The sequence below is a fragment of the Heptranchias perlo genome, chromosome 6 (assembly GCF_035084215.1).
Source record: "Heptranchias perlo isolate sHepPer1 chromosome 6, sHepPer1.hap1, whole genome shotgun sequence".
Taxonomy (NCBI): domain Eukaryota; kingdom Metazoa; phylum Chordata; class Chondrichthyes; order Hexanchiformes; family Hexanchidae; genus Heptranchias; species Heptranchias perlo.
The window spans coordinates 85,186,449-85,474,806 of record NC_090330.1 but is presented as its reverse complement, the minus strand read 5'-3'; the positions used below and the strand labels follow the sequence as shown (position 1 = coordinate 85,474,806).

Here is a 288,358-nt window from a genome sequence, read left to right as displayed (position 1 = left end):
TGATTGAGATTCAATGACCCTTGCTCCAAAGTGCATTTGTGCAGACATAGGGTGTGGACAGAATTGGGTTCAGCTGTGATGTAATCCACAGTCTAATAGCCTGCCAATACACACTGAGCGAACACACAAAGTATTGCCTTTTGTAAAGAATCTTACAACACCAGGTTATAGTCCAACAATTTTATTTGAAAATCACAAGCTTTCGGAGATTATCTCCTTCATCAGGTGAGTGTGGGATTCCTTGAAAGTTTCGCATTTATAGTCAGAGAACAATACCTGGTGATTACAGCTAATCTTTCCAACTGCCCGTTGTCAAGGCAATCAAAGTGTTCAGACAGAGAGGTGTTACCTACAGGACCACCGAATATACAAACAGCCAGAACAAAAGACAGAGAGAGAGAGGGAGAAACATCCGAAAGGAAGAGAAAGACAGAGAATGACCCGTTGTATTAAAAACAGATAACTTTTATTCGCTGGTGGGGTTACATGAACCCAAGATCCCGGTTGAGGCCGTCCTCATGGGTGCGTCCTCATCCGCAATCAACTGCTATTTGCAGAAGAAAGTTCCAAACTTCTACCACCCTTTGTGTTTAGAAGTGTTTCCTAACTTCACTCCTGAAAGTCCTAGACTCCCCAAACAGCAGAAATAGGATAGATAGAGAGAAACTATCTCCTTAATATCTTGAAAACTTTGATCAAATCATCCCTTAATCTTCTAAATTCCAGGGAATACAACCCTAGTTTGTGTAATCTTGCCTCATAATTTAACCCTTGGAGTCCAGGTATCATTCTAGTAAATCTACACTGCACTCCCTCCAAAGCCAATATATCCTGCAGTGCCCAGAATTGAACACAGTACTCTAGGTGTGGTCTAACCAGGGCTTTGTATAGCTGTAACATAACTTCTATCCCCTTGTATTCGAGTCCACTTTGTGAAGTCTTGTATATTTTAATGGCATTCTATTTTTTTGATGGGAATTAAAATATAATTTTCACTTTTAGGACAGATCAAATGAAAAAATAAGGATCACTCTAAAATTAAATTTTTTGCTGAATGAAGTGCACTTTGTTTCCACAGGATGTCTCTGCGGCCCACAATATTGCGTGTAGCTAACAGTAGAACAGTAAAGTTGTATTTTAAGTATTGCTTTAATTACTGCAATAATTGTTATTAGTATCTTATTGACATTGAGATATTATAATGATATTTTATTTAGAGATTTACTGGAGCTAAATTAGAGAAAAGGGGGAGGGATTGGATCGAGCTCTCATTTGCCAAGATAAACATTGGGCCAGAATTCACTGTCAAAATAACAGTGAGGCTAATGGCACTCGCCGTTATTTATGCATAAATGGCACAGCAACTTCAGGCGAGGGGCAGATATGTGGTGAAATGCGAATATCCAAAAGTTTCTGTCCAAGTTCGCCACTCTGCCATTAGCTTCGTGAAAAAGGCATTCCACCGTCTGACTCACCACTGACATGCATTGAATGTCATGAAGTTGCTGTATTTGTGCAGTAGATATGAACTAAACCCACCGCAGATATTTTGGGCGAGTAATTAGTAGCACAAGTACCCTTTTAACAATGTGATAATTGTTACTTACTGCCAATCAACCTCTCTGGCACTGAAAATTAACTATTACAAGTGTGGAGTCTCATTCCTTCAGGTTTTGAATTTTTGGGGGAGATTTTTAAAAATGTCAAATTTTAAATTTAAAAATGTTTTCTCTTACTTCTCCTTTCTGTCTCTTTTTTAAATCCAATTTTTCTTTCCATCTCTTTATTTCTCTTTCTGTACCTGATCTGAAAATGAATTCACCCTCTTCTCAGTTCTTCTGCTGTTTATTTCCCAATCCTTAAATCTCTTCGGTTAAGGAGATACCTTGTTGGTTGCCCTGTTCTCCCTGTTGTAGTTATCAGCTCACACTTTCAGCAACTTTATGGGCAAGCATCGGCAGATGTTGTTAGATGCCGTGCTACAGCAAATTCTGGCCCAACATGGATTTAGATCATTGAAAATAATCAAATGTCGCCTTTTTGATTTTCTGAATTTGTAGAATATGTAGAAACGTTATGGCATCAGTAAATTAGTGAAGCAGTTACGTGGTGTATCTTGACATCAGTAAACTGATTATCTGTCTATTAAATCACATACATTGCTGACGGTAGCTTGGAGGATACACTGTTTTATAAGGTCATGAGCTTTAAGTACAACAACTTGCATATATATATATATATATCACCTTTTAAATAGGAAACGTCCTAAGGTGCTACTCAGAAGCGTAATCAGACAAAATAAACACCGAGCCAAAGGAGATATTGGGCTCGATATTAGCACCCGCTATCAGGTACGTTCCTGGCGGGGGGGCTCCGAAAATCGGGGAATCCCGGAGCGGGTCGGGAGCCAGGCTCCAACCCGCCCACTTCCGGGTTCCCCACAGACGCACTGACGTGCGTGCGCAGCCCCCGCATGTGGGACTCCCGCAGGCAATTAAAGCCGGCGGGGTGCCACTTAACAGTATTTATTCTGGTATTTCAGGTCATTAACAGACCTGATTAAGGGAATATTTCAGCAGGGGTGGGATTTTACAAACAACTGGGACTGTTTCCCACACTGGGGGAAACACTCCAAGTTCAAATGGACGTGTTGCAGCCATCAGCCTGTGGCAGCTGCAAAGGTCCATTTGACAGGTGGTGGGGGGGGGGGGAGACCCTCACTCATTGCAGGAGGCCACTCTGTCACTTGGGACAAAGTTTGGCCTCCATCACCCTCCCCCTAACAATAAAATTCACAAACTTGCACACTTACCCCGGGGTCCAGAGACATGTACCTACCTTGCGGACCCCCTCAGGTGTACATCTTCTGGACGGGGGCCGCCATAGCTGCAGCCATGACCTCCTCGGAGGGCGAACACCATCACCAGCCTCGCCGGCCACGCCGTCCACCTCTGACACGTGGAGCCCCACAACACAGTGCTGTGACACATCCACCTGCACAGCAGGAGGGAGGGCAACCGCAGAGAGAGATGCGTCGCAGAGGGCACTACCCTCGCCACAGGGTCCACAGACCGAGGCTCAGCTTCCTGGACCTCTCTGAGCAGCAGTGCACACGGAGGCTCAGAGTCACTCGACATGTAGTCGTGGACATCTGCAGCCTCCTTCATGCTGAGCTGCTCCCGGGTGGCCTGAGCACCATCTTCTTACCTGTCGCTGTCAAAGTCACCACTGCCCTCAACAATTTCTCCTCCGCATCCTTCCAGGGTGCCACCGGGGACATCGCCGACGTCTCTCAGTCGTCTGCACAAAAGAGCCCTGCAAATACACCTACACCCACTCTGCAGTGACACAATGGGTGGCATCAGTTGTGGGTCTTCATAGTGATCCTCAGGAAAGGGCATTATTGCACAAACCAGACAAGATTCGCAAAGACGTGGCAGGAGTGGTGCCAATATAATATGTAATGTGAGTTGGTCAGAAATCAAATATAAGTAAAAACCATGACAAACCCTCAAACACCCTTGTGCATCCCCTTCATGCTCACAACACGTTTGCCTTACTGCACATATGTGATGCATGCCCTGTGGTTGCAGCACAGGTAGTGGCAGGTTGAGTGAGGTTGACCGTGAAAGAGATGCATGAGAGGATGAGATAGAGCCATGAAATTGTATGAGGATTGGGTTGAGTGGTAGTGGCGGGATGAGTACTAGCGAGGTGAGTAAGTGCAGGTAAGATGAGGATGAGGTTTGAGTGGGTGTGAGGGGTGATGTGACAGAGTAGTGTTGGCTGTGCAGAAGGAGGTGTGGGGTGGGGGCAGTGATGTGGCAGACGGAGTGTAGGGGAATGAGTAAGTGTACTCACTTTGGCTGACCTACTTAGGTCATTGGAGCGCCTCCTGCACTGTATGCAGGTGGGCGATATGTTGGTGGTGCAGGTGACCTCCTCTGCCACCTTGAGCCAGGCCTTCTTGGCGGCAGAAGCAGGCCGCTTCCTCCCGCCTGCCGGGGGGGAAGGTCTCTGTCCTCCCCCTCCTCCTCCTCCTCACCCCATCCAATAAGAGCTAGAGTGAGGCATCATTAAACCTGGGAGCAGCCTTCCCCCTGGACTGCTCCATGCTGTAATTTTTCCTATTTCTTGCAGCATCAGTCAGTGGAGGACTGCCCCTTTAAATAGAGCTCCTCCATCTGACAGACCTTACTGCACATGCGCCGTCCGCCCGACGCGCAGCTCAGCAGCGGGGAACCCGGAAGACCAGGTAAGTGGATCCAATTAGGCTGCGATCGCGCGCAGGGGCAGACTGATTTCACCGGGCGTGTAACCCACGCACCCAATCGCCGCCCCACCACGAACCCACTGTCCTCCTAATATCGAGCCCATTAGGAGGGAGTGACCAAAAGCTTAGAATCATAGAATCGTACAACACAGTAGGAGGCTATTCGGCCCATTGTGCCTGTGCTGGCTCTTTGAAAGATATATCCACATACCGCCCCTTTAATGCCTTGGGCTTCAATTTCGCTAAAATGTCTATGTGGTACTTTATCAAATGCCTTTTGAAAATTCACATACACAATATCAACCACACAATCCTCATCAGCCCTCTTCGTTACTTCATCAAAGAACTCAATTTTCTCAGACACTATTTGTCTTTAACAAATCCATTCCGGCTGTCATTTATTATCCAATGTTTTTCGAAGTGACAATTAATTTTGTTCCAGATTATTGTCTCTAAAAGTTTCCCCACCACCGACGTTAGGCTGACTGGCCTGTAATTGCCAGGTTTATCCCTCTCCCCCTTTTTGAACAGGGGTTTAATATTTGCAGCTCTCCAATCCTCTGGCACCACTCCCATATCCAAGGAGATTGAAAGATTGTGGCTGGAGCCATCTTTATTTCCACCTTTACTTCCCTCAGCAACCTAGGATGTATCCCATCCGGATTGAGTGACTTTTCTACTTTGAGCACTGCCAACCATTTTATCTATTTTTATCCTATCCAATTTCTCTACTACCTCCTCCTTTACTGTGACATTGGCAGCATCCTCTTGTTTTGTGAAGACAGATGCAAAGTATTTATTTAGTATCCCTTTTATTTTACCCGATAATCTATTCTCATACACTCTCTTTGCCTCTCTTATTTCCTTTCTCAATTTTCCTCTGCACTCTGTATTCTGTATTCTGCTTGATTCTCTACGATATTTTGCTTAAACACGCTCCACTTGATTCCTCAGAATTAGATCCTGCACTGCTTCCTTCCTTGTTGCGCTGGAAACAAGTTCTCTTGTGCACATTTCAGGATTTCCTCCCCCTTCTTGCCTTTTACGATGTTTTTATCCCAGTCTATATTAGGATAATTGAAGTCCCCCATTGGACAAAGTGGTGGGTTTTAAGGTGGGCCTTAAAGGAAGAGAGGGAGGTGGAGAGGCAGAGAGGTTTAGGGGGGGAATTCCAGAGCTTAGGGCCTAGAAAGCTAAAGACACGGCCGCCAATGGCGGAAGTATTCAGGGAAGTACAAAAGGCCAGAGTTGGAGGAACGCAGAGCTCGCGAATGGTTGTAGGGCTAGAGTCAGTCACAGAGGGTCACTTTGATTAGGGCCATTTCAGTGTTGTGGCTGAAGCAGAAACCTGAGAGGTTCAAACATAGATTTGCAGGAAAGATGGGGATGAATTTGGGAGGCAACAACACATTCAAGGACTTTGGAGATGAAGGGGATAAGGTCAGGGGGTGGACTGACAAATGCTGTAAGTGGAGGAAGGGGGTTGGCTGAGGGTCAATAAATCATCACAGTCCGGGGGGATTTCATTGTGTTCTGTGGGAAAAGATGATTCTCCGTGCTTTATTGATCAATGAGGCTAAAGCTGAGTGAGTGTTTCTGTGTCAAAATGGGGATACTTAAGGAGAGAGTTGAAAAGATATTGGAAGGGTTCCTGAAGGAAGAGCATTAAATACCGAGTTGAGTTGGGGAGGTACGCCTCAGGAAATTGTAGGCTAGTTGGTGTGCACCATTGCTACGGATGGGCCTGGAGGTGGAGATGGAGATCATTGACAACCACTTCGGTGGTGAACTTAACAATGGTTTCTATAGCCAGGAGGTCTGGGGCATTCGGGAGATCACAGTTACAAGTCCCATCATCAGCACTTCTTTTTATTCTTGGTGGCAGCTTATCTATGGGAAACTGTCCCATCAGGAGGGGTGTTGACCTGCAAAGCTTTTTCATGTTCATAGACACATAGAAAATAGGAGCAGGAGTAGACCATTCGGCCCTTTGAGCCTACTCCGCCATTCAATATGATCATGGCTGATCCTCTATCTCAATAGCATATTCCCACTCTCTCCCCATACTCCTTGATGCCTTTTGTGTCTAGAAATCTATCTAGCTCCTTCTTAAATATATTCAGTGACTTGGCCTCCACAGCCTTCTGTGGTAGAGAATTCCACAGGTTCATCACCCTCTGAGTGAAGGAATTTCTCCTCCTCAGTCCTAAATATCCTACCCCGTATCCTGAGACTGTGACCCCTTGTTCTGGACCACCCCAGCTGGGGAAACATCCTCTCTGCATTCAGTCTGTCTAGCCCTGTCAGAATTTTATACGTTTCAATGAGATCCCCTCTCATTCTTCTAAACTCAAGTGAATACAGGCCGAGTCGACCCAATCTCTCCTCATACGACAGTCCTGCCATCCCAGGAATCAGTCTGGTGAACCTTAGTTGCGCTCCCTCTATGGCAAGTATATCCTTTCTTAGATAAGGAGACCAAAACTGCACACACTACTCTAGGTGTGGTCTCACCAAGGCCCTGTATAACTGCAGTAAGACATCCTTGCTCCTGTACTCAAATCCTCTTGCAATGAAGGCCAACATACCATTTGCCTTCCTAACTGCTTGCTGCACCTGTATATTTGCTTTCAGTGACTGGTGTACAAGGACACCCAGGTCCCTTTGTTCATCAACATTTCCTAATCTATCACCTTTCTGATTTTCCTTCCGAAGTGGATAACTTCACATTTATCCACATTATACTGCATCTACCATGTATTTGCCCACTCACTCAACTTGTCTAAATCGCCTTGAAGCCTCTTTGCATCCTCCTCACAACTCACGATCCCACCTAGTTTTGTGACGTCAGCAAACTTGGAAATATTACATTTAGTTCCATCATCCAAATCATTGATATATATTGTGAATCGCTGGGGCCCAAGCACTGATCCCTGCGGTACCCCACTAGTCACTGCCTGCCACCCTGAAAAAGACCCATTCATTCCTACTCTCTGTTTCCTTTCTATTAACCAATTTTCAACCCATACCAGTATATTACCCCTAATACCATGTGCTTTAGTTTTGCACACTAACATCTTGTGGGACTTTATCAAAGGCCTTCTGAAAATCCAAATAAACCACATCCACTGGTTCTCCCTCATGTTTTCTACCAGTTACATCCTCAACAAACTCCAGTAGGTTTGTCAAACATGATTTCCCTTTCATAAATCCACATTGACTTTGTCTAATCCCGTTGATATTTTCTAAGTGTCTGTTATCACATCTTTTATAATAGACCCTAGCATTTTCCCTATTACTGATGTTAGGCTAACTGATCTGTAGTTCCCTGTTTTCTCTCTCCCTCCTTTTTTAAATAGTGGGGATACATTTGCCACCCTCCAATCTGCAGGAACTGTCCCATAATCTATAGAATTTTCAAAGATGACAACTAATGCATCCAATATTTCCAGGCTACCTCTTAGTACTCTGGGATGTAGATTATCAGGCCCTGGGGATTTATTGGCTTTCAGTCCCATTAATTTCTCCAGCACTATGTTTTTACTAATTTTCTCTAATTCCTCCTTCTCACTAGTCTCTTGGTTGCCTAGCATTTCTGGGAAGTTATTTGTGTCCTCTTCCGTGAAGACAGAACCAAAGTATCTGTTTAATTGCTCTGCCATTTCCTTGTTCCCTATTATAAATTCTCCAGTTTCTGACAGTAAGGGACCTACATTTGTCTTCACTAATCTTTTTCTTTTTACATACTTGTAGAAGCTTTCACACTCCACTTTTATGTTCCTTACAAGTTTACACTCATTCTATTTTTCCCCTCTTAAATCAATCTCTTGGTTCTTTCTTGCTGAATTCTAAACTGCTGCCAATCCTCAGGCTTGCTACTTTTTCTGGCAACTTTACATGACTCCTCTTTGGATCTAATACTATCCTTAATTTCTTTTGTTAGCCATGGTTGGGCCGCTTTTCCTTTTGTGCCAGAAAGGAATGTATAATTGTTGCAATTCATGCATTCGTTCCTTAAATGTTAGCCATTGCCTATCCACCAACATGCCTTTTAATGAAGCTTCCCAATCTATCATAGCCAACTGACTCCTCATATCTTCGTAGTTTCCTTTGTTTAGATTTAAGACCCTAGTTTCAGATTGGACTATTTCACTTTCCATCTTAATGAAGAATTCTATCATGTTATGGTCACTCTTCCCTCAAGGACCCCGCACAACAAGATTATTAATTAACCCCTTCTCATCACACAATATCCAATCTCGGATAGTCTGTTCCCTGGTTGGCTCCTCAACGTACTGGTCTAAAAAAACCATCTTGTATACTCTCCAGGAATTCATCCTCCACACTATTATTGCTAATTTGGTTTGGCTAGTCTATATGTAGATTAAAGTCACCCATGATTACTGTAGTACCCTTGTTAAATGCATCTCTAATTTCCTGTTTTTTTGCCATCCCCTAAAGTACCACTACTGTTTGGAGGCCTATAGACAACTCCCACCAATGTTTTCTGCTCCTTGGTGCTTCTTAACTCCACCCAGACTGATTCTACATCTTGATTTTCTGAGCCAATATCCTTTCTCGCTATTACTCTGATTTCATCCTTTACTAACAATGCCACTCCACCTCCTTTTCCTTTTTGCCTGTCCTTCCTAAATATCGAATACCCTTGGATATTCATCTCCCAGCCTTGGTCACCCTACAGCCATGTCTCCGTAATCGCAATTATATTGTATCCGTTTACATTTATTTGCACTGTTAATTAGTCTACCTTATTACGAATGCTTCATGCATTCAGATACAGTGCCTTAAGATTTGTCTTTTTAACATTTTTAGACACCTTAACATTTTTTTGTACTATGGCCCTATTTGTCTTATTACCACGTTTTCTTACCCGGACCCTATTTGTTGTCTTCTGTTTGCAAGCTCTGTCCCTTCCTGACACAATCTGGTTATCCTTATCCCAATCACTTTCCTGCACTGCTTCTTTGTCTTTTCTCTTTAGCATTCTAGATTTATCTCCACTGGAACCCTCTCCCCCGCCTTATTTGGTTTAAAGCCCTATCTAACTCCCTAGCTATTCGATTTGCTAGAACACTGGTCCCAGCATGGTTCAGGTGTAGTCCATCCCAATGGAACAGCTCCCTGTTTCCCAGTACTGGTGCCAGTGCCCCACAAATCAAAACCCACTTCTCCCACACCAATCTTTGAGCCATGCATTCATCTCTCTGATCTGATTTACCCTATGCCAATTTGCTTGTGGCTCAGGTAATAATCCAGAGATTATTATTTTTGTGGTTCTGCTTTTTAATTTAGTCCCTAGCTGCTCAAACTCACTCAGCAGAACCTTTTTCTTAGTCCTACCTATGACGTTGGTACCTATGTGGACCTCGACAACTGGATCCTAACCCTCCCACTCCAAGTTCTTCTCCAGCCCGGAGGAGATGTCCTTAACCCTGGCACTGGGTAGGCAACATAGCCTTCGGGACTCATGCTCCTGGCTGCAGAGAACAGTGTCTATCCCCCTAACTATACTGTCGCCTACTACAACCACCTTCCTTTTTACTCCCCCCACTTGAATGGCTTCCTGTACCACAGTGCTGAGGTCAGTTTGCTCGTCCTCCCTGCAGTCCCCGCACTTGTTCACAAGGGTTGCAAGAACCTCAAATCTATTGGACTAGCGCAGGGACTGAGGCTCCTGCAATACTACCTCCTGCCTCACTCGCAGTCACACCCTCCGGTCCCTGACCACGTGTCAATTGTAAAGTATTTGATCTAAGGGGTGCGGCTGCCTCCTGGAGCCAAAGGTCCAGGCAGCTTTCTCCCTCCCTGATGTCTCGCAATGTCCGCAGCTTAGACTCCAGCTCCTCAACTCGGAGCTGCAGTTGCTCGAGTCGCAGACACTTACTGCAGATGTAGTCACCCTGGACAAAAATGTCCACAAGCTCCCACATATTGCAGCAGCAACACATCTTCTGGTCTCCCATTATTTTATTTATTTAATTAAGTAATCAAAATTATTTACCTCATTTAATTTATTAGATTAATTAAATTAAGTTTAGTTTTTAAAATTTAGTTATATGCTATATGTTAACTTAAAACTTAGCCCACAATCACTACCAATCTATTACCTGCCTCACCTGTTACATCACACTGCAGCTTTCTCTTGTTGCAGGTCTGCTGCTTTTATCCCCGTTCTCGGTCTTCTGCTGCTCAGGTCCACCGCTGCTCTATGGAAAAAGTTAGGAAAAGCAAGGCACCTCCTTGGCACCGGGTAGGCAGTTTAAAGCCCTATCTAACTCCCTAGCTATTCGATTTGCTAGAACTCTGGTCCCAGTATGGTTCAGGTGTAGTCCATCCCAATGGAACAGCTCTCTGTTTCCCAGTACTGGTGCCAGTGCCCCACAAATCAAAACCCACTTCTCCCACACCAATCTTTGAGCCATGCATGTAACAGGAGTGTTATACCCAGTAACGCACGGTGTGTTATTATATAATATATACAGGAGTGTTATACCCAGTAACACACGGTGTGTTATTATATAATATACACAGGAGTGTTATACCCAGTAACGCACGGTGTGTTATTATATAATATATACAGGAGTGTTATACCCAGTAACGCACGGTGTGTTATTATATAATATATACAGGAGTGTTATACCCAGTAACACACGGTGTGTTATTATATAATATATACAGGAGTGTTATACCCAGTAACACACGGTGTGTTATTATATAATATATACAGGAGTGTTATACCCAGTAACACACGGTGTGTTATATAATATATACAGGAGTGTTATATCCAGTAACACATGGTGTGTTATTATATAATATACACAGGAGTGTTATACCCAGTAACACACGGTGTGTTATTATATAATATATACACAGGAGTGTTATATCCAGTAACGCGTGGTGTGTTATTATATAATATATACACAGGAGTGTTATACCCAGTAACACACGGTGTGTTATTATATAATATATACAGGAGTGTTATACCCAGTAACACACGGTGTGTTATATAATATATACAGGAGTGTTATATCCAGTAACGCATGGTGTGTTATTATATAATATACACAGGAGTGTTATACCCAGTAACGCACGGTGTGTTATTATATAATAATGCAAGTGTCACATGTGTCAGTATTTACAATGGGTCCCTGGGAGTGTGTCATTATTTACTGGGGGTCTCTAGGAGTGTGTCAGTATTTACAGGGGGTCCCTGGGAGTGTGTCAGTATTTACAGGGGGTCCCCAGGAGTGTGTCAGTATTTACAGGGGGTCCCTGGAAGTGTGTCAATATTTACAGGGGGTCCCTGGGAGTGTGGTCAGTATTTACAGGGGGTCTCTGGGAATGTGGTCTGTATTTACAGTGGGCCCCTGAGAGTGTGTCAGTGCTTACTGGGGGTCCCTGGTAGTGGTCCAGTATTTACAGGGGATCCCCAGGAGTGTGTCAATATTTACAAGAGGTCCCTGGAAGTGTGGTCAGTATATACAGGAATTCCCTGGGAGTATGTCAGTATTTACAGGGGGTCTCTCGGAGAGTGTCAGTATTTACAGGGGAGCCCTGGGAGTGTGTCAGTATTTACAGGGGGTCCCTGGGAGTGTGTCAGTATTTACAGGGGGTCCCCAGGAGTGTGTCAATATTTACAGGGGGTCCCTGGGAGTGTGGTCAGTATATACAGGAGTTCCCTGGGAGTGTGTCAGTATTTACAGGGGGTCTCTCGGAGTGTGTCAGTATTTACAGGGATTCCCTGGGAGTGTGGTCAGTGTATACAGGAGTTCCCTGAGAGTGTGGTCAGTGTATACAGGAGTTCCCTGGGAGTGTGTCAGTATTTACAGGGGGTCCCTGAGAGTGTGGTCAGTGTATACAGGAGTTCCCTGGGAGTGTGTCAGTATTTACAGGGGGTCCCTGGGAGTGTGGTCAGTGTACACAGGAGTTCCCTGGGAGTGTGTCAGTATTTACAGGGATTCGCTGGGAGTGTGGTCAGTGTATACAGGAGTTCCCTGGGAGTGTGTCAGTATTTACAGGGGGTCTCTGGGAGTGTGTCAGTGAATGAGGAAAGAAAATGTAATATTTCCAAGTTTGCTGACGATACAAAACTAGGTGGGATTGTGAGTTGTGAGGGGGATGCAAAGAGGCTTCAAGGCGATTTAGACAAGTTGAGTGAGTGGGCAAATACATGGCAGATGCAGTATAATGTGGATAAATGTGAAGTTATCCTCTTCGGAAGGAAAAACAGAAAGGCAGGGTATTATTTGAACAGTGATAGATTGGGAAATGTTGATGTACAAAGGGACCTGAGTGTCCTGTACACCAGTCACTGAAAGCAAACATGTAGGTGCAGCAAGCAGTTAGGAAGGCAAATGGTATGTTGGCCTTCATTGCAAGAGGATTTGAGTACAGGAGCATGGATGTCTTACTGCAGTTATTCAGGGCCTTGGTGAGACCACACCTGGAGTATTGTGCGCAGTTTTCATCTCCTTACCTAAGAAATGATATACTTGCCATAGAGGGAGTGCAGCGAAAGTTCACCAGACTGATTCCTGGGATGGCAGGACTGTCGTATGAGGAGAGATTGGGTCGACTCGGCCTATATTCACTTGAGTTTAGAAGAATGAGAGGGGATCTCATTGAAACGTATAAAATTCTGACAGGGCTAGACAGACTGGATGCAGGGAGGATGTTTCCCCTAGCTGGGGGGTCCAGAACGAGGGGTCACAGTCTCAGGATACGGGGTAGGGCATTTAGGACTGAGATGAGGAGAAATTTCTTTACTCTGAGGGTGGTGAACCTGTGGAATTCTCTACCACAGAAGGCTGTGGAGGCCAAGTCACTGAATATATCTAAGAGGAAGCTAGATAGATTTCTAGACACAGAAGGCATCAAGGGGTATGGGGAGAGAGCGGGAATATGGTATTGAGATAGAGGATCAGCCATGATCATATTGAATGGCGGAGCAGGCTCAAAAGGCCGAATGGCCTACTCCTGCTCCTATTTTCTATGTTTCTATGTTTCCCCCACTTCACCAAACTCCCACACTTACCAAACTCTTAAGTTGCTCACTCTGTGCCCGTTCCATTCAGTGCCAGTTGCTCTCACAGGCCCCTGTATTTCTATTGTTTGTGACTCAGATGAGTCAGCTCTGCTCCTGTTTCAGGAACCAGTTTAATCCAGCTAACCAATTAACTAATGACAGCAGCTCTCCAGTAGGAGAGGTTGCTTGTTTGTTTCTGCTTAAGCCTGACAGAAACTTAAAAATTTAAAGTTTAAAATTGAACTTAAACAGTTGATCTTACTTAAAAGTTAATAGCAATTAACACTACAATTCCTTCACTTGTTGGCACTGCTGACCCCACCTGGCTCTGTTTTTGACCTCTGTTTAATAAATACACAATATGATGCCTTCATCTGCAACATGAGACGATCATTCCCAGCGCTAATATATTCAATCTGCACAAAGTATAGTAACAGATACTGTTCATTTAATATTTCATAGTTTATTAGTGAAATATAATTTCTCCTCTATTGAAAATACCTTTAATGGTGCTTTATTTTTAACATGCTTTATTTTGTTTTGTTTCCTTTTTGACACTGAGTTTTTTATTGCAGTTTAAAAGTAACAATAATGAACAAGATTCGTACATATTTATGATTATATTGCATCCAAGTTCAGACCACTCGACTTTGATCAATGAGCATGCTTTATCTTCCTCATTATTTTACATTTTGTCCCATCCTTAATTATTACCCCTGAGCAATAACTCCATCCCTTTTGTTATCTCCCTCGTTTCCAAGAAGGATTCAAAATGAAAGGATTTTCTGAGAAAAGCCTCTTCTTTCAAGTGAAGTTCCATTATTCTTAGATTTGCCATGTCCACCTACCACCTTAAAACAGTTTTTGACTCTTCCATATTTGTTATACTCTCTTCTTACAAGGAAGGACCCAGACCAGTTAATTGGTTCTACTATGCACTGCATTGAGAAATGATCATCTCCTGCTATTGTGACCGAAGGTCAGGTCATGTACTTGTGTCAATAATTATGGCTAATGTTTCCCATGTCTTCCCAAATTTCTTCACAATGGAGCATTCCCATGTAAAAGTAATCAATGCAATACAATATTGGAAAATGTGAGGTTATGCACTTTGGCAGGAAAAATCAGAGAGCAAGTTATTATCTTAATGGCGAGAAACTGGAAAGTACTGCAGTACAAAGGGATCTGGGAGTCCTAGTGCAAGAAAATCAAAAAGTTAGTATGCAGGTGCAGCAGGTGATCAAGAAGGCCAACGGAATGTTCGCTTTTATTGCTAGGGGGATAGAATATAAAAACAGGGAGGTATTGCTGCAGTTATTTAAGGTATTGGTGAGACCGCACCTGGAATATTGCATACAGTTTTGGTCTCCATACTTAAGAAAAGACATACTTGCTCTTGAGGCAGTACAAAGAAGGCTCACTCGGTTAATCCCGGGGATGAGGGGGTGGAATTATGAGGAGAGATTGAGTAGATTGGGACTCTACTCATTATAGTTCAGAAGAATGAGAGGCGATCTTATTGAAACATATAAGATTGTGAAGGGGCTTGATCGGGTGGATGCGGTAAGGATGTTCCCAAGGATGGGTGAAACTAGAACTAGGGGACATAATCTTAGAATAAGGGGCTGCTCTTTCAAAACTGAGATGAGGAGAAACCTCTTCACTCAGAGGGTAGTAGGTCTGTGGAAGTTGCTGCCCTCGGAAGCTGTGGAAGCTACATCATTAAATAAATTTAAAACAGAAATCGACAGTTTCCTAGAAGTAAAGGGAATTAGGGGTTACGGGGAGCGGGCAGGAAATTGGACATGAAGCTGAGTTCGGATCGGTCAAGGCCCTGTGGGTGGCGGAGCGTGCCCAGGGGCTGAGTGGCCGGGTCCTGTTCCTACTTCTTGTGTTCTTTAGATTTGAGGTTAGGATCAGATCAGCCATGATCTTATTGAATGGCGGAGCAGGCTCGAGGGGCCGATTGGCCTATTCCTGCTCCTATTTCTTATGTTCTTATGTTTGTTACAGCTCCAGTGCTTACTGGACAATCCCATTGACTGCAATTTACATGAAGTTCAGTTCAGTATTTTAAAATTCAGCAATTCCAACCCATCATCAGGTTTGATGTTTTTGGACTTCAACCACAATTTAACATTGTTTTTGTAATTAATGTAAAATCTCACTGAAGCGCTGTAATAAGATCCGTTGATAATTCAGCTTTCTTACACTGTCTGACACAAGGGTGGATTTCCGTGGAGGTTCTCAGGCTCGTCCATTGTAACTTCAGAACTTGTGCTCCAGAGCTAACCGTGCCTCTAGCCAAACTGTTCCAGTACAGCTACAACACTCGCATCTACCCGACAATATGGAAAATTGCCCAGGTATGCCCTGTCCACAAAAAGCAGGACAAATACAATCAGGCCAATTACCGCCCCATCAATCTACTCTCAATCATCAGCAAAGGTGTCATTGACAGTGCTATCAAGTGGCACTTGCTCACCAATAAGCTGCTCACCGATGCTCAGTTTGGGTTCCGCCAGGACCACTCGGCTCCAGACCTCATTACAGCGTTGGTCCAAACATGGACATAAGAGCTGAATTCCAGAGGTGAGGTGAGAGTGACTGCCCTTGACATCAAGGCAGCATTTGACCGAGTGTGGCACCAAGGAGCCCTAGTAAAATTGAAATCAATGGGAATCAGGGGGTAAACTCTCCAGTGGCTGGAGTCATACCTAGCACAAAGGAAGATGGTAGTGGTTGTTGGAGGCCAATCATCTCAGCCCCAGGACATTGCTGCAGGAGTTCCTCAAGGCAGTGTCCTAGGCCGAACCATCTTCAGCTGCTTCATCAATGACCTTCCCTCCATCATAAGGTCAGAAATGAGGATGTTCGCTGATGATTGCACAGTGTTCAGTTCCATTCGCAACCCCTCAGATAATGAAGCAGTCCGTGCCTGCATGCAGCAAGACCTGGACAACATCCAGGCTTGGGCTCATAAGTGGCAAGTAACATTCACAAAGGAGAAGGATGATACAGGGATTGAAGTTAAGGAGGAGGAGTGTGAAATATTGGATGGGATAAACATAGTGAGAGAGGAAGTATTAAGGGAATTAGCATCTTTGAAAGTGGATAAATCACCAGGGCCCGGAAGAAATGTATCCCAGGCTGTTAAAAGAAGCCAGGGAGGCTTTAACAATAATTTTCCAAACTTCACTGGATACAGGCATAGTGCTGGAGGATTGGAGGACTGCTAAAGTTGCATCGTTGTTTAAAAAGGGAGCGAAGGATAGATCGAGTAATTACAGGCCAGCCAGCCTAACCTCGTTGGTGAGCAAATTATTGAAATCAATTCTGAGGGATGGGATAAACTGTCACTTAGAAAGGCACGGACTAATCAAGGACAGTCAGCACGGATTTGTTAAGTGGAGGTCGTGTCTGACTAACTTGAATGAATTTTTCGAGGTGGTGACAAGGAGGATTGATGAAGGTAGCACAATTGAGGTAGTCTACATGGATTTTAGCAAGGCTTTTGACAAGGTCCCACATGGCAGATTGGTCAAAAAACTAAAGGCCCATGGGATCCAAGGGAAAGTGGCAAATTGGATCCAAAATTGGCTCAGTGGCTGGAAGCAAAGGGTAATGGTCGACAGGTGTTTTTGCAACTGGAAGGTTGTTTCCAGTGGGGTGCCGTAGGGCTCGGTACTAGGTTCTTTGCTTTTTGTGGTACACATTAACGATTTGGACTTAAACGTAGGGGACGTGATTAAGAAATTTGCAGATGACACAAAGATAGACCGTGTGGTTGATAGTGAGGAGGAAAGCTGTAGACTGCAGGAAGATATCAATGGACTGGTCAGATAAGCAGAAAAGTGGCAAATGGAGTTCAATCTGGAGAAGTGTGAGTTAATGCGTTTGGGGAGAGCAAACAAGGCAAGGGAATTCACAATAAATGGGAGGATACTGAGAGGTGTAGAGAAAGTGAGGGACCTTGGAGTGCATGTCCACAGATCCCTGAAGGTAGTAGGACAGGTAGATAAGGTGGTTAAGAAGGCATATCAAATGCTTTCCTTTATTAGTTGAGGCATAGAATATAAAAGCAGGGATGTTATGCTGGAACTGCATAAAACAATAGTTAGGCCACAGCTTGAGTACTGCGTACAGTTCTGGTCACCACATCACAGGAAGGATGTAATTGCACTAGAGAGGGTGCAAAGGAGTTTTACGAGGATATTGCCAGGACTGGAGAATTTTAGCTATGATGACAGATTGGATAGACTGGAGTTGTTTTCCTTGGAACAGAGGAGGCTGAGGGGTGATTTGATTGAGGTGTACAAAATTATGAAGGGGCCTAGATAGAGTGGATAGGGAGGACCTATTTCCCTGAGTGAAGTGGTCAATAACCAGGGGGCATAGGTTTAAAGTGGTTGGTAGAAGGATTAGAGCGGAAATGAGGAAAAATCTTTTCACCCAGAGGGTGGTGGAGGTCTGGAACTCACTGCCTGGGAGGGTGGTAGAGGCAGAAACCCTCAACTCATTTAAAATATACCTGGATGTGCACCTAAAGAGCCGTGACCTGCGGGGCTACGGACCAAATGCGGGAAAGTGGGATTAGGCTGGGTGGCTCATTTCTCAGCCAGCGCGGACACGATGGGCCGAAAGGCCTCCTTCTCTGCCATAAATTTTCTATGATTCTATGAAGACAAGTGCCAGGCAGTGACCATCTCCAACAAAAGAGAATCTAACCACCTCCCCTTGACATTCAACGGCATTACCATCACCGAATCCCTCACCATCAACATCCTGGGGGTCACCATTGACCAGAAATTTCACTGGACCAGCCACATAAATACTGTGGCTACAAGAGCAGGTCAGATGCTGAGTATTCTGCAGCGAGTGACTCACCTCCTGACTCCCCAAAGCCTTTCAACCATCTACAAGGCACAAGTCAGGAGTGTGTTGGAATACTCTCCACTTGCCTGGATGAGCGCAGCTCCAACAACACTCAAGAAACTCGACACCATCCAGGACAAAGCAGCCCGCTTGATTGGCACCCCATCCACCACCCTAAACATTCACTCCCTTCACCACCAGCACACTGTGGCTGCAGTGTGTACCATCTACAAGATGCACTGCTGCAACTCGCCAAGGCTTCTTCGACAGCACCTCCCAAACCCGCAACCTCTACCACCTAGAAGGACAAGGGCAGCAGGCACATGGGAACAACACCACCAGCATGTTCTCCTCCAAGTCACACACCATCCTGACTTGGAAATATATCGCTGTTCCTTCATCATCACTAGGTCAAAACCCTGGAACTCCCCACCTAACATCACTGTGGGAGAACCTTCACCACATGGACTGCAGCGGTTCAAGAAGGCGGCTCACCATCACCTTCTCAAGGGCAATTAGGGATGGGCAATAAATGCCGGCCTTGCCAGCAACACCCACATCCCATGAATGAATAAAAAAAGAGCAACAGAAGCCACAGATAAATGGCGTCGAAGCTGGGCATTCAGTATTGAGGATGAAAGCATTGAAATATTGCTGCAGGAAATAAATCAAGGGATCACCTTTTTACAAATTACAGTCAAAAGTTGTCCAAAATGACAGCTAGAAGGAAGGGCAGCAGGAGCGAGCAGTACTGCACACAGAATTTGGACACCTCTTATCTACACCTTGTAGCTGAGGCATGCTGCAGCATCTCATCCACATTACGTTCTTTAAACATTCGCCACCTTCCTATTACAAAGCATAATCTAATCTGTGCTCCATTCACCATGTCCCTTGCCTAACATCTCTTCCTTCATCACATGCAGATAAATGCTCCCCTAGCTGGAGAGTCTAGAACTATGGATCATAGTCTCAAGATAAGGGGTTGGCCATTTAGGACCGAGATGAGGAAAAATGTCTTCACTCAGAGGGTTGTGTATCTTTGGAATCCTCTACCCCAGAGGGCTGTGGATGCTCAGTCATTGAATATATTCAAGACTGAAATCGATAGATTTTTGTACACTAAGGGAATCAAGGGAATGGGGATAGGGCAGGAAAGTGGAGTTGAGGTAGAAGATCAGCAATGATCTTATTGAATGGCGGAGCAGGCTCGAGGGGCTGTGTGGCCTACTCCTGCTCCTATTTCTTATGGTTCTTATGATTTCCAGTTGATGTCCTTCCCATCAGACCTCCTGCATGCTCTACATGACTGATCTCACAATCTTGCTGGTGTTCACTGAGACACATTGGGTGGCAATATTGCTTGGCCACATAGTAATGTGACTGAAGGAAAATTATTCTTTTGCAGGAAGAGGCATCACATGAATGGAAAGAGAGAACTGCAACTAGAGGTAGCCCAGTGGCAAAAAATGATCTCACTTTATTTGAAGAGATGGCCATGGAGATTCAAAGACAGGATATCCTTCAGGAGGCCAGAGATGGTGAAGCAGAGGGTCATGACCCTGCACAAGGTTAATATGAAACAGACATTGTTCATTGCTTATTGTTCCGACCCAAGGCACCAACCCAAGCTGGACCCATTTGCTGCAGTAAACAAGCTGCCTGCCCAGGGAAACTGTGTTTAAGTCCAGCAGTTTTCTCTCTCCTAACTGTTGCCTCTGTATATTTTTACAAGAATGCCCACAAAGAACCAGCAGGTTCTTCACTGAGTAGTTTCCCTAGACATCTCACCCGATACCATGTCACTGCATGAAACAACTCAGTCACATCTTCCCCAAGGGATTTATATAGTCAGTTTGAAGGCAATCCACTGAGTGATGCACTGAGCACAGGTAAGCAGGAGCAGATGGAAGTGGAAGAAGAGGAACAGGAGGCCTTTCACCAGATAGTGAAGTCACCTTCATACACAGTTGGTGAGGCCAGGGATCCCAATCTCTTGGACCAAGCCTTTAAAAGAAGAATGGTTACTGAACATGAAAGATTGTTGAAGTCTTTGGGAAATTATCTTCCAGCTTCTGATTCATGGCGGATAGGGTGGAGGAATCCAACTCCTGCGTGTATGAGGTGGTATTGCAAGGATTTAAAGTATGCAATTAGCCTTGGAGTGAGGGGCAGCTCCAGTGCCACCTGGAATGCATAGGCCATTATTGCCAGTTTTTGTATCGCTCCTGAAAGTTCATACTGAGCTTGGGCAGCAGTATCAGCTCCTACTTGGACATTTTATCAAATCAGCTTAGTTGATTGGAGAAAACTATGAATAGGGGCCTCAACAGTGTCATTGCTGTATTTGGGGTCTGCTTTCACATGGATCACAAGTGATACACAGGCTTCCAGCAGGGACTGGGCAGAACTACAGAGTGATGCAGTTTCTGTCTCTCATGATGGAAGCCCTACTGCTGCAATCCTCTGACAGGATCCAGTAAGCAGACAGGGCCAAGCTGAACCTACATCTGTGGAAGTGCCACAGCCTGAAGTAGGCTATCAAAGAGTCAAGAGTCTCCATTACACATGTTCCTAACACAGGGCCTCCACTGAGAGAAAGTATGAAACTAGCTAGGGGATCACATCAATCACCAACTAATAAGAGGGGGAAGCACAGTGATGGCAATAAATATGTTTAGGGAGACTTTGTAAATATTCACTTAAATAACTTTTGACACTGCAGTTCATGAGTGTTCAATGAGATATCATTAGGTGCATTTGGTGAGGAGGCAGCAGAAAAGATGTAAGGTGTTTCTGGGAAAACTGTAGGGATTTTAAAGTATTTTTTTTACACTGGTTTTGGTGAAGGTGATTGTAAAGGTGGAGAGGATATGATAGCGATGTGAATGGCTCAGGAGGAGATTCACAAATTGCTCTTGCAACTGATGCAGGTCCATTTAAGGGTCTTTCTTCGACCTCCACTGTGTCCTGGACATCTGAATCTGTTACTTGTTGCTGATCCTAGAGATCGATTGCTCTTTCAATGTCAATGTTGTTAAGGATGCAACAAGCAACAATTATGTGGGAGACTTTTGCAGGCCAGTGCTGCAGCATGCCCCCTGACTGTCCAAACACCAGCTGTGCTGCTTCAGATTAACAGTGGTGTTCTCTGTGATGGCCCTGGTGGAGGCATGGGTGTCATTATATCTTTTCTTAGCTAGAATACAAGGGAGTGAGTAGCCAATGCAGCCCTTCACTCTTTTTATCAGCGAAGACAGGAAATAGAGTTAACTGCCTCATAATGAACACATCATGACAGTTGTCTAGGTATCTAACAGTCCCCTGCGTTATGTGTTGCCAGTTGTTACACACCAGTTGGACATTGATGGAATAATAACCTTCCTGTTTTTATAGGGGCTACTTCTTCCAGGAAAAGCTCAAAGAGCTACATGGGTTCCATTGTGTAATCTGACAAATCCCACTTCATGGTAGAATCCAAGCCTGAACATCCCTGACCACCATAGTAAATTTTATATATTTATTGACTCACATGAGCAGGACATCTGTCACTTGGACTGATGACTGACAGATGTTCAATATGTCACTTGTGCCACCCTGGAATGAACCCAGTGCAAAGAAACTGAATGTCAGTGTAACTTTCTATAGGGAGGGCATTCTTATCAAGGATTAGGGTATAAGGTCATCCTCTAGCAGGGCAAAAGCTCTCTTGCCATCTCCCCGACAAAATGAAGCCTTCAAAGGCACTGCTAAGGACTAAAAATGTTCAGTAGGTTCAATAAATCCTTGGATGTGAGTAGCCTAACCTCCCTAGTAATCAAATGTGCTTCTTGCTCCTCCTCCTCCTTCAAATATGCTAATTAGAAGGCAATTCGAAAAGGATAGCATTGGGGATAGCATCTGCAAGCTTTTCCCAAGAGATTGATTCAAATTTTTCAGGCCCCCAGCAGTTAGCAAAATTGCACAAAAGGTCCTGTCACAACTTTTAAAAATTGAACCCCTGTAACTTTCTTTCCTAAAACGCTGCAGGAGTGTTAGAACTAGAAATCCTGCATCCTGTTTTTATGGGTGAACCTAGTTCCTGACTTGTGGCCAGCAGATGCAAGAAAGCTAGTTATCAGCAGGAGTGACATCCGATGACCCTTATTTCCATCTCATTCAAATAGCTTGTCTATTTCAGGTGATCCTGCTGAAATCCTCATCCATGCTTTTGTTACCTCTAGACTGGACTATTCCAATGGTCTCCTGGCCAGACTCCCACCTTGCACCCTCCGTAAACTTGAGCTCATCCAAAACTCTGCTGCCTGTATCCTAACTTGCACCAAGTCCTGTTCACCCATCACCCCTGTGCTCGCTGACCTACATTGGTTCCCGGTCCGGCAATTCCTCAATTTTAAAATCATCATCCTAGTTTTTAAATCCCTCCATGGCCTCGCCCCTCCCCACCTCTGTAACCTCCTCTAGCCCTACAACCCTCCAAGATCTCTACACTCTTTCAATTCTGACCTCTTGCACATTCCCAATTTTCATTGCTCTACTATTGGCAGCCGTGCCTTCAGCTGCCTAGGCCCTAAGCTCTGGAATTCCCTCCCTAAACCTCTCTGCCTCTCTACCTTTCCCTCCTTTAAAATACTCGTTAAAACCTACCTCTTTGACCAAGCTTTTGGTCACTTGTCCGACTATCTCCTTAAATAAAAACAGAAAATGCTGGAAATACTCAGCAAGTCAGACAGCATCTGAGGAGAAAGAAACAGAGTTAACATTTCAGGTCATCAGAACTGGAAGAAGTTGAAGATTAAACAGTTTTAAAGCAAATACAGAGCCACGGAAAGTGGGGGGGGGAGGAAGAGGAGGGGAGGAAAGAACAAAAAGGAAGGTCTGTGATAGAATGGAGGGCAGGAATGATTAAATGGCAAAAGGGGTGATGGTGCAAGGCAAGGAGGGTGGTAATGGGACAAGTAAAGAAACAAAAGATGGTCTAGAGGAGCTGTAAATGGCAACAGCAGAACCATTACCAGCACCTGCTGTCCAAAAAAATGGGAGCAGTAGTTATGATCTGAAGTTATTGAAATCAATGTTGAGTCCAGAGGGTTGTAAAGTGCCTAATCGAAAGATGAGGTGCTGTTCCTCGAGCTTCCATGAGCTTCATTGGAACAGTGTAAGAGGCCGAGGACAGAGAGGTCAGAGTGGGAGTGGGACAGGGAATTAAAATGGCAAGCGACCGGCAGGTCAGAGTCATGCTTATGGACTGAGCGGAGGTGCTCGGCAAAGCGACCACCCAATCTGCATTTGGTCTCCCCAATGTAGAGGAGACCGCATTGTGAGCAGCAAATACAATATATTAACTTAAAAGAAGTACAAGTAAATCACCTGGAAGGAGTGTTTGAGGCCCTGGACGGTGGGAAGGGAGGAGGTGAAAGGGCAGGTGTTGCATCTCCTGCGCTCACACGGGAAGGTGCAGTAGGGAAGAGAGCGAGTGTTGGGGGTGATGGAAGAGTGGACCAGGGTGTCGCGGAGGGAGTGGTCCCTTCGGAATGCTGAAAGGGGAAGGAAGGGGAAGATGTGTTTGGTGGTGGCATTGCACTGGAGGTGGCGGAAATGGCAGAGGTGATATGTTGAATGTGGAGGCTGGTGGGACGGAAGGTGAGGACAAGGGGGACCCTATCACGGTTCTGGGAGGAAGGGGAAGGGGTGAGGGCAAAAGTGTGGGAAATGGGACAGACACGGTTGAAGGCCCTGTCAATTACAATGGAGGGGAATCCTTGGTTGAGGAAAAAGGAAGACATATCGGAAGCACTGGTGTGGAAGTGGCATCGTCAGAACAGATGCAACGGAAACAGAGAAACTGGGAGAAGGGAACAGAGTCCTCACAGGAAGTGGGGTGTGAGGAAGTATAATCGAGATAGCTGTAGGAGTCAGTGGGCTTATAGTAGATATTGGTTGACAGCCTATCCCCAGAAATGGAGATAGAGAAGTCGAGGAAGGGAAGGGAAGAATCGGAGATGGACCATGTGAAGGCGGGGGAAAGGTGGAAATTGGAAGCAAAATTGATGACATTTTCCATGTCGGGGCAAGAGCAGGAAACGTCACCGATACAATCATCAATATACCGAAAAGAGAGGTGAGGGAGGGGACCTGAGTAGGATTGGAGGGAAGAATGTTCCACGTATCCCAAAAAAATGCAAGCATAGCTAGAACCCATATGGGTTCCCATAGCGACACCTTTTATTTGGAGAAAATGAGTGGAGTCAAAAGAGAAGTTGTTCAACGTAAGAACAAGTTCATTCAGGCGGAGGAGGTTGATGGTGGATGAGGACTGGTTGGGCTTCGGTTCAAGGAAGAAATGGAGGGCCGTCCTGGTGGGGATGGAGGTAGAATCATAGAAAATTTATGGCACAGAAGGAGGCCATTCAGCCCATCGTGGCTGAAAATGAGCCACCCAGCCTAATCCCACTTTCCAGCACTTGGTCCGTAGCCTTGGAAGTTACGGCACTTCAAGTGCACATCTAGGTATTTTTTAAATGAGTTGAGGGTTTCTGCCTCCACCACCCTTTCAGGCAGTGAGTTCCAGACCCCCACCACCCTCTGGGTGAAAACATTTTTCCTCAACGCCCCTCTAATCCTTCTACCAATCACTTTAAATCTATGCCCCCTGGTTATTGACCCCTTTGCTAGGGGAAATAGGTCCTTCCTATCCACTCTATCTAGGCCCCTCATAATTTTGCACACCTCAATTAAATCACCCCTCAGCCTCCTCTGTTCCAAAGAGAACAACCCCAGCTTGTCCAATCTTTCCTCATAGCTAAAACTCTCCAGTCCTGGCAACATGCTTGTAAATCTCCTCTGTACCCTCTCTAGTGCAATTACAGGGAGTAGAGGGACTGGAAGTCAATGGTGAAAAGGAGATGGTTAGGGCCGGGGAACTGGAAACTTATGTGGTGTCAAATTTTGTTTGCTAACGCTCCTGTGAAGCACCTTGGGACATTTTACTACTTTAAAGGCACTATATAAATGTAAGTTGTTGTTGTTGTTGCATATGACACTTGGACAAATTTAAAATTCCCATTATCACTAAAATTTTATACCATAGTTGTAAACAGGTTTAATATGGTATAATTCTTGGCTGGAAACTTGCATTATTTTCATAATCTAATTGAAAGTTATATCATTATCTTTGATGGTAAAGTATAGTTGAACCAAAAAGGCCTCATGATAATCAGCCAGACCACCAGAAGACATGACCTCAATGCAGCTAAGTGAAAATTGGATCTGTTATCTAGTGCATCCATATATAGCCTTTACGATCACAGAGCTTCGTTTCACTGATAATGAGCACAGACAGGCAAGTAATGAATCTGCCTTTCCCTGCATGTTTTTGCAGTAACGTGCTAAATTTTCCTCTCTAGGAGACAGATTGAAGAAGCTTAATATAGGAATTTCACCTTTGCTGACACAATAGGCCTCTGATAAATGGTATAATTTGGTGGGGCAAGCAAGAAACTATTATTTAGAGGTTTTCACATATGCTATTAGTACAAATGTTGCATTTATTCTAATGTAGGATCAGTGTGCTTTTTTAACAATTTCTCATATTATAAATCAGACATAATCCATTGGGTATCAGGTGTGAAAACCTTCAAATTAAATGGCTATGACCTTAGTTCAATGGATATTTAAAGCAATTTGCAATTTCACAGAAAAGGTATTGATATTGAATTGTGATATTTTCTTCAAAGTGGATAGAATGAAAAAAATCAAAAATGGATTGCAGGAAGCAATAGAATGATTTTCTCATTCAGGCAACATACCTCGTATATACAATCTCCACCCCAATAACACCACATTCTACAGGTGCTTGAAATTGTTCAGTGCGCAGCAGAATCCCACTAGAAATGCAACAATTTTTAATCTGATGCTGCAGTGAAGATATGGAAGTTTGCCCCATTTATTTAATAGGCACAGAGACCATACCACTCCACTAAAAAGAAGAGAAGGGAAACTATCCTTGGAGCAGAAGAGGTCTGATCTGGATTTAGTCCTAACTTCCGAGCAATCAACTGACACCGAAGTTCCTTCTCCGTTTATCCTCATGAGAATTATCCCTCTTTTCAGATCCACTGCTGGATTAGCAACCTTTCGCTCCTTTTTAACTTATTCTTCTCACCTTCTCTTCCTTCTATTCAGTGCTTGAAATCTATAAAGCTTTTCATAACCTTCCTCCAAGGCATGCAGCTCCTTAATTCTTCAATGAGGCAGGGAAGAGAAACATATTACTATTTCCCATGGTGTGATACTCTACCATCTCAAAGTTTTTCTCAAAAATATTATCTAGAGAAAACGCCTGGAAAGTAATTTTTGTGGCTGTCCTACCAATATGCAACATGGTCGAACACAGCAAGCTACCAACGGCTAACTAATAGGAGCATCATAGGCTATTAAATACAATAAATCATGTACTGTACCAATTAATCTTTCTTTTATTCTGAGTTCCACTAAATACCATCCTAAATGGTGACACCCCCAAAATAAATCCAGAAGTACAGTGGGGCCTCCATTATCTACCACAATAGATGGAAATTGGTAGTCAATTGAGAGTCTTCAAACTTTGGCAGCAGCCCAGGCACAGGAATAAAGACAAGTACAATACAAAATAAGAAAGAAACATTATGGCCTTGAATTTCCACACGGTGAGTTGTACCACTTTTGCCCATTGAGAGATGAGTTGCACTTGCCAATGGTCTGCAGAGCTGTTTGCACCAGGATTTGAGGATCAGCTCATTTGCTTATCCATTAGAATCATAGAATGATACAGCACAGAAGGAGGCCATTCAGCCCGTCGGCCATGTTCTTTCCCCATGGCCCTGCAAATTTTTCCTTGTCAAGTATTTACCGAACTCACTTTCAAAAGTTTCTCTTGAATCTGCTTCCACCACTCTTTCCGGCAGTGCATTCCAAATCATAACAACGCACTGCGTAAAAACAATTCTCCTCATCTCCCCTCTGCTTCATTTGCCAATTACCTTAAACATGTGTCCTCTGGTTACTGACCCTCCTACCAGTGGAAACAGTTTCTCCCTATGTATTCTATCCAAACCCCTCAAAATTTGAACACCTCTCCCCTAACCTTCTCTGCTCTGTGGAGAACAATCCCAGCTTCTCTAGTCTCTCCGCGTAACTGAAGTCCCTCATCCCTGGTACCATTCTAGTAATTCTCTTCTGCACCCTCTCTAAGACCTTGACATCCTTCCTAAAGTGCGATGCCCAGAATTGGACATAATACTCCAGCTGAGGCCTAATCAATGTTTTATAAAGATTTAGCATAACTTCTTTGCTTTTGTACTTTATGGGCTGAATTTTTCTGGCAAATTGCTGCGTTGGGGGCGGGGGGCTCCAAAAATTGAGGAAATCCCATTCGGGTTCGGAGCCTGGCTCCAACCCGCAGACTTCTGGGTTCCCCATTGACGCGTCTGGGTGCGCGCACACCTCCCAAATGCAGAAGTCCCACCGGCAATTAAAGCCGGCGGGATGATCATTTACATAATTGCTGAGCTAGTTTAAGCACTTGAAGTACTTAATTTTCTCCACATTTTGGCAGGGGTGTGATTTTGAAGCATCCTCAGTGTGTTTCCCGTGCTGTGGGAAACACTCCCTGTTGCAACAGACGTGTTTTAGTCAGCAGCCTGTGGGCGATTCAAATGCCTATTTGACAGATGGGGACAAAAAGTCACTTATTGCAGCAGAGCACTCAGTTATTTCAGACAAAATTTTGGCTGCAAGATCTTTGTGTTTGCACTGAAAATTCTTACTTTCCACTCAAAATCCCGCTGTTCAAACATATTTAACTACTTTGCGGACCCCCTTGAACTCTCACCATCAGGATCGGGGTGGGGGTTGCCATGGCTGCATTCACCACTTCATCCGAGGACGAGCAACATCACCAGCCTCGCCAGGCACGGCGTCCACCTCCGCCATGTGGAGCTCCACAGCACAGTGCTGCGCCACAGGCACCTGCACAAGAGCACCGAGGGCAACAACAGAGAGAGCAACATCGCAGGAGGCACCACCCTCGCCACAGGGTCTACAGACCGAGGCTCAACTTCCTGGTCCTCTCTGAGGAGCAGTGCATACGGAGGCTCAGAGTCAGTCACCAGGTAGTCGCAGACATCTGCAGCCTCCTTCATGCCGAGCTGCTCCCGGTTGGGCCGAGCAGCATCTCTTTACCTGTCGCTGTCAAAGTCACCAGTACCCTCAACTTCTTCGCCTCCGGATCGTTCCAGGGTGCCACCGGGGACATCACCGGGGTCTCCCAATCATCTGCACACAAGTGCATAAGGAAGGTCACTGATGGCTTGTTTCGCAGGGCCTCGCAGTACATCAACTTCCCCATGGACGACCTCAGCCAGATGGAGAGGGCAGTGGGATTCCACACTGTGGCTGGCTTCCCACCGTTGCAGGGAGCAATCGATACAGCAATACGAGCACCTCCACACGAGCCAGGACTGTTCATCAACAGGAAGGGCTATCACTCCATCAACAGTCAGTTCATTTGTGACCACCGCAAGAGATTCCTTCACATGTGCGCCAGATACCCTGACAGCTGCCACAATTCCTTCATCCTCCGGGAATCCAACATCCTGCCCTCTTCCATGCACCGAACACCCTTAAGGGCTGGCTCCTGGGGGACAAGGGATACCCCCTACACAATTGGCTCATGACACCTCTGAGGAACCCCACCACCGAGCAACAGTGTCGATATAATGACAGGTTTACCAGGTTTACAATTGAGTATGCTACATGGCATGGGGGAGCACTTCAATACGCACCAGATAGGGTGGGACGCATTATAGTCGTGTGTTGTGCCCTGCACAACATGACACAACAGAGAGGGGTGCCGCCTGAGGAGGACCCATCCACATCTACCACCCACATTGAGGAGGAGCAGGCAGAAGAGGAGGAGGCAGAGGGGGAGGAGGAGGAGCAGGAGCAGGAGCAGGAGCAACCCATGGGCAGAACAGCGGCTCACCAGGCTGCTTGTGAGGCCAGGGAGTCACTGATATGTGAACGGTTCTCCTAACATCAGACAGTGTGACGAGTCCAGTCCTCACCACCTGGACAGAGCAGCGCCCACACCAGCCACCACCCCCCACCCCTCCCTGCAGAAAACAGTCCTGCAACTTCACATACACCCACTGTAGAGTGACCCAATGGGTGGCATCAAGTGTAGGCATTCATGGTGAACCTCATGAAAGGGCCTTATTACAGAAGCCAGTCGAGAATGGCTGAGACATAGCGGTAGTGGTGACAATAATAATATTTAATGTGCGTTTAATAAAAAGCTAATATAAATAAAAAACATGACCAACCGTCAAACACTCTTGTGCATACCCTTCGTGCTTACAAAACCTTCGCCTTTCTCTTCCAACTACTTCTAAGTGGTGCATCCCCTGTGGCTGCAGCAGAGGTAGTGGCAGGTTGCTCTTGTTCATGCCCTGACCGATTAGATGCTTTGGGCCAACACCCTCTGGGTTTTGGTGCCCGTGAGGGCCCCTCCAAAGACTGTGCAGGGGCAGACTCGGCCACCTGGAGAGGAGGCAGCATTGCGGATCCTGGTTGAGAGGGGGGCAATGGGTGAGACGTGGGGGCACTTTGAGTGGCGTCCCCACTTCCATAGAAACATAGAACATAGAAAATAGGAGCAGGAGTAGGCCATTCGGCCCTTCGAACCTGCTCCGCCATTCAATATGATCATGGCTGATCCTCTATCTCAATACCATATTCCCACTCTCTTCCCATACACCTTGATGCCTTTTGTGTCTAGAAATCTATCTAGCTCCTTCTTAAATATATTCAGCAACTTGGCCTCCACAGCCTTCTGTGGTAGAGAATTCCAAAGTTCACCACCCTCTGAGTGAAGAAATTTCTCCTCATCTCAGTCCTAAATGTCCTACCCCGTATCCTGAGACTGTGACCCTTCGTTCTGGACCTCCCAGCCAGGGGAAACATCCTCCCTGCATCCAGTCCATCTAGCCCTGTCAGAATTTTATATGTTTCAATGAGATCCCTCTCATTCTTCTAAATTCGAGTGAATACAAGCCGAGTCGACCCAATCTCTCCTCATACGTCAGTCCTGCCATCCCAGGAATCAGTCTGGTGAACCTTCGCTGCACTCCCTCTATGGCAAGTATATCCTTTCTTAGGTAAGGAGACCAAAACTGCACACAGTACTCCAGGTGTAGTCTCACCAAGGCCCTGTATAACTGCAGTAAGACATCCTTGCAATGAAGACCAACATACCATTTGCCTTCCTAACTGCTTGCTGCACCTACATGTTTACTTTCAGTGACTGGTGTACAAGGACACCCAGGTCCCTTTGTACATCAACATTTCCCAATCTATCACCATTTAAATAATACCCTGCCTTTCTGTTTGTCCTTCCAGACCGGGTGACTTTTCTACTTTAAGCACAGCCAACCTTTTAAGTACTTCCTCCTGAAATTAGCCCTCCTCCAGTAGAATCATAGAAAGTTACGGCACCGAAAGAGGCCATTTGGCCCATCATGTCCGTGCCGGCCGACAAAGAGCTATCCAGCTTAATCCCACTTTCCAGCACTTGGTCCGTAGCCCTGTAGGTTACGGCACTTCAAGTGCACATCTAGGTACTTTTTAAATGAGTTGAGGGTTTCTGCCTCTATCACCCTTTCAGGCAGTGAGTTCCAGACCCCCACCACCCTCTGGATGAAAAAAATTCTCCTCAGCTCCCCTCTAATCCTTCTGCCAATTACTTTAAATCTATGCTTCCTGGTCACTGACCCCTCTGCTAAGGGAAATAGGTCCTCCCTATCCACTCTATCTAGTCCCGTCATAATTTTATATACCACAATTAAATCTCCCCTCAGCCTCCTTGAGTATTTTCACGTTTGATTGTTCCTTGTCCTTTTCTATAACTACTCTAGACCTAATGATATTGTGATCATTGTTTCCCAAATGCCCTCCCACTGAAACATGCTCCACTTGTCCCACTTCATTCTCCAGAACTAGATCCAACCCCTGTTGGGCTGAAAACATACTGATTAAGAAAGTTCTCTTGTATATATTTCAGGAATCCCTCCTCCTCTTTGTTCTTTACACTGTTATTTTCCCAGTCTATATTGGGGTAATTGAAGTCCCCCATTATCATTACTCTACTGTTCATGCATCTTTCTGAAAATGCAAATTTGGTCCTCTATCTCCTTCTCACTATTTAGTGGCTATAGTATACACCCAGTAGCGTAACAGCTCCTCTTCTGTCCTTGACTCTTAATTGATAGATATTATAACAAACCAGTAGTTTGTAGTGAAGTTTTAGGAGATAAATAACCCTTTTTAATTTTACTGTGTAACAAAACTAACAAATGTGAATTGAAATGTTAACAGCAGTTCTGGCAGAATAAGTGACTGGTTATCAAAATTTAAAATGTTGCCAAGAAACAGAGAATAACCTTGTCATTTTGCTTTCTCCAGCTGTTTTAAATAGTTGGTTTTAGAGATGAATAATTCAGGTTGAATCAAATTTTGGAATTCTGGGAGTTCTAACTGGGTTTTCTAAACTTCATACTGTGGGAGCGATGGCTTCTTCCGGACACGTTGAATGTACTCACTTTGAAATATCCATTGCATAGAAATATCTGGAAGATAAACAGACCTATGTACAAAAGCATGGAAGTATTTGCACAGACTGCACTTGGCCTGTGGCTGCGCCCATTGGCTTATAAATTCGGCCATGCAGCACCTGTTTTTCTGGCGCTAACTTCCAATATGGCAGGCAGGAAACGTGTGCAAAGTTCCAGCCTGAAATGCACCGCCCGCCATATTAGGAAAGGAAAGAAAAGGTGCCCTTGACCCACGCCTGAAGCAGGTGTTCAGCCCATTGCATATGCAAATAAGGAGCCGAATGCTTGCTTGAGGCCCCCTCTTAAAAAAAGATTGTTTTGCTCTGAGGAAGCCAGCACAGGCTGCACTCAGGGAAACCAGACATTGAGATCGTCTGCGACCTACAAGAAAAGTTTTTTACATTTTACTTACCTGAATATGGAGCTGGAAGGAGCACTCCTACTCCTCCCAGCCCACATTTAAACCCCCTCCCGCTCGCCACTGCTCCCGACCCCTGATCCATTTCACCGGCCACCGGTCCCGACCCCTGATCATCCTCACCGGCCACCGCTCCCGACCCCTGACCCATTTCACCAGCTGCCGCTCCCGACCCCTGATCATCCTCACCGGCCACCGCTCCCGACCCCTGACCCATTTCACCGGCCACTGCTCCCAACCCCTGATCATCCTCACCGGCCACTGCTCCCAACCCCTGATCATCCTCACCGGCCACCGCTCCCGACCCCTGACCCATTTCACCGGCCACCGCTCCCGACCCCTGATTATCCTCACCGGCCACCGCTCCCGACCCCTGATCATCCTCACCGACCACCGGTCCCAACCCCTGATCATCCTCACCGACCACCGGACCCGACCCCTGATCATCCTCACCGACCTCCGGTCCCGACCCCTGATCATCCTCACCAGCCACCGGTCCCGACCCCTGATCATCCTCACCAGCCACCGGTCCCGACCCCTGATCATCCTCACCAGCCACCGGTCCCGACCCCTGATCATCCTCACCAGCCACCGCTCCCGACCCCTGATCATCCTCACCAGCCACCGCTCCCGACCCCTGATCATCCTCACCGACCACCGGTCCCGACCCCTGATCATCCTCACCAGCCACCGGTCCCGACCCCTGATCATCCTCACCAGCCACCGCTCCCGACCCCTGATCATCCTCACCGACCACCGGTCCCGACCCCTGATCATCCTCACCAGCCACCGGACCCGACCCCTGATCATCCTCACCGACCACCGGTCCCGACCCCTGATCATCCTCACCAGCCACCGCTCCCGACCCCTGATCATCCTCACCAGCCACCGGTCCCGACCCCTGATCATCCTCACCAGCCACCGGTCCCGACCCCTGATCGTCCTCACCAGCCACCGGTCCCGACCCCTGATCATCCTCACCGGCCACCGCTCCCGACCCCTGATCGTCCTCACCGGCCACCGGTCCCGACCCCTGATCGTCCTCACCGGCCACCGGTCCTGACCCCTGATCATCCTCACCAGCCACTACTCCAGACCCCTGATCCGACCCCACGACTGGCCACCGCAATCACCCTGCCCCTTGATCCCCGCTCCCCATCCCCAGTCCGATCTGACCCGGCCCCGATCCCTGAACTGGCATGACCCGACCCCTGTATTTGGCCCCGACTCCCGGACCTGACCCCGAATCTAATCCTCGGCCCTGTTCCCAATCATGCTAAATCTGAGCATGAATGAAATAAACACCAAGGGTGCCAATACTTCTGATGTTGCTGTAGTACAGAACAGCACACATGGAGGCAATTTGGCCCATTGTACCTGTGTCGGCTCTTGGAAAGAGCAACCCAATTAGTCCCACTCCCCTGCTCTATCCCCATAGCCATGCAAATTTTTCCTTTTCAAGTATTTATCCAATTTCCTTTGAAAATTATTGTTGAATCTGCTGCCACCACCCTTTCAGGCAGTGCTTTCCAGATCATGACAATTCGCTGCTTAAAAAAAATTCTCCTCATCTCCCCTCTGGTTCTTTTGCCAATTACCTTAAACCTGTGTCCTTTGATTATCGACCCTTCTGCCAGTGGAAACAGTTTCTCCCATTGTACTCTATCAAAATCCCTCAAAATTTTGAACACCTCTATTAAAACTGCCATTAACCTTCTCTGTTCTAAACAGAACAGTCCCAATTTTTCTAACCTCGAAGACCCTCATCCCTTGTACCATTCTAATAAATCCCCTCTGCACCCTCTCCAAGGCCTTGACATCCTTCCTAAAGTGTGGTGCCCAGATCTGGAAACAATATTCCATCGGAAGCCTAACCAATGATTTATAAAAGGTTCAGCATAACTTCCTTGCTTTTGTACTCTATGCCTCTATTTATAAAGGAAGAATCCCAAATGCTTTCTTAATCTTAATAGCCTTGTTAGGCTACAAAAGCAAGGAAGTCATGATGAACCTTTAGAAAACATTGGTTCGGCCACAACTGGAGTATTGTGTCTTGTTCTGGGCAATGCACTTTAGGAAGGATGTGAAGGCCTGAGAGAGGGTGCAGAGGAGATTTACTGGAATGATTCCAGGGATGAGTGACTTAAATTACGTGATAGACTGGAGAAGCTGGGATTGCTCTCCTTGGAACAGAGAAGGTTGAGAGAAAATTTGATAGAGGTATTCAAAATCTTGAAGGGTCTAGACAGAGTAGTTAGAGAGAAACTGTTCCCATTGACAGAAGGGTCAAGAACGAGAGGGCATAGATTTAAGGTGATTGGCAAAAGAACCAAAGGTGACATGAGTAAAAACTTTTTTATACAGCGAGTGGATGGGATCTGGAATGCACTGCCCAAGGGAGTGGTGGAGGCAGATTCAATCATGGCCTTCAAAAGGTTAACTGGATAAGTACTTGAAACGAAAAAATGTGCAGGGCTAGGAGTTTCATGTCATCTGCAAACTTTGAAATTATGCTCTTTATATCCAAGTCCAGGTCATTAATATATATCAAAAAGAGCAGTGGTCCTGGTACCAACTCCTGGGCGACACCACTGTATACTTCCTTCCAGTCTGAAAAATAATCACTACTATCTGCTTTCTGTCCTGTGGACAATTTTGTATCCATGCTGTCACTACTCCTTTAATCCCATGGGCTTCAATTTTGCTAACAGGTTTATTTCGTGGTACTTTATCAAATGCCTTCTGCTCGTCCATTTATACAACATCAACCGCATTACCTTCATCAGCCCTCTCCGTTGCTTCATCAAAGAACTCAATCAAGTTTGTCAGGCATGATTTGCCTTTAACAAATCCATGCTGGCAGTCATTAGCCCATGTCATCGAGTTACATCAAGTTACATCAAAACTACAGCACAGAAACAAGCCATTCGCCCCAACTGGTCTATGCCGGCATTTAAGCTGCACACGAGCCTCGTACCTCCCTACTTCATCCAACCCTATCAGGATACCCTTCTATTCCTTTCTCCCTCATGTGCTTATCCAGCTTCCCCTTAAATGCATCTATGTTTTACGCCTCAACTACTCCTTGTGGTAGCATGTTCCACATTCTTACCACTCCGTGGGTAAAGAAGTTTCTATTGAAATCCCTATTGGATTTATTAGTGACTATTTTATATTAATGACCTCTAGTTTTGGACTTCCCCACAAGTGGAAACATTTTCTCTACGTCTACCCTATCAAACCCTGTCATTATCTCAAAGTCCACTAACAGGTCACCTCCCCACCCCTCCCCCCAGCCTTCTCTTTGCTAAAGAAAAGAGTCTCAGCCTGTTCAGGATATACTCTCAGTTCTGGTATCATCCTTGTGAATCTTTTTTGCACCCTCTCCAATGCCTCTATATCATTTCTATAATATGGAGACCAGAGCTATGCACATTGCTCCAAGTGTGGTCTGACCAAGGTTCGATACAAGTTTAACATAACTTCTTTGCTTTTCAATTCTATCCCTCCAGAAATATATCCTAGTACTTGATTTGTCTTTTTTATGGCCTTTTTAACCTGCGTCTCTACTTTTAGTGATTTGTGTATCTGTACCCCTAGATTCCTTTGCTCCTCTATCCTGTTTAGACTCTTATTATTCAAGCAGTATGTGGCCTCTTTATTCTTCCTACCAAAATGCATCACCTCATACTTATCTATATTGAAATTCATTTGCCAATTACACGCCCATTCTGCAAGTTTATTAATGTCCTCTTGCATTTTGATGCATTCTTCCTTTGTATTAATTATACCCCCCAATTTGGTGTCGTCCGCAAATTTTGAAATTATACTTCCAATCCCCGAATCCAAATCGTTAATGTAAATTGTGAACAACAGTGGTCCCAGCACCGATCCCTGTGGAACACCACTTCACCTTTTGCCAGCCTCAGTAGCTACCCTTAACCCCTACTCACTGTTTTCTGCTTTGTAGCCAACTTGCTATTCATTCTACTACCTGTCCCCTGACTCCATATGATCTGACCTTAGCCATGAGTCATGCAGTACCTTACCGAAGGCATTTTGAAAATCCAAATATATTACATCTACTACATTACCCTTGTCTACCCTTTCTGTTACTGCTTCAAAGAATTCAATAAGGTTGGTCAAGCATGACCTTCCCTTCCAAAATCTGTGCTGACTATTCCTTATACTTTAATTCCCTAGACGTCTTTCTATTACATCTTTGAATAAAGATTCCCTAATCTTTCCTACCATCGATGTTAAGCTGACTGGTCTATAGTTCCCTGGACTTGTTCTATATAGGACTTGTTAAAGATAGGAATAATATTAGCTGTCCACCAGCACTATTCTCTTTTCTAGTGAATTTTTATATATAAGTAATAGTGCCTCTGCTATCTCGTTCCTAGCTTCTTTTAATATTCGAGAATGCAATCCATCCGGACCAGGGGTCTTATCCTCCCTAAGTTTGATTAGTTTATCAATTATCTCCCCCACTTTCTATCTTAAATGCTTTAATATCTTTTTCGATCTCTTCTTCTAATGTCCTGTCCACCTAGTTAGTATCCCTGGTAAATATGGGGGTGAAGTAACTATTCAATATTTCTGCCATTCCTGTGAGTTTATCGTGTGCATCCCTAGTGGCCCTATCTCTATTCTGATTTTTCTTTCATTATTTATGTGTCTGTAGAATACTTTACTTTTTTTTTATATTCCTTGATAATTGAATCTCATAGTTCCTCTTTGCTTTCCTAATTTATTTTTTACTTTTTTCCTAACCTCTTCATATTCCCTTTTGTCATCCTCTCCTTTATTGTCTATGCACTTAGAGTATGCCTTTATCTTTGATATCAACTTTACCCTTACCACTTTATTCATCCATGGTGTTTCATTACTAGTTTGTTCTTGGCTTTTAAAGGAATATATTTCTCCTGAATTCTATCAATCACCATTTTAAATATTGCCCAATGCTATTCTATTTCTTTGTCAATTTTTTTTCCCAGTTTACCTGCCCTAGTTCCACTCGCATCCCCTCAAATTTAGCTTTTTTCCAATCTATCACTTTGGTCTTTGTCTTACATATGGCTTTATCAATCATTATTTTAAACCTTAGTATGTTATGATTGCTGTTGCCTAGATGTTCCCCTATGCTGACTTCTCTTATCTGTTCTGGTTCATTTCCCATTATTAGATCCAGCAGTGATTCCTCTCTTGTTGGCCTTCTCACATACAGGGTAAGAAAGGAGTCCTATACACACTGTGAAAACTCCATTCTCTTTTCCCCTTTCCCTACCTCTTCTTGCTAGTTTATTTGGGGGTAGTTGAAATCGCATATGATTATTATTTGATTTTTTTACTCATTTCATAGATTTGCTTATGTATTTCATCCTCCACTTCCCGTTTACTATTAGGTGGTCTGTAGAATATACTTATTAACGTGATTGGTCCCTTCTTATCCTTCGTCTCAATCCATATGGATTCTGTTTCTATCTTAATGTTACTTACATCCCTTTTTTCTTTTGCCATTATATTATCTCTCATTAGTACAGCTACCCCACCCCTACTTCTTCCTTCCCTATCTTTTCTAAATACATTATATCCTGCAATATTTAACTGCCAGTCCTGTTCCTTATATAACCATGTTTCAGTTATCCCTACCACAACTGGCTCCTCGCTGTGAATTATTGCCTCCAGTTCCCCCGTTTTGTTTCGGATGCTGTGCACATTGCTGTACAGGCAATCTAATTTGTTTTTAGTAATTATTCCCCTCCCTTTATTTTTAACAGTCATTTTGTCCTTATGTTCTATAACTGTATTTTTTCCCCAGCCGTTTATGTTACCCTTATTCCTTAACTTGGTCTGACCTTTACTCTCATTTCCTATTTCTTTTTTCTTCAGAGTTATGTTACCTTCCCCAGATCCCTCCCCCTGTCTTATTAGTTTAAAGTCCTATTGACAGCCCTATTTATCCTTTCCGCCAAGACACTGGTCCCATTCCAGTTCAGATGGAGCCTATCCCAGTAGTACAGCTCCTTCCTGTCCCAGTATTGGTGTCAGTGTCCCATGAAATGGAACCCCTCCTTCCCATACCACTCTTTCAGCCACGCATTCACCTTCCTGATCTGTCCATTCAAATGCCAATTATCACGTCTTTTGAAGTGACAGTAAATTTTGTGCCGGATTATGGGTTTATCCCTCTCCTCTTTTTTAATCAGGGGTGTAATATTTTCAACCCTCCAGGCCTCTGGCACCACTCCCATATCCAAGAATTTGAAAGATTGTGGCTAGAGTCTCTGATATTCCCACCCTTACTTCCCTCAGCAATCTAGGATGCATCCCATCCTGGTGACTTTTCCACTTTGAGCGCTGCCAAACATTTAGGTACCTCCTCTTTACTTATTTTTATCCTATCTAATTTCTCAACCTCCTCCTTTACTGATGTTATGTTCACCAAGAAAGCATGGTTCTAATGACAACAGAGGGATGTTACAGACTTTGCAGACTCACTAAAATTAAATTCATCGTCTATCAAGTAAAGTCTTCCAAGTTGAAACTGAGTGCCAATCCATTTAAGCTGCAGCAGTGGTTAAGGCACTGTTCTACCTGACAACCTATAATAGACCCTTCTGCTGCTGCTGGTGTAGTCACTTAAGTATTCTCATTAATTGCAAGTACAGAGGTCCAAAGATCATTCAATGTTACTTTCTGTTATAATGCTGATGGATCTGACAAAGGATATTAGTAAGGCATGAAAACATTGATTCACCTGGAATTCTGATAGAGAAATGTACCGGGCAAATAGAAAGGCATAGGTGACTGAAGAAGAGTTGAAATACTGGCTACAGGACTTTTATTGTTCCAGTCATTGGCTGTAGTGATGTGATATCCTATTTGTTGATAACATAGGCAGCCACAGTAGTTATGTTTGGCTCCTAACCCGGCCTGTATCTTTAAGGCCACTGCTCTCAGTAGCAAATGCAGGTAATTGCAGCTACCTAGAACTGCTGAAGACAGTTGTAACTGGTTTAAATTTCAGATTCTAGGTCAAAGTCTGGATTTCTTTCTCCTTTTTAATATTGTTTTGTACCTGTGTGACATCTGAGTGCTAGATGCAAAACTTTTATATATGTACCAGTAGATCTCCAGTGAAGTTACTCATGTTGATTTGGAAGACGTGATAGGGAAAATGTTGCAGGAAGCAAGTGTGACCCTTACAGGAAGTGCATGCCGAATGAGCATTCTATCTCGTAAATTCTCCATGTTCCATTAGGGTTAGATGCATTCCTGGAGGTCTGATCACATGATTTTATGACCATGTGATGTCTAATCACGTGACATCTGCAAATGTTATTACATTTACTTTATAAAGGTTGGGTCCCCTGTAGTTCACTATCTTTACTCATGGTTTCGTGCTAGCAGCTGTTGTGTGAGAAATTCTGAGAACCAGCAGGCAAAGAAGGGAAACCAAGGGCAGGGAAGAGGGGAACTGAAGGTATGGGAGGAACTTTGATTCCACCAATAACCAGTAGTAAATCACTGAAATTGCTCCATTAACTGATAATACTCAGATTTCCCTCATAAACAACAGTAACACAAAAACTCACTGATAGTCTGTATGTAACTGGTAGTAATGGTGCAATGCTCCAATATCCTACCTGTAACTTGTCATAAATCTATAACCCACTGCAGAGGAGTCCAGAACTAGGGGCCATAAATATAAGATAGTCACTAATAAATCCAAGTGGTTAGAATGTGGAACTCGCTACCGCAAGGAGTAGGTAAGGTGATGAGCATAGATACATTTAATGGGAAGCTAGATAAATTCATGAGGGAGAAAGGAATAGAAGGATATGCTGATCGGGTTAGATGAAGTAGGGAGAGAGGAGGCTCATGTGGAGCATAAACACCAGCGTGGACCTGTTGGGCCAAATGGCCTGTTTCTGTGCTGTACATTCCATGTAATTCTATGATACTCACCCTGAATCCCCCTGCATTACACAAGGTGCGGTCAAGCTTATGCCATTTTTAATAGGCCCCATTTCTTTTCCTATTTCCTTTGACACTGGTTTGGTCTCAGGTTTTGTGTGAGGATGACAACTCTGAACTGGGAGCCTCAGTCAGAGCCGATCTGTATTTGGAGGTCACATGTCAAAACCAGCTGACACAGGCCGACCTGAAACAACTTGAGAGATCGCACAAAGGGCAGTGGGCTCAGTGTTTGGGGCTCTTCTCACAGGGCACATTTTTAAAACTCAGCACAGCACCAACATTTCTAAACCACTCCATGGGCTTGGACACTATAAAGGAGAGTTTTCATAGAATGATAGAAATTACAGCACAGGAGGAGACCATTTGGCCCCCAGGTGCTGGTGCTCTCTTCTGTGACCCCATTCCCTCTCAGATCCTTTTATATTCCTTCTTTTCAAATAATTATTTCATTCCCTTTTAAATAATGTTCTAGTCTCTACCTCAATAGACACTTGTGGTGAAGTATCCCATGATCTAATAGCCTTCAGTTCAAGAACCTTTCTTCTCCCTTCCTCCTTGGTTCTTTCAGTGAGAATCCTTGGTCTCCTTCCCCTTGTTCCCCATTTGCCCACCAATGAAAACAATCTTTCACTGTTTACCCACAGTAAGTTCCCCAGGTTTCACTCACTTCTCTGGCTGCTCCTCTCATGGCGCTGCTCCCACTATCCACGTTCCTGCTACTCTGCAGAAAATGCTCATTGCTACCCCACCCCACCCCATTCCCCCGTCTCTCTTTCTTCCCTGCAGGTCGAGCCCCAATCCCCTGACCCCCAGTTGCCCTCTCTCCTTCATGCCCAAGCCCCAGTCTCCCTGAACCCCAGTCACCCTCTCTCACCCCGATCCCTCACCCCCAAACCCATTCCTCAGTCTCCCTCGCCCCAACCCCCATTCCCCAGACCCCCTCTCTCACCCCGATCCCTCACCCCCGACCCCCATTTTCCAGTCTCCCTCACCATTGACCCCCATTCTACAGTCTCCCTCACCCCCGACCCCCATTCCCCAATCTTCCCCTCTCCCCGACCCCATTCTCCAGTCTGTCTCTCTCTCTCCCTCAAGCCCCCATTCCCCAATCTCCCTCTCTTCCCTCGACCCCTCCATCCCCACTCAGCTTCTTTCCCCCCACACGACTCCCAAATGTTCCCAACACAGCAGTCGACCCCAGCTCCTGTGGCGGGGGTGATGTCACTGAGCCGGTGACTTCATGGAGCGTGGGACGCTTGGCAGGAAATTTAAAGCGCCAAGATCTCCCAGGTTGCTAGCTGCAGTGCTCGGAAAATCCATGCCCCATTCTGGGAGACTCCCACGCAATCTGGGAGGGTTAACAATCCTAGTTGACATACATATGAAAGATAAGCTGGTACTGTTTTAAAGAAAAGCAGGGAGCTCAGGGACGTTTTCATTAGAACAGAAGAGATTAAGGGGTGATTTGGGTATTTAAAATTATGAAGGGATGGGACGGAGTAGACAGAAACAGCCTCTCAAGAACAAGGGGATATAGATATAAGTTTAAATATAATCGCTTTGGGACAGAGCTCAGGAGAATCTCTTTTACACAGTGGGCTGTGAGGCTGTCAAATTCTCGACCAGAGTTAGTGATTGAAATAGAGACCATATCAACATTTACAAATCGTTAGATGCGTGGTTGAAGGAAAGGGGAATAAAGGGATATGGGAATAGGGTGGTCACATGGGATTAGGACTACTGTTCATGTAGAGGATAAACTCTAACACGGACTGGTTGGGCCAAACGGTCTGTTTCCATGTTGTAATTCCTATGTAATTCTATGCACCTCTACCACATGCCACTAAACACAGTAACAATGAATGCTGGTATCATCAGAAACTTTAAATGCTTTTACTAAAAGGAACTTTGTTGGCACTTTATTGCCTATGGGAAGCAGATCATGGACCTACAGTGACAGTTTGCCATATTTTGGTGTTGATACATAGCTCCTGCCACTGCCATCAAACATGTGTATGTCATACTGACATGGAGCCAGCAGAACAGGAGCCAGCACTAATACTACCTATCACTGAGGACCTGGAAGAGCTACAGGGGTTGATCCAGCATATTGATGAACAGAACCATGCAAGGAATACAATTTTTAATTTTCCCAATTCAGTTAAGATTATCATAACTGCTTCTGAAACAATCACTGATATTGTTGGTCTCATTCAGCAGTAATCTGAATCAGTAAAGGTTTCAGTGGAGGATCATCATTCTCTTGCTTGATGCATTGCAGTAATATATAATGCAACAGTAATAGCTAAGTTGGTAATATTCAATTTGTTGAATTTGTGAGTCTTGCTTTGTGGAGTGCTTAAGTGCTTTGTGAGGTTTGTATCCAGTGAAATTTTGCACCTGTGGGCTGACAGTTGGTTAATTCAATGTTGCAACATTTTATTGCAACATTAAGGAACCAATTGTACTGCATTTAACAATTATTGATGCATTTGATACAAGGCACTTGGAGTAAGAGGGAAGGTCCTCTGTTTATGACCAGGACATGGCTCTTCAAATCTCTGCCATGCCTATGTAATCCAAATCCCCTCTTTGTCCATTCGTGTGTGCATTTTAGCTGCTGCTCCGGACCCGAGCATATTACTTCTATCTCCTTTATTTCCTCTTGGCTTTTCTTAGGCCTTTCTCTCCTGCCTCCTCCCCTTCCTGTCACCCAGTCATGCCACCTTTTATTTCTCCTCTCGGGTATTTTGCCTCTCCTAATGCTATCCCAATCCATCACTATGTCTCTTGAATCCCCCTTGAATGAGACCATAGCCACCCTTTGTGCCTCTTCTGGCATTCTCAGAAGGGGCCATCAAAGCACCAGTAGCTGCCTCCCTTATGAGCAACAATCCCACCTGCCCCTCTCTCACTGACCATCCAGCCCATCTCATCAACCTCCTTCCAGTCTCGCACACACCACCCACCACTGCTACACTGGACTCCACCAATGGACCAACAATCTTCATCCCTCTCTGCATTTCTCTCCAGAATATCTGATCACTTGTGAGCAAGACCCTTGCCATCCACAACCTTATTGTGGATGATTGCATTGACACCCTGGCTTTAATTGAAACTTGGCTGATGGGTGGTGACACCTTGCCCCTCACTGAAGCCTCCCCACCTCATCATACTTTCCACCATCTGCACTGGCCAAACCGTCTGCCCAGACTGCCATGGTGGCGGTATAGCCGTTACCATCAAATCAAACCTTGATCTCTCTCCTTACTCCTCTAATAATTTCTCCTTGTTTGAGCAGCTCACCTTGTTCCACCACTCTGAACTCTCCTTTAAAATTCTCATTGTCTACTGCTCCCAAGCCCCATGCTGAGTTTTTCACCGAAGTGTCCTCAGGTATCCCAATTGCTCACAGAGTGATGGATTGCACAGGCCAAAGAGGCGACCTGAAAAGTTTTAGAAATATTTGGACGGCATTGAGGCGAGCTGCCTCTCTACATGGCAGCAGGTCTCCATTCGTAATTCTGAGCAACTCTCACAGAGAGGCCGAAGAGCCTGTATCCAATATTTAAATAACCCCAAGGCTATAATATTGGCGAGGGTCAGAAAGCATGGGCAGAAGTCCTGCCATGTTATATTTACGAACAGCAGTGTTAAATCCAGCCCATAGTATTTTTAATCGGTCTAGTTTTAGCTTGATGGCTATCTCTTTAAATTCGGTCACAATCGGAGTTTAAAGCCAGTCGCAGTTAAAAAAAAATGAACCCATATCCCAATTAAATCCGATAGATCTGTTGTGAGGTCAGTTCAGACCGCTTTTCAAACTATAGACTTGAAAGGAGGAACCAAGTCATTTTAAATAAATGCAGTGTGATTTCTTCAGTTAAAAGTATGGCACCAATTATTTTTGATTTGAAGGGCTCAAAATTAAATATTAAATTGCGGGTGCGTTGGGGGCGGAAGGGCTGTGAAAATGGCAGAAATGTAGAGCGGGTTTGGAAGTTGGCTCCAATCCGAGTTTCCCACATGTGCGCGCGGGCGTCCCGAATCTGGAAGTCCCGCCGGCAATTAAAGCCGGCAGGATGATAGTTAAAGAACCAAATGTACCTCATTGAGGTACTTAAGGCACTTTACTTGTGACATATTAGGTAGTTAGAATGATTTTTAACTTACCTGGGCGGCTTTCCCACGGCTTCTGATTCACGCCTGGTGAAACCAGGTGTGAAGGGCCGGATCAGGCAAAAAATAAACTAAATAAATTAAATAACAAACCATTGCACAAAGTTAAAACACAAAATCAACCTACCTTTCCACCCTGCTCCGATGTCCGATGCCTCCCTCTCCGATCTCCCCCTCTTCTCCACCCCCCGATGTCTCCCCGATCTTCTCGTCTTCACCCCCCGATATCCCCCCGATTTCCCCTTCTTCCCCTGATGTCCCCCGATCTCTCCCTCTTCACCCCCCAATGTCCCCCTGATCTTCCCCTCTTCCCCCAACATCCCCCCGATCACCCCCTCTTCACCCACCCCCGATCTTCCCCTCCCCCCCACCCCGATCTTCCTGTCAATCAGGCTGGCTGCCTGGTGCAAAACCCGGAAAGAACTTCAATCACCATCAATTACATTGCAATCATGTCGGAAACGGTAATTTTTTTTATTCGGGTTTGCCATGTACCTTCACTCCTCCCCCCTTCCCCCCTCCCCCCACCCACCCACTGCCAAGCCGCCACCATTTCAAAATTGAGCCCCAAGTATCAGTTGTAAAAATCCAAACAAGTCATGGCAACCAGTAAAAGGGGTATTTAAGAATCTAATCACTGAGTGTGTTCACAAAAGGCTGCAATCTTCTCAGGAAATGATACGATAGACTAACTTGCTTCAGAAAAGATTAAAGGAAAGAAAAGGAACACATATGTACAACAACTTGCATTTATATAGTGTTTTTAATGTAGTAAACACATTCCAAGGCACTTTACAGGAGCATTGTCAGACAAAATTTGACACATAAGGAGATATTAGGACAGGTGATCAAAAGCTTGGTCAAAGAGGTAGGTTTTAAGGAGGGAGTGTCTTATAGGAGGAGAGACAGGTAGAGAGGCAGAGAGGGAATTTCAATGCTAGGACCTAGACAGCTAAAGGTAGGGTGAAGGAAATCGGATGTACAAGAGGCCAGAATTGGAGGTACGCAGAGTTCTCGGAAGGTTGTAGGGCTGAAGGAGGTTACAGAGATAGGGAGGGCCGAGGCCATGAAGGGGTTTGAACACAAGGATGAGAATTTTAAATTTGAGGGGTTGCTGGACGAGGTGCCAATATAGGTCAGCGAGCACAGGGGTGATGAAAGAACAGGACTTGGTGCAAGTTAGGATTCGGGCAGCAGAGTTTTGGATCAGCTCAAGTTTATGGAGGTGGAAGATGGGAGGCCGGCCAGGAGAGCATTGGAATAGCCGAGTCTAGAGGTAACAAAGGCAGGGTTTCAATGAGGGTTTCAGCAGCAGAGGAACTGAGGCAGGGGAGAGACGGACGATATTAGAGATGGAAGTAGGCGGTCTTGGTGATGGAGAGGATTATGGGATCGGAAGCTCAGCTCAGGGTCAATTAGGATGCCAAGATTGTGAACAGTCTGGTTCAGCCTCAGACAGTGGCCAGGGAGGGGATGGAATTGGTCGATAGGGAGTTTTGTGACGGGGGCTGAAGACAATGGCTTCAGTCTTCCCAATTTTTAGATGGAGAAAAATTCTGCTCATCCAATACTGGATGTCGGACAAGTAGCGTGACAAATCATAGGGAGTGGAGGGGTCGAGGGAGGTGGTGGTGAGGTAGAGCTGGGTGTCATCAGCGTATATGTGGAATCTGATGTGTTTTCGGATGATGTCACCGAATATCAGCACGTAGGTGAGAAATTGGAGAAGGCCAAGGATAGATCCAAGGGGACTCCAGAGGTGACGGTGTGGGAGTGGGAAAAGAAGCTGTTACAGGAGATTCTCTGGCTACGACTAGATACATAAGAATGGAACCAGGCGAGGGCAATCCCACTCTTCTGGACAACGGAGGAAAGATGTTGAAGGAGGATGGTATGGTCAACCGTGTCAAAGGCTGCAGAAGGCTGAGAAGGATGAGGAGAGATAGTGCATCACGGTCAGTCACATAGGATGTCATTTGTAACTTTGATAAGGGCCGTTTCAATACTGCAGCAGTACTGATTGGGGTGGTTCAAACATGGACTTGTGAGAAAGAGGGGCACGGATTTAGGAGGTGACATGTTCAAGGACTTTGGAGAGGAAAGGGAGATTGGAGATGGAGGGGTAGTTTGCAAGGACAGAAGGGTTTTGGGTAAGTTTTTTGAGGAGATGGGTAATGACGGCAGTTGTAAAAGGGAAAGGGACAGTACCAGAGGAGAGGGAACCATTTACAGTATCAGCTAGCATGGGGGCCAGGAAGGGAAGTTGTGTGGTCAGCAATTTAATGGGAACAGGGTCGAGATAAGGAGGTTGGTCTCATGGACAAGATTAGCTTGGAGAAGACATGAGGAAAGATAGGAGAGAAACTAGAGAAATATGCAAGTTCAGGGCTAGGGCAGGGTTGTGGGGGGGGGTACCTTGACTTGGTGGGATAGGGGGAGGGATGCAGCAGAGGCAGCTGAATGGATGTTCTCAATCTTAGTTATAAAGAAGTCCCTGAGCTCCTCGCACTTGTTGGAGGTGAGATTGGAGGAGGCAAGGGAGAGGGATTTAAGAAGATGGTTGGTAGAGAAAAGAAGTGCGGGTTATCTTTGCTCTAGGCTCATTAATAGAAGTTGAATGGGTAGACCTATCCTTGGAGGCTGAGATTTTACCCACTCTGCTCCAGATATCCCTGCAAGCCAAATCCAACATGTAGGTTGATTCTTGCTGGATAGGCAGTTTAAAGCTTACAAGTGCTCTGGCAAGCTGCATGATATTAGCTGCAGTATCCCATATACGCTTGAGGGGTTGCCAAACCTTGGATGTTGCCAACCTGTGTATTTTTGATTTAGGTAAGTGAAGTGTGTCCCTATGGTGTGAGTGCACACTCCATATTGGCAAACAGAAATGTACTTCTGTGGGTTTCTGAATAGCTTGGTTTAGAGTCTCTTAAGAATGGTTTCACATGTCTCAAAACACACAACTGTCCCTCCCAAAAAAACACCTGGATAATTATCAAATTGGGATTGTGATTGAAGATTAATGGGCAAAGTATAGCTCAAGATGATCAAATACCCATAGGGTAGTAAGGGATTACTGCTGTTGGGGGAGGGCAATAGCATCAGTGGAGGACACAATCAAGGATTGATTTTAATTTTATTGAAAAATCAAGGTAAAGGCACCGAGGTAAAAAAAGACATTTATACAGCTTCTTATCTCAACTCTCAGATATGTCTCTAAGTATTTCACATACAATGAATTACTTTGAATTGCAATGACTTTACACTGTGACTAGCACCAGGGACTAACTGATTCCGCTATCGATAACGCATGTGTACACTTGGGCCCAGAGCGTTTTGGGCAGCGTATGCACATTTTAAGTCACCAACTGCCCCCACTGCCGTTCACTAAAAGCGCAGACCGGAGGCCGAGCACCAAAAATGCAATAAATGCAGGTAGTCATAAGGGGGGAGGAGAGCAGAGCGGGAAGCAGAAGCAATGGGAAGGGAAAAGCAGAGGGAAGGGGAAAAGCAAGGGGAATGGGAAAAGCGGGGGAAGCAAGGGGGAGAGCAGAAGCAGTGCGAGAAGCAGAAGCAGGTGGAAGGGGAGAAGCGGGGTAGGGGAGAAGCAGGGGAGAAGGTGGACGCAGAAGCAGTGCAGGAAGCAGAAGCAGTGGGGAAGGGGAGAAGGAAGAGGGATGGGGGGAGCAGAAGCCGGGGGGGAAGGGGGGAGCCTGGATGGGGGAGAGCACGAGTGGTGATGGGGGGGAGGGGGGTGGAGAGAATGTGACCCAAGTCTAAGTGGGAGGGAAGAGAGGGAGAACGTGGTCCAGATGGGGAGATGGACCATACTCTCCTCCCCCCTCCCCCCCTCGTCACCCCCCCTCCCAATTATACCTGGATCATGCTGTTGAGAATGAATGGCAGCGAGTTGATTTTTCGGAAAGCCTGGCGCATGCGCGGCAAGTGACATCATTGGACGTAATGTCACTATTCACTTTGTAATGTGAAAGGTGACCCCACTCCCACTTTTTACCCAATAAACCTGAATACAATCCATGACCCACACACAATGCCCTATTAGTCAGCACAGCTCTCTCCCAGAGTGTTTAGTTTGCCGGAGTGATTAGCGACAGTGTGCATACTCTGGTTATCAATCATATGAACATAGAAACATGAATAGGCCATTTAGCCCCTCGAGCCTGGTCCACCATTCAATCTGATCATGGCTGATCTTCAACCTCAATTCCACTTTCCCACCCGAGCCCCATATCCCTTGATTCCCCTCGAGTCCAAAAATCTATCCATCGCAGCCTTGAATATATTCAGTGACTTAGCATCCACAGCCCTCTGGGGTAGACAAGTCCAAAGATTCTTAACCCTCTGCGTGAAGAAATTCCTCCTCATCTCAGTCTTGAATTGCCGACCCCTTATCCTGTGACTATGTCCTCTAGTTCTAGACTCTCTAGCCAGGGGAAACAATCTCTCAGTATTTACCCTGTCAAGCCCCCTCGGAATCTTGTATGTTTCAATTCGATCATCTCCCATTCTTCTAAACTCCAGAGAGTATTGGCCCATTCTACTCAATCTCTCTTCATAAGACAACCCCCTCATCCCAGGAATTAATCTAGTGAAGCTTCGTTGCACCGCCCCTAAGGCAAGTATATCCCTCCTTAGATAAGGAGACCAAAACTTTACGCAGTACTCCAGGTGAGGTCTCACTAATGCCCTGTACAACTGTAGTAAGACTTCCTTACTCTTGTACTCCAACTCCTTTGCAATAAAGGCTAACATGCAATTTGCTTTCCTAATTGCCTGCTGTACCTGCGTATTAACTTTTTGTGTTTCTTGTGTTGAGGTAAAATTTAAGCTGTTGGGTTAAAGGCAAAGATGACCTTTGGCAACTAGTGTGTGCGTGGCTGCGGTCGCTGCCCCGAGACCACACTGAAATGCGCCTTGCGCAAACCAGACTAACCATAAATAAAAGCTTAAGCATAACATATGATGATTAACAAATTAGTGTATTGCTAAACAAAATGGACTCTGCTAAACAAAATGGACTCTGTGAAAAGACATTAAAAATGCTGACTTAGCACAACGAACTGATAAAAACTACAGGACAGACAAAGACTGTCTTAAGTTGATAACAGTTGTTTTAATGTGATTGGAGGTCAATTGTTGCTGTCGGGGTCCAATTGGCTAATGTGTCACTAACCAAGGCTAATAATGTAATAACTGCTGAATGTCTGTACTTGTAACATATAAAAGAAGCTCAACGACCATTTTAAAATTGAGAAGGTGACTGCGTACACTGCGGAGTGTCAAGCGCTTCTCCCAAAGCTTTGTCCAATAAACTGCATGTTGAATCTTTAAGTCTGACTCTGAGTGGTGATTTCCCACAACAAATTGGCGTAGTCGGCAGGATCTCACTGCTGGTGAGTTGATCGGTTGGCCTCGATCGGCGAACTGGAGTAGAGATTATTGAACTGTGGAAGTCAGACTGAGCCAACAATGCAGTTAAAAACGGGGGAAAGTTAGGGGAAGTTATGGGACTGTTGGGTAGAAACAGGAACTGATTGCTTGTGCTGATCGACTAAGGACAAGGAAGTGCCTGTCTCAAACGCGCAGCCTTAGACCGGTTGTTAAGAGGGGAAATCCCCCACGCGATGGTCAGGATGATTTTTAACTTACCTGGGCGGCTTTCCCACGGCTTCTGATTCACGCCTGGTGAAACCAGGTGTGAAGGGCCGGATCAGGCAAAAAATAAACTAAATAAATTAAATAACAAACCATTGCACAAAGTTAAAACACAAAATCAACCTACCTTTCCACCCTGCTCCGATGTCCGATGCCTCCCTCTCCGATCTCCCCCTCTTCTCCACCCCCCGATGTCTCCCCGATCTTCTCGTCTTCACCCCCCGATATCCCCCCGATTTCCCCTTCTTCCCCTGATGTCCCCCGATCTCTCCCTCTTCACCCCCCAATGTCCCCCTGATCTTCCCCTCTTCCCCCAACATCCCCCCGATCACCCCCTCTTCACCCACCCCCGATCTTCCCCTCCCCCCCACCCCGATCTTCCTGTCAATCAGGCTGGCTGCCTGGTGCAAAACCCGGAAAGAACTTCAATCACCATCAATTACATTGCAATCATGTCGGAAACGGTAATTTTTTTTATTCGGGTTTGCCATGTACCTTCACTCCTCCCCCCTTCCCCCCTCCCCCCACCCACCCACTGCCAAGCCGCCACCATTTCAAAATTGAGCCCCAAGTATCAGTTGTAAAAATCCAAACAAGTCATGGCAACCAGTAAAAGGGGTATTTAAGAATCTAATCACTGAGTGTGTTCACAAAAGGCTGCAATCTTCTCAGGAAATGATACGATAGACTAACTTGCTTCAGAAAAGATTAAAGGAAAGAAAAGGAACACATATGTACAACAACTTGCATTTATATAGTGTTTTTAATGTAGTAAACACATTCCAAGGCACTTTACAGGAGCATTGTCAGACAAAATTTGACACATAAGGAGATATTAGGACAGGTGATCAAAAGCTTGGTCAAAGAGGTAGGTTTTAAGGAGGGAGTGTCTTATAGGAGGAGAGACAGGTAGAGAGGCAGAGAGGGAATTTCAATGCTAGGACCTAGACAGCTAAAGGTAGGGTGAAGGAAATCGGATGTACAAGAGGCCAGAATTGGAGGTACGCAGAGTTCTCGGAAGGTTGTAGGGCTGAAGGAGGTTACAGAGATAGGGAGGGCCGAGGCCATGAAGGGGTTTGAACACAAGGATGAGAATTTTAAATTTGAGGGGTTGCTGGACGAGGTGCCAATATAGGTCAGCGAGCACAGGGGTGATGAAAGAACAGGACTTGGTGCAAGTTAGGATTCGGGCAGCAGAGTTTTGGATCAGCTCAAGTTTATGGAGGTGGAAGATGGGAGGCCGGCCAGGAGAGCATTGGAATAGCCGAGTCTAGAGGTAACAAAGGCAGGGTTTCAATGAGGGTTTCAGCAGCAGAGGAACTGAGGCAGGGGAGAGACGGACGATATTAGAGATGGAAGTAGGCGGTCTTGGTGATGGAGAGGATTATGGGATCGGAAGCTCAGCTCAGGGTCAATTAGGATGCCAAGATTGTGAACAGTCTGGTTCAGCCTCAGACAGTGGCCAGGGAGGGGATGGAATTGGTCGATAGGGAGTTTTGTGACGGGGGCTGAAGACAATGGCTTCAGTCTTCCCAATTTTTAGATGGAGAAAAATTCTGCTCATCCAATACTGGATGTCGGACAAGTAGCGTGACAAATCATAGGGAGTGGAGGGGTCGAGGGAGGTGGTGGTGAGGTAGAGCTGGGTGTCATCAGCGTATATGTGGAATCTGATGTGTTTTCGGATGATGTCACCGAATATCAGCACGTAGGTGAGAAATTGGAGAAGGCCAAGGATAGATCCAAGGGGACTCCAGAGGTGACGGTGTGGGAGTGGGAAAAGAAGCTGTTACAGGAGATTCTCTGGCTACGACTAGATACATAAGAATGGAACCAGGCGAGGGCAATCCCACTCTTCTGGACAACGGAGGAAAGATGTTGAAGGAGGATGGTATGGTCAACCGTGTCAAAGGCTGCAGAAGGCTGAGAAGGATGAGGAGAGATAGTGCATCACGGTCAGTCACATAGGATGTCATTTGTAACTTTGATAAGGGCCGTTTCAATACTGCAGCAGTACTGATTGGGGTGGTTCAAACATGGACTTGTGAGAAAGAGGGGCACGGATTTAGGAGGTGACATGTTCAAGGACTTTGGAGAGGAAAGGGAGATTGGAGATGGAGGGGTAGTTTGCAAGGACAGAAGGGTTTTGGGTAAGTTTTTTGAGGAGATGGGTAATGACGGCAGTTGTAAAAGGGAAAGGGACAGTACCAGAGGAGAGGGAACCATTTACAGTATCAGCTAGCATGGGGGCCAGGAAGGGAAGTTGTGTGGTCAGCAATTTAATGGGAACAGGGTCGAGATAAGGAGGTTGGTCTCATGGACAAGATTAGCTTGGAGAAGACATGAGGAAAGATAGGAGAGAAACTAGAGAAATATGCAAGTTCAGGGCTAGGGCAGGGTTGTGGGGGGGGGTACCTTGACTTGGTGGGATAGGGGGAGGGATGCAGCAGAGGCAGCTGAATGGATGTTCTCAATCTTAGTTATAAAGAAGTCCCTGAGCTCCTCGCACTTGTTGGAGGTGAGATTGGAGGAGGCAAGGGAGAGGGATTTAAGAAGATGGTTGGTAGAGAAAAGAAGTGCGGGTTATCTTTGCTCTAGGCTCATTAATAGAAGTTGAATGGGTAGACCTATCCTTGGAGGCTGAGATTTTACCCACTCTGCTCCAGATATCCCTGCAAGCCAAATCCAACATGTAGGTTGATTCTTGCTGGATAGGCAGTTTAAAGCTTACAAGTGCTCTGGCAAGCTGCATGATATTAGCTGCAGTATCCCATATACGCTTGAGGGGTTGCCAAACCTTGGATGTTGCCAACCTGTGTATTTTTGATTTAGGTAAGTGAAGTGTGTCCCTATGGTGTGAGTGCACACTCCATATTGGCAAACAGAAATGTACTTCTGTGGGTTTCTGAATAGCTTGGTTTAGAGTCTCTTAAGAATGGTTTCACATGTCTCAAAACACACAACTGTCCCTCCCAAAAAAACACCTGGATAATTATCAAATTGGGATTGTGATTGAAGATTAATGGGCAAAGTATAGCTCAAGATGATCAAATACCCATAGGGTAGTAAGGGATTACTGCTGTTGGGGGAGGGCAATAGCATCAGTGGAGGACACAATCAAGGATTGATTTTAATTTTATTGAAAAATCAAGGTAAAGGCACCGAGGTAAAAAAAGACATTTATACAGCTTCTTATCTCAACTCTCAGATATGTCTCTAAGTATTTCACATACAATGAATTACTTTGAATTGCAATGACTTTACACTGTGACTAGCACCAGGGACTAACTGATTCCGCTATCGATAACGCATGTGTACACTTGGGCCCAGAGCGTTTTGGGCAGCGTATGCACATTTTAAGTCACCAACTGCCCCCACTGCCGTTCACTAAAAGCGCAGACCGGAGGCCGAGCACCAAAAATGCAATAAATGCAGGTAGTCATAAGGGGGGAGGAGAGCAGAGCGGGAAGCAGAAGCAATGGGAAGGGAAAAGCAGAGGGAAGGGGAAAAGCAAGGGGAATGGGAAAAGCGGGGGAAGCAAGGGGGAGAGCAGAAGCAGTGCGAGAAGCAGAAGCAGGTGGAAGGGGAGAAGCGGGGTAGGGGAGAAGCAGGGGAGAAGGTGGACGCAGAAGCAGTGCAGGAAGCAGAAGCAGTGGGGAAGGGGAGAAGGAAGAGGGATGGGGGGAGCAGAAGCCGGGGGGGAAGGGGGGAGCCTGGATGGGGGAGAGCACGAGTGGTGATGGGGGGGAGGGGGGTGGAGAGAATGTGACCCAAGTCTAAGTGGGAGGGAAGAGAGGGAGAACGTGGTCCAGATGGGGAGATGGACCATACTCTCCTCCCCCCTCCCCCCCTCGTCACCCCCCCTCCCAATTATACCTGGATCATGCTGTTGAGAATGAATGGCAGCGAGTTGATTTTTCGGAAAGCCTGGCGCATGCGCGGCAAGTGACATCATTGGACGTAATGTCACTATTCACTTTGTAATGTGAAAGGTGACCCCACTCCCACTTTTTACCCAATAAACCTGAATACAATCCATGACCCACACACAATGCCCTATTAGTCAGCACAGCTCTCTCCCAGAGTGTTTAGTTTGCCGGAGTGATTAGCGACAGTGTGCATACTCTGGTTATCAATCATATGAACATAGAAACATGAATAGGCCATTTAGCCCCTCGAGCCTGGTCCACCATTCAATCTGATCATGGCTGATCTTCAACCTCAATTCCACTTTCCCACCCGAGCCCCATATCCCTTGATTCCCCTCGAGTCCAAAAATCTATCCATCGCAGCCTTGAATATATTCAGTGACTTAGCATCCACAGCCCTCTGGGGTAGACAAGTCCAAAGATTCTTAACCCTCTGCGTGAAGAAATTCCTCCTCATCTCAGTCTTGAATTGCCGACCCCTTATCCTGTGACTATGTCCTCTAGTTCTAGACTCTCTAGCCAGGGGAAACAATCTCTCAGTATTTACCCTGTCAAGCCCCCTCGGAATCTTGTATGTTTCAATTCGATCATCTCCCATTCTTCTAAACTCCAGAGAGTATTGGCCCATTCTACTCAATCTCTCTTCATAAGACAACCCCCTCATCCCAGGAATTAATCTAGTGAAGCTTCGTTGCACCGCCCCTAAGGCAAGTATATCCCTCCTTAGATAAGGAGACCAAAACTTTACGCAGTACTCCAGGTGAGGTCTCACTAATGCCCTGTACAACTGTAGTAAGACTTCCTTACTCTTGTACTCCAACTCCTTTGCAATAAAGGCTAACATGCAATTTGCTTTCCTAATTGCCTGCTGTACCTGCGTATTAACTTTTTGTGTTTCTTGTGTTGAGGTAAAATTTAAGCTGTTGGGTTAAAGGCAAAGATGACCTTTGGCAACTAGTGTGTGCGTGGCTGCGGTCGCTGCCCCGAGACCACACTGAAATGCGCCTTGCGCAAACCAGACTAACCATAAATAAAAGCTTAAGCATAACATATGATGATTAACAAATTAGTGTATTGCTAAACAAAATGGACTCTGCTAAACAAAATGGACTCTGTGAAAAGACATTAAAAATGCTGACTTAGCACAACGAACTGATAAAAACTACAGGACAGACAAAGACTGTCTTAAGTTGATAACAGTTGTTTTAATGTGATTGGAGGTCAATTGTTGCTGTCGGGGTCCAATTGGCTAATGTGTCACTAACCAAGGCTAATAATGTAATAACTGCTGAATGTCTGTACTTGTAACATATAAAAGAAGCTCAACGACCATTTTAAAATTGAGAAGGTGACTGCGTACACTGCGGAGTGTCAAGCGCTTCTCCCAAAGCTTTGTCCAATAAACTGCATGTTGAATCTTTAAGTCTGACTCTGAGTGGTGATTTCCCACAACAAATTGGCGTAGTCGGCAGGATCTCACTGCTGGTGAGTTGATCGGTTGGCCTCGATCGGCGAACTGGAGTAGAGATTATTGAACTGTGGAAGTCAGACTGAGCCAACAATGCAGTTAAAAACGGGGGAAAGTTAGGGGAAGTTATGGGACTGTTGGGTAGAAACAGGAACTGATTGCTTGTGCTGATCGACTAAGGACAAGGAAGTGCCTGTCTCAAACGCGCAGCCTTAGACCGGTTGTTAAGAGGGGAAATCCCCCACGCGATGGTCAGGACCATGAAGTGGGCGTAGAGGCACAAGGGGACTTAGGATCGTGAAGCACAAGTAGTCAGGACCATCCGGCATCAAACTCTGTAGTGGCGAACAAACGCAGAGATAATTAGAGCATAAGAATTCACGATGTGTACTGTCTGAAGTTTTAATGTCTGAAGTTTGAAGCGGTGCGGTAAGGAGCTGATCACCCTGACCTAGAGCCAGACTCCGGTGGAGGAAACACGTTACCAAAACGGTAATCGTGGCCGTGAGTATAAGTACAGTATAAGTTGTCCGGTGGAGAACACGTTATCGAGTCGGTAGTCGTGGCCGGGAGTTAAGTTGAGTTATCCGGTGTGTGGTCGGGAGATAAGTTAAGTTAGATCCGGTGAGTGGCCGGAGTAAGTTCAGTTGAGATCCGGTGAGTGGCTGAAGTAAGTTAGTTATCCGGTGAGTGGCCGGAGTAAGTTCAGTTGAGTTATCCGGTGAGTGGCCGGGAGTTAAGTTGAGTTATCTGGTGAGTGGCCGGGAGTTAAGTTGAGTTATCCGGTGAGTGGCCGGGAGTTAAGTTGAGTTATCCGGTGAATGGCCGGGAGTTAAGTTGAGTTATCTGGTGTGTGGCTGGGAGATAAGTTAAGTTAGACCCGGTGAGTGGCCAGAGTAAGTTCAGTTGAGATCCGGTGAGTAGCCGGAGTAAGTTAGTTATCCGGTGAGTGGCCGGAGTAAGTTCAGTTAAGTTGTCCGGTGAGTGGCCGGAGTGAGTTCAGTTAAGTTGTCCGGTGAGTGGCCAGAGTGAGTTCAGTTAAGTTGTCCGGTGAGTGGCCGGAGTAAGTTAAGTTCAGTTAAGTTGTCCGGTGAGTGGCCGGAGTAAGTTAAGTTCAGTTAAGTTGTCCGGTGAGTGGCCGGAGTAAGTTAAGTTCAGTTAAGTTGTCCGGTGAGTGGCCGGAGTAAGTTAAGTTCAGTTAAGTTGTCCGGTGAGTGGCCGGAGTAAGTTCAGTTAAGTTGTCCGGTGAGTGGCCAGAGTAAGTCCAGTTAAGTTGTCCGGTGAGTGGCCGGAGTAAGTTAAGTTCAGTTGAGTTATCCGGTGAGTGGCCGGGAGTTAAGTTGAGTTATCCGGTGAGTGGCCGGGAGTTAAGTTGAGTTATCCGGTGAGTGGCTGGGAGTTAAGTTAAGTTAGATCCGGTGAGTGGCCGGAGTAAGTTCAGTTGAGATCCGGTGAGTGGCCGGAGTAAGTTAGTTATCCAATGAGTGGCCGGAGTAAGTTCAGTTAAGTTGTCCAGTGAGTGGCTGGAGTGAGTTCAGTTAAGTTGTCCGGTGAGTGGCCAGAGTGAGTTCAGTTAAGTTGTCCGGTGAGTGGCCGGAGTAAGTTCAGTTAAGTTGTCCGGTGAGTGGCCGGAGTAAGTTAAGTTCAGTTAAGTTGTCCGGTGAGTGGCCGGAGTAAGTTCAGTTAAGTTGTCCAGTGAGTGGCCGGAGTGAGTTCAGTTAAGTTGTCCGGTGAGTGGCCAGAGTGAGTTCAGTTAAGTTGTCCGGTGAGTGGCCGGAGTAAGTTCAGTTAAGTTGTCCGGTGAGTGGCCGGAGTAAGTTAAGTTCAGTTAAGTTGTCCGGTGAGTGGCCGGAGTAAGTTAAGTTCAGTTAAGTTGTCCGGTGAGTGGCCGGAGTAAGTTAAGTTCAGTTAAGTTGTCCGGTGAGTGGCCGGAGTAAGTTCAGTTAAGTTGTCCGGTGAGTGGCCAGAGTAAGTCCAGTTAAGTTGTCCGGTGAGTGGCCGGAGTAAGTTAAGTTCAGTTAAATTGTCCGATGAGTGGCCGGAGTGAGTTCAGTTGAGTTATCCGGTGAGTGGCCGGGAGTTAAGTTGAGTTATCCGGTGAGTGGCCGGGAGTTAAGTTGAGTTATCTAGTGAGTGGCCGGGAGTTAAGTTGAGTTATCCGGTGAGTGGCCGGGAATTAAGTTGAGTTATCCGGTGAGTGGCTGGGAGTTAAGCTAAGTTAGATCCGGTGAGTGGCCGGAGTAAGTTCAGTTGAGATCCGGTGAGTGGCCGGAGTAAGTTAGTTATCCAATGAGTGGCCGGAGTAAGTTCAGTTAAGTTGTCCGGTGAGTGGCCGGAGTAAGTTAAGTTCAGTTAAGTTGTCCGGTGAGTGGCCGGAGTAAGTTCAGTTAAGTTGTCCGGTGAGTGGCCGGAGTAAGTTCAGTTAAGTTGTCTGGTGAGTGGCCGGAGTGAGTTCAGTTAAGTTGTCCGGTGAGTGGCCGGAGTGAGTTCAGTTAAGTTGTCCGGTGAGTGGCCAGAGTGAGTTCAGTTAAGTTGTCTGGTGAGTGGCCGGAGTGAGTTCAGTTAAGTTGTCCGGTGAGTGGCCGGAGTGAGTTCAGTTAAGTTGTCCGGTGAGTGGCCAGAGTAAGTCCAGTTAAGTTGTCCGGTGAGTGGCCGGAGTGAGTTCAGTTAAGTTGTCCGGTGAGTGGCCAGAGTAAGTTCAGTTAAGTTGTCCGGTGAGTGGCCGGATTGAGTTCAGTTAAGTTGTCCGGTGAGTGGCCGGAGTAAGTTCAGTTAAGTTGTCCGGTGAGTGGCCGGAATAAGTTCAGTTAAGTTGTCCGGTGAGTGGCCAGAGTAAGTCCAGTTAAGTTGTCCGGTGAGTGGCCGGAGTAAGTTAAGTTCAGTTGAGATCCGGTGAGTGGCCGGAGTAAGTTCAGTTAAGTTGTCCGGTGAGTGGCCGGGAGTAAGTTCAGTTGATCCGGTGAGTGGCCGGGAGTAAGTTAAGATGACAGGTGAGGAAACTAAGTGGGGACCTGCAGGTTCCTTTATTGATAAATATATGACAGACAGACACTCGTTGATTAAGCAGATGCAAAAGGATGGCTGGGATGTTTCTCAGACCTTAGAACAACAGAGAAAGTGGGTAGATGGGGAAAAGAAAGACAAAACAAAAAAGGCAGGGGTATTATTAGTACATCAATTAGCTGGACTAATAGGACAAGTAGCCGTTTCCACTAAAAAGTGGAACGAAGACAAAGACAAAATTAAGAAATTAGAATCTAGGGTAAGGGAATTAGAAAAAAGGAATCAATTAAAATGTTTAAAAGACAGAGACCCAGAAAAGAAAGGTTCTTTTGTTTTTAGTGTACTGTCTCTTTAAAAAGCCTGTCCTTATTGTGAGTGTTTTCTGTCGGTGTTGTGGGCCACGCCCCCTTCTTACTGCGTCTTACGTGTTTTCTTCTTTTGTGTAATGTATCCGTTTTGTCTTGTGTTTAATTCTGATATTGCTGAATTAAAATTGGAGTTATTGAGGTTAAGTGACCTATTAAATTCTGGTTCTTATAAAATGTGAGCATGTCAAATTCCAGACATGGGATCTTCTAAAAAATTGGCATTTTGAATTTTTATCTTATGATCGGCTGTGGTTAAAAAAAGAGGTTAAAAAAAAATTATTAACGGGACAGATAAAAAAGCTATCTGGTATCACCGTGATAGGAAAAGTCGGAAAGCTGGAACAGCTCGGAGAGTTGGTTATAATCATACCCACTAAAAGTATGTGAAAAAAAAATGAATTGGACAGCAAATTATAAAACTTACGAAGCAATGTGAAAATTGAGGGGAAGTTGATCACAACAATCTGGAAATACTAGACTAACTATAAACTAAAATGTACGATGGGAGATGTTATTTCCCAGTATGAATTTTTTAAAAAAGAATTTATGTGAAAATTACATTGACGTATGCTGAGAACGCTGCGTGAATCTGATATCTGGCTCTGTCGTTTTGTTACTGAAAAGAAGTTAACCCCTTCCATGGACACCGACATCTGTTTTCAATTCACCAAGACAAAATGAGGTTTAATTGTAAAAGAAAAGATAAAGTGCAGATTTAAAGAATTACAAGTTACAGTTGCAGGATGATCTCTGGTTATAAATTAATTTGATCTTCGAAGCATTTTGTGCTATTGTGATTGATTCTTCCTCTACCCCTTAAGGTTTTTAACAAAAAAAAAGAGACAGTGATAATGATCATATTGGATTTTAATTGTCGTCTGAAAGATAAGATTAGGGAAAAGGCGGTTTGCAAAGCTAAAGCAGAGTCTGAAAAGAAAATAAAGAAGCTGCAAGCAAACAAGTTGGTTAATAAGAAACATTGGAGAAAACACTATGATTAAAATAAATCTCAAAAATAGTGTGCAAAATATATAGTGTAAAGCAATCCATAAATGTGAGAAAAAAAATCAGCCACTACCCTGACATCGGGACCATGCAGGGGGAGATAAGCACTCTAGACACCCCAGATCTTTTGATAAGATAACCTGAAAACCTAAGAATGGCTACAGTGGACATAAAAGATACAAATGTATGTTGCCATCATCTGAAACGGAGACCAGGATGAAGAACATGATTACAAAGGCCTATGGCCTGGTGAGCTAGTGGAACCACTTTTTAAACAAACCAGTTGCTTTTACAGGACTGAATCCTACTGGACATATGATGTGTGCCATGGAAAACACGTTCGGAAATACCATGAGGAAAAAGAGACTGGCCAGCAGAAAGTTAATATCCAAGAACACTACCTATGATATGTTGCTGGTATGCGGAAATACATGAAGAGGATACACTGAAGAATGAGTCTCAGACAGGCTCAGTTACTTGACAACAGCACAACATGAAATGGTTAATGTGGTCCAGGCGAGTGAGAAATCCTTTTAAACAAGGCACTGACACATGGTCCATAGAGAAACCGACCAATTAATGAAATAGTCAGGAAACACTGGTACCAATCAGAAGGACTGAAATTAAAGTAAAGAGGGACATAGTAATTTGGATTTCCAAAATTCAGGGTTAGGTTCCCATCAGTTAACAATGAAATTGAGAGAAACAATACTTAGAAGATATCCACACGATGGATACAAAATTACAAAATTATGAGGGGCCCAGATAAAGTAGACAGGAAGTACCTGTTTCCCCTAGCAGAGGGTTCAAGAACTAGAGGATATAGATTTAAGCTGATTGGCTGGAACAAAATTAGAGGGATGTGTTACTAGACTTGGATATGAATGTAAAAGGTATGATCAGTAAGTTCGCTGATGATACAAAAATTGGTAGGGTGGTAAATAGCGAGGAGGATAGCCTTAGTCTGCAGGACAATATAGATGGGTTGGTCAGATGGGCGGAACAGTGGCAAATGGAATTTAACCCGGAAAAGTGCGAGGTGATGCACTTTGGAGGGACTAACAAGGCAAGGGAATACACAATGAATGGGAGGACCCTAGGCAAGACAGAGGGTCAGAGGGATCTTGGTGTGCAAGTTCACAGATCCCTGAAGGCGGCGGAACAGGTAGATAAGGTGGTAAAGAAGGCATATGGGATACTTGCCTTTATTGGCCGAGGCATAGAATATAAGAGCAAGGAGGTTATGATGGAGCTGTATAAAACACTGGTTAGGCCACAGCTGGAGTACAGTGTGCAGTTCTGGTCGCCACACTACAGGAAGGATGTGATCGCTTTGGAGAGGGTGCAGAGGAGATTCACCAGGATGTTACCAGGGCTGGAGCGCTTCAGCTATGAAGAGAGACTGGGAAGATTGAGTTTGTTTTCCTTGGAGCAGAGGAGGCTGAGGGGGGACATGATTGAGGTGTACAAAATTATGAGGGGCACAGATAGGATGGATACTAAGGAGCTTTTTCCCTTCGTTGAGGGTTCTATAACAAGGGGGCATAGATTCAAGGTAAAAGGCGGGAGGTTTAGAGGGGATTTGAGAAATAACTTTTTCACCCAGAGGGTGGTTGGAGTCTGGAACTCACTGTCTGAAAGGGTTGTGGAGGCAGGAACCCTCACAACATTCAAGAAGCATTTGGATGAGCACTTGAAATGCCATAGCATACAAGGCTACGGACCAAATGCTGGAATATGGGATTAGAGTAGACAGGGCTGATGGCCGGCGCGGACACGATGGGCCGAAGGGCCTCTATCCGTGCTGTATAACTCTATGACTCTATGACATGCTGTCACTGTATGTCCACATGGTGTTGGACACAGCCCAGAAGCACAGGGTGGGATAATTTACAACAGAAATGCATATGTGCAGCCCCAACAGCCGAATAGCATACAGATAGGGCACTTTGCACCCAAATTAGAACCTCTGGGGACAGTCGGAAGTCCACAGCCCACTTAGACCAAAAGAGCAAATGGCTCAGATAGGTAGGTGATGCCGACAGTATAAAATGAAGGACAACATCCCTGGGCTAGAATTCTTTTCTAACCCTTGCTCAGTTTGTTTTACCAAGGTATGAACCCAAAAGGAATTTTCCTGTAGGCTGAACAGGAGGGAATGTAAGAAAAGCACTATACAAGCTTTCTACATTATTGTAAACCTTATGTAAAGTAAAATATACGTTAGTTAGCTGTGAATAAAGGGCTTGCTGTCTTTATCAAACAAGCTTTTTACGACCTTGTAAAAGAGCAGGCCTCTGTGGCTGATAAGCACCTAGAGGCCATTAATCATTAGGGAGGTGGCAGTATCACTGGAGGAATGTACAAGGGAGTTATTTGAAAGTTTATTATGCTTGGTTATCGGATGTTTAAGACATCTATCTGTAACATGTAACCTGTGAGTTATGGGTTAGGCATACGCACGAAACATCACGGAAGATAAATACCCGAAAGGCTGTGTATTAAGTGCCGGACCAATGTTGCATGAACTCTATCGTTATTGGTCTAAATGATTATTAAGCCATAATCATGACCAAAAGGGGGGACTGTTGAGGTAAAATTTAAGCTGTTGGGTTAAAGGCAAAGATGACCTTTGGCAACTAGTGTGTGCGTGGCTGCGGTCGCTGCCCCGAGACCACACTGAAATGCGCCTTGCGCGAACCAGACTAACCATAAATAAAAGCTTAAGCATGACATATGATGACTAACAAATTAGTGTATTGCTAAACAAAATGGACTCTGCTAAACAAAATGGACTCTGTGAAAAGACATTTAAAAATGCTGACTTAGCACAACGAACTGATAAAAACTACAGGACAGACAAAGACCAGACTGTCTTAAGTTGATAACAGTTGTTTTAATGTGATTGGAAGTCAATTGTTGCTGTCGGGACCCAATTGGCTAATGTGTCACTAACCAAGGCTAATAATGTAATAACTGCTGAATGTCTGTACTTTTAACATATAAAAGAAGCTCAACGACCATTTTAAAATTGAGAAGGTGACTGCGCACACTGCGGAGTGTCAAGCGCTTCTCCCAAAGCTTTGTCCAATAAACTGCATGTTGAATCTTTAAGTCTGACTCCGAGTGGTGATTTCCCACAACACTTGTACGAGGACACCCAAGTCTCTCTGAATACCAACATTTAATAGTTTCTCACCATTTAAAAATTATTCTGTTTTTCTATTCTTCCTACCAAAGTGAATAACCTCACATTTCCCCACATTATACTCCATCTGTCATCTTCTTGCCCACTCACTTAACCTGTCTATATCCCTTTACAGATTCTCTGTGTCCTCCTCACAGCTTACTTTCTCACCTAGCTTTGTATCGTCAGCAAACTTGAATACATTACACTAGGTCCCTTCATCTAAGTCATTAATATAGGTTGTAAATGGCCCAAGCTCCAATTCTTGTGGTACCCCACTAGTTATAGCCAGCCAACCTGAGAATGACCCGTTTATCCCTCCTCTCTTTTCTGTCCGTTAACCAATCCTCTGACCATGCTAATGACCCCCAACCCCATGAACCCTTACCTTGTGTAATATCCTTTTATGTGGCACCTTATTGAATGTCTTTTGAAAATCCAAATATACTACATCCACTGGTTCCCGTTTATCTACCCTGCTAGTTACATCCTCAAAAACCTCTAATAAATTTGTCAAACACGATTTCGCTTTCATAAAACAATGTTGACTCTGCCTAATCATATTATGATTTTCGAAGTGCCCTGTTACCACATTCTTAACAATGGATTCCAGCAGTTTCTTGACAACTGATATCAGGCTAACTGGTCTATAGTTCTGTTTTCTCTCTCCCTCCCCTCTTGAATAGCGGGGTAACATTTGCTACCCTCCAGTCCACTGGGACCGTTCCAGAATCTAGAGAATTTTGGAAGATCATAACCAATGAATCCACTATCTCTGCAGCCACCTCTTTTAGACCCTCGGATGTAGGCCATCAGGTCCGGGGAGTATCGGCTTTTAGTCCCGTTAGTTTGTCTAGTACTTTTTCTCTAGCGATATTAATTGTTTTAAGTTCCTCACTCGCATTTACCCCTTAGTTCACTACTATTTTTGGTTTGCTTTTTCTGTCTTCTACTGTAAAGACAGATACAAAATATTTGTTTAAAGCGTCTGCCATTTCCTGATTCCCCATTATAATTTCTCCTGTCTCGGCCTCTAAGGGACCAATGTTTACTTTTGCTACTCTTTTTTACATACTTGTAGAAGCTCTTACAGTCTATTTTTATATTTCTTGCTAGTTTACTTTCATATTCTATTTTGTCCCATTTTATCAATTTTTTGGTCATCCTTTGTTGGTTTCTAAAACTCTCCCGATCCCCGGGCTTATTACTCTTCTTGGCAACATTATAGGCCTCTTCTTTCAATCTAATACTCTCCTTAACTTCTTTAGTTAGCCACAGGTGGATTACTTTTCCCATGGAGTTTTTATTTCTCAATGGAATGTATATTTGTTGAGAATATTGAAATATTTTTTGAAATGTTTGTAATTGCTTTTCAACTGTCAAACCCTTTAACTTAATTTCCCAATCAACCTTTGACAATGCTCCCCTCGTATCAATGTAATTGGCTTTATTGAAGTTCAAGACACTAGTTTTTGACTTAAGCATGTTACTTTCAAACTCAATATGAAATTCTATCATATTTATGATCACTCTTCCCCAGAGGTTCTTTTACTGTGAGTTTACTAATTAACCCTATCTCATTACATAATACAAGATCTAAAATAGCCTGTTCCCTGGCTGGTTCCATGATGTATTGCTTTAGGGAACTGTCTCGAATACTTTCCTTGAACTTGTCTTCCAAACTACCTTTGCCAATTTGATTTGCCCAGTCTATATGAAGATTAAAGTCCCCCATGATTATTGCATTATCTTTGCTACAAGCTCCTATTATTTCATGATTAATACTCTGTCCAATGATATAGCTTCTATTAGGGGGCCCATAAACTACTCCCACCAGTGTTTTCTGCCCCTTGTTATTTCTTATCTCCACCCATTCTGATTCTACTTCCTGATCTTCCGAGCCAAGGTCCTTATGTCATCCTTTAATATTAGGGTCACACCCCCTCCTTTTCCATTCTGCCTGTCTTTTCTAAATGTCATGTACCCTGGAATATTTAGTTCGCAACCTTGGTCATTTTGCAACCATGACTCTGTAATGGTTATTAGACCAAACCCATTTATCTCTATTTGTGCAATTAATTCATCTCTCTTGTTATGAATGCTCCATGCATTCAGATAAAGAGCCTTTAATTTTGACTTTTTACCATTTTTTCCTGGTTTGACCTTACTTGTTGTTGCACTATTATTGGTAAACTCTCCCTGTCCCTTTCTGCCACACTCTGCTTATTTTTACCTAAATCACTACACTGTTCTTTTGTCTTAACTTTTCTCATTAGATTTCTAAATTTTCCCTCACCTGACCCTTCCCCTACTTTTTTAGTTTAAAGCCCTATCTACAGCCCTAGTTATTCGATTCGCCAGGACGCTGGTCCCAGCCAGGTTTAAGTGGAGCCCGTTCCATCAGAACAGCTCCCTCTTTCCCCAGTACTGGTCATGATGTGGAGATGCCGGTGATGGACTGGGGTGTACAAATGTAAGGAATCTTACAACACCAGGTTATAGTCCAACAGTTTTATTTGAAAATCACAAGCTTTCGGAGGCTTTCTCCTTCGTCAGGTGAGTGTTGAAATTCATTGAAAATTACCGCATATATAGTCATAGAACAATGCCTGGTGATTACAGATAACCTTTCCAACTGCCCGTTATCAAGGCCATCAAATGAATTGAATAGTGTTCAGACAGAGAAACCTTAGATACCCCAGACAACTGAATATACAAACGGCCAGAACCAAAGAAAGAGAGGGAGAGAGAGAGAGAAACATCCGAAAGGAAGAGAAAGAGAGAGAATGTCCAGTTGTATTAAAAACAGATAACTTTTTTTTCCCCTGGTGGGGTTACGTGTAGCGCGACATGAACCCAAGATCCCGGTTGAGGCCGTCCTCATGGGTGCGGAACTTGGCTATCAATTTCTGCTCGACGATTTTGCGTTGTCTTGTGTCTCGAAGGCCACCTTGGAGAACGCTTACCCGAAGATCGGTGGCTGAATGTCCTTGACTGCTGAAGTGTTCCCCGACTGGGAGGGAACCCTCCTGTCTGGCGATTGTTGCGTGGTGTCCGTTCATCCGTTGTCGCAGTGTCTGCATGGTCTCGCCAATGTACCATGCTCCGGGGCATCCTTTCCTGCAACGTATGAGGTAGACAACGTTGGCCGAGTCACAGGACTATGAACCATGTACCTGGTGGGTGGTGTCCTCTCGTGTGATGGTGGTATCTGTGTCGATGATCTGACACGTCTTGCAGAGGTTGCTGTGGCAGGGTTGTGTGGTGTCATGGACGCTGTTCTCCTGAAAGTTGGGTAATTTGCTGCGAACGATGGTCTGTTTGAGGTTGCGTGGCTGTTTGAAGGTGAGTAGTGGCGGCGTGGGGATGGCCTTAGCGAGGTGTTCGTCGTCATCGTCTGTTTTTAGTACAACTGGTCATTCTCTCTCTTTCTCTTCCTTTCGGATGTTTCTCTCTCCCTCTCCCTCTTTCTTTCTTTGGTTCTGGCCGTTTGTATATTCAGTTGTCTGGATAAGGTTTCTCTGTCTGAACACTATTCAATTCATTTGATGGCCTTGATAACGGGCAGTTGGAAAGATTATCTGTAATTACCAGGCATTGTTCTATGACTACATATGCGGTAATTTTCAATGAATCTCGACACTCACATGACGAAGGACAAAGCCTCCGAAAGCTTGTGATTTTCAAATAAAACTGTTGGACTATAACCTGGTGTTGTAAGATTCCCCAGTACTGGTGCCAGTGTCCCATGGATTAAAACCACTTTCTCCCACCCGACTCGTTGAACCACGCATTTAACTCTCTGATCTGTTTGCCCCTGCACCAATTTGCACGTGGCTCAGATAGTAATCCAGAGATTATTACCTTTGAGGTTCTACTTATTAATTTAGACCCTAGCTCCACTAACTGACTCAGCAGAACCACATTCCTAGTTCTACCTGTCGTTGGTCCCTACATGGACCACGACAACTGAATCCTCCCCCTCATGCTCCAAGTTCTTTTCCAGCCATGAGGAGATGTCCTTAACCCTGGCACTAGGCAAGCAACACAGCCTTTGGGACTCTCAGTTGCGGCTGCAGGGAACAGTGTCGATCCACCTGACTATATTATCCCCTACCACTACCACATTCCTTTTTACTCCCCCCACTTGAATGGCCTCCTGTACCACAGTGCCTTCGTCAGTTTGTCCATCCTCCCTGCAGTCCTTGCTCTCATCCATGCAGGTAGCAAGTATCCCGTACCTGTTGGACAAGGTCAAGGGCCGAGGCTCCTCCATCACTAGATCCTGGGTCTCCATACCTGCCTGACTCGTAGTCACAGCCTCCTGTCCCTGATCACTGAACAAATCCAAACTACTACCTAATCTAAGGGTTGTGACTACCTCCTGGATCAAAGTGTCCAGGTAACTCTCCTCCTCCCCGATGCATCATAGTGTCTGCAGCTCGGACTCCAGCTCAACAACTCTGAGCTGAAGTTTTTCGAGTTGCAGACACTTACTGCAGATGTGATTGCCGGGGATCATGCTGCTCTCCACCAACTCCCACATGCTGCAGTTACGACACACTACCTGCCCTGTCATTCCTTGTCCACCAAGAATTTATTTTTGTAAACAATTTTACAACACCAAGTTATAGTCCAGCAATTTTATTTTAAATTCACAAGCTTTCGGAGGCTTCCTCCTTCCTCAGGTGAATGTTGTTCCAACAACGTTCACCTGAGGAAGGAGGAAGCCTCCGAAAGCTTGTGAATTTAAAATAAAATTGCTGGACTATAACTTGGTGTTGTAAAATTGTTTACAATTGTCAACCCCAGTCCATCACCGGCATCTCCACATCAAGAATTTATTTATTTACTTTATTTGAGTTTTTAAATCAATCGCTATTCTTAGTTTTATTGACTAATTAATTTATCTAGTTTAAATTATTGTTTTAAGCTCTTAGTTAAACCCATGCCCTAAGTTGGAGAGAAAATAAGTTTGTGTCTATTGCCATCACTATGGTGGCAGTAACACATTCTGCTATTGCCACCGACAGCAGATAGGAGGTTAATACTCACCCAACCCTTTGTTTGGAATGTGTAATTTGATGCAGTCTGCTGCAGAGTAATTCAAGTTCTCTGGAATGTGTAATTTGATCCAGCCATTGTCAGGCATGCTACAGAGTTCAGATAAAGGCAGTGCTAGACAAACAGACAGCATTGACACTACCAAGTTCAGTGAGCGCACAGCACTGACACTATCGGATTCAGAGAACGCACAGTGCTGACACTCCCAGATTCAGAGAACGCACAGCACTAACACTATTGAGTTCAGAGAACGCTCAGTGCTAACACCACCGAGTTCAGACAAGGCACGGCGCCGAGACTACCAGTTCGGACAAGGCACGGCGCCGGCACTCCCGAGTTCGGACAAGGCACGGCGCCGGCACTCCCGAGTTCGGACAAGGCACGGCGCCGGCACTCCCGAGTTCGGACAAGGCACGGCGCCGGCACTCCCGAGTTCGGACAAGGCACGGCGCCGGCACTCCCGAGTTCGGACAAGGCACGGCGCCGGCACTCCCGAGTTCGGACAAGGCACGGCGCCGGCACTCCCGAGTTCGGACAAGGCACGGCGCCGGCACGCCCGAGTTCGGACAAGGCACGGCGCCGGCACTCCCGAGTTCGGACAAGGCACGGCGCCGGCACGCCCGAGTTCGGACAAGGCACGGCGCCGGCACTCCCGAGTTCGGACAAGGCACGGCGCCGGCACTCCCGAGTTCGGACAAGGCACGGCGCCGGCACTCCCGAGTTCGGACAAGGCACGGCGCCGGCACTCCCGAGTTCGGACAAGGCACGGCGCCGGCACTCCCGAGTTCGGACAAGGCACGGCGCCGGCACTCCCGAGTTCGGACAAGGCACGGCGCCGGCACTCCCGAGTTCGGACAAGGCACGGCGCCGGCACTCCCGAGTTCGGACAAGGCACGGCGCCGGCACGCCCGAGTTCGGACAAGGCACGGCGCCGGCACTCCCGAGTTCGGACAAGGCACGGCGCCGGCACTCCCGAGTTCGGACAAGGCACGGCGCCGGCACTCCCGAGTTCGGACAAGGCACGGCGCCGGCACTCCCGAGTTCGGACAAGGCACGGCACTCCCGAGTTCAGAGAACGTCCACTGCTGACAGTTCAGATAGGAAGGGGTGAGGCTATGGGGGGATTTCAACTTGAGGATGAGAATTTTAAAATCAAGGCGTTGATGGATCGGGAACAAACTTAGGTCAGTTAGCACATGGGTGATGGGTGAATTTGACTTGCTGCAAGTTAGGATACATGCAGCAGAGTTTTGGATGAGCTCAGGTATATTGAGGGTGGAAGATTGGGAGGTCAGACAGGAGCGCATTGGAAAAGTCAAGTCTGGAGGTAACAAAGGCATGGATGAGGGTTTCAGCAGCAGATGGGCTGAGGCAGGGGCTGAGACAGGCAACGTTGTGGAGGTGGAAGTAGGTGGTCTTTGTGTCAAATAAAATGCCGAGGCTGCAAACAGCCTGAAACAGTGGCCAGGGTGGGGAATGGAATCAGTAATGAGGGAACAGAGTTTGTGGCGGGGGCCAAAGACAACGTCTTTGGTCTTCCCAATGTTTAACTGGAGGAATGTGTAGTTCATCCAAGACTGGATGTTAGACAAGCAGTGTGACAACACAGAGGCAGTGGAGGGGTTAAGAGAGGTAGTATTGGTGAGGTAGAGCTGGGTGTCATCAGTATACATGTGGAATCTGATGTCACATCTTCAGATGATGTTGCCAAGGGGCAGCATGTAGATGACAAATAGGATGGGGCCATGGATAGATCCATGGGGGACTCTAGAGGTAATGGTGTGGGGGCGGGAAGAGAAGCTATTGCAGGAGATTCTCTTGGTACAATTGGATAGGTAATAGTGGAACAGAGCAAGGGAGGAGAGGCGTTGGAGAAGGATGTTGTGGTTAACTGTGTTTAAAAACTACTGGAATAAAGATGGATAGTGCACCACGGCCACAGTCACGGAGGATGTCACTTTTGACTTTGATTAGGGCCGAAACCCAATCGGAGAGGTCCAAACATGGAGTTGTGGGGAAGATGGCGGACAAGTATGGGGCCAAAGGACAGCAGCATTGCCTTCTACTCCACAGCACTCAGCCAGAGAGAGCGGGAGGTTAAATTCGCAGTCGGAGGCGACTCAGCAGCACACGGCCCGAGAGAGCGGGAGGATAAATTCGCGGTCGGATAAATTCGCGGTCGGAGGCGAGTCAGCAGCACACGGCCCGAGAGAGCGGGAGGATAAATTTGCGGTCTCAAGGGTTCACTCACTTCGAGTCAACTCATCACAGGCAGAAATTGAAGCAGTGATGTCACACATCAGCAGGTAGGTGAGCATCATTGTTTATTTTCTGGTCACATCTATTGCCAGAGCTTCTTTCAGCACTGCATTGGAAAGTCAGACTAAAATATGTGCTCAAGCCTTGATTCAGAACAAGTGCTGCCGACTGAGTAGTGAGAGAGGAAGAGATAGATTTTCAAAAAAAAAAGCCTGCCAACCACCCCAGAACACTAGAACATCCTTTTGAGACTTAGCTGTGTTATGAAATGTGGCAGTGGCAGTTGTCCAGATGACGGATGGATTATAAGGTTACCTTGATTACTTTAGGGATTGGGAAATATTTATACAATGCTTTCCCTGTCAGAAATTAAATAGATGGATTGGAACTTGTGAGGGGGTAGATTGTGAAGTGGAAGCATAAGGTTTGATAACCTGAATGATGCACTATGCTATTTCATTGTTGAACTCCAATTACACAGTAACAAGCTAGGTGTGGAATAAATTAGTTGCACAAATAGAGATAAATGGGTTTGATCTAATAGCCATTACAGAGACATGGTTGCAAAGCAACCAAGATTGGGAACTAAATATTCCAGGGTACATGACGTTTAGAAAAAACAGGCAGAATGGAAAAGGAGGGGGGTGTAGCCCTAATAATAAAGGATGACATAAGGACAGTGGTGAGAAAGGATCTTGGTTCAGAAGATCAGGAAGTAGAATCAGTATGGTGGAAATTAAAAATAACAAGGGGCAGAAAACACTGGTGGGAGTAATTTATAGGTCCCCTAATAGTAGCTATACTGTTGCACAGAGTATTAATCATGAAATAATAGGAGCTTGTAACAAAGGTAATGTAGTAAATCATGGGGGACTTTTATCTTCATATAGACTGGGCAAATCAAATTGGCAAAGGTAGTTTGGAGGATGAGTTCATGGAATGCATTCAAGACAGTTTCCTAGAGCAATATGTCATGGAACCAACCAGGGAATAGGCCATTTTGGATCTTATATTGTGTAATGAGAGAGGGTTAATTAGTAATCTCACAGTGAAGGATCCTCTGGGGAAGAGTGATCATAATATGGTAAACTCAATGTGAAATTCTGAGAGTGACATACTGAAGTCTGAAACTAGAGTCTTAAACTTAAATAAAGCCAATTATATAGGCATGAGGGGCGAGTTGGCTAAGGTAGATTGGGAAATTAAATTAAAGGATATGATTGTTGCATATCCTTTAATTGAGGTGATCTCATTGTAACATATAAAATCCTGAGGGGGCTTGACAGGGTAGAGGCTGAGAGGTTGTTTCCCCCGGCTGGGGAGTCTAGAACTGGAAGGCATAGTCGCAGGATAAGGGGTCGGCCATTTAGGACTGAGATGAGGAGGCATATTTTCACTCAGAGGGTTGTGAATCTTTGGCATTCTCTACCCCAGAAGGCTGTGGATGCGGAATCGTTGAATATATTCAAGGCTGAAATAGATAAATTTTTACACTCCAGGGGAATCAAGGGATATGGGGATTGGGCCGGATAGTAGTGTTAAGGTTGATGATCAAGGGGCCGTACAGCCTACTCCTGCTCCTATTTCTTATGCTCTTATGTTCTAAAACGAGAGGAAAAAAAAACATCAAATACAAATACTTTTTATTGACTAATAATGGAAAAAAACACCAAGTTTCGTCTTGCTATGTGGTGAAAGAAATTGCAATCTACAAAACCAAATGGTCAAAAGATACACGGTATTTATTTTACAAGATACGTTTCCAGCTAATATGGCGACATACCTGGCCTGCTGTGAGCAATGATCAGAAATTTGCAAGTTGCTGCCTATGATTTTCCTTTTTGGGCTCATAGGCCAAGTACCTTCTGATAGCTGAGGACTTGGAAAATCTACCTTTACACCTTAAAAACGATATGAAAGGAGAATGCCCTACTTCCTTGAAATTATTTTGATAATTACTGGTCTAACAGCTCAAAACAGTACATGATTTAATATATATATAATAAACTAAGCTTTCTACATATATAAAGTATTAAATATTCAAATAAATGTTATTCATTCTTATACAAAACACTGCAGCTAAAAACAATTATACTTAACAACTGGAGCTTTTTGAAGGTAAAATATAAAATCCTACATTAAATTCGTTTTCATTCTCATTTATTGCCCAAGTGGGCGACGGTAGTAATGCTGCATTTACTGCCCAACCCTACTGGCCTTGATGGCATTAAGAGTCAACCACGTAGTATGGGACTAGAGTCACATGCAAGCCAGACCAGATAGGGTTTGCAGCTTCCATGGTTATTTTATCTGATGCTAGCCTACGAATCACCAGATTTTTTAATGAATGTGACTTCCCAACTTGCCATGATAGGATTTGAATTCTTAACCTCAACTAGTGCTAGTCTAGTACCAGAACCATTAGGCTATGTTTCAAAGCTTACAAATCACATTGGAAAAATAGCTTTTACATGCAAGAGCTCACCAATGCTAGTTGGTAGTGCATAAAATTACTCCTGGTAAAAAAAAGTATATTTTTCTAAGACTTAAAATGGACATAATTTAGCTACGTTTCGCCATTGTTACGCATGAAACAATAATAAATTCTTTTCAAGTATAATAAAGATGTAATGATTTACAAAGTAGGATTATTCAGCATTAGTCATTTCTTTGCCGTTCTGTGACAAACCAAAAGATCCACTTGAAGCTTCGGATGAGGTAGAGTTGCTGTGATCTTACTAAAGCGTTACAATCGTTAGCATCTTTTATAAAGCGCTGATGATGGAAAGGGATCTAGTGCTTTTTCTGCATCTGGCCAGTTGTGGAAGTTTGCTTCATACCACTCAACTAATGGCAAAAGAGGAACAGTAGTTATTGAACACAGTAAAAATCTACATATTTTCTACATTCCTCATTATTTTCTTTTAAGTTTCAGTTTGGTTTTAATCTATTTCTCCACAGAACTCTATTGTTTGATGCGCCTCCTTTTCCCCTTGTATATTCTATTTATTTTGTAGCCTATCCATCTTATATTTGAAGATTCCCATCTGATGATTTATTGTCCTGTCTGATAACTTTTCCATTCAGTTAATTTGGGCCAGATTCCTTCTCACCTCACTGAACTTTGCCTTTTTCCAGTCTAGCATGCTTCATTGTCATTTTCTACTTTTTTTTATATATGTTGTGGTTGTTATTTTGCAATTGTTCTCCTAAGTAATTATTCTTATACTGCACTACTAACCGGGAACCAGTAGCTGTTAAGTGCAGCCAGTAATACCACAGTTGGTTGTGGATCACACTGCTTGCCATGAGGGAACTCTGTGCTTACATTCTGCTGGTAGCTATTTTATGAGCAAGTAGAATGTCCTGCCCACATTCTCTAAACATTAACAAGGCTCTGCAATAACTTTGTAGAAAGTAACCAGGTGGTCCAATGGATTTGTTAAACATTTTGTAAAGCTGGTTTCATACCATGCTAGTGGTAATATACTGCCTGGTGTAAAGCCCAAATGGTGAGAGATGGCCTCTTGAGGGGATTTCACACTGTTTGGTTTTAGTGCATTCTGGACTCTTAAATTAAACCTTTATTTTTATGCCGATTTGCACCTGAAAATACTTCACATCAATGTGAAAGTGGACCATAGTCTAAAAGTTTATAGGAACTTTGTGGTCAAGAATTCTTTCTTCTTTTTGTAAAAGGAGTCTGATTTCTCTGTACGCATCAGTGAAAACATCCACCATGTAATAATAGGAGCAAGCTAGACAAATGCATCAGTACATGCCTGAAGCCAAAATAATGGGGGATCTTTAAAGGTGTAGTACTGAAAGGTATTGCAAAGAATAACCATACTTGTTTTTCTAATTCCTTCCTCCCATGCTACTTTGGGCTTCCATCCAAGTCTGTGCAGTTTTTTTGAATTCATTGGATACCCCAAGTCATTGGAAGGCCTAGGTGACAAAATTTTTTTTAAAAATGGCAGAGGTGTATAACAATAGTATAACAAACATGCTATATTTAGGCACATTCCTGAATTGAATCAGATTATCCTACTAAAGCAGATAACTTTAATGCTTCAGCTGCTATTCTGCTAAATGAAGGTAAAAGAATGGATTACCCGAGATTGTTTAGTACTACAAACCTGATCAATAAAAGAAACATTCAAAGCATCATCATGGCACATTTTACAAATTTCCACAATTTATTGTGCATGGATTATAGTAAGAATTTAATGAGCCAGTTTAGGCATGTATAATTGCATTCACGCATTCAGATATTTTCCAGCACAATGGTTGTTCATCTGAGAAACAGAAACATCCTACATGGCTAATTCTTGATGTCTGTGTAGAGGATACTTGCAATCCCAATCAGTGCAATAGCATTTATGATACTGGACCAATATCAGGAACTACTACAGCTACAGTTTGCATTTATAGAACGTCTACAATGTTAAAAAAGCCTCCAGATGCTTCACAGGTAACAGAAAATGGATGCTGAGCCAAGAAAGAGAGATTAAGAGGAGTGGCACTTGGTTGAAGAGAGAAATTTTGAGGAGATTTTTTTTTTTAAGAGAGAATTGGAGAGGCAGAGCAGTTTAGGGAGTGAATTCCAGAGAGTAGGTTACATGCAGCTGAAGGCTGTGCCACCAATGGTGAGGTAATGGGATCGGGATGCGCAAACGGCCTGAGACAGAAGCGGTGTGTTCAGTGAGGAATGCAGGGCTGGAGAAGGTTGCAGAGATCAGGTGGAGCGAGGCCATGGAGGCATTTAAAGACAATGATGAGAATTTTAAATTTAGGGTGTGGGGTCCAGGAGCCAATTGCAGGTCAGCGAGGAAAGGGCTGATGGGCGAGCAGGACTTGGTGCAGAATAGGATAAGGTCAGCAAAGTTTTGGACAAGTTAGATTTTATGGAAGGTGAAGGATGGGAAGCCAGCAAGAAAAACTTTAGAGCAATCAAATCTGGACAAAGGCATGTTTCAGCAGATGAGGGATTCAGGTAAGGGCAGAGACAGACAACGTTGCCGAGGTGGCCATTTTAGTAAAGCTGGACTGGAGGGAGTCAAACAGGGAATTATGGAGGGACAGGCTAGAGCTGGGAGGTAAACTACATTCAAGGACCTTGGGAAGTTGGAAAGAATCATGGATGAGAGAATAAAGGGAATCATGGAAGGAGAGATGGAGAAAAGAGAAGGGGGAAAATAGGATACAGGGAGTAGACAGAAAGAGAGATAAAAGAACAAAAAGGTGAGAAAAAGAGAAAAATAAACTTGTATTTATAAAAGTTTCACATCCTCGGGACATCCCAAAGCATTTCACAGCCAATGAAGCACTTTTGAAGTGTAGTCACTATTGTAATTTAGGCAAACATAGCAGCTAATTTGCACACAAGGAGCCACAAATAGTAATGAGATAAATTACCAAATAATCTGTTTTAGTGGTGTTGGTTGAGGAATAAATTTTGGCAAGGACACTGGGAGAATCCCTCTGTCCTTCTTTAAATAGTGCCATGGGGTCTAGTACATCCACCTGAGCAGGTTGATGGGGCCTCAGGAGCTTTGGGAATCATAGGTCCAAAGTAACCTGTTCCTCCCAAGCACTTTACACTCCACTACAGCTAGCATGGAGGACAAACACCATCATGAACTGGTTGGGCTGAACAGCCAGTTTCGGTGTTGTAATTTTTAAGTCATTCTGTCTGCAATGCAACTAGAATTTTCAGCAATCAATATTTTCCACATATATTTGTTGATATTCTATGAGAAGCTGAAAAGATCAAGTGTTCAGATATTGAAACAGATGATGTTTTTCAAACATTAACACTGACCTGTCACTGACATGTTCAATCCAAAGTTCTAGCTCAGACTCTGAAGCAGTCTCTTTAATCTGTAAATTTAAACAACTCATGTTTAAAAAAAAAACAAATTATTCTTCATGGTCATACTTGTGTAACTTCCTCGGAACTGTCTACAAAGGCTCCACCAGGGAAATCTTGCTGGATGTATTGAAATGGGAGAGACTCAGTACAATGTGTCTTGTCTCAGTTAGAGAACAGTGGCTACCTCCAGAACGCCCTGTTACGACTCCTGAAGTTAATGGGGGCACCTTTTATTTTTGTTAAAGACTGGAAAGAACTGCCTGCTATTTTAGAGAAAGAGAAGGCGATGAACCTGCAAGAAAAGAACCAGAGAAGGAGAATTGTCATCGAGTGGTTTAAGCAATTCAGAACTTAACTGAGGCAAGAATTTGTTGATATCCTGGAAAAACATTAAAAAAAAAACTTGGATCTCCTTCCTACGACAATTTCTAGCAGCTGTTTACTGTTGTAAACTACATGAATTGGATAAATTGAGGGGAAAACATTTACAGGGCTATGGGGAAAGAACAGGGGAATGGGACGAATTAGATAGCTCTTTCAAAGAGCCGGCACAGGCAGGATGGGCCGAATGACCTCCTCCTATGATACCACGTTCAAACCAAGTTCAAAGAAAAATGACATTTGTGGCAAATCTGGTTTTTGGACTGGAGGGAGGTATACAGTGGTGTTCCCCAGGGGTCGGTACTAAGACCACTGCTATATTATATATATAAAAAAATATATGCCTTGGACTTGGGTGTACAGGGCACAATTTCAAAATTTGCAGATGACACAAAACTTGAAAGTGTAATGAACAGTGAGGAGGATAGTAATAGACTCCAAGAGGACATAGACAGGCTGGTGGAATGGGCGGACATGTGGCAGATGAAATTTAACGCAGAGAAGTGCAAAGTGATACATTTGGTAGGAGAGGCAATATAAACTGAAGTGTACAATCCTAAAGGGGGTGCAGGAGCAGCGAGGCCAGAGGGTATACATACACAAGTCATTGAAGGTGGCAGGGCAGGTTGAGAAAGCGGTTAAAAAACCTTGGGCTTTAAAATAGAGGCGTAGAGTACAAAAGCAAGGAGGTTATGATGAAACTTTACAAAACACTGGTTCGGCCACAACTGGAGTATTGTGTCCAATTCTAGGCACTGCACTTCAGGAAGGATGTGAAGGCCTCACAGAGGATACAGAAAAGATTTACTAGAATGGTTCCAGGGATGAGGGACTTCTGTTATGTGGATAGACTGCAGAAGCTGGGGTTGTTCTCCTTACGGCAGAGATGGTTGAGGGGAGATTTGATACAGGTGTACAAAATCATGAGGGTCTGGACAGAGTAGATAGAGGGAAACTCTTCTCATTGGTGGAAGGGTCGAGAACCAGAGGACACAGATAAAGTGATTGGCAAAATAAAAAGGCGACATGAGGAAAAACTTTTTTTTTTAAACAAGGTGAGTGATTATGGTCTGGAATGCACTGCCTGAAAGGGTGGTGGAGGCAGATTCAATTGTGGCTTTCAAAAGGGAATTGAAGGGAAAAAATCTGCAGGGCTATGGGGAAAGGACGGGGAAGTGGGGCTAACTGGATTGCTCTTGCAGAGAGCCAGCACGGGCTCGCTGGGCTGAATGGCCTCCTTCTGTGCTGTAACCATTCTATGATTCGAAGAACAGAAATTGCTAGAAACATTCGGCAGATTAGGTAGCATCTGTCGAGAGTTTTGACGAAGGATCCACACCCAAAACATTAACTCATCGGTTAGGAACACAAGAATTGCTGGACGAAACAAGAAACAAGGTCCATCTAGTCGCCAACTACCATCCTGGTAGTCACATGATACAATGATAATGGAGTTGTTGATTAATCATAGCAATCAATCTCTGCAAAGTAGTCTACAACAGATCCAGATATGACACGAGGAAAACCCCAGGAATGGAAAACTTTGGGAACCGTAGGTCCAAAGTCACCTGTCCCTCCCAAGCATCCTACACTTGCTACATGGCATGTCTCAGATTACTCATATACTGTAGCCCAAAATGTTATTTTCTGAAAGAAATCTATCAAATTTGCATTTGAATGAATCAATACTCACTGCTTCCACCGTCTCCCTAGTGAGCCTGTTCCATAGATTGACCATTTGATCACTGAAATATTGTTTCCGCAGATTAGTTTTGAATTTACTCCTTTTCAAGTGGTAGGCCGCACCCTCTGGTTCTACTATTCTGGACAAGGTGAAATAGCTTTCTCTCCACAGATGCTGCTTGACCTGCTGAGTGTTCCCAGGAGTTTTTGTTTTTATTTCAGAAAGCTTGTAGTTTAAGCTGACAATATTTAGTTCAAAATTATTTTAGATTCAAAGCTTATGGGAAAAAAACTTACGGTAATGCAGCAAGAATGATTTAAAGGAGGATAAATGTGATCATTTATAGGGATAAATTAAGTGAGGCTCTGCCCCCTGGGGGAAGCCTTGCTCAATGGGAATGCAAATTGGAGAATTAGGCGCGGAAGTCAGCATGCCTAATTTGTGGCAGTCCCAATTTTCCAGTGAATAAATCATTCACTAGAAAATCTGGAGAGCTGACATCTATGTCCGATTTCCCAATTTTTGCTTCCATTGGATGAGGCTCCTTGCTAGGAATGTAGTTTTACTGAATCAGCCCTGTAGTGACTATATTTATTGCATGTGGGCTTCAGTGATAAATTCTAGAAAACTGCTGAAGTAATGAATTTCAGCTTTCAATTCCCACAAATAACCCAAATCAAAACCCATCGTGCTTTTTGTGGTATATATTAATGATTTGGACTTAAATGTAGGGGGCATGATTAAGAAGTTTGCAGATGATGCAAAAATTTGCCCTGTGGCTGTAGAAAGATATCAATGGACTGGTCAGGTGGGCAGAAAAGTGGCAAATGGAATCAAATCAAGTGTGAGGTAATGCATTTGGGGAGAACAAACAAGGCAAGGGAATACATAATAAATGGGAGGATACTGAGAGGTGTACAGGAAGTCCACAGATCCCTGAAGGTAGCAGGAAACATAGAAAAGAGGAGCAGGAGTCGGCCATTCAGCCCTTCGAGCCTGCTCCGCCTTCAATATGATCATGGCTGATCCTCTTATCTCAATACCATATTCCTGCTCTCTCCCCATACCCCTTGATGCCTTTTGTGTCTAGAAATCTATCTAGCTCCTTCTTAAATATATTCAGTGACTTGGCCTCCACAGCCTTCTGTGGTAGAGAATTCCACAGGTTCACCACCCTCTGAGTGAAGAAATTTCTCCTCGTCTCAGTCCTCAATGTCTTACCCCGTATCCTGAGACTGTGACCCCTCGTTCTAAAACCCCCAAGCCAGGGGAAACATCCTCCCTGCATCTAGTCTGTCTAGCCGTGTCAGAATTTTATATGTTTCAATGAGATCCCCTCTCATTCTTCTAAATTCTAGAGAATACAGGCCAAGTTGACCCAATCTCTCCTCATACGACAGTCCTGCCATCCCAGGAATCAGTCTGGTGAACAGGTAGATAAAGTGGTTAAGAAGGCATACAAGATACTTTCCTTTATTAGCCGAGGCACAGAATATAAGAGCAGGGAGGTTATGCTAGAACTGTATAAAACACTAGTTAGACTAGCTTGAGTACTGCGTACCGTTCTGGTCACCACGTTACAGGAAGTATGTGATTGCACTAGAGAGGGTTCAGAGGAGATTTACAAGGATGTTGCCAGGACTGGAGAATTTTAGCTATGAGGAAAGATTGGATAGGCTGGGGTTGTTTTCTTTGGAACAGAGGAGGCTGAGGAGTGATTTAATTGAGGTGTACAAAATTATGAAGAGCCTAAATAGAGTGGGTAGGAAGTACCTATTTCCCTTAGCAGAGAGGTCAATAACCAGGGGGCATAGATTTAAAGTAGTTGGTAGAAGGATTAGAGGGGAGCTGAGGAAATTTTTTTTCACCCAGAGGGTGGTGGGGGTCTGGAACTCACTGCCTGAAAGGGTGGTAGAGGCAGAAACCCTCAACTCATTTAAAAAGTACTTGGATATGCACTTGAAGTGCCGTAACCTACAAGGCTATGGACTAAGATTTGGAAAGTGGGATTAGGCTGGGTGGCTCATTTTCGGCCGGTGCAGACACGATGGGCCGAATGGCCTTCTTCTGTGCCGTAAATTTTCTATGATTTCATTAGTAACATAAGAATGCTAACAAAAAATTCAAACTATATGGACAGCGACTGCAACATTGCATTCATACTGGTTTTGGCTTCATATTAATGCTAAATTCATGCAGCATAAATCGGTGTAAAGGCCTGAAATGGCTCCAAAGTGAAGCAGTGAGGCTGCCTCCTCTAGGAAGACTCATTCCTCTTCGCTCTAATGCCTGGTCTGACCCTGAAACCGAATTCAAGCTGCAATTACACTATAACTGCAAAACTACTTTGTACCAATGCTACAGTTATAATGTGAATGCACCTTAAAACTATCCGTCTGCCCTCTCAGGTGGTCGCAAAAGATTGCATGGCATTATCTCTAAGTAGGGAGTTATCCCCGATGTCCTGGCCAATATTTATCCCTCAACAAACATCAATAACAGATTATTTGGTCATTATAAATGACCAGAAGTCGGGGTCCTTATCCTGCGGCTAGTGTTTCAGGAGCTAGGAAGGAAGTTAAAAAGCAGGACCCCAAAGGTAATAATCTCTGGATTACTCCCAGTGCCACGTGCTAGTGAGTATAGGAGTAGGAAGATAAGGCAGGTTGATGCATGGCTAGAGACATGGTGCAAGAGGGAGCGCTTCAGATTCTTGGGCCATTGGGACCCAGTTCTGGGCAGGAGGGACCTATCCAAGACGGAGGGGTTGCACCTCAACAGAGCTGGGACCAATGTCCTCGCGGGGAGGTTCACTAGTGCTGTGGGTGAGGGTTTAAACGAATTTGGGGTTGGGCACCAGGATGTAGCATTAGAAAAGAGAAACAAGGTGCACAAAGGATTGGGAAAGACAAATAGCACTAGAATAAGAAATAGTACAATATTAGGTGGGATCAGACTAAGAAAGAATACGAGAAGGTCTAAGGTAGGTTTAGGGTGCCTATGTGTAAACACACAAAGCGTGGTAAATAAGGCTGGTGAGCTGCAGGCGCAAATAGCCACATGGGAATATGTTGTGGTGATAATGGAGACCTGGCTCAAAAAAGGTCAGGATTGGGTACTAAATATTCCTGGATACAAGGTGTTCAGGAAAGATAGGGAAGGAAAAAAAGGAGGGGAGGGGGGGGGGGGAAGCGTGGCAGTATTGATTAAGGAGAATATTGCAGTGCTGGAGAGAGAGGATGGCCTTGAGGGGGTCAAGGACAGAATCTATTTGGTTAGAGTTAAGAAACAACAGAGGTGCCATTACACTACTGGGTATATTCTATAGGCTGCCAATTAGTGGGAAGGATATAGAGGAGCAAATTTGCAGGGAAATTACAGGCAGGTGCAAGAACTATAGAGTAGTGATAATGGGGGACTTAAACTATTCTAATATAATAGTGTAAAAGGCAAAGAGGGGGAGGAATTTCTGAAGCTTGTTCAGGATCAGTATGTTTCCAGCCCAACAAGGAAGGAGGCATTGCTGGATCTGGTTCTGGGGAATGAGGTGGGTCAAGTGCAGCAAGTGTTAGTGGGCGAACATTTAGTGAACAGTGATCATAGTATCGTGAGGTTTAGATTAGTTATGGAAAAGGACAAGGAGCAATCTAGAATAAAATACTTAATTGGAGAAAGGCCAGTTTCAGTGGGTGGAGATCAGATCTGGCCCGTGTAAAATGGAATCAAAGATTGGCAGGCAAAACTGCAATTGAACAATGGGCAGCCTTTAAAGAGGAAATGGTTCGGGTACAGTCTAGGTACATTCCCACAAGGGGGAAAGGTAGAGCAATCAAAGCCAGAGCTCCCTGGATGACGAAAGAGATAGAGAGTTAGATGAAGCAGAAAAAGTGGATGTATGACAGATGTCAGGTTGATAATACAAATGAAAACTATGCAGAATGTAGAAAGCACAGAGAAATGAAAAAGGAAATAAGAGGGACAAAGAGAGAGTATGAGAATAGTCTGGCTGCCAACATGAAAGGGAATCCTAAAGTCTTCTATCGGCATATAAATAGTAAATGGGTAGCAGGAGGGATGGGGCCGATTAGGGACCAAAAAGGAGATCTACGCATGGAGGCAGAGGGCATGGCTGAGGTACTAAATGAGTACTTTGCATCTGTCTTTACCAAGGAAGCAGATGCTGCCAAAGTCACAGTAAAAGAGGAGAAAATAGTTGAGATACTGAATGGGCTAAAAATTGAAAGAGTTACTAGGAAGGCTGACTGTACTTAAAGTAGATAAGTCACCCGGTCCGGATGGAATGCAACCTAGCTTGCTGAGGGAAGTAAGGGTGGAAATTGCAGAAGTGCTGGCCATAATCTTCCAATCCTCCTTAGATACGGGGGGGTGGTGCCAGAGGATTGGAGAATTGCAAATGTTACACCCTTGTTCAAAAAAGGGAGTAATGATAAACCCAGCAACTGCAAGCCAATCAGTTTAACCTTGGCGGTGGGTGAGCTTTTAGAAACGATAATCTGGGACAAAATTAAGAGTCATTTTGACAAGTGTGGATTAATAAAGGAAAGTTGGCAAGGATTTGTTAAAGGCAAATTGTGTTTAACTAACTTGATTGAGTTTTTTGATGAGGTAACAGAAAGAGTTGATGAGGGCAATGTGGTTGATATTGTGTATATGGACTTTTGTTTGATAAAGTGCCACAGAATAGGCTTGTCAGCAAAATTGAAGACCATGGAATAAAAGGGGCAATGGCAGCATGGATACAAAATTGGTTAAGTGACAAGAAACAGAGAGTAGTGGTGAACGTTTGTTTTTCAGACTGGAGGAAGGTATACAGTGGTGTTCCCCAGGGGTCAGTACTAGGATCACTGCTTTTTTTTAATATATATTAATGACTTGTACTTGGGTGTACAGTGCACAATGACAAAACTTGGAAGTGTAGTAAACAGGGAGGAGGATTGTAACAGAGGACAAGAGGCTGGTGGAATGGGCGAACAAATGGCAGGTGAAATTTGATGGCGAAGTGGTACATTTTGGCAGGAAGAACGAGGAGAGGCAATATAAACTAGAGGGCACAATTCTAAAAGGGGTACAGGAACAGAGAGATCTGGGGGTATATGTGCACAAATCGTTGAAGGTGGCAGGGCAGGTTGAGAAAGCAGTTAAAAAAAGCACACGGGATCCTGGGCTTTATAAATAGAGACATAGAGTACAAAAGTACGGAAGTCACGATGAACCTTTATAATACACTGGTTCGGCCATAACTGGAGTATTGTGCCCAGTTCTTCAGGAAAGATGTGAAAGCCTTAGACAGGGTGCAGAAGAGATTTACTAGAATGATTCCAGGGATGAGGGACTTTAGTTACGTGGATAGACTGGAGAAGCTGGGGTTGTTCTCCTTGGAACGGAGACGGTTGGGAGATTTGATGGAGGTATTCAAAATCATGAAGGGTCTAGACAGAGTAGATAGAGAGAAACTGTTTCCATTGGTGGAAGGGTCAAGAACCAGAGGACATAGATTTAGGGTAATTGGCAAAAGAACCAAAGGTGACATGAGGAAAAACATTGAGTGGTTAGGATCTAGAATGCACTGCCCGGGGAGGTGGCGGAGGCAGAGTCAATCATGGCCTTCAAAAGGGAACTGGATACGTACTTGAAAGGAAAACATTTGCAGGGCTACAGGGATAGGGCGGGGGAGTGGGACTAGCTTGATTGATCTTGCATAGAGCTGGCGCAAACTCGATGGGCCAAATGGCCTCCTTCCTTACTGTAACCATTCTATGATAGAAGTGTTCAAAATTATGAAGGTTTAGATAAATAAAGAGAAACTGTTCTCATTGGCAGAAGGGTCGAGAACCAGAGGACACAGATTTAAGGTGATTGACAAAAGAACCAAAGGCGACATGAGAAAAAACTTTTTTACGCAGCGAGTAGTTTTGATCTGGAATGCTGCCTGAAAGGGTGGTGGAAGCAGATTCAATTGTGGCTTTCAAAAAGGAATTGGATAAATACTTGAAGGGAAAAAATTTGCAGGGCTACAGGGAAAGAGCGGGGGAATGGGAGTAACTGGATTGCTCTTAAAGAGCTGGCATGGGCTTGATGGGCTGAATGGCCTCCTTCTGTGCTGTAACTATTCTATGATTATCACATTGCTATTTGTGGGACCTTGCTGTGCGCAAATTGGCTGTCGCATTTCCTACATTACAACAGTGACTACACTTCAAAAAGTGCTTAATTGACTTCAAAAAGTGCTTAAAAGTGTTTTGGGTCGTCCTGAAGTCGTGAAAGGCTCTATATAAATGCAAGTCTTTTTTTAAAATTCCAAAACCACTTTTGTGTAAATTAACGGTGAACAATTACTTATGAAATGCTTGCATTACGTGCAAGAGTAGTCAATTTAAAAAAAAAATGGTGGAAAAGACATTCAAGTCTGGGGTGGTTCATTGCTCTTTCAGCATATACACACTTTGTAAGTTGCATTAAAACCCAGACATGATGAGCTGTCCAAGGTCCAGGAAGGACTTCCAGTCAAGTGAACAAAGAAGAATTGGTGATTCCCTCTGCATGCTACCTCAGGAAAGCTATCTTGATCAACTTCAAAGCTAACACCCCCAGGCTGTCTGAATTTCAAAATTAATTTCCCCAAACCCTGATAAAAACAATAAGAAAATTTATTTAAAAAAAGTTTAACATATTAAAGAATGGCATAGGAAAAAAAAGGTATTTTTGAATTAGGAAAAAAATACTGAAAACAATGTTTCAAGTTAGCTTTTGTTACTTTAACAAAAATTTCTACAAGAAAAGGGAAATAAACCCAAGCAGCCTGGGAATTAGTGGATAGCTTTCTCAAGTAACCTCCAGAGGAAAACTCTTTTCAAACCTGCACAGCATCACTCCCAAGATATCCACTACATTTTTATTTTAAGCATCTGAAGTCACGTTTCCATAAGCTTGAAGTGAGGAATGGAGTCTGAGCCATTGATATGCTCTCTCTCCATTCTGACTCAAATGGAAACATTGTTGAGGGTTTAATTAGTAGCTAATAGATATGTACTGTGACTGCTAGTGGGAAAGATACATCTGTTTGCTGTTTCCTAGGGAGTTGAGAGGGAGGAGAACATGGCGAGGATTGGGAACACTGGGAGACATGAAATCAAGTCAGGTACTGCTGCTCATTTTAAAATCCTCTTTAAAAAATGGAATACATTCGTTCCTCTTTTTAAAGATTGGTGGAGGGTCCATGTCTAAAAAGCGATCACCAAGCTATTAAAGTCCTGTGGCACACATTGGTCTACTGGTTGGGGGAAGGAGTCGGAAAAGACTTAAAGGGAAGCATAGATCAAGATTACAGAGATCTGGTGGGAAGCATCACAGAAGAAAAATAAAACTTCAATAGTTGAAGCAATGGGAGGATGGAAGCATGGATGAACCATTAAATATTTTTTCAAGAGATTAAATCCCTGGGTTCACTTGTCATATTTCAGAGAGGCAAAGCTGGCATTCACAAATGCAAACATTAAATAAGAACATAAGAAATAGGAGCAGGAGTAGGCCAATCGGCCCCTCGAGCCTGCTCCACCATTCAATAAGATCATGGCTGATCTGATCCTAACCTCAAATCTAAATTCATGTCCAATTTCCTGCCCGCTCCCCGTAACCCCTAATTTCCTTTACTTCCAGGAAACTGTCTATTTCTGTTTTAAATTTATTTAATGATGTAGCTTCCACAGCTTCCTGGGGCAGCAAATTCCACAGACCTACTACCCTCTGAGTGAAGAAGTTTCTCCTCATCTCAGTTTTGAAAGAGCAGCCCCTTATTCTAAGATTATGCCCCCTAGTTCTAGTTTCACCCATCCTTGGGAACATCCTTACCGCATCCACCCGATCAAGCCCCTTCACAATCTTATATATTTCAATAAGATCGCCTCTCATTCTTCTGAACTCCAATGAGTAGAGTCCCAATCTACTCAACCTCTCCTCATATGTCCGCCCCCTCATCCCTGGGATTAACCGAATGAACCTTCTTTGTACTGCCTCGAGAGTATGGACACCAAAACTGTACGCAGTATTCCAGGTGTGGTCTCACCAATACCTTATATAACTGCAGCAATACCTCCCTGTTTTTATATTCTATCCCCCTAGCAATAAAAGCCAACATTCCGTTGGCCTTCTTGATCAACTGCTGCGCATGCATACTAACTTTTTGATTTTCTTGCACTAGGACCCCCAGATCCCTTTGTACTGCAGTACTTTCCAGTTTCTCGCCATTAAGATAATAACTTGCTCTCTGATTTTTCCTGCCAAAGTGCATAACCTCACAAATTGAAGGCATGTGCTAAAAATCATTAATATGTTGAGCTCTGATGAGTAGCAATATATGATTATATGAAACAAATCTAAGGAAGGTAGATATGTTATCTAACTTATTGTACTAATAGTTTGTGAAAATCTTATTAATCCTTAATTTTCAACATTAAATTGTGTTCACATACTTGATCGGTACAAGCTGTTCAGTCATTTCATTGTGTAGCTTTTACAGTACGCAATAATGGAACTCATTCAGCGCACACCGTCACAGTAGTTGGGTAAACATTATCGGGTAAATTTTAACCCCACGAACGGGTTGGTTGGGGGTGGGTGGGAAGGTAAAAATCGTAAAAAAGTAAAACCCGACCCCAACCTGCCCACTTCCAATTTTAACGGAGACGAGTCGAGGGGAGGGCAACCAACTCGCTCTCAGGAGGCGGGTCAGTCAGTGAAATCTTTTAAGGAGGCGCCGGGCCTCCATTTGACAGGTTTTTTATTTTTTAACTCCTGGAGCCGAGATTCGCAGGCCTTCTGCTTCACACCACACAAGCGGAGGTGAGAAGGCCCGGCTCAGCACGTAGGTACCTTTATTGCACTACTTGTAGGCCCGGAGGAGCAGAAGTATTTCCTCCAGGCCCAACAAGACTCATGTCGCGATGCCACACATGCAATCGGCCAACTCCTTCCCCATGTCCGACCGCCCCCGACCCCCCCCACCATGACTGAGCTCCCGTAAACCCCCGACCCCTCCCGATGATTGACCCCACCCCGATGACTCCCGACCCCCCACCGATGACTCCCTCACCCCTCCCTGTGCGGACAACACAGTGTGAACTGAGAGTTTGGTAAGTGTGGGAATTCGGTGAAGTGGGGGAAGGAGGTGCTGCTTTGCCTTGCTTTTCCTAACTTTTTCCCCCCAGAGCAGCAGTGGACCTGAGAGTAGAAGACTGAGATTGGGGAATAAAAGCAGCAGCAGACCTGCAACAAGAGACAACTACTGTGCGACGTCACAGGTGAGGCAGGAGAGTCCGAGAGGTGAGCACAGTATAAAAGGAGAGACCTAGAGCGGGAGGAGAGTCTGAGAGTCATGGCAGCACAGCTCGCACCTGTGATATGCTCCTCCTGCACTATGTGGGAAGTCATGGACACTACCAGTGTCCCTGGTGACCATGTGTGCAGGAAGTGTGTCCAGCTGCAGCTACTGGCTAACCGTCTTTCGGAACTGCAGCTGCGGGTGGATTCACTGTGGAGCATCCGCGATGCTGAGACTATCGTGGATAGCACGTTCAGTGAGGTGGTCATACCGCAGGTAAAGATTACGCAGGCAGAAAGGAAATGGGTGACCGCCAGGCAGAGTAAAAGGACTAGGCAGGTAGAGCAGGAGTCCCCTGGGGCCATCTCCCTCTCAAACAGATATTCTGCTTTAGATACTGTTGGGGGAGATGGCTTATCAGGGGAAAGCAGCAAGAGCCAGGTCCGGGGCACCACGGGTGGCTCTGATGCACAGGAGGGGAGGAAGAAGAGTGGCAGAGCTATAGTGATAGGGGATTCAATTGTAAGGGGAACAGATAGGCGTTTCTGTGGCCGCAAACGTGACTCCAGGATGGTATGTTGCCTCCCTGGTGCTAGGGTCAAGGATGTCATGGAGCGGCTGCAGGGCATTCTGGAGGGGGAGGGTGAACAGCCAGTAGTCGTGGTCCATATTGGTACCAACGACATAGGTAAAAAAAGGGATGAGGTCCTGCAAGGTGAATTTAAGGAGTTAGGAGATAAATTAAAAAAGCAGGACTTCAAAGGTAGTGATCTCAGGATTACTACCAGTGCCACGTGCTAGTGAGCAGAGGAACAGGAGAATAGACAGGATGAATGCGTGGCTGCAGGGATGGTGTAGGAGGGAGGGATTTAGATTCCTGGGACATTGGGACCGGTTCTGGGTAAGGTGGGACCTGTACAAGCGGGACGGGTTACACCCGAGCAGGACCGGGACCAATGTCCTCGTGGGGGTGTTTGCTAGTGCTGTTGGGGAAGGTTTAAACTAGAGTGGCAGGGGGATGGGAACCTGAGCGGGGAGTCAGAAGAGAATAAAGTTGAGAGCAGCAAGAGAGGGGAAGACCCAGGGGAAATCTACAATACAAATAGTACAAACAGTTGTTCAAGAACAAGTGAAAGGGAAAAGCGTAGAGCAGCGGAAAGAAAGTGTACTTTAGGCATGACAGATAAAATATAAACTAGAAGGCATAAGGCGATTAACCCAGCATCAAAGCTGTGGCAGGGGGTTGGGAACCTGAGCAGGGAGACAGAGGAAAGCGTGTCAGGAAGGGACAGAAGGTAAGGAGTAAAAGGTAAAGTGTTAAAAAAGGAAAAAGCAGGAACTAAGTGTCACAAAACATATTTGAAAGTTCTTTATCTGAATGCACGTAGCAGTCGTAACAAAATGGATGAGTTAACGGCACAAATAACTACGTATGGGTATGATCTTGTGGCCATTACAGAAACATGGCTGCAGGGTGACAACGACTGGGAATTAAATATGCCAGGGTATTTAACAATCAGGAAGGACAGGCAGGAAGGAAGGGGAGGTGGGGTGGCTATGTTAATAAAGGAAGGAATCACTGTAATAGAGAAATGATATTGGGACAAAGGATCAGGACAATGAAACAGTTTGGGTAGAGATAAGGAATAATAAGGGGAAAAAAACTAGTGGGTGTAGTATATAGGCCTCCCAATAGTTGCAACTCTGCTGGAAGAAGTATTAATCAGGAAATAGTCGGGGCATGTAATAAGGGAACAGCTATAATTATGGGGGATTTTAACTATCATATTAACTGGACAAATCAAATTGGGCAGGGCAGCCTTGAGGAAGAGTTTATTGAGTGTATTAGGGATGGATTTCTTGAGCAGTATGTAACTGATCCTACAAGGGGGCAGGCAACCTTGGGCCTGGTGCTGTGTAATGAGCCAGGATTAATTAATAATGTCCTAGTTAAGGATCCCCTTGGAAAGAGTGACCATAACATGGTTACATTCCATATCCAATTAGAGGGTGAGAAGGTTGGTTCTCAAACAAGCGTACTGAGCTTGAATAAAGGAGACTATGATGGTATGAGAGCAGAATTGATTAAAGTGGACTAGGAAAATAGATTAAAGGGTAAGACGGTACATGAGCAGTGGTGTTCATTTAAGGAGTTATTTTACAACTTTCAAAAAAAATATTCCACTGAGGAAAAAAGGGTGTAAAAGAAATGACAGCCATCCGTGGCTAAGTAAAGAAATTAAGGATAGTATCCGACTAAAAACAAGGACATATAAGGTAGCCAAACTTAGTGGGAGGATAGAAGATTGGGAAGTCTTCAAAAGACAGCAAAAAGTAACTAAAGGATTGATTAAGAAAGGGAAGATAGATTATGAAAATAAATGAGCAAAAAATATAAAAACAGATAGCAAGAGTTTCTATAGTTATATAAAAAGAAATAAGGGTGGCTAAGGCAAACGTAGGTCCCTTAGAGGATGAGACCGGGAAATTAATGGTGGGAAACATGGAGATGGCAAAAATGCTGAACAAATATTTTGTTTCAGTCTTTACGGTAGAGGACACTAAGAATATCCCAACACTGGACAAAAGGGGGCTCTAGGGGGGGAGGAGCTAAATACGATTAAAATCGCTAAGGAATTGGTACTCAGTAAATTAATGGGACTCAAGGCAGATAAATCCCCTGGACCTGATGGCTTACATCCTAGGGTCTTGAGGGAAGTGGCAGTAGGGATTGTGGATGCTCTGGTAATAATTTTCCAAAATTCTCTGGACTCGGCAAAGGTCCCGGCAGATTGGAAAACTGCTAATGTAACACCCTTATTTAAAAAGGGTAGTAGGCAGAAGGCTGGAAATTATAGACCAGTTAGCCTAACATCTGTGGTGGGTAAAATTTTGGAGTCTATTATTAAGGAGACAGTAGCGGAACATTTGGATAAACATAATTTAATAGGACAAAGTCAGCATGGCTTTACAAAGGGGAAGTCATGTCTGACAAATTTGCTTGAGTTCTTTGAGGACATAACGTACAGGGTGGATAAAGGGGAACCAGTGGACGTAGTGTATTTAGATTTTCAGAAGGCATTCGACAAGGTGCCACATAAAAGATTATTGCTCAAGGTAAAGAATCACTGGATTGGGGTAATATTCTGGCATGGGTGGAGGATTGGTTATCTAACAGGAAGCAGACAGTTGGGATAAATGGTTCATTCTCGGACTGGCAACCAGTAGCGAGTGGTGTTCCGCAGGGGTCGGTGCTGGGTCCCCAACTCTTTACAATCTATATTAACGATTTGGAGGAGGGGACCGAGTGTAACATATCAAAGTTTGCAGATGATACAAAGATGGGAGGGAAAGTAGAGAGTGAGGAGGACATAAAAAACCTACAAGGGGATATAGACAGGCTGAGTGAGTGGGCGGAGATTTGGCAGATGCAATACAATATTGGAAAATGTGAGGTTATGCACTTTGGCAGGAAAAATCAGAGAGCAAGTTATTATCTTAATGGCGAGAAACTGGAAAGTACTGCAGTACAAAGGGATCTGGGGGTCCTAGTGCAAGAAAATCAAAAAGTTAGTATGCATGCGCAGCAGGTGATCAAGAAGGCCAACGGAATGTTGGCTTTTATTGCTAGGGGGATAGAATATAAAAACAGGGAGGTATTGCTGCAGTTATATAATGATGTGGAGATACCGGTGATGGACTGGGGTTGACAATTGTAAACAATTTTACAACACCAAGTTATAGTCCAGCAATTTTATTTTAAATTCACAAGCTTTCGGAGGCTTCCTCCTTCCTCAGGTGAACGAAATGAAATCCTCGAAATGAAATCGCATTTATAATTCACAGAACAATGCTTGGTGATTACAGACAGTTTTTTCAACTGCCCGTTGCCAAGGCAATCAGTGTGCAGACAGACAGGTGTTACCTGCAAGGTCTCAGAATATACAAATCACCAAAAAAAAAAAACCAAAAAAAAAGAGATAGAGAGGTAGAAACATAGAAAAGACAGCAACTGACCCGTTATATTAAAAACAGATAACATTTGTTCGCTGGTGGGGTAACGTGTAGCGTGACATGAACCCAAGATCCCGTTTGAGGCCGTCCTCATGGGTGCGGAACTTGGCTATCAATTTCTGCTCTACGATTTTGCGTTGTCGTGTCTCGAAGGCCGCCTTGGAGTACGCTTACCCGAAGGTCGGTGGATGAATGTCCATGACTGCTACATTGGCGAGACCATGCAGACGCTGCGACAACGGATGAACGGACACCGCGCAACAATCGCCAAACAGGAGGGTTCCCTCCCAGTCGGGGAACACTTCAGCAGTCATGGACATTCATCCACCGACCTTCGGGTAAGCGTACTCCAAGGCGGCCTTCGAGACACACGACAACGCAAAATCGTAGAGCAGAAATTGATAGCCAAGTTCCGCACCCATGAGGACGGCCTCAAACGGGATCTTGGGTTCATGTCACGCTACACGTTACCCCACCAGCGAACAAATGTTATCTGTTTTTAATATAACGGGTCAGTTGCTGTCTTTTCTATGTTTCTACCTCTCTATCTCTTTTTTTTTGGTTGGTTTTTTTTTGGTGATTTGTATATTCTGAGACCTTGCAGGTAACACCTGTCTGTCTGCACACTGATTGCCTTGGCAACGGGCAGTTGAAAAAACTGTCTGTAATCACCAAACATTGTTCTGTGAATTATGAATGCGATTTCATTTCGAGGATTTCATTTCGTTCACCCGAGGAAGGAGGAAGCCTCCGAAAGCTTGTGAATTTAAAATAAAATTGCTGGACTATAACTTGGTGTTGTAAAATTGTTTACAGCAGTTATATAAGGTATTGATGAGACCGCACCTGGAATACTGCGTACAGTTTTGGTGTCCATACTTAAGAAAAGACATACTTGCTCTTGAGGCAGTACAAAGAAGGCTCACTCGGTTAATCCCGCGGATGAGGGGGTGGACATATGAGGAGAGGTTGAGTAGATTGGGACTCTACTCATTATAGTTCAGAAGAATGAGAGGCGATCTTATTGAAATATATAAGATTGTGAAGGGGCTTGATCGGGTGGATGCGGTAAGGATGTTCCCAAGGATGGGTGAAACTAGAACTAGGGGGCATACTCGTAGAATAAGGGGCTGCTCTTTCAAAACTGAGATGAGGAGAAACTTCTTCACTCAGAGGGTAGTAGGTCTGTGGAATTTGCTGCCCCAGGAAGCTGTGGAAGCTACATCATTAAATAAATTTAAAACAGAAATAGACAGTTTCCTGGAAGTAAAGGGAATTAGGGGTTACGGGGAGCGGGCAGGAAATTGGACATGAATTTAGATTTGAGGTTAGGATCAGATCAGCCATGATCTTATTGAATGGCGGAGCAGGCTCGAGGGGCCGATTGGTCTACTCCTGCTCCTATTTCTTATGTTCTTATGTTCCCCCCAGCCCCCCTGTCTAAGACTTATATGCTGGCATCTGCTCCCTGGCCCTCTCCCGTCCGACTGACAGCCAGACTGTCAATCTGGCTGGGTGTCGGGCGGGAAACCTACAGATTTGTTTCCTGTCAGGAATCTCCCCATGCCCGTGCCCCCGCCCCCTTCCTGGCTCCTGTTAAAATTTACCCCTACGTATCTCACCAGTCAGCCAGCTTAGTTCGTAGCTTCAACTTTAGTTAATCAAAAACCTGAGGCCAGATCATTTACTTAGCTGCAACTACATTAAAGACAGAAGTTCATTATGATGACCGAATACAATTAAAGTGGGAACAGTTACTTATGCTTTTCTTTAAAAACCTGAAATGCACATTTGAATGGCTGCATTCACGATTAAATATTACTAGACTTTTTTTTAATATATACATAATGGGACACTGACAGCTTAAGAACTCAGAACTCCCCAGTTGACAAAGCAACTTTCTTTGCTCTTATAAGGACAAAAGCCATTTTTCTGCTCAGTCATTTCATGTAACCTTTTAAAGGAGAGTCTGATTTCCCAGGCTGTTCTCGCCTAAGTTAACAGCAACATTTGTTGCAGGAATGCCAGTGACATTTAAAGTATTTTTGACACTTCAAATTCAGGCCAGGAGATCCTCTTTTTGGGAGAGCAACTGCTGTCTGCCAATCTTCTACATTTAAACTTGGTGTTAGGAAGCAGTCTCCGCAGGCATGTTAGACTCCACTGTACATTAAGACCACCAAGAGAAAAAATATCCAGGATAATTTCCTTGTGTTTCAATGAAATTGTGACCGTAACCAAATGGCATATTCACGATCCCAGATTTTTGGGGCTCTACAATGCTGTCGGGATGTAGGGAGAGCCACAGATACACCATCATCTCCACTCCAGTAGTATAAATGCACTTTTATATTTAATCTGGGTCTTGGAAGAGTGACACCAAACTGACCTCCATGCACGTCTACTTTGCCTCCTCTCTTCTGTAGCCCTCCTGAAAGGGGGAAAGAATGATTGTAGCAGCAGCTGCATATTAATATCATAGCACTATATTGCATCATGACACAAGTGTGTTGATGCCCTGAACACCATCAGAGAAAATCGTTACTGTAACAGCAGATCAGGGGAAGCAGGAAAAAGTGGGCTTCCATTGCTGCTGGCTGAGTGGAGGCCAGGTCATTTGCATGCTTCAACAATGCCACAAAAACTCTATGCCAGCAGTTGATGGAACTCCTAAGGTAAAAGTACCTTTAGTGCACTTCAGTCACAGAACAATTTATCAGACAGGTTTAGGAAAAAAAATCTAATTTCCCATTATATCTCTGGCTACTGTATGCAACCTAACCTCTTAAAATATAAGTATTACATAGGAAAAGTTAATCTTTCTTGTATCTAAAGTGACATGGCATTCAGCATTCCAATTTAAATTTGAATTAAAAAGAACTAACATCCCTCTTCCCCAACAATGACTTTGATTTTAGATCTCCTAATGCAATATCAAAAAAGCTAGCAGACAAGCTGAAAGTTTGTGTGCATTTACAGTTTGGACAACGCAAAAGAAGAATTTTCAACAAATTTCAACTGAGAAAGAGTGGAAAATTTCTCAAAAATTCAAAGTATAATAATTAAAAAAGCTAATGGAATGTCGGCATTTATCTCAAGAGGGCTGTAATACAAAGGGGTGGAAGTTAAGATACATCTGCACAGAGCTCTGGTTAGATCTCATCTGGAGTACTGCATTCAGTTCTGGGCACCGCACCTCAGGAAGAATATATTAGCCTTGGAGGTGGTGCAGCGCAGATTCACCAGAATGATACTGAAGCTAAAAGGGTTAAATTAGGAGGACAGGTTGCATAGACTAGGCTTGTAGTCCATTAAATATAGAAGATCAAGGGGTGGTCTAATTGAGGTATTTAAGATGAATAAAGGATTTTATTAGGGTAGAGAGAAACTATTTCCTCTGGTGGGAGAGTCCAGAATAAGGGGGCATAACCTTAAAATTAGAGCTAGGTCGTTCAAGGGTGATGTCAGAAAGTATTTTTTCACACAAAGGGTAGTGGAAATCTGGAACACTCTCCACCAAAAAGCTGTTGAGGCTCGGTCAATTGAAAATTTCAAAACTGAGATTGATAGATTTTTGTTAGGTTAAGGTATTAAGGGTTATGGAACCAAGACGGGTAGATGGAGTTATGATACAGATCAGCCATGATCTAACTGAATGGCGGAACAGGTTCGAGGGGCTGAATGGCCTATTCCTGTTCCTATCTATATGCAACAAAATGCACTAATACTTAAAGCAGTCATAGTTGATGAATGGGTGCGACGAGGTGGCAGAGTGTACATTTATACTTGCAACTCCATACCTGGCAAGTTTCTTTTTACTCCCCCCCCCCCCCCCAACAAAAAAAGAGCAAAGAAAGACTGGGAAAATCTGAAACAAAGAAACAGAAATTGCTGGAACACTCAGCAGGTCAGGTAAAATCTGTGCGGTCAAGAGATAAATTAATGTTTTAGGTGCAAATACTTTCTTTCACCCCCCCCACCCAGTTGTACAATTGGAGGAGGAAAACAAGCATGGCTCTTCCCACACCAACGTCACTCATGCATACCTCTCAGTGGGTAGGTCAGGTTGGCATTGAAGATACTGGAAAGTAGGTTACCTGCCTACTCTTAATGATGGTGAGGTGTATGGTACTGGAAGAGGCAAAAGTGAAGAAAATGACTTGGGAAACCCTGCAAGATCTGTCTGTCTCAATTTAACCTACCAGATGAACTAACTCCTTGGCAAGCTGAATGACTGACATCTCAAAGTTTGTGCCGACGTTGTAGGTCTCACCAGGTTCACCCTTCTCAAGAATAGTGAGGAAAGCCTCGGCTACATCCGTAGCATAGAGAAAATGACGTGCTTGAACTCCAGTTCCATGAATGCAGCTAAGAGGAGGAAAAGAAAGACTGGTTTCCAAAAATGAAGTTAATATGAATTTATTTCTAAATCCTAATGATCTTTCAAATACTTATGTTACTTGATACATAATAAGCATGGATGAAAGTCAGTACATCCAAAGCTGCAGATAAAGATGCTTCTGGTCAATTCTTAGATTATTCACCTTTTCTTACACAAGGCACTATTAAAAGAGCAGGGAAGTTCATGTGTGACCTGGCCAATATTTATCCCTCAACCAACATCACTAAAAAACAGATTATCTGGTCATTAAGATTTGTAGGACTGTGCTGTACACAAATTGGTTGATGCATTTCCCTACATTACAAAAGTGACTACAAGTAATGAAGTACTTTTGAAGTGTAAAGTGCTTTGGGACGTCCTGAGGTTGTGAAAGGCGCTATATAAATGCAGGTTATTCTTATTATTTTGTACTTTGGTCTGAGAGATGTTATGGCAGAGATTCAATATGACAATGTGGCCCTATTGTGTTTGTTTTGCCATTAGACATGATGCCAGCTCACTCAGTGCATCATTCCAAATCATGGATTCGGTGATGCCTTCAACCACAGAAACTGTAGTGGCACCTTAAAAGGCCGATTTTCCTTTTTGCCACAATAGGAGCTAATCATCAGCAAGGTGGGACTTCTTCCCACCACTCACCTGTACTCCCAGCCCACTTCCCAGGGTCTTTATCTGAATGCATGGAACATTCGCAACAAGATAGTGAATTAGTTGCACAAATAGAGATAAATGGGTTTGATCGAATAGCCATTACAGACACGTAGTTGCAAAGTGACCAAGCTTGGGAACTAAATATTCCAAGGTACATGACATTTAGAAAAGACAAGCAGAATGGAAAAGGAGGGGGTGTGACCCTAATAATAAAGGATGACATAAGGACAGTGGTGAGAAAGGATCTTGGCTCGGAAGATCAGGAAGTAGAATCATTATGGGTGGAATTAAGAAAACACTGGTGGGAGTAGTTTGTAGGCTCCCTAATAGTAGCTATACCGTTGGACAGAGTATTAATCATAAAATAATAGGACCTTGTGACAAAGGTAACGCAGTAATCATGGGGGACTTTAATCTTCCTATAGACTGGGCAAATCAAATTGGCAAAGGCAGTTTGGAGGACGAGTTCATGGAATGCATTCGAGATGGTTTCCTAGAGCAAATCAGCCCAATGGATCCCTGTTTACACTGAAGCAGTGACACAACTTAAGGAAGCAGTGATGCAGGCAACCTGCCTCATCTCCCCCGACCCCAAGAAGCCTTTCCACCTGGAGGTGGGGGAGACAGACCAGATTTTGGCCGCAGTCCTATGCCAGGACGTTCAAGGCAAATTATTGTCCATTGCCTACGCATCCTGAATTTTGACAGGGGTGCAAGTGAAGTACACCCCCTGCGAACGACACCTCTTAGTCACCTTCTGGGCAGTAAAGCACTTCATCTACATCATGGGGCTCAATAGAACACTACTACACAGCCCGCACACACCCTGAACCTGCTAATGAAGCCAGGGACACGTTGGTCTCCTCGGCCCGACTGAATCATTGACGCTATTATTATCTCAATGACAGTTAGACATTACACCGAAACAGACAACCCTGCTACCACAGCTGCTACTATATCAGGGAGAACAGCACGAGTGTCCGCTCGGTCTGTTGGACTTTCCTATCCATCCGCATCTCAGAAGCCCCTCCCAGGGGCTAGTGATGTTTACATTGATGGATCATCGTTCCATGAACACGACAAGCCATTGACAGGTTTCTTTGTTTTGCTCCCCCTAAAAACCATTCAGCACAAGTATGTGCCCCACTCTGCAGAAGTAGCGGCCCTCTTGACTGCTGTCATTGAAACATCTGACCAACTTGTTCATATTTGGTCTGACAGTGCCTACGCGATAAACACCATGTTGTCTCTGCCTCTGTATGCTAAGAATGATCACTGTACCGCTGATGGTAAGCCATTAATACATGGGAATATGTTTAGGTTGTTATGGAATGCACTGAAAGATAAGACAGCACCTGTCCACATTGGTGCGGTCAAAGCCCACACTAAAGGAACTGACCCTCACTCCCGTGGTAATTCTGAGGTGGATAAAGCTGCTAAAGAAGCAGGCCACATAAGGACACCTTGGTTGGTGACCCTTTCCCAACAGAGGGTGACTGCTGTAACAAAAGACAGCATAGACCTCTGGCAACTCCAGAGCGCGTGGGCACCCTATCAGCAGACGATTGCCTGGCAAGCCCCTGCCCCAACCCAGCGCATGGGCCCATAAAACCACCCTCACATACGGGCTAAGCGCTTCTCAATTGCTACTCTATAAACCAGACGGTCACACTCTCCCCGTAGTATGCATACACCTGCAATGTGTGAGGAACTCTTTGATTTGTACCATATTTATCCCACTGGTGGTCATTACTCAGCTGACACCACTATCAGTAAAATTGCTAAGGTAGTATGGTGGCCAAACATGTGTGACGGTGACTCTTCGGACGCAACGTTGCCTTGTGTGCCTCCAGCACAACCCAGGCCTCCATTCCAATCGAGCATTCCTACAGAGTGCCCCACCACCCGACGGGCTGTGGACATATCTCCAAATTGACTTTATTGGTCCTCTGCCCAAGGCCCCCGCAGGCCACCAACACTGCCTGGTAATAGTAGACAAGTTCACTAAATGGATGGGGGCCTTTCCCTGCAGAGCCTCTGACAACAGGCCGATTATTATTAAGCAAGTTGATCTGCAGATGGGGAGTGCCCATACAGCTCGATAGTGATCAGGGCTCCCACTTCACGGGGAAAATTTTCAGTGAGCTGCAAAAGCTTATGAAAACAGGACATAAACTGCATATCTCCCATCACCCTCAATCGTCTGGGGTGGTGGAGAGGGGGAATCGGACCCTGAAAACTATGCTGAAAAAGTTTTGTGCAGAACATCCCACTCAATGAGCTGATATGCTGCACGTGTTTCATGGCCGTCGATTCCACCCCCCACAGCACAACTGGCATCTAGTCATTTCAAGCAATGACAGGCCGCCTGATGCGAACGCCCGGTCATTTATTAGTACCTACAACCCCGCTCTTGATGGGCACTGCCAACTAGACCTGGCGAGCACAAATGGTGGAAGGATAAATCAGGCCAATCAGTTTGTTGCCAAACAAAGAGAGAAAACGAAGCAATAAGTTAAGAAGTACTTTGACAAAAAGGTACGATCCACCAGGTAGGGGATGTGGTGATGGTGTTTAACTACGGCAAAAAGCACCATGTATTTGAACCAAAATGGAAAGGCCCGTTTCCCATTGTGGACATCCCCTGTGGTATGTCTGATCCAGTACCCAGAAAAAAAGAAATAAAAAGACCAAATGGTATCACATTAACCAGCTAAAAAAATTTGGGTTTGGGAGGTGCTGTCGAAGAAGCCTTGGCGAGTTGCTGCAGTGCATCCTGTGGATGGTACACACTGTGCGCCAGTGGTGAAGGGAGTGAATGTTTAGGGTGGTGGATGGGGTGCCAATCAAGCGGGCTGCTTTGTCATGGATGGTGTCGAGCTTCTTGAGTGTTGTTGGAGCTGCACTCATCCAGGCAAGTGGAGAGTATTCCACCACACTCCTGACTTGTGCCTTGTAGATGGTGGAAAGGCTTTGGGGAGTCAGGTGAGTCACACGCTGCAGAATACCCAGCCTCTGACCTGCTCTTGTAGCCACAGTATTTATATGGCTGGTCCAGTTAAGTTTCTGGTCAATAGTGACCCCCAGGATGTTGATGGTGGGGGATTCGGCAATGGTAATGCCATTGAATATCAAGGGAGGTGGTTAGACTCTCTCTTGTTGGAGATGGTCTTTGCCTGGCACTTGTCTGGCGCGAATGTTACTTGCCACTTATCAGCCCAAGCCTGGATGTTGTCCAGGTCGTGCTGCATGCGGGCTTGGACTGCTTCATTATTTGAGGAGTTGTGAATGGAACTGAACACTGTGCAATCATCAGTGCAAACATCCCCATTTCTGATCTTATGATGGAGGGAAGGTCATTGATGAAGCAGCTGAAGATGGTTGCGCCTAGGACACTGCCCTGAAGAACTCCTGCAGCAATGTTCTGGGGCTGAGATGATTGGCCTCCAACAACCACTACCATCTTCCTTTGTGCTAGGTATGACTCCAGCCACTGGAGAGTTTTCCCCCTGATTCCCATTGATTTCAATTTTACTAGGGCTCCTTGGTGCCACACTCGGTCAAATGCTGCCTTGAGGTCAAGGGCAGTCACTCTCACCTCACCTCTGGAATTCAGCTCTTTTGTCCATGTTTGGACCAACACTGTAATGAGGTCTGGAGCCGAGTGGTCCTGGCGGAACCCAAACTGAGCATCGGTGAGCAGGTTATTGGTGAGTAAGTGCCGCTTGATAGCAGTGTCGACGACACCTTCCATCACTTTGCTGATGATTGAGAGTAGACTGATGGGGCGGTAATTGGCCGGATTGTATTTGTCCTGCTTTTTGTGGACAGGACATACCTGGGCAATTTTCCACATTGTCGGGTAGATGCCAGTGTTGTAGCTGTAGTGGAACAGCTTGGTGAGAGGCGCAGCTAGTTCTGGAGCACAAGTCTTCAGTACTACAGCCGGGATGTTGTCGGGGCCCATAGCCTTTGCTGTATCCAGTGCACTTAGCCGTTTCTTGATATCACGTGGAGTGAATCGAATTGGCTGAAGACTGCCTTCTGTGATGGTGGGGATATCGGGATCATCCACTCGGCACTTCTGGCTGAAGATGGTTGCAAACGCTTCAGCCTTGTCTTTTGCACTCACATGCTGGACTCTGCCATCATTGAGGATGGGGATGTTAACAGAGCTGTTTAGTATGTATTCGCGTGCTTAAGGGAATGTTAGGTAAACTTAGGCGCCGCACAGACGACTTAGAAATGGCAAAACTTATTAATGATCAAATAAATAACGTAGGAGGACTCGAGACTGTTGTCCCGTGGCCTCAAGGAGGGGAGCAGCCTGTCGCGGTCACCAATTTGTTGGAATTCCATAACGAGGTATGGTAGTTCCTTTTAATCAATTCGACCTGACAAGAATTGAGGCTTTATTATTCACACACAGCAAATGATACACAAATCATCGAGCGATAACTGACAACCCCAGACTGGAAATATATTACCCATCTAGGACTGGACAGCCGGCGCCACTTCTATATTCCTCACTACTTCTGCTGCCGTTACGTTTCCCCTTTTAGGACCACACAGGGTTAGGCTGTTTTGCCAGCATGCGCGTCCCCTGGAAGTATCTGACTCCTTTGATATTCTGACTGTGCTTCTGGCAGCTATGAGTCAATCTTTCTACACTGTTTCCTGCCTCAGGCATGCTCAGTCCTACACGTACTGTCGCGCAGGTGATTTGGCTAGGTGGTGGGTGTTTCCTCTTAACCTGTGATAAGCTAATCTTGGCTGTCTCCATTGAAGGTTTTTGATACACAACCACATTCCTCTTTTAATGTTTCCCCAGGTGGCTGACCCAGTGTGTCTGCATTCTTTCTCCCAGTGAGTTGATGGGTTGTTAATTTCTGGTGCCTTCACCGCCCTTCTTTTCAGCAGGGTTAATGGCGCTGAATCATGGTTTTTTTTGCACACTCATGATTTGGCTGCTTAATCTGAGTTCCTTTAACCCGTCTACAGTTAATTTCATATTTCATCGTTTTAGATTAATTGTCTTTTCTTACACAAGGCACTATTAAAAAAGCAGGGAAATTCATGTGTGACCTGGCCAATATTTATCTCTCAACCAACATCATTAATAAACAGATTATCTGGTCATTAAGATTTGTAGGACAGTGCTGTACACAAATTGGTTGATGCATTTCCCTACATTACAATAGTGACTACAAGTAATGAAGTACTTTTGAAGTGTAAATTGCTTTGGGACGTCCTGAGGCTGTGAACGGCGCTATATAAATGCAGGTTATTCTTATTATTTTGTACTTTGGTCTGAGAAATGTTATGGCAGAGATCCAATATGACAAGCTGGCCCTATTGCGTTTGTTTTGCCTTTAGACATGATGCCAGCTCACCCAATGCATCATTCCATTCATGGATTCAGTGCTGCCTTCAACCAAAGATGTGGCACAGAAACTGCAGTGGCACCTTAAAAGGCCAAGTTTCCTTTTTGCCACAATAGGGGCTAATCATCAGCAAGGCAGAACTTCTTCCCACCAACCAACTGTGCTCCCAGCCCACTTCCCATGGTCATTTTTAGTCAAAATTAAAGGATCTTTATCTGAATGCATAGAGCATTTGTAACAAGATAGATGAATTAATTGCACAAAAAGAGATAAATGGGTTTGATCTAATAGCTATTAGAGACAGATGGTTGCAAAGTGACCAAGATTGGGAACTAAATATTTTAGGGTAGATGACGTTTAGAAAAAACAGGCAGAATGGAAAAGGAGGGGGATTAGCCCTAATAATAGAAGGATGAAATAAGGACAGTGGCTCGGAAGAATAGGAAGTAGAATCAGTATGTGTTAAAATAAGAAATAGCAAGGGGCAGAAAACACTGGTGGGAGTAGTTTATAGGCCCCCTAATAGTAGCTATACCGTTGGACAGAGTATTAATCATGAAATAATAGGAGCTTGTAACAAAGGTAATCATGGGGGACTTTAAACTTGCTATAGACTGGGCAAATCAAATTGATAAAGGTAGTTTGGAGGACGAGTTCATGGAATGCATTCAAGACAGTTTCCTAGAGCAATACGTCCTGGAACCAACCAGGGAACAGGTTATTTTAGATCTTGTATTGTGTAATGAGATAGGGTTAATTAGTAATTTCAAAAGGATCCTCTGGGGAAGACTGATCATAATATAATAGAATTTCACATTGAGTTTGAGAGTGACGTACTTAAGTCCAAAACTAGAGTCTTAAACTTAAATAAAGCCAATTACATAGGTATGGCTAAGGTAGTTTGGGAAAATAAATTAAAAGGTACGACAGTTGAAAAGCAATAACAAACAGTTAAAGAAATATTTCAATATTCTTAACATTGAGAAATAAAAACTCCACGGGAAAAGTGATCCACGCGTGCTAACTAAAGTAGCTAAGGATAGTATTAGATTAAAACAAGAGTCCTATGATGTTGCCAAGAAAAGCAGTAAGCCTGAGGAATGGGAAAGTTTTAGAAACCAGAAAAAGATGACCAAAAAATTGATAAAAAGGGAGAAAATAGAATATGAAAATAAACTAGCAAGAAATATAAAAATGGATTGTAAGAGCTTCTAAAAGTACGTTTAAAGTAAGAGAGTAGCAAAAGTAAACGTTGGTCCCTTAGAGGCTGAGACAGGAGAAATTAGAACGGGGAATCAGGAAATGGCAGATGCGTTAAACAAATATTTTGTATCTGTCTTCACAGTAGAAGACACAAAAAGCATTTCAGAAATAGTGGGAAACCAAGGGGCTAAAGAGAGCGAGGAACTTTAAAGTAATTATCGGTAGAGAAATAGTACTTGAGAAACTAATGGGACTAAAAGCCGATAAATCCCCTGGGCCTGATTTAAAACCCTAGGATGTAGTCAAAGAGGTGGCTGCAGAGATAGTGGAAGTATTGGTTATGATCTTCCAAACTTCCCTAGATTCTAGAACGGTCCCAGCGGATTGGAAGGTAGCAAATGTAACCCCGCTATTCAAGAAAGGAGAGAGAAAACAGGGAATTACAGGCCAGTTAGTGTGACTTCAGTTGTCGGGAACATGCTGGAATCCATTATTAAGGAAGTGGTAACAGGGCACTTAGAATATGATTAGGCAGAGTCAACACTGTTTAATGAAAGGGAAATCGTGTTTGATAAATTTATGAGAGTTTTTTCAGGATGTAACTAGCAGGGTAGATAAACGGGAACCAGCGTTATACCAGCATATTTGGATTCTCAAAAGGCATTCGATAAGGTGCCACATAAAAGGTTGTTATGCAAGATGGGAGGGAAAGTAGAGAGTGAGGAGGACATAAAAAACCTACAAGGGGATATAGACAGGCTGGGTGAGTGGGTGGAGATTTGGCAGATGCAATACAATATTGGAAAATGTGAGGTTATGCACTTTGGCAGGAAAAATTAGAGAGCAAGTTATTATCTTAATGGCGGGAAACTGGAAAGTACTGCAGTACAAAGGGATCTGTGGATCCTAGTGCAAGAAAATCAAAAAGTTAGTATGCAGGTGCAGCAGGTGATCAAGAAGGCCAACGGAATGTTGGCTTTTATTGCTAGGGGGATAGAATATAAAAACAGGGAGGTATTGCTGCAGTTATATAAGGTATTGGTGAGACCGCACCTGGAATACTGCATACAGTTTTGGTCTCCATACTTAAGAAAAGACATACTTGCTCTCGAGGCAGTACAAAGAAGGTTCACTCGGTTAATCCCGGGGATGAGGGGGCGGACATATGAGGAGAGGTTGAGTAGATTGGGACTCTACTCATTGGAGTTCAGAAGAATGAGAGGCGATCTTATTGAAATATATAAGATTGTGAAGGGGCTTGATCGGGTGGATGCGGTAAGGATGTTCCCAAGGATAGGTGAAACTAGAACTAGGGGGCATAATCTTAGAATAAGGGGCTGCTCTTTCAAAACTGAGATGAGGAGAAACTTCTTCACTCAGAGGGTAGTAGGTCTGTGGAATTTGCTGCCCCAGGAAGCTGTGGAAGCTACATCATTAAATAAATTTAAAACAGAAATAGACAGTTTCCTAGAAGTGGAGGGAATTAGGGGTTACGGGGAGCTGGCAGGAAATTGGACATGAATTTAAATTTGAGGTTAGGATCAGATCAGCCATGATCTTATTGAATGGCGGAGCAGGCTCGAGGGGCCGATTGGCCTACTCCTGCTCCTATTTCTTATGTTCTTATGTAAAATAAGGGTTCATGGGGTTGAGGGTAACATATTAGCATGGAACGAGGATTGGTTTATGAACAGAAAACAGAGAATAGGGATAAATGGGTCATTTTCAGGTTGGCAGGCTGCAACTAGTGGGGTACTGCAAGGATTGGTGCTTGGGCCTCAGCTGTTTACCATCTACATTAATGACTTGGACGAAAGGACTGCGTGTAATGTATCCAAGTTTGCTGACGATAAAAACTAGGTGGTAAAGTAAGCTGAGGTGGATGCAAAGAGTCTGGAAAGGGATATAGACAGGTTAAGTGAGTGGGCAAGGTGGCAGATGGAGTATAATGTGGGGAAATGTGAGGTTATTCACTTTGATAGGAAGAATAGAAAACAGAATATTTTTTAAATGGTGAGAAACTATTAAATCTTGATGTCCTGAGATACGTGGGTGTCCTGGTACAAGAAACACAAAAAGTTAGCATGCAGGTACAGCAGGCAATTAGGAAAGCAAATGGCATGTTGGCCTTTATTGCAAGGGGGTTGGAGTACAAGAGTAAGGAAGTCTTGCTACAATTTTACAGGGCTTTGGTGAGACCTCACCTGAGTACTGCATACAGTTTTGGTCTCCTTATCTGAGAAAGGATATACCGCATAGAGGCGGAGCAGCGAACGTTCACTAGATTAATTCCTGGGATGAGAGAATTGTCCTATGAGGAAAGGTTGAGTAGAATGGGCCTATACTCTCTGGAGTTTAGAAGAATGAGAGGTGATCTCATTGAAACGTAAGATTCTGAGGGGACTTGACAGGGTAGATGCTGAGAGGTTGTTTCCCCTGGCTGGAGAGTCTAGAACTAGACGGCATAATCGAAGGATAAGGGGTCGGCCATTTAAGACTGAGATGAGGAGGAATTTCTTCACTCAGAGGGTTGTGAATCTTTGGAATTCTCTACCCCAAAGGGCTATGGATGCTGAGTCGTTGAGTACATTCAAGGCTGAGATAGATAGATTTTTGGGCTCTAGGGGAATCAAGGAATATGGGGATCAGGCAAGAAAGTGGAGTTGAGGTCGAAGATCAGCCATGATCTGATTGAATGGCAGAGCAGGCTCGAGGGGCCGTATGGCCTACTCCTGCTCCTATTTCGTATGTTCTTATTTACATGTGACGGACAGGCCCCAGGGCCAGTTACATTGCAACTATGGTGCCTTGTCTGACCAATCCAGTTGAATTTTTTGAAGTCACTAACATCGTGGATAAGGGAGTGTTTATGGATGTTGTCTGTATGGACTTCCAGAAATCATTTGGTAAAATGCTGCAAAGATGAAAATGCTTGAATTGGAAGTAGCCTTGTGACATAGGTTGGTAATTGGTTGACAGGTAGGAGACATAGGAACATAGGAAGGAACATAGGAACAGGAGTACGCCATTCAGCCCCTCGTGCCTGCTCCGCCATTTGATAAGATCATGGCTGATCTGTGATCTAACTCCATATACCCGCCTTTGGCCCATATCCCTTAATACCTTTGGTTGCCAAAAAGCTATCTATCTCACATTTAAATTTAGCAATTGAGCTAGTATCAATTGCCGTTTGCGGAAGAGAGTTCCAAATTTCGACAACCCTTTGTGTGCAGAAATGTTTTCTAATCTCGCTCCTGAAAGGTCTGGCTCTAATTTTTAGACTGTGCCCCCTACTCCTAAAATCCCTAACCAGCGGAAATAGTTTCTCTCTATCCACCCTATCTGTTCCCCTTAATATCTTAATTACTTTGATCAGATCACCCCTTAACCTTCGAAACTCCTGAGAATATAACCCCAATTTGTATAATCTCTCCTCGTAACTTAATCTTTGAAGTCCGGGTATCATTCCAGTAAACCTACGCTGCACTCCCTCCAAGGCCAATATGTCCTTCCGAAGGTGCGGTGCCCAGAACTGCTCACAGTACTCCAGGTGCGGTCTAACCAGGGTTTTGTATAGCTGCAGTATAACTTCTGCCCCCTTGTACTCTAGATATAAAGTCCAACATTCCATTTGCCTTATTGATTATTTTCTGCACCTGTTCATGATACTTCAATGATCTATGTACCTGAACCCCTAAGTCCCTTTGGACATCCACTGTTTTTAACTTTTTACCATTTAGAAAGTACCCTGATCTATCCTTTTTTGATCAAAATTGGATGACCTCACATTTGTCTACATTGAATTCAATTTGCCACAGTTTTGCCCATTCACCTAATCTATCAATATCCCTTTGTAATTTTATGTTTTCATCTACACTGCTTACAATGCCACCAATCTTTGTGTCATCGGCAAACTTAGATATGAGACTTACTATGCCTTCATCTAAGTCGTTAATAAATATTGTGAATAATTGAGGCCCCAAGACAGATCCCTGTGGGACTCCACTAGTCACATCCTGCCAATGTGAGTACCTTCCCATTATCCCTACTCTCTGTCGCCTTTTGCTCAGCCAACTTCCTAACCAAGTCCGTACTTTTCCCTCGATTCCATGGGCTTCTATCTTAGCTAAAATCTCTTATGTGGGACCATATCAAATGCCTTCTGGAAGTCCATATAAATAACATCCATTGACATTCCCCCGTCCACTACTTTAGTCACCTCTTCAAAAAATTTCAATCAGGTTTGTCAGGCACGACCTACCTTTCACAAATCCATGCTGGCTCTCTCTGATTAACTGAAAATTCTCGAGGTGTTCAGTCATCCTATCCTTAATTATAGACTCCAGCATTTTCCCCGCAACAGATGTCAGGCTAACTCGTCTATAATTCCCCGGTTTCCCTCTCTTTCCTTTCTTAAAAAGCGGAGTGACATGTGCAATTTTCCAATCTAGAGGGACAGTTCCTGAATCTAGAGAACTTTGAAAGATTATAGTTAGGGCATCCGCAATGTGCTCACCTACTTCCTTTAAAACCCTGGGATGGAAACCATCTGGTCCTGGGGATTTGTCACTCTTTAGTGCTATTATTTTCTTCATTACTGTTGCTTTACCTATGTTAATTTTATCGAGTCCCTGTCCCCGATTCAATAAGTTTTCTTGGGAATTCCGGCATGCTATCCTCTTTTTTGACTGTAAATACAGAAAGTAGGGATAAAGGGAATGTGTTCTGATTGGTTTACGTGACAAGTGGTGTTCTCCAGGAATCTGTAGTTGGGCCTCAGCTTTTCACCATATATATCAATGACCTGAATGAAGATTTCGAGAGCCGTATATCCAAGTTTGTAGATGACACTAAGTTAGGAGGTACAGTAAGTTACAAAGGGACATAGACAGAATAAGTGAGTGGGCAAAACTGTGGCAGACGGAGTTCAATGTGGGGAAGTGCGAGATCATCCACTTTAGATCCAAGAAAGACAAATTGGAATATTTTCTTAACTGTGAGAAACTCGGAGCTGTGGAGGAGAAAAAAGGGATTTGGGTGTTAGGACCATAGAACCATAGAAAAGATACCGCATAGAAGGGGACCATTCGGCCTATCGTGTCTGCGCCGGCTCGAAGAACAACCAGGTGCCCATTCTAATCCCACCTTCCAGCACCCGGTCCATAGCCCTGCAGCTTACAGCACTTTAGATGCTGGTCCAAGTATTTTTTTTTAAAAAAGAATTGAGGGTTCCTGCCTCTACCACCAATTTGGGCAGCGAATTCCATACACCCACTACCCTCTGGGTAAAAAAGTTTTTCCTCATGTCTCCTCGAATCCTTCTGCCAATCAGCTTAAAGTTTGTGTACACAAATCACTAAAAGCTGGAGCACAGGTACAAAAATTAAGCAAAAGGGCTAATTGAATGTTGGCGTTTATATCAGAGGGACTGGAGTACAAAGGGGAGGAAGCTATGCTTCAGTTGCACAGAGCCTTGATCAGAACCCATCTAGAACGTTGCGTTCAGTTTTGGGCACTGCACCACAATCCAGAACAAGGCAGCATAATCTTAAAATTAGAGCTAAGCAATTTAGGAGGCATTTTTTCCACACAAAGGGTAGTGGAAATCTGGAACCTTCGCCCCAAAAGCTTTTGGATGCTGGGTTAATTGAAATGTTTAAGACTGAGATTGATAGATTTTTGTTAGGTAAGGGAATCGTGATATGGATCAAAGGCGGGTAAATGGAGTTGAGGTACAGATCTAACTGAATAGCAGAACAGGCTTGAGGGGCTGAATGGCCTACTCCTAGTCCTATAGTTGGTGGTGCCAGCAGAAGTTTAAACTTTAAAAATTGTGACGTTTTTAAAATTCCCACTTTAACAATGACAAATTGACCATACTATAGCTATTTAAATTCTTAATTCCTCCACAGCTCAGAACACACTGGTGTACCCAGCACTGCTGCTGGACAAGTTATGTTGCAAGATGTCATTTTAAAATTTGTCTCTTATACATTCGCCCATATTTGAACTGATACATTCGAGGTCACTTTCAACTGAAAATCCCAGAAATAGTGGTGGGTGATAAGAGTCTGCAGAATAGCTCCCAACCCAATTTCCCTCCCTCACCCACCCTGGTTATGCCAAACAATCTATAGTCCAATTATGCCCAACAATCTATAGCGATGACTTAGCATCAAAAATACATCGAGGTTCCTGACCCATCAGGTTCAAGATGTAGTTATTTACACTTTTTCAAAATATTTATCAATACGAATTCCCTTTTGACACTTTCAAAAATGCATTTTATCAAACCCATATGCAACAGTAAGACAAAAAGAGCAGTCCAATCTAATGGGCAACAAATGTAAACTTTGTTTACAAAAAGATAGGTCAATTGGAAATTTCAAAACCGAGATTGAAAGATTTTTGTTAGGCAAGGGTATTAAGGGTTACGGAACCAAGGCGACTAGATGGAGTTAAGATATAGATCAGCCATGATCTGACTGAATGGCGGAACAGGCTCAAGGGGCTGAATGGCCTACTCCTGTTCCTATGCCACAGCCTTAAATCCCATAAAGCTACTTACCATTTCCGGTTACGTTGCAATAAGGCTATGAATTTTGGAATAACCTAAAGAAAAATTAAAGCAACACTTAATAGAGCTTCTAAAAAAAATTGTTCATCTAATGCAAACATAGAAGTACATTTTTTTTTTAAGACTATATATAAATGTAAATGCACACATATGAAGTCTGGTAAATTTACTATATTTTAATTTACATCATCAAATGTTCCATGATTACTTTATCATTTCACAGATTGCTTTAATTGCTTTTAAATCAACATCACAAATGGAAACTTTAGCAAACATCAAAAGGCAGCTCATTAAAATTACAAAACATACAAGGTAGCTTTTTGCATTAGATCACAGAAAAATGTCTTTCCTCATCTGTATTTCAAACAATTCTTTAAAAATGGATTCTAATAAGAAATACAACACTGATCCAAACAGGCCTTTATTTTCTATGCAAAATATTTAAAAATCATTTGCATTGTATTTAAAAATCAAGAAAAATCAGACTGAAGGATTAATCTTTAAAATCTCAATAAAGCAATAAATGTGTTGCTAAAGCAATGATAATATTTAAATGATCCACACAACAATAAACTGACCCTGAGCTAATAGGGATGCTAACTGATGGAAATCAGAAGAGTTGCAACTACACTGCTCCAACGTTATTTACATATTGTCCCGATAATGTTGGAACAGTGTAGTTGTAATCACTTTCAGAATAATGACTACACGGAAGTGATTTAAAGGATAACAAACGCCAAGAATTATGTGGTTTATAAAAGTAGATTGCTGCCTTATAATTACAGTTTTTAAAATATGTATGTACACTTTGTTTCCAACTCTGCATTATTGTTCATCCCCCCCCCCCCCCCCACCCTCCACTCTTCTGTTAGCTGCAAAACTTTCAGCCATCTATCTCCATACTGTGTAGCTCTCTCCCTAAACATGCTAAATCTCTTCAGATCTTCAAAAGCCTGCTTAGAACCTAACTCTTCAACCATACTTTTAGCCACCTTCCCTAACTTTTATTTGGGTATGAGCCCTTGGGGCATTTTGCTACATTAAAAGGCGCTACATAAATGTAAGCTGTTTTCATTCAATTTGCTCTGTTTTTGTGCTTGCAGCTAATTGTTAGTGCACTTCACATTTTGATGTCAAGTAATGTTAACACTGCAGGATTTATAACTAATACCACTAATACAAAGTTACTGAGAAATGTTCTGCAGTGATTATGGGCCAGTATTATCACTTAACCTTATACACTAGTCAAACCATTTGGTCAGCCAGCTAAAAATTCACAGAAGTCCAGTTTCATAATTATAATAAACTAGCAAATTTGGGAGGCAAATTATTACCATGTAATTTTTTGCAATATTTCTCAAACTTTTCTGACCTCCAAAATTCTTAGTGGCACACAAGCGATTAAGTCTACAAAAAAAGTGTCTGTAAAACTTACATAGTCATAATTTCTTCTCTTCTGCTTTCCCTTTCTCTCATCCTTCACTCTCCATCTCTGCTCTCTTTTCCTTCATTTTGGATTCTCTCCCATTTTCCCACCCCTTTGCCTTCCTCTCCCCCATCCCATCCAGTAATCCAATGTTATGAAAGTTTAGGGTAGAATTCGTTAATTATAGGTATGAAGTCTGCTAGGTCATGCTGCAGTGTAATCATTCCAACCGAGTCCAGTTGTTTATTTGACAGACGGTATCTTTGCAATCTATTATTTTTGTATAATTGCTTAAATAATGTATGATGTGGAGATGCCGGTGATGGACTGGGGTTGACAATTGTAAACAATTTTACAACACCAAGTTATAGTCCAACGATTTTATTTGAAATCTACAAGCTTTCGGAGGCTTCCTCCTTCCTCAGGTAAACGTCAGGAATTCCTCCATTTACCTGAGGAAGGAGGAATTCCTGACATTTACCTGAGGAAGGAGGAAGCCTCCGAAAGCTTGTAGATTTCAAATAAAATCGTTGGACTATAACTTGGTGTTGTAAAATTGTTTACAATTAAATAATGTATGTGATCGTTGCAAAGTGGTTGTGCTCCGCACCAATGTTACAATTATAGTGTAAATGTAACCCGGAGTCAGGCTCCAGACTCTGATTCTGGGGTGAAATGGAATAAGACTCCTTGGAGGAGGGAATCACACTCTGCTTTGCTCCAGAATCAGATTTGCTCCCTGGCTCAGGATCTTCAACTGCACAAGTTTAGTACTGGTTTGCTTTACACCACTGCCAAACTTGTACTGCAGATGCAGCCTTACAATACATAGGAAGAAAGCTCCCATAAATAAATTTGCAACGGAGGCAAAGAATTACAGTCGTAGTCTTCAAGTGTTTCGTTGAATTTGTCGGTTGGGGGGTGGGGGGGGGGGGGGGTGGCGATTTTCTCCTTCCCCATTTACTCATTACATATTCACTCACCGTTCAAGATAAAGTATTATCAATGTTCTCTACATGTTTTTGATCAGCTGTTTCAGGAAATGCAGAAGCATTGGTTAGATTCTTATCAGGTTAAAGAATGACATAGCAAAGCATACTTACTTTTTCTGGATATTGATGAGGTCCATAAACATTACTACTTCTTGTTACAACAACTGGGAACTACCGAAAATATAGTTTGAAAAGAAAAAAGTTAAAACATAAATAAGCGCACGTAAATTCATGATGTACTAAACAAGAATAACTTGTATTTAGATAGCACTCATGGGCAAAAAGAGTATTATACAATAATAAGATACATACAAGGCCTAGATCTTCGAGCGCACCCAAGAAAGTCGTGTAGTGAACAATCCCTGTGCCTGAATGGATGGGCAGGTAGCAGTCGGCAGTGATCGGAGAAGGTAATGGCCGGGATAGGGAGGGTAGCGGTGGTGATCAGGGAGGGGGGGGTTTCCAGATCACGATCGGGGAGTGGGAGGAGTGGTGGCCAGCAACAGCTCGCGCAGTTTGAATGTGGAGCACTCCTGCCTTTCCCGGATCCACATTCAGGTCAATATATTTTAAACATTTATCTTATTGGTTGCCACCTGCAGTAGTCTCTTTAAGGACCACCTGTTAGGCTGCATGCAGACCTGGCACCGGCTGCATTCAGGACAATCCAATATTGCAGAGAGAGCCTCAAACAAGCTTTAGGCCCCTTATTTGAATATGCAAAGGGACTAACGCTTGTTTTGTATTTACCTACAGCAATATGGTGGGCGGCACACGTTTGGCTTGTAACGAGCATACACTCTCTGCCCGCCATATTGGAAGCTTAGGTGTCTATTTTAACGCCCATCCAATTTTTAGGCCTGAGCATCGAGGAGATTCGGGGGGGGGGCAGTGAAGAGAAACAAAAACAGAGAAAGAGAGATTAGGATGGAGAACTGAAAGCACAGCCAAAAAGGAGGTTGAGAATATTTTTGAAGACAAAGAGGGGTGGCAGGGCAGAGGAAACTGGGCTCAGTCCAGAGGGCAGGAGCATAATGGCTGAATAATCATCCACCAATCATGGAGCAGAGGGTGAGTGAAGGGCTAAAAGGCAGGAGGAGATCACTAATGGTAGGGTGGGACAAGGTGAGGCTATGGAGGCATTTGAAAACAAAGATGAGAATTTTGAAATTGACACAATGGGGCATGGAGAGCCAATGGAGCTTGAAGAGAACAGGTGGTGAAGGGTGTGTGAAACTTTGCACAGGTGAAGACATGATTTTGGTGGCATTTTGGATAAATTGTAGCTTGCAAAGTCAAGAGTAATCAAGCATTGAAGTGATAAAGGCAAGGACTAGGGCTCAGCGGTGTAAGGGGAGAGATGGATACAGATAGGCAATGTTGCAGAGGTAAAAGAAAGCAATTTTGGTAATGTACCAGATATGAAGAAAAAGACAGACATCAGAACATTCCAAAGCGCTACACAGCCAATGAAGTACCTTTGAAGTGCAGTCACTGTTGTAATGTTGGAGGAAACTGATCTTAACTGAATAATCCCCATAGCCCTGCAAATTTTTCCTTTTGACTTATTTATCCAGCTCCCTTTTGAAAGTTACTATTGAATCTGCTTCCACTCTTGTTCAGGTAGTGCATTCCAGATCATAACAATTAATTGCATAAAAAAAAATTCATCTCCACCTGGTTCTTTTGCCAATTACCTTAAATTGGGTCTTTCTGCCAACAAAACATTTTCTCCCTATGTACTCAATCAAAACCTCTCAAACCTCTATTAAATTTCCCCTGAACCTTCTCTGCTCTAAGGAGAACAATCGCAGTTTCTCTAGTCTCTCCACATAACTGAATTCACTCATCCCTAGTACCATCTCCTCTGCATGCTCTCCAAGGCCTTAACATTCTTTCTAAAGCGTTGTGCCCAGAATTGGACACAATACTCTAGCTGAGGTCTAATCAGTGATTGATAAAGGTTTACCATCACTTCCTTGCTATTGCCTCTATTTGTAAAGTTAAGGATTCCGCTTTCTTTTTAAACAGCTTTATCATCTTGTCATGCCACCTTCAAAGATGTGTGTATGTGAAACCCCGGGTCTCTTTGTTCCTGCACCCCCTTTAAATTTGTACCATTTAGTTAATACTGCCACGCCTCATTTTTCTTTCCAAAATGCATCACTTCACATTAAATTTCATCTGCCCATTTCTATCCTCCTCACTGTTTACTACATTTCCAAGCTTTGTGTCATCCGCAGACTTTGAAATTATGCCCTCTATACCCAAGTCCAGGTCATCAATATATATCAAAAAGAGCAGTGGTCTAATTCTGACACATGGGGGTCACCACTGAATACTTCCCTCCAGCCTGAAAAACAACCGCTCACTACATCTCTCAGCCAATTTCATATCCATGCTGTTACTGCCCCTTTAATCCCACGGGCTTCAATTTTGCAAACAGCTCTATTATGTGGCACTTTATCAAACGCCTTTTGAAAGTCCATATACACATCAACTGCATTATCTCTCTGATATTTCATCTAAGAACTCAACCAAGTTATTCAGACACGATTTGCCTTTAACAAATCCATGTTGGCTGTCATTTATTAACCCATGTTCTTCCAAGTGACAATTAATTTTGATTCTTTGAAATAGTGCCGTGGGATCTTTTACATCCACTTGAGAAGGCAGTCAGCACCTCGATTTAATGTCTCATCTGAAAGACAGCACCTCCAACAATACAGCACTCTCTTAAGTACTGTACTGAAATGCAAGCCTGGATTATGTGCTCCAGTGTCTAGAGTAGGACTTGAACCCACAACCTTCTGACTCAGAGGTGAGAGCACTACCATTGTGCCAAGGCTGACACCTTGTAAGCATAGATAGACACCACCAGAAAATACTCCTACTAGAACCTGTCTGCCAGAACTCAAAGAGAATGTCAGTCAAGAAATGTTCATACTCTACACTGGATTCCAAATTACTGGTCAAAATGACTTAAAAAAGTATATTTTGGTAAGATACAATATATAAACTTACCCTGAAGCTTTCCCAATAAGACATAACTATACATTCAGATGCTGCTTTTGATGCTGCATAGGGATTGCTGGGATGTTTAGGTGATGCTTCATTAAATTCCTAAATCAAAGAAGCAGTTATATATATATAAAAACACATTTACTACATAGACAATTTGCATGTTCAAGCAGTGTTACAATTTGCAAGTCTACTTTAAAAACAGTTTCTTAATGGCATTTGCATAGCATTGTTTTCAAGACTTTAAAAGCAGTTCCCCCATCCTCAATCATAGGAATTGATGAATAGTGTTCAGAATGTTATGTTTCTGGTAAGAACTTAAAAAATGGCTATCCTGTTAATGCCCAGCCATTTGCAATCAGAGTATTAGACACATGATAGTGAAATTCCATATGCTTGGGGAACTGCATTTTCAAAGCTAATGAAAATACATCTAAAAGTATTAGTTAATGTTGTGGCATCGCTTACAGACAAAAGGGGGAAAAGGGAGTTTCTCTCTTATTATAAAATGTCTCTGCTCATTTCCTTCTGTATAATTCTTTCCCTCTGCCTTTCTGATTGCCTCCTACCAAGTCTCCCCTCGCATGCAATTTCTCTTATTATCTCTGTAGCTCTCCAGTTGCCTCTGACTCATTCTCTCTCCCTTTCTTTAAGAAAAATAAGCAGATGTTCCTTTTAAATAGATCTAGATGACCTTACTTTGGTCTGGTTAGAGTTGCTACGGTAACATTTGAGATCATTACAGTGAAAGTTTCTTCAGCATACATGCACATATATCCACAAATATGACTTTACCTGATCTCATTCTTGAACATGCTGGGAAGATTGCTATTAATTGGGGCATCATGGGAGCTTATCATTTTCTTTTGCTTTTCTGTGGGAAAGATATGTCCACCTGCATAAGCAACATGCTTTGCAGGTAGAATAGGTTGTCTGATCCACCATCATCTCTTCCATCCCTCAACTTCTGTCAGGGGTACTACTCATTCTCAAGAGGTTAACAATTTTTTTTTCTGACTGTGGTTTCGTTTTGCTGGTTTATAGCAAAATATTTCATCTATTTAAAATGCCCACAACCACTAATCACAATTTTCTCTTTTCTTCTTACCAAACTCTCTTTCAGCTTGTTCCTGTATCCAAAATATCACGTCTGATGTAATATGTTGCTGTGGAAGAGGCTCACTTGGATAGTGAAAGAGGTAACTCCTGGCAAATTATATCCAATAATACAGCTTTTAGAGATCTGGAAACTCATTTCATGGCAGGAGTCTTTCTAGACTGAAAAACTCTGCTAAACATTATATACTGATGCTTTATTTAGTTTTATACATCTCTTAACAAATTAACACTTGTTGAAAACCTCCCTTATGAAAATGAGCAAATCAAGTCCAAATCATGGCTTAATCAGTTCAATAAAGCACAAAATTGCATCCAGCAGTATGGAGGGAGCAAAGCAGCCAAGCCAGAGGCTGGGAGGGAGTGCAGTGTCCAAATCTGGATCCAGGAGAGACCAAGCAAATAGAAGTGATCCTAATGTCATGCACGCATAACAATGACTGGGAGGACCGACTACTGACCAAGAACAGTATGAGGTCCAGTAGTGGAGCAGCACACAACCCTTCATAAAGGTCAGGTCCATGATGGACGTTATGGAACACTGAGACCTAGTTAGTGTGTGGGCAGGAAGAGGCAAGGTCTAGGAGTGAAATTCAAGATGGTTGGAGTTGGTAAATGGATCAATGGAGAGATAGATTGGTGAACAATCATGGTAGCAAAAAAGGGTTGATTTTTATTTTTTAAATGATGATCACCAAAGGTAGGGAGTCAGATGATTTTCAGAGACTCTGACTGCCAGCTTCTTTGGCCTTTATGTAAGCTTTGGTTTCAGAACTTAGCTTCTTCCTCGCCAGTTTTTTTTATGTTTAATATTAGTTTTATTCATTTTGTTCCTTTTACAGACTCTGTGCATGCTCTCCCCTATCTTAACAGTTAAATAATTTTTTCCCGATCCTTCCTTGCATTTGCCTTTAAGAACGTAAGATATAGGAGCAGGGTTAGGCTATCCGGCCCCTCGAGCCTGCTCCACCATGCAGCAAGATCATGGCTGATCCTCTACCTCAATGCCATTTTCTTGCACCATCCCCATATCCCATGATGCCTTTAATGTCTAGAAATCTATTGATCTCTGTTTTGAATGTACTCAATGACTGAGTCTCCACTGTCCTCTGGGGTAGAGAATTCCAAAGATTCACCACCCTCTGCATGAAGAAATTTCTCCTCATCTCAGTCCTAAATGGCCTACCCCTTATTCTGAGACTGTGATTCCTGGTTCCAGACTCCCCAGCCAGGGGAAACATCCTCCTTGCATCTACCCTGTCGAGCCCTGTAAGAATTTTTTATGTTTCAATGAGATCACCTCTCATTCTTCTAACTCTAGGGAATACAGGCCTAGTCTACTCAATCTCTCCTCATACGACAATCCCACCATCCCAGGAATCAGTCTGGTGAACCTTCGTTGCACTCCCTCTATGGCAAGTATATCCTCTCTTAGCTAAGGAGACCAAAATTGTACACAATACTCCAGGTGCGATCTCACCAAGGCCCTATATAATTGAGGTAAGATATCTTTACTTTTGCACTCAACTCCTTTTGTAATAAAGGCCAACATAACATTTGCCTTCCTAATTGCTTGCTGCACCTGCATGCTAAGCTTTTAGGACACCCAGGTCCCTTTGAAAAATCAACATTTCCCAGTCACTCACCATTTAAAAAATACTCTGCATTTCTGTCTTTCCTACCAAATTGGATAACTTCACATTTTTCCACATTATATTCCATCTACCATGTTCTTGCCCACTCACTTAGCCTGTCCATATCCCCTTGAAGCCTCTTTGCATCCTCCTCACAACTCACATTCCCACCTCGTTTTGTGTCATCAGCAAACTTGGAAATATTACATTTGGTCCCCTCAACCAAATCCTATAGATTGTGAACAGCTGGGGCCCAAGCAGTGATCCATGCGGTACCCCACTAGTCATGGTCTGCCAACCTGAAAAAGACCCGTTTACTGTCAGTTAACCAATTCTCAATCCATGTCAGTATATTACCTCCAATTCCACGTGCTCTAATTTTGTTCACAACCTCCTGTGTGGGACCTTATTGAAAGTCTTCTAAAAATCCAAATACAACACATCCACTAGTTCCCCCATATCTATTCTACTAGTTACATTCTTAAAGCACTCCAATAGGTTTGTCAAACATGATTTCCCTTTCATAAATCCATGTTGACTCTGCCAAATCCGATTATTATTTTCCAAGTGTCCTGTTATCACATCCTTTATAATAGATTCCAGCATATTCCCTACTACTGATGTCAGGCTAACAGGTCTGTAGTTCCGTGTTTTCTCTCCCTCCTTTCTTAAATAGTGGGGTTACATTTGGTACCCTCCAATCTGCAGGAACCGTTCCAGGATCTATAGAATTTTGGAAGATGACAACCAACGCATCCACTATCTCTATAGCCACCCCTTTCAAAACCCTGGGATTTAAAAAAAATTTGTTCATGGGAGGTGGGCGTCGCTGGCGAGGCCGGCATTTATTGCCCATCCCTAATTGCCCTTGAGAAGGTGGTGGTGAGCCGCCTTTTTGAACCGCTGCAGTCCGTGTGGTGAAGGTTCTCCCACAGTGCTCTTAGGAAGGGAGTTCCAGGATTTTGACCCAGCGATGATGAAGGAACGGCGATATATTTCCAAGTTGGGATGGTGTGTGACTTGGAGGGGAACGTGCAGGTGGTGTTGTTCCCATGTACCTGCTGCCTTGTCAAGCTTCTTGAGTGTTGTTGGAGCTGCACTCATCCAGGCAAGTGGACAGTATTCCATCACACTCCTGACTTGTGCCTTGTAGATGGTGGAAAGGCTTTGGGGAGTCAGGAGATGAGTCACTCGCCACAGAATACCCAGCCTCTGACCTGCTCTTGCAGCCACAGTATTTATATGGCTGGTCCAGTTAAGTTTCTGGTCAATGGTGACCTCAAGGATGTTGATGGTGGTGGATTCGGCGATGGTAATGCCGTTGAATGTCAAGGGGAGGTGGTTAGACGCTCTCTTGTTGGAGATGGTCATTGCCTGGCACTTGTCTGGTGCGAATGTTACTTGCCACTTATCAGCCCAAGCCTGGATGTTGTCCAGGTCTTGCTGCATGCAGGCTCGGACTGCTTCATTATCTGAGGGGTTGCGAATGGAACTGAAGACTGCAAACATCCCCATTTCTGACCTTATGATGGAGGGAAGGTCATTGATGAAGCAGCTGAAGATGGTTGCGCCTAGGACACTGCCCTGAGGAACTCCTGCAGCAATGTCCTGGGGCTGAGATGATTGGCCTCCAACAACCACTACCATCTTCCTTTGTGCTAGGTATGACTCCAGCCACTGGAGAGTTTTCCCCGATTCCCATTGATTTCAATTTTACTCGGGCTCCTTGGTGCCACATTCGGTCAAATGCTGCCTTGATGTCAAGGGCAGTCACTCTCACCTCACCTCTGGAATTCAGCTCTTTTGTCCACGTTTTGACCAAGGCGGTAATGAGGTCTGGAGCCGAGTGGTCCTGGCGGAACCCAAACTGAGCATCGGTGAGCAGGTTATTGGTGAGTAAGTGCCGCTTGATAGCAGTGTCGACGACAACTTCCATCACTTTGCTGATGATTGAGAGTAGACTGATGGGGCGGTAATTGGCCGGATTGTATTTGTCCTGCTTTTTGTGGACAGGACATACCTGGGCAATTTTCCACATTGTCGGGTAGATGCCAGTGTTGTAGCTGTACTGGAACAGTTTGGCTAGAGGCGCAGCTAGTTCTGGAGCACAAGTCTTCAGTATTACAGCTGGGATGTTGTCGGGGCCCATAGCGTTTGCTGTATCCAGTGCACTCAGCCGTTTCTTGATATCACGTGGAGTGAATCGAATTGGCTGAAGACTGGCTTCTGTGATGGTGGGGATATCGGGAGGAGGCCGAGATGGATCGTCCACTCGGCACTTCTGGCTGAAGATGGTTGCAAACGCTTCAGCCTTGTCTTTTGCACTCACGTGCTGGATTCCGCCATCATTGAGGATGGGGATGTTTGCAGAGCCTCCTCCTCCCCCCATTAGTTGTTTAATTGTCCACCACCATTCACAACTGGATGTGGCAGGGCTGCAGAGCTTTGATCTGATCCGTTGGTTGTGGAATCGCTTCGCTCTGTCTATAGCATGTTGCTTCCGCTGTTTAGCACGCATGTAGTCCTGAGTGTAGCTTCACCAGGTTGGCACCTCATTTTTCGGTACGCCTGGTGCTGCTCCTGGCATGCTCTTCTACACTCTTCATTGAACCAGGGTTGATTCCCTGGCTTGTTGGTAATGGTAGAGTGAGGAATATGCCAGGCCATGAGGTTACAGATTGTGCTGGAATACAATTCTGCTGCTGCTGATGGCCCACAGCGCCTCATGGATGCCCAGTTTTGAGCTGCTAGATCTGTTCTGAATCTATCCCATTTAGCACGGTGGTAGTGCCACACAACACGTTGGATGGTGTGCTCAGTGCGAAGACGGGACTTCATCTCCACGAGGACTGAGCGGTGGTCACTCCTACCAATACTTTCATGGACAGATGCATTTGCAACAGGTCGATTGGTGAGGACGAGGTCCTTGGGATTTATCGACTTTAAGTCCCATTAATTTCTTTCGTACTTTTTTTTTACTAATACTAATTTCTTTCAGTTCCTCATTCTTGCCAGACCCTTGGTTTTCTAGTATTCCCTCATCTTAGTCATTTTCTCTTGTACACACTCACAGTCCTTCACAATCTTGCTGGGCATTTGTACCCGCAACAACAAAATTTCTAATGACTAAAGGTAAATAATTTAAACATAGTTTCCTGCTCTGCTCTGGCCTCCCCTGAAGCTGGGCCTTGTCGCAACCCCAGTGAGCACAACCCATCAATTTTGCCTGGTCCGCATTCTCCACTGTGGCCTGACATGATTCAACAGAAAAATTCTTCCATCAGGCATCAGTATTTTGCACATCTCAGCTAGAGTCATGGACAGAAATGTTTCCATTTGAACTCATTATTTATGTGTGAGAGATATATTACATTTGTAGAAAACAAACAACGATCTCCCTCTCGCTAGGAAATAAAGATGAAATCTGGGTCAGAAAAGTAGCATGTATTTGTTAACAGACACGACCCCCCACCAAATACAGCATACTCCCTCAGGTTCATCCACCCCTCTGCACAGAAAAAACTGCATCCTGGATTTAACCATTGACATTTGCAAACTCCCCCACCCCGTGATCCACTTTTTCCGGACTGCACAAATAACCCCAACCCACCCAGAACAAGATTTCCTCTATTTATGCCATCTCTCTATCCCTCTTCACCCCCCCAGAGGAATCAACATGTAATCTAGGATGAGTTCCAGAACCCCAACACCCTGTGACAAACAGGGGGGGGGGGAAAGAAAGAGAGGAAGGGAATGAGGAGCGGAAAGAGAAAAGACGGGAAGCAAAAGTGCACTCAGGGGGCCGAGGGTGGGGGAAAGAGCGGGAACAGGTCATATGGCAGAGAGAAGGGAAGAGAGTGTGCGCACCAGAGAGAGATGGGGGAAGAGGGCACGCGATTATGAGACACAAGAGATGAAAAGATTACTTATTTTGAGATTCTGAAAGTTTACAACCTTGTCTGTGGATCAAAAAGTAAAAATCTCATTAAAGTTGCAACACTAGCAAATTTGCAAGTTTCAATTAATACAGATTTTGTTACTTTTGTTTTATGCCAGTCATCATTGCTATTAATCATTACTATAGAAATTCCACTATCAAAGAGTGTTGCACACATGCGTTCAACGGGAATTACCTAAGGGATTAATTAAATTATTGACATCAGTTACCTCTTTAATACTTCCTCCATAGACTTCATCAGTGCTAACATGAATGAATTTCTCAACATTAGCTTGATAAGCAGCATTCACTAGGACTTGTGTACCATCGACATTCACATTTGTGAATTCTGAAGAACACCAAAAGGACTTATCTGAAAAAAAAACGTGAAAGCATTTATTGGGCTAGCAGCATGGAATTGTTGTTCATGTAACACAATAATTTTAAATGAATGCTTTAAAATCCGTTTAAAAAATACATTCACTATGGCATATAACATTAAAAAAATCATAGAGATAGCGAGAAATCTGAAATAAACAAAGTGCAGAAACTACTGCAAGGAAAAGGGTTCTGCTGAAGGTTCATACTTAAAAGATTAACTTTTCACTGATTATCAAACTGTTGTGCATTTCTACAATTTTTTGTTTTTATACAAAAAAAATTGTCACAAGATTTAAGAAATAAGCAAAAATGTGATGGAAATAAAGTTACGGTGCACAAAAACTTTTAAATGATCATTTACCCAATGGGAACTGCGACACGTTCTTTATAGAGCACAAATCACAATGGCCAAAGTTACACCAATGATGAGCAAGTCCACCTTAACTTCAGTGATAAAATTATGGTCAGATATTTAAAAATATATTTAGCGAAAACAGTAGAGTACAAATCAGAGGAAGTCGTACTCAACCCTTACAGTGCTCTGCTCAGACCAAACCTTGAGTACTGTATTCAGTTCTTGTCACCAAGATACAAGGGAGACATTCAAGCTCTTGAAGCAGTTAAGAGAAGAGTCATGAGACTGCTCCCTAGTATCACAGGACTGAGTTATTTGCAAAGACTGAAACAAAGGAGACGACTGATAGGTAAACAGTACAGAAAAGGTAGATCAGGATGCTACTAATCTGTGACAGTAGGGAAAGGGGTCAAAGGTTTATACTAGTAATAAAGCCCTTGTCGGGAAGTTCTTCTTCACAGTGATTAACACATGGAATGAACAGGCAGAGTAGTGGAGGCAAAACCTTTGGAATCAAGTTGGATGCTATGATGGGGAACGGTAGGCTCTTTCTATGTACGAGTAAAGATAGGCCAAATGGCCTTTCTCATCTGTATGTATCTTGTGAACAAAATCCTAGACTTTGCCATATACAATGTATTTACTTCCACGACCCTAAGCAAATAAACATTCTCTATAAACCAATAACAAGAAAGTAAAATACTGAAGAATGTGTTCTCCTTACCAACGTGAGTCTGAGCTGCAAAATGTAGAACTATGTGAATATTTTCAGTTTCAAACAACAGCTTCACAAAATGTTCATCACAAATATCACCCTATGAATGAAAAGATAATACTGCAAATATAAATCGTTAACAAATATAAATAAGTCACAGAGCCCCACAATTATGTTTTACCAAATTCACTATTTAAAAAATACCCAAAAGAGTCATTTAAAATAGTCCAACAATGATTACTACTTCAAGGAAATAAACACAGAAAATGAAGCTGAGCCTAAATCCGCTAAGTCCTAATCCATAAAAGATCAGACAAAGTGAAGTATGTGGGATCTATACTTTTACTGCTTGTGCTGAGCTTGTGTCATGCAGCCATGGAAAGTGATCAGCAGAAAAATAAAATTACGTTATTTCAAACCACATCACTTATTTTTTGTATAGATGTAAAAGATCCATGACACTATTCAAAGAATGTAAGGAATCTTACAACACCAGGTTATAGTCCAACAGTTTTATTTGAAAATCACAAGCTTTCGGAGATTATCTCCTTCGTCAGGTGAGTGAAAGGTTCTCAAATCGCATATCTTATATTAGGCTGGGACACGATCACACCAATCAAAGGTGTCGTTGGTGTTCAGACAGGTTAGCCACGGAAAACAGTACATCCCAGTATACTGAATACACAAGGGTCAGATTACAAAGCCAGAGAGAGAAAGAGACCCGAAAGGCAGAGAGAGAGAGAGAGAGAGAGAGAGAGAGAGAATGTCCAGTTGTATTAAAAACAGATAACTTCTTTTTTTCCTGCTGATGGGGTTACGTGTAGCGTGACATGAACCCAAGATCATGTGTCGATGATCTGGCATGTCTTGCAGAGGTTGCTGTGGCAGGGTTGTGTGGTGTCGTGGACGCTGTTCTCCTGAAAGCTGGGTAATTTGCTGCGAACGATGGTCTGTTTGAGGTTGGGTGGCTGTTTGAACAGACCATCGTTCGCAGCAAATTACCCAGCTTTCAGGAGAACAGCGTCCACGGCACCACACAACCCTGCCACAGCAACCTCTGCAAGACATTCCAGATCATCGACACAGATACCACCATCACACGAGAGGACACCACCCACCAGGTACATGGTTCATACTCCTGTGACTCGGCCAACGTTGTCTACCTCATACGTTGCAGGAAAGGATGCCCCGGAGCATGGTACATTGGCGAGACCATGCAGACATTGCGACAACGGATGAACGGACACCGCGCAACAATCGCCAGACAGGAGGGCTCTCTCCCAGTCGGGGAACACTTTAGCAGTCAAGGACATTCAGCCACCGATCTTCGGGTAAGCGTTCTCCAAGGCGGCCTTCGAGACACACGACAACGCAAAATCGTCGAGCAGAAATTGATAGCCAAGTTCCGCACCCATGAGGACGGCCTCAACCGGGATCTTGGGTTCATGTCACGCTACACGTAACCCCACCAGCAGGGAAAAAAAAGTTATCTGTTTTTAATACAACTGGACATTCTCTCTCTCTCTCTCTCTCTCTGCCTTTTGGGTCTCTTTCTCTCTTTGTCTGTAATTTGACCCATTGTGTATTCAGTATACTAGGACGTACTGTTTTCCATAGCTAACCTGTCTGAACACCAACGACACCTTTGATTGGTGTGATCGTGTCCCAGCCTAATATAAGATATGCGATTTGAGAACCTCTCATTCACTCACTCACCTGACGAAGGAGATAATCTCCGAAAGCTTGTGATTTTCAAATAAAACTGTTGGACTATAACCTGGTGTTGTAAGATTCCTTACATTCGTCCACCCCAGTCCATCACCGGCATCTCCACATCATGACTATTCAAAGAAGAGAAGGGAGTTCTGGTGTTCTGTCCAACATTCATCCCTCATCTTCCACCACCACCAAAACAGCTAAACTAATTTTACAAAGTAGCTACTGAAATAGATAATTAAATTTTCATGGTTTTTCCAATCACATTTCAGTCTTTTGGATGAGATGTTAAGCAGAAGCCTAGTTTTCCTGCTCAGATGGACATAAAAGATTCCAAGGCACTTTCTGAATAGTAGAGCTTTAAGGTGCCCTGGCCAACCGTCATCCCTCAACCAACACAACAACTACAACTTGCATTTATATAGTGCCTTTAATATAATAAAATGTCCCAAGGCACTTCACAGGAGCGTTGGCGAACAAAATTTAACACCAAAAGTGGTCATTTATCTCACTTGCTGCTTGTAGGATCTTGGTGTGTGCAAATTGGTTGCTATGTTTGCTACAAATCAACAGTGACTAAACTTCAAAAGTTATTCATTGGCTGTAGGAAGTGCTATATAAATACAAGTTCTTTCTAACTATACTGACGATCAGGTCACTAATGCTGCATTTGTTATTAGTCTTGCTGCTAGAGGCAGCTTTGACCTTGGCAGTAACACTAATATCAACGTGGCAGCACTTGTACTTCCTGTAGCACACTTACTTGCTACAAGTTATGGTTATTCTCCACACGATAGCAGCAACACAACAATCAATGTCAAACATAAAGAACCACAAATGACAGCACCTGAACATCACAGACTACCATTTTTCAATACTGCAGTTGGGCTATGCTCTCAGCCTATCCATACAACAGCAATGTAAAAATCACATTACCAGTCTGTATGAACACCCTGCTCCTACTCCTGAAGATGCTCAATCATTTCCTAGTTGCCACAGGTACATTGAAACTTGTCCTTTAATGTAAATGAAGTGCATTCCAGAGACTGGCAGCATTATCACATTGTTCTAATGATTAGAAAGTGACACCATCGATGTTTAAATACTTCAAGGAAATTACATCATCACAGATGGTATTGGTGTATATGTATGCTGACGACACCCAGCGCTACCTCACCACCACCTCTCTCGAACCCTCCACTACCTCTGATTTGTCATGGCTGCTTGTCCAACATCCAGTATTGGATGAGCAGAAATTTCCTCCAATTAAATATTGGGAAGACTAAAGCCTTAATCCTTGGCCCCCGCCACAAACTCCATTCGTCTCTCTGGCCACTGTCTGAAGCTGAACCAGACCATTCACAACCTGTCCATCCTATTTGACCCTGAGCTGAACTTCCGACCCCATATCCTCTCCATCACCAAGACTGCCTACTTCCTCCTCCATAACTTCGCCCATTTCCGCCCCGCCTCAGCTCATCTGCTGCTGAAATCCTCAACGATGTCTTTGTTACCTTCAGAGTCGTCTATTCCAATGCTCTCCTGGCCACCACCCCCCAATCTTGCACCCTTCGTAAACTTGAGTTCATCCAAAACTCTGCTGCTCATATCCTAACTCACACTAAGTCCCATTCACCCATCACCCATGTGCTTGCTGACTTATATTGGCTCCAGGTCCGGCAACGCCTCAGTTTTAAAATTCTCTTCCTTGTTTTCAAATCTGTCCAGGGCTTCAGCCCTCCCTATCTCTGAAACCTCCTTCAGCCCCACAACCCTCCGAGATTTCTGCACTCCATCAATTCTAGCCTCTTGTGCATCCCAGATTTTCATTACTCCACTGTTGGCAGCTGTCCCATCAGCTGTCTAGGCCCCAAGCTCTGGAATTCCCTCCCTAAGCCTCTCTACATTTCTCTCCTCCTTTAAGACGCTCTTTAAAACCTACCTCTTTGTACAAGCTTTTGGTCACCTGTCCTAATATCTCCTTATGTGGCTTGGTGTCAAATTTTGTTTGATAACGCTCCAGTGAAGCTCCTTGGGACGTTTCACTATGTTAAAGGCGCTATATAAATGCAAGTTGTAGTTGTTGGTGCTAAGTGCCTTGTTGCCAGGCTGACTGATACAGGAAATGTGACCCCTGGCAGTGTACTACTGTTCATTTCTCTGTGGTTAAAGACAGTCAGTGTTTCTCTTTGGGATATGTAATGAAGCATTTTTCCCACTGTAGTACCCATTTTATAATTCAAAGTTATAAAGAAACTATTTTTTTTTGGTTTGGCTTCCCTCAAAAAACTTTTGAACAGATGGTGCAAAGGGAGTTAATTATCAGTAGATAGTTTGTTACCTTAACGGTTCGGTAATGATTCAAATACCTGTATAAATCTGTAGTTTGTTCTGCTAGAAACTGATTGCAAATTCTTTAAGCTTGCACAATAATCAAGCTGTAGGAGGAAAAAAAAAGTAATGTGATAAAAAAAATGAAATCATAGAATGACAGCATAGAAGGTGACCAATCGGCCCATCGTGCCTGTGCCGGCTGTTTGAAAGAGCTATCCAATTAGTCCCATTCCTCTGCTCTTTCCCCATAGTCCTACAAATTTTTCTCCTTTACGTATTTTATCAAACCAAATACTATAATTCATATATTACTAGGTTCATGTCATAGCTTTCACAGCCTATCAAAATTATTTAATATATGAGTGTTTTAGCAGACTCACCTTGTCCAAGTTTATGATCAAATAGTCTGGATATCTTTCCAGAAGACAAATAATCACATGTGAGGCACTTGAAAGAAAAAACACATTGTTATTAAGCAAGTAATGCAGAGCTTCTTAACTTCTGAAAAAAGTACAATGTAATCAAAGTTATATGAGACCTGTATAGATCCATCATTCTGCTTGGTCGAAGGTTTAGTAACAAATTACAAGTCGCTCTGATATTTAGAGGACATAAAAACATCCAATATAGACAAATCAACTTGTATCTGGTTTTGGAACCATGAGCACAGCAAGGTCCTTAAACACCTTAGTCAATAATATTTTGTTCTCTTTGGAGATTTCATACAACTAAATGATTTATGGCATTTTTATTTGAGTCACAAATTCAAATGAAGAACCTTCATTTATATTGCACGTTCTCAAGCTGTCCCAAACACTTCACAGCACTGCTTTTGAAGGATAGTAAATGATAGGTGGACAAATGTGGCAGCCAATTTGTGCACAGCAAGATCCTACAAACAGCAAATATGATGAATGACCAGCTAATCAGTTTGTCATTTGAGAAAAGGGATATTGGCCAGGAAACTAAAAAAACCCTTGCTCTTCCTTAAATAATACCATGAGATCTTTTACAACCCCCTTATTGTCTGAAACATTGCACCTTAAACAATGTAGCATTCCCTCAGTACTGCATTGAAGTGTAAATCTCGATTAATGGAGTCAAGTCCTGGAGTGGGGCTTGAATCCACCACCCACTTTAGAGATTGAGTTTGAGGGAACTTGGATCTGCAGTTTTTCTTGCTGAAAACAGGATGCGCTTGTTAATGTCATCCAGCCCAGATTAAGATATATTCTCCAAACTACCACTGCTTTGCAATGAGAGCAAGAGGTTCTACACTGGATAGTGCAGTATGTAAAGCTTAAAATGGTACTTCAACTTTATTCTATTGGTCAATATCAGAGGGAGAGAAATAGATGCCAAATAGAAAATGCATGCAGTCAAACAAAATCACTTAGAAATCATAAAAAAGTCAAAAGACACATTGGCTTATTTGTGTCATCAGATCAATATGCAACATTAAACTTTGCATGCAAATTCTTAGTTTGTAGTTCTGTTCTATTCCTAAAACCCTTTCTGTATAAATAGGTGTCTGAGCTGTAAAGTGGGGAATTATTCTATTTTGGGTGAAGGGAAAAAGGTAGAGAATGAGAAACATTTTACCACAACATGAGGAAAACAATTTCCTGTGCAATTTCAGAAGCGAAGAAATGTGGCTGAAATTTATCCTAGTAGAGGATAAAAGTAAGATCAGGAAAAAGACTGTCTATATAACTTGGATTGGGAATGAAGTGGAAAAAGAGTAACGTGTTTATTTATGACTTAATGATTTATTTACCCCCAACTCTAAATTCTCAAACAATGTTCAGACCTGGTGTTTCCCAGCAAATCATGGAAATTATATTTTCGATTACAAGCTTAAGTTTAAAAACAATTCTTAGATTTTCCAAACCCTGTGTAATCTCTGAAAGTAATAGTGGTACTCAGTGACCAGTATTACACTATTCAAACTCAAAGAAACAAGAACCTACCGACTTTGAGTTGCAATACTTCAATAATACTCTAATATATCAGGAAAACAATGAGGAGATCCCCAAGAAGCCAGTAAAATTTCAGACATAAATGCATACTATTGAAAAAAAATCTCAATTATTACAAGAGCTTGATGCAAGTGGCATAAGTGCTACCAACTGAGCTATGCTGATGCAAAGTGTCAACATGGATGAGCTGGTAGCACTTTTGCCTCTTATATCAGAAGGTTGACAATTTAAGCCCCATTCCAGGACCTGGACACATTATTTAAGCTGACACTTCAGTGCACTACTGAGAGTGTTGTAATGTCAGAGAGATGCTGTCCTTTTGATGAGAAGTTAAACCTATCTGTTCAGGTGAATATAAAGGAATCCATAGCATTATACGAAGAGAAGCGAGGAGTCCTCTCTGTGCCCTGCAAAACATTCTTCCCTTAACCAACATCATGAAAAAAAGATAAACTCATCATTCATCTAATTTGTTGTGCTGTACACAAATCAGCTACTGTTTGTTTATATAAATAACATTTCAAAAGTAATTCAATGATTGTGTCGTGCTTTCAGACACAAGATACTATATAAATGCATTTCTTTTTCTTGCTATTTGGGGATGTCTGGGCTTTTCCTTGAGGAAACATCATTCTTTCTTTCCTCCTCCACCATCCCTTTTGAGTTTGGGGGAAAAAAAAAATCATAATGACCTAGTCAACTGTCCTACACACCAGGTGATTAGATAATGGAATAGATACTGTAAATTAATTTGTACAATCTCTCTGTTTCATTCATTGCCAAAGACAATGAATGACAGTCATGAGGTTATCCATATCAAATTGATAGTGGGTATTATGCAAACTTTTGTTGGCTACAAAAAAGTTAATAGAAACTAATAAATTTGGTTTAAAAAAAGAGGACAAAGGCAGACAATTACATTGGAGATTTTCTTACAGGATTAACATTATGGAGTTGCTAAATTTTATTTTACACAGAATAATCAATTGCATTGAATGATTAAGAACATTATTAAATTAATAATTTAAACTAGATAAACTAATTAGTTAGTAAAACTAAAAATATCGAGTGAATAAAAACTTTAACTAACTAAATATATAAAACAAGGTTAGATAGGGATGGCAGGGCAGGTGGTGTGTCATAACTGCGGTATGTGTGAGTTGGTGGAGACTGATCCCTGGGATGGCAGGACTGTCGTATGAGGAGACATTGGGTCGACTCGGCCTGTATTCACTCGAATCTAGAAGAATGAAAGGAGATCTCATTGAAACGTATAAAATTCTGACAGTTTTTGTGACTGGAAGCCTGTGGCCAGTGGGGTACCACAGGGATCGGTGCTGGGTCCCTTGCTGTTTGTGGTCTACATTAATGACTTGGATATGAATGTAAAAGGTATGATCAGTAAGTTCGCTGATGATACAAAGATTGGTAGGGTGGTAAATAGCGAGGAGGATAGCCTCAGTCTGCAGGACGATATAGATGGGTTGGTCAGATGGGCGGAACAGTGGCAAATGGAATTTAACCCGGAAAAGTGCGAGGTGATGCACTTTGGAGGGACTAACAAGGCAAGGGAATACACAATGAATGGGAGGACCCTAGGCAAGACAGAGGGTCAGAGGGATCTTGGTGTGCAAGTTCACAGATCCCTGAAGGCGGCGGAACAGGTAGATAAGGTGGTAAAGAAGGCATATGGGATACTTGCCTTTATTAGCCGAGGCATAGAATATAAGAGCAAGGAGGTTATGATGGAGCTGTATAAAACACTGGTTAGGCCACAGCTGGAGTACTGTGTGCAGTTCTGGTCGCCGCACTACAGGAAGGATGTGATCGCTTTGGAGAGGGTGCAGAGGAGATTCACCAGGATGTTACCAGGGCTGGAGCGCTTCAGCTATGAAGAGAGACTGGGAAGATTGGGTTTGTTTTCCTTGGAGCAGAGGAGGCTGAGGGGGGACATGATTGAGGTGTACAAAATTATGAGGGGCACAGATAGGATGGATACTAAGGAGCTTTTTCCCTTCGTTGAGGGTTCTATAACAAGGGGACATAGATTCAAGGTAAAAGGCGGGAGGTTTAGAGGGGATTTGAGAAAGAACTTTTTCACCCAGAGGGTGGTTGGAGTCTGGAACTCACTGTCTGGAAGGGTTGTGGGGGCAGGAACCCTCACAACATTCAAGAAGCATTTGGATGAGCACTTGAAATGCCATAGCATACAAGGCTACGGACCAAATGCTGGAATATGGGATTAGAGTAGACAGGGCTGATGGCCGGCGCGGACACGATGGGCCGAAGGGCCTCTATCCGTGCTGTATAACTCTATGACTCTATGGCTAGACAGACTGGATGCAGGAAGGATGTTTCCCCTGGCTGGGGGGGTCCAGAACAAGGGGTCACAGTCTCAGGATATGGGGTAGGACATTTAGGACTGAGAGGAGGAGAAATTTCTTCACTCAGAGGGTGGTGAACCTATGGAATTCTCTACCACAGAAGGCTGTGGAGGCCAAGTCACTAAATATATTTAAGAAGGAGCTAGATAGATTTCTAGACACAAAAGGCATCAAGGGGTATGGGGAGAGAGCGGGAATATGGTATTGAGCTAGAGGATCAGCCATGATCATATTGCATGGCGGAGCAGGCTCGAAGGGCTTAATGGCCTACTCCTATTTTCTATGTTTCTATGACCAGTGAGATCCCGAGCAACCACATCTGCAGCAAGTATCTGTAACTCGAGGAACTTTGGCTCAGAGTTGTTGAGCTGGAGTCCGAGCTAGACATTACGATGCATCAGGGAGGGGGCAGACTTATCTGGACACTTTGATCCAGGAGGCAGTCCCACCCCTTAGGTTAGGTAGCAGATTTGGTCTGAGGTCAGGGACAGGAGGATGTGACTGCGAGTCAGGTAGGTATGGGGGCCCAGGAGGCAGTGATGGAGGAGCCTCAGCCTTTGACCTTGTCCAACAGGTACAAGGTATTTGCTACCTGTGTGGATCAGAACAAAGACTGCAGGGAGGATGGGCAATTTAACTATGGCATCGTAGTACAGGAGGCCATTCGAGATGGGGGGGGGGAATAAAAAGGAATGCGGTAATGGTAAGGGATAGTATGGTCGGAGGAATAGACACTCTTCTCTGCAGCCGCGACCGGGAATCCCGAATGCTGTGTTGCCTGCGCGGTGCCAGGGTTAAGGATACCTCCTTGCGGCTGGAGAAGAACTTGGAGCATGAGGGGAAGGATCCAGTTGTCGTGGTCCACGTAGGAACCAACGACATAGGTAGAACTAGGAATGAGGTTCTGCTGAGCAAGTTTGAGGAGTTAGGGTCCAAGTTAATAAGCAGAACCCCAAAGGTAATATTCTCTGAGCCACACGCAAATTGTCATAGGGTCAAACAGATCACGGAGATAATGCATGGCTCAAAGAGTGGTGTGGGAGCCAGGGGTTTAGATTCATGGGACACTGGCACCAGTACTGGGAAAAGAGGGAGCTGTTCTGTTGGGACAGGCTCCACTTAAACCGGGCTGGGACCAGTGTCATGGCGAATTGAATAACTAGGGTGGTGGATAGGACTTTAAATTAAAAAGCTGGGGGGGGGGGGGGGGGGGGGTGGGCGGGGGGGAGAAAAACAGAGGACGGGAGGGTTCAGGTAAGAGTAAATTTATAAATCTAAAGAGAAAAGTCAAGGCTGCAGAGCAGTGTAGCGATTTGGGTAAAGATAAACTGTGCGTGTCAGGAAGGAACAGAGAGTTTAATGGTAATAATGCATCAATGAATATGGTCAAATCAGGGAAAAATAGTAAAAAGTTAAAATGAAAGGCACTTTATCTCAATGCACGAAGCATTCATAACAAGATAGATTAATTAATGGCACAAATAGAAATAAATAGGTTGGCTCTAGTAGCATTACTGAGACATGGTTGAAAGGTGACCAAGGTTGGGAATTAAATATTCCAGGATACTTGACTTTTCGAAAAGACAGACAAAATGGAAAAGGAGGGGAGGTAGCTCTGATAATAAAGGATGAGATAAAGACGATAGTGAGAACGGATCTTGGCTCGGAACATCAGGAAATAGAATCAGTATTGGTAGAGAAAAGAAATAACATGGGGCAGAAAATACTGGCAAGTGTAGTTTCTAGGCCTCCTAACAGTAGTTAAACTGTTAGGCAGAGTATTAATCAAGAAATAAGAGGAGCTTGTAACAAAGGTAATGCAATAATCACGGGGGACTTTAATCTTCATATAGATTGGGCAAATGAAATTGGCAAAAGTAGTTTGGAGGACAAGTTCATGGAATGCATTTGAGAGTTTCCTAAAACAATACGTCCTGGAACCAACCAGGGAACAGGCCATTTTAGATCTTGTCTTGTGTAATGAAACAGGGTTAATTGGTAATCTCATAGAAAGGGATCCTCTGGGGAAGAGTGATCATAATATGATGGAATTTCATATTGAGTTTGAGAATGATGCACTTAAGTCCGAAACCAGAGATTTAAACTTAAACAAAGCCAATTACATAGGTATGAGGGGCAAGTTGGCTAAAGTTGATTGGGAAATTAGATTCAAAGATGTGACGATAGATAAGCAATGGTGAACATTTAAAAAAATATTTCATAATTCTCAACGAATATACGTTCCATCGAGGAATAAAAACCCTACGGGAAAAGTGATCCATCTGTGGCTAACACAAGAAGTTAAGGATAGTATCAGATTAAAAGAGGCTTATAGCACACGTCACTCCGCTTTTTAAGAAAGGAGAGAGAGGGAAACCGGGGAATTATAGACCAGTTAGCCTAACGTTAGTTGTGGGGAAAATGCTGGAGTCTATAATTAAGGATAGGGTGACTGAACACCTCGAGAATTTTCAGTTAATCAGAGAGAGCCAGCATGGATTTGTGAAAGGTAGGTCGTGCCTGACAAACCTGATTGAAATTTTTGAAGAGGTGACTAAAGTAGTAGACAGGGGAATGTCAATGAATGTTATTGATATGGACTTCCAGAAGGCATTTGATAAGGTCCTACAGCTGGAGTACTGTGTGCAGTTCTGGTCGCCACACTACAGGAAGGATGTGATCGCTTTGGAGAGGGTGCAGAGGAGATTCACCAGGATGTTACCAGGGCTGGAGCGCTTCAGCTATGAAGAGAGACTGGGAAGATTGGGTTTGTTTTCCTTGGAGCAGAGGAGGCTGAGGGGGGACATGATTGAGGTGTACAAAATTATGAGGGGCACAGATAGGATGGATACTAAGGAGCTTTTTCCCTTCGTTGAGGGTTCTATAACAAGGGGACATAGTTTCAAGGTAAAAGGCGGGAGGTTTAGAGGGGATTTGAGAAAGAACTTTTTCACCCAGAGGGTGGTTGGAGTCTGGAACTCACTGCCTGAAAGGGTTGTGGAGGCAGGAACCCTCACAACATTCAAGAAGCATTTGGATGAGCACTTGAAATGCCATAGCATACAAGGCTACGGACCAAATGCTGGAATATGGGATTAGAGTAGACAGGGCTGATGGCCGGCGCGGACACGATGGGCCGAAGGGCCTCTATCCGTGCTGTATAACTCTATGACTCTATAAGAGACTGTTAGCTAAGATAGAAGCCCATGGAATCGATGGAAAAGTACGGACTTGGTTAGCACGTTGGCTGAGCGAAAGGCGACAGAGAGTAGGGATAATGGGTAGGCACTCACATTGGCAGGATGTGACTAGTGGAGTCCCGCAGGGATCTGTCTTGGGGCCTCAATTATTCACAATATTTATTAACGACTTAGATGAAGGCATAGAAAGTCTCATATCTAAGTTTGCCGATGACACAAAGATTGGTGGCATTGTAGGCAGTGTAGATGAAAACATAAAATTACAAAGCGATATTGATAGATTAGGTGAATGGGCAAAACTGTGGCAAATGGAATTCAATGTAGACAAATGTGAGGTCATCCACTTTGGACCAAAAAAGGATAGATCAGGGTACTTTCTAAATGGTAAAAAGTTAAAAACAGTGGATGTCCAAGGGGACTTAGGGGTTCAGGTACATAGATCATTGAAGTATCATGAACAGGTACAGAAAATAATTAAGAAGGCAAATGGAATGTTGGCCTTTATATCTGGAGGACTGGAGTACAAGGGGACAGAAGTTATGCTGCAGCTATACAAAACCCTGGTTAGACCGCACCTGGAGTACTGTGAGCAGTTCTGGGCACCGCACCTTCGGAAGGACATATTGGCCTTGGAGGGAGTGCAGCGTAGGTTTACTAGAATGATACCCGGACTTCAAGGGTTAAGTTACGAGGAGAGATTACACAAATTGGGGTTGTATTCTCTGGAGTTTCGAAGGTTAAGGGGTGATCTAATCGAAGTTTATAAGATATTAAGGGGAACGGATAGGGTGGATAGAGAGAAACTATTTCCGCTGGTTGGGGATTTTAGGAGTAGGGGGCACAGTCTAAAAATTAGAGCCAGACCTTTCAGGAGCGAGATTAGAAAACATTTCTACACACAAAGGGTTGTAGAAGTTTGGAACTCTCTTCCGCAAACAGCAATTGATACTAGCTCAATTGCTAAATTTAAATGTGAGATAGATAGCTTTTTGGCAACCAAAGGTATTAAGGGATATGGGCCAAAGGCAGGTATATGGAGTTAGATCACAGATCAGCCATGATCTTATCAAATGGCGGAGCAGGCACGAGGGGCTGAATGGCCTACTCCTGTTCTTATGTTCCTATGATGTTGCCAAGAAGGGAACTAAGCCTGAGGATTGGGAGAGTTTTAGAAACCAGCAAAGGATGACCAAAAAATTGATAAAGGGGAAGAAAATAGAATGACAGTAAACTAGCAAGAAATATAAAAACAGATTGTAAGAACTTCTACAAGTATATAAAAAGGAAGAGAGTAGCGAAGGTAAATCTGGTTCCCTTAGAGGTTGAGGCAGGAGAAATTATAATGGGGAATAAAGAAATGGCAGAGATATTAAACAAATATATTGTATCTGTCTTTACAGTAGAAGACACAAAAAAAACCGGAAATAGTGGGGAACCAAGGGTCTAATGAGAGTGAGGAACTTAAAGTAATTAATATTGGTAAAGAAAAAGTGCTGGAGAAATTAATGGGACTAAAAGCCAACAAATCCCCTGGACCTGATGGCCTACATTTTAGGGTTCTAAAAAGAGGTGGCTGCAGAGATAGTGGATGCATTGGTTGTGATCTTACAAAATTCCCTAGATTCTAGAACCATCCCAGTGGACTGGAAGTTAGCAAATGTAACTCCGCTATTTAAGAAAGGAGGGAGAGAGAAAATAGGGAACTACAAGCCAGTTAGTCTGACATCAGTAGTCAGGAAAATGCTGGAATCTATTATTAAGGACGTGGTAATGGGGCACTTAGAAAATCATAATATGATTATGAAAGGGAAATCATGTTTGACAAATCTACTGGAGTTTTTTTGAGGATGTAACTAGCAAGATAGATAAAGGTGAACCAGTGGATGTAGTATATGTGGATTTTCAAAAAGCATTCGATAAGGTGCCACACAAAAGGTTGTTACCCCCAACCCCATGAGCCCTTATCTTGTGTAATATATTAGCATGGATAGAGGATTAGTTAACAGACAGAAAACAGAGTAGGGATAAACGGGGTCATTCTCAGGTTGGCAGCTGTAACTAGTAGGGTGCTGCAAGGATTAGTGCTGGGGCATCAGCTATTTACAATCTATATGAATGAATCAGATGAAGGGACTGAGTGTAATATGTCCAAGTTTGCTGATGATACAAAGTTAGGTGGGAAAGTAAGTGGTGAGGAGGACACAAAGAGTCTGCAAAGGGATATAGGCAGGTTAAATGACTGGGCAAGAAGGTGGCAGATGGAGTATAATGTGGGAAATGTGAGGTTACTCACTGGTAGGAAGAACAGAAAAACAGAATATTTTTTAAATGGTGAGAAAATATTAAATGTTGGTGTTCAGAGGGCCCTTATACACGAAACACAAAATGTTAGCATGCAGCTACAGCAAGCAATTAGGAAGTCAAATGATATGTTGGTCTTTACTGCAAGGGGGTTGGAGTACAACAGTAAGGAAGTCTTGCTGCAATTGTACAGGGCTTTGGCAAGACCACACCTGGAGTACTGCACAGAGTTTTGGTCTCTTTTCCTAAGGAAGGATATACTTACCTTAGCGGCGGTGCAGTAAAGGTTCGCTAGATTGATTCCTGGGATGAGAGGGTTGTCCTATGAAGAGAGATTGTGTAGAATGGGCCTATTTTGTCCTGAGTTTAGAAAAAGGTGATCTAATTGAAACATATAATATTCTGAGGGCTTCACAGGGTAGATGCTGAGAGGCTGTTTCCCCTGGCTGGAGAATCTAGAACTAGGGGGCATAGTCTCAGGCTAAGGGATCAAACATTTAGGACTGAGATGAGAAGGAATCTCTTCTCTCAGAAGGTTGTGAATCTTTGGAATTCTCTACCCCAGGGGGCTGTGGATGCTCAGTTGTTGAGTATATTCAAATACAGATCGATAGATTTTTGGATTCTAAGGGAATCAGGGGACATGGGGATTGGGTGAGAAGGTGGAGTTGAGGTCGAAGATCAGCCATGATCTTACTGGGTGGTGGAGCAGGCTCGAGGGGCCATGTGGCCTCCTGCTCCTACTTTTGTTCTTAACACAAGAGTGAAATGTGAATGGTTTCTTGTAAACTGACCCCAAAAATAACATTATTTTCACTGCCCACTTTACAAAGCAGTGTTATTTATCACATTTGTGGTAACACTGCAAGATTATAAGAATGTAATCTGTGGTGGAACACCGGGCAATAGCACTGATCGCTACCTACAAGAATTTTAAAGCTGCAGTGCCCCATTTTTATATTATATATTTTTGTGGACAGATGTAAATTGAAACCTAGAGGAAAGAGGCAGAGAAGAAAAAACTCAACTTAAACTAGTTATGAAAATCATATTCCTGTTTTTTCATAGACAACACCCACTTTTGCTCTTTGTCTCTAAATATATCAATCACTGACCCATTACAGGGAGCTGGACATTGAAGGAGTGTGAAGACTGATGATTGAAGGGTGCGTTATTCTAAATATATTTTGTAACAACCAAAAAAACAAACAGCTGTATATCCTGAGGGCAGCAAGTGAAAGGGCCATTTTTGTAAAACAAAATAAAATCCACCTATTTATATTACATCCACCCGATTCAACTCTAATTCCATATCGCACTTTTTACACCATTATACTACCATCTAAGATTACGCCACAAATTTCAACTGTTTGTTCCTCAAATACTTATGACCAAATAGGAATGTTGTCCAGATTTGTTGTCTAGCAAACAATGTATTAGACAATAGCCTCCTAAATGACTGTCGTCGACCTGAAACGTTAATCGTTTCTCTCTCCTGACGTGCTGAGTAGTTCCAGCACTTTCTGTTTTAATTAAAGGCAAATGTACTGTTGTGGGATACAGAAAGGGAGAACGTGTGGGGGAGAAGATATTGCAGAAGGAGGTATGCAGGAAGAGAAAATGTTAGGAAACACTTTCGCAGAGGGCATCTTCAGCTGTACCAGGAGCAAGAGAGATAGCTACTTTAACGTGGAGATGGTTGACTGCTGATGGTGCTGTCACCAACCCCTCACCCAGCAGATTATCACAAACTTCTGTAGTGCCCCTAAATTTCAGGGGCAATTCCGCCACCGGCCAACTTCGAAAGGCAACCCCATACTATGCCTGCTGCCCCCGTCACTAGGACACCCACACCAGCCCAACGATCAACACCTCCCCACACCGGGTACCTACATAAAACCCGCGCCGCCGGTCACCAACAGCCGCTTTTTAAAACTCGCTCGCGCTCCCCTGACATTCCAACCGCTTTCCTCGGACATCTTCGCTCACTACTTTACCACCTGTCGTAAAGCACACACGTTTACAATTTTTAAAAAGTGTTTTGCCTCGGTCCAGCCCGAACTCCTTAGAAAAACACAAACTAATTTTTACTGTCTAAAGTGACAAATTCAACAATTAAAATGATTCGTGGCGGTGGGATTTATTTATTGGTTCGTCCTTACGACAGTTTTTTGCAACCACTTTTTGGCTCAATTTGACACGTAGAAAATCACCGGCAAAGCTGCTCATAAAGAGATGATCAAACTCAATGGCACTAAGATCCCGCCCCCACTTAATGCCGGTTGGTTAATATTTCAATACAGGGCCCATCCTGGCGTTTTCTGCAGTTAGGAATGGTTATCTTGGGTGTCAATCATCTGAGTATCAGGTTAGAGTGAGGTGCAGGACTTTATCCGTTGAGCCTAGAATGGATGAGGTGGAGTGTTTGGCTTTTAATCACAACTGAAACAATGGCGCTTTTATTCTTTCTGGCCACTTTTGCAGAACTGCTGTTGCTGATGTGCGAGGGAAAAACAGTGAATGGATTTTTCAGTAGTGATATCGCGAGACAGAGTGGTGGGCAGCAAGTTGCTAAATTTCTGTTTCATGGTAGGTGCTGATTATTTTAAGGATTTATATATTCAGTACCTTCAGTTAGCGACATGTTTTTTGCAAAGACTACATTTTAAAGCATACACAATCAATTTTAGTAATGCTCTCTGCACAAATAACGAGAAAGAGCTTCTCGTTATTTGTGCAAGCAAAAGGTGCACTATTGCTCAGGGCAAGTTCCCTTTAACAAGTTCAAATGTCAATGCATTTTATCCATTTGACCCTCAATCCAATAGGTCTAATGAAAATACGGTAATTTTATCATGCAATTTTGAAACAAAGCAAAAAAATTAAAAAGTTGTTCTTCATCTATCTGCACTAGAGAAATTCCATTGAAGAGTCATTAGAAACCTGGCTGGCTATAAAGTTGATCTCATTTTCAAATTTACTGGATCAATATTGATCATCCCCGACCTTTAGTGAAGTTTATTGAACTGTAAAATATTTGAGGGAAATGGCATACAAACCAAGCTCAATAACATTGTGGTAGAGAAACACTTCAGGTATTATGGATCCTTTTTCTTGGTTTCCAGTAAAATTGATCTTAAATTGAAAATTATATCATTAAGTACAGTAAAAAGTACAAAGATAAATCAACCCAAATTATTATTGCATGCCTTCCTGGCAGCATTGGCAGAGGCTCAGAATATTATCTATCTTTTCTCATTCCTAGTGGTGCATGATGTTAGAGATTGATAAGAATTCAATTTAGATTGAAATAATTAGATAAATGTGGGAATCAGCTTTTAATATGGTTAGTCAATTGGAATTAGGACAAAAGCATAACAGTAGAAGGAGGCAACCATTCAAGGCTGTTACTTCCAAATACCATAAACAGATCTATTATGGACTCTGCCCAATTTGTTTAATTTTCTGAAGGAGATAATCAGCTACAGATAAAACCTTCTGAAAGATAACATTCTGTGAAGTTCTTCCCTGATCAATGCAAAGAAATCTAGCAAAGTGTTAGTTTATTAATCTCCAGTATTCAACTCAGACTAATTGTATGCCACAGTTGATGCTTGATTTAAGGATCACAAGTGCCATCATAACCTACAACATTTAATTTCATTTTCAACCATTTGTTCATCCAGTCCTTTTTGACAGGAGCCTGTAAAATTCATTTAGTTAAATGTTAATTTGTTCCTAGATTCTCAAACTCTACACATATTATCTTTTGCCCTCGACTGGAGTGGCAAGCTTTCTCTCCGAATTGGTATAACAGTTCCTTTTCATCCCAATTCTTAATCTAGCTGCTAATGTTACTTGTTTTTTAAAAAATAGTAAGGAATTGTTACGCACAAATCAGATTTCAAATTAATCAAAATCTTGTTTTTTTCCCCTGCTCTTGTTGTTTTAGTGCTATATATTAACAACAACTTGCATTTATATATTGCCTTTAACATGGAAAGAAATGTCCCAGAGGCACAAGGAAAAAGATGATATTAGGGGTTGTGACCAAAGTCTTGGTCAAAGAAGTAGGTTTTAAGGAGGATCTTAAAGGAGGGGTTCAGAGAATGAATTCTAGAGTGTGGTGCCTAGGGAGTGAAGGCACAGGCACCAATGGGCCAAGGATAGACCCTTGAGGGATTGTCGAGGTATTTGTGTGTGGGGGGGGGGGGAGGCGTTGTAGGGCAGGGAGGCCAAATACTCTGGCTACAATCGGATAGATGAGAGTGGAACCCCGATCCCCGATTTTCTTTGCTCCACCTTTGGCAGCCGTCCCTTCAGATGCCTTAGTATCAAATTTTGTTTGATAATCGCTCCTGTAAAGCACCTTTGGATGTTTTACTACATTAAAGGCACTATATAATTGCAAATTGTTGTTGTTTGTAATGTGGGAATTGTAATTAGTGTAACTTAATTCTGACATTGGGTGAGAAAAGTGAAAACGTGTCTCATTTCCTTAATATTGACATTCCTCAACTTAACCATAAAAAATCACCTAAAATAAATTTGAAGAATAGTATGTTCATGAAAAATGTTTGGGAAATAGTTTTTTGTTAATTTGTTGAATAACATATGACTCAGTGACATAATCAGAACACATTATCATGTGACTTCATCTTGATGAAATTGGTGCACTCCTATCTCTTCACCCACTTAATCATAAAAGGTTTGCCAAACACTTTTTCAGATGAAAACAGTGCCCATTTAAAGGACAGATAGTGGAGTAACTTGGAAGTGTTTGTTGTCTAGTAGATCATCAGGCATAACACCTCAGTGCCCAGCCTCTTTAGAAGTGTAAAATTGTTTTAGAAATAACAGTTCTGATTGTGAGGCAAGCCGTGGGTACTTTTTTCAATATTATCTTCATAATCTCCAACCCCCTCTAATTTTCTTCCATTCCCCTCCTTCCCCCACCCCATAGAATCATAGAAAGGTTACAGTCCGTGCCGGCTCAATGCAAGAGCAATCCAACTAGCCCCACTCCCCCCACCCTATCCCGGTAGCCCTGCAAATTTTTTCCTTTCAAGTAATTATCCAGTTCCCTTTTGAAGGCCATGATTGAATCTGCCTCCAACACCACGCCCCCACCCCCGGCTGTGCATTCCAGATCCTAAACACTCGCTGCGTAAAAAAGTTTTCCCTCATGTCGCCTTTGGTTCTTTTGCCAATCACCTTAAATCTGTGTCTTCTGGTTCTTGACCCTTCCGCCAATGGGAACAGTTTCTCTCTATCTATTCTGTCTAGACCCTTTATGATTTTAAATATCTCTATCAAATCTCCTCTCAACCTTCTCTGTTCCAAGGAGAACAACCCCAGCTTCTCCAATCTATCCACGTAACTAAAGTCCCTCATCCCTGGATTCATGCTAGTAAATCTTTTCTGCACCCTCTCTAAGGCTTTCATATCTTTCCTAAAGTGCGGTACCCACAATACTCCAGTTGTGGTTGATCTAGTGTTTTATAAAGGTTCATTATGACTTCCTTGCTTTTGTACTCTATGCCTTTATTTATAAAGCCCAGGATCCCGTATGCTTTTTGAACCGCTTTCTCAACCTGCTTTGCCACTTTCAACGATTTGTGCCCCAGATCTCTGTTCCTGTACCCCTTTTAGAATTGTGCCCTTTAATTTATATTGCCCCTTCTCGTTCTTCCTACCGAAATGTATCACTTTGCATTTTTCTGCGTTAAATTTCATCTGCATGTCCGCCCATTCCACCAGCCTGTCTATATCCTCATGAAGGCTATCACTGTCCTTCACACTGTTCACTACTCTTCCAAGTTTTGTCATCTGCAAATTTGGAAATTGTGCCCAGTACACCCAAGTCCAAGTCATTAATGTATATCAAGAAAAGCAGTGATCCTAGTACCGACCCCTGGCGAACATCACTGTACATCTCCCTCCAATCCGAAAAAAAAACGTTCACCACTACTCTCTGCTTCCTGTAACTTAGCCAATTTTGTATCTGTGCCGCTACTGCCCCCTTTATTCATGGGCTTCAATTTTGATGACAAGCCTATTATGCGGCACTTTATCACATGCCTTTTGAAAGACCATGTACACTGCATCAACCACATTGCCCTTATCGACCCTTTCTGTTACCTCATCAAAAAACTATATAATGGCTATGGCAATGACAAGCCCTTGGATATGGTTCCACATGAAGGGCCCTCCTTGCCCTACTTGGCAGTCTTCATGTGTGAGTTTGGATAGTGAGGGTTGGTGGACTATTTTAATTTGGTGGCCAGCAGAATTGACACTGGCCTGTTTTCTTCAGAACAGGGGAGGTTATGGGTGATTTGATAGAATTGTTTAAAATTATGAAGGGATGGGACAAAGTAGCTAGAAACAGACTGTTTCCAATGATTGAGGGGTCTAGACCAAGGGGACAGAGATAGAAGATTAGATGAAAGAGATTTTTGGCAGAGAGTGGGAAAATCATTTTTACACAGAGGGTTGTGAATGCACTACTAGAGTTAGTGATTGAAGAAAAGACCATATCAACATTTAAGAATAGGTTAGATAGGTGATTGAAGGAAAAGGAAATAAAGCAATAGAGGTGCAGAGTGGGCACTTGGAATGCTTGTGTGGATGATTAAACACGGACTGGCTGGGCTGAACGGTCTGTTTTCTATGTAATTTTATAATCCTGTACTTGCCTGACGTCCATGTACACAGAGGGTTGACTAGCAATGAGTGGTGAGAACCTTGTCTGATTCCTTCCTTTCCTTTGACTGGCAACGCTGAGGCCAATTGCAGCATTTCTATTGCTGTACATTTAAGATTGGCCGTATCAACATGGAACTGTGACCAACCATGTAACCTTCCTAGTCAGTATGGCTCAGTACCTCATGATGCAGTTTGACTCAGTGGGTATATATACAGGAGCTTTGAAACTTATTTTTATGCTGGAAAAAAAAGCAGTTATTATTGTAATGAAAATCATTATTGACCATTATTGTAGAATCCTGTATTATTACTTTAACAACATGTATTTTAATGCATTTTTCTCAAGCGGTAGCAGAAACACTGCATGTTGATATCTGATGCACTGTCTTCTGCAAAGCTAGAAAATGTTCCAGAATTTTGTAGTGGAGGGATGGATCTCTCTCCACTTTTTGGAAGTGATTTACTCTGTAGCCCGTGAGAGGGAACATTAATCTAGATCTAAAAATGCAGATTTTAAAATGATCCCAACTCAAAAAAAAATTGGTGCAAACGTTATCCACGGTACAACTTGTGTCTCTTGTACGAGAGATTGAGTAGATCTCATTGAAACATACAAGATTTTGAGGGGGCTTGACAGGGTAGATGCTGAGAGGTTTTTTCCCCTGGCTGGACAGTCTAGAACTCGGGAGCATAGTCGCAGGATAAGGGATCGGCCATTTAGGACTGAGATAAGGAGGAATTTCTTCACTCAGAGGGTGGTGAATCTTTGGAATTCTCTACCCCAGAGGGTTGTGGATGTTGAGTCGTTTAGTATATTCAAGGCTGAGCTAGATAGATTTTTGGACTCTAGGGGAATCAAGGGATATGGGGATCGGGCAGGAAAGGGGAGTTGAGGTCGAAGATCAGCCATGATCTTATTTAATGGTGGAGAAGGCTGTATGGCCTGGTTTCTTATATTCTTATGGAATATTTTTTAAATGGTGAGAAACTATTAAATGTTGGTACTCAGAGGATTTGGGTGTCCTTGTATTTGTACACAAAACACAGAAAGTTAGCTACAGCAAGCAATTCGGAAGGCAAATGATATGTTGGCCTATGAGAGATTGCAAAGGGGTTGAAGTACAAGAGTAAGGAAGTCTTGCTGCAATTGTACACGGCTTTGGTGAGACCTCACCTGGTGTACTGTGTGCAGTTTTGGTCCCCTTATATAAGGAAGGATATACTTGGCTTAGAGGCAGTGCAACAAAGGTTTACTAGATTGGTTCCTGGGATGAGAGGGTTGTCCTATAAGGAAAGATTGAGTAGAATGGGCCTATACTCTCTGGAGTTAGAAGAATGAGCGGTGATCTCATTGAAACATATAAGATTGAGTGGGTTTGACAGAAGATGTTGAGAGATTGATTCCCTTGGCTAGAGAATCTAGAACTAGGGGGCATAGACACAGGATAAGGGATCAGCTATTCAAGTCTGAGATGAGGAGGAATTTCTTCACGCAGAAGGTTGTGAATCTTTGGAATTCTGAACCCCAGAGGGCTGTGGATGCTGAGTCATTGAATGTATTCAAGGCTAAGGTAGATGGATTTTTGGACTCCAGGGGAATCTAGGGATATGGGAATCGGGCGGGAAAGTGGAGTTGAGGACAAAGATCAGCCATGATCTTATTGAATGGCGGAGCAGGCTCGAGGGGCCATATGGCCTACTCCTGCTACTATTTCTTATGTTCTTAGATCATAACAACTCACTGCGTTTAAAAAAAACTGTTTCCTCATGTCACCACTGATTTGCCAATCACCTTAAATCTGTATCCTCTGATTTCGGCCACTGGAAACAGAGTGAATAAGGAAAAATTATCAAAACCCTTCATGATTTTGAACACCTCTATCAAATCTCCTCTAGACCTTCTCTGTTCTGAGGAGAACAGCCTTAGCTTCTCCAGTCTCCACATAACTGAAGTCCTTCATCCCTGGTACCATTCTAGTAAATCTCTTCTGCACCCTCTCTAATGCCTTGACATCCTTTCTAAAGAGTGGTGCCCAGAATTGAACACAATACTCCAACTGAGGCCCAACCAGTGTTTTATAAAGGTTTAGCATAACGTCTTTGCTTTTGTACTCTGTCTCTGTTTATAAAGCTTGTCTTGTCACCTTTAAAGATCTGTGTACATACACGCCCAGGTCTCTCTTTAAAATTGTACCATTTAGTTTATATTGCCTCTCCATGTTCTTCCGACCAAAATGTATCACTTCACACATCTCTGCATTAAATTTCATCTGCCTGGTGTCTGCCCATTTCACCAGTCTGTCTTTGTCTTTGTTCTCCTGAAGTGTATCCTCCACATTGTTTACATTTCCGAGTTATGTGTCATCAGCAAACTTTAAAATTATACCCTCTATAGCCAAGTCCAGGTCAATAATATATATCAAAAAGAGCAGTGGTCCTAATACCGACCCCTTGGGAACACCACTGTATATTTCCCTCTAGTCTGAAAAACACCGTTCACCACTACTCTCTGCTTTCTGTCCCTTAGCCAAATTTTGTATCCATGCTGCTACTGTCCCTTTAATCCCAAGGGCTTTAATTTTGCTAACATGTCTATTATGTGGTACTTTATCAAATGCCTTTTGAAAGTCCATACACACATCAACCGTACTACCCTCATCAATCTTCTCCGTTGTTTCAAGTTTAATACAAACAATTTAAGAAAGAATTTCTGACTTTTTTTCAAGCACTTGTGGCTGCAGGCCAACAGATTACTAATTTAAATCCACCAATTTGTGTTGGGAGATCACATCACCTACCCCATGGAATAGTTGAGTGGAGGTGAAAAATGGCACGGATCAGAGTTTCAGCAGCAGATAGGCGGAGGTAGGAGATAAAAGTCGGCGGTCTTTGTGAGGGAGAGGTTATTGGGGTAAAAGCTCAGCTTGGGGTCAAATAGGACACAGATTGTGAACATTCTGGTTCAAACTAAGACAGTGGGGAGGGGGATGGGATCAGTGACAAAAGTATAGAGTTTGTGGCGGGGGCTAAAGGCGATAGCCTTCGTCTTTGTGAAATTTGTGACTTTGATTAGGGCCAATTCAGTGCTGTGGCAGGAAAGGAAAACTGATTGGAGAGATTAAAACATGGAGTTGTGGGAAAGATGGGAGGCAATAACGCATTCAAGGCCTTTTGAGAGGAAGGGGAGATTGGAGATTGGGTGAAGTTTGCACGGACAAAGTAGTCAAGGGTAGGTTTTGAAAGGGAGGGGACACAGGACCTGAGAAAAGGGAACCACTGACAATATCAGCTAGCATGGGGACCAGGAAGGGAAGTTGGGTGGTCAACAGCTTAGTGTGAATTGGGTTAAGGGAGCAGGAGGTGAGTTTCATGGACAAGAGGAGCTCAGAGAGGACATGAGAAGAGATGGGACAGAAACTAGAGAAAAACACTGGACCAGGCCTATGCATGGGGAATCTTAAGGGGAAGTTTGGCTTAGTAGGCAAGGGGAAAGGGGGGGGAAAAGCAGAGGCATCTGAACAGATGGTTTCAACCTTAGTAATAAAGAAGTCCATGAGCTCCCTGCACTTGTGGTTGGCGTTAGGGGGGAAAAAGGTTTGAGACGGTTAGTCTTGGAGAAAGGAAGCCAAGGTTATTGTTGCTTTCCAAGATGATCCTGGAGTAATGGGTGGTTTAGCAAAGGAGAGTAAGGGCTGATAATGTTTGATGTGGCTCTGCCAGATCTGGTGATAGATGGCTAAACCAATTGTGTGCCAGTTATGTTTCTGTTTGAAAGGGCCCTTTCACATCAGCAACATTAATGAAATAAGTTCCAAGCTTCAATCAACAAAATTCATTAAAGATAGGGGTTTCACTGGGAAAAATTAATCAAATAAAGATTAGAGCTATTCTAGGGATAACTCTCTAATAAGACAATTGGTTGGGAAATTGGTTTACGACGCAAGACCAATCTGGCGTCCCAATGCAGTTTGCTGCTTGAGGCCCTCTCAAAATCGATCAGCTTGTACACTGAGCCACCCCGCAGGTAGATCCTAAGGTGTGCGGGGGGGTGTTGAGTGTGGGCCCATAGTGACCTGCAGTATTACTGTGGAGCCAGGGGAAGCACTCCTGCACCTCCAGGCTCTACCTTAAGGTAAGTTTTTTTTAAATGAAAATGTATCTGTTCTTTGGCAGCCACTGTAGACCCCCCCCCCCACCCAAAAAACTGGGCAGAGCATGTGCAGGCCATGCTGGGACCAGTTTTTGGTATATTTGGCATCGGGGTCCTAAAATAGGCATTTGACTCTGATTAGCATATTTAAGGGACCTAACGCCTGTTTTAGGCAGGCAACCCGGGCACTTGGAAATCGCCAGCTGCCAATTTGACAGCCGGCACACTTCTAGGGGGGAATCGAGTGTAGGAGGAATTATGTTGCTGTACTACTTATTTTGGCATTTATAAGTTTCCTGACACATCTTTTCCAACTGAAACATCTATCTCAAATTAATTGACAACAATGGATTTATTTGCTGTTTGATCCAATTGCATAAAATTATAAAACTGTGGTAGTTTAAAGGTCAAGCATAGTTCACCTAAATTAGATGGTTTTCAGAAAAAGTTTTGAAAATGTTTGGGGAAGAAAATGTTTAGAAGATTTTTGGATGAGTAAGGTAGCCAGGCAGGAAAATAACATGATGACAAACTCTGAATCAGTGCATCATCAAAACTGATCAAACTGTTCAACATTGTAGCTAATCTGCTACAACATGAAAGAGATTGTATCTTTTGCAAAGTTAGAGACTTGACCTGAAAGCCTACTAGTGCTACTTTGCAATTTTGAACTTTGCCAAGTGTATACTGTAACATTGAAAACTGAATTTTAATATTAGTGCTGAATTTAAACCACCTAATGCTGTATGATTCATATTCTGTCAGTTATACTAAATATTGCTTACTTTTGCTGTGATTATTGCTATTGAACCTGTTGATATAATTATAGTGTTATAGATGTAGTGAAATAAAGTAATTCTTAGTAGTACATTGAGTTTTGTATCATGTTTCTGAGGTCTGCCAAATATGATTGCAAATATTTACGATTAACTTCAATGCTGCATTATAATACATCACATGCTGTGACAATTTCTTTGGGTCAGTTTATGTAGGATAACTTGCTGAGCAAAACAGCATCACATATTAATCCCTAGATATAAATTCTGAATCCCAGTTCAATTCTTCCTATTGGAATTCTGATCCAATTCTTCCTATAGTATACAAAAATAAATAAATGGGGTGGAACCTTGTTGCAAATGAGGTAATAGGAATTACTTAATTACTCAGTGATAAATGCTTTGAACAATCTGCTGGGTAAGGCAATAGAATCAAAAACATTAGGCACATTCGGAAAGAGGCTTAGATGCTGTAGCGGTAGTTAAAATAATAGAGGGATGAGCTTTGATGGGCTGAACAGTCTTCTCTCATCCTTGTCTTTTGTTTGTTGTTATGACCCATTGCATGTCATGATGACATTGAAAAATCTGTGCATACTGTCTGTTGAGAACCTTTTATTAATAAACTCTCTTTGATGTCAGCCAATCAAGGATAGTTATTTTTTCCAGATGAGAAGCCAGAATTTACAATCCATGTGGCCGAGGGAGATAATTCTTTAGCTGCCACATAACAGTGAATCCTTATCTGATTAAGGGAGTGACTAGATAATCCCCAGCCCACATATTGACAGAACAACTGGGAACCAACAGTGCTTAGTGTTACTGTGGGAATTTAATGTAAATGACCAGTCAATAGCCACTTGGATCTGATTTCCCATGCTAAGCCACGGAGTAGTTTTCAACCCAACTTGAAGTTGGTTTTAACAGCACTGTGGGTACTTGTGTGTGCGTGGAAGGATGAAAAACTCAAGCTGGCTGAATTTTTATTGCCAGTGGAGCCGAGTTCCCAGCTGTTCATTTGAGGCTACACCTTTCTTAAAATATCTTAACTCATTTTCTGCTGTGAACTGCCTAATGTCGTCAACAGGAACCGTGGTTTCAGCCATATAACAGCTGCCACTATTTTAAAATTTGCAACTATGTATTCTGGTAGCAAATCGGCCAGATTTAGCGTACGGTTGCATAGTGGTTATGTTACTGGACGAGTAATCCAGAGGCCCGGACCAATAATCCGGAGTCATGAGTTCAAATCCCGCCACGGCAGCTGGCGAATTTAAATTCAATTAATTAAATAAAATCTGGAATTAAAATACTAGTATCAGTAATGGTGGCCATGAATCTATCGGATTGTTGTAAAAACCTATCTGGTTCACTAATGTCCTTTAGGGAAGGAAACCTGCCGTCCTTACCTGGTCTGGCCGATATGTGACTCCAGACCCACAGCAATGTGGTTGATTCTTAATTGCCCTCTGAAATGGCCTAGCAAGCCACTCAGTTGTATAATCTCGCTTAAAAAAAGGTCATAATAAGAATAAAACCGGATGAACCACCCGGCATCGAACCATGAGGCACCGGACACGACAAAGGCAAACCAAGCCCAGTCGACCTTGCAAAGTCCTCCTCGCTAACATCTGGGGACTTGTGCCAAAATTGTGAGAGCTGTCCCACAGACTAGTCAAGCAACAGCCTGACATAGCCATACTCTCAGAATCATACCTTTCAGTCTTCCATCACCATCTCTGGGTATGTCCTGTCCCACCAGCAGGACAGACCCACCAGAGGTGGCGGTACAGTGATATACAGTCAGGAGGGAGTGGCCCTGGGAGTCCTCAATATTGACTCTGGACCCCATGAAATCTCATGGCATCAGGTCAAACATGGGCAAGGCAACCTCCTGCTGATTACCACCAAACACCCTCCCTCAGCAGATGAATCAGTCCTCCTCCATGTTGAACACCACTTGGAGAAAGCACTGAGGGTGGCAAGGGCACAGAATGTATTCTGGGTGGGGGACTTCAATGTCCATCACCAAGAGTGGTTCGGTAGCACCACTACTGACCAAGCTGGCCGAGTCCCGAAGGACATAGCTGCCAGACTGGCCTGCAGCAGGTGGTGAGCGAACCAACATGAGGGAAAAACCTACTTGACCTCATCCTCACCAATCTACCTGTCGCAAATGCATCTGCCCATGAAAGTATTGGTAGGAGTGACCACCGCACAGTCCTCGTGGAGACAAAGTCCCGTCTTCGCACTGAGGACACCATCCAACGTGTTGTATGGCACTATCACCGTGCTAAATGGGATAGATTCAGGACAGATCTAGCAGCTCAAAACTGGGCAACAATGAGGCGCTGTGGGCCATCAGCAGCAGCAGAATTGTATTCCAGCACAATCTGTAACCTCATGGCCCAGCATATTCCCCACTCTACCATTACCAACAAGCCAGCGGATCAACCCTGGTTCAATGAGGAGTGCAGAAGAGCATGCCAGGAGCAGCACCAGGCATACCTAAAAACGAGGTGCCAACCTGGTGACGCTACAACTCAGGACTACATACATGCTAAACAGCGGAAGCAACATGCCATAGACAGAGCTAAGCGATTCCACAACCAATGGATCAGATCAAAGCTCTGCAGTCCTGCCACATCTAGTCGTGAATGGTGGTGGACAATTAAACAACTAACGGGAGGAGGAAGCTCTGTAAACATCCCCATCCTCAATGATGGCAGAGTCCAGCACGTGAGTGCAAAAGACAAGGCTGAAGCGTTTGCAACCATCTTCAGCCAGAAGTGCCGAGTGGACGATCCATCTCGGCCTCCTCCCGATATCCCCACCATCACAGAAGCCAGTCTTCAGCCAATTCAATTCACTCCACGTGATATCAAGAAACAGCTGAATGCACTGGACACAGCAAAGCCTACGGGCCCCGACAACATCCCAGCTGTGGTGCTATAGACCTGTGCTCCATAACTAGCCGCACCCATAGCTAAACTGTTCCCATACAACTACAACACTGGCATCTACCGAACAATGTAGAAAATTGCCCAGGTATGTCCTGTCCACAAAAAGCAGGACAAATCAATTCCGGCCAATTACCGCCCCATCAGTCTACTCTCAATCATCAGCAAAGTGATGGAAGGCGTCGTTGACAGTGTTATCAAGCGGCACTTACTCACCAATAACCTGCTCACCGATGCTCAGTTTGTGTTCCGCCAGGACCACTCGGCTCCAGACCTCATTACAGCCTTGGTCCAAACATGGACAAAAGATCTGAATTCCAGAGGTGAGGTGGGAGTGACTGCCCTTAACATAAAGGCAGCATTTGACCGAGTGTGGCACCAAGGAGCCCGAGTAAAATTGAAATCAATGAGAATCAGGGGGAAAACTCTCCAGTGGCTGGAGTCATACCTAGCACAAAGGAAGATGGTAGTGGTTGTTGGAGGCCAATCATCTCAGCCCCTGGGCATTGCTGCAGGAGTTCCTCAGGGCAGTGTCCTAGGCCCAACCATCTTCAGCTGCTTCATCAATGACCTTCCCTCCATCATAAGGTCAGAAATGGGGATGCTCGCTGATGATTGCACAGTGCTCAGTTCCATTCGCAACCCCTCAGATAACGAAGCAGTCCGAGCCCGCATGCAGCACGACCTGGACAACATCCAGGCTTGGGCTGATATGTGGCAAGTAACATTCGTGCCAGGCAATGACCATCTCCAACAAGAGAGAGTCTAACCACCTCCTCTTGACATTCAATGGCATTACCATTGCCGAATCCCCCACCATCAACATCCTGGGGGTCACAATTGACCAGAAACTTAACTGGACCAGCCATATAAATACTGTGGCTGCAAGAGCAGGTCACAGGCTGGGTATTCTGTGGCGAGTGACTCATCTCCTGACTCCCCAAAGCCTTTCCACCATCTACAAGGCACAAGTCAGGAGTGTGATGGAATACTCTCCACTTCCCTGGATGAGTGCAGCTCCAACAACACTCAAGAAGCTCGACACCATCCAGGACAAAGCAGCCCGCTTGATTGGCACCCCATCCACCACCCTAAACATTCACTCCCTTCACCACTGGTGCACTGTGGCTGCAGTGTGTACCATCCACAAGATGCACTGCAGCAACTCGCGAAGGCTTCTTCGACAGCACCTCCCAAACCCACGACTTCTACCAAAGGACAAGAGCAACAGGCACATGGGAACAACACCAGCTGCACGTTCCCCTTCAAGTCACGCACCATCCCGACTTGGAAATATATCGCCGTTCCTTCATTGTCGCTGGGTCAAAATCCTGGAACTCCCTTCCTAACAGCACTGTGGGAGAACCTTCACCACATGGACTGCAGCGGTTCAAGAAGGCGGCTCACCACCACCTTCTCGAGGGCAATTCGGGATGGGCAATAAATGCTGGCCTCGCCAGCGACGCCCACGTCCCATGAACGAAAAAAAAAGGTGGAAACCCAAGATATTTTTGTGCGTCTGTGTAGTATGGCTATTTGCATAATTAGGAAATATTCAGGTACTTTTATTTATCAAAATTTGGGTCTGATTGGATGGGCCCTGAAAATTTAAGTAATGTGACCAAACTGTTTGAAAAATTAAGATTAGAATCTTAATTTGAAGCCGATTTTTTATTTTTTTTTGTCTGCTTCTGCACTTGCGAGCCCATGATTTTCTACCCATTAAAATGAATCATGGGCTGGCTGGCGCAGAAGCGGAATCCCCCGGCCTGTGTCTTTTACCTATACCGAATTTTCAGATGCAGGTCTCTTATTCCAAATGCCAAGGTTTCCTATATTCCCTCACTGCTACTGAATTTCAGCAATGGGATCAGAGAAGCTCAATGCTGGGTATAAGCAAAGTAAGGTAGCATCAGGCAAAGAGAACCAATAGTACAAAAAGAGAGTGGAAATGAAATACAAACAAATCTAGTTTAACCTTAAACCAAAAAAACTTCTTAAATTGGTATTTTATTCTTCATTTCTCAAAATTGGCACATCGACACTGTCATGTAATTGCTAATCTTGGGCAATCCAAAAACCTTGGATTAAAATCTTTTCATCATTCCAGTTTCACTATTCCTATACTTTTCTGGGTGCACTCTTGATATATACAAGAAAACGATCCAGAAAAGTCAGGGAAATAATCCATAGTACATGGTTACTCTGGTGTGTACTCACTTCTATATTTAAAAGGTCCAGAAAGGTTTAAATTATAGTATACAGTAAGATTTTATGATGTGTTTAATTTGCAATTATTTACTTTAGGTAATTGCAGTATTTTAAAGCTTTATATATTTAGCAGAAAAAATAGAGCAACTGAAAAAAGAATTGTTATGAAAATATAAAGATCAAAAGCAATTTGATTTATTTGTGCTTGACTTATTGTGCCTATTCCAGTCAAATGAAAAATTAACTGATACCTGGGAACTGGGAAGAATTTGAGTTTTTGTGTTGAATATCTACTCTTCAACATCTAAACACTTCCACCACCATCAGCCAGTCATATCCACCTCATGTAAAAAAGTTTTCTTGCAGTCAGATCATAGCCCTGGATTAACATTGTAAGATTAAGTGGGAACAATCACATTGTGCACTTATATAGTGTATTTTAATGTAACAAATATCCCCAAGGCACTTCACTGAGGAGAATCAGATGCTGAGCAGTAATAGAGTTATGGAAAATGACCGAAAGCTTGGTCGAAGAGATAGTTTTGAGGACGCCTTTGAGGGTGTGGAGAGATATGGCTTTAATTTCTAATTTGTATTTTCTTTATTTTCCCCTTCCAGGTTCGCACTTTAGCATCCTATTCCCCACCTCCATCAATCTCTGGTCAGTTGTCAGCCTCTGATGTGCCATCTCACGTTCTCAGGTACCGCACATGTCCCAAGTGCTGGATGTACCACTCACCTACAGCCCATTCTCAGCCACCACTATTCCCCACATATGCTGCTGGACCATTGTTGCAAACTGATTTCTTTTACGACTTGTGGGCCCATTCTCGAGCTGCCCTCTAACCCCTATATCTTAAGAATTTTATTTGTGTACTTACAGTCAGAACTTCTAACAGTTTTTAAAGCTAATAGCAAAAATGTTTGCTCTCGCCCACCTTCTCTTTTCTCACCTCTCTTCCCCGCATTCCTCCTGCTACCTTACCTTTCTTTGCTCCTTCTCCTCCCCTTTCTCTGCTGTTACGTCATGACATGTTATTATTTATGGAATGCAACTGGTCAACTATCTTACAGTTTTCTTAAATTCCATTAGGAGAACTTTTAGAGAGCTTTTTGTTAGAACTTTCCTCAGGAGAATAAATTATGTAGAGTGCATGTTGGGCTTTTCATACAAGCTTCATGGGTTAAATGGTCTTTTTCTATTTTTTTTCTTGTGCTCATTTTCTTCCATTCTTTTCTCATGCTGGGGTATAGTTCCACAGGTGCTGGAGCTCTCCGGTGTCTCATCTGAATTGCCATTCTTCATGTGTGAGGCTTGACACTGAATGTTGACAAGCTATTTGCACATGGGAGGGAGGAGGATTTTATTCTCTCCCAGTGACCAGAAGCACACTTTCCTGCAGGTGTCACTGCATAGCATTCAGGAGCGGGAACGCTAGCTGATTTTCCCCTTCCCAACCCTTATTTAGGGGACTCATGGCCTAATTGTAGCACCACTATCTCTTGCCTAGTTTAAATCAAGTAATTCAGCACTGATAAGGATTCAAACTTCAGACCTTCCTGGTTTATATGGTTCAGTATCACACTTGGTGGTGCGTTTACCCACAAAGCAATTGGGCAAGTTTCATTATTTTCTTATGTTATTATTTGGCATCCAGTACAACAGTAATTCCAGCTACCGGGGGTGGGGAGGGTCGGGGCCGGCTGGATTGGCTGTGATCGCAGGAGGTGAACAGGTTGCATATCTGGGCTTGTGGAGGATGGCAGTGATCGCAGGAGTTGAGCAGGCTGCAGATCAGGGCTTGTGGAGGGCGGCTGTGAAAGCGGGAAGTGAGCAGGCTGCAGATAAGGGCTTGTGGAGGGCGGCTGTGAAAGCGGGAGGTGAGCAGGCTGCAGATCAGGGCTTGTGGGGTGTGGGGTCAGCGATCGCAGCAGGGGTTAGAGAGCTGCTGCGATCGGCAGAAGGGAGGCCGAAGGCTTCCTTGAGGGGCCGGGGGAAAAGCTTCTGCTCCTCCTGGCCCATAGGCTCCTAGCAACCAAAGGGAATCCAAAAGACTTCTACAGACATGTTAACAGTAAACGGGTAGTAAGAGGAGGAGTGCGGCTGATTAGGGACCATAAAGGAGATCTGCTCATGGAGGCAGTGGGCATGGCTGAGGCATTAAATGAGTACTTTGCAATGGTCTTTACCAAGCAAGAAGATGCTGCCAGAGTCTTGGTAAAGGAAGATATAGTTAAGATACTGGATGGGCTAAAGATTGAGAAAGAAGAGATACCAGAAAGGCTAGCTGTGCTTAAAATAGATAAGTCACCTGGTCCGGATGGGATGCATCCTAGGATGCTGAGGGAAGTCACTGGGGAAATTGCGGAGGTACTGGCCATAATCTTCCAGACATCCTTAGATATGGGGTGGTGCCAGAGGACTGGAGAATTGCAAATGTTACACCCTTGTTCAAAAAAGGGTGTAAAGATAAAACTAGCAACTACAAGCCAGTCAGTTTAACCTCGGTGGTGGGGAAACTTCTGGAAACGATAATCCGGGACAGAATTAACAGTAACTTGGATTGATTAGGGAAAGCTAGAACAGATTTGTTAAAGGCAAATTGTGTTTAACCAACTTGATAGAGTTTTTTGATGAGGTAATAGAGAGGGCAGATGAGGGCAATGCAGTTGATGTGGTTTATATGGATTTTCAAAAAGCGTTTGATAAAGTGTCACATGGTAGGCATGCTATTAAGATTGCGGCCCATGGAATAAAGAGGGCAATAGCAACATGGAGACAGAGTTGGCTAAATGGCAGGAAACAAAGAGTAGTGGTGAGCGGTTGTTTTTCGGACTGGTGCGAGGTGTGCAGTGGTGTTCCCCAGAGGTCGGTGCTGGGACCACAGCTTTTCTTGATATATATTAATGACTTGGACTTGGGAGTACAGGGCACAATTTCAAAATTTGCGGATGACACAAAACTTGGAAGGGTAGCGATAGACTTCAAGAGGATATAGAGACTCTGGAGGCATGGGCTGACACGTGGCAGATGAAGTTTAATGCGGAAAAATGAGGTGATGCATTTCGGTGGGAAAAATTAGGAGATGCAATATAAATTAGAGGGCACAATTCTAAAAGGGGTGGAGGAACAGAGGAATCTGGGGGTGTATGTGCATAAATGGTTGAAGGTGGCAGGGCATGTTGAGAAAGCGGTTAAAAAAGCATACGGGGTCCTGGGCTTTATAAATAGAGGCATAGAGTACAAAAGCAAGGAAGTCATGATGAACCTTTATAAAGCACAGGTTCAGCCGCAACTGGAGTCTTATGTCCAGTTCTGGGCACTGCACTTTAGGAAGGATGTGATGGCCTTAAAGAGATTTACTAGAATGATTCCAGGGATGGGGGACATAAATTACGTGGATAGAATGGAGAGGCTGGGATTGTTCTCCTTGGAATAGAGAAGGTTGAGAGGAGATTTGATAGAGGTATTCAAAATCATGAAGGGTCTGGACAGAGTGGATACAGAGAAACTGTTCCCTTTGGCAGAAGGGTCAAGAACCAGAGGGCATAGATTTAAGGTGATTGGCAAAAGAACCAAAGGTGATATGAGGGAAAAACTTTTTTATACAGCGAGTGGTTAGGATCTGGAATGCATTGCCTGAGGGAGTGGTGGAGATTCAATCATGGCCTTCAAAAGGGAACTGAATAAATACTTGAAACAAAAAAATGTGCAGGGCTACGGGGATAGGGTGGGGGAGTGGGGCTAGTTGGACTGCTCATGCATAGAGCCGGCACGGACTCGATGGGCCAAACGGCCTCCTTCCGTGCTGTAACCTTCATTGATTCTATAAGGAGTGCTATAAAAGGCACTTACCTTCTTGAGCTGGCAGTTCCCTCCTCCATTTCGCTGCTGGGTCTCCTTGAGAAACCCATGCAGCAGCAGTTGAATTTAAATCAGGCTCCCAATTGCACTGTGGTAGCCTGATTTAAATATGTTAATAAAGTGTCCCGCCTCTCCAAGATGGCACACTCGCATGGCTCGCTACCTGCTGCCATAAAAATGGTGGCAGGTGCATTGTGTTGGGGACCCATCATGAGTTTTTTAGGATTTAACCGCCCCCCCTCCTCCTGCCCATTGAAGGGTTAATATCAAGGCCAAGATATCTGATCCACAGAAATGGTGTCTGATAGCAACAATTTGAGAAAGCAATGGGTCTCTTATGGGAAAATCTGGTTTGGATGAGCACCAATGAGTTTTTAAACAAACTTTGAAACAAATTTTTTTGCCAAAAGATTTTGCTTTATTTGGTACATAAACAGGGAAAAGGCCCACTTTAGTTTTAGGTCCTTTCATTCACAAATATCAATTGTCAAGATAATATACAGGCCAGAGAACATTTTTCCAGACTGTTCTATTTCAACTTTGTTGACTAACTATATATTTTTGCATTGATAATGTAGAATCATAAAATTGTACAGCACAAAAGGTGGTAATTCTGCCCAACGCACCCGTGCCGGCTCTCGGAAGGAGCTATCCACTTAGTCCCATTCCTCTACCATTTCTCCATACTTTTTCTGTTTCATATACTTATTATCTTCACTTTTAAAAGCTATTCTGGATGCTGCTTCCACCAAAATTTCTGGTGGGCTGTCCATGTCCTAACAACCCTCTTTTTTTAAAAAAAAAAACTAAATTCCCTCTAGTTACCAACTTGCTGACCAAATAGTTTTCCCTATTTACCTTATGAAATCCCTTCATAAATTGGATACCTCCAACAGATCTGTTCTAATGAAAAGAGTTCAGTTTCTCTAGTGTCTCCTCATAATTAAAGCCTCTCATCCCTAATCTCATCCTAGTGAAGTTCTGTTGCATCCTCTCCCTGGCCTGGCCATCCTTCCTAAAATAAGACATCCAAAACTGGATGTAATATTCTAACTGCAACCTAACCAGTTACTTTGCCTTTGCATCATATGCTCCTATTAACCTGGAATCCCATTTTATTTTTTTTATCAACCAGTTATCCCAGTTTTAAAGATTTACGTATCTGAATTCCTAAGTCTCTCCGTTCCTACGCTGCTCATAATGTTTAACAATATTTTCTCTTTATTATTCCCCTCCCAAATGTATCATCTCACAGTTTTCTGCATTAAATTTCACCTAAGGTCTATCTGCCCAATCTACTAACCTATCATCTCCTAAGAAAGAAAGAATTTGTATTTATATGGCACCTTTCATCTCCTCAAGATGTCCTAAAAAGCTATGTAGCCAATTAATTATTTTTTTAAGTGTGGTTACTAGTTTTGTAGGCAAATATGGCAGCCAATTTGTGGACTGCAATTTGTGTCCTACAAACTGCAAGAGATAAATGACCAGTTAATCTTGTTCTTGTTGGTGGAGGGGTAAATGTTAACCAGTATGTTGGGAGAACTCCCCAGCTCTTCTTCGAATAGTGTCATGAGATCATTTAAATCCACCTGAGCAGGCAGACAGGGTCCTAGTTTAACATTTCATCTAAAAGACTGAACTTCCAACAGTGCATGACAATCAAGTCTTCATGTTATAAGGAATACCCTGAAGATCCTTTTGGAAAGAAATTTGGAGATTTCTTTTCACATTAGAAATTTTGCAGAATACTTTTGAAAATTAACTTGCACAATTCTAAATCGCAAAGGCAATATGAGGATAGGGCAGGAAAGTGGAATTGAGGTAGAAGATTAGGCATGGTCTTATTGAATGGCGGAGCAGGCTCAAGGGGCTGTATGGCCTACTCCTGTTCTTATTTTTTAAGTTTTTATGTTATGCCACTGGACTCGCAATACAAATGCCTGGACTAATAATCCAGTGAATGTGAGTTCAAATCCTACCATGGCAGTTTGAGAAATTGAATTCAGTTTTTTTTTAAATCTGGAAATAAAAGCTGGTATCAGTAAAAGTGAGCATGAAACTGTTGGATTATCATAAAAACCAAACTAGTTCACTAGTGTCCTTTTATAACTGTAACTTTAATGTCCTTTAACCTGCCATACTTACCCGGTCTGGCCTATGTGACTCCAGTCCCACACCAATGTAGTTGACTCTTAACTGCCCTCTAAAGTGGCATAGCAAGCCACTCCGTTATATCAAATTGCTACATGCAACAGTTCAAGAAGAAGACTAATCACCACCTTCTCAGTGCAACTAGGGATGGGCAATAAGTGCCAGCCTTGCCAGCGACGAACCACAGCCTGAGAATGAATTTTTAAAAAGCTACATTTTCCAGAGTATTTTCTGAGACTTCTAAACCAAAAGCAATCTCACACGATTGACTATATCACCTTCAGTATTTTCAATATGTTTATTGTTGCCAACTAACACTGTTACAAAGGTGTACAATCTCTACGTGCTTATGTGGACATTTGGTTATTTTGAGTCTTTACAGTATGAATACATGTTTAATCTTTAGGTGTGAATGCCTTACTAAGTTGTCGAATAGGCAACAAAACAGTGGCTGATGACAAAGATGCCAAACTTTACCTCTTCCATGAGCAGGACTGGTTGAAGCTACAGGAGGAAAACGAAGAAGTCAACTGTTTACTGAAGTTCTCTGAAGCCCAACTGACAAGTAAGTGCTACACTCATAATCTCACATGTTAAGGCTTCAGATAACCTTTGTTTCAAATGTATAGCCATTTCTGGTGTCAATTTGTCATGCTATTGAGTGCTTTACTTGACAGTTGATGGACAATTAATTGTGACTGGACTACAATATGAAATCCTTTGTAAAAATGATGAGTGCAGTTAAAAGTAAGGAAAGCTTGAAATAAGATAAAACAAACAATTCAAAAAAGAATAGGTATGATCAGAAAAATCACCAGAACCAACATTTTCTTTTGTAATTTAACCCTTTCTAACAGTAATGGTTTTGCAGACCAGCCAATCGTACCACTTTGCTTGTAAATTCATTCATAATATTTGGATATTGGAAGGTTTGAAATAATGATCTGTGTGACGGTTAATGTTCCATTAGTTATATTTTGGCTGCCCTGATATTTCAGTTTGAAAGTGCACGTTGTGATACAGAATGAAAAGTCCCAGATTCAGTCCCTGATCTATACTGAACTGCTTTTATAATTGGCCTCAGCCTCCTTGAACTAGTGAGGGGAATAGTCACCCAGGGGTTCCCACTCTTGATTGCTGTCCAGTGACTACTGTTGGAAAGCATCCCTGTGGATATTTGGTCAAAATATCACTGGAAGCTTGCTGTATCCCAGAATGAATTGGCATGGCAGAAAAGGAAGCGAACAAACAGGAAGGGTAAGAGGAGGCTATAAAAGTAATTACAAAGCAGGTATACGTGAGAAAATATCTCTCTCAAAATGTTGAATAGCAAGAAGACAATATAGAAAACTTTCAATCCTAGTTACTGCAGCAATGAGAAAACTCATATTTTGGGCCAATATCTTGAAAAGATTATTTTATTCAGTGGTGTGAAGGACTGTTTTACACTAGGGCGTAAACGATAATCACTTAATCTATGTGAGTTTTTGCTTTCCTCTCACGATGCTGCACCAGAATTGGATTAAGATGCCTTGTATGGCACATTATAAGTAATGAGCCCATTTCTTTCTGTTGTTAAAAAGGCCACAATAGAAAATAAAACTGTAAAAGTCCAAAGGATGTTTGAAACAGCTCGGTGGATGTCAACATTTTCATTTTAGAAAATCTATGAATCACTTAAAATGGTGGAAAAGATGGCATGAGGACCAATGACTGTGTGTTAAATTTTCAAGAAAATGACATTCTTGTCTACTTTTTTAAAATGTACTTTTCAGGGTGCATTTATACTGCAAGATTAGATACATGGCAAAGCCACTTCTAATTCACACTGTAGCTAAACATGCAGCGTGAATCTGCAGTCAAGGCCCAAACTGAGTCCAGAGCAAAATGGAGTGAAACAATCTGGAGAATAGAGTTTGACTCCACATGGAGTGTAAATCCAGTGTGGTGTTAATGTTAAAAAAAAAATGCTATGGGGATATGTGAATAATCATACTGCCCAGGAGAGAGCTCTGCACTTGTGTGTAATGCTACAGTCAGGCAGGAACTAAGTTATGTAAATCTGTAATTAAAACAGAAAATACTAAGCAAGTTAGGCAGCATCTGTGGAGAAAGAAACAGAGTTAACATTTCAAGTCGATGACCCTTCGTCAGAACTGGAAGAAATTGAAGATTAAACAGTTTTTAAGCAAGTGCAGAGCCAGGGAAAGGAGGGGAGGAAAGAATCATAGAACGTTACGGCACAGAAGGAGGCTATTCGGTCCATCATGTCCGTGCCGGCTGAAAAAGAGCTATCCAGCACTTGGTCCGTAGCCCTGTAGGTTACAGCACTTCAAATGCACATCCAAGTACTTTTTAAATGAGTTGAGGGTTTCTGCCTCTACTACCTTTTCAGGCAGTGAGTTCCAGACCCCCACCACCCTCTGGATGAAAATATTTCTCCTCACCTCCCCTCTAATCCTTCTACCAATTACTTTAAATCTATGCTTCCTGGTCACTGACCCCTCTGCTAAGGGAAATAGGTCCTTCCTATCCACTCTATCTAGTCCCGTCATAATTTTATGTACCTCAATTAAATCTCCCCTCAACCTCCTTTATTCCAAAGAAAACAACCCCAGCCTATCCAATCTTTCCTCATAGCTAAAATTCTCCAGTCCTGGCAACATCCTCATAAATCTCCTCTGTACCCTCTCTAGTGCAATCACATAGAATCATAGAATCATAGAAGTTACAACATGGAAACAGGCCCTTCGGCCCAACATGTCCATGTCGCCCAGTTTATACCACTAAGCTAGTCCCAATTGCCTGCACTTGGCCCATATCCCTCGATACCCATCTTCCCCATGTAACTGTCCAAATGCTTTTTAAAAGACAAAATTGTACCCGCCTCTACTACTGCCTCCGGCAGCTCGTTCCAGACACTCACCACCCTTTGAGTGAAAAAATTGCCCCTCTGGATCCTTTTGTATCTCTCCCCTCTCACCTTAAATCTATGCCCCCTCGTTATAGACTCCCCTACCTTTGGGAAAAGATTTTGACTATCGACCTTATCTATGCCCCTCATTATTTTATAGACTTCTATAAGATCACCCCTGTAATGTGGATTCAGTAATCAAGCTGTGGCCTAACCAATGTTTTATACAGTTCTAGCATAACCTCCCTGCTCTTATATTCTATGCCTCGGCTAATAAAGGAAAGTATCCCATATGCCTTTTTAACCACCTTATCTACCTATCCTGCTACCTTCAGGGATCTGTGGACATGCACTCCAAGGTCCCTTTGTTCTCCTACACCTCGCAGTATCTCCCATTTATTGTGTACTCCCTTGCCTTGTTTGCCCTCCCCAAATGCATTACTTCACACTTCTCTGGATTGAATTCCATTTGCCACTTTTGTGCCCACCTGAGTAGTCCATTGATATCTTCCTGGAGTCTACAACTTTCCTCCTCACTATCAACCACATAGCCAATTTTATACCATCTGCAAACTTCTTGATCAAGCCCCCCACGTTCAAGTCCAAATCATTAATATATACCACAAAAAGTAGAGACCTGGTACTGAGCCTTGCCGGACACCACTTGAAACAGCCTTCCAGTCGCAACAACACCCGTCAGCCGTTACCTTTTGCTTCCTGGCACTGAGCCAATTTTGGATCCAACCAGCCACTTTCCCTTGGATCGCATGGGCTTTTACTTTTGACTAGTCTGCCATGTGGGACCTTGTCAAAAGCTTTGCTAAAATCCATGTACACTACATCAAATGCGTTACCCTCATCGACCCTCCTTGTTACCTGCTCAAAAAATTTAATCAAGTTAGTCAGACACGACCTTCCCTTAACAAATCTATGCTGACTATCCTTGATTAACCCGTGCCTTTCTAAATTATGATTTATGCTGTCCCTCAGAATCGATTCCAATAATTTGTCTACCATCGAGGTTAGACTGACTGGTCTATAATTATTTGGTCTATCTCTTTCTCCATTTTTAAACAACGGGACAGGTTAGCAGTCCTCCAATCCTCCAGCATCATGCCTGTAGCCAGGGAGGATTGGAAAATGATAGTCAGAGCCTTCGCTATTTCCTCCCTTGCTTCTCTTAGCAGCCTGAGATACATTTCATCCAGGCCTGGCGATTTATCTACTGTCAAAGATGCTAAACTCCTTAATACTTCTCATCTCACTATGTTTATCCCATCCAATATTTCGCACACCTCCTCCTTAACGACAATCTCTGCAATGTCCCCCTCTTTTGTGAAGAAAGACACAAAGTATTCATTAAGAACCATATCCACATCTTCCTCCTCCACACATAGGTTACCTTTTTGGACTCTAATAGGCCCTACTCTTTCCTTAGTTATCCTCTTGCTCTTCATGTATTTATAAAACATTTTTGTGTTTTCCTTAAATTTACTTGCCAGTATTTTTTCATGCCCTCTCGTTGAGCTAAATTTTGAAATGGTGACGGGTTGACAGCGGGGGGTGAATGTGCGCGTGGCAAACACAAATAAAAAAAACTTACTGTTTCCGACACGATCGCAATGTAATTGGTGATTAAAGTTCTTTCCGGGTTTCGTGCCCAGCAGCCAGCTGATTGACGGGAAGATTGTGGCGGGGAGAGGGGAAGATCTGGGGGGGGGGGGCGGAGAGGGGAAGATCTGGGGGGGGGGGGGAAGAGGGGAAGATCTGGGGGGGGGGAAGAGGGGAAGATCTGGGGGGGGGGGAAGAGGGGAAGATCTGGGGGGGGGGGGGGAGAGGGGAAGATCTGGGGGGGGGGGGGAGAGGGGAAGATCTGGGGGGGGGGGGAGAGGGGAAGATCTGGGAGGGGGGGAAGAGGGGAAGATCTGGGAGGGGGGGGAAGAGGGGAAGATCTGGGAGGGGGGGGAAGAGGGGAAGATCTGGGAGGGGGGGGAAGAGGGGAAGATCTGGGAGGGGGGGGAAGAGGGGAAGATCTGGGAGGGGGGGGAAGAGGGGAAGATCTGGGAGGGGGGGGAAGAGGGGAAGATCTGGGAGGGGGGGGGAAGAGGGGAAGATCTGGGAGGGGGGGGAAGAGGGGAAGATCTGGGAGGGGGGGAAGAGGGGAAGATCTGGGAGGGGGGGGGAAGAGGGGAAGATCTGGGAGGGGGGGAAGAGGGGAAGATCTGGGAGGGGGGGAAGAGGGGAAGATCTGGGAGGGGGGGGAAGAGGGGAATATCTGGGAGGGGGGGAAGAGGGGAAGATCTGGGAGGGGGGGAAGAGGGGAAGATCTGGGAGGGGGGGAAGAGGGGAAGATCTGGGAGGGGGGGAAGAGGGGAAGATCTGGGAGGGGGGGAAGAGGGGAAGATCTGGGAGGGGGGGAAGAGGGGAAGATCTGGGAGGGGGGGGGAAGAGGGGAAGAGGGGAAGATCTGGGAGGGGGGGAAGAGGGGAAGATCTGGGAGGGGGGGAAGAGGGGAAGATCTGGGAGGGGGGGAAGAGGGGAAGATCTGGGAGGGGGGGGGAAGAGGGGAAGATCTGGGAGGGGGGGGAAGAGGGGAAGATCTGGGAGCGGGGCGAAGAGGGGAAGATCTGGGAGGGGGGGGAAGAGGGGAAGATCTGGAAGGGGGGGGGAGAGGGGAAGATCTGGGAGGGGGGAAGAGGGGAAGATCTGGGAGGGGGGGAAGAGGGGAAGATCTGGGAGGGGGGAAGGGGGGAAGAGGGGAAGATCTGGGAGGGGGGAAGGGGGGAAGAGGGGAAGATCTGGGAGGGGGGGAAGAGGGGAAGATCTGGGAGGGGGGGAAGAGGGGAAGATCTGGGAGGGGGGGAAGAGGGGAAGATCTGGGAGGGGGGGGAAGAGGGGAAGATCTGGGAGGGGGGGAAGAGGGGAAGATCTGGGAAGGGGGGAAGATCTGGGAAGGGGGGAAGATCTGGGAGGGGGGGGAAGAGGGGAAGATCTGGGAGGGGGGGAAGAGGGGAAGATCTGGGAGGGGGGGGAAGAGGGGAAGATCTGGGAGGGGGGGGAAGAGGGGAAGATCTGGGAGGGGGGGGAAGAGGGGAAGATCTGGGAGGGGGAAGGGGGGAAGATCTGGGAGGGGGGAAGGGGGGAAGAGGGGAAGATCTGGGAGGGGGGGAAGAGGGGAAGATCTGGGAGGGGGGGGAAGAGGGGAAGATCTGGGAGGGGGGAAGGGGGGAAGAGGGGAAGATCTGGGAAGGGGGGGGGAAGAGGGGAAGATCTGGGAGTGGGGTGGAAGAGGGGAAGATCTGGGAGGGGGGGGGGAAGAGGGGAAGATCTGGGAGGGGGGGGGAAGAGGGGAAGATCTGGGAGGGGGGGTGAAGAGGGGAAGATCTGGGAGGGGGGGGGAAGAGGGGAAGATCTGGGAGGGGGGAGGGGGGAAGATCTGGGAGGGGGGGAAGAGGGGAAGATCTGGGAGGGGGGGGAAGAGGGGAAGATCTGGGAGGGGGGGGAAGAGGGGAAGATCTGGGAGGGGGGGGAAGAGGGGAAGATCTGGGAGGGGGGGGAAGAGGGGAAGATCTGGGAGGGGGGAAGGGGGGAAGAGGGGAAGATCTGGGAGGGGGGGAAGAGGGGAAGATCTGGGAGGGGGGGAAGAGGGGACGATCTGGGAGTGGGGTGGAAGAGGGGAAGATCTGGGAGGGGGGGGGAAGAGGGGAAGATCTGGGAGGGGGGGAAGAGGGGAAGATCTGGGAGGGGGGGGAAGAGGGGAAGATCTGGGAGGGGGGGGGAAGAGGGGAAGATCTGGGAGGGGGGGGAAGAGGGGAAGATCTGGGAGGGGGGGGAAGAGGGGAAGATCTGGGAGGGGGGGGAAGAGGGGACGATCGTCGAGGGGGGGGGAAGAGGGGAAGATCTGGGAGGGGGGGGAAGAGGGGAAGATCTGGGAGGGGGGGGAAGAGGGGAAGATCTGGGAGGGGGGGGGAAAAGGGGAAGATTTGGGAGGGGGGGAAGAGGGGAAGATCTGGGAGGGGGGGGAAGAGGGGAAGATCTGGGAGGGGGGGAAGAGGGGAAGATCTGGGAGGGGGGGAAGAGGGGAAGATCTGGGAGGGGGGGAAGAGGGGAAGATCTGGGAGGGGGGGAAGAGGGGAAGATCTGGGAGGGGGGGGAAGAGGGGAAGATCTGGGAGGGGGGGAAGAGGGGAAGATCTGGGAGGGGGGGGAAGAGGGGAATATCTGGGAGGGGCGAAGAGGGGAAGATCTGGGAGGGGGGGAAGAGGGGAAGATCTGGGAGGGGGGGAAGTGGGGAAGATCTGGGAGGGGGGGAAGAGGGGAAGATCTGGGAGGGGGGGAAGAGGGGAAGATCTGGGAGGGGGGGAAGAGGGGAAGATCTGGGAGGGGGGGAAGAGGGGAAGATCTGGGAGGGGGGGGAAGAGGGGAAGATCTGGGAGGGGGGGGAAGAGGGGAAGATCTGGGAGGGGGGGGAAGAGGGGAAGATCTGGGAGCGGGGGGAAGAGGGGAAGATCTGGGAGGGGGGGGAAGAGGGGAAGATCTGGAAGGGGGGGAAGAGGGGAAGATCTGGGAGGGGGGGAAGAGGGGAAGATCTGGGAGGGGGGGAAGAGGGGAAGATCTGGGAGGGGGGAAGAGGGGAAGATCTGGGAGGGGGGAAGGGGGGAAGAGGGGAACATCTGGGAGGGGGGGAAGAGGGGAAGATCTGGGAGGGGGGGGAAGAGGGGAAGATCTGGGAGGGGGGGAAGAGGGGAAGATCTGGGAAGGGGGGAAGATCTGGGAGGGGGGGGAAGAGGGGAAGATCTGGGAGGGGGGGGAAGAGGGGAAGATGTGGGAGGGGGGAAGAGGGGAAGATCTGGCAAGGGGGGGGAAGAGGGGAAGATCTGGGAGTGGGGTGGAAGAGGGGAAGATCTGGGAGTGGGGTGGAAGAGGGGAAGATCTGGGAGTGGGGGGGGGAAGAGGGGAAGATCTGGGAGGGGGGGTGAAGAGGGGAAGATCTGGGAGGGGGGGTGAAGAGGGGAAGATCTGGGAGGGGGGGGAAGAGGGGAAGATCTGGGAGGGGGGAGGGGGGAAGATCTTGGAGGGGGGGGAAGAGGGGAAGATCTTGGAGGGGGGGGAAGAGGGGAAGATCTGGGAGGGGGGGGAAGAGGGGAAGATCTGGGAGGGGGGAAGAGGGGAAGATCTGGCAAGGGGGGGGAAGAGGGGAAGATCTGGGAGTGGGGTGGAAGAGGGGAAGATCTGGGAGTGGGGTGGAAGAGGGGAAGATCTGGGAGGGGGGGGGGAAGAGGGGAAGATCTGGGAGGGGGGGTGAAGAGGGGAAGATCTGGGAGGGGGGGTGAAGAGGGGAAGATCTGGGAGGGGGGTGAAGAGGGGAAGATCTGGGAGGGGGGGGAAGAGGGGAAGATCTGGGAGGGGGGAGGGGGGAAGATCTGGGAGGGGGGGAAGAGGGGAAGATCTGGGAGGGGGGGAAGAGGGGAAGATCTGGGAGGGGGGGGAAGAGGGGAAGATCTGGAAGGGGGGAAGAGGGGAAGATCTGGGAGGGGGGGAAGAGGGGAAGATCTGGGAGGGGGGGGAAGAGGGGACGATCGTCGAGGGGGGGGGAAGAGGGGAAGATCTGGGAGGGGGGGGAAGAGGGGAAGATCTGGGAGGGGGGGGAAGAGGGGAAGATCTGGGAGGGGGGGGAAGAGGGGAAGATCTGGGAGGGGGGAAGAGGGGAAGATCTGGGAGGGGGGGGAAGGGGGGAAGATCTGGGAGGGGGAAGGGGGGAAGATCTGGGAGGGGGGAAGGGGGGGAAGAGGGGAAGATCTGGGAGGGGGCGGAAGAGGGGAAGATCTGGGAGGGGGGAAGGGGGGAAGAGGGGAAGATCTGGGAAGGGGGGGGAAGAGGGGAAGATCTGGGAGTGGGGTGGAAGAGGGGAAGATCTGGGAGGGGGGTGGAAGAGGGGAAGATCTGGGAGGGGGGGTGAAGAGGGGAAGATCTGGGAGGGGGGGTGAAGAGGGGAAGATCTGGGAGGGGGGGGGAAGAGGGGAAGATCTGGGAGGGGGGAGGGGGGAAGATCTGGGAGGGGGGAAGAGGGGAAGATCTGGGAGGGGGGGAAGAGGGGAAGATCTGGGAGGGGGGGAAGAGGGGAAGATCTGGGAGGGGGGAAGAGGGGAAGATCTGGGAGGGGGGGAGGGGGGAAGAGGGGAAGATCTGGGAGGGGGGAAGGGGGGAAGAGGGGAAGATCTGGGAGGGGGGGGGAAGAGGGGAAGATCTGGGAGGGGGGGGAAGAGGGGAAGATCTGGGAGGGGGGGGAAGAGGGGAAGATCTGGGAGGGGGGGAAGAGGGGACGATCGTCGAGGGAGGGGGAAGAGGGGAAGATCTGGGAGGGGGGGGAAGAGGGGAAGATCTGGGAGGGGGGGGGAAGAGGGGAAGATCTGGGAGGGGGGGGGAAGAGGGGAAGATCTGGGAGGGGGGGGGAAGAGGGGAAGATCTGGGAGGGGGGGAAGAGGGGAATATCTGGGAGGGGGGGGAAGAGGGGAAGATCTGGGAGGGGGGGAAGATCTGGGAGGGGGGGAAGAGGGGAAGATCTGGGAGGGGGGGGAAGATCTGGGAGGGGGGGGAAGATCTGGAAGGGGGGGGAAGATCTGGGAGGGGGGGGAAGATCTGGGAGGGGGGGGAAGATCTGGGAGGGGGGGGAAGATCTGGGAGGGGGGGGAAGATCTGGGAGGGGGGGAAGAGGGGAAGATCTGGGAGGGGGGGAAGAGGGGAAGATCTGGGAGGGGGGGAAGAGGGGAAGATCTGGGAGGGGGGGAAGAGGGGAAGATCTGGGAGGGGGGGAAGAGGGGAAGATCTGGGAGGGGGGAAGAGGGGAAGATCTGGGAGGGGGGGGAAGAGGGGAAGATCTGGGAGGGGGGGAAGATCTGGGAGGGGGGGAAGAGGGGAAGATCTGGGAGGGGGGGAAGATCTGGGAGGGGGGGAAGAGGGGAAGATCTGGGAGGGGGGGAAGAGGGGAATATCTGGGAGGGGGGGAAGAGGGGAATATCTGGGAGGGGGGGGAAGATCTGGGAGGGGGGGGAAGATCTGGGAGGGGGGGGAAGATCTGGGAGGGGGGGGAAGATCTGGGAGGGGGGGGAAGATCTGGGAGGGGGGGGAAGATCTGGGAGGGGGGGGAAGATCTGGGAGGGGGGGGAAGATCTGGGAGGGGGGGGAAGATCTGGGAGGGGGGGGAAGATCTGGGAGGGGGGGGAAGAGGGGAAGATCTGGGAGGGGGGGAAGAGGGGAAGATCTGGGAGGGGGGGAAGAGGGGAAGATCTGGGAGGGGGGGAAGAGGGGAAGATCTGGGAGGGGGGGAAGAGGGGAAGATCTGGGAGGGGGGGAAGAGGGGAAGATCTGGGAGGGGGGGAAGAGGGGAAGATCTGGGAGGGGGGGAAGAGGGGAAGATCTGGGAGGGGGGGAAGAGGGGAAGATCTGGGAGGGGGGGAAGAGGGGAAGATCTGGGGGGGGGACGAGGGGAACATCTGGGGGGGAGGAAGAGGGGAAGATCTGGGGGGGGGGGAAGAGGGGAAGATCTGGGCGAGAGGGGAAGATCTGGGCGAGAGGGGAAGATCTGGGCGGGAGGGGAAGATCTGGGCGGGAGGGGAAGATCTGGGCGGGAGGGGAAGATCTGGGCGGGAGGGGAAGATCTGGGCGGGAGGGGAAGATCTGGGCGGGAGGGGAAGATCTGGGCGGGAGGGGAAGATCTGGGCGGGAGGGGAAGATCTGGGCGGGAGGGGAAGATCTGGGCGGGAGGGGAAGATCTGGGCGGGAGGGGAAGATCTGGGCGGGAGGGGAAGATCTGGGCGGGAGGGAAAGAGGGGAAGATCTGGGAGGGGGGGGAAGAGGGGAAGATCTGGGCGAGAGGGGAAGATCTGGGCGAGAGGGGAAGATCTGGGCGAGAGGGGAAGATCTGGGCGGGAGGGGAAGATCTGGGCGGGAGGGGAAGATCTGGGCGGGAGGGGAAGATCTGGGCGGGAGGGGAAGATCTGGGCGGGAGGGGAAGATCTGGGCGGGAGGGGAAGATCTGGGCGGGAGGGGAAGATCTGGGCGGGAGGGGAAGATCTGGGCGGGAGGGGAAGATCTGGGCGAGAGGGGAAGATCTGGGCGAGAGGGGAAGATCTGGGAAGATCTGGGAGGGGGGGAAAGAGGGGAAGATCTGGGAGGGGGGGGGAAGAGGGGAAGATCTGGGAGGGGGGGGAAGAGGGGAAGATCTGGGAGGGGGGGGAAGAGGGGAAGATCTGGGAGAGGGGGGAAGAGGGGAAGATCTGGGAGGGGGGGGAAGAGGGGAAGATCTGGGAGGGGGGGGAAGAGGGGAAGATCTGGGAGGGGGGGGAAGAGGGGAAGATCTGGGAGAGAGGGGAAGATCTGGGAGAGAGGGGAAGATCTGGGAGAGAGGGGAAGATCTGGGAGAGAGGGGAAGATCTGGGAGAGAGGGGAAGATCTGGGAGAGAGGGGAAGATCTGGGAGAGAGGAGAAGATCTGGGAGAGAGGGGAAGATCTGGGAGAGAGGGGAAGATCTGGGAGAGAGGGGAAGATCTGGGAGAGAGGGGAAGATCTGGGAGAGGGGGGAAGATCTGGGAGAGGGGGGAAGATCTGGGAGAGGGGGGAAGATCTGGGAGAGAGGGGGGAAGATCTGGGAGAGAGGGGGGAAGATCTGGGAGAGAGGGGGGAAGATCTGGGAGAGAGGGGGGAAGATCTGGGAGAGAGGGGGGAAGATCTGGGAGAGAGGGGGGAAGATCTGGGAGGGGGGGGAGATCTGGGAGGGGGGGGGAAGAGGGGAAGGAAGAGGGGAAGATCTGGGAGGGGGGGGAAGAGGGGAAGATCTGGGAGGGGGGGGAAGAGGGGAAGATCTGGGAGGGGGGGGGAAGAGGGGAAGATCTGGGAGGGGGGGGGGAAGAGGGGAAGATCTGGGAGGGGGGGGAAGATCTGGGAGAGAGGGGAAGATCTGGGAGAGAGGGGAAGATCTGGGAGAGAGGGGAAGATCTGGGAGAGAGGGGAAGATCTGGGAGAGGGGGGAAGATCTGGGAGAGAGGGGGGAAGATCTGGGAGAGAGGGGGGAAGATCTGGGAGAGAGGGGGGAAGATCTGGGAGAGAGGGGGAAGATCTGGGAGAGAGGGGGGAAGATCTGGGAGGGGGGGGAGATCTGGGAGGGGGGGGAAGAGGGGAAGATCTGGGAGGGGGGGGAAGAGGGGAAGATCTGGGAGGGGGGGGAAGAGGGGAAGATCTGGGAGGGGGTGGAAGAGGGGAAGATCTGGGAGGGGGGGGAAGAGGGGAAGATCTGGGAGGGGGGGGGAAGAGGGGAAGATCTGGGAGAGAGGGGAAGATCTGGGAGAGAGGGGAAGATCTGGGAGAGAGGGGAAGATCTGGGAGAGAGGGGAAGATCTGGGAGAGAGGGGAAGATCTGGGAGAGAGGGGAAGATCTGGGAGAGAAGGGAAGATCTGGGAGAGAAGGGAAGATCTGGGAGAGAAGGGAAGATCTGGGAGAGGGGGGAAGATCTGGGAGAGGGGGGAAGATCTGGGAGAGGGGGGAAGATCTGGGAGAGGGGGGAAGATCTGGGAGAGGGGGGAAGATCTGGGAGAGGGGGGAAGATCTGGGAGAGGGGGGAAGATCTGGGAGAGGGGGGAAGATCTGGGAGAGGGGGGAAGATCTGGGAGGGGGTGGAAGATCTGGGAGGGGGGGGAAGATCTGGGAGGGGGGGAAGATCTGGGAGGGGGGGGAAGAGGGGAAGATCTGGGAGGGGGGGGAAGAGGGGAAGATCTGGGAGGGGGGGGAAGAGGGGAAGATCTGGGAGGGGGGGAAGAGGGGAAGATCTGGGAGGGGGGGAAGAGGGGAAGATCTGGGAGGGGGGGAAGATCTGGGAGGGGGGGAAGATCTGGGAGGGGGGGAAGATCTGGGAGGGGGGGAAGATCTGGGAGGGGGTGGTAGATCTGGGAGGGGGGGAAGATCTGGGAGGGGGTGGTAGATCGGAAGATCTGGGAGGGGGGGGAAGAGGGGAAGATCTGGGAGGGGGGGAGAGGGGAAGATCTGGGAGGGGGGGATGAGGGGAAGATCTGGGAGGGGGGGAAGAGGGGAAGATCTGGGAGGGGGGGAAGAGGGGAAGATCTGGGAGGGGGGGAAGATCTGGGAGGGGGGGAAGATCTGGGAGAGGGGGGAAGATCTGGGAGAGGGGGGAAGATCTGGGAGAGGGGGGAAGATCTGGGAGAGAGGGGAAGATCTGGGAGAGAGGGGAAGATCTGGGAGAGAGGGGAAGATCTGGGAGAGAGGGGAAGATCTGGGAGAGAGGGGAAGATCTGGGAGGGGGGAAGATCTGGGAGGGGGTGGTAGATCGGAAGATCTGGGAGGGGGGGAAGAGGGGAAGATCTGGGAGGGGAAGATCTGGGAGGGGGGGAAGATCTGGGAGAGGGGGGAAGATCTGGGAGAGGGGGGAAGATCTGGGAGAGAGGGGGGAAGATCTGGGAGAGAGGGGGGGAAGATCTGGGAGAGAGGGGGGGAAGATCTGGGAGAGAGGGGGGGAAGATCTGGGAGAGAGGGGGGGAAGATCTGGGAGAGAGGGGGGGAAGATCTGGGAGAGAGGGGGGGAAGATCTGGGAGAGAGGGGGGGAAGATCTGGGAGAGAGGGGGGGAAGATCTGGGAGAGAGGGGGGGAAGATCTGGGAGAGAGGGGGGGGAAGATCTGGGAGAGAGGGGGGGGAAGATCTGGGAGAGAGGGGGGGGAGATCTGGGAGAGAGGGGGGGAGATCTGGGAGAGAGGGGGGGAAGATCTGGGAGAGAGGGGGGGAAGATCTGGGAGAGAGGGGGGGAAGATCTGGGAGAGAGGGGGGGAAGATCTGGGAGAGAGGGGGGGAAGATCTGGGAGAGAGGGGGGGAAGATCTGGGAGAGAGGGGGGGAAGATCTGGGAGAGAGGGGGGGAAGATCTGGGAGAGAGGGGGGGAAGATCTGGGAGAGAGGGGGGGAAGATCTGGGAGAGAGGGGGGGAAGATCTGGGAGAGAGGGGGGGAAGATCTGGGAGAGAGGGGGGGAAGATCTGGGAGAGAGGGGGGGAAGATCTGGGAGGGGGGGGAAGATCTGGCAGGGGGGGGAAGATCTGGGAGGGGGGGGGAAGATCTGGGAGGGGGGGAAGAGGGGAAGATCTGGGAGGGGGGGGAAGAGGGGAAGATCTGGGAGGGGGGGGAAGAGGGGAAGATCTGGGAGGGTGGGGAAGAGGAGAAGATCTGGGAGGGGGGGGAAGAGGGGAAGATCTGGGAGGGGGGAAGAGGGGAAGATCTGGGGGGGGGGGGAGATCGGAAGATCTGGGAGGGGGGGGAGAGGGGACGATCTGGGGGGGAGGGGGGAAGATCTGGGAGGGGGGAGATCTGGGAGGGGGGAAGATCTGGGAGGGGGAGATGGGGGGGGAAGAGGGGGAGATCATGAGGACATCGGTGGGATGGGACGTGGGGGAGATCGGAGAGGGAGACACCGGAGCAGGGTGGAAAGGTATATTGATTTTGTGTTTTAACTTTGCAATGGTTTGTTATTTAATTTATTTTGTTTATTTTTGCCTGATCCGGCCCTTCCGCCTGGTTTCGCCAGGTGTGAATCAGAAGCCGTGGGAAAACCGCCCAGGTTAGTTAAAAATCATTCTAACTACCTAATATGTCACAAGTAAAGTGCCTTAAGTACCTCAATGAGGTACATTTGGTTCTTTAACTATCATTCCCCTGGCTTTAATTACCAGCAGGACTTCCGGATTTGGGATGCCCACGCGCACACAGGTGCGTCTGTGGGAAACTCAGATCAAGGGATATGGGGAAAAAGCGGGAACAGGGTACTGAGTTGGACGATCAGCCATGATCATTTTGAATGGTGGAGCAGGCCCGAATGGCGAAATGGCCTACTCTTGCTCCTATTTTCTATGTTTCTATGGAAGTCGGCGGGTTGGAGCCGGCTTCCAAACCCGCTCTGCATTTCTGCAATTTTTGTAGCCCCAACGCTAGCGCAATTTAAGTTTAAAATTGAGCCCTTTGGTTTCCTAATTTCCTTTCTAATTTCACCCCTGCACTTTCTATACTCCTCTAGGCTTTCTGCAGTATTGGTGTCTGACATAAGCTTCCTTTTTTTGCCTTATGTTACCCTGTATGCTCCTTGTCATCCAGGGGACTCCAGATTTGGCAGTCCCATCCTTTTTTTGTGGGAACATGTTTACTCTGAACCCCTTGAATGCCTCTGACTGCTCTGACATTGATTTACCTTCAAGTAGCTGTTTCCAGTCCACTTTTGCTAAATCATTTCTCAGCTTAGTAAAATTGGCCTTCCCCAATTTAGAACTTTTACTCCTGTTCTATCTCTGTCTTTTTCCATAACCAAGCTAAATCTAACTGAATTATGATCACTACCATCAAAATGCTCTCCCACTGATACTCCTTCCACCTGCCCAGCTTCGTTCCCTAAAACTAAATCCAAAACTGTCCCTCCCCCTCTTGTTGGACTTGCTACTTACTGGCTAAAAATGTTCTCTTGAATGCAATTTAAGAATTCTGCACCCTCTATACCTTTTGCACTGATTGTATCCCAATTAATATTAGGGTAGTTGCTTGTACGTCTCAGAAATTTGCCCACATATTTGCTCTTCTATCTCCCTCTGACTGTTTGGGGGTCTATAGTACACTCCCAGCAATGTGACTGCCCCTTTTTTGTGCTTTAGCTCAACCCATATGGCCTCATTTGATGATCCTTCTAACATATCATCTCTCCTCACAGCCATAATTGTTTCTTTAACCAATATTACCACACCCCCCCTCCTTTTATATCAGCCTCTCTATCTCGTCTGAAAACCCTGTAACCAGGAACGTTGAGCTGCCATTCCTGTTTAAGCCATGCTTCTGTGATAGCTAAGATATCGTACTTCCACATGTCTATCTGTGCCCTTAGCTCATCTGCCTTATTCACTATACTTCTTGCATTGAGGTATATACCATTAAGCACTGCCAAACTCCTTTGTTGTCTAGTTTCTAACCTTTGTTTCCTCTGCCTTCCAAACTCACTTACTAATTTTCTGCCTTCCATTTCCAGCAGAACAAAAGGGAAAGTCTCTGATAAGGTGGAGGGCAGGAGTGATTAAATGACAAAAAGGATGATGGTGCAAGGCAAGGAGGGTAGTAATGGGACAAGTAAATAAACAAAAGGTGGGTCTAGAGGAACTGTAAATGGCAACATCAGAATGTAAAATCAGTACTATCTAGGTGAAACCCAAATTGCAGCTACTGGCCTCAGACCAGTAGAGCAGTGTAAATGCCTTTTTTAAAAAAAAAACAGCCAAATTATAAGTATGGAGAAATGCAGGCAGACAAGGGATGCCTTCCCACCATCCAGGGCTCCAAACACTCCTTCCAGGTAAAACAGCGATTTACTTGCATTTCTTCCAACTTAGTATACTATATTTGCTACTCACGATGCGATCTCCTCTACGTTGGGGAGACCAAACACAGGTTGGGTGATCACTTTGCTTAACACCTCCATTCAGTCTGCAAGCATGACTCCGAGTTTCCGGTCGCTTGCTATTTTAATTCTCCTTCCCACTCCCACTCTGTCTTTGGCCTCCTACACCGTTTCATGAATCTCAAGGCAAGCTTAAGGAACAACACCTCATCTTTCTACTGGGCACTTTACAGCCTTCTGGCCTTAACATTGAGTTTAATAACTTTAGACCTTAACCACCACTTCCATTTTCTCTCAGACAGCACGTGCTGATAATGAAGGATGGCTGCACCAGAGCCACTGGAAATGTGGACTGGTACTTGCGGTGGGGGTCCCCTATCTATATACGCCCAGCGGGGTGGTCCACCTGTGCCATGGGAGCCTTCTCTTTGCCAGATTTTTCATGCTTCCCTCCTCCTCTGCTATTCTGCTGTAACCATTTACACCTCCTCCGCACCCATCTTATGTTTCTATACGTGTCTCATCACTTCATTTTGCCTTGTACCATCGTCACTTTTGTCATTTTAATCACTCCTGCCCTCCACTCTATCACAGACCTCTCCCTTTTGTTCTTTCCCTGGCTCTGCACTTGCTGAGAAGCTGTTCATCTCTAACATCTGCCAGTTCTACTGAAAGGTCATCGATCTGAAATGTCAACTCTGTTTCTCTCTCCACAGATGCTGCCTGCCCTGTTGAGTGTATCCAGCATTTTTCTGTGTTTATTTCAGATTTGCAGCGTCTGCAGTATTTTGCTTTTGTTTTAGAATTTGTGCTGTACTCTTGAAATAATAAAGGAGTAATTTTTTTTGTATACAGAACAAATGAGTTAATTCCCTATAATGTATGTAAACTTAAGGAATGATTCATAAAATAGAATTATTTGTTAAATTACAAAAAAAAATGGTCCAGCACAAAGTTCTGATTTTAAAAGCCAGAGAAGATGGAAAGGAGTGGGGTGGAAGAGAAAATGTTTTGTTTATTAAAACATTTGTACTTGAAATTTACTTATTTCCCAGCTAAATTAAAAGCAGTATTTGAATAAATAAATATATAATTTCCTTTTATAATTCATACAGATCTACTTCAGAAAGCTGTAGGCAAATGCAATTGTTCTGTTTTTCTCCAGCTTCTTTATTTGATATTTGTTGTCAGAATTTCATTGTGTAATTGTTTTGGACAATGTGTATTAAGTTCAATTTCCTTTGCACCTCTTTGATTGTGAAATTAGTTTTTGAACACTGAATGACTATTATTCAGGAGCTGTCGTGAACTGCTAATTACACCAAAATAGAATATGCATGTTATGTTGTCTTTTGTTTTGCCACAATAATACTTGGCCTTGTCAAGAGGCCTTTTTTCAGCCATGATAGAAACGGCATTGTTTAAAAGGTTACAACAGAAAATGAAAGGCCAACATTTCTTTTCATGAACCAAATGATAATCAGCCTTTGATGTCAAGAAATTAAGAATCCTATTTAATAGCATTTCAAAGCTATTGATCAAGGTGATGCTTAATTATATCGAACTGATGAATTGAGTTATTATCATACAAATGCTGCTTGCACTGAACAAAACAAAACCCTATAATTTTGAAGTGTCAAAAATCTCTAACAGCAAACTGTAATATACTCATGCTTGCTAATCTAGGTTCTGTTTTGTATGCAGTGTCGCAACAGTAACGTGATTACGGTTCCTTTTTGGGGGGTTAAATCCTGTTGCAGCAGATATGTAATTTAGTTTTTCTTTCATTCCAATTTTTGGGATGAAACTGTACTGAAGTACAACTATGAAGTTATCTTTCAACACTTTGGCTAGCTAATTGTATTACTGGTCGTATCTGTTGTAGTTTTAAGTTCTGTAATTCTGAGCATTTTGTTCAAGAGCTGTACTGTAGCTTTTTGCAAAAAAGTAAATTAGTATCTTTCACAAACTAATTTGAATTTATATAGCACCTCACCACATCCTCTAGACATCCCAAAGCATTTTAAAATCAACGCTTAATTAAGTCACTAAAGTTACATAGGCAAACATCTCACATCTCATGAACATGTATTGCAACAGGTTTCTGCACTGCACTCTTACAATCCAACAGCATTTATGTAGAAACACATTACCTGGTAAAAGAAAGGGAATCTTGTTTTCTAGGCTGACATATATGGATACCACTTCTAATTGGTAAGTTCAGCTTGGCTCAATTGTTACCACTCTCGCCTCTGCATGTTCTGATTTATTTATCCCCCGCCCTCTAATCCTGCTTCATTTGAAGACTGTACATAGTCTTGACTCCCTGTCTGCAAGCCATGGGAGATCGACCAGTAATAATATAAAAATGGCACGCCTGTACACACTTCCTGTCCGTCACACTGCAGGTGTCATATTTCCTGTATCACATTATATGACAGTATTTGAGTTTGTTTTTCCAAATGATTTGAAAATAAGCTGGAGAATTAATTTTAGAACAACTTTAAGGTAAAGTTTCACAGGAAAACTTTTGTCATATTTTACTTGAGAGAGAGAGAGAGAGACACACACACACACAAGCAGATGATTATAGCATCTGTGCTTTATTTTATTTATACTGAGAATCTGAAAATGGTGGTTGTTGCATACATATCTATTTATGTAGTCATGCTATATATCTATTTATCCAGCTGCAGTGAGTAAGGTGACACTAATTGTTTTCCCAATCAAAAACTCTTGGCGAAGGTCTTAGAAACATTTTTCCAAATTACTCATCAGAGATGTTCATCCCCATCTTTAAAATGGCATAACCTCTGACTCACTGTGAGCAACACCATGGGATAGCTGGTGGTAATATAATATAAGCATATCTAAAGTGCATTTCTTGTCCGTCTCACTTTTAGGAACATAGGAACAGGAGTAGGCCGTTCAGCCCCTCAAGCCTGTTCCGCCATTCAATTAGATCATGGTGATCTGTATATTTAATACCCTTGCCCAACAAAACCCTATCAGTCTCAGTTTTGAAATTTTCAATTGACCTAGCCTCAATAGCTTTCTAGGGGACAGAATTCCAGATTTCCACTACCCTTTGTGTGAAAAAGTGCTTCATGACATCATCCCTGAACTGCCTAGCTCTAATTTTAAGGTTTTGACCCTTGTTCTGGACTCTCCACCGGAGGAAATAGATTCTCTCAACCCTATCAAATCCTTTAATCATCTTAAACACCTCAATTAAACCACCCCTTAATCTTCTATGATCAAGGGAATACAAGCCTAATCTATGCAATCTGTCCTCATAATTTAACCCTTTTAGCCCCGGTATCATTCCGGTGACTCTGCGCTGTACCCCTTCCAAGGCCATTGCATCCCTCCTGAGGTGCAGTGCCCAGAACTGAACACAGTACTCCAGATGGGGTCTAACCAGAGCTCTATACAACTGTAACATAACTTCCATCCCTTTTGTATTCCAGTCCCCTTGAGATACATGCCAATATTCCATTAGCCTTTTAAATTATTTTTTGTACCTGTCCAGTAGCTTTTAGTGATTTCTGTACGTGGACCCCTAAATCTTCTCCACAATTCCTAGCTTCTCACCATTTACAAAATACTCTATCTTTCTTACGTCCAAAGTGGATGACCTCACATTTCCCCATTTTAAACTTCATCTGCCACAATTTTGCCCATTCACTTAATCTATCAATGTCCCTTTGCAACTTTCTGCTCCCATCTACACTATTTACTGTGCCAACTTTGTGTCATCAGCAAACTTGGGTATATGGCTCTCTATTCTTTTGTCTAAGTCATTTATAAATATCGTGAAAAGCTGAAGCCCCAGTACAGATCCCTGGGGGACACCACTGGTCACATCATGCCAATTTGAGTACATATCAATTATCCCTACTCTCTGTCTCCTACCTCGTAACCAATTCCCTACCCATGTCAATAGGTTACCTCCAATTCCACGCGCTCTCATTTTTGTTAACAGTCTCTTGTATGGAACCTTATCGAATGCCTTCTGGAAGTCCATATAAATAACATCCATAGACACTCCTTATCTGCCACATTAGTTACCAATTCAAAAAATTCAAGTAGGTATGTTAGACATGATGTACCTTTTACAAATCCATGTTAGCTCTCTCTGATCAGTTCATATTTTTCATATTTGTCCCAAGTGCTCAGTCACACTTTCCCTCATAACAAATTTTAGTAACTTCCCCCCCCCCCCAACAAATGTTAGACTAATGGGCCTACAATTTCCTAGTTTATCTCTCCTACCCTTCTTAAATAATGGAGTGACATTGGCAATTTTCCCATCCAAGGGGACAGTTCCTGAATTAGCAGTGTTTTGGCCTAGAGCATCTGCAATTTCCTCACCTACTTATTTTAATCCCCTGGGGTGGAAACCATCAGGTCCTAGAGATTTATCATAGAATTATACAGCATAGAAGGAGGCCATTGTGCTTGTGCCGGCTCTCTGAAGGAGCTACCAATTAGTCCTGTTCCCCTGCTCTTACCTCATAGCCTAGCAACTTTTTCCTTTTTAAGTAGAGATCCAATTTCCTTTTGAAAGTTACTATTGATTCTGCTTCCACTACCCTTTTGGCCAATTTATTCCAGATCATAACAACTCGCTGAGTAATAAAGAAAAAAATTTCTCCTCATCTTGCCCCTGCCTAATTTGCCAATTACTTTAAATCTGCGTCCTCTGGTTATTGACCCTCCTGCCAGTGGAAACAGTTTCTCCCTGACTACAGTATCAAAACCCCTCATAATTTTGAACCCCTATTAAATCTACCCTCAGCCTTCTGCTGTAAGGAGAACAACCCCAGCTTTTCTAGTCTCTATAGATATCTGAAACCCCTCATTCTAGTAAATCTCTTCGACACCCTCTCTAAGGCCTTGACATTCTTTCTAAATTGTGCTGCCCAGAATTGGATATAGTACTCTAGCTGAGTACTATATCCAATGATCTATAAAGATTTAACATAACTTCCTTGTTTTTGTACTTTATACCTCTATTTATAAAGCCAAGGATCCTGTATTTTAACAGCTTTGTCAACCAGTCCTGCCATGTATGTGAATATGAACCCCTATCCACCCCAGGTCTCTCTCTTCCTACACCCCCTTTAAAATTGTACCATTTAGTTTATACTGCCTCTCATAATTTTTCCTTCCAAAATACATCACTTCACACTTCTATGCATCAAATTTCATCTGTCTTGTGTCTGCCCATTTCACTAGTCTGTCTATGTCCTCCTGAAGTCTGCTACTATCCTCACTGTTTACTACATTTCCAAGATTTGTATCATCTGCAGACTTTGAAATTATGCCTTCTATACCCAAGTCCAGGTCATTAATACATATCAAAAATAATACCGATCCCTGGGGGACACTGCTTCCCTCCAGTCTGAAAAACAACCGTTCATTACTACTCTCTGCTTTCTGTCTTAGTCAATTTCATATCCATGCTGCCACTGACCCTTTAATCCCATGGGCTTCAGTTTTGCTAACAAGTCTATTACGTGACACTTTACAAAGCACCTTTTGAAAGTCCACATACACAACATTAACCCTCTGTTATTTTATCAAAGAACTCAATCAAGTTAATCAGACACAATTTGCCTTTAGCAAAGCCATGTTGACTGTTGTTTATTAACCCATATTCTTCCAAGTGACAATTAATTTTGTCTGGGATTATGGCCTCTATCTATCTTTAGTCTCATTATTTTCTTTGTTACCATTTTTTTTAACTTATATTAAATCTAGTAAGTTCCTTCCCTTGATTTAGTTTTAGTTTTCTTCATACCTCTGATACTTTATCCTCTTCCTCTACCGTGAAGACTGATGCAAAGTAAGTATTTAACAAGTCTGCCATTTCCTGATTTTTCAATTACAATGGGCATGATTTTAGTATGGTGGCAGGAACTCAGCGGGTGGGTAAATAATCATGTGGAATATCCGGAAATAATTTTAATGCATCAGATTGCACGATCGCAACTCAATTGGAGGCACTTAATTTTACGTCCGGGTTTCGTATCTCCAAGCTGCACAGTGGGCGTACTGTGTGCCCGCGGGATGTGATGTGAACTGGAGTATTTAAAAGGCCAATAAAAAATGGATGTTGAAAGAGAAAGGAGGAACAAGGGAAATGGAAGGATACAGAGCAAAGGTAGCACTCAGATTCAGCGACGCATCCTTTGAGGGGCTACTGGCTGGTGTGCGAAGCAGGATGGATGTGCTGACGAGCTGGGAGGAAGAGACCTGCTTCTGTCATTAAGAAGGTGTGGCTGGAGGTGGCAGAAGAGCTGAGGAGCAGAAGCATGGTGCCCAGGTCTTGGGTTCAGTGCAAGAAGTAGTTTAATGACCTAACCAGGTCAGGAAAAGTGAGTACATTTGCTGATTCACCCCCCACCCCCACTCCCATTACCCCTCTCATTCTGTGTTGGCAAGCCTACTCCATCACATCATTCCTCACACCCACTTAAGTTTCAGCATCAACTAACCTTCACTTTCTATGCACTTCCTCACCTCCCCATTTGTGTCCCCACCACTGCTACTCACCCCAGTCCTGGTGCAATGTGTTGCATCTGGCTGATAGTCATCCTCTGATGCATAAAATTGAATGTTTGATTGTCAGCCTCCCTCAAAGCAATGCATCCATCGGGTGAAGACGTCACCTTCAGTCACTCAAGTCTGTTATTTCTCCCCTTGTAGGAGAAGAAAGTGCAAAATGCAAGGGAGAGGAGTAAAACTGGAGGTGGACCACACAAATAGTCCAGTTGACGGATGCAGAGGAGGAGGTTATGGACATCAGTCAGACCTTTGCATGCCTATCAGTCGGAGGTGGAGAGACTGGTAATCCACAGATGGCTTGTAACAGAACTTTAACATCCTTCACACACATGATGAATTGATTTTATCAATGATTGACCTGTTCCACACCTCAGTATGGTCATTGGAAAGATTGTCACTTTTGCGATGATTAATTAATGTTGGTTTCTGTTGTCTTCCAGGCTCTTCATGGATTCAACAACATTCAGCAGCAATGGAAGAAGGCGATTCCTCAGAGGGGCTCATTCCTTCTGAGGGTGCACCATCACATGACATACAGCCATGCACCAGTGCAGATACTGGCACTTCATTGGGTCCTGTTAGCCAGATAGTTGAGTTGTCACCTGGTGATTCACCACTCACAAGTGTGCACGAGCAGACACTGGTGGTAGGGGCAGCTGTGGAGAATCCGCGTCGGTGGGGGGCACAATCCTTACCCAGCTCTGCTGAGCTGGACACAGATGCTGAACCCCAGGGACCATCATTAAGAATAGGAATGATAGAGGTACAGCTGCATCTTTTCGAGGTACTGGAAAACGTGCTACGAACACTCTACAATAGTGGAAAGGCTGGAGGAGTCCAACTCCATCGCTGGTGGAGTGGTGGCGCAGTAAGTGAGAGGTAAGTGCGGGAATGTCTGCGATGAAGAGAATGCTATCCTCCATTGATCTTCAAGCACGGCTCTCTGATGAGTCCGTGCAGGCTGTGACCATGGCCTTTCGGAATCTGAATGCCAAAATGTCTGCCGCCTTAAACAGGCAGACAAATGCTTTAGCCGTGGCCTTAGAATGTGGCACATCTGCTCACCAGCCTGCTGGCCAGCAGAGTGGTGGGAGTGATGTTGTGCCAGCCCAGGAGAGGGATGGTGGCGAAGGGGGACATGGAAGCGGGGACTCTACTCAAAGCACTCCCACATCTCACCCATTGCCCCCCCCCCCCCCCCAAACCACTACCCACAATGCTGCCTCCTCTCCCAATAGCTGAGTCTGCCCCTGCACAGCTGCAGATGGAGCAATCTTTGGCGGGGCCCTCACAGCCCCCAAAAACCAGAGTTTGTAGGCCGAGAGCATCTCAGCAGTCAGGGCAGGGACCTGAACAACCTGCCACTACCTCTGCTGAAGCCACAGGGGATGCACTACGTAGAAGTGGTAGGAAGAGAAAGGCTAAGCAATTGTTATGCACGGGGTGTTTGACGAGATGTCATGTTTTTAATTTATATTTTCTTTTTGTTTATGTCACATTAAATTTAATAATTCTTAACACCACTGCCACGCCTTGCCCATTATTGAGTTCCTTTCGTTAATTTGTGCTTCATCGTGAATGGCCAAGACATTATGCCACCCATTGGGCGTGTGTGCAGTAGATGAATGCGTGGTTGAAGGACTGTTTTGTGCAAAAGGAGATGGGAGGTGGGGGCGCAGGGGGTTGGGTGGTGGTGGTGGTGGTGGTTGTTCCAGGCGGCCTGAATATTTGAAAGTCTTCAATTTGCAGATCTCATTATGAGAACCTGTTAGAGATGAGGGAATCCCTGGCATCACGGGCAACTATATGCGCCGCTGCTCTGGCTTCATTTTCCTTCTCCTCATCCTCTTCTTCAATGTTGCCAGCAGATGAGGATGCTTCATGAGTGCTTTCAACCTCCTCTACCTGTAACCCTCTCTGATGAGCTATGTCGTGCAGGACGCAGCACACAATTATTCTGTGCACTCTCGCTGATGAGTACTGAAGGGCTCCCCCAGATCTATCTAGGGACCTGAAGCGCATCTTCAACATTCCTATGGCTTGCTCAATACAGACCTGGTAGTGATGTGGCTCTGGTTGTACCGCTGCTGTGCCTGGGTGGGGTTTCTCACAAGTGCCGTGAGCCATGTCTGCAGGGGACAACCCTTGTCTCCAAGGAGCCAGCCCTTGTATCTGTCGTCTTTGTTGAAGAGAAGTAGGATGTTGGACTCGCACAAAATGAACAATTCATGACAGCTGCCAGGGAATCTGGCACAAACCTGCAGAAAGCTCCGATGGTCGCACACCAGCTGTGCATTGATAGTGATATCCCTTTCTGTTTATGAACAGTCCTGGCTAATGTGGAGGTCCTCGGATTGCTACGTGTGCAATCAATTGTGTCCTGCACTCATGGGAAGCCAGCCAGAGAGTTGAAATCCACTGCCCTCAGTCTGGCTGATGTCGTTGCGTGTGAAGTTGACGCAGGCGGATGCCCTGATAAACAAGCCATCCATCACCTGTCGTATACACTTATATACAGACGACTGCGACACCCTGGCGATATCACTATTGGCGCCCTGGAAGGATCCGGAGGCGAAGAAATTGAGGGCAGTGGTGACTTTAACTGCAATGGGCAATGCATATCCAGCCAGAAGCAGCTGTTCATGAAGGAGCGTGGAGATGTCTGCGACCACCTGTCAACTCTATGTCAGCCTGCGTAGGCAATGCTCCTCAGGGAGGTCCAGGAAGCTCAGCCTCTGCCTGTAGACCTTCTCACGTGCGTAGTGCCTCCTGTGATCTTGGCCCCTCCATTGGTCCCCTCTCTGGTCTTCTCCAGGTCCTTGTTGCACACCTCTGTCTTGTGCACCTGCAGACCCCAGAACTGCACGACATGCCTGCCATGGATGGTGATGTGTCTCCTCCTCAGATGTACTGTGGAATAGATCCATCCTGATCTTGTCAGTTTGAGGGGCTCCAAAATGTAGGTGAATATGTGTGAACAAAAGAATTCTCAGTCTAAACACAAAGAACTCGTAGCCAAAGATTTGTCTGAGAACTGAGTGCCCAGCTGCAATACCTCGCCTTTTATTGAGATGTGTCAATCACCGGTTTAAAGTGCCAAATGAGCTTAGGAACATAGGAACAGGAGTAGGCCATTCAGCCCCTCAAGCCTGTTCCACCATTCAGTGAGATCATGGCTATCTGTGACCTAACTCCATATACCCACCTTAGCTCCATATCCCTTAATACCTTTGATTAACAAAAATCTACCGATCTCAGATTTAAAATTAATAACTGCGCTAGCATCAACTGCTGTTTGCGGATGAGAGTTCCAAACTTCTGTCACTCTTTGCATATAGAAGTGTTTCCTAACTTCACTCCTGAAAGTCCTGGCTCTAATTTTTAGGCTATGTCCCCTAGTTTTTGACTCCCTAACTAGTGGAAATAGTTTCTCTCTGTCTACCCTATCAGTTCACTTTAATATCTTGAAAACTTCGATCAAATCACTCCTTAATCTTCTAAATTCCATGGAATACAACCCTAGTTTATGTAATCTCGTGTAATTTAACCCTTGGAGTCCAGGTATCGTTCTAGTAAATCTAGGCTGCATTCCCTCTAAGGCCCTTCCTAGGGTGCGGTGCCCTGAACTGAACACAGTACACCAGTATGTTCGTATGTAGGTGTGGTCTAACCAGGGCTTTGTATAGCTGTAGCATAACTTCTACCCCCATGTATTCTAATCCTCTAGATATGGAATGGTGGCCTTTATTAGCCTTTTTGATTATTTTCTGTACCTGTCCATAACATTTTAATGATCTATGTACATGGACCCCTAAGTCTCTTTGGACCTCCACTGTTTCGTGCTTTTCACCATTTAGAAAGTACACTGATCTATCCTTTTTAGGTCCAAAGTGGATGACCTCACAGTTGCCTAAATTGAAATCCATTTACCACAGTTTTGCCCATTCACTTAATCCATTAATATCTCTCTGTAATTTTATGCTTCCATCTCCACTGCTTACAATGCTGCCTACCTTTGTGTCTTGGATATGTGGCTCTCTGTTCCGTCTGCCGCATTTCGCCTCTGTTTCTATGGCGTGTTTCAGAAACCACGGGAGACACGGAGTTAAAATTACCCCCACCATCACCTGAATCTGACTTTAAGGGGCCCACATTACTGTTAGCCACTCTCTCTTTCTCTCAATATACTTGTAAAAGCCTTTAGTGTTGTCCTGGATATCCCTCGCAAGTTTTTTCTCGTATTCCCTTTTTGCAGCTCTAACTACTTTCTTTGTATCCCTTTGCTGTTTATATCTCTCCCCCTCCATGAGATCTCCACTGTTCTTTGCATTTGTATAAGCCCTTTCCTTAGTTTTATACTATCTCTCATTTTTGTTGACTAGGATTGCTCTTTAGGGGTATGTACAGGTCTTGTGTTGAACCAAATACTTCTTTGAAGTAATATTTTTACCTGTTAACAGTTCTGCCCAGTCTATTGTGGTCAATCTCTGCCTCATCCCTACAATGTGGAAATGCGGTGATGGACTGGGGTTGACAAATGTAAGGAATCTTACAACACCAGGTTATAGTCCAACTGTTTTATTTGAAAATCACAAGCTTTCGGAGGCTCACCTGACGAAAGAGAAAGCCTCCGAAAGCTTGTGATTTTCAAATAAAACAGTTGGACTATAACCTGGTGTTGTAAGATTCCGTACATTTGTCATCCCTACAAATTCAGCCTTCCCTAAATTTAAAACGTTGGTTCGTAACTCACCCTTCTCCTCAAACCTTATATTGAATTCATTCATGTTATGGTCACTGTTTGCTAGGTGTTGCCTTACTGTTGGATTGTTGACCAATTCCATGTGAAAATTAAAGTCTCCCATTATAACCACTCTGCTTTTGCAACAATCATCTCTGATCTCAGTATTTATACATCCTGCTACTTTTTATCACTGCTATCAGATCTGTAGACCACTCCCACTAAAATTTTACATCTTTTTCTATTCTTCAATTCTACCCAGAGAGTTTTGTACTGGCTGCTCACCCTTACTGATATCCCCTCCTTCTAATGCTATAATAGTGTCCATTATCAGTATTGATACTCCTCCTCGCTTTCCAATTTCCCTGTCCTTTCTATAGACTTTCAAACCTGGAATATTTATCTTCCTGTCATGCCCAGCTTGTAACCAGGTCTCAGTGATGGCCACTGTGTCATATCCTTTAAGCTGGATTTGCACTTCTAATTCGCTTGTTTTATTCCTTGTGCTACGTGCATTTGAGTATAGAACTCTTATTTGGGCAACAGACTGGATCGTACCCTTTTGCCTAATGCTGTTTTTCTCACAATTGTTTTTCATTACTCTTGTATTTTTATCAGTTATTTTGTTGTTATTTCCTATATATTTTTCTGAACCAGAAGTATTTATATTACCTTTAACATTATTTATGATCTGGACTTTGCTCACATCCCTTTTTCTTATCTTTAGGCTATTGTCACTTTTATTATTTTTTCTGCCTGAGCCCCCCCCATTGGTTTAAAGCCCTTTGTACAGTCCTATTTATTCTTTCAGCTAGGGGTCTTGGTCCCAGCCCGGTTCAGCTGCAGCCCATCCCAGCGGAACAGATCCTTCCTGCCCCAGTACTGGTGTCAGTGTCCCATGAAATGGAACCCCTCTTTTCAACACTAATCCTTCAGCTACGTATTTACTTTCCTGATCTGTTTGTCCCTATGCCAATTTGCATGTGGCTTGGGTAATCCGACATTATTACCCTCAAGGTCCTGGTTTTTAATTTAGTTCCTAGCTTCTGATACTCCCAAAGCAGGACTTCCTTCCTGTTCTTCCCCATGTCTTGACACGGACCACAACAACTAGATCTTCCCCCTCCCTTTTTAAGTTCCTCTCCAGTTGCTCAGAGATATCTTACCCTTGAACCAGCTAGGCAACATACCCTCCTGGACTCTTGGCGGCGTCTGCAGAGGACCCTATCTATCCCCCTGATTATTGAATCCCCTATGACTACAATCTTTCTATTCTGCTCCACCCTCCCTTACACTGCCTCCTGCTCCACGGTGCCATGGTTAGCATTCTACCGATCCTGCAGCCTTCATCCTTATCCTCACAGGTAGTAAGTATGTTGGATAGGACCAGTATGTGAGGACCTCCTTTTCTACCTCCCCTAGGCTCCCCTACCTTGCTGACTGACAGTCACACACTCTGCTTCCTGCACCTGTGCTTTTCTTTGAGGTGTGACTGTACTCTGAAGAAAACTATCCAGATGTTCCTCCCCCTCCCTTATGTGTTGGAGTGGCTCTAACTCACACTCCAGCTTTTCCATCACACTTCATATTTCTGTGTTACGCTTTTGATTAAAAGTATAAAAAAATAAAGACAGTCATTTAGAAAGTATTTCAAAAGTCCCCCGCAATTGAAGATACCTTAACTGACACAGATGTCAAAATGCCAGTAATAGCTGACTCACTTTACAATGGACAAGGCCTGAGACAGTTGCTGCCTTATGGAGTACAGTGGCAGCATTACTAGAGCATGGAGCTGTGGTGAAGAACCTTGAGAAATTGGGGGAACAGACACTCCCGTGCAAAGTATCCAAACACAATCTGTGGCACACCAATGGTGGAGACTACTTGGTGAATTTTGACGCCCCTCCCACCATTATTGCAACCATATTGGATCTTTTAGGATGTGACATAGATGTAATCAGACCTACAATACTCAAATACCAGCCCCCCAGTGACTGATGAAACCTGCCCAGCAATGCTCCAACCTAACCATGAGGTTAAATTGCACTCTAAAAGGAAATTATGTCATGTTGTAGTTCAATTACCTTTTTTAAAATTTATAACCAAAATCATTCTGTATGGAAAGCTACAGTAAGGTAAAAAAATAACTCAAAGAAAGCCAGGCTTCTGATCTACAGTTTGAAAAGTAATTAAACTTTGACCTCACCCAGTGTTTCCTTACCAGCAGCTAGACTTTGTAGCCTTAAAGGGACACAGTATTCACCTCAACAATAGAATAATCCATTGTGTAAGACACGGTGCAACACTGCTGTCTTTTATAAAATAATGTACTATGCAACTTACTGTGAGCAATGCTAAAGGAGATCCACTAATATATGTTCTGTGTGTTTCTGCCATTCTAATTTTATAGTATTCAACATTACAATGTGCAGCAAATCATTTTTACTGATACTACCAGGGTGAAAAGACTGGTGACTTTTCACTATGTTGTAGATTCTGCAATTTCTTCTATCTGTTTTACTTGCATTTTCCCATTTAGTTTTACATTAATGCAGCAGCTAAAACCAAAGGCCATACAAGCAGAATCCAAGATCCACAATATGGATTGAATTGCTACTGATTGGTGAGCTATTTCATTTACAGAAATGTAAATACATATTGACATTGGAAGTATCCCAAAATGCACAGTTTCAAAACTGTGTATTTTGAAATTTCTTCCTCAAAAAGTGTATGTTACAGATATCAGATCCAAAATTATGATTAAGATTAAAGTATTGTCAAGATCCTTAAAAATTCTGGGGTAGAGTTTCTGCTTTGGTGCAATCGGGAAATTGAGCCCGAAATGAGCATGAAATTGCACTGGTTAGGTTACGGTTCAAGTTTCCGATAAATTTCATTTGCATAATCACAAACATAAAACCTTCCATGAACCAGCACAATTGGGCACCATAATAGAATGTAATCGTTTCTTTTTTTCTATCCATTAAAAAGTATTCCTTGATGTATTTAAGAGTGGTAACCTGGTGCAGTTTTATTAATACAGCTGAAAATGGATTTATCACCACAAATAAGCATTTTTAATAACGCTGTCCAGTCCTCCACCTGTGAGTAACCTGATTTAAAATCACTGAAAATGACTTTTAAAAAATTATATTGAACCATTTAATAGTTTCATTGGTGTACACTAGTCAGTTTCTTAGTAAATTAAATATTTTTTGATATGAAAAAACTTTTAAAACTTGTCTACTGGTGCCTGTAAACCTAGGAAAATGAGCGCACTTTGAAGAGCCTTTCCGAACCAGCCCAAGCGGCAGAATCTCTCAATTTTGACCTGGGGGTGTGGCAAATTTTATGGGCAGGGCCTGATTCGGATGAATTGAATCATGAATCAACATAAAAGATTGTGGAAAACATGAACGTAAGGGGTTTTGGGCGTAACTCGCGTTTAAAACTCCCCGATCTTTTGCGCTGCTTCAGCCGATTCTGCCTGGATTGCGCTGATATTACTAGATGAAACTCAACCCCCCCTATGTTTTGCTGACCAGGAGGAATTAAAAACAGAACAGCAAGTGTCGTTTAAACAAGCTATAAACAGCAATATTCTTGTAAACTTAATTATGAAGAAAACAGATTAATGTTAATTTTCAATAGTTATTCACCAAAGCCAGCATATTCCAGTGAAATGTTTTACCTGCAGTTATAATGTCCTGTGTGTGCAATAAATGTGATCAAAAGACTGAAGTCTGTAAAGGCCTTGCCTGAGTTTGGGCATTCTCAGCCCTGTACATATTGGTTCCTCAGAGCAAACTACTTTTCGGCACTTCTACATTAGAGGGCAGCTGATGCCAAACTTGTGGTTGTCCTACCAGCAGTGCACTAGCATTCAGCCTTCATTGTTCCAAAGGGAGCAGGGTCTCATTTTTACAGAGGTGATAGATCTCCGTTTAAAAGTACAGAACCTCAACTTGTAGCAATGGAATTTTCGGGTCTTCTTGAGGACTGGCAGCACCAGGTGAAAGAGGGGAATAAGCTGCTGGTCTTCATTGGAGTACCGCTCCTTTTACAAAAGTTCTCTTTGCAACCCTTAAGAAATATAAAAGTGCATTGTAATTCACAAATTGACACTAAATTGGCAGTTACGTTGAGATGAGTCCATAAGGATGGGTGGCGTAGAAAATGAAAAATAAACTGGATGCACTTCTGGCATAGTACGTGATTCAGTTTGGACTTCAGGCAAAGCAGAGAAGGTACTCCACACAAGAGCTTACAAATATAAATTATAATAGTAATATAATAAAATTAATCATCTGTTTCCCTAACAAAAGTCTAGAACACTGTTAAATTTTTTCATTGTGCATCTTTGTCCATTCTTCTGTTCATGTTTAATATACACCATCTCCCTCACCTTTAAGGCCCCCTTAAAACTCGCTTCTTTGACCAAGCTTTTGGTCATTTCTCCTAATATCTCCTCCTTTGGCTCAGTGACCATTTATTTCTGATTACACCTCTGCAAAGTGCCTTGAGATGTTTTTCTACATTAAAGATGCTATATAGATGCAAGTTGTTGTGTACATATATCCTATAAAAATAGAAACAATCATGGATATGATCCTTGTGGTATAGTAATTGCATTTTTAGAATAGCAGAGGATTAGGGTAACACATTGTATTAGGAAATGGATTTACAACTGATTCTCTACACAATGGCCAAATTCTAGCCAAAGCTTATTAAGGGACATCAGATGGCATCAAGTCTTACTGCACAAGCAGGAGTTGAAAATCTGTGGATCGTCACCTCTGGACTGTGCTTGAAACCTAGATTATAGAGCAATGTGTGACAGGAGGAAAGGGGAGGAAATATGAATTATTAATTGGTTTAAAATACTATAATTAATTGGTGCAATGCACACTTTTGAGAGAAAACCAATGCTGAATTCCACAACAGTACCTCTGGTTGTATGGTATTGTTCCAAAAGAAAAATTACTGATTATTTTTTTTGTGTTTCAGTTTCATTGGATGAGGTGGAAAACAATCAAACTATTTCCCAGTTTCTGCACCCTCAGGCTTGGCACATAGTGTATGCAGATAAGCACACCTGTCCAGAAGATGAAGATGAAGAAGATAGAAGGGTTGGTGAGGGCTTTACTGCAGAGACTATCAAGTTTAAACTTATGTTACTGAATCCAGATGCAGCTAACAATCCATTGGATCACTTCAGTGCAGAGGAGTCTGGTAAGTAGTTGACCTTCCCGCTTTTGAAGTACCATAGTATCATAGTAGGTACAACACAGGAGGAGGCCATTTCTCCCATGGTAGTGTGCCGGCTCTTTGAAAGAGCTATCCAATTCACCCATTCCCTTGCTCTTTCCCCCATACCCCTGTAAATGTTTTCCCTTCAAGTATTTATCCAATTCCCTTTTGAATCTGTTTCCACCACCCTTTCAGGCAGTGCATTCCAGATTATTACAACTCGCTGCGTAAAAAAATGTTTCCTCATGTAGCCTCTGGCTCTTTTACCGATCACCTTAAATCTATGACCTCTGGTTATCGACCCTTATGCCACTGGAAACAGTTTCTCCTTATTTACTCAGTCACAACCATTCATGATTTTGAACACCTCTATGAAACCTCCCCTTAACCTTCTCTGATCTAAGGAGAACAACCCCAGCTTCTCCAGTCTCTGTACATAACTGAAGTCCCTCATCCCTGGTACCATTCTAGTAAATCTCTTCTGCACCTTCTCCAAGGCCTTGACATCCTTCCTAAAGTGCAGAATTGAACACAATACTCCAGCTGAGGCCTGACCAATGTTTTATAAAGGTTTAGCATAACTTCCTTGCTTTTGTACTCTATGCCTCTATTAGTAAAGCTCAGGATCCCACATGCCTTTTTAACAGCCTTCTCAACTTGTCCTGTCGCCTTCAAAGATTTGTGTATATGCACTCCAGGTTTCTCTGTTCCTGCACACCCTCTAAAATTGTACCATTTACTTTATATTGCCTCTCCTCATTCTTCCTACCAAAATGCATCACTTCATACTTCTTTGCATTAAATTTTATCTGCCATGCGTCTGCCCATTTCACCAGTCTGTCTATGTCCTTCTGAAGTCTGTTACTATCTTCCACGTTGTTTACTATATTTCCGAGTTTCGTGTCATCTGCAAACTTTGAAATTATACCCTCTATACCCAAGTTCAGGTCAGACCCGTGGGGAACACCACTGTATACTTCCCTCTAATCTGAAAAACAACCGTTCGCTCTCTGCTTTCTGTCTCCTAGCCAATTTTGTATCTGTGTTGCCACTGTCCCTTTACTGCATGAGCTTTAATTTTGCTAACAAGTCTATTAAGTGGTACTTTATCAAATGTCTTTTGAAAGTCCATATACACAACATCAACCGCACTACCTTCATCAGCCCTCTCCGTTACTTCATCAATTAACTCAAGCAAGTTAGTCAAACACTGCTTTTCTTTAACAAATCCGTATAAATATAATAAATCAGATAATTTTTCCCCCCCACCCCCCGACTCTTTCCTTTTATACTATGGATTTTCTTTGCAGGTATTGAAACCCCTCCTTCCTGCCGTGTTGGCCCATGCTGACTTTCATTTATTAGCCCATACTTTTCCAAATGCCAATTAATTTTGTCATGGATTATTGTCTCTAAAAGATTCCCCACCACCGACGTTAGTCTGACTGGCCTGTAATTGCTTGGCTTATCCCTCTCCCCTTTTTTGAACAGAGGTGTAACACTTGGCAATGCTCCAGTTCCCCGGCACCATCCCCATATCTAAGAAGGCTTGGAAGATTGTAGCCAGAGTCTCCACAATTTCCACCCTTACTCCCCTCGGTAACCTAAGAATCATCCCATCTGGACTGGGTGACTTTTCTACTTTGTGTACTGCCAATCTTTTTAGTACCTCCTCTTTATCTATTTTTATCCTATCCAACATCGCTACTACCTCTTCCTTTATTAATGCAATGGTAGCATCCTCTTCTCTAGTGAAGACAGATGTGAAGTATTCATTTAGTGCCTCAGCCATGCCCTCTGTCTTCACAAGATGATCTTTTGTGCTCCTAATTGGTCCCACCCTCCCTTTTACTATTTATATGTTTATAATAGCCTTTTGGGTTCCCTATTATGTTAGTCGCTAATCTATTCTCATACTCTCTTATTCCCTTTTTTAGATCATCTCTGTACTTTCTGTATTCAGCCTGGTTCTCTACTGTATTATGATTTTACATTCATCATAAGTGTCCTTTTTCTGTTCCATTTTAATCTCTATATCCAGTGAGCTCTAGCTTTGGATGCCCTTCTTTTCCCTCGTAGGGATATGTCTACTCGACCTGAACCAACTTCTCCTTGAAGGCCTCCCATTGCTCAATTGCTATTTTGCCGACCAGTTTTTGATTCTAATCCACCTGTGCAAGATCCCTTTCTAACTCATTGAAATTTGCCCTCCTCCAGTTAATCATTTTCACATTTGATTGTTCCTTGTCCTTTTCCATAACTATTCTAAACCTCGTGATATTATGATAAGGGGTTCGACCATTAAGGACTGAGATGAGGAAAAATTTCTTCACTCAGAGAGTTGTGAATCTTTGGAATTCTGTACCCCAGAGGGCTGTGGATGCTCATTCGTTGAATATATGTAAGACTGAGATCGATAGATTTTTGTACACTAAGGAAATCAAGGGATATGGGACTAGGGCGGGAAAGTGGAGTTGAGGTAGAAGATCAGCCATGATCTTATTGAACGGTGGAGTAGGCTCGAGGGGCCCTATGGCCTCCTCCTGCTCCTATTTCTTATGTTCTTATCACTGTTTCCTAAATGCTCCCCCACTGAAACATGCCCAACCTGTCCCATTTCATTCCCCAGAACTAGATCCAGCACTGTTTCCTTCCTGGATGGGCTGGAAACATATTCCAGAAAATTCTCTTGGACATAGCTCCTCTATTGTTCCTTAATTCTAACCAAATATATTCTGTGTTTGTCCCCTCAACTATATCATCCCCTTCCAGTGCTATAATAGTTTTCTTTGATCAGTACTGCCATCCTCCCTCTCCTTTTTTTCCTTCCCTATCTTTCCTCAATACCTTGTAGCCAGGAATATTAACTACCCAATCCTCCACTTCTTTGAGCCATACCTTGTTATTGCCACTATATCATCGTCCCATGTGGCGACTTGACCCTGCAGCTCACCAACCTTATTTACCATGCTACATGCATTTACGCACATGGGGGGTTAAATTGGTCAACCCCCAAAACCGGGTGCCGGGGAGTCACAGTGCGCGATTAACCCGCACCCAGTCGTTGAGATGCAGGCAGCATGTGAGATTCGTGCAGCCTGACAATCTGCATGATTGCTGCATGCATGCTACCTGCGCTGTTGAGTAGCTGCACGCACCTGCAGCGGGCCTGATATGGGGCATGGCCAGCACTACTTAAAGGTAGCCTGCACCTCTTAACGGGGAGGTGAACTGTCCATTCAATCAGTGGTGAAAGAAAAATCCAATGGCTGGACCTGCGAGAGAGCGTGCACCAAGGTTCTGGGATGATGCATTAGAGGTCTTGGTGGAGGAGGTGGATGAATGAAGGGCCATTCTGTATCTGTAGTGTGGCAGGAGGCCCTCCAGACACCAGCTGCTGAGGCAGTCGGAGGAAGTGGCGCTGGAAGTGAATGCCAGGAGTATTGCACCATGCAAATGGATGCAGTGCAGGAAAAAGTTCAATGATTTGACACGAGTGGTTAAGGTGAGTGAATTCAAGTGTCAAGTGGCACTTCCTACCAACTAGAATCATAGAATCATAGAAGTTTACAACATGGAAACAGGCCCTTCGGCCCAACATGTCCATGTCGCCCAGTTTATACCACTAAGCTAGTCCCAATTGCCTGCACTTGGCCCATATCCCTCTATACCCATCTTACCCATGTAACTGTCCAAATGCTTTTTAAAAGACAAAATTGTACCCGCCTCTACTACTGCCTCTGGCAGCTCGTTCCAGACACTCACCACCCTTTGAGTGAAAAAATTGCCCCTCTGGACCCTTTTGTATCTCTGCCCTCTCACCTTAAATCTATGTCCCCTCGTTATAGACTCCCCTACCTTTGGGAAAAGATTTTGACTATCTACCTTATCTATGCCCCTCATTATTTTATCCACATAGACCCGCCCATTCCTGTTCACAGCCCCGCCCATTCCCGTTCACAGCCCCGCCCATTCCCGTTCACAGCCCCGCCCATTCCCGTTCACAGCCCCGCCCATTCCCGTTCACAGCCCCGCCCACCTCCCCATAGCTCCGCCGCAGCCCCGCCCCCTGCCGGGATTCCCGGCCGCGCAGTTTCCGGTCACGGTAAGCCCCACCCGGCTCTTTCTTGTGTTTCGGTTCCGTTTCTGTGAAGCACCAAAAAAAAATAACCACGGCAGGGAGAAGGAGGAAACCCCCGCTTCATCCGACCGTCACCGGGCCCGGCAGCCCCCGAGCTCCGTCAGCATCCAGGCCCGGCTATTGCAACTCATCCCCGGCCTGCCTCAGCATCCGCGCCCGGCCTCTGTCGCAGGGAAGGTGAGTATGGCCGCAGGTGGGTTCAGGGAAACCACTGCTCCACGCATGACACCCCCCGTCACCCACCCACCAACAAATGCTTTCCATCCGTATACAACGCTGCACTTCGGATGCTGCAACTCACCCTCATGGTACCACTCTTGCAGGCCACGCACCCACAACTTACAGGTCACACACACTGGCAGCTATTCAACCATGACAGCCACATCACCCAAACACCTTGCAGGACACTCAATAACACACTTCCCTCTGTCTTGCAGGAGAAAGTAGTGCATAACAGCTGGTAGCAGCAAAGACCTGGTGGAGGACAGGCAAGCCTACACGTCATCGCGTCCATGGAGGAGACATTGCTGGGGATCATTGGGTGGGCCGTCGCTTTGGCTGTGGCCACTGGTGGCGCTGGAGGTTTCGACGATAAGGGTCTCTGCACACCTAATCCTCCTCCTCATTTCCCATATCTCCCTCATCCCACAATCTTTTCTGACTGTCGTGCTGCAGATGGTGTCAGCATGCACGTCTTGCTTTCTCCACCCCCGCTCCACAACTCAACCCATCTCCCTCTGTCATTGCTGATACCCGAGAACTGGAGCCGGCCCCGTCCGAGGTGGAGGTGGAGGAAGACAGTGATAATGAAGCCACAATGTCACTTCATCTGATCCTCACTGTCAATCTGCACGATTGCTGCATGCAGCCAGTGCTACCTGCGCTGTTGAGCAGCTGCACGCACCAGCAGGAGGCCCGATATAGGACATGGCCAGCACTACTTAAAGGTAGCCTGCACCTCTTAACGGGGAGGTGCACTGTCAATTCAATCGGTACTGACACAACGTGTAGTGTAGAGGCTAGGTTAGAGGAGGGATCTGTACGTGGTGAGACACCGGGCACAAGTGCGCAGGAGCCTGGATGGGGGAACGGATACCACAGGTGCCAGCTCTCCAGAGGGCGAGGTCGCACACTAGTTCTGCTGTAGAGGAGTCAAATGATGGCTTCGATGGGCCAGGCTACAGAAGAAGCCTGCCAGAAAGCCTATGCACGATGTCAGGGGGTATGGAGGAGTCCACCTCGAACTTGGCACAGGGCTTTGCGCCGAGCTTGGAGCCCATCCTTTCCCACATGGAACGGGTGGTCACCTCCATCAGCACACTCATGGAAACCGCCATGATGCAACACCTGTGGACTGATGTCACAACTTCCATTGCAGCACAAACATCTGCCATTCAAGGTCATACTGCTGCCTTGGAAGCTGCTATCGTGGCTCTGGTTTCCACTGTGGAACAGAGCTTCCAGGGCATTGCAGCACTCCAGCAATCTGTTCTCCAGCAGATCACCAGGAATGCTGAGGTGCCATCCTGTGCGAGTGGCAGTGCCGCCATAGCAGTTGAACCTGTTATCCTCTTCTCAAGATGACAACATTCCTGCTCCCACCCCTGCCACTCCACCAGTGCCCTTGGTGTTGCCTGTTAGCCAGCCAGGCCAGACTGCTGTAGCCCATGCTGAGATGGTGCATCAGAAGCCGTGCCCTACCGTCCCAGGGCTGTTCGAGGTTGTCTTCCACGGCCATCTGCATGCTCCTCCACCGCCCATGCTCCAGCTTTAGGACGCCTACGGTGTGCTCGATGACGTTTCGTATGGCCGAATGGCTCTCATTGTAGGCCTGCTCTGCACGTGTGCATGCGTTCCTGACTGGAGTCATGAGCCACCTCATGAGGGGATAGTCCTTGTCACCCAGTAGCCAGCCTTTGACTTGCCATGCCTGTTGAAAGATAGGTGGGACGTTGGACTGCCACAGAATGAAAGAATCATGACTGTTGCCAGGGTAGTGGGCATTGACCTGCATGATGTGATATGTGTGTTCGCACACCAGCTGCACATTGAGAGATTGAACGCCCTTTCTGTTCATGAAGATGGCCGAGTTGAAATGTGGAGCATGCATGGTAATATGCTTGTAGTCAATGGTGCACTGCACCATGGGGAAGCCTGCAATGCGAGCAAACCATCGTGCTCGCTCATTCTGCTTCTCTCTGTCAAGGGGGAACGTTATGAATCTGTTGCGCAGCTCATTAGGTGCTTGAGTGACCTCCCTTAAGCAGCAGTGCACTACAAACTGTGAGATGTTGCACATATCACCAGCAGCAGCCTGAATGTTTACAGCTCTGGGTCCTTTCATCACCACAGTTACCTTCACAGCCATAGGCAATGCTGTTCTTGTCCTGCTCTGAGGCTGCAGTTGTGGCTGAGGCAGTTGACAAATCTCCATCACTATCTCTTTTGTGAACCGCAGCCGTAGGATGCACTGATCTTCGCTCAGGTTGAGGTAAGAGAATTGGTCCCTGAAGGCCCTCATTGGATATGGCCTCCTGCTCAGTGCCTGGCACCTCCTTGTTCTCTCCCCTCTCCTTGCAGCTTGACCTGCTCTCCGTGGCCTCTCTGCATGCTCCCAGTCATGTTCATTGCCCAGCGGGCGCCCGAGCAGGCCACCCATGGTTGGCAGAAACCTTGTTATAAATGCCACCAACAGTAATGCATGACCTGCCAGACCACTCTCTATATAATATTGCAACTTTCTCCAAGTATAGGAAGCTTCAACAAACACATACAATTGAACCAGCAGCTAGAAGCAATAATCCAGCAACCAACCTGCAACACCTGCATGATCCCTTTAAATAGCGCTGGTTGGGGGGGGTCCTCCAGGCTGTCTACGAGCTGTTCAGCTGTGCGTGGTTAAGACAGTGCGTTGGCTGGCGCGTTTAGTTTCAAAATCGCATCAGTCCCTTCAAATCAGCGTTGCATACCGCATATTTTCCCTACTTTACATGCTGCCGGTGTTTGTTATCTGTGCGTGCACAAACGCCTTTGCCAAGATGGCGTCCGGCGCACATCACACTAGAAGTGTACGCGCGCATTCTGGACGCCGTTTTGGGTCCTTAGGAGGCTGCGTAGTGCCTACACAATGGGTGCTACACGGCCCAATTTATAGCCCATGCACTCCAATCTCATCTTTGATGCCTCGCATTTGCCCCCTTTCTGATCCCTTCTATTTCTGAACTATTCTCTGCTAAGAATCCCAGGCCTTTGCCAGTAATGTTCTGAAATTGATCCCGTGGACATGGATGAGAACATTCAGGGTGACCCTTCATCCAAATTTCATTTTTTGCCCTGTGAGTAAGCACAAAAGGGTGGCTGAGGTCTGGATCTCTATTATGGGAGAATCAAGGACATAAGCCCATGCTCCACCAGTCTGTGATGGTATTGCACAACTAAACATGGTACTTTTTTAATAAAAGAGACTAGTAGATCTCCTGTGATGTTGCTCACTGGCAGTTTGAATCATGGAGGGCAGTAGATGTTACCTGTACCAAACTGATCTCTAATTAAGTTCTTGCACTTGTCTCAGTGGCTTTGTTTTATCCATCAGGGACTGGGAGCACTCAGGGGCAGGCTTGGGCAGATTGAAGTCAGATTGGTTCTGGAGATGCTATTTGTGGAGCACTTTAGGGTTTATAGATGCTAAAGATTTGCCTTAGTATTTAGCACTGTCGCATTTGAGTCAGAAGGTTGTGGATTCAAAACCCACTACAAGATTTCCATAATCTTGTCTGATACTTCAGTGAGGCAAAAGAAAAGAAAGTTCTTGCATTTATATAGCGTTTTTCACAATCTCAGGATGTCCCAAATTGCGTTTCAGCTAATTAGGTACTTTTGACGTGTAGTCACTGTTGTAATATAGGAAATCCGGCAGCCAATTTGTGCACAGCAAAATCCCACAAACAGCAATGATATAATGGCCAGGTAACTTTTTTTTTAGTGGTGTTGGTTTAGGGATAAGTATTGGCCAGGACTCAGGGGAGAACTCCCCTGCTCTTCTTCGAAATAGTGCCATGGGATCTTTTCCATCCACCGGAGAAGGCACACTTGATTTAACAGCACCTCCGACAGTGCAGCACTCCCTCAGTACTGCACTGATGTGTCAGCCTAGATTGTGCTGGTCTGGAGTGGAACTTGAATCCACAACCTTCTGACTCGGAGGCAGGAGTGCTACCACTAAGCTAAGGCTGACACCTACAGCAGTGCTGCATTGTTGGTGGCATTGCCGTTCAGATAAGACATAAACTGTCCACCTGTTCCATAGCTCAGGAGGATGTTAAAGGTAACATTATACTATTCAAAGAAGTGCAGGGAGTTCTCTCGATATCCTGGCCAACACTCCTTCCTCAACCAAAAAAACAGATGAACCAGTCATTCATCTCATTGCTGTTTGCTTGCGCAAAAGGGCTTGTTGCCTATACCCACATAAAAACAGACACTGCATTTCAAAATTAATTCATTCTACATGAAGTACTCCGAGAGTCATGATGAGGCATTATATAAATGGAAGTTCTTCTCATGAAATACCAGCACATTTGTCTACGTAGCTTGTCAAGTAGCCTCAAAGCCGAGAGTAAATTACTTTTGGAGTGCATGGTAGGCAAACAAGCAACATTCCGGGCCATCAGCATCCCACAAACAGCAATGAGATGAATCACTGGTGCTATTTGTTGAGAAAGAGGAATTTGGCTAGGACATTGCAGATGTTTAGTCTGGACTCTGCAGTGTTTAACATCTCATTCAAAGGACTGTGCAACACTGGAATGTCAACCTAGTTTATATGCTCAAGTCCTGGGATGGGGCTTGAACTCACAACCTTTTGACTTTGAGAGTGCTATCAACTGAGTCAAGTGGAATTGGAGGAGATTATGGCCCCGATTTTAATGGGGGGGGGGGCGGGGTTGAAAAGTGCGCGTGAGCCCCAAAGCAGGCGGTGCAACTGGAGAGTCCGGGGACATGGAGGCCCTGCCGATCTTCAAGACAGGGCCTCATTTAAATGAAAGTTCCCGGAGTCCCGCCTGATACCTGGCCACATTCACTAGCTGGCTGGCAGGTAAGAGCAAGAATTTAGCGGCAGTTCCGTGGGAAGAGTTCCCGGCAGTCAGTGGAAACAGAGGCTAGTTGCGATCGGGGAAAGGCCGGGGCTGGGGAGGCCCTGTGACTCCTTGCGGGGCCTGCAGGGGAAACACTCCTGCTCCACAACGAGTTATAACAAAATACAAGAAGGCATTAATAAACTTGCAGAATGGGCACATAATTGGCAAATGAATTTCAATATAGATAAGTGTGAGGTGGTACATTTTGGTGGGACGAATAAGGAGGCCATATACTGCTTGGATAATAGGAGTCTAAAAGGGGTAGAGGAGCAAAGGGATCTGGGGGTACAAATACACAACTCACTAAAAGTAGCGTCACAGGTTAATAAGGCTATAAAAAAGGCAAACCAAGCATTGGGGTTTATTTCTAGAGGGATAGAATTTAAAAGCAGAGAAGTTATGTTACATTTATATAGAACCTTGGTTAGACCACACTTGGAATACTGTACACAGTTTTGGTTTCCATATTATAAAAAGGATATAGAGGCATTGGAGATGGTGCTAACAAGATTCACAAGTATGATACCAGAACTGAGAGGATATACTTGTCAGGAAAGACTGAATAGGTCCGGGTTCTTTTCTCGAGATAAGATAAGGCTGAGGGGTGACCTGATAGAGGTCTTTAAGATAATGAAAGGGTTTGGTAGGGTAGGCATAGAGCAAATTTTTCCACTTGTGGGGGAGACCAGAACTAAGGGCCATAAATATAAGATAGTCACTAATAAATCCAATAAGAAATTCAGGAGAAACTTCTTTACCCAGAGAGTGGTAAGAATGTGGAACTCACTACCACAAGGAGTAGTTGAGGCAAATAGCGTAGATGCTTTAAGGGGAAACTAGATAAGCACATGAGGGAGAAAGGAATAGAAGGGTATGCTGATAGAGTTGGATAAAGATAGGTGGGAGGAGGCTTAAACGCCAGCATTGACCAGTTGGGCCGAATGGCCTGTTTCTGTGCTGCAGGCTAGATATAAGTAATTTTTAAAGACTTAACTTGGCCTCTTCTGGCTAGTCGGCACCTCCTGCCATGGATCTGGTATCAGGCTGCAGACTCCCCCGACTTGAAGTTAATACGTCGCGGCGCCAGTGACGTCATCGGGCCGCGACTTTTGAATTTTAAGTAGTCCCCTGCCTGCCTTTAGCAGGAGCCTTGTCGATGACTTGATTCGCTGTCAGAAAAATTACGGTAGCAGGTTGACAGAATTTTAAAATTCTAACCCCTTCCACGCACCATTCTCGCTGGGCGAGGGGAGTTAAAATCATGGCCTTTATGTCTGGTCGTTCAAAGAGATTGTGTGTCTGTCTCTGTCTGCCTCTCTGTATCTCTCTTTCTCCCCTGTTCTCTCTCTCTCTCCCGTGTTCTCTCTCTTTCTCATTCTCACTTTTGTTTCTCTTTTGTCTGTTACTCTTTTTTTCTGTTCATTCTTTGTTATTCACCCCTTTCTCTTGCTTTCCCTTTTTTTCTGTTACATTCTCATCACTCCTGCTGGTGCAATCTCTGACAACAGAATAAAAGCCACGGGAGGGTGAAAGTGGCCAGAGCTGGCACTGAATTGAGATCTGTAAGAGGGAGGGAGGGAGGAGAGTGAAAGAAAGAAAGGAGAGAGTAATGCAGATATGGAGGATCACATTACTACTCTTGACGTCCTTGGGCCGGGGTGGGGGGGGAGAATTCGTAAGGGTTCTTAAACCTGATATTACACAGGCTGTCTTTAACTCTTTGTCTGCAGCAGAAACAAAGCTGCTATGAAGAGGTTGGAGTTTTGGCAAAGCCAATTTTTCTACTTCCCAGAAATTTCATTGTAGTGAAAAATAAATAATTCCAGTGTATTAGTACTGAAATGGGCGCCAGCTATATTGTGCTTTCCAGAATGAATTGAAACCACGTAGTCAGACCTGATTCAACTGTTATTCATTAAACTGAATGTCTGGAGATCTGAACAGTTTTTTTCTGATATGCACCGGATAATCCAAAAACTTTGCACACCAAGTGCAATGTATCTAAAACAAAAGCAAAATACTGCGGATGCTGGAAATCTAACTGGTTACCATTCAGCAAACTCCATATTGTTCTCTAGTAATAAAATTAAAGCTGCAAAGGCTAAACAAAAAAAAACTAAAAACAAAAAATGTTGAAAATACTTACAAGATTAAGATTTTGGGTGCAAATTCTTCATTAGAAGTCATTTGTTATCCGTTCAATAAATGAATTTGCTGTCACTTAACGCTTTCCACCAGCGTGTGTCCCTTTCCGCATTATTAATACAGTACTCTTCACATTCCTGCTACAATCTTATCAAGCTGTTTAAAATAGAGTTAAAAACAAGCAACCATAACAAAGCAGAAAAAATTAGCAAAAAATTAAATCTTCCACTGCGGCTTCCACTTTTGTGTAAAGTGCAAGTATTGAATGTAACTAGCAGGCCTGTCAGTTCATGTCAGTTTAGTACTTTACAAGCATTTATAATTTTGCATTCTGACCAATTGATGCTGAGCCCAGCCTGAGACCCTGATCCATTGTTCTTTGCTATGGTATGAATTTAAAAACTGTTCAAAATTAGCAACATTCCAGAAATTCTTATTGAATACAAAGCAAGCATTCATAGATAATAGTGTAATTAAATAGCACAAATTTATTTAATGCAGAAGAAAATGTTCCTGCAAGAGCAGCAAAATCTGTCCCTTTTGTGTCATTTTTAGGTGAAAAATACCAGTGGTCTGCATTACTGAACCTACAATTTGTTTTAAGTCCAGATTGGTGCTAATTGTTTTTACGAAGTCAGATATACTATTTTATTCTGGTTCCATTACTGTGTTGCAGGAATGAATTTCAGCCATCAGGTGGCACTGTAGCACCGAAGAATGGCAAAAAACTTGAATTGTACATTAATACCTGGTGTTCAGTTCCAGCAGCCTCAAAAACTGAAAATAAAAATAAGGGTATGTTGAAAAGTATAAAGGTGAAAGTAATTGAGAAAATTAAAGAAAAAATCAATTGAGGAAAAAATTAATTCGCTTTTTTTGTTTTAACATTGATTAGTATTTTAAAAAATCATCTGTGGTGCTCCACTCGGAGAGACAAGAAGTAGTCTTCTGGTGATAGGGGTGATGGAGAGGTAATTAGATGAAGTAGTATATTGTTTAAATGGAGAGAGATTGCAGAACTCTGAGGTACAGAGGGATCTGGGTGTCCTAGTACATGAATCACAAAAAGTTAGTATGCAGGTACAGCAAGTGATTAGGAAGGCAAATGGAATGTTGTCATTTATTGCAAGGGGAATGGAATATAAAAGTAGAGATGTTTTGCTACTGTTGTACAGGGCATTGGTGAGACCAAATCTAGAATACTGTGTGCAGTTTTGGTCTCCTTATTTAAGAAAGGACATAATTGCTTTAGAGGCGGTTCAGAGAAGGTTCACTTGACTGATTCCTGGGATGAGGGGGTTATCTTATGAGGAAAGGTTGGACAAGTTGGGCCATTATACATTGGAGTTTAGAAGAATGAGAGGTGATCTTGTTGAAACATACAAGATCCTGAGGGGACTAGAAGGGGTAGATGCTGAGAGGATGTTTCCCCTTGTGGGAGAGACTAGAACTAGGGGCCACAGTTTAAAAATAAGGGGTCTCCCATTTTAAGACAGATGAGGAGAAATTTTTTCTCTCAGAGGCTCATGAGTCTGTGGAACTCCCTTCCCCAGGGAGTGGTAGAGGCAGGATCATTGAATATTTTTAAGGCTGACTTAGATAGATTCCTGATTAACAAGGGAGTCAAAGGTTATAGTGGGTAGATGGGAAAGTAGGGCTGAGGTCACAATCAGATCAGCCACAATCTTATCAAATGGCAGAGCAGGCCCGAGGGGCCAAATGGCCTACTCCTGCTCTTAATTCGTATGTTCGTATGAGTACAGGAAATAAGGGCAATGTTATGTAAGGAGTCTGTAACAAAAATATTACCCTCACACAAATATATAAAGAGTCTGTTACCCCTGCACCAAAGTGTAGGGGCAATTTTCACTTTGGGTGCGGGCGAAAAACTGGTGGTGGTAGATCGGCCTCTTGTTACACACCCCAAGCGATTTTCCTTTCCATTGACTTCAATCAGCTGAGTTTATATCGCGCGGCCAATCTAAAACCGCCAGTTTTCCACCCGCACCCAAGGTAAAAATTATCCCCTTGGAGTCTATAATGAAAATTTAAAATTATTACCCCCTGCACCAAGATATAAATACCCAATAAACAAACGAAGAATATTTGCCCCATGTAAATATATAAAAATACATAAAAAGCCAATAACTCAAATATTACCCCTAACAAATAAAATAATGTGAAAAGGGTAATTGCTGCATTCAAATTTTATGTAAATGGCAGATTTAGCCGCCGAGAATGGGCAGCAGGTCAACGGGATTGGGGACTACACATGGAATATGGTAGACGTTTCCAGCCAGCGGGCTGAGGGAGCGCCGCAGAATAGGCCCTGAGAACAGTCTCCAGATTGGGCAAAAGTGGGGTAGGCAATTGGGAGTGTGACTGGCTCAGAATGAGCCCCGAGAAAGCCTCCAAAACAGGCGAGCAGCAGGGAGCTCAAAATTGCCTCAGATAACAACTTACAAATCAGGCAAAACGAGCGGTTGGTGGGGGGACGGGAATGGCCTGCAAAAAAGCATCAGAATAAGCTGCAAGACTTGCGAGGGCAGTTGGCCAGTAAGGAGCAATGCTGAAGAATGGCCATTTCTACTCTGGCGGGCAGTTGGACCAATGACAACTGTAATACAGAGAGTGGGGAGCAGCTGTGTTCAAAGAGCAGGAGGGAAGAGGCATAATGCTAGCTGAAATTATGAGGGGGTGAGGGCAACGTGGACACTGAGCTCGAGCGCCAATGCTGGACTTAAACAGCAGGGAACCAGCAAAGTGAAGGGGCCAGTCTGATAAAACTTCCTTAGGTGAGTTTGCCTTCTTTTGTCTTGGGATTCCACATGACAGGATCCATTTCACAGTTCCGTGTCAAAATTAGTAGTTTAACCATTTGTGCAGGGATTCTGGTAAAGAGAAATTTTTATTACTGTCAAAACAGTTAGGAAATTAGTTTGTTTGAGAATACTTACCATTTCCAAATACGTGGAAGGGTGCTGGAGGCTGTCGTGTAACATTAGATGACACCACATCGTTTTCAATCTCTCATGTTTACAACACAAGCTGAAATGGCTCATCGCTTTTAATATATAATGGATTTTTACATATAGTTGAAATATACACCACTAATATTACATTCTGAGCTTATTTGCAACTTTTGTCTAGTAAGAGTGAGGATTAAGGTTAACAATTTGATAGATATAAGAAATTACATAAAAATCTACCTTTTGAATCAAACTTTGCTGAAGGCAGATGAATTTATGTAATGGTCCTGTTGGTTCATTTATTTTTTTTGACTTTCCTGAGAGAAGATGTAATAAACATGGAAAGCTGAATTTGAATTCCACACATGTTCATTATATATGTTTTAAAAAAACAGTTTCAACCGAAAGGCAGGACTGATCTCAGAGCGTTTGGAGCAAGATAAATTATTTGTACAGTAGCTACAGTGCTAATTTAGCATGTTTCATTAGTATGGACAAGTATATTGACACACCTCCTGATTTTTGTGGTAATATAATAGGTCTGCCTGCTAAACCTGCCATTAACACAAGCACAAAGGCAGAATGTTGATGTCATCAATGACACATTAGCTTACAATTTCCAATTGTTCCTTTAATTCCAGCATTGACCCTTTTGGTGTTAAGCTGCTAGGACAATCTAGGCTGCTGTGTCTGGTTTTAACTAAATAATTTACTTGATTATCTTTCCATAATGCCCTGAATTATCACACCACCCTGGTGCTGCAACCTTCACAGGAAAACACTGCTGTGCCATTGATTTGGAACTGCAAAATCTCACCGGAAGTACAGTGAAGGAATGATGATTTATAACAGGATTTAGTGTTACCAAAAATACTAATTATTTTTTATTCTTTACCAAATATCTATATCAATGCAAGTTCTTTTCTATTTTTCCTTTATGATATTTATTTTTGGTACTTGATGTTGCCAAAAATAAATTAATGAATGTTTTAAATTCAGGACTTTTATTCAGAAGCTCCTTCGAAACTTGAATAGTAGTAGAGCCCAGAAGTTGGTATTATTTATATGAACAGCATTATTTTTGAGTTCTGAGTAAAAACATAAATAAAACAAATGGAGCTACAAATCCTTCAGAATACATGACAAAATATATGGACCCACTTCAAGTAATTCTTGATTGAGCCTTGCATGTTTTTTCCCTGGTTATATCTATGTTTATGTTTATCTCTTATTGTATTTGCTGACTAGTTGCAAGTGATCAGTCGGCGTACAATACATATGCTAAAAGATTGTGGATTCAAGCCACACTGAAGACTTGAGCACATAATCAAGGCTGACACTTCATCATAATGTCAGAGGTGTCATCTTTTGGATGAGAAGTTAAATTAAGGATCTGTCTACCTGCTTAAGTGCAACCAACAGGAAAGATTGACTCTTCTCTCTGCAAAAGAGAAGACTAAAGAAGACCTTGTAGAGGTCTTTAAAGTTATGAAGGGGTTTGATCAGGTGAATGTGGAGAAACTGTTCCACTTGTAAGTGAGTCCAGAACAAGAGAGCATAATATATGATAGCCACTACCATATCAAATAAAGAATTTAAGAGGAATTTCTTTACGCAGAGGGTGCTGAGAATGTGGAATTCACTGCCACGTGGAGTGGTTGAAGCGGCTAACATTGATGCATTTAAGGGGAGGCTTGGTGCATATATGAGGGAGAGGGGGATAGAGGGATATGGGGGCAGGGAAAAGGTAATTAGAATGGGAGGAGGCTCTTGTGGAGTATAAACACTGGCATAGATGAGTTGGGCCGAATGGCCTGTTCTGTGCTGTAGATTCTATGTAATTCTATGTAAAAGATCCTATTCAAAGAAGAGTGGTCAGTCTCCCAGTTTCCTGGATAAGATTCCTTCCTCAACTAACACCACTAAAAACAAATTATTTGGTCATTCATTCACTTATGAAAGCGATTGAGAAGCGCCCAACTATGTCGTGGCACGATGAATCATGATTGTCCGACTGTAGGGTCTTCATGCCGGCATGTTGGTAAGGAAAAGTCAAAGGAATCAGGAAAGCTTGACCATATTGGATGTCTCAGAGAGCTGCCCTGTTGGTGGATAGAACAAATCAGAGTGAATTGGCAACATGATTTTGTCACAAAATCTATTGACCAATTTTACTACTGCATCTGAATGCTAAAGATGCGGAGGAGCTATGTTGTAGAGGACTTGTAACTATGGGAAGGGAGTAGAGTGCAATGTGGTTGACATAAGACGCATAGTAATGTGTGGTTGAGTATCCACCAGCTTAGTGTACAGTGAGTGAGCCCAAACAGAAGGGCAATATTCAGCAACTGAATAGCAGAGTGCAAGAGCAAATGAGTGTAAAGTGGAGGTGTTTGGTCCCCAGGAAGCACCAGCAAGTGTAGCGATTAGGTTCTTATGAGTTTTGATTTTCTCAGCAGTTTTCAGTAGGTGGTTTTAGTAGGTTAGTGACCATTCGAGGGTGACTCCCAAGTAAACAGGATGAGCACCCTGTTTAAGAAGTTGACCATTTAGGATGATAGTGAGTTCATGAGAGACACTAGCATTGTGCAAGTAGAAGATGGAGGACACTCTTTGTGGTACTTGGTTGGATGGGGGAAGAGGAAGGAAGACAGGGAGGAGGAGGAGAGGGGGAAATAATATATAGACATATTCTGATATATAAAAATATATGTCATGTAATTGTATCAATGCCATAAATTATATTGGGAATATACCTGATTACACGCTAAATTATTGTAAATGTATATACAATTATAAATTTAAGAATTAAATTCAAAATAAACACAATTGTAAATATATAAATATTGTAATATCTAGTATAAATAGGTATAGAAATAAATATATTGAATTGTAAACATCTGTCTATCTATCTGAATTTGGTATGGTGACAGTAGATCAGGCTAGAGGCTTGGGTCAGGTCTTGCTGGGGCTGTTGTGGACAGAAGAGAGAATAGTATGGAGTACTGCATGTGGGAGGAGGCTCCAAGCCAAGATAAAGTCTTGGGCTGAGGCTGGGATGTGGGTTGATGGAATGATGGCTGGGCTGGTAATGGGAGTGAAAAAGTTGCTTAAAAATAGGATGGGCTGGTGTCAGAGTGGGGAGGCTGGGTGGTCAACAGGCTGGTCCAGAAGGCTGGCTGGAAAGTTTAGTTGGGGAAAACTGGTTGCATAGAGTTGAGTTGAATGGGGAGTAAAAAATATCTTGGGTTGGTGTGGCTGTTGTGGAGGCTGAGACTTAAAAGTCTGGTACTGCTGTGTGTGGAGGCAATGGGCAGGCTAGGAGCAGGCAAGGTTGCATAGTTAAGCATAGAAGCTGGTGTGGAATCAAACATAACTGCCTTATTTTAATGTTTATCTGATTGGTCTGTGTTGACCACATGTTTGTCAGTAAGGTTCGATGAACTCTCCAATCTTACAGTCTTACAATCTAATGAGACACGAGCATTTATTTTATTATGTAGATTATATGTATATTTATTGTAACATGAGGATTGATTAAAGATTGGAAATTTTAATACTAACACTACATCATTCGATTTTAGTTTCTGCTCACATGTGGAACTGTGAGTTGTCTTTATTCTTTTCACAGGGTTACATGATTTCTACTTCCTGCTAGTATTGGCTTACTTCGTAGTAGCCTGCATTTATGCTCAACCAATCTGGCGATCAATTAAGAAAGGTGGACCTATGCAGTCTGTACTGAAGGTTTTGTCAATTGGATTGCTGCTGCAGGCTGGTGCAGCATTCACTAACTATATGCATCTGTCTAGGTAAAGTAGTCTTAATTTAATGACGTATAAAACCAAAATTTGCTTACCTCTAAGCACCCTACATTGTTTTAAAGGTAAATTGAATAAAGAGGGTGGCAGAGTGAGTTGTTTCTGCATGCACCATGCCAAAGACTTTTTCAAAGGCTTGCCTAGCACATTTGCTTGAGTAATGGTGCGCGAAGAGGATGAGAGGAAATATAAATGAAAATTGGGGTGGGGGAAATCAAGCAGAAGTAGATTCAATGTAATATGATGGTTTTAAAAGAGGACATTCTATATTTCTGATTTTGATTTAAATGAAATGAGTAAAGCATTCTAAACATAAAAACTGTAGGGCATTGCAGTTTGATATCTACATCTTATTGTTTTTTTATTTCCAAGTAAAGGATTTTTCATAAAATCTTTCTTCAAAAATGTGTGTCTGATAGAAATTAAACATCATTGTTGCTACCTGAAAGCAGTTCTATAATAATGTCTATAATTTCTTTCAGGTACTCAGTGGATGGAATTGGAGCTCCTTTGCTGGGCAGTTTGGCTGAATGTAAGAACCAACATTTCCGCTGAAATTGCAGCTTCTGCTGATAATTTGGCTCTTAATAAACACATACCTGATCCAGTAATAGAATTTTGAAGTACCAAACCACTTTCTCATTCACTCACAGTATCTAGAATTCCTGATCAAAGCACAACGCTTAAGTATATAATCCTCTGCCATGCACAAAAAGATTGCCAATTATTCATATTTTCATTGCTCAGCATGGTGAACATTGTCTGCCTAGCATATGTCTATCATCCTTCTTGGCCTAACAGCTTCTTGTAAATGATCATATTTTATACAGCAAAATGTTTAAATATAAATTCTGTTGTGGAATGAGGGAATTAAACAATGTGAGGTAAAAATGTTCTAAACTGGTCACTTTTTCCCCTTTTTTGAAAGAAGTCTATAGAAATTATATTCCAAACATAGTATTTCTGAGAAAAGAAGTTGTGTGTTTATGGATTTAATTGTACTGTGCTATTTTCTTAGACCTTAACTGTAGTTTTTATCACATTGGACCTCAATATGATAAAAGCCATATGTCATTGTATCTGGTATCGATATGTTTGTCAAGATATCTTTGAAGTACGTTCTAATTCTAGTGAAATTTATGTTTCTGAAGCAGGGGGTGAACATTTCCTAATATGTCAATACACACAGCAATGAAAAACCCATCAGGATCTGAGAACGTTCTGCTTGGGGTCACTGTACTATGTACAGAAATATCCAAATGGGGGAGGGGTTGCTATTTGAGACTTGAAATACCCGCTGCTGACATTTGCAACAGAACTGCATCACAGCCACTGGAGAGTTTTTAACTTCAACACAATTGCCATCATGTGAAGACTTTATTTTGGAGAATTCAAAAGAGTTTGAATATTTAAATAAAATGGACACTTTGCTCCACATAAAAAAGGGGAAAGGTCAATAATCCTGCAATATTGATTTATGAAGTATATCGATCATCATGTCAATGGCTGATGATTGCATAAAAACAGGTCTACTGTTAATTGTCCTTTATAAAATACACCAAGTTAAGGTTTGTGATAAGCCATGTATTCTAAATAAAAAGATAATGGCCCAGAAATTGCTGGAGTGGGGCATCTTGCGGCGGGCGCCGTGAATTGGATTTTTTACGTCACCCTTCTAATCGTATTATTTTTGCGCTGCAAATTACTGGAAATGCAAATTGATAATGGCACGTCGACATCAACGGGGCATCTGGGACCTCGTGAACGTCAGGTCCAATAGTCCATCTCCTTAAGCAATGAAATTTGATAAAGAAACTGAGCGAACGACGGAGAAGGAAATATGGTAAATTAGATACAGAATGAGAAATAAAGGGAGGGAAATAAAGATTGGATTAAAAGAGGAAAAAAAGAGACAGAAAGGAAAAGTAAGAAAAAAACCTTACATTTAAAAAAAATCTCTAGGAACAATTTACTACATGCAGGAGTGAGACTCCACAGTTTCAATTGTTCCGTTTCTGCATATCCAAGGTTAAATGACATGTCAGGACCAAAAATCATGTTATTAACAGGGTCCTTACAACATGAATACATGGATACGAAATTGGCTGTGAGACAGAAAGCAGAGAGTAGTAGTGAACAGTTGTTTTTTGGACTGGAGGGAAGTATGCAGTGGTGTCCTCCAGGGGTCGGTATTAGCACCACTGCTCTTTGTGGTATATATTAATGACCTGGACTTGGGTATAGGGGGCATAATTTCAAAATTTGCAGATGAGACAAAGCTTGGAAATGTAGTAAACAGTGAGGAGGATAGTAGCAGACTTCAGGAGGATGTAAACAGACTGGTGAAATGGGCAGACACATGGCAGATAAAATTTAATGCAGAGAAGTGTGAAGTGATGGATTTTGGAAGGAAAAATTACGAGAGGCACTATAAACTAAATGGTACAATTTTAAAGGGGATGCAGGAACAGGGAGACCTGGGAGTTCACATACACAAATCTTTGAAGGTGGCAGGACAAGTTGATAAAGCTTTTAAAAAAATCAAGGAAGTTATGCTACAGCTGTAAAAATCACTGGTTAGACCTCAGCTAGTGTATTGTGTCCAATTCTGGGTACCACACTTTAGAAAGGACGTCAAGGCCTTGGAGAGGGTGCAGATGAGATTTACTAGAGTGGTACCAGGGACGAGGGTTTTCAGTTATCTGGAGAGCCTAGAGAAGCTGGGATTGTACTCCTTAGAGCAGAGAAGGTTAAGGGGAGATTTAATAAAAGTGTTCAAAATTATGAGGGGTTTTAATAGAGTAAATAGTGAGAAACTGTATAGACTGGTAGGAGGGTCAGTAACCAGAGGACACAGATTTAAAATAATTGGCCAAAAACCAGGGAGCAGATGAGGAAAGATGTTTTTACGCAGCGAATTATTATGATCTGGAATGCATTGCCCAAAAGGGTGGTGGACGCAGATTCAGTAGTAACTTTCAAAAGGGAATTGAATCTCTACTTAAAAAGGAAATATTTGCAAGGCTTTAGGGAAAGAGTAGGGGAGCTAGCACAAGCACGATGGGCCGAATGGCCTTCTGTGTTGTATGATTCTACCAGCCCTAAATGGCTGCGGCAAATTTCATTTGTATTTTTGGCGTAAATCCAGCGATTTCTTGACACTCATGAGGAGGCTAATGGCAAGCTCCTGTTTTTCGAGGCTACAAATCGTCCAGCAATTTGTGGCTATACACAACTCATGGCCTATCTTTTCCTCACCACAAATTGCTGGGTTTTTACATGCTAATAATGACAGAGGATCACTGTGTCAGGGTTTCTGCACAAAATTTTGCTGACATAGATAACACCCTCTATACTCTTCTCAATCCCCAATGTCATCAGCTGCATCAAAGCATTCGGAACTCTGTCCGGGCAGAATAACTATACAAAAACAGAAGCTATGCCCATAGGCATATAGTATGCCCTAGCCATTATAACTGGTTCAAATGGTGCTTGAAGGCTTAAAATAGCTAGTGGTTAACAAAGCCCTTAAACACTGAAAGCTCTGCCAAGCTAACTTCCTAAGTGTACTCAAGGCTCTTGGGGAAGATTTGACCCAGTAGACATTTCTCCTTATCTTCCTGCTGGGAAGAATAAGTGTGCTCAAAATGAACATCCTATCGGGCTCCTATACCTGTTAAGAACATAAGAAATAGGAGCAGGAGTAGGCCATACAGCCCCTCGAGCCTGCTCCACCATTCAATAAGATCATGGCTAGATTAATCCCTAGGATGAGAGGGTTGTCCTATGAGGAGAGGTTGAGTAGAATGGGCCTATACTCTCTGGAGTTTAGAAGTATGAGAGGTGATCTCATTTAAACATATTAGATTCCGAGGGGGCTTAATAGGGTAGATGCTGAGAGGTTGTTTCCCCTGGCAGTAGAGTCTAGAATTAGGGGGTATGGTTGTAGGATAAGGAGTCGGCCATTTAAGTCCGAGAGGAGGAGGAATTTCTTCACTCAGAGGGTTGTGAATCTTTGGAATTCTCTACCCCAGAGGGTTGTGGATGCTGAGTCGTTGAGTATATTCAAGGCTGAGATAGATTTTTGGACGCTAGGGGAAATCAAGGGATATGGGGATCGGCAGGAAAGTGGAGTTGAGGTTGAAGATCAGCCATGATCTGATTGAATGGCAAAGCAGGCACGAGGGGTCTTATGGCCTACTCCTGCTCCTATTTCTTACATTCTTGTGGCTGATCTTCTACCTCAACTCAACTTTCCTGCCCTATCCCCATATCCCTTGATTCCTTTAGTGTCCAAAAATCTATCGATCTCAACCTTGAATATACTCGACGACTGAGCATCCGCAGCCCTCTGGGGTACAGAATTCCAAAGAATCACAACTCTTTGAGTGGAAAAATTTCTTCAAACGGCTAACCTCTTAGCATGAAACTATGACCCCTAGTTCTAGACTCTCCAGTCGGGGAAACAACCTCTCAGCATCTACCCTATCAATCCCTCTAAGAATTTTTTACGTTTCAATGAGATCACTTCTTCTTCTAAACTCCAGAGAATATAGACCCATTTTACTCTATCTCTCCTCATAGGATAACCCTCTCATCCCAGGAATCAATCTAGTGAACCTTTGTTGCACTGCCTCTTATAGAAGGAGACAAAAACTATACACAGTACTCCAGGTGTAGTCTCACCAGATCCCAACATAATTATGGCAAGTCCTCCTTTTATACTCCAACCCCCTTGCAATAAAGGCTAACATACTATTTGCCTTCCTAATTCCTTACTGTAGCTGCATGTTAACTTTCTGTGATTCGTGTATAAGGATACCCAAATTCCTCTGACCTTCAACATTTCTTAGTCTCTCACCTTTTAAAAAATATTCTGCTTTTCTGTTCTTTCTACCAAAGTGGATAATTTCACATTTCCCCACGATATACTCCATCTGCTACCTTCTTGCCCACTCACTTAACCTGTCTATATCCCCTTGCAGCCTCTTTGCGTCCTCCTCACAGCTTACTTTCGCACCTATCTTTGTATCGTCAGCAAACTTGGATACATTACACTTGGTCCCCTCATCTAAGTCATTGATATAGATTGTAAACAGCTGAGGCCCAAGCACTGATCCTTGTGGCACCCCAATAGTTATGACCTGCCAACCCGAATATGACCCGTTTATTCCTACTCTGTTTCTGTCCATTAACCAATCCTCAATCCATGCTAATAAATTATCCCCAATCCCATGAGCCCAAATCTTGTGTAACAACCTCTTGTGTGGTATCTTATTGAATGCCTTTTGAAAATCCAAAGATACTACATCCACTGGTTCCCCCTTATTTATCCTGCTAGTTACACCCTCAAAAAACTCTGTTCCAGATGTTGCTCATCCAAATCCCCCAAACTTACAAAGACTGACAAACAGATCAAGGAGCTTCATTTCAAAGACCAAGCAATCTCCAATTATCCAATGACAGAAGAGGACTTGCCTTTCCTAATGCTATTAATGGGCAGCACAAGTTCAGATACCAAATTAATGGACCAAAGCAACTACTAGACCATTTCTGGTTTGCTATGAAACAAGAGTGCTGCAATCCCTCCTTATCATACACCTCTCCATGACCAAAGTAGTTCTTTCCCCTTGTATTTTAGCTATTAGTCTGGACTATTTATAGTTATAGAGAAAACTGGGCCAGCACTTCCTTGTCTCCACAGAGCTATCTGCAGCATCATTCTTATGACATAACTTTGCTATCATGGTTCAGCCCTTGGGGTGACTTAAAGTCTTGGCGCAATAACGAGATTGAAAGTTTCTCATAACTCATTGACAACGCAGCCATCAAATTCTTCAATACTCTTCAAACTGAATTCCAGCTCATTCAAGATGACACCTTCTAGTACTTGCACATAAAACACTTTCCAAACTGAGCGTGGTAACATGGTCAAAGTCACAAAGCCACTTTGAAATCTGAACTCATCCCTGATCCATTGCAGCAGCTAGCTAGTACATCAACAGCATCCCCAATGTAGGTTGCATACCAAGTACCCTGGAGCATGGCACACCCTGCCTAAACAGGGTAACTGTCAAAGACCTGATGACACTAAAACCCACCAGGCTCTGACACGGCAGGCAAGAACAGCAGTACTCAGTAGCGCCAATTGCTACTGGAGCCAATCCCAATGGTTATTTACAATCCCAAGCACTCTGTAAAGCTTGCTCACCAGCACAGTGTATGTACTTTGTATATTATACCATGGACAGTGTATACTATAGGTGTAATATATGTCAAGGACCATTTTAATTTTTTAATAAATGAGAAGATAAATCTCAGTTCCTGCATGGTTCAGTCAGTGTTAAAGTTCCCACCATGACTAATAGGGAAGAAATCCAACAATTACATCAGATTAAATAACATTTGTGGATATTTGTGAATATTTGCTGAAAAAAGCTTTCACACCAATGCTTGCAATTGTTGCCATAGCAACTCTTACCTGATCACGGTAATGCCACTTATGTTTTGTTATTTTAAACTCCCTATTTTTCTCACCGAGATTAATACTGTACAATAAATGCCACTATCATTTAGATGTGGCATCATCTTAATAAAAATGATGCCTGAGTAGTTGGCCATCCTCTCTTCCCAAACATAAAAGTAGTACTTCTTTAAATAGTTCATTGATTTTTAAAAAATCAGAAAACAGTTTATAAACAATAACACATTTATAAAAAATAAAATCCTGTCTTTAGGAATCAGAAAAATGTATGCACTTTTGGTGTGATTATACCTGGAATGTAAATGTATACTGAACATATTGAAACTTTTGTCATTTTTGTGTTGCAGCGTACATTTTCAGCACAAATCAGTATAGTATTGTGCTGTAATATGGAATTGCAATTTTAATATTCATTTGTGTCCAAATTGTGGAGTGCCTATGTAAATGAGATTTTTGGTAGAGTCTTGAGCACCCTGTTTACAGTTTTTTGCCACTGTAAAAAGCTCTCTTCATTAAGTTAAAAAGATTGTTCCCTTTTAAGTTAAATCATTTGGAAAGACTCTTCTCTCTCCAGCTCTTATCTCTTGATGCTCTTTCAATGTGGATAATAATGAGAAAAAGTTGGGGACTTTATACTCCATCTCTCAACTCGTGCTAGCAGATTGTCATTATCACCGCTATTTTTAATTTTCACTTCTCACTAGATTTTTTAAAATTTGTTCATGGGATGTGGGTGTCGCTGGCAAGGCCAGCATTTATTGCCCATCCCTAATTGCCCTTATGAAGGTGGTGGTGAGCTGCCTTCTTGAACCGCTGCAGTCTGTGTGGTGAAGGTTCTCCCACAGTGCTTGGATCATTTTTTTATAATCTGGTGTTATACTCGGTATAGTGATACAATGTCATATATATTCAATAGCTCATTATAGATTTAAGGGGAAAACATGTTTAATGCTATAAAACAGAACCAAAACAAATTTTCAGTATCATAATATATGATGTACATTAGAAAGTAACATTTTTTCCTCTTTTCCTCTTTGCTTGTTTTAGACATTGAATTTATTTTTTAATATTTTATATCCTTGCTTTTCAATTTTGATGAAATAGATTTTTACAACCCATTTCCAACTTTGGACTCTGAAATTCCTCATTTCAGTTAAAATAGACAGAAAGTACATATAACCTTGAAATAACAGATCTATTGATGCTTTCTTTTCCTTAACAGTGTGTGACATGGTCTCCCAGATTCAGATGCTCTATATGCTCCTGAGTTTATGTATGGGATGGACTCTGGGTAGAATGGGAAGAACTCAGAGTAGGCTCCTGCAGTGGGACACAACCCCAACATCTACTGCCATAGCGGTTGCAGCTGTTATTACTCAGGTCAGTTGAGTTGTTACCAACACATAAAGGAGAATTTCAAATATTAATGTAATACCCTCTGTCCTAAATTTTAAAAATGTAATGATGTATTAAATAAAAATGAAATGTGGGCGACATTGAGACTGTATTTAACCAATATTGTGTGCATATTTGATACTGGCACATTTATGTTGACTGGAGGCTTTTTCGTAAATTGATTAGTAGTGTCAACGAGAATATTTTTTGATGATTTATAATGCAGATCTAGACAGGTTATGCTTTATTGCTATGGGAAGAGGCTCGAAGAGCATTTCACGTTTTGTGTTAGATATGACGAACATTCAAGAATTCAGCTTTAAATATCTAAAGATGAATTTTAAAGATGGACCAAAGTTCGGCTTTGAATTCAAAAAGTAAACTCAGAGCAAAATTCTGAATGTTAATCCCATAGTGCAGTGTTGCTCATGACTCAGCTTTTGGAGAACCGCTGATGCCCTATCAAATGCAGAATTAGGTTTCAGGATTTAGCTTTGAATGGCCAAGTCAAATATCTCAGACTTCTGATAATCCAAGTTTAGTGACCAGAAAATCAAAATAATCAACAAAGCCCAAACTTCAGATTAACACACAACTTCAGACTATTTGAACCTTATCTGAAATTGACTTCCAGATACTCTTCGAGTGTAGGGGCATTCCATTCTGTATATATCTTATTCCACTATTTTAGAGATGTAACTACCAAATCATAACAGTTGTTCTGAGGGAATTTTATTTTCTCTAGATCTCTTCACTTTGCTACTTCTTTCCCTGTTTTCAAAAACCTTCTCAAATCCCTTTTCTTTGACTGTGTCTTTGCTCCAGCATCCGTGCTGCCTTCTTTTCTCTCCTCTGCTTGGCCTCTGTTTTCCTTCCTCAGTGTAAAGAAGTTCTTTTGTGAAGAACACTGTAGGAAAATAAGCTGGACGTTCTTGTGTGACTTTTCCCATTGGTGGACAGTATCAACAACAGCTTGCATCTATATAGTGCTCATCATCTAGGACAACAAGCATCTTACTTTACAGGGGGAAGAGGAGGACAATGAGCAGAAGACGGAAAGAGGAGGATGAGCATACTTCTGGGGACCAAAAGTATGCTCATAGAGATAGGTTTTTGAAGGAAGCAGAACGGTGGTTTAGGTCATAGGCTTTCAAATTGGGTCCCCTGATCCTAAGTAGTCAGAAAGGTCATCAGATTTCTGTAGTTTTCTGTACTTGGTGATTTACTAGACTATTATTTCTGTTGCTGTATGTTACAAATTCTGCAATGGTAATCTTGTTTCTTTTTGTGCGGCTGACAGAGGGCCCCCATAAGTGTGTTGTTATTTTCAGGGGATCCTCCATACAGAAAAGTTTGAAAATCACTGACTTAAGGAGTAGAGATGTAATGAGTGCAAGATTGGCTTTTGGAATGGAAGAAGCGGGGGATGAACAGTAATCTGAAGTCAGAGGAGTGGAGAGTACAGCTGGACAAGATTACTGAAATAGGTTAGAGTGAGACTGTGGAGGGATTTGAAAACTAAGACAAAAACTTTGAAACCAATGGGCTGGGGGACAGGGAGCCAGAGGAGTTTGGCAAGGGATAATGGGTGTGCAGGATTTTGTGTGAGAGGACTCAGGCCATAGAGTTCTGGATTAGAACTGAAGGATGGCAGGCTGGCAAAACGAGCATTCAAGAAATCAATTTTAGAGGCGATAAAGGCATGGATTAGGATTTAAGAGGCAAATGGAGTGATCGGAGCACAAATGGGTAATGTTCTGGCAATGGAAGAAAGCAGTCTTGAGGGCTAACTGGATGTGTAGTAAATAGTTCAGCTTATCATTGAACAGGATGCCAAGGTTACACATCACCTGATTCAGTTTGAGTCAGCACCCAGGGGGATTGATGGAGTTGGGGCTAGAGGCATATAGCTGCTGGTGGTGGTAGTCTACTGAATTTATTGCAGGATTTGCCAAAGGATGTGCTGCAAAGAATGCTTTCCCCTCAGTATTGCTGTGTGCAAAAGCGATTGCCATTTTCTTTAAAAGCTGAGAACAACAGATATTTCTGTGGGCAGAAACAAGTTAGTGTTAATTTCTACTTTTTTGAAATTATTTTTTAACTTTGGATGTTATGCATAGATGGAATCCTGTCTTGTTGAAGGCAAGACTCTAGGTAATAATCATTGCTTCCTCAAGGCCAAAACACTTATTTTTCAGCTTCTATATGGCAAACTGTTTGCCAGCAGTCGTTATGTAAAATAATTTTGAACAGCAGGTTAGTACCACTGGTAAATCTGACTTCTTCCGAGTACCAGCAAAAACTCTTCACAAGGGAGAAATATAAAATCTGGCCATAGTACAAATTTACTGTTACTGCTGATGGTGAAATTGCACCAGATTTAAATGGAAGTTTCCATTGGCAAAGACCAATGCCCAACTGTATATTTAGTTCCTTTTTTATGATTCTGTTTCCATTGGTTTGATGTGATAACCTCATCTTGGCATAACCATAACCATACAACAATACTAAAGTTATTTTTGTATCACTGCAACAGGACGTATGCGATTCAGAGATAAAGTACTTGTTTTTCTTTAATACTGTGTTAATATTTTCAGTAAAGATCTCTTCCATTGTTGCCTCTGCCTCATTTTTACAGGGAATTTTATTGCTTTGGGAACAGTTTGCAGATACGGATCACCACAGCTACCATGCACACCATAGCGTGGCAGCTCTGCTACTCATTGTTTTAAGGGTGTGTCTGGCCCTGCTCTTAGCCTCTGGTCTTTACCAGATCATTACCGTGGAAAGAAGTGCACTGAAGAGAGATTTCTATATCAGCTTTGCTAAGGTAAGTATGAGCTTTTATGATCAGCAGCGAAGTTAAGTTGTTAACCTCATATTCCATTTAAATTAAAAGATAGTTAGAAGATTCATCATAGAATCATGGAAAGTTACGGCACAGAAGGAGGCCATTCGGCCCATCATGTCCGTGCTGGCCGAAAAAGAGCTATCCAGCTTAATCTCACTTTCCAGCATGTGGTCCGTAGCCCTCTAGGTGATGGCACTTCAAGTGCACATCCAAGTACTTCTTAAGTGAGTTGAGGGTTTCTACCTCTACCACGCTTTCAGGCAGTGAGTTCCAGCCCCCACCACCCCCTGGGTGAAAACATTTCTCCTCAGCTCCCCCCTAATCCTTCTACCAATTACTTTAAATCTATGCCCCATGTCACTGACCCCTTTGCTAAGGGAAATAGGTCCTCTCTATCCACTCTATCTAATCCCGTCATAATTTTATATACCTCAATTAAATCTCCCCTCAGCCTCCTTTGTTCCAAAGAAAACAACCCCAGCCTATCCAATCGTTTCTCATAGCTAAAATTCTCCAGGCCTGGCAACATCCTCGTAAATTTCCTTTGTACCCTCTCTAGTGCAATCACATCTTTTCTGTAATGTGGTGACCAGAACTGTATGCAGTACTCAAGCTGTGGCCTAACCAATGTTTTATACGGTTCTAGCATAACCTCCCTGCTCTTATATGCTATGCCTCGGCTAATATAGAAAGTATCCTGTATGCCTTTTTAACCACCTTATTTACCTGTCTTGCTACTTTCTGGGATCTGTGGACATGCACTTCAAGGTCCCTTTGTTCCTCTACACCTCTCAGTATCCTCTCATTTATTGTACTCCCTTGCCTTGTATGCCCTCCTCAAATGCGTTACCTCACACTTCTCTGGGTTGAATTCCATTTGCCACTTTTCTGCCCACCTGACCAGTCCATCGATATCTTCCTGCAGTCTACAGCTCTCCTCCTCACTATCAACCAAACGGCCAATTTTTGTATCATCTGCAAACTTCTTGATCAAGCTCCTCACATTCAAGTCCAAATCATTAATATATACCACAAAAAGCAAGGGACCTAGTACTGAGCCTTGCGGGACCCCACTGGATACAGCCTTCCAGTCGCAAAAATACGCATCAGCCATTATCCTTTGCTTCCTGCCACTGAGCCAATTTTGGATCCAACTAGCCACTTTCTCTTGGATCCCATGGGCTTTTACTTTTTTGACCAGTCAAAAGCCTTGCTAAAGCTAAAATCCATGTACACTACATCAAACGTGTTACCCTCATCAACCCTCCTTGTTACTTGCTCAAAAAATTCAAGCAAGTTAGTCAGACACGATCTTCCCTTAACAAATCTATGCTGACTCTCCTTGTTTAACCCGTGCCTTTCTAAATGATGATTTATGCTATCCCTCAGAATCGTTTCCAATAATTTGCCCACCACCGAGGTTAGACTGACTGGTATATAATTACTCAGTCTATCTCTTTGTCCCTTTTTAAACAACAGTACAACGTTAGCAGTCCTCCAATCCTCTGGCACCATGCCTGTAGCCAGGGAGGATTGGAAAATGATGGGCAGAGCCTCCACTATTTCGTCCCTTGCTTCTCTTAGCAGCCTGGGAAAAATTTCATCCGGAACTGGGGATTTATCTACTTTCAAAGTATATTTGAAAGTGCTGTGCCCACATTGCTCCTCTCCTAACTGACACTGTCTCATGCATAGCTCCCTCGTACTGCCATTATCAGGGAGGCAAAAGTACCATCTCAGGCTCCTCTGCTTAAAAATATGTTGGGTTGATGTTAAGGATGATTACTGTCCAATCACTGATTTAAGCAATGTTATACAAGTAAATAAGGAACAGTAAATAAAGTATGTATTGAATTAATCTAAAATCATCGTTAATGTTTTCCTCACAGGTACAATGATTTATTTCCATTTTATTTCATTTTATTTAAGTTTATGTATTGACACAGGGATATGAATACTTAAATGGCATTCAGGAGAACTTTTTTAGCTGGTAAGTAGCAAGCTCAACAAGAGGGGGGCAGTTCTCGATTTAGTTTTAGGGAATGAAGCTGGGCAGGTGGAAGGAGTATCAGTGGGAGAGCATTTTGGTGGTAGTGATCATAATTCAGTTAGATTTAGCATAGTTATGGAAAAGAACAGAGATAGAACAGGAATAAATGCTCTAAATTACTAAGCTGAGAAGTGATTCAGCAAAAATGGACTGGAAACAGCTACTTGAAGGTAAATCAGTGTCAGAGCAGTGGGAGGCATTCAAGGGGTTCAGAGTAAACATGTTCCCACAAAGAAAAAGGGTGGGACTGTCAAATCTAGAGCCCCCGGATGACAAGGAGCATACAGGGTAAGATAAGGTTAAAAAGGGAATCTTATGTCAGACACCAAGAGCTCAATACTGCAGAAAGCCTAGAGGAGTATAGTAAGTGCAGGGGTGAAATTAGAAAGGAAATTAGGAAAGCAAAGAGAGGGCATGAAAAAATACTGGCAAGTAAAATTAAGGAAAACCCCAAAATGTTTTATAAATACATAAAGAGCAAGAGGATAACTAAGGAAAGAGTAGGGCCTATTAGAGAACAAAAAGGTAACCTATGGATGGAGGCGGAAGATGTGGGTATGGTTCGTAATGAATATTTTGCGTCTGACTTCACATAAGAGGGGAACGATGCAGAGATTGTAGTTAAGGAGGAGGGGTGTGAAATATTGGATGGGACAAACGTAGTGAGAGGAGAAGTAGTAAGGGGTTTAGCATCTTTGAAAGTAGATAGGCCCTACTCTTTCCTTAGTTATCCTCTTGCTCTTTATGTATTTATAAAACATTTTGGGGTTTTCCTTAATTTTACTTGCCAGTATTTTTTCATGCCCTCTCTTTGCTTTCCTAATTTCCTTTCTAATTTCACCCCTGCACTTTCTATACTCCTCTAGGCTTTCTGCAGTATTGAGCTCTTGGTATCTGACATAAGATTCCCTTTTTTGCCTTATCTTACCCTGTATGCTCCTTGTCATCCAGGGGGCTCTAGATTTGACAGTCCCACCCTTTTTCTTGGTGGGAACATGTTTACTCTGAACCCCTTGAATGCCTCCCACTGCTCTGACACTGATTTACCTTCAAGTAGCTGTTTCCAGTCCACTTTTGCTAAATCACTTCTCGGCTTAGTAATTTAGAGCATTTATTCCTGTTCTATCTCTGTTCTTTTCCATAACTATGCTAAATCTAACTGAATTATGATCACTACCACCAAAATGCTCTCCCACTGATACTCCTTCCACCTGCCCAGCTTCATTCCCTAAAACTAAATCGAGAACTGCCCCCATCTTGTTGAGCTTGCTACTTACCGGCTAAAAAAGTTCTCCTGAATGCCATTTAAGTATTCATATCCCTGTGTCAATACATAAACTTAAATAAAATGGAACTAAATCATTGTACCTGTGAGGAAAACATTAATGATGATTTTAGATTAATTCAATACATACTTTATTTACTGTTCCTTATTTACTTGTATAACATTGCTTAAATCAGTGATTGGACAGTAATCATCCCAACATATTTTTAAGCAGAGGAGCCTGAGATGGTACTTTTGCCTCCCTGATAATGGCAGTACTAGGGAGCTATGCATGAGACAGTGTCAGTTAGGAGAGGAGCAATGTGGGCACAGCACTTTCAAATATAGGGCATCCTTAAGAACATGGAATACTACCCATAATTACCAACGATGTAACGTCACAGGGCAGAGGCTAAGTCCATCTCTATAAGGAGGAATGCAAAATCAGAACATGAGACACTCGCATGTACAGAGCCCTCATGTTGGTCTCCTGGTTGAAGGTAATGAGATAAAATTTTGGAGACTCTGTTACCAGTCGAAATCTAACTTGATGGTAGTATGCATCAGAAAATCAGGTTTGTATGTCGGCTTGTGTGTTTCGCAGTGCTCCTATTTTTCCAGTCATTTCCCATCAAGGAAAAGTGCATGCTGCTGGTGGATTCTGTCAAAATTTTATGCCAATGTCTACTGAAGGAAGGCAATAGAAAAGGAATGAAAGAGGGAAAGTGGGGAGGGGAGTGGGTAAGGTGACTCTACCTCTGTGTAGATATGACATTTGAATATCTGTAAAATGCTATTCAGAGCTTGGTGCATATCCAATCCTAAAACCAACTAAAAATTTTTAAAAATTGCTCACAATGTGCTAAAAAGATACACAACATGAAGGATAAACATCAATAATAGTTCTACCATCTATACTTGGTTTTCTGAAGCTACTAGGTTGGTTCAGTTATGTGATTTTCTTAATTTATCTTAATGCTGCAATTTGTTTGCAGCTTTAAAAATACAACATTGGCTTTTCATAATTTGAAAGATAACTTAAAATTTAATTGCAAATAAAGTGCAATAAATCTTAACCAATGATCCCCTGTCCCAACCATGTAACAGAAATTTATAAAAGTAATGCCATCTCTGGCCATTCTGAAAGGGGAATGTTTGATTTGATGCCCACAGAAGAGTCCAAAGGTTAAAACAATAATAGCTTGAGGCTGTATAAAACACTAGTTAGGCCACAGCTTGAGTACTGGTCACCACATTACAGAAAAGATTTGATTGCACTAGAGAGGGTACAGAGGAGATTTACGAGGATGTTGCCAGGACTGGAGAATTTTAGCTATGAAGAAAGTTTGGATAGGCTGGTGTTGTTTTCTTTGGATTCACATTAGACGAGACTGAGGAGTGATTTAATTGAGATATATAAAATTATGAGGGGCCTAGATAAAGTGGACAGGAAGGACCTATTTCCCTTAGCAGAGAGGTCAATAACCAGGGGGCATAGATTTAAAGTAATTGGTAGAAGGATTAGAGGGGAGCTGAGGAAATTGTTTTTCACCCAGAGGGTGGTAAGGGTCTGGAACTCACTGTGTGAAAGGGTGGTTGAGGCAGAAACTCTCATCACATTTAATAAGTACTTGGATATTCACTTGAAGTGCCATAACCTACCGGGCTACGGACCAAGCGCTGGAAAGTGGGACTAGGCTAGGTAGCTCTTTTTCGACCGAAACAGTCACGATGGGCTGAATGGCTTCCTTCTGTGCCTTAAATTTTTCTATGTTTCTATGAGGCATCCAGTTGTAAACAATGAACAAAATTAATTTACCCCTGGCAGGCATAGATCAGTTTGGCCAAATGCCATGATTCTGTGCTGTAGATTCTACGTAATTCTATGTAATATGTCTCTTGCATAGTTGTTGCAAGATTGAGTGTTGTTGCATGATTAACTTTATAGAAAGACAGTTGATTAGTTAAGTGTTAGAAGATTGTGATTTTTCACATTATTTGCCGAATGCTCTGAATAAAATGGTGCGATTAATTTTGGACTGCTGTAACAAAGAGTTGACACCAATGTGCTGGGCCAAGTGGTCTCCTTCTAAGAACATAAGAAATAGGAGCAGGAGCAGGCCATACGGCCCCTTGAGCCTGCTCCGCCATTCAATAAGATTATGGCTGATCTTCTACTTCAACTCCACTTTCCCGCCCTATCCTCATATCCCTTGATTCCCTTAGTGTCCAAAAATCTATCGATCTCCATCTTGAATATACTCAGTGACTGAACATCCACAGCCCTCTGGGGTAGAGAATTCCAAAGATTCACAACACTCTGAGTGAAGAAATTTTTCCTCATCTCAGTCCTAAATGACAGATCCCTTATATTGAAAATATGACCTTTAGTTCTAGACTCTCCAGCTAGCGAAAACAGCCTCTCAGTATCTACCCTATCAAGCCCTCTGAGAATTTTATGTGTTTCAATGAGATCACCCCTCATTCTTCTAAACTCTAGAGAATATAGGCCCATTCTACTCAATCTCTCCTCATAGGACAAAGCTCTCATCCCAGGAATCAATCTAGTGAACCTTTGTTGCACCCCCATTAAGACAAGTATATCCTTCCTTAGGTAAGGAGACCAAAACTGTATACAATACTCCAGGTGTGGTCTCACCAGAGCCCTATATAATTGCAGATAGATCTCCTTACTCTTATACTCCAACCCCCTTGCAATAAAGGCTAGCCTTCCTAATTGCTTGCTATACCTGTATGTTAACTTTCAGTGATTCATGTACAAGGACACCTAAATCCCTCTAACTACCAACATTTCTTAGTCTCTCACCTTTTAAAAATTATTCTGCTCTTCTATTCTTCCTACCAAAGTGGATAATTTCACATTTCCCCACACCATACTCTATCTGCTACTGTCTCGCCCACTCACTTAACCTGTCTAAATCCCTTTGCAGCCTCTTTGCTTCCTCCTCACAGCTTACATTCCCACCTAGCTTTATATTGTTGATACATTACACTTCATCCCCTCATCTAAGTCATTGATATAGATTGTAAACAGCTGAGGCCTACTAGTTACAACCTGCCAAACCGAAAATGACCCATTTATTCCTACTCTCTGTTTTCTGTCCGTTAACTATTCCTCAATCCATGCTAATATAGTACCCCCAATCCCATGAGTCTTAATCTTGTGTAACAACCTCTTGTGTGGCACCTTATTGAATGCCTTTTGAAAATCCAAATATACTACATTCATTGGTTCTCCTTTATCTACCCTTCTATGCTGTAAACTTCTAACAGTTTTATTTGAAAATCACAAGCTTTCGGAGATTGTGAAAGCTTGTGATTTTCAAATGAAACTGTTGGACTATAACCTGGTGTTGTAAGATTCCTTACATTTGTCCACCCCAGTCCATCACCGGCATCTCCACATCATGTAAACTTCTATATTATTCTTAAAAAGGTCAGTGGTTGTAAAAAAAACACTTGATTTTGGCAATAAAATCAAATAAATGTAGAGAATTATTTTTCTATATATCTTTTCAGTAAAAATTTATAGTCCCTGATGGATTGAAACATAGATGGTAGAAAAGTGACACTTGTTCGACTCGTAAAGAATCATAGAATGTTACAGCACTGAAACAGGCTACTCTTTCCATCAAGTTTGCACCAGTGTTTCTGTCCACGCAGACCTCCTAGTCTGCTGCTTTCTCCCCATAACCTTTGATATTCCTCTTTTTCAAACATTTATTCATCTCTTTCAAATTTCACAATTTGTTTCCTTCAGATCATAAATCAATTGTGTTCCAAAATACTTTATCAACATCTTTACAGCAGTTTTATTTTGCTGCTAAGGCTTTTACATTGGCATTTGTCTAGTAGGCCCACCAAGAACAGGGACTGTGATTCTGCTGTTAGGATACGAGCCAGATTTTACATTGTAAACACAGGGAACCAGCACATGGATGTTGGGCTCCCAGTGAAAAAGCACGACAGGACAATGACATTAAACTGAAGCAGCATCCTGCAAATGCAAAGCCCTGCACTCCCTCTTTTACTGTACCTGTCCGCTGTGGTCCCTGTTGCAAGGCCAATAGGAAGGGGGCAAAAAACAGCAAGTACCCGACACAGTCCAAGTCACAGAGTCCCTTTAAATTATAACATGCAGTGACAGCGATGGTACCTTGCACAAAGCATTGACAGCATGCTACCATATAAAAGAGATCAAAGTCAGAGACCAACATTTCCCAGACCCCAAATCTATTACCTGTTATTTTTTTTAGTCAGATCAAACCTAAATGAATTTGTTCAGACTGTTTAATTACAACCGCACAAAAATAATTTCTGATTTAGTAAAAAGAAAGAAAAATAAAATATAAATCTTCACTCTCCTCAAAGTGTTTAAAATAACAATTCAAATATTCACAAGGAAATTTCTATGGTTTTCCTATGATTTACATTAACGTTGTAACCAGAACTAGTAGTTTTTCAGTGTATATTGGTCATAAAGCAATAACTCTTGGCTTTAAAGTATATTGTTGGTGGGTCTTTTGACGTCTTTGATGAACTGCCACTCAACACTCAACCTCTTTCTTTTCTCTGTATTAGGGCTGCATCCTTTGGTTTCTCTGCCATCCAGTACTTGTAGCTGTCTCTATGGTGTTTGCTGAATACCAGCGTGAGAAGGTATGTATTTGAACAAATAGGTGACTTGAAATTCACATTGCTGGCAGAATGCAGCTTAGTTCTTTTTAAAAATCAACAGAATTACACAGTTACAAAAGTTTTATTGGAGTTTTATTTAAAATATTGCGGCCAGATTTTAACAGTAACATAATGCAATGTCTAAGGCTCTGTAATTAAATTCCCTTTTACAAAACTTCATTTGGGATCCCCTGAGGCTTCAATTGGTATAGGCAGTGTGCAGTTGAATAAAAAGGATCAGAAGGTCTCAAGCTAAATTCCCAGTTGGTGCTGAGTTAGCTGTCCTTAGTTGGGATGGCACTACAATCAGTGTCAGTGTTCCTGTGCTTGGAAAAGAAAAATTAGTCAGGGTTCCTGGCTCATTTTCCCAGTGATCTAAACGGTTTCGCCCCTGGACATTGTATGTGTGACACTTGATTAAGACAGGATTGGAATTGACTATGATGCCCCTCCAGCTGGAAGAATGGTCACTTGGTCAAGGAAGGCCAGTCAAGGCCCGTGGAACCATATCCCAGCAAGATAGCAGGAGAGAAAAATGGCAAAAAAAAAACATTTTTACATTAGACTGATATTTACCATAGAACCATAGAAAAGATACAGCAAAGAAGGGGGCCATTCGGCCCATCGTGTCCGCGCCAGCTCGAAGAACAACCAGGTGCCCATTCTAATCCCACCTTCCAGCACCCGGTCCGTAGCCCTGCAGCTTACAGCACTTTAGGTGCAGGTCCAGGTACTTTTTACAAGAGTTGAGGGTCCCTGCCTCTACCACCAATGAGGGCAGTGAATTCCATGCACCCACCACCCTCTGGGTAAAAAAGTTTTTCCTCGTGTCCCCTCCAATCCTTCCGCCAATCAGCTTAAATCTATGTCCTCTAGTTCTTGAACTCTCCGCTAGGGGAAACAGGTACTTCCAGTGTACTCTATCTGGGCCCCTCATAATTTTGTACACCTCAATCAAGTCACCCCTCAGCCTCCTCTGTTCCAAGGAAAACAACCCCAGCCTATCCAATCTCTCCTCGTAGCTACAATTTTCAAGCCCTGGCAACATCTTCTCTGCACTCTCTCCAGAGCAATTACGTCCTTCCTGTAATGTGGTGACCAGAACTGCGCACAATACTCCAGCTGTGGCCTTACCAGTGTTTTATACAGTTCCATCATTACATCCCTGCTTTTGTATTCTCTACTTCGGCTAATAACGGAGAGCATTCAATATGCCTTCTTCACAACCTTATCTACCTGTACTGCCACCTTTTAAGGACCTGTGCACATGCACTCCAAAGTCTCTTACTTCCTCTACCCCTCTCAATACATTCCCGTTTACTGCACATTCCCTTTTACTGTTTGCCCTCCCTAAGTGCACTTCTCCGGGTTGAAGTCCATTTGCCACTTTTCCACCCACTCCACATTGATATCTTCTTGGAGTCTACAGCTATCCTCTTCACTACCAACTACACGGCCAATTTTTGTGTCGTCTGCAAATTTGCCAATCATGCCCCCTACATTCAAGTCCAAATCATTAATATATACCACAAACAGCAACACTGAGCCCTGTGGCACACCACTCTAAATGGATTTCCATTCGCAAAGACATCCATCGACTTTTACCCTTTTTCCTGTTACTGAGCCAATTTTGGATCCAATTCACCACATTTCCCTGTATCCCATGGGCTTTTACCTTTCTGACCATGTGGGACCTTGTCAAATGCCTTACTAACATCCATGTAGACAACATCCACTGCACTACCCCCATCAATCCTCCTTGTCACTTCCTCAAAGAATTCAATCAGATTTGTAAGGCATGACCTTCCCTGAACAAATCCATGCTGACTATCCCTGATTAAACCATGCCTTTCCAAGTGACAGCTTATCCTATCTCTCAGTATTGATTCTAATAGTTTGCCCACCACCGAGGTAAGACTGACGGCTTGTAACTCGTACGCTTTTTAAACAATAGTACTACGTTTGCAGTCTTCCAGTCCTCCGGTACTTCCCCTGTATCTAGTGAGGATTGGAAAATGATCCTCAGAGCATCCGCTATTTCCACCCTGGCTTCCTTCAATAGCCTAGATGCCCGAATTGGTAGTAGAGGCAGGGACCCTCAACTCTTTTTAAAAAGTACCTGGACCTGCACCTAAAGTGTTGTAAGCTGCAAGGCTACGGACCGGGCGCTGGAAGGTGGGATTAGAATGGGCACCTGGTTGTTCTTCGAGCCGGCGCGGACACAATGGGCCGAATGGCCCCCTTCTGTGCTGTATCTTTTCTATGGTTCTATTCTATGGAAACAATCCATCCGGCCCTGGTGACTTATCAACTTTCAAGAATTCCAGTCCCTCTGGTACTTCCTCTCTCGTTATGTTTACCTTATCCAATATTTCACACACCTCCTCTTTAACTACTACGTCCGGATCATCTCTTTCCTTTGTGAATACAGAGACAAAATATTCATTTAAAACCCTACCCACATCCTCTGCTTCTACACACAAGTTACCCTTATCATCCCTGATAGATCCTGCCTTTTCCTTTGCTATCCTCTTGTTCTTAATGTACTGATAAAACACCTTTGGGTTTTCTTTAATCTTACCAGCTAATATTTTTTCATGCCCTCTCTTTGCTCTCCTTATTTCCTTTTTTATGTCATCCCTGTACTTTCTATACTAGAAGTGCATCCCCTCTTGTTGGGCTTGTCGTGTACTGGCTAAAAAAGTTCTCCTGGACACCGATCAAGAATTTTGCGCCCTCTGTGCCCCTCACACTGTTTGAATCCCAGTTGATATTAGGGTAGTTGAAGTCCCCTACTATTATTGCCCTCTTATTTTTGCACTCAGAAATTTGCCTACATATTTGTTCTTCTATCTCCCTTTCACTATTCGGGGGTCTATAGTACACTCCTGGTAGTGTGACTGCCCCTTTTTTATTTCTTAGCTCAACCCATATGCCTCGATTGATGATCCATTTAGCATATCATCCCTTCTCACAACTGTAATTGATTCTTTTACATTGTTGCCAATTTCAGCTATAAACTAAACCGACAGTTATACTATTATCTTCACTTTGAACGGATGCTCAGAGATTCTATAGGGACTAAATGGCACAGTGGGTTAGAACACTTTTGTGTTCACCTCTGGGGCCTAAGTTGAAATCCAGCCCAGCCAGATGGAACACGTTTCCTGCCTTAATAGTTGGTAAAGGCCCAAAAAGTGAAAACATTTGAGCAGATCTCAGTTCAGATCTCATTGTGGACATAGATCTATAGCACAAAATTTTCCATTCTTTAGCTGTTCCACACATAGAAACAATAAAAGTAGTTGGTTTAGGAAATGCAGATTGTTACATGGTGTGCAGTTAGGGTTATTCTTTTAAGTATTTTTGCAGGACAGCCTAGAGTGAATCTAGCCCATGTTTCCACTTCCCCAAAAATAAATGCACTTTATAGATTCTGGTATTTCTGTCCTATATATCTTTTAATTTGTATTGAGTGAGCACAAGGCCTGACTAATGGAGGAAGTAGGATAGTTCTCTCAGATAGCTTGCAGCTGAAATCATACTAAATGTAGGCAGCTAAAGTTACAGTAAACATCTAGCCCAGGTTGGTGAATGTGGCTAAATTGTGTTTCTCTTCTCCATGTCCAATTTTCACCTCTCCTCCAGATATGGTACCTTGTCCACCTTCAATTGTGAGCCTAGTGTGCAAAAGTAGACAATTTTGTGGTGGGAATGCATTACAGTCTGGCCAATGTTGCTCTTGTCCAATGTCCATACAACAAATAACGTTTTTCAGCCAAAGTAATTGGATAATGTTCAGGAGCAGGAGCCTTGACCAATTTTCCCCTTCCTTTCCATCCCCTCCCCTCTCCAACCCCTCCCCTCTCCCTATCCTAACATCAACTGGGATTCAAACAGTGTGAGGGGCACAGAGGGCGCAAAATTCTTGATCGGTGTCCAGAAGAACTTTTTTAGCCAGTACACGACAAGCCCAACAAGAGGGGATGCACTTCTAGTATAGAAAGTACAGGGATGACATAAAAAAGGAAATAAGGAGAGCAAAGAGAGGGCATGAAAAAACCTCCAAGTTCAAGGATACTGAGATATTTGTACATCACAACCATTGTGACCTTTCTGGTCTGTTGTTTCAGTAGCATATCATGTGATCCCATTTACCTACTGAACTGGAATTTTAAAGATATATGTAGCCCTATTGGAATCCTGCCCATTGAAAGCAAGACTCCAACCAATCCATGAGTGAGGAGATTTTTAAAAATATCTATAATATATTAAAATCAGTACGTGGGCCCCTCACCCCTGTTAAAATTGATAGGTAAACATCTTCCATGGAATCTCCAATATTAAAATGTCAATAGTTAGCTGTCACAATTGCCTGTCATGCCTGTAGGTAATGCTTTAAAGGATTTCCCATTTTAATCTGAGCAATGAGATGTCATGACTCTCTGTTCCATGACTACAAGGTGCTGTATTATCTTTTCCCCCACAAATCACTCAAAATACTTTTGAAAAAATCTGGTTCACCATTTTTTCTTAGGCACTGAAATTTCTAATATCCAAAATAAGGTTTTAAACAAAATATTTTTAAAAAAATATATTTCACCACGGCAGGATTAAATGTACCCTTTGAATTGTCTTTTAGCGCCTTAATTAAAGTTTTTACTTGAAGGCCTTAGCCTCTCTTAAAAGCTGTAATCTTGTTATTTGAAAGCAGATTTTGCAGCCTGAGCATATGCCGTGTACCTAATTTCCCAGGATGGATTAGCACCTTTCAGTCAGCTGAACTGGTGGAATATTTTTCTTTACCTTCTAGCAATTTCTGCTCAGTTATTTTTTTAATATTTGAAGAAAAACTAGAAGGCAAATTTCAAAAGCTTCACTCAAGTTTAGACTGAGTGTTTTTTAAACAGATGCTGTATGTGTGAATGAGAAAGTGAGAAAAAATGGTTATACTGATTACACACCTGTTGTAAGTTTGTTTTGTGTTCTACAAACTTCAGAAAGCATATTAAGTTGAGAGACAAACATACTGATTTTATTTCATTTTTCCAGAGTTGCATTAGGGCCGATTTTCGGGGGTGGGGAAGCTCCTAAAATTGTAGAAATCCAGAGCGGGTTCGGAGCCCGGCTCCAACCCGCTGACTTCTGGGTTCCCCAGTAATGCATTTGGGTGCGCGCGCGCCTCCTGAATGCGGGAGTCCCACCGGCAATTAAAGCCGGCGGGATGATGATTTACATACCTTGATAGATAGTTAAGGTACTTGAGATACCTGATTGAGTAGACATTTTGGCAGGGGTGCAATTTTGAAGGATCCTCAGCATGTTTCCTGTGCTGTGGGAAATACTCCCTGTTGCAACAGACATGTTTCAACCAGCAGCCAGTGGGAGATGCAAATTATTATTTGACAGGTGGGGAGAAAACCTCATTTATTGCAGCAGGGCACTCTGTCACTTCAGACAAAGTTTACGCTGCAAGACCTTTGTGTTTCCACTCAAAATTCTTACTTTCCACCCAAAACTCTGCTGTGCAAATATATTTACCTACTTTGCGGACCCTCTCAAACTCACACCGTCAGGATGGGGTTGCCATGGCTGCATTCATCATTTCATCCGAGGACGAGCAACATCACCAGCCTTGCCAGGCACAGCGTCCACCTCTGCCACATGGAGCTCCACAACACAGTGCTGCGCCACAGGCACCTGCACAAAAGCATGGAGAGCAACAACAGAGAGAGCGATGTCGCAGGAGGCACCACCCTCGCAACAGGACCTACAGAATGAGGCTCAGCTTCATGGACCTCTCCGTGAAGCAGTGCATACGGAGGCTCAGAGTCAGTCGCCAGGTAGTCACAGACATCTGCAGCCTCCTTCATGCCGAGCTGCTCCCTGCTGGACCGAGCAGTATGTCCTTACCTGTCACTATCAAAGTCACCACTGCCCTCAACTTCTTCGCCTACGAATCATTCCAGAGTGCCAATGGGGACATCGCCGGGGTCTCTCAGTCGTCTGCACACAAGTGCATAAGGCAGGTCACCGACGGCTTGTTTCGCAGGGCCTCACAGTACTACCCCATGGATGACCTCAGCCAGACGGAGAGGGCAGTGGGATTCCATGCTGTGGCTGGCTTCCCACGGGTGCAGGGTGTAATCGATTGCACCCATATAGCAATACGAGCATCTCCACACGAGCCAGGACTGTTTATCAACAGGAAGGACTATCACTCCATCAACACTAGCTCACCTGTGACCACCGCAAGAGATTCCTTCGCGTGTGCGCCAGATACCCTGATGGCTGCAACGATTCCTTCATCCTCCAGGAGTCCAACATCCCACCCCTCTTCCATGCACCGAACACCTGCAAGGGCTGGCTCCTCAGGGACAAGGGATACCCCCTGCACACATGGCTCATGACACCTCTGAGGAACCCCACCACCGAGCAACAGCGTCGATATAACGACAGCCACATCACTACCAGGTGTACAATTGAGCATGCTATAGGGCTGCTCAAGATGCGCTTCAGGTGCCTTGATCGTTCTGGGGGAGCGCTTCAATACGCATCAGAGAGAGTGGGACACATTATAGTCGTCTGTTGTGCCCAGCACAACATGGCACAACAGAGAGGGGTGCCGCTTGAGGAGGCCACATCTACATCTGCCATCCACATTGAGGAGGAGGAGGCAGAGGAGAGAGGAGAAGGAGGAGCAACCCATGGGCAGAACAGCGGCTCACCTGGCTGCTTGTGAGTCCAGGAGTCACTGATATGTGAACGGTTCTCCTAACATCAGACAGTGTGAAGACTCCAGTCCTCACCACCTGGATTGAGCAGTGGCCACACCAGCACTGCCCTCCACCACCCCCACCCCTGCACAAAACAGTCCTGCAATTACACATACGCCCACTGTAGATTGACCCAAGTGTGGGCGTTAATGGTGAACCTCATGAAAGGGCCTTATTACAGAAGCCAGTCAAGAATGGCCAAGATGTGGCAGTAGTGGTGACAATAACAAAAAGCAAATATAAATAAAAAATGTTCAACCGTTAAACACCCTTGTGCATCCCCTTCATGCTCACAAAACCTTCGCCTTTCGCTTCCGACTACTCCTACGTGGTGCATTCCCTGTGGCTGCAGCAGAGGAAGTGGCAGGTTGCTCTTGTTCATGCCCTGACCGATTCGATGCTTTGGGCCTACGCCCTCTGGGTTTCGATGTCCATGAGGGCACCTCCAAAGACTGCTCCACCTGCACCTATGCAGGGGCAGACTCGGCCATCTGGAGAGGAGGCAGCATTGCGGGTACTGGTTGAGAGGGGGGCAACAGGTGGGTTGTCTGGCGTCCCCACTTCCAGGTCCCCTTTCGCCATAATCCCTCCCCTGGGCCAGACCCACACCACTCCTACCACTCTGCTGGACAACAGTTTGGAGGACATGTGTGACGCCTTGCAAGGCCAGTGCTAGAGTATCTGCCTGCCTGTTTAAGGTGGCAGAATGTTGTTCACCCTGAATCCGAATGGCCATTGTCAAGGCCTGAATGGATTCATTTGTGAGCCGTGCTTGAAACTCCATGGAGACTAGCCTTCCCTTCATCGCAGACATTCCCACACTTACCCGCGACGCTATCTCAGAGATGCCCTCAGGTCTCTGACAGTATCTCAGAGATGCCCTCCCTTACCTTTGCCACCATTCCACTCCTGCATCTTCTGCGCGATTGTGGAGAGTGCGCGTGGCACCTGTTCCAGCACTTCGCAAATATGCTGCTGCCCCTCGATCATTCATCTTTTAATGGATGGCCCCCAGGGTTCAGCATCTGTGTCCAGCTGAGCAGAGCCTGGAAAAGAGTGCTCCCACCGATGCGGACTCGCCACAGCTGCCCCTGCCACCAGTGTCTGCTCGTGCTCACGTGTGTGGTAACTCACCATGTGCGACCCCAACTAACTGTGATTGGGGACCCACCGAGGTGTGTGTATCTGTGCTGGTGGATGGCTCACTCAGAAGTGACGGTGCACCCTCAGAGGCCGGCAGTTCCTCTGTGGAATCGCCCTCCGCCATCACAGCGGTCACTGAAGGCCCTGTAAGAGAATCGAAGGCAATATTAAGCATGATGACAGATGTTGAGGTGCTGAAGATGGCAAGGCAAGTTAACATTAATTAATATTGTGTGTGCTGAATGTTAAAGTTCTGTCACCAGACGTTTGTCGGGTGCCAGTCTCAGCATCCCAGACAGACTGGCACTCGAGGGTGCGACTCAGCTCCAGCGCCTCCTGCTCCGCGTCTGTGAGCACGGCAACCTGTTGTGGCCCCCCTCGGGTCCTCGCATTCTGCCATGCATTCTGGGCTCTCATCTCCTGTAAGGGGAGATAGTAGAGACACGTGAGTGAGTGATGGTTACGTGGCCAACCGATGAATGCATTGGTTTGGATGTGGCTGACCGTGAAAGAGATGCATCAGAGGGTGAGTATGAGATAGAGCCATGACATTGTAAGAGGATTGGGTGGAGTGAGTACTGGGGAGGTGAGGAAGTGGTAAGGAAGTTGAGGATGAGCTTTGAGTGGGTGTGAGGAGTGATGTGATAGAGTAGTGTTGGCAGTGCAGAATGAGTTGGGGGGTGGGGCCGGTGATGTGGAAGACAGAATGTAGGAGAATGAGTAAGTGTACTCACTTTTGCTGACCTAGTTACGTCATTGAAGCGCTTCCTGCACTGGATCCAGGTGAGGGAGATGTTGCTGCTGCTAGTGACCTCCTCTGCCATCTCCAGCCAGGCCTTCTAGTTGGCAGACGCAGGCCACTTCCTCCCGTCCGCCGGGTAGAACACATCCCTCCTCCTTCTCACCCCATCCAGTAGCACCTGGAGTGAGATCGCTGAATCTTGGAGCAACCTTTCCCTGAGCTGCTCCATGGTGCTATTTGGGTGTTTGCTCCAGGAGCAGTCCCTTTAAATAGAGCTCCTCCAGCTGACAGCCTATGATGCCCGCTGAGCAGGTTTCGGACACAAAACCCAGAAGTCACGTTAAGTGGCTCCAATTTAACCCTGATCGCGCGGGGAACGGACAGATTTTATTTTACCCACTCGCCCAATCGCCCCCCCCTCCCACCTCCCCGCTAATATCTCACTTAACATTTTCCAACTGTCAACAAAAGACATCCTAATTTGATTTCTTTTTTTAAAAAGCTGAATTTTGAATGCCAAGAAAGCTTCTTTGGGGAAACGGATTGGACGGTAGAGTAGGATGGAAAAAGTTTGAGGGTGAGGGAGCTTCTGCCCTCTTGCTAATCAATCGTAGAAGGGGAAGCGAGTGGGAATGAAAAGGCAGTAGATAGCGGGTTACGGGTAAGGTGAGTGACAGAAGAACAAAATGAGAGGATACAGGGGTTCAGCGGGTAGTTGAAAGGGAAAGATAGGAGTGGTGGGGGTAACAATTGAGAGTGAAGGGGTGGAGGGAAGCCTGAATGATGGGGGATGGAAAGAGAGCCACTGAAGGCCACATTGTCCCTGCAATCCACTCCCACTGGAAAATGCAGCCTGTACTCATTGGTGGCTCCTTTTCCTGAAACACCATGCACCACTCACCACCTCCCACCCCAATATCAAGAAGTAGAAGAGGACAGAGAGTAATAAAAAGAAGCAAAGAGAGAGGAGCAGATGAGAAAGGTGGAGACGGAGAGAAAAACAGCAACACAGAGCCAACAGAAACAAGACCAAGTTCTCCAATTTACCGTGTGCAAATCCACATGAGATCTGCTAATATATATCAAAATTGAATTTAATATGTTCAGAGTAGTTCTCCTGATGACTCAGTAAGTTTACCCTGTGAATAACTGCACCATTCAAACGAGGAAGGTCCCAGGTTTGATCATCGGTTTGTGTTGAGTTGGCAGATTTCAGCTGGGAAGTTGGTAGGGGCATTATAATTAAGCTCTGTACCTCTGTGTTAGGAAAGGGAAAATTGATTATGGCTGCCGCTCCTGAAAGTTATTCAGCAACACCTGCTAGAAGTGCCCATTTGTACTTTGGTTGAGGACAAGATCAAGCTTGGTTTTGATGTCCCCCATAACGCCTGTTGACACTTATGGTCACTTGAGTAGAGTGGTTAGTCTACCAGAGACTAACCAGCATCTGCAGAACTATTCCACAACAATGATTCAACACTCTTACGCAAGGAAGAGAGAAAGTTGTTGTAGAAAATTGATGAGAAAAATTTTAAATTGGTGTTGGAGAATGGCTTTATCACCCCTCTGAAACTAACTGTGAAAAATCACGAGTGGGTAGAACGTATTACCTTCCTGTCCAGTTTGTATACCCTCAAAGCCATTAAGCTCTTTTTTGCCAAGTGGAAACTAGCATCTAGACAGTGGCCTTACTGCCTGCAGCTGATGGGCTGATAAACTTACGGCAGTCCTAAAGAGCAGCCCGTGATTGCTAGAGTATTGCACATTCGACTAGGGAATTTTGGAGTCTGAATTCTATTGATGATCTCACTCGGACCGCGTGAACACAGAAATCACCTTTGTGTTGGTCACTGGCACACTGAATTTATGACATGGAATATTAATGTGCTCATCTGAAATTCCTCTCTCAGCCATCCTGTATATTATAACCTGTTCATTTTAAATAGGATAACGCATCTGCTAAAATATCACAGAGGAGAATTTCAGATGAGCACATTAAACATCCATAAACCATCTTTTTCCAATCCTCCTCTGACCATCACTTTCCAATCCTCCCCGGCCACCGGCATGGTGCTGGAAGATTGGAGGACTGCTTACGTTGTACCGTTGTTTAAAAAGGGAGAAAGAGATAGACCGAGTAATTATAGGCCAGTCAGTCTAACCTCGGTGGTGGGCAAATTATTGGAATCGATTCTGAGTTCTGAGGGACAGCTTAAATCGTCAAGTAGAAAGGCACGGGTTAATCAAGGACAGTCAGCATGGATTTGTTAAGGGAAGGTCATGTCTGACTAACTTGATTGAATTTTTTGAGCAGGTAGCAAGGAGGGTTGATGAGGGTAACGCGTTTAATGTAGTGTACATGGATTGTAGCTTTAGCAAAGCTTTTGACAAGGTCCCACATGGCAGACTGGTCAAAAAAGTAAAAGCGCATGGAATCCAAGGGAAAGTGGCTAGTTGGATCCAAAATTGGCTTAATGGCAGGAAGCAAATAGTAATGGTTGACCAGTATTTTTGTGACTGAAAGGCTTTTTCCAGTGGGGTCCCGCAATGCGCAGTACTAGGTCCCTTGCTTTTTCTAGTATATGTTAATGATTTGGACATGAACATGGGGGGCTTGATCAAGAAGTTTGCAGATGATACAAAAATTGGCCATGTGGTTGATAGTGAGGAGGAAAGCTGTAGACTGCAGGAAGATATCAATGGATTGGTCAGGTGGGCAGAAAAGTGGCAAATGGAATTCAATCCAGAGAAGTGTGAGGTAATGCATTTGGGAAGGACAAACAAGGCAAGGGAGTACACAATAAATGGGAGGATACTGAGAGGTGTAGAGGAACAAAGGGACCTTGGAGCACATGTCCACAGATCCCTGAAGGTAGCAGGACAGGTAGATAAGGTGGTTAAAAAGGCATATGGGATACTTTCCTTTATTAGCCAAGGCATAGAATATAAGAGCAGGGAGGTTATGCTAGAACTGTTTAAAACATTGGTTAGGCCACAGGTTGAGTACTGCGTACAGTTCTGGTCACATTACAGGAAAAATGTGATTGCACTAGAGAGGGTACAGAGGAGATTAATGAGGATGTTGCCAGGGCTGGAGAATTTTAGCTATGAGAAAAGATTGGATAGGGTGGGGTTGTTTTCTTTGGAACAAAGGAGGCTGAGGGGAAATTTAATTGAGGTATATAAAATTATGACAGGACTAGATAAAATGGATAGGAAGGACCTATTTCCCTTAGCAGAGGGGTCAGTGACCAGGGAGCATAGATTTAAATTAATTGGTAGAAGAATTAGAGGGGAGCTGAGGAGAAAATTTTCACCCAGAGGGTGGTGGGGGTCTGGAACTCACTGCCTGAAAGGGTGGTAGAGGCAGAAACCCTCAACTCATTTGAAAAATACTTGGATATTCACTTGAAGTGCCATAACCTACAGGGCTACGGACCAAGTGCTGGAAAGTGGGATTAAACTGGATAGCTCTTTTTCAACCGACACAGACACGATGGGCCGAATGGCTTCCTTCTGTGCTATAACTTTCCATGATTCTATGATCTGCACGCTAGTGTCTGTGACATACTTCTAGGGCCAGGGAATGGAAGGAAACCATCTGGAAGGAATTAATTCTTAAAATATGCACATGCACTTAGAGATTCATAATGGAATTAGTAACTTTTATGCCTCTATTTGGTATTAAATTATACAGTGGTTCTAAAACTGCAAATGATCATTGATACTTGAGAAAAATGAGATTGGTCATCCTAACTAAAGTCAAGGTGAGATGGTAAAACATCGTGACTTGTGGTCTTATTAGATCACTTAGTCACTGTTCATTCTAAGAACTGGCCCTTGTGGATGCAGTGGTCTCAAAGTATTTGAAATACATGGTTTTCACATACTTCCATGGAAAATTTGTATGACTTTGCTTGCTATTTGGATCATGTAAATCTCAACTAAGGAAAGCAATCAATCAAAGATACATAATATATGATGTAAGCTTCGGTGGGTGTCTTGCTCAATTTACCTCTGGGAAGGGGTAGGGAGAAACCTTAGAGAGCTTTTCATCTGGAGATCAAATGGTTTGGGCAAATGATTGTGTGTTACACATTTTCTGTTCAAGATACAGGCTTGATGGGTCGAATGGCCTATTCGCTTTCTATACTTTCTCATATTCTCACGTTCTTATTTGCAATTGGCCTCAGTATCCCAGGGCTAAGTACGGGAAACAATCCATTGGATTGTATTGAAAAACCCTGGTTGGAAAGTGGACATCAAGTGAGGACGGGATTGGATTTGGCTGTGTCTCTCACAGTGGAATAGTCCACTGAGATTTTCTGGCTAGGCTCATACAGAGAGAATGGCAACTTGGCCAAGGTACTTGTTGACATCCATTCCTGGTTGGATCACTGGTATTAGTCAACTCCTTCAGAGAGGAAGGAAAAAATAAACATTACTTTTGCTCCAAGGATTTAAAAATATTTTTATAGATCTGATATGGGAGCTAGTTGCAAAGGAATAGATCCAGGTTTACTTTTTTAAAAATTCTGCAAAATTTTTGATGTTTGCTTGCCTTTAAGTAGAGTTGGAGTTTGCTACTGAAAAATTACACGTAAGAGTTGTGCAAGGAGGTTTTTGAACTACAGGTACTATAATAATCTCTGATTAGCACCTAATGCTTGAAAAGGACTGAAAAATTAACAAATACATTGCATAAATAAATCTCTACTTCACATTTTAAAATTCTAAAAATGCTGAAACTCTGAGACACTAAATTGTAATTGAAGAAGTGCTTGTAGAGTACATTCATAACTTAATATTTGTGTATGTTCATTTAAAAAGGATATTGTATCTTGAAAGTTGTACAAAGATTAGCAATCACAGTACAAACATTAAGTAAAAATAAAATGTAATTTGCCCCCAGATTATCGTTATTGCCGTTATTCTCTGTCAATCCATCTCCATGGTCATCTTGTACAGACTCTTCATTTCTCGGAGTCTCTACTGGGAGGTTTCATCGCTTTCCTCGGTTACACTACCACTCACTATGTCATCTGGACACAGAAGTCGCTACTAGTCCTAGTGATCGAACTATGTGGCTAAAGAAAGACTTGCTATTTACTGTATGTAGTGAATTATAATCAGCAAGGCTGTTAATCTTGGCAATATTTTGTTGCAAGTGGATCTGCACTCCCTGATTGTTTAAAACAGTCGAGGCTAAGTCATTTGCAATTGCACATCGCTGTCAAATGTACTTGAATCAATGAATGCAGGAACTGAACACAGAACTCTTTTTTTCTTAAAAAAAAAAAATTTTTGGAATGATCAGGTAATAAGTTGAAGCTTAAGTACAAGAATGACAGACAATCTCTGCAGTATAACTTAATAGCAGGAAGAGCATATTGTGCTGCCATTTATTTTGCAAATGGGATTTAATAATGTGTTTGTTTAAAAACTTTAATTATGTTTACATTTACATCAGAATAGATTTCTGTACATAGCTTGGTCACAAGTTATTTGAAATGAATGCAGGAATGTTTTTGATTTTTTTTGCATTTATGCCTCTTTTGTCATAGCTAATGTATTTTTATGTGTTTATGATGTTTTATTATTGAAGCTGAAAACATTAATTATAGCATAAATATGTTATCACCTCAGTCCATGGCAAAACTAAAACAATAATACAGTAATAAAGTAAGATCTTGCTTATCAGAAAAAATACTTTTAACTATTGAGATTCATGGACGCTTGTTTCTTATAAGTCTTTTGAAAATGTAGTCTATTTTTTCACCCTTTGATTCCTCCCAGGAGCCACTGCATAGCTTTTAGCAGCCAAAGGGTGTGGTAACTTCTGTCAATGGTGCTGCATGGTCTATTTCCAGGAATGCTTGCAGGGTGGGGAGTAATTTATTATTTTTCCAACAGAAATAATTTCTATGTTAAAGTCCTCAATCTTGTGACCTAGTTGACAAGTGACTCAACTTGTTGCCAATTTGCTAGCAGCTTCATGGGATCCATATGGTCACAGGGTGTTTTTTAAGAGAAAAAACAACACACAAGTTTGAATTTTGGAATGATGAAACATTATTTATAATTCTGACAATGACTTTAATCATTTATGGAAAAAAAACATATTTCTACACTAAAATGCTGCAGTATGTCTTTAATACCTAGTTCCCCAGACTGAAAATCATAAAAGAGGGGAAAAAAACACTATCAGCTTATTTTTCCATGATGTGGTTGAAGACATATATTCATAGATGTAAATGTGCACATTGGCACCTGATGTGTAAATATGGACACAGGTTCAATTTTCACCTTGGCTACACCAAACATTGATATCATGTTGATGTTTAAATAGTTGTGCAGGTTAGACACAGTTGAGATTTCTAATTTGGCTGTATGCTCAGGATGTATGATGACCCCAACAATCATAAGGTCCATCCTCCCATTGACCATTTAAAAAAAAAATCTTATTTTGTAATTAAAATTTCATATCTCAATGTAGACAGCAGCCTTTCTCTCTCACAAATGTCATTTTAAGTCATCTTCTTTTTGCAGTGCAATCTTTATTGGCATGCATTGCTCCAGGCCTCCATTCCTTAATATGCATGGTCAATTGGAAAAAAGTTGGGTGCGGGGTTAAACCCATACCTAGTCCATAAATAAAAATGCTGCTCATGTTACCTGTGGGCACAGGCACATCTTGCCTTGAAATGAATCACAGATTGTACCTTTAAGGCTACGCAAAAGGACAAAAATTCATATGCATCTGTAGTCTTTCTATACTTGGGAAAGAAATATAACACTGTGATTTTACTGGAATATTAAATTCTTATTACTCACAATTATATAATCTATCTTGTAAAGATAACCACATTACACAAAGGAATATTTCTTTGAACCATTTTTTCCCAAAAGTTTATGTTGCATGTTTTGTGGCATTTTTTAGTTTCTGCTGATGTTTTGGCTGCAATCACTGATGGTGTCATTGTTAGATTGTGGGACTGTGTCTTGTGATCTAGAAAATAGCTGTACCACATATTTGAGAATTCTGTCAATTAAATATGTACATATTTCAAGTGTGATTCTATTCACTGTTGAAATTCAAACTGTTGAATAAAGCCTGTAAGCATCAGTACTTTGTTTAAATAATTAACTAAATCAAATGAGTGCTGCCTGCAGCAAATGAAACATAATTGTCCATCAAATGCACTCTTGTCAGCCAATGCTGCTAATAGTGGCAAATTTAAAAGGAGCACAGAGTCACAAAAAAGTAGAGCTAGTGAAAATTTAACAGCATGGTATACTAATATTCAAAACAATATTTCCTCCATACCCCCCAAACTTGGTTCTGAGCTTCCCCTCCTGCTAATTTCCAGTATTCTGGGCTAGTTGTTGATTTGTCTCCTAGGCTGGGCTAATATGTGGCCTGGGAAGATTTAATCATTTTGTTCATCTACAACAGAACTAGATTTTTGAGTTAGCAAGAAAAGAACTTGTGATGCTTTATCAAATAATTTGGCCATGGGATCTGCTCGGTACTGTAAATTGCAACCACAGTCAAATAACCTGCAAACACTCACTGCTTAGGTTACACATACATGAATATTTGCTTCAACAAAGTGGTAGAGGTGCTGATACCGGTGGAACTGCACCCCAGCATAAGTCATTGCTTTCAGGAAAAAAGTGTGGGGTGGGGGGGGATTCATTGAATATCCTACTCTCAACCTCTAAGGTGTTGAAAAGATGGAATTCAGATCTGGTGGGAGAATGGTTTATCATAAAACAGCAAATCATAGTAGGTGCAACACAGGAGGAGGCCGTTCGGCCCATCGTGCCTGTGCTGTCTCTGAAAGAGCCATCCAATTCGTCCCATTCCCCTGCTCTTTCCCCATAGCCCTGTAATTTTTTTCCCTGCAAGTATTTATCCAATTCCCTTTTGAAAGTTACTATTGAATCTGCTTCCACCCACCTTTCAGGCAGTGCATTCCAGATCATTACAACTCACTGTGTAAAAAAATGTTTCCTCATGTCGCCTCTGGCTCTTTTGCCAATCACCTTAAATCTGTGTCCTCTAGTTACTGACCCTTCTGCCACTGGGAACAGTTTCTCCTTATTTACTCTATCAAAACCATTTACCTCTATCAAACCTCCCCTTAACCTTCTCTGTTCTAAGGAGAACAATCCCAGCTTCTCCAGTCTCTCCACATAACTGAAGTCCCTCATCCCTGGTACCATTCTAGTAAATCTCTTCTGCATCCTTTCTAAGGCCTTGACATCCTTCCTGGGAAGTGTGGTGCCCAGAATTGGACACAGTACTCCAGTTGAAGCCTAACCAGTGTTTTATGAAGGTTTAGCATAACTTTCTTGCTTTTGTACTCTATGCCTCTATTAATAAAGCCTAGGATCCAATATACTTTCTTAACAACCTTCTCAACTTGTCCTGCCACCTTCAAAGATTTGTGTACATACACCCTCAGGTCTCTCTGTTCCTGCATTCCCTCCAAAGTTGTACCATTTAGTTTATATTGCCTCTCTTCATTCCTCCCACCAAAATGTTTCATTTCACACTTCTCTGCATTAAATTTCGTCTGCCATGTGTCTGCCCATTTCACCAGTCTGTCTATGCCCTCCTGAAGTCTGTTACTATCCTCCATGTTCTTTACTACATTTCTGAGTTTCGTGTCATCTATACCCAAATCCAGATCATTAATATATATCAAAATGAGTACATAGACAAATCAGCTTATTTTGCCAACTTTGGAGTCTTGTGCAGCACTGCTGCTTTCTTCAGTAGCACTATATAATTCATGTCATCTAAATTAAAATGGTACAGTTGAGAGGTATGATGAGTATAAAGTTCTGCTACGGGGCATTAAACATAGAAACATAGAAAATAGCCATTCGGCCTTTCGAGCCTGCTCCGTCATTCAATATGATCATGGCTGATTCTCTATCTCAATACCATATTCCCGCGCTCTCCCCATACCCCAGGATGCCTTTTGTGCCTAGAAATCTATCTAGCTCCTTCTTAAATATATTCTGTGGTAGAGAATTCCACAGGTTCACCACCCTCTGAGTGAAGAAATTTCTCCTCATCTGAGTCCTAAATGTCCTACCCCATATCCTGAGACTGTGACCCCCTCGTTCTGGACCCCCCCCAGCCAGGGGAAACATCCTCCCTGCATCCAGTCTAGCCCTATCAGAATTTTATATGTTTCAATGAGATCCCCTCTCATTGTTCCAAACTCCAGTGAATACAGGCCTTAATTAAGGTGAAAGACTGAGGGCAATCTATTCAACTATTGTTAATAGCAATAGGTAATAGAAAAACTCCTAATTTCCCAGCCAATTGGATTTGTATGTTATGAGTCCCTGCTACTTAATTCACCTGACATCACTGGAAGAAGCTTAACATAGCTGGACACTTGATCTTTCATAGCAGAAGGGAACTACTTCAGTTAGCAAGCCCTGTTGAGAGACAGATTTCCCTTGAAGGTCAAATTCCATTATACATGGAAGTGTTCATTGCCAAACACAAAAAAAACTTAAATTTACAAGCTGCTGGATTGCATCTCTCAACAAGATCTCAAATTCATGCAATGAATTACTTTGAAGTATCCTAGAATCATAGAAAGCTTACAGCACAGAAGGAGGCCATTTGGCCCATCGAGTCCATGTCAGCTCTATGCAAGAGTAATCCAGCTAGTCCCACTCCCCCGCCCTATCCCCATAGCCCTGCAATTTTTTTCCTTTCAAGTACTTATCCAGTTCCCTTTCGAAAGCCATGATTGAATCTGCCTCCAACACCCACTCTGGCACTGCATTCCAGATCCTAACCACTCGCTGTGCAAAAAAGTTTTTCCTCATATCACCTTTGGTTCTTTTGCCAATCACCGTAAATCTATGTTCTCTGGTTCTTGACCCTTGCCAATGGGAACAGTTTCTGTTCTTCTTTGTTCAAGAACAACCTCAGCTTCTCCAGTCTATCCATGTAACTAAAGTACAGTCATTTTGTGCATATCAAGGTCCCACCAACAACAGTGAGATGCATGACCAGTTAAGTTATTTTAGTTGAGGGAGGAATGTTGGTCAGGACACCAGAGCTGTTTTTTTCTTCTCTGAATAGTGCTTTGGCATCAGTGTCCAAGCTTTTTCTCTCTGGGTCAACAGGTGGAAACCAGGGAGCTTCAGGATTGTGGGGCCACATTATAAAGTTTTTGTTCCCTTTAATTTGCATATATCCCAACTTGCTGATACTAACAGGTCTTGGTTTTCTGCTTTAGGATTTATCTGCCAATGAGGCAACAGCACTAAGACTAGCCCTTTCTAAACCTCCAGGCCTATAAAATTCAAACAAGCCAGCAAGTAAGAAATATAAGCACAAATAAGATTAAGTTGCCTGGGCTTAGAAAGCAGGATTGCCATGGCTATGGGGGCTACATGTAGTTCCTGGGCAGCAGTTTGGACAGCCGTGCTATGAGATCTTTACTGTCCACCCGAGCAGGCAGATGGGGCATCAGTTTAACTATCATCCGAAGGACAACACTTGTTCAATCCCCGCAGTGTCCTGTTTTCTCCATATCTTATGACGTGGTATTTTGTAAGAATGAAAGACTGAGCAACCCTTTCCAGGATTTAAACCCAAGACCTTATGATGTCAAGCTACTGAGTTACCTGACTTTCCTTCTCCTGTTGGCTGATTGTAGACTGACATTGACTAGTTACAAAGATCTGCAAAAGAAACCAGCGACCCAGCCAGCTGGCCCATTTATAACTCACCTCCTGTTATTTGGTGACAGATTGCAACTGTTGGGGAAATGTACATACTCAAATCATTGGCCTAGGCAACTGGACCTGTTAAATACATGTAGTGTTGGCTAATGACAGACTGGTACTAACCAGCCATGGAGGAGCCCTCGGGGTAAGAAGTATAAGGCAAAATGTGTATAAAAATAAACTTTAAAAAAAAATCTGCAACTTAAATTTGCATAGTTTCATAAGCTGATGGTATAGCAAATAGCTGATCTGATATCCAAAAGGTTGAATCCATTATAAAGAAATTGAAAACAGTTAGTATCGCAGCCATTCTAATTCTGAAATTTGTTAGCTGAAAATGTGACCATCCTACAAAATTGGATTTCCAGTCATAACACCAAGAAAAAGGTCAAATTAAAGAACATTATTGCTCGCAATATTTGTAAAGATTTTGCTTCCATTATAAAAAATACATAGGTTTATATTTTAAAAATCAAAATAAATACTTGGAGACAGATGATGTATTTTCAGGAGTAAACAGAGAAATATGTTAATACCGTCACTAATGGGCTTGTAGTGCAAATCGCATAATTTTATCTTTCATTCTGCATTCCTCCTCTTGGCTAAAAGTGCATCCAAGATATGAATTCAGCATATTCAGAACATCCCGCGTGAAATTAAATGTTTGACAGAGTGAGAAAAATATACAGACTCTCCTGATGCCTTAAAAATAGTAATTTATGCAGATGTAGAGGGAAAATCATTTGCAATGAAGTGACCCTCATAGTGTGAATTTTGTTCACTGTTCTGTCTAATCAAATACTGTATCTTCATTTTCAGTTCTCTGCTAAGCAGTCTTGTAGATAACGAAAGTGCCAAAAAAGAGAAAAAAGAAGCTCAGTGGGTGCGTTTCCATTGCACTTTTTACCCGAGGCAATAGGTAGAATTTAACGGATTCCGCTGAACATATGTTTTTCCCAGATAAGTAAACAGTGTGTGTCGGAAATGAAAAGCATTTGCAATTTAATGACATTACATCTCGGAGCTTATCCTGGCGTGCTGCGAGGCGAAAAACAGAGAGAGAGAGGGAGACAGCGAGAGAGAAGAATGAGTTTTACCTGTCCTCCATTCCGGGGAAAGCGCTGTGCTTTAACAAATTAACTGTAGGAAATGTCTTAAAGAGAACAAAGGCAGGAAACGTGGAAAACAATATAATCAGCTGATAAAAATCCTAAATGCAAAATGTACGCACTTACCACATTTGGAATTCTATCTCATTTTTATCTCTCATACAGCATTAACAAAAATAGGCACTTGTCTCAAATACAAGAGGGTTTCTTACACACAACTTGATATGGAATTGCATTTTCTTCATTCTGTCCTGTTTCAGACTTATCAAGTTGTTGGATAAGGCTGAGTGAGAGGGAATCTTTTTGTCCGGCCTTCCTAAGTATAATATGTGAAGAGAATGTATCGCGCCCCCAACAAGAGTATGAAATTGTATTGTTTCCTGATATTTTAATAAATTATTTATTTTCACTGGCGTTTCAACAAACTTGATTAAAACGAAAGTTGCAAACCAATTCACATGCAGACACCTCTAATTAAGAGCAAATTACCGATAAAACCTTAATATGTGTAAATCGCTGCCATGTACAGTTTTGCACCTTACATAGTCAGTAATGGAGTGCCATTCCCGGTTATATGGAATTCTAGTTTCGTGCATTTAATTTTTTAGCAGGTCTGGAATTATTACATATAACAAGATTCTGTTCTATTTAAGATGGCCTGCAGTTGATGTAATTCAGATGAAAATAGAGACTGAAATTACTCTTCATTTGAAAATTAAGTACTGTACATTGCTGCAGGGGCACTGGATATACTATAATTTCATCTCTGGGGCCTGGTTTCAAATCCAGACCAGACAGAGGGATGAAGCCTTTTTTTTATCCTCGAAGGCTGTTAAATATTCTAAATAAAATGAGTTTGGGTAGTCTCCCTTCAGTTTTCATTGGAGTCTGGTCTACATTCCAAAGCTTCTCTCAAATTAGCACTAATTCGGCAATTTGGCTTAAAAGGCCATAAAGGCAGATATGGGAAATGTCATATTGGCCAATATCAATGGGGGTGAACTGTACAGACTGCGGAGAGAGCTTTGCTTTGTGACAGGTCATACTTTTGTTTTGTGAGATGCTGTAACTGGAGAGAGTGGCAAGCTATCCATTTCCCAGCACTGTCATTTCTCACCTTTTAGATCATACATGTTATAATAAAATATATTAAAATAAGAAACTAACTTATTTATTTCAAAATAATCAATATTGATTGTTTACTCATAAACCTTGCACACTGTCGAGTGTACATCCTGAACCGTGTGCTACTCGGTTGTAAAGAAATTCTGCTTGTAATGTTGCACTTTTTAATCACCGAGGTGATGGTTACCTTGCTTGCCTTGCCTGTGATGCATTCGGGGTACAATATCATCACTCTATTTGGTGTGTCTTGTGTTCCACAGCCATTATTGATTTTTTTTAAATCAGAAAGAACCCTGACTAAACTATTGAAACTGACCATTTTAAATTGGAGTAAAGTTTATTCTTTTATATCAATTATGACAATACTGTCATGAGGCTGGGATTCTTCCCACTCAGTTCCAGATAACACTGCAAGCCAGTGTCCTAATGAGTAGGGTGATCCTGGCTGGTAAAGTGCAGACTTTCAGCTGGTTAAACTCAGCAGTACACCTGCACATACAATCCACTTCACTGCATAGAGAGAATGTTACTCTGCATCTGGCCCATGTTATACAAGATCTGGGATAATATAGATGCTGACAATGGTTGTTGAGAGTGGAAAAGTCAGCACTAACATCCCTTATCTTGGTAAAGACAAAACTGTCACCAAAATATGGAGAAAAATGAACAAAAATGTTCTTGAGCGATGTTATGGTACCATCTCAATTTCAGTTGAAGAGTGTTCTCTAAAAAAGAAAAAGAGTAGTACAACTCAAACAGCAGTTCTGTTTTGGGGGGTATAGGTTTTGCTGCTGTACAAAGATTGATGCTACAGGAAGAATAGATAAAACAGCAGACAGAAGGATGTTCCTATTAAAGGAACTTTCTGTGAGATTTTCCTTGCATTTTTATCTGTACTTTTCACTGAACTTATCTGGCAATAAACATGCCCTGACTTCTCAGTGGGTTAAAGTGTTTATCTGTACAGCCATACCAGGAATGTTTAAATCAAAATTATTAAAGAAAGTGAAAAATGTAGCTTGGATAAAATTTAATTTTATTATGCATTTTCTGTTATAAGACTTGCAAGGGATAAAACAATGCACTATACAATGAACTATAAAACAATACAAGCCATATCGTACATTAATAGCCACCTCCAAGGTAACCATGTGTAATATCATAGCAAGAGGGCCATATCCTATCACTTCACCCAAGGTTTCACAACTTAAAAGGCAGTAAATCCACTCCTACACTGAAATGCTCAGGATACCATTGGCCATCATTTCCTCCATACGCTCTTTGCTCACTTTTAAAGTCCTCAGCTAGGTTCCTTGTCACTATGACTGCAGCAGAATTTTAAAAATATATATTCTGAGAAATCTCATTCATGTCGAATGGTGTTTGAAATATGTAGCTTTCTGTTGTTTCTAGGGGCTTTAACACATTGAGGGATGGATCAGTTGGTGTTTATAATCCATTTGGGCTTATGCCATTACTGAACCCTCAATGTGCTACGGCCTTGTAACATATTAAAGATCTGTTATCCTATTTTTTGTAGCAGGAATGGTAGCTGAAGTGACAGCTAGGGTCATAGTCTCCATTAAATATACTTACAGATACAGCAGTAACAACATTTTTTGGCCATTACAGTCATTAACAGACTCATGGTGCTCGATTTTAAAATGGAGCTGGGAAGGGGGCGGGGGGTCAAATTGAGGATGGGAAACCATTAGGACGGATTTCCCGGATATTCTTATGATTTTGACGTAAGGACGTCTTTTTTTTGTTGGTTTCCCGTCTGACTGACTGGCCTGAGTGACAGGATGGTCTCAGTCGGACGGGAGACCAGCCAGAGAGAGCACATGTTCAGGTAAGTCTGCAGGTAAATCTTTGTTTGTATGATGGGGAGAGGGCATGGGTGGGCACGAGGGGCATGGGTGGGCACATGAGCATGGGTGAACACAGGGGCATGGGTGGGCATAGGTTGGCATGGGATTCATGAGACATGGGGGAGGGATCGGGGTCAGTCACGGGGGGGTGTTGGGATCGGGGGTCATTGCAGGGGCCAACGATGGTGGGGGGAAGGATTGGGGTCGGGGATCGGGGTGGGGTTGGATAGGGAATCGGGGGTCCGCGATCAGGGTGGGGGTCCGCGATCTTTGGGGGGATCGGTGCAGGTAGGCTTGTTGGGCCTGGGGGAAGCACTCCTGCTCCTCTGGGCCCACAAGCTGTGCCTACCTGTTAGTCTCGAACCTTCTCGCCTCCTTTCACGAGGCGTAAAACAGATAGACCCAGGAATCCTGGCCCCCAGAGGTTGAAATCGGGAAGTACAGAAAAATAGAGGCCCGAAGCCTCCTTGAAAGGTTTTAAGGCCCGATACGCCTCCTGGGAGCGGGTTAGTCACCTGCCCCTCGTCCCGCCCCAGTGAAAACCGGAAATGGGCGGGTTGGGGGCGGGTCTGAAATGGTAGCAATTTTCAATATCCTCCGCCACCAACCCACCTGTTGTTCACTTTTAAAATTGAGCCCCTTGTGTTTCAAGCTACCTTGATTGGTGAACTTGTCTGGTTGAAATTTTTATTGTTTAAGTCTGGTTAAATTTTCTTTAACATTTGGACTAGAGCACCATTTAATTGCAAAGTCCTCGCGGGGCGGTTCACTACTGCTGTCGGGAAGGGTCTAAAGTAATTTGGCAGGGGGATGGGCACCAGGATGTAGCATTGGAAAGGAGAAACAAGATGCACAAGGGATTAAGTGAGACAGATAGCACTAGAGTAAGAAATAGTACAGTATTAGGTGGGATCAGCGTAAGAGAGAATATGAGAATCTCTAAGAAAGGTTTAGTGTGCATGTGTGTAAATACACGAAGCATGGTAAATAAGGTTGGTGAGCTGCAGGCACAAATAGCCACATGGGAATATGATGTAGTGGCGATAACGGAGACTTGGCTCAAAAAAGGGCAGGATTGGGTACTAAATATTCCTGGATACATGGTGTTCAGGAAAGATAGGGAAGGAAAGAAAGTGGGGTGTGGTTAAGAAGACTATTGAAGTGCTGGAGGGAGAGAATGTCCTTGAGGGGTCAAAGACAGAATCTATTTGGTTAGAGTTAAGAAACAATAGAAGCGCCATTACACTTCTGGGTGTATTCTATAGGCCAGCAACTAGTGGGAAGTATATAGAGGAGCAAATTTGCAGGGAAATTACAGAGAGGTGCAAGAGCTTTAGAGTAGTGATAATGGGGGCTTCAATTATCCTAATATAGACTGGGACAATAATAGTGTAAAGGGCAAAGAGGAGGAGGAATTTCTGAAGTGTGTTCAGGAGAACTTTCTTGATCTGTACATTTCCAGCCCAACAAGGAAGGAGGCATTGCTGGATCTGGTTCTGGGGAATGAGGTGGGTCAAGTGGAGCAAGTGTCAGTGGGGGAACATTTAGGGAACGGTGATCATAATATCATACGGTTTAGATTAGTTATGAAAAAGGACAAGGAGCAACCTAGAGTAAAAATACTTAATTGGAGGAGGGCCAATTTCAGTGCGTTGAGAACGGATCTGGCCCGGGTAAATTGGAATCAAAAATTGGCAGGCAAAACTGTAATCCAACATGGAGCGGCCTTTAAAGAGGAGATGTTCGGGTACAGTCTAGGTACACTCCCACGAGGGGAAAAGGTAGGGCAATCAAAGCCAGCGCTCCCTGGATGACGAAAAAGATAGAGAGTAAGATGAAGCAGAAAAAGGGGGCATATGACAGATGTCAGGTTGATAATACAAGTGTGAACCAGATTGATTATAGAAAGTACAGAGGAGAAGTGAAAAAGGAAATATGAGGGGCAAAGAAAGAACATGAGAATAGACTGGTGGCCAACTTAAAAGGGAATCCTAAAGTCTTCTATAAACACATAAATAGTAAATGGGTAGTAAGATGAGGGGTGGGGCCAATTAGGAACCAAAAAGCAGATCTACTCATGGAGGCAGAGGGCATGGCTGAGGTACTAAATGAGTACTTTGCATCTGTCTTTACCAAGGAAGAAAATGCTTCCAAAGTCAAAATAAAAGAGGAGGTAGTTGATATAGTGGATGGGCTAAAAATTGATAAAGAAGAGGTACTAGAAGTAGATAAGTCACCTGGTCCAGATGGGATGCATCCTAGGTTGCTGAGGGAAGTAAGCGTGGAAATTGTACAGGTACTGGCTATAGTCTTCCAATCTTTGTTAGATATGGGGGTAGTGCCAGAGGACTGGAGAATGGCAATTGTTACACCCTTGTTCAAAAAAGGGTATAAGGATAAACCCAGCAACTACAGGCCAGTCAGTTTAACCTCAGTGGTGGGGAAGCTCTTAGAACGATAATCCGGGACAAAATTAATAGTCACTTGGACAAGTGTGGATTAATAAAGGAAAGCCAGCATAGATTAGTGAAAGGCAAATCGTGTTTAACTAACTTAATTGAGTTTTTTGATGAGGCAACAGAGATGGTTGATGAGGGTAATGCAGTTGATGTGTATATGGACTTTCAAAACCCATTTGATAAAATGCCATGTAACAGGCTTGTCAGCATTGTTGACGCCCATGGAATAAAAGAGGCAGTGGCAGCATGGATATGAAACTGGCTAAGTGACAGGAAACAGAGAGTAGTGGTGAACGGTTGTTTTTCAGACTGGAGGGAGGTATACAGTGGTATTCCCCAGGGGTTGGAAATAGGACCACTGCTTTTTTTGATATATATTAATGACTTAGACTTGGATGTACCAGGGCACAATTTCAAAATTTGCAGATGACACAAAACTTGGAAGTGAAGTAAACAGTGAGGAGGATAGTGATAGACTTCAAGAGGACATAGACAGGCTGGTGGAATGGGCGAACACATGGCTGATGAAATTTAACGCCGAGAAGTGCGAAGTGATACATTTCGGCAGGAAGAATGAGGAGAGGCAATAATGGTACAATTCTAAAGAGCTGGCATGGGCTTGATGGGCCAAATGGCCTCCTTCTGTGCTATAACCATTCTATGATTCTATTATTCTAAGTTAACAATTGTTCCTGATAAACAAGATGATTAATGACATACAGGCTAATAGTATCAAATTAATCCAGTATTTTAATATCCAATTACTTCAATTGTGAAAAAGTAAATATTTAGAATTGCAGAACATTTTTAAAACAGTGGCATCATTAATTTATTGGGACAATTACAAAATAAAAAGATTTATGTACTTATTGGGAATAGAGACTTCTCCGTCTTAATCCCAACAAAATAGAACAAAAAGCACTCCGCATGTGTCAATATTTGCCATTGAATCATCCCTTTACTACCTAAATGGTTTATTTTAAATTCATTTCCTTCATTACAACAGTGACTACACTTCAAAAGTACTGAATTGGCTGTGAAGCACTTTGGGACATCTTCAGGTCGTAAAAGGCACTAAATTCAAGTTCTTTCTTTAAACACCTGTGTGGGGAAATACCAATGAAATAAAAATTATATTTTCACAGGTGTGATCAAAAAATTTCAACTGATGATATCAGCTACAAAATATAAAGTCACGTAATACTTATTTTTATCTTGAAAACCAACCTTAGATGTAATAAAAATACTATTTAGTGGCCAGTTATGTAAGTAACTATCTCCAACATAACATCGTCATAACCCACTCAATGATTGTGTCATTCAGGAGTTATCTGGTCAGCCTCGTGGAAATATACACTATAATTGGTCATGACATATTGACTACTTTCTACACCATCTATCTTTTAATTCCTGGTCACAGTTTTGTGCTGTGGAGTTACTTCTACTATGACTGAAGCAGAGCTCCATCTCGCTTCCAATTATAAAATCTCTATTATATCTTCTTCATATGAAATTTTAGGCCAATATATTTGAAATGGACTTCTGTTAGCTTCATTTTTAAAAGTGTTCCTTTGTTTGTGCGGGTTAAAGAAGATAATCCACAAATCCGTCCTGGGACAGCTATTAGTTTTGGGAGAGGTCATCTACCAAAATTCTAGAGGGAGATTATTGCATGTTCTCACAAGTTAATTTTATCTAAATTTGCTGCCTGTCTTTTGTAATGTTAAATGTATGCAAAATTTACCGATGCCTTTCAGACAATCTAGGATTCTTGGAACTGAGCTATTTGGTATGGAAGTCAGGTGTCGAAAGAAAATAAAACTAGCAGGCAGCTAAGGGGTTCAGTTTGCACTTTAATGAAACCAACAGACGAGCATGCCTAGTGGGAAAAGACTACTTTGATCTAGGGAGTTCTTCAAAGAAGACTTGCTCCACTTCAAAGAAAATCATAAGTATATCTGGACAGCAGTCTTGGGATGTTTAGTTCCCAGTTCTTTAATTGTCTGCCAATTTCCACATTGTAACAGTAGCAGACAATCCATGGAGCTAAAACACCCACTCAGTTAAAAGATTCCAAAAAAGACCTTTTATTATTTTCAGAACTGTTTAAAAGACAAGCCTTGCATTTGTTTGGTATATTCTCTGACTCCTGTTTATTTATTACTCTTGTAAAGAAATTTGACTACTAGTTTTAGCCTGTACATTACAGTTTGGCAGAATGGTACTTTCTGCCTATTGGAATGGACAGGAGAGAATGGTGGGCACCCAAACAATCATCAGTACAAAAGACCACAATAAAGGGGTAATCATGTCATGCGATTTGGCTCATGTTACATAAAATTACAAATTACTAATTGCAACAGATGCTGATGGGAATAAAAAGAATTGCCCAATTTGTAACACCAACAGATGGATTATGATTGAGTAGCCAAGCTCCTATCATCTAAAACAATCATAGCAAGGAGGCTTCCATCACAACAGTATTTGGACTGTATTTTACACTATTTACCATGGTGAGATAAATGGATGTATTCTGACCCATTGTATGACTTGCCCAGAAAAGTTGTCAACAGTACAACTATGTAATCTAGAAGATGATTGCATGTTAATAGTCCCATTATTTCCAGTATTAAATACTTTCATCTTAATCCTCTGAACCTTAATGTTTCTGACTGAAATAAATTATGATATTTTCACTTCATTCTGTTGTTTGTAATTAGTTTTGTGATTTGTGTTCTATTTCACTAATTCAAAGTTAGGTATTATTAGACTTCAGACTTCAGTTAAAACTCACCTTCTTGTTAGATTTGCTAACAATAAGGTTTGCCTGCTACTATATTAATATTTGTGCTGATGTGTATCATTATACACAATGTCTTTTTGTTCATTGTGAGTCACTATTTCTGCCCATTAAGAAATGATTATGTAAGTAAACTAACATTTTTGCCTTCAGGAACCTGAACTGCACTCAAAAATTTGCATAAGAATGTTTGATTCCCAGGCCCCACAGTGCAAACAGGTTAGATTTGATCATATGTTTTTAAGTTTTGAATGTGGGTTCCCATAGCTAATAACTATCTCAGCATTTATATTAAATCACAAAATGATCTATTGTAAGTTTGAAATGAATCTTACACAAACATTTTTAACATGAAACCTTGAGCCACTATGTCACCTTTCCCAATTTTCCCTCTCTTCTCCTAGGTGCTAACTCTTACTGGGATATGGTTTCACAGGCACAAATGGCCCTTTGGTATCTCACCCAACGCCATTTTTCATGTGTGAGATTGGATAGTGAGTGTAACATTTGACCATGGAGACACTGTAGTCAAGACTATTCTCACCCGACATCTACACACACACACGCACTTCCCAGCGGGAGTCACAGAATATCATACAGCAGAAACTCTGGCTGATTTATTCCTTTCTGGCCCAGCATCACTGAAACCAATTGTATCACTCCATCTGCTGCCATGGTTGAAATCAACTAACTCAGCATAGACTGAAAATTGAACTGGGATCTGTATGGCTTAGTGCTGCCAACGGAGTGGGCTAGAAATTATGCAGTGTAGCACCAGTTGTTTTGGCACTATGCAGTCCCCCCAAGTTCCAAAATGGCATCCTCAATGCTTAACCACGAACACTTGAACATGTCTTAGAGCACCTGGAGGACCCCCACAGGTGCTATTTAAAGGGATCATGCAGGTGTTGCAGGCTAGTTGCTGGATTATTGCTTCTGGCTGCTGATAGAATAGGACATGTTGAAGCTTCCTATACTTACAGAGAGTTGCTATAGTATATTTGAGAGTGGTTTGACAGGTACTGCCTTACAGTGTTTGAACAAGATTCCTGGCAATCATGGGCGGTCTGCTAGGGCTCCCGCTGGACACAGAACACAACTGGGAGCATGCAGAGAGGCCACGCAGAGCAAGTCAAGCTGCGAGGAGAGGGAGGAGGAGGCACAGGGCACTGAGCAGGAGGTCCCTGAGGGCCTTCTGGGAACACCATTCTTACCTCCAGATGAGCGAGGATCAGTTTATCCAATGGCTGAGGTTCATCAAAGAGGTCGTGGCGGAGATCTGTCACCTGCTGCATCCACAACTACAGCCTCAGAGCAGAGCAAGGACAGCACTGCCTGTGGCTTTGAAGGTAACCGTGGCGCTGATCTTCTACGGCTCTGGATCGAGCTGTGCAGCATCTCACAGTTTGCAGTGTACTGCTGCTTAAGGGAAGTCACAGAGGCACTATACAAGGTGTGGAACAGGTTCATCATGTTCCCTCTTGATAGAGAGAAGCAGAATGAGTGGACACGAGGGTTTGCTCGCATTGCAGGCTTCCCCATGGTGCAGGATGCCATTGACTGCACGCACATTGCCATGCATGCTCCAGATGTCAACTCGGCCATCTTCATTAACCGAAAGTAGTTCCACTCCCTGAATGTGCAGCTGGTGTGCAATCACATGCGTCGTATCATGCAGGTCAATGCCCGCTACCTTGGGAGCAGTCACAGCGCCTTCACTATGCGGCAGTCCAACGTGCCAGCTATCTTTGCATTGGCTTGGCAAGTGAAAGACTGGCTACTGGGTGACAAGGACTATCCCCCATGAGGTGGCTCATGACACCTGTCAAGAATGCACGCACATGTGCAAAGCGGGCCTACAACGAGAGCCATGCTGCTACACGCAACGTCATCGAGCATACCATAGGTGTCCTAAAGTCACGCTTCCGCTGCCTGGACCGTTCTGTTGGAGCCCTGCAGTACTCAACTGAGCAGGTGTCAAGAATCGTCATGGTATGCCGCATGCTGCACAACCTCACCCTTATGAGGGAACAGCCCTTGCCACTGATTACTGGGCAAGAATCTGAGCCAGAGGAAGAGGAGGGAGAGGAGGAAGAGGCTGAGGATGAGGGGGAGGAGACGGATGGGGAAGTGGAGGAAGATGCAAGGGGGTAACAAGGAACACTGACCTGTCTAGTCGCTGCGTGCTCACCTGATCCGTGAGCGATACCAATAACCTGAACGAAATCTCCCAAGTCACCAACAGTCCTACACTCCCCACCCGTCCTCTCGCACATGACCATCAAATCGCCCTCCATAAGATTACACATTGCTTCCTCCCTCAGCTCATCGCAGAAATAAAAACCATCAAATGCAAATTCAAATTCACATTTATAAATTGACACATGTAATGCTGCGAACAAAATGAGACCATTCACCCTTGTGCATCCCCTTAGTGCCTGTAGTTCATGTGCCTTCACCTATCCCAATGCTCCTATGAGGTGCTTCCCCAGTGGCTGGATCATGGGTGGTGGGAGGCTGCTAACCTTCAACTGAGGAGAGTGCAGATGGCCTTGGAGGACGACCTCGAGCAGCTCTGGGCCGGGAGGGCTCGGCTTCAGACTCTACCATCTCAGCACGGGCTGCAACAGTCTGGCCTGGTTAGCTGATAGGCAACAGCAAGGGCACTGGCGGAGTGGTAGGGGTGGGAACAGGAATGCTGTTGTCTGGACAGAGGACAGAGGACAGCAGGTTCGACTGCCATGGCGCCACTGCCACTTGCACAGGGCGGAGCCTTAGCACGCCTGGTGATCAGCTGGAGAACAGATTGTTGGAGTGCTGTGATGCCCTGGAAGCCCTGTTCCACAGTGGTCCCCAGAACCACGATAGCAGCAGTCTGAGCTTCCATTGCAGCAGTCTGAGCTTCAACCGAACCTTGCAGACCTTTGATGACATCAGTTTGTGCTGCAATGGCAGTTGTTTGTGCTGCAATCGAAACCACAACATCGGCCATCAGACGCTGCATCATGTGGGTTCCACAGGTGTGCTGATGGAGGTGACCACCCATTCCATGTGAGAAAGGATGGGCTCCAAGCTCTGCGCAAAACCCTGTGCCAAGTTCGAGGTGGACTCCTCCATGCCCCTTGACATTGTACGCAGGCTTTCTGGCAGGCTTTCTAGTGCACCAAGCATTTAGTTGTGCACGCCCATCAGCCGTTTTCTGTATCCTGGCCCATCGAAGTCATCATCTGTCACCTTGGCAGCAGAACCATTGTGCGACCTCGCCCTCCGGCAAGCTGGCACTTGTGGGATCCGTACCCACCACCCTGGCTCCTGCGCACTTGTGCCCGGTGTCTCACCACATGCAGATCCCTCCTCTAACCTAACCTCTAAAGAACGCGCAGTGTCAGTATCTGAGCTGGTGGATGCGAGTGTCAGATCAAGTGACAGTGTGGCTTCAGTGTCCTCCTCCTCCTCCTCCTCGGACGGTGCTGCATTGTATTCTTGGGTACCTGCAATGACAAAGGGAAACAAGTTGAGTTGTGGAGAGGGGAGAAGAAAGTAAGGCGTGCGTGCTAACATCATCTGCAACACGTGAGTCAGAAAAGGTTGTGGGATGAGGCAGATGTGGGAAACGAGAAGGAGCCTCAGATATCCAGAGACTCCCTTCGTCGGGTCCTCTGGCGCTGCCAGTGACCATGGCCGCAACGACAGCCCGGCCAATGTTCCACAGCACCAGGAGGGTGAGGACGTCTAAGCGTGCCTGTCCTCCCTCAGGTCGCTCCTGCTGCTGGCTGTTACGCACCACTTTCTCCTGCAAGACAGAGGGAAGTGTGTCAGCTAGTATCCTGCAAAGTGTCTGGGTGATGTGCCTGTCATGGTCGAATAGCTGCCAGTGCGTGACCTGTGAGTGGTAGTTGTGTGGCCTATGTGAGAGTAAGATGCAGCATCCGAAGTGCAGCGTTGTGTACGGATGGGCAACGTTTGTTGGTGGGTGGGTGATGGGGGATGTCGTGCATGGAGCAGTGTTGCAGTTGGTAGGGTATGCCACTTGACACTTGCATTCACTTACCTTGACCACTCGTGTCAAATCATTGAACTTTTTTCGGCACTGCACCCACGTGTGCGGTGCCATGCTCCTGCCATTCACCTCCTGGGCCACTGCCTGTGCAGCTGGTGTCTGGAGGGTCTCCTACCACCCTGCAGGTACAGGATGGCCCTCCTTTCATCCATTCCTTCCACCAAGGCCTCCAGTGCGTCATTCAAGAACCTTGGTGCGTGCTCTCTTGCTGGTCCAGCAATCCTGCCTGCCATCCTGCACTTCTCTCATTGACTGTGCACCTCCCCTTTAAGAGGTGGAGGCTGCCTTTATCTAGTGCTGGCCACGCCCCATTTTGGCTCCCTTGCTTGTGCGTGCAGCCTCTCAACAGTGCAGGTAGTGTTGTCTGCGCGTAGAAATCATGGTAATGATCAGGCAGCATGAATCTCATGTGCCGCGCCCGGATTCGGAGATTATCAAATTTAACCCTCAGTATTTTTACACGTTAAATCTTTAGGGCAGCTTTCACGTTTAAAGGACATTTTTAAAATTGGTCTTAGTACATAGCTCATTGTTTAACATAGGCCTTTAAATGAATTCTAGCTACCAATTATTAATCCAACATTTTAAGACAATTATGATTAACTGGTTCATCTTTTCATTTATTTTTGTTAATATTTAATAACATTTTTGTTGGTAAGCTCATCAAGGTAACTGGCTTGGTTGAGTTCCAGTTCAACTGTGTGAGGCAGTTGAATTAATATCAGCAGAGGCACAGTCATTTACCCAGGCTGCTCCAGTGACTGTGCTGTTACCACTATGCATTTCAATTCCTCTCCTCAGTAAAGAAAGAAAGAAAGAAGAAATAACTTGCATTGAGAGCGTGGTTACATTTTCAGGACATTCCAAACAGCTTTACAGCCAATGAAGTACTTTTGAAGTGTAGTCATTGTTATAATGTAGGAAACGTGGCAGCCAATTTTGGACAAAACAACATCACATAAACAGCAATGAGAAAATTACCAGATTTAGTGATGTTGGTTGAGGGATAAATATTGGCCAGGACACCGAGGAGAACTCCCCTGCTCTCCTTCGTATAGTGCCACGGGATCTTTTACATCCACCTGAGAGGGCAGGCTCATCTGAAAGGCAGTACCTCCAACAGTGCAACACTCCCTCAGCACTGCAGTGTCAACCTAGATTATGAACCAGTGGTTCCTCTCGTACTGAGCAGGTTACTATTGCAACAACACATCAGTAGGGTAAAACGAACCTGTCTCACAACGGTCTAACCCCAGCTCACTTTCCCTATTAGTGCTTAAGTCTCTAGAGTGGGACTATGAACCCACAACCTTCTGACTCAGAGTGTGAGTGCTACCAATGAGCCAAGGCTGATACCTTTTAACACTCCAACTCAGTAAGGTGATCAGCATTTACTGGTTAAATATATATGTTTAACAACAGTTTTTGCAGCATTTTGATTTTTAAAAGGTTTTGACAATGCAAAACTCACTCTTTAAATGATTGATAATTTATGAGGTACATTCAAGTATTCATAAAGGTAAAACTTGTGTCTCTCCTGATGCATTATAAAGTGACGGGAAGAGCAGTGATGGAAAAGTGCCACTCGGAGAAAACAAATTTCTGTTTTTAGAAACATAAGACAAACTTTCAAAGTTCTATAGATTCAGGAACTGTCCCTCTAGATTGGAAAATTGCACATGTCACTCCGCTTTTTAAGAAAGGAGAGAAAGGGAAACCAGGGAATTATAGACCAGTTAGCCTAACATCTGTTGTGGGGAAATTGCTGGAGTCTATAATTAAGGATAGGGTGACTGAACACCTCGAGAATTTTCAGTTAATCAGAGAGAGCCAGCATGGATTTGTGAAAGGTAGGTCGTGCCTGACAAACCTGATTGAATTTTTTGAAGAGGTGACTAAAGTAGTGGACAGGGGAATGTCAATGGATGTTATTTATATGGACTTCCAGAAGGCATTTGATAAGGTCCCACATAAGAGACTGTTAGCTAAGATAGAAGCCCATGGAATCGAGGGAAAAGTACGGACTTGGTTAGGAAATTGGCTGAGCGAAAGGCGACAGAGAGTAGGGATAATGGGTAAGTATTCACATTGGCAGGATGTGACTAGTGGAGTCCCACAGGGATCTGTCTTGGGGCCTCAATTATTCACAATATTTATTAACGACTTAGATGAAGGCATAGAAAGTCTCATATCTAAGTTTGCCGATGACACAAAGATTGGTGGCATTGTAAGCAGTGTAGATGAAAACATAAAATTATAAAGGGATATTGATAGATTAGGTGAATGGGCAAAATTGTGGCAAATGGAATTCAATGTAGACAAATGTGAGGTCATCCACTTTGGATCAAAAAAGGATAGAACAGGGTACTTTCTAAATGGTAAAAAGTTAAAAACAGTGGCTGTCCAAAGGGACTTAGGGGTTCAGGTACATAGATCAGTGAAGTGTCATGGACAGGTGCAGAAAATAATCAAGAAGGCAAATGGAATGCTGGCCTTTATATCTAGAGGACTAGAGAACAAGGGGGCAGAAGTTATGCTGCAGCTATACAAAACCGTGGTTAGACCGCACCTGGAGTACTGTGAGCAGTTCTGGGCACCGCACCTTCGGAAGGACATATTGGCATTGGAGGGAGTGCAGCATAGGTTTACTAGAATGATACCCGGACTTTAAGGGTTAAGTTACGAGGAGAGATTACACAAATTGGGGTTGTACTCTCTAGAGTTTCGAAGGTTAAGGGGTGATCTGATCGAAGTAATTAAGATAGTAAGGGGAACGGATAGGGTGGATAGAGAGAAACTATTTCCGCTGGTTGGGGATTCTAGGAGTAGGGGGCACAGTCTAAAAATTAGAGCCAGACCTTTCAGGAGCAAGATTAGAAAACATTTCTACACACAAAGGGTTGTAGAAGTTTGGAACTCTCTTCCGCAAACGGCAATTGATACTAGCTCAATTGCTAAATTTAAATGTGAGATAGATAGCTTTTTGGCAACCAAAGGTATTAAGGGGTATGGGCCAAAGGCAGATATATGGAGCTAGATCACAGATCTTATCAAATGGCGGAGCAGGCATGAAGGGCTGAATGGCCTACTCTTGTTCCTATGTTCCTATATTCCTATGTTTCCACAAAAAAAGAACAAGCCAAATGCTTAATTAAATTTCTGATTGACTCAGTGTGACATTGACCTTTCATGTGTAGCAAGAAGACCAGGAAAAAAAAAGGCGAGAAAATAACCTGAAAAGATGTTTTTTTTAATTCATTCGTGGCATGTGGTTGTTCCAAGGCCAGCATTTATTGCCCATCCCTAATTGCCCTTGAGAATGTGGTGGTGAGCTGCCTTCTTGAACCACTGCAGTCCGTGTGGTGAAGGTTCTCCCACGGTGCTGTTAGGTAGGGAGTTCCGGGATTTTGACCCAGTGACGATGAAGGAACGACAATATATTTCCAAGTCAGGATGGTGTGTGACTTGTAGGGGAACGTGCAGGTAGCGGTGTTCCCATGCTCCTGCTGTCCTTGTCCTCCCAGGTGATAGAGGTTTGGGAGGTGCTGTCGAAGAAGTCTTGGTGAGTTGCTGCAATGCATCTTGTACATGGTACACACTGCAGCCAAGGTGAGCCGATGGTGGAGGGAGTGAAAGTTTAAGGCGGTGGATGGGGTGCCAATCAGGGCTGCTTTGTCCTGGATGGTGTCAAGCTTCTTGAGTGTTGTTGGAGCTGCACTCATCCAGGCAAGTGGAGAATATTCCATCACACTCCTGACTTGTGCCTTGCAGATGATGGAAAGGCTTTGGGGAATCAGGAGTCATACTATTACAAGATAAAACAAAAATGTGAGAATGGGTCCATTTATCAATCTGGTACTGTTAGTAAACTCTCATTTTACTTCCCCTGCCCACTCCACCTGATTAAGAATAATAGGGAAAAGAAAATAGGGCAAGGTGTAAAATGAGCTGCCTATTCACTCTCAGCCATTTTTCGCCTGGCGATAAAAGTTAAAATTACCTCCATTTGTTGTTTTTTATTGTGAAGAAACTAATTATCTTCAGTTAGTTTCAATGAGTTTACATGATTTCTTATAATTGGAAATTTGCCTGGATAAAAGCAATTATAATTTTTATACTACAAGTAAAACATCATCTTCAGTTTATGTCTTTCATGAAAATTGTGTCATAATTAAGAGCACATTGCACTGTGAAAAAATTCAATAGTGATACCATCAGCATTCCATGCACCAATTTAGTCCCCATTTATAATTAAAATTTACACTTAACTTTTACCATTTTAATTACCTACCTAGCTTGTGGTATAAGCAGAATACATCCTGACAATATGATATGACCAATATCCCACTCTTCATGCTGACTATAACACACCATTAGCTTGTGCTTTATCTTAACAAACCTTTTGTGGGATAAATCATTTCCCAAACTCCTAATCATTAGGGTAGGATAGTCATAATTTTATAAGATGTTACAGCACAGAAGGAGGCCATTCGACTCATCGGCTCTTTGAAAGAGCTATCAATTAGTCCCATTGCCTTGCTATAGTAATGTTCTTTGCAGCAAGTGATTTAATGTCACTCAGATTCCCTCAGAAACTGGCATAAAATGCCTTTGGGACTTTTTAGGTCAGGTTGTGGCCCTCAGTCAACAACTTGCACAACATGTAGTAAATGGAGAAATTTGAATGTTTTGCAGTGGGATATCACACTGTGCTTAATCACTTGCCCTACACATCATCTGTTACCTGTATTTTTCATGCTGTTGAATTATCTCCCTTGAATAAAGGAACTATTGTTGCTTGTTAATAAACATTATTCATGCACATGATCAATCATTTTCATGAGATAACAATATAGATTTTATGAAAGAAAGAGAGAGAAAGAAAGAAAAGAAAGACTTTGCATTATATAATGTCTTTCATGACCTCAGGATGTCCCAACGTGCTTTACAGCCAATGAGGTACTTTGAAGTGTAGTCACTGTTGAAATTGTAAGAAGCCCATTTGATCTCATTCTTCCAGAATACCAGCTCTACCACCTTTCCATTAACTCATCGAGTTACATTGAGTTACATCAAAACTACAGCACAGAACTGGCCATTCGGCCCGACTGGTCTATGGCGGTGTTTATGCTCCACATGAGCCTCCTCCCGTCCTACTACATCTAACCCTATCAGCATACCCTTCTATTCCTTTCTCCCTCATGTGCTTATCTAGCTTCCCCTTAAATGTATCTATGTTAGTTGCCTCAGCTACTCCTTGTGGTAGCGCGTTCCACATTCTTACCACTCTTTGGGTAAAGAAGTTTCTCCTGAATTCCCTTTTGGATTTATTAGTGACTATCTTATATTTATGACCCCTAGTTTTGGATTCCTCCACAAGTGCAAACATTTTCTCTACGTCTACCCTATCAAACACTTTCATTATCTTAAAGACCTTTATTAGGTCACTCCTCGGTCTTCTCTTTTCTATAGACAAAAGTCCCAGCCTGTTCAGCCTTTTCTGATATGTATATCCTTTCAGTTCTGGTATCATACTTGTGAATCTTTTTCGCACCTTCTCCAGTGCCTCTATATCCTTTTTATAATATGGAGACCAGAACTGTGCACAGTTCTCCAAGTGGGGTCTAACCAAGGTTCTATACAAGTGTAACATAACTTCTCTGCTTTTTAATTCTATCTCTCGAGAAATGAACCCCAGTGCTTGGTTTGCCTTTTTTATGGCCTTATTAACCTGCATCACTAATTTTAGTGATTTCTGTACCTGTACTCCAAGATCCCTTTGATCCTCTATCCTGTTTAGACTCTTATTATCCAAGGAGTAGGTGGCCTTCTTATTCTTCCTATCAAAATGCACCACCTCACACTTACTTATATTGAAATTCATTTGCCAATTACATGCCCATTCTACAAGTTTATTAATGTCTTCTTGCATTTTGACGCATTCCTCCTTTGTATTATTTTTACCCCCCAGTTTGGTGTTGTTCCCAAATTTTGAAATTGTACTTCCAATTCCCAAATCCAAATCGTCATTATAAGTTGTAAACAATAGTGGTCCCAGCACCAATCCCTGTAGGACACCACTTCCCACCTTTTGCCAGTCTCAGTAGCTACCCTTAACCCCTACTCTCTGTTTTCTGTTTTGTAGTCAACTTGCTATCCATTCTACTAAATGTGCCCTGACTCCACATACTCTGACCTTATCAAAGACCTTTTGAAAATCCAAATATATCACATCTATTGCATTACCCATGTCTACTCTTTCTGTCACTTCTTCAAAGAATTCAATAAGGTTGGTCAGGCATGACGTTCCCTTCTGAAATTCGTGTTGACTATTTTTTATTATATTTTCATTTTCTAGATGTTTTTCTATTACATCTTTGAGTAAAGATTCCATTATCTTTCCTACCACCGATGTTAAGCTAATTGGTCTATAGTTCCCTGAACTTGTTCTACCTCCCTTTTTAAATATGGGAATAACATTAGCTGTCCGCCAGTCCTCTGGCACTATTCATTTTTCTAATCATCTAGCTGTTTCTGATATGAATCCAAAGCCCTGGCCAGAACCATCCTTCCGGCAAGCCATTTCCATCCGTTGATTAACCTTTGTGTGAAAAGATACTTCCTCATGTTTGCCCTGATGTGATTTGTTCAATGTTTGTGCAATAACCCTGTCATCTAGTGTGAGAAGTAAAACACAGACCACCCAACACGGGGCTCGAGTCCATGGGTATGGGCTATATATATGGCTGGTTAGCTCAGTTGGTTAGAGCATGGTGCTAATAACGCCAAGGTTGTGGGTTTGATGCCCTGTATGGGCCATCAGCTTTTGCTGTGATCCTATTGAAGGGCTGAATGGCCTATTCCTGCTCCTTGTTTCTATGTTTGTATGATGCATCTGAAACTATTGTTAATTACTGTCATCAGGATCAATGATCATTTTATTTCACTGATGTAACTTTTAACATCCAGCAGTGGTAAACTTCATGTATGTTGAATGATGCACTTCAATTTGTATCAGGAGTCATGCAGACATCGAATAAATGTACTGTTCCTACCATTCTTTCATTTGTAGAAAGCCATTGCAGTTCAAAAATGCCAGTTTATAGGTCTTTGAGATTTATAAGATCAAAACTCATCACTTCTATTTATTTAATATTCATCGTGCTCAAAAAATGTTCTTTTGCAAAGACATCAGTGGGCTGGTGTAACATACCCAACTTCAAAGGCTGCAAAAAGACAGACAACATGAAAAAGTGTTGTATATTTCATTCAGGCATTCTGCAACCAGTCCATTGATCAATTGAATGCTAAATGACTGCATGGAATTTCCTGGCATTTTGTGGGGAGAAGAAAATATGTGGGAAAAAGAAATAGCAAGACAGAAAGACAGTAAGAGAGATTCTAGAGAGGAAAATAGACAGCTAATAGAAAAGAAAATCAGATGGGCGATTCTATAGTCCAGGTGGCAGCAGTGCTCACAGGGAATATATCTCGGGAAAATTGTAGGCATACACCTGTGATTGTCACATTTTTTCTTTCATAGTCACATTTTTGCCATTCCATCTTTGTAGTCACATTTTCACTGTCACACTTTTCCATCACAACAAAGCAGAACTGAAGAAGTAAGAAATGTACAAATCAAAACTAAGGAAATGGCTAGAAAACTTCGAAAGAGAAACTACTAAGGACTTATGAAAATAAAATGATCTTCAGTGACCAATTGGAAGAATCTACCAATAAAAGAAGAGAAGGTGAACTAGTCATTCACTCAAAATGCTTTTCGTAAAAAAGAATCCACCTTTTTTTATAATAATTTACATTTCTAATGTGCAAATTAAGATTTTAAACAAATGAAAACATCAAAAAGTTACATATTTCATGACAATGTAATTAAATTTACCCATTGAATTGTCTTTTGTGTTTTTAATATCCTCATAAAGTTTTTACTTCAAGGCCTCTGCCTATCTCAAACTTAAGCTTAAGCTAGATATTTTTCCCCAGAACAGTTAGAAGGTGTTGCCAATCACATCTGTGCATGTGCAGTTTGCAGAATTTCTCAGTATGCCTTAGTAAGTTTCTCTGAGCTGAAAAAGGAATGTCTTTCCTCCTCCTGTGAGGATTTGTGAGTTTCCCTGATTTTTCCATAAGACTTTGAAACAAACTGGACATTGAATTCTCAAAGCTTTATTTCAGGCAAATATTAACAGCTTCTTTCCTATTATGAATGGCACTCAATTTTTATGTCACCGAGTGTTAGACAGTATTTATGAAGCAAAACTAAGATTGTTCATTGAGAGTGGATTTATTTTTCTCAGTGGAAAAGTTGAAGATGATTTCAGTGTGTTTCTCCTAGTGATTTTAAACCTAGCTGGGAATCCAATCACTGTACTGGGTTCCTCCTGATTGACTGCTGTTCATACTAATCATGGCAAGCCCTTCTCCTTTTCATCTTGGCTTCAAATTCAGTTAATATGTTTCTGTTTTGGGAAAGACAGCACATTATTTTTGGAGTTTAACGGTTTCTTTAGTATAAAAACTTGGAAACTGGGTAAGTGGTGAGCTTATGGGCATTTTATGAGATAATTTTTTGTTTGTTTGGAAATTAATGCTTATTATAAATTAACAAATATACTAACAGTGCACATAATGTTTTGAAGCAGGAACTCAAAGGCAAGAATTGGCTGATGACAAACAAAATGATTTGGGGAATACAAAAAAGGGGCTGCAGTTGGGTCGAAGAGGACACGTGGGAATGCTACTACGGGGAGCCTGATGGTCTAAAAGGGGCAAGAATAGTTCTGGCACCATTGTCCTTTCCCTCAAGATCCTCCACTCCCTAATAATGCCAGACCCCAAACCCCAATGCTCCCGGTCCTCCTGGACCCCAGGACGCCCTCCCCAGGACTTTCCCAACCCCAGTCCAAGATCCTGAAACCCCTCCTGTGTTCACAAACTCCTAGACAGCACTCTCATTGCTCCCAGACCCTGGGATTTTTCCTAGACTCTTGGAATCCCCTCCTCCTGAGTGCTACTTGATCTCAAGACAACCCCAGTGCTCCCAAACTCTGGGACCTCCCTCCCCAGTGCTTCCAGATCCCATGACCCATCCCCGAGTGATTCCAGACTCTGGGACCTCCCTTCCCATTGCTTCCAGATCCCATGACCCATCCCCCAGTGTTTCCAGAGCCCAGAATCTGTCTTAATGTTGCTGCAATTACTCTTTGTAATCCTCCTACACCTCAGCACCCCCCCATCCCCCCCACCACCCCCATCTGACTTTTTTTTATTCGTTCATGGGATGTGGGCATCGCTGGCGAGGCCGGCATTTATTGCCCATCCCTAATTGCCCTCAAGAAGGTGGTGGTGAGCCGCCTTCTTGAACCGCTGCAGTCCGTGTGGTGACGGTTCTCCCACTGTGCTGTTGGGAAGGGAGTTCCAGGATTTTGACCCAGCAACGACAAAGGAACGGCGATATATTTCCAAGTCGGGGTGGTGTGTGACTTGGAGGGGAACGTGTAGATGGTGTTGTTCCCATGTGCCTGCTGCTCTTGTCCTTCTAGGTGGTAGAGGTCGCGGGTTTGGGAGGTGCTGTCGAAGAAGCCTTGGCGAGTTGCTGCAGTGCATCCTGTGGATGGTACACACTGCAGCCACAGTGTGCCGGTGGTGAAGGGAGTGAATGTTTAAGGTGGTGGATGGGGTGGACTGCTCTCCCCGGGAACCCCCTCTCAGTGTACTGCCAGGTTCTGTGAACTCATCTCAGTACTGGCCTTGCTAGCCATGCAGTTATAAATAATCAATGCAAAGTTTCATGATAGAGAAAAAAATCAGATGGACCTCTCAGCAACAAGGCAGTCATTATATCAGGACATGACTGAGACAATTTCAGCCCAATTATTCCTGCTTCTGGTGCCCAAATTGGGAGCGCTATCCCAAGCAACAGCCCGACATAGTCATACTCACAGAATCACATTTATCAGCTAACATCCCTGACTCCTTCATCATCACCTTGCCCATTTTCGAACCACTAAGAAGCTGCACCAGCACATTTCAGCTTTTGCTTGGGAAATCCCAACCTCTGTGCTCCCAGTTCATAATGCAAATCATGTTGGGAGTGCAACAGCTGCATTTAAGTGAGGAGACAGTGAAAAACTCAGGGAAGTTCTCTTTGTGCATCAGTATCATAAAACACGCCAGGCAAAAAGCATTAATCCTGCTGATGCACCAGGAGTGGAATTTCAGCCCCTTAGTTACAAGGATAGGCATAGATAGTTTGGATTATTCACTTTGGCAATACATCGCCTGTATGAGATGTGATTGAGCTTTTTAAAGTTACAAAAGGATTCGATGTTGTTGATTTGGACAGGATAATTGAAATGGATAGTGCTAGTGGGCTAGAGGGCATTGCCTATGTAATACACAGACAAAGAATTAGGTTAGATATCTCTCAGTGGGCTCACAAAGACCACAAAGATAAGTAAAGAAAGACATGCATTTATATAGTGCCTTTCACATCCTCAGGATGTCTCAAAGTGCTTCAGAGCCAATGTTTGAACTGTAATCATTGTTATTTTGTAGGCAAAGTGTAGATAACGGAGGCCACTCAGCCCATTTGGTTCATTCTTCCATAGAAACATATGGTTCCCCATCACAATATTTGGCTACCTCTCGAGTGATTCCAATGTTTGTGCTTCCACTACCCCACCTAGAACACCATTCTAGGTATTAACCACTCTTTGTATGAAGAAGTGCTTCCTGACATCATGGGGGTAATTTTAACCCTCAAGAACAGGTGGGCTGGGGGCAGGTGGGTGGTAAAAATAGTTGAATTCTTCAGTGGGACTACATCCTGGCTCCAATGCGTTCACTTCTGGGTTTAACCGCGTGCGCAACAGAAACCTGGAAGTCCTGTCCCCACTTAAAGCTGGCGAGCCAATAGTTGAAGGGGCAATGTACCTCATTGCGATAGTTGAGGCACTTAATTTTTTGTATATTAGGAATGTAAAATGAATTTAACCTTACCTCTTTGGGATTTCCATCGCTTCTGATTCACGTCAGGTGAAAGCAGGCGAGAAGGGCCGGATCCATGAGGTGAGTACTTTTATTGCATTGTTTGTGGGCTCGGAGGAGCAGGAATGCTTCATCCAGGCATCCAGGTACAAATGGACCCCCACAATAGTCCGACTCATCCCTCCCCTCCATGATGGTGTACCCCCTTATAGTGGAACCCCCCCCAATGGTGACCCCCCTCCCGATGATGGACTCCCCCCACGATGAGGAATCCCCCATGATGGTGCACTGTGCCACCCACTCCCCCCCCCCCCCCCCCCCCCCGCCGCTGACCTTCTGGCGATGTCCTCTGATCTTCTGGCGACCTGATCACCTCTGGGCCCACGATGTCCTCCACGGGCCACAATCTCCCTCCCTCCTCTCCGATTCCCGCCCACCAGCCAGCCAGCCTGTCAATCAGGCTAGCTGCCGGGTGTGACACTTGGAATTAAAATTTATTGCCCTCAATAAGGTTGCGATCGCAGATTGCAACCCGTCAACTTTACTTCCAGGTTTCGCATCTGATTATCTATCCTCTCCCCCCACCCCCATCTCTTCCTGTCTCCATGTAAAAATCAGGCGTTATGCCTGAACTTACCTTTTACTAATTTGTACCTACAGTCGTGGTTTAACTTGAAATTGTACTGCAGGTTAAACTCTTCTACTCCAATTGTAATCTTATATACCTCTACAGATACGGTCCTCCCTCAATCACGGCTAGAGAGTCCAGGTCTTTCTAATCTTTCTCATAACCTTCCACCATAAATAGACATTAAATAAACAGACTGACCTGTGAGAAAGCAGAGCATCATGGGAGAGACCTGGTGAGTATTTAAAAAGAGAGTTGCAGCATCTGACGAGTGACGCCATAGACAAGACAGAGGGACGAGCAGCAGAGCCCGAATAATGAAAGCGAAGTGTTTCATTTACTTATTTATGCTTTTCATATTTAAATATAAAAGAAATAATGGGCTACTAAACTAAAACATATATATATAACATAAATAGATAGACAGTAACTTTAAGTAAAATTTTGAGACAGTTGAGACCCATTCTCTGCACATCCTGTGCCATGTGGGAACTCTAGGGCGCTTCATGTGTCCTGGATAACCATGGCCTCGATATTGCCAGGGCTGCGGGTTCGCGGTGGGGGGGCTATTGGCCGCATGGGTAACGCGCCCGGCGAAATCAGTCTGCCCCCTGCGCGATCGCAGCCTAATTGGATCCACTTACCTGATCTTCCCGGTCCCCCGCTGCTGATCTGTCAGCTGGAGGAGCTCTATTTAAAGGGGCAGCCCTCCACTGACTGATGCTGCAACAAATAGGAAAAAATACAGCATGGAGCAGCCCAGGGGGAAGGCTGCTCCCAGGTTTAATGATGCCTCACTCCAGGTATCATTAGATGGGGTGAGGAGGAGGGGGAGGACAGAGATCTTCCCCCCGGCGGGCGGGAGGAAGCGGCCTGCCTCTGCCACCAGGAAGGCCTGGCTCGAGGTGGCAGAGGAGGTCACCTGCACCACCAACATATCGCCCACCTGCATACAGTGCAGGAGGCGCTGCAATGACCTAAGTAGGTCAGCCAAAGTGAGTACACTTACTCATTCCCCTACACTCCGTCTGCCACATCACCGCCCCCACCCCACACCTCCTTCTGCACTGCCAACACTACTCTGTCACATCACCCCTCACACCCACTCAAACCTCATCCACATCTTACCTGCACTTACTCACCTCGCCAGTACTCATCCCGCCACTACCACTCAACCCAATCCTCATACAATCTCATGGCTCTATCTCATACTCACCCTCTCGTGCATCTCTTTCACGGTCAGCCTCACTCAACCTGCCACTACCCGTGCTGCAGCCACAGGGCATGATTCACATATGTGCAGCAGGAAGCGTAAGGCAAACTTGTTGTGAGCATGAAGGGGATGCACAAGGGTGTTTGAGGGTTTGTCATGGTTTTTACTTATATTTAATTTCAGAACAACTCACATTACATATTATATTGGCACCACTACTGCCACGTCTTCGCGAATCTTGTCTGGTTTGTGCAATGATGCCCTTTCCTAAGGATCACAATGAGGACCCACAACTGATGCCACCCATTGTGTCACTGCAGAGTGGGTGTAGGTGTATTTGCAGGGCTCTTTTGTGCAGACGACTGAGAGACGTCGGCGATGTCCCCGGTGGCACCCTGGAAGGATGCGGAGGAGAAGTTGTTGAGGGCAGTGGTGACTTTGACAGCGACAGGTAAGAAGATGATGCTCGGTCCAGCCGGGAGCAGCTCGGCATGAAGGAGGCTGCAGATGTCCACGACAACATGTCGAGTGACTCTGAGTCTCCGTGTGCACTGCTGCTCAGAGAGGTCCAGGAAGCTGAGCCTCGGTTTGTGGACCCTGTGGCGAGGGTAGTGCCCTCTGCAACGCATCTCTCTCTGCCTTTGCCCTCCCTCCTGCTGTGCAGGTGGATGTGTCACAGCACTGTGTTGTGGAGCTCCACGTGTCAGAGGTGGACGGCGTGGCCGGCGATGCTGTTCGCCCTCTGAGGAGGTCATGACTGCAGCTATGGCGGCCCCCATCCAGAAGATGTACACCTGAGGGGGTCCGCAAGGTAGGTACATGTCTCTGGACACCGGGGTAAGTGTGCAAATTGGTGAATTTGATTGTCAGGAGGAGGGTGGTGGAGGCCAAACTTTGTCCCAAGTGACAGTGGCCTCCTGCAATGAGTGAGGGTCTCCCCCCCCCCCCCACCTGTCAAATGGACCTATGCAGCTGCCACAGGCTGACAGCTGCAACACGTCCATTTCAACTGGGAGTGTTTCCCCCAGTACGGGAAACAGTCCCAGTTGTTTCTAAAATCCCACCCCTCCTGACATATTCCCTTAATCGGGTCTGTTAATGACTTGAAATACCTAAGTAAATACTGTCAAGTGGCACCCCGCTGGCTTTAATTGCCTGCGGGAGTCCCACACGCGGGGGCTGCCCGCGCATGTCGGCGCGTCTGTTGGGAACCCGGAAGTGGGCGGGTTGGAGCCGGGCTCCCGACCCGCTCCGGGATTCCCCGATTTTCGTAGCCCCCCCCCCGCCAGGAACGCGCCCAATAGCGGGTGCTAAAATAGAGCCCCATATGTGCAGGAGGTGCCTCCGGCTGCTCGAGCTCAAGCACAGGTTTTCTAAACTTGAGGAGAGCCTATTGTCACTGCGGAGCATTAGGGAGGCTGAAAGTTTCTTGGATCGGACGTTCCAGGAGGTGGTCACCCTGCAGCCACAGAGAGATCAGGACAGTAAGTTGGTGGCCATCCTGCAGGGTAGGAAGAGGGAGGCAGTGCAGGAATCCTCCGGGGCTGTGGCACTCACAAATCAGTTTTCATTGCTGAATACCGGAGAGGGTGACGACACCTCGAAGGAGTGCAGTCCAGAGCACGGCACCGTGGGGCAAATGACTGTACTGGGGGACACAGCAAAGTGTAAAAATGCAGTGGTCGTAAGGGATTCAATAGTCGGGGGATAGACAGGCGTTTCTACAATCACCGTTGTGAGTCCCGCATGGTGCGTTGCCTCCATGGTGCCAGTGTAAAGGACATCATGGAACGGGTGCAGAACATTCTGCGGGAGAAGGGGGACAGCCAGAAGTCATGGTCAATGTTGGAAGCAATGACATAGGTAGGAAAAAGGTTGAGATCCTGCAGTCAGAGTTTCAGGAGCTAGGGAGGAAGATAAAGTGCAGGACCTCAAAAGTAATCTCGGGATTACTCCCGGTGCCACGTGCTAGCGAGTAAAGGAAAAATTAATTAAACAGGTTAATGCATGGTTGGAGAAATGGTGCAGGTGGGAGGGCTTCAGATTCCTGGGGCATTGGGACCAGTTCTGTGGCAGAAACGACTTGTGCAAGATGGACGGGTTGCACCTCAACAGGGCTGAGACCAATGTCCTTGTGGGAAGGTTAACTAATGCTGTGAGTGAGGGTTTAAACTAATTTGTCAGGGGGAAGGACACCAGGATGAAGCATTAGAGAGGAGTAGCAGGGTATACAGAGGACTGGGAGAGAGAAACAACATCAGAATAAAGTGTAGTTCAGAAATATGAGGGATTGGACAGGGGAGAAATGCGAAGCAGACTAGGATGGGTTTGGAGTCCATGTGCATATATGCACGGAGCATGGTAAATAAGGTTGATGAGCTGCAGGCACAAGTAGCCACATGGGATTATGATATAGTGACAATAATGGAGACCTAGATCAAACAAGGGAAGGAATGGGAACTTAATATTCCTGCCTACAAGGTATTCAGGAAATATAGGGAAGGTAAAAAAGGAGGGGGGTGTGGCAGTATTAATCAAAGAGACCGCTACAGCACTGGAAAAGGATGATGTACTTGAGAGTTCAAAGACAGAACCTGTTTGGTTAGAAATACGGAACAATAGAGGAGCTATTACTCTGCTCGGTGTACACTACAGGTCACCAAATAGTGGGGAGGAGATAGAGGAGCAAATTTGCTGGCAAATTTCAGAAAGAGGCAAGAACTATATAAGAATAAAGTAGTGACAATGGGTGTCTTCAATTATCCTAATATAGACAGGAAAAATAATAATGTAAAGGGCAAAGAGGGGGAGGAATTCCTGAAATGTGTACAAGAGAACTTTTTTGATCAGTATATTTCCAGCCCAATGAGAAAGGTCGCATTGCCAGATCTAGTTCTGGGGAATGAAGTGGGGCAAGTGGAGCATCAGTGGGGGAGCATTTGGGAAACAGTGATTACAATATGATTGGCTTTCTTGCAGTTATGGAAAAGGCCAAGGGTCAATCAAACCTGAAAATAGTCAACTGAAGGAAGGCTAATTTCATTGAGTTGAAAGGGGATCTGGCCCAGTAGGGTTCCCAACCCTCCCGGAATGACCAGAAGTCTATCAGAACCAATGGTTTCTATCCCGAACGTTGCCTCCAGCAGCCCGGGAGATCAGTGATTTTAATTTCCCACCACAGTGCGCCCACGTGAACAGCAGACACTTATGTGAAGTACTGTGAATAATTACAAACTGTTAGCCTGGGGTCGGGAGTCAGAACGAGTTTAAACTGCATTAATTTTAAACCAAATCACTTCCCAGCCTTTTCCAAGGCTGCTGCTCAGTGCCGTCGCCCGTAGAGCGCCACAACTGGCCGGGGCGGGGAGTCAGGTAGGGGGCCCGGGAATCAGAGGGGGGCTCTGAAATCAGGGGGTTGTTTGAAATTGAGGTGTCTCTGAAATCGGGGGGGGGTTTGAGAGTGGAGGGGGAAGAGAGGGAGACTGGGTAATGGGGGCTCAGGGAGAGATGGTGACTGGGGAATGGGGGGATCAGGGGGAGAGATGGAAAGTGGGGAATGGGGGCTCAGGGGAGAGATGGAGATTGGGGGATGAGGCAAGGAGAGATGGAATCATAGAATCATAGAAAATTTACAGCACAGAAGGAGGCCATTCGGCCCATCGTGTCCGCACAGGCTGAGAAACGAGCCACCCTGCCTAATCCCACTTTCCTGCATTTGGTCCGTAGCCCTGCAGGTCATGGCTCTTCAGGTGCACATCCAGGTATTTTTCAAATGAGTTGAGGGTTTCTGCCTCTACCACCCTCTCAGGCAATGAGTTCCAGACCCCCACCACACTCTGGGTGAAAGAAAATTCCTAATTTCCGCTCTAATCCTTCTACCAATCACTTTAAATCTATGCCCCCTGGTTATTGACCCTTCCGCTTAGGGAAATAGGTCCTTCCCATCCAATCTATCTAGGCCCCTCATAATTTTGTATACCTCAATAAAATCACCCCTCAGCCTCCTCTGTTCCAAGGAAAACAACCCCAACCTATTCAATCTGTCATCATAGCTAAAATTCTCCAGTCCCAGCAACATCCTCGTAAATCTCCTCTGCACCCTCTTTAGTGCAATTACATCCTTTCTGTAATGTGGTGACCAGAACTGTGTGCAGTACTCAAGCTGTGGCCTAACTAGTGTTTTATACAATTCCAGCATAACATCCCTGCTTTTATATTCTATGCCTCGGCTAATAAAGGAAAGCATTTGATATGCCTTCTTAACCACCTTATCTACCTGTCCTACTACCTTCAGGGATCTGTGGACATGCACTCCAAGGTCCCTCACTTCCTCTACACCTCTCAGTATCCTCCCATATATTGTGTACTCCCTTGCCTTGTTTGCTCTCCCCAAGTGCATCACCTCACACTTCACCGGATTGAACTCCATTTGCCACTTCTCTGCCCATCTGACCAGTCCATTGATATCTTCCTGCAGTCTACAGCTTTCCTCCTCACTATCAACCGCACGGCCTCTCTTTGTGTCATCCACAAATTTCTTAATCATGCCCCCTACGTTTAAATCCAAATCCTTAATGTATACCACAAAAAGCAAAGGACCTAATACCGAGCCCTGCGGCACCCCACTGGAAACAGCCTTCCAGTTGCAAAAACACCCGTTGACCATTACCCTTTGCTTCCTGCCACTGAGCCAATTTTGGATTCAATTTGCCACATTCCCTTGGATCCCATGGGCCTTTACTTTTTTGATCAATCTGCCATGATCAGCCATGATCTTATCAAATGGCAGAGCAGGCATGAGGGGCTGAATGGCCTACTCCTGTTCCTATGTTTCTATGTTCCTATGTGGGACCTTGTCAAAAGCCTTGCTAAAATCCGTGTAGACTACATCAATTGCACTCCCTTCATCAATCCTCCTTGTCATCTCCTCGAAAAATTCAATCACGTTAGTCAGACACGACCTCCCCTTAACAAATCCATGCCGACTGTCCTTGATTAGTCCATGCCTTTCTAAGTGACAGATTATCCTGTCCCTCAGAATTGATTCCAATAATTTGCCCACCACCGAGGTTAGGCTGACTGGCCTGTAATTACTCGGTCTATCCTTCGCTCCCTTTTTAAACAACGGTACAATGTTAGCAGTCCTCCAATCCTCCGGCACTACACCTGTATCCAGTGACGTTTGGAAAATGATTGTTAAAGCCTTCACTATTTCCTCCCTGGTTTCTTTTAACAGCCTGGGCTACATTTCATCCGGCCCTGGTGGTTTATCCACTTTCAAAGATGTTAATTCCCTTAATACTTCCTCTCTCACTATGTTTATCCCATCCAATATTTCACACTCCTCCTCGTTAACTTCAGCCCCTGCATCATCCCTCTCCTTTGTGAAGACAGATGCAAAGTATTCATTAAGAACCATACCAACATCTTGCGCCTCCACACATAGTTTACCTTTTTGGTCTTTAATAGGCCCTACTCTTTCCTTAATTATCCTCTTGCTCTTAATGTATTTATAAAACATCATTGGGTTTTCTTTGATTTTACCTGCTAATATTATTTCATGCCCTCTTTGCTTTCCTAATTTCCTTTTTAACTGCACTTTGTATACTCCTCTAAGCTTTCCGTAGTATTGAGTTCCCGTGTCTATCATAGGCTTTCTTTTTCTGCCTTATCTTACCCTGAATGCTTCTTGACATCCAGGGGGCTCTAGATTTGGCAGCCCCTCCCTTTTTCTTTGTGGGAACATGTTTACCCTGAACCCCCTGAATCACCCCTTTGAATGTCTCCCATTGCTCTGACACTGATTTACCTTCAAGTAGCTGTTTCCCCAATTGAAAACTTTAACTCCTGCTCTGTCTTTGTCCTTTTCCATAACTATGCTAAAACTAACTGCATTATGATCACTACCACCAAAATGCTCTCCCACTGCTACTTCTTCCACCTGCCCCTCTTCATTTCCTAGAACTAAATCCAGAACTGCCCCCCTCTCGTTGAGCTTGCTATATACTGGCTAAAAAAATTCTCCTGAACGCAATTTAAGAATTCTGCACCCCCTATACCATTCACACTGTTTGTATCCCAGTTAATATTAGGGTAATTGAAATCCCCTACTATTACTGCCCTATTGTTTTTGCACTTCTCAGAAATTTGCCTACATATTTGCTCTTCTATCTCCCTCTGACTGTTTGGGGGTCTATAGTACACTCCCAGTAGTGTGACTGCCCCTTTTTTTGTTCTTTACAAAGAAGGAGACTGGGGAATGGGGGGATCAGAGGGAGAGATGGAGAGTGGGGAATGGAGGCTCGGGGGAGAGATGGAGACTGGGGAATGGGGGGATAAGTGGGAGAGAGGGAGACTGGGGAATGGGGTGGACATGGAGCCCAGCATTTACCATAGAGCTGGGAGCAGCAGCAGCAAGGTGGTGAGTGGGAGCGACACTGAGAGAGGAGCAGCCAGTAAAGGGGTAAATGAAACCTGGGGACCTTACTGTGGGTAAACATTGAAAGATTATTTCCACTGTTGGACCAATGGGGAACTAGGGAACAAAAACCAAGGATTCTCACTGGAAGAAACAAGGGGGAAGGGAGGAGGAAGGTTCGTGAACTGAGGGCTATTAGACCGTGGGATCCTTCACCACATGTGACTATTGAGGTAGAGTCGGATGTCATGTGATCAGAATGTCATGTGATCAAACCTCCAGGAATGCCTCCAACCAGAGTTGGCAACCCTAGGCCCAGGTGGATTGGAAACAAGACTCAGAAATAAAGTAAACAGTGAGGAGGATAGGAATAGACTTCAAGAGGACATAGACAGATTGGTGAAGTGGGCAGACACATAGTAGATAAAATTTAATGCAGGGAAGTGCGAAGTGATTTGGTAGGAAGAATGAGGAGAGGCAATATAAACTAAATGGTGCAATTTTAAAGGGGGTGCAGGAACAGAGAGACCTGGGGGTGTATGTACACAAATTTTTGAAGGTGGCAGGAGAAGTTGAGAAGAATGTTAAAAAAGCATATGGGATCCCAGGCTTTATAAACAGAGGCATAGAGTACAAAAGCAAAAGTTATGCTAAACCCTTATAAATCACGGGTTAGGCCTCATCTGCAGCATTGTGTTCAATTCTGGGCACCACACTTTAGGAAGGAAGTCAAAGCCTTAGAAAGGTGCAGAAGAGATTTACTAGAATGGTACCAGGAGTGTGAGACATCAGTTACTTGGAGAGACTGGAGAAGCCAGGGTTGTTCTCTTTCTAGCAGATAAGGTTAAGAGGAGATTTAATAGAGGTGTTAAATAATGAATGGTTTTGATAGAGTAAATAAGGAGAAACTGTTTCTAGTGGCAGAAGGGTCAGTAACCAGAGAACAAATTTAAGGTGATTGACAAACGAACCAGAGGCAAGATGAGGAGAAATTTTTTTACACAGCGAGTTGTTATGATTTGGAATGCACGACCTGAAAAGGTGGTGGAAGCCGATACAATAATAACTTACCAAAGGAAATTGGATAAATACTTGAAGGGGAAACATTTGCATGGCAATGGGGAAAGAGCAAGGGAGTGGGACTAATTGGATGGCTCTTTCAAAGAGTCGGCACAGGCACGATGGGCCAAATAGCTTCATTATGTGCTGTATCATTCTATGATTCTATGATAACTAAGTCCCCTGATATTAGGAATCAGCTTCTGGATCTATCATGTGACATGGTAAGTATGGATACAATATAGTCCTTTAAGAAGAGACTTAATTCATTAGGAGTGAGGAGGACACTGTGTGAGTTAACCCAGTGATGCGTCATGGATAACCATGATGACCAAAAGTTTGCTTCATTGTCCTATAGAGTTGGGGAAGAATTTTCCAGAAACTAGCACAGGAGTTAGCATGTGGGGAGGGTAATGCATGAGGTTTTATCATCTAGTGAATAGGATGAGCATTGATGGGCCTTTTCTTGCTCTTTATTGCACCTGTTCATATATAAAAAAGAAAGACTGGGTAAACAGAAAATATTTCTTCAATGCCCTCTAATAATTTATTTTTACCTTCTATTTCCTTTTCCCTGTCACTCACGTTCTCTAACTAAATGGATTGTCTCCTTGTGCTCCTTGATCTATCTAATTCTACTCTATAGTCAGCTATTAAATGGTGACCATGAGTGATCCAGAATCATTGTCCATCTACATTTTCCCTATGGGAGGTTCCTAGTCTCCATGCAGACATTTCCCATGGCAACATGATTGAGATCAAGGGTTCACTTTGTGGGAAATCTTGGTGCAGATTTATATCTCTCCATTCAATGGTGCAACATTCTGGCGCATTCTTGCCCTGCAGGGGTAGCTACAAATTAGGCAGATGATATATTTAGACAACAAAATTAAAAACCCAACTACATCCGTGAACCTACACCTATACAGTAATGTAATCACCTAACAATCTGTACTACACTTCCTCCTGGAACATTTTTAAGCTCAGCCTAACAAAGTGCCAGAATATTACATTTTGTTATGGCACTCCTGATCTCTGGATTGCTGCTTGCTCCTTTGAGATGCTGATCCCTAGCAAACACTTGTTGAAATTAACAGTTTCTACAAGAGAAAGACAAAACTTTCATGGGCAACACTTTTATTGTAGAAAAAAGAAATGATGTTTTGGTCAAATAGCCATCTTCTGTTCCGTCCTTTTTTATGTTCTTGACTCCCTCTAAAAATGTTGTGTTCATAAAGCCAGAGGTGTGGTTGGCATATCTATTATATAGTATAATAGTCTAACTATAATCTATTTTGTATGTAACATCACGGGCCAGATTTTGCTGAAAAAATAACAGTGCCTTTATTATGCCGTTATTAATGCACAAATCAGCCAGTAATTTGAAGTGAGGAAGGGATATCACGTAATTTGCGAATCGCCACAATTTGCGCCACTCCGCCGTCAGTTTCGTGAAAATGTCGTCTCGCACTTAACCTCCCCATGATTTTCATGAAGTTGCAGCATTTGCACATTAATTGTCCATTAAACTTGCCACAGAAAGTTGTCTAGTAATTAACAGTATAAGTACTCTTTTAACGACGTGATAATTGTTAATGACTGCCGATCAACCTCTCTGGCACAGAAAGTGAACAATTATAAGTGTGAATTGTTTTAGGAGATTTTAAAAATGTGAAACTTTAAATTTTTACATTTTTTTTTCTTTCTTTCCCTTTCTGACCCTTATCTCTCTCTCTCTCATAATCCATTCTTTCTTTACCTCTTTTTATTTCTTTTTCTGTACTTCATTTGACATTGAATTCACTCATTCTAATTTACCTGCCTTCTCAATCCTTTAATCTCATTGGTTAAGGAGATACACTGTCTGTGCTGTTGCTCACCGAGGTCCCAGATTACCCTTGCTGTGCTGTTATCAGCTTGCACTTCCAGCAACTTTGTTTGCAAAAAATTTTAAAACCTAAACATGCACAAAAAAGTCTAACAAATGGGACATGCCGCGAGATACCCCGCTGCAGCAAAATCTGGCCCAATATTTATTTTAAATTCAGAAATTTAATTAGACCTGGTTACTTATTGTGTTAATTAATGAGTGGGAAATAATTCTGTAAAGTCAAAATAGCTTAATCATTTGTCTACCTGTTTACTCTCTCTTGCAAGAGGAGTTCTCCCTGGTGTCCTGGCCAATGTTTATCCCTCAACCAACATCACTAAAAAAAACAGATTATATGGTCATTGCTGTTTGTGGCGCAAATTGGCTACTGCGTTTCCTACATTACAACAGTGGCTACACATCAAAAAGTACTTAATTAGCTGTAAAGCACTTTGGTTTGTCCCGAGATAGTGAAAGGCGCTATATTAATGCAAGTTTATTCTTTCTTTCTTTGCAAAAAACAACAAAATTGAAGTCAATGGGAATCAGGGGGAAAACTCTCCAGTGGCTGGAGTCATACCTAGCACAAAGGAAGATGGTAGTGGTTGTTGGATGCCAAGCATCTCAGCCCCAGGGCATTGTTGCAGGAGTTCCTCAGGGCAGTGTCATTGGCCCAACCATCTTCAGCTGCTTCATCAATGACCTTCCCTCCATCATAAGGTCAGAAATGGGGATGCTCGCTGATGATTGCACATTGTTCAGTTCCATTCACAACCCCTCAGATAATGAAGCAGTCCGAGCCCGCATGCAGCAAGACCTGGACAACATCCAGGCTTGGGCTCATAAGTGGCAAGCAACATTCGTGCCAGATAAGTGTCAGGCAATGACCATCTCCAACAAGAGAGGGTCTAACCACCTCCCCTTGACATTCAACGGCATTACCATCGCCAAAACCCCCACCATCAGCATCCTGGGGGTCACCATTGACCAGAAACTTAACTGGACCAGCCACATAAATACTGTGGCTGCAAGAGCAGGTCAGAGACTGGGTATTCTGCGGCGAGTGACTCACCTCCTGACTCCCCAAAGCCTTTCCACCATCTACAAGGCGCAAGTCAGGAATGTGATGGAATACTCTCCTCTTGCCTGGATGAGTGCAGCTCCAACAACACTCAAGAAGCTCGACACCATCCAGGACAAAGCAGCCCGCTTGATTGGCACCTCATCCACCACCCTAAACATTCACTCCCTTCACCACCGGCGCACAGTGGCTGCAGTGTGTACCATCCACAGGATGCACTGCAGCAACTCGCCAAGGCTTCTTCGACAGCACCTCCCAAACCCGCGACCTCTACCACCTAGAAGGACAAGAGCAGCAGGCACATGGGAACAACACCACCTGCACGTTCCCCTCCAAGTCACACACCATCCCGACGTGGAAATATATTGCCGTTCCTTCGTCGTCGCTGGGTTAAAATCCTGGAACTCCCTTCCTAGCAGCACTGTGGGAGAACCGTCACCACACGGACTGCAGCGGTTCAAGAAGGCGGCTCACCACCACCTTCTCAAGGGCAATTAGGGATGGGCAATAAATGTCGGCCTTGCCAGCAACGCCCACATCCCATGAACGAATAAAAATAAAACTGACCTGAAGCCATGAAGTGTTTTAGACTGTGGGTTTCTCCTAAAGATGCCGTAATGCTTCTCAAGGACCATTTAGCAGGAAATGTGATTTAAGCTGAACAAATTCACTTTCCCAAGGTGGGGTGTCTTATTGTTGCTTTGTAATTAGGGTGAAAACAGACAAACTTTCTCCAGCAACCAGTGATTCTGACTTAAAACCTCTTGGTTGCTAATCAAGTACCCTTTTTATACTCAATTTTTGTGCCATATTCGCATTGATTTAATAGACCTGCCAGTAAAGTCTTAACCTACATGTCGCAGACATGCCTTTCCACAATAAGATTAATAGAAGTGACCACCATGCAGCCCTTGTGATGACAAATTCTCATCTCCACCATGAGGACACCCTCCATCATGTAATATGGCATGACCACCATGCAAATTGAGACTAAGGGCAGGTCTACCAGCCCAAAACTGGGTATCCATAAGGTGCTATGAGCCAACAGCAGCAACAGAATTATATACGAGCGGCGCTGAGCACCAGGGGAGGAGCCCCAGGTATCAGTGAAAAACGGGAGTGGAGCGGAGTGGAGAGAAGCGGAGCTGAGCACCAGGGGAGGAGCCCCAGGTATCAGTGAAAAACGGGAGTGGAGCAGAGTGGAGAGAAGCGGAGCTGAGCACCAGGGGAGGAGCCCCAGGTATCAGTGAAAAACGGGAGTGGAGCGGAGTGGAGAGAAGCGGAGCTGAGCACCAGGGGAGGAGCCCCAGGTATCAGTGAAAAACGGGAGTGGAGCAGAGTGGAGAGAAGCGGAGCTGAGCACCAGGGGAGGAGCCCCAGGTATCAGTGAAAAACGGGAGTGGAGCGGAGTGGAGAGAAGTGGAGCTGAGCACCAGGGGAGGAGCCCAGGTATCAGTGAAAAACGGGAGTGGAGAGAAGCGGAGCTGAGCACCAGGGGAGGAGCCCCAGGTATCAGTGAAAAACGGGAGTGGAGAGAAGCGGAGCTGAGCACCAGGGGAGGAGCCCCAGGTATCAGTGAAAAACGGGAGTGGAGCGGAGTGGAGAGAAGCGGAGCTGAGCACCAGGGGAGGAGCCCCGTTCACTAAAAAGAGAGTAAGTGGCATCACAGTGACGTCACAGTGAACAGAGAGGAGGAGCTCTGAGAGAACTGGAATAAAAGGGTAGGATAATCGGGGTAAGTAAACAGTAAGTAAATTAATAATAATCGAGTATCTAAAGGGATTTTAGAAAAAAGAAGTTTCTAAATATAATGGACGGGCATCTGAGACCCATTGCCTGCAATTCCTGCACCATGTGGGAACTTCAGGACGCTTCATGTGTCCTAGAGAGCCACATGTGCAGGAAATGCCTCGAGTTGCTTGAGCTCAGGTTGAGGGTTTCTGAGCTTGAGGGGTGGCTGGAGTCACTGAAGAGCATAAGGGAGGCTGGAGGTTTCCTGGATCGTACGTTCCAGGAGATGGTCTCCCCGCAGCCACAGAGAGTTCAGGATAGCAAGTGGGTGGCCATCAGAAAGGGCAGGATAGAGGCAGGCAGTGCAGGAATCTTCTGAGTGTGTGGCACTCTCAAACCAGTATTCAGCACTGAATACCAGTGAGGGT

At 44.0% G+C, this 288,358-nt stretch overlaps 2 protein-coding genes across 6 annotated transcripts; one reads left to right on the top strand and one right to left on the bottom strand.

The window, feature by feature from the left end:
- Nucleotides 1–72,011: 72,011 nt before the first annotated feature.
- LOC137323082 (dTDP-D-glucose 4,6-dehydratase-like) lies at nt 72,012–139,388 on the bottom strand. Of its 4 annotated transcripts, XM_067986486.1 has the most exons (12): nt 139,278–139,387; nt 127,901–127,967; nt 127,556–127,624; nt 123,480–123,570; nt 122,250–122,392; nt 115,336–115,434; nt 112,423–112,482; nt 109,885–109,928; nt 95,879–96,044; nt 76,210–76,268; nt 74,236–74,333; nt 72,012–73,232 (listed from the first exon to the last, which is right to left on the bottom strand). In XM_067986486.1, the coding sequence occupies exons 1-12, from the start codon at nt 139,361–139,363 to the stop codon at nt 73,141–73,143; spliced, it is 1,074 nt and encodes a 357-aa protein (XP_067842587.1). In that variant the 5' UTR covers nt 139,364–139,387; the 3' UTR covers nt 72,012–73,140. The 4 variants fall into 4 exon arrangements, with proteins under 4 accessions (XP_067842587.1, XP_067842588.1, XP_067842590.1 ...); XM_067986487.1 differs by lacking the exon at nt 115,336–115,434; XM_067986488.1 differs by lacking the exon at nt 74,236–74,333 and having other exon boundaries at nt 73,145–73,232; nt 139,278–139,388.
- A 369-nt stretch (nt 139,389–139,757) lies between these two features.
- gpr180 (G protein-coupled receptor 180) lies at nt 139,758–245,848 on the top strand. Of its 2 annotated transcripts, XM_067985485.1 has the most exons (10): nt 139,758–139,973; nt 154,808–154,890; nt 160,615–160,773; nt 192,870–193,094; nt 211,137–211,317; nt 211,809–211,858; nt 219,033–219,190; nt 221,844–222,035; nt 229,973–230,050; nt 243,642–245,848. In XM_067985485.1, exons 2-10 carry the CDS (start codon nt 154,869–154,871, stop codon nt 243,792–243,794), a joined length of 1,218 nt encoding a protein of 405 aa, XP_067841586.1. In that variant the 5' UTR covers nt 139,758–139,973; nt 154,808–154,868; the 3' UTR covers nt 243,795–245,848. The 2 variants fall into 2 exon arrangements, with proteins under 2 accessions (XP_067841586.1, XP_067841585.1); XM_067985484.1 differs by lacking the exon at nt 154,808–154,890.
- The last annotated feature ends 42,510 nt before the right edge of the window (nt 245,849–288,358 follow it).

Excerpts from the sequence above, each read along its gene's own strand:
- LOC137323082 (XM_067986486.1), bottom strand. The coding sequence starts at position 139,363 with ATGTCCGAGGAAAGCGGTTGGAATGTCAGGGGAGCGCGAGCGAGTTTT. Across the intron at positions 115,435-122,249 it reads ATGGAGGAAGTATTAAAGAG|GAATTTAATGAAGCATCACC; the intron begins GTAACTGATGTC and ends TCTTTGATTTAG. Across the intron at positions 112,483-115,335 it reads CTTATTGGGAAAGCTTCAGG|TTCCCAGTTGTTGTAACAAG; the intron begins GTAAGTTTATAT and ends TATTTTCGGTAG.
- gpr180 (XM_067985484.1), top strand. The coding sequence starts at position 139,796 with ATGAGGTGGAGTGTTTGGCTTTTAATCACAACTGAAACAATGGCGCTT. Across the intron at positions 211,318-211,808 it reads AACTATATGCATCTGTCTAG|GTACTCAGTGGATGGAATTG; the intron begins GTAAAGTAGTCT and ends AATTTCTTTCAG. Across the intron at positions 211,859-219,032 it reads GCTGGGCAGTTTGGCTGAAT|TGTGTGACATGGTCTCCCAG; the intron begins GTAAGAACCAAC and ends TTTCCTTAACAG.